The sequence below is a fragment of the Agelaius tricolor genome, unplaced genomic scaffold (assembly GCF_023055355.1).
Source record: "Agelaius tricolor isolate 1412-34295 unplaced genomic scaffold, bAgeTri1.0.p SCAF_8, whole genome shotgun sequence".
Taxonomy (NCBI): Eukaryota; Metazoa; Chordata; class Aves; order Passeriformes; family Icteridae; genus Agelaius; species Agelaius tricolor.
In genome coordinates, this window is record NW_027269268.1 from 25,682,761 (window position 1) to 25,971,118 (window position 288,358).

Consider the following 288,358-nt stretch of genomic DNA (forward strand, 5'->3'; position numbering starts at 1 on the left):
GCCAGTCACATCTCACCCTAGCTGCAGCCCCTTGCACTTGGACTCGTTGAACTTCATGAGTCCCTTGTGGGCCCACTTTTCAAATTTGTCCAGGTCCCTCTGGATGGCATTCCATCCTTCTGTTGTGTCAACTGCACCGCTCAGTTTCGTGTCATCTGCAGACTTGTCAAGGGTGCCCTCTACCCCACTGTCTGTGTCATTGGTAGAGATGTTGAAGAGCACTAGGCCAAAGGGAGAGCCCTGAGGGACACCTCTCATCACCAGCCTCTGCCTAGACATAGGTGAAGCTCACTGCTTCCCATCTCCTCTTTTTAAAAATGGGAGTGATGTTTCTGATGTTTCCCTGAAAAGCACAATGTTTGTTGAGCATTTTATAAATGTTTCCCTTAAAGCTGTTCCATTCCTCCAATGAAAACATCTGCATGCAGCTTTTACTGAATGGGTAAATGATTGCAATGTCTGTCTTCAGATTCTATGTAACTATAGAACAAAAAAAAAAAAAACAAAAGTAAGGGCAAGTCAGAAATACTTCATAATTCACAGTATTAAAAGAAGCACAGACAGAAGTTCTTACTGTGTCCAGGATCTTGCAAGTAGGTCACAGTTTGATACAACAAAAGTAATCTCTGTTCTGTGCCTGAGGCTGGTATCTGATTGTTGATTTAATGTCTCATTCAAACTTGATGCTTACTATTTGGGAGCTGGAAGCACAAGATGGGACCAGAACTGAAAGACTTTTGGTATTTTCTACTAGTTTCTTCAGAATTTAGTGGAGAAATCTACTTTCTGATCAGATTGCTTCTAATTTGAAATGGCAAACTTGCTACTTCAGGGAAGTACAGCCAAGTCCCAGTCTGTGAATGGTGCATATTAATCATACTGAAATATTTCTGCCAAGTATTTTTGTTTGCTTCACAGTAGCATCTAAGAAAAAGGGGTTAGGGTTCATTTCACAGAGGATGATGAGTAAACACAGATGACCCATGTGTGCAATGTCTAAACTCCAGTTACAATGCAGACCTGCTCAGCACATCACTAGTGAGTAAACCCCCAGTATCTACTTCAGGGTGAACTGAGCTGTTCTCTTGGCTGTTTTGCCCAGCTCTCCATCTCACACCAAGGGAGGGCAGACACTTGGAAGCAGATAGCTAAATTCAGATGTTTTAATCCTCTCCCTCTCAGAGAGGGAAACAGCTATAAAGGAACATCCGTAGTACAAAACTACCACAAGCCAGTTTGATGTGTCTGAGACAAGCTGTATCAACAGCAATAAAACTGCAGCCCCCAATGCTGCCCAGCCTCACCCATAGCCTAACCCCAAAGGGACTGCCTCTGAGGAAGCAGTTTGGTTTGCCTTCCTCTGCTCCACTGAGACTGCCAAACCCAGCCCAACTGTGAGGATGCCTTTATGACTCAGAATTTTCATCAAAAAAAAACAGATATATTATACTCATTTGGTTATTGCTGTCATAAAAAAACTGAAGAAACAATGAATCACATCCAGGCCTGGCATAAGTACAGACTGCCCCAAAATAACTATTTGGCTTCCCTCTGCAATTCAGTATGCATCCATTCATCAGTAGGCTTTGTCTGGGAGCCAGTTTGGAGCTCATGGGCTAAGTGTTACAGGCCAAATCAATTTTGATTATTTACTTTTTTTCAAATCAGTTGCTGTGAGACAATATGAAGTAATTTTCTAAAGCCACAGTGTTCTACAAATACTCCAGATACACCCCAGTCACTAATCCTATAACCTTAGAAAAAGTCATAATAGAAGAGAAAAACAAACAAAATCAGATTGCCCAGAAAACAGCTTTTTAAAATCAAATTCTACTGCTAACTCAGTGGTCAGGTTTTATTTTTAATACTTTTCTAGTCTTTGAAACTGAGAAGAAGGAAGACCTATAAAATATGATATGCAGGAGGATTCTTTCTTACCTAAATAAGGATAAATAACTTTCTTGCTTTTGTGTGTGTGTGTGTGCATGAATTTACAGTGTTCCGTGAATTTCCAAAAATAAGCTCCATTTGTTCAGTAATATCTCTCTTCTTTCTATAAAACTTGGATATAAACATTCTCTGGGAATATTGGATGAATTAGAATGAGATAAAAATGCAAAAAATTAAATGTTTATTCTCTGACTTTACAGTGTTCATACATATCTATCCTATATTTTTTTCAGAAACTACAACTTTTTAGCCAATCCATCTTTCCTGTTTGAATCTAAAATTATTACTTCTCACGCAAAAACATTTGACAGTAACCGCTGCTGCCAGTCTTGGTGTCCCTGATTTCCCTAAGACCTAGAACCCTTAGATGTGTCTAAATATATATGTGTTTGGTCAGATATATCACTGTTTTAACTTACAAACAGTTGTTAGAAACAAGACTGGAATTATCTTGCGTTTCCCTTCGTTATTGAATCCTCTGCTTTCTGATTTGCCTTCTTCTATATTTACAAAACCTTTGTGCATGCATTCCTTTGCTCTAAAACACATGAGCTCATTGTTGGTGTAAGCATGTCATTTGACACATTAAGTCTACCTTGGAGACAGCAAATCCATCTCAGATCCAGGCCTTGATCCTCCTTTGGTCAAGGATACAGACTGCACTCATCCATCAAACTGTTGACTTGCAGGTCAACTCCATGGGTAGGGAAGGCATTATTAGCCATTCCAGTTGTTCTGTTAAGACAGACAGGCTGTTTGCAGGTACATCATGAAGGTGAAGGGGTAGTGAGGAAAGTCTTATCTGTGGCAGGAAAAGCTTTCCATGAAGACAGGGTTTCCCACCATTCTACAGATTAAAGGAAAGCATTACTGGCAGTAATAATACTGCCAGTAAATAGTGGCAAAAGACAGTTTCCTCTCTCCTTTTAACACAAGAATGTTAAATTTATGTTTTAGACAAGTAACATTTTAGTAATTAATAAGTAAATAACAAAAAAAAAGGCAAACAGTTAAATTCTCCCCAGTTTTAATTTGCATCTCTCTGTCCAGAAATGCTTCAAAAATTAATTCAGTAATGAAATCAGAGTTTTAAAAAAGTTGTAATGGTTTATGTGCAGAGCTTCACCGTCCTTTGCCTTCACAGAACCCATAGAGGTGTCTGATAGATCCAGATTCAGAGAGTGGATTAAAAGCAAATGATCTGGAGTTGGCTAGTAGCAAACTCTGAGGGTACGGGGCGACAAATAAAAACTTCTGCCCCCTTGTTTCTTCAGTACCTACATGGCTAAAGATCCATTAATTCTGCCTAGAAGCAATTTTTCAATGTCTGGAGGGAAAAACACTTAGTCTTACATATCTAGTTTGATGATATAAATTTTATGCCCTGTACATATACTCAAATAGTAGCATGGTACCATTTATTGCACATATATCAATGCATAAATATCAAACCACAGCTATATGTTAAATACAGGTTCTTAAATAGCACTGATGTCTCCTGGAAAATGATAAAATAATTAGCACAGTGCACCATAATATTAGCCTTGGCAACAATTGGGCTTTCAACCATGTCTTTCTTTCAGATTATATGCTGAGGATTCTAATATTTCTATTTATCTTGAGTTGGGGGGGGGGGGGGGGGGGGGGGTGTTTTTTATGTTTCTGAAAATGTAAGCTGGAAAAGTCAGGATTTTAACAGCCTGGAAGCAGCCATTAACAGTGGTTGCCACAGATCTCAATTACTCCTTTGTGGAGCATGGATTGGCTGCTGGTATCTTATTTATTCCACATATATAACTGCCACACTAAGGATCAATGTATTTCATGACTCCGTAATAATTAAATGCAGTCCCTGAAATCTGAAGATTAAAAATGCACATTTCATTATTTTTTTAATAAATTGAAATTTTGGTAATGGTTGTGCTATGCAACATTGCAGACATAGTGGATGAATGTAAAATATTAGATGATATAAGAAGCACCTATGTAATTTAAACTCTATTGATAACTGAGTTATGTTAAGAAACAAATTCATGCACAATAATCCTCTTGCATTCACCATTAGTCTGTCCGTGGATCTGTGTGGCACTCAGACTGCCTTTGATTTTGCTGCATAGAACATTTTTCACTCTTGAAGTAGTACATTCTTATTAAAAATTAATTTAGAAGCATGTTTAAAAATTAAAAATATTATGAATTACAGTTGCAGTGGTACAGATCTTAGAGATTAAATTTTGCTAGGTTGGAAAAAAGCTAATGTGAAGACCTCTGCTTCTACCTGTTCAGCTGTAAATATTTCTGGTGACACTATCAGCAGACTTGCAGATCTCTTGAACTGAACAAATTATTGCTTTGCTCTTCTTCCTGCTGTGTTTTCCACCTACCACCCGTGCAGCAAAAGAATTACTTTTTGTCACTTTATCCTCAAGACTTTGGGATTAGCTGGTACTCTAAAAGTTGTTTTTTGGTAGTTGCATAAATAGATAAGTGAAAAAAGGAAAAAAACAAATCAAAAAACCCCAAGCCTTGTTTCCTCTCCCAGTGGGCTCTTACCTTGTCTCCACCAGAAACCAGAAGGCTGAACAGAAGCCAGAATAATGTCAAACTAACCTGAGAAACTTCCAGCTCTTTGTCATCCTGTGAACAGATGACTTTCAAGTTTAGTTTGATTTGGTAAGAATGGCCCACAACAGCAGAAGGAGTTGCTTGTGCCAAGTTATTTCATTTACAATTAGCTTGAAATGAGCTGCCTAGACAAATCCAGGCTTTGTTTTTGAATTTGTATTACCCAAAGTGTAAGACTTAAGGTGACTTGCACAGAGTACCAAGGAGAGTAAAAAAGGTCAGATTTTATTAGCTGCAACCAATGCAAAAATTTTAAATTACCACTGAGATATATAAATTTAAATGAGATGTATATATAACATGATAACTTTAGGAATATGGTTCATATGTGAACTTAAGGATTGTTAACACTAGCAGCATAACACAAAGGAGTGAGGAGCAAGATCTGATATCCTCAGGATGATCATACAAAGTAAATGGTTCTTTGTTAGGAAAGAACATAAAAACCTTTCCAAACTGGAGATTTGGGGCTGGATTTGGTAATTCTGTGTGTATTAATTACAATAATTTTATACTATATTTATACTGTACATTACATTAGTTGTGTTAACTCAAACATTATTCCTGTGGGTCTACATGTTCTTAACAATAAATGTTCAAAAGTATTCAAGCAAAATTATTATATGAAATATGCATGATAATCATGTAAATGCAGATATGTGAGATTTTGATTGCTTTCTATGTCAGGCTACAATACAGAAGAATAACCTCATGGGGATTTTTTGAAGTAATTTTGTTTCCAATCCCATCCAACAGTTGTGAGGTTAAAGATGATTTGGGAAGGGTGGGAAAATGAGAAACAAAATCATCATAACAGTCTTATACAGGAAGATTCAATTTTGAACTATCTGAAAGAACAAATAATGTCTCATGAGATATAAGAATAAAATTCCAATTTTAATTCCTTACAAGAATGTTGAGAAAGAGACACATGGTGCCTTCCATCTGGGCAACATATTCCAGCGATTAGAACAAAATCTTTTTGGTTTAATCAAGGTTTTTCTCTAAAACGTGTTACAGTTCTTTATGAAGGGTGGACCTTACACCACTGTGGTACTTATTGGCTTAATTTAACCATACCATGATTTGAAATGGTCTTGTGTTTTCAAACGAGAAATACCAAAACCTCAAAACCTGAGGTTTTTCTCCCCAATGTCTTCCTACAACTGTCTTTTTTTTTCCCCCTAAGCCAGAGTAAGTCCTGACCATAATGATCTTAGGTGACACCATGCCAAATCCTTTCCCATTGTATCTGAGGTGACTTGACAGTACATTACACAGTGAAGTAGATGTTACCACCATTGTGACCTCATGAAACCTAAAAAGAATGTTTTAGCTTTTATATTATAGATTATTCTGATTTTAGCTAGATAAAAGTAAAATACTTTGATCCAGCATCTTCATTTGCTGTTATCCAGAGAATAATAGGATGACAAAATTACTCCCTAGAATTGCATAACCCCAACAGATAAAGATATAAAAATATACTCTGTGGGGATTTTGATATACAGACATTTATAAAAGGATTCAAATGCATTGTAAAGTAGAAGCATTTAAATTTCAATTTTTGCATAAATTGACTGTACATAGGAAAAAAAGCAAATTTTTTAAAATCAAAAAAGCTATATTTTAATCTAATGTGGACCTTTTTCAAAACCAACTCATATTAGTTAAAGGTTGAGCCCTTCAGACATTATCCACTCAGTGAATCTCACAGGCTTTAATAGGATCATTTGAAAATGATGTCTATTTCAAGGTGAACAGGGGTGAAAGGAAAAGGTCTCCGATATATGCAATAAAGTGAACACAAACAGAAGAAATACTGTAGAATAATTTTGTTTTCCTAATATAAAACCTTTTTATATTACCTGAAAATTTTGATTTCATCAATACAGTTGAACAGGAAGCATATTTAGAATCTTCTATTTCTGACCACATCCACACTGATTTCACACCAACATGATTTCATATACTTTAATTGTATTATTTTTGTTTTTCCTCATTGCCGTCAGACCTAAACCCTTATTATCCCTCCAAATAAATTGCTCATTATTTTAACAGCTTCCTGCAGTCAGAGTTTCTCAGCATGTATCACATTCCTATTTCTTAAGATAGAAATGTAAAGCAGCTGGGGGTCTGCCTGATTTAAAGTCCAGATTTGCTTAGAGGAAGCAAAGATGATTTTATGTTTCTGTGTTCACTGATGATATGTGGTCTTTTAGCTTCTTCATCTATATTTAGAAGGACTTATCAGGCAGCATTACTGAGAAAAGAAACACAAAGTAAGGCCAAGTCTCAAACAAGGTAATCAAAGTTACTCATGTCCTGCTGGGGAACTTCAACCACCCCGACATCTGCTGGGAAAGTGGCAGAGGGAGCTGTAGGCAATTCAGGGCACTCCTGGAATGCATGGAGGATAACTCATGGAGCCAGCCAACAGACAGCTCTGCCAGAGGGAATTCAGTACTGGATCTGACCAACACAAGGCAGGTAACTGGGAGGACATCAAGCCTGGAGGCAGCCTGGGCTGTGGTGGTGGTGCATTGGTGGAGTTTGCAGTCCTGAGGGAAACGGCTCAGAAAGGTGTGAAGTTAGGCCCCTGTACTTTAGGATAGCAAACTTCCACCTTTTCAAGGGTATAGTCAATAGGATGCTCTGGGAGACTTCCCTCAGGGACAAGGGAGTGGAAACAGCAGGCCTTCCTTCAAGGAAGTCTTCCACAGAGTGTCAGAACTGGCAATTCCCACGAGCAAAAAATCAAGTGAGAGGCCAGCATGGCTGAGTAGGGAACTGCTGGTCAAAGCAAAAGGAAAGAAGCAAAAGCACAGGCAGTAGATGCAAGGTAATATACCCTGGAAGAGTATAGAGTGAAGTTTGGTTGTGTAGCGGTGAGGAAGACCAAGGAGAATCTGGAAGTGGACCTAGCAATGGATTCAAAGAATAACAAGAAGAGCTTCTATAGGTATGTAACCACAAAAGGAAGGTGAAAGTAGGTGCACCTCTCCAAAAAAACAACAGTAACAAACCAGTAACAGTGGATTAGGAGAAGGCTGAGGTAATCAACAGTCTTTGCCTCAGTCTTCAGTGGCAACCTCTCTTCCCAGATCTCTTGAGAGGACGAACAGCAGGATGGAGACTGAGGGAGAAAAGTGCCTCCCACTGTAGGTAAAGATCAGGTTCATGACAACCTGAGGAGCCTGAATGCACATAAATGTCTGTACATAGAGCTATGAGATGTAGCCCAGAATCCTGAGGGGGGAAATGGTCGATATTGCCAAGCCTCTCCATGATATTTGAAAAGTCATGGCAGTCAGTTGAAGACCCAAGTGACTGGAAAAAGGGAAACACTGTACCCATCTTTAAAAAGGCTTGGATTTTAAAGGTGTGAGTTGTCAGTCTAATCCCTGAAAAGAGCTATGTGCATATCTTATTTCAGCAGAAGTAATCCTGCTGAATTAATAAGTGTTTAAAAAGATGATGAAATATTTTCACATCTTAGAAAGTTGATGAAACACTCAAAAAATTAGTATTTTATCTCCTATTTATAAGATTGTAGAAGTATCTTATTTCAAGTGTGAAAACCGAATTATAAATTTAAAAAATAAACAGATGAAAAGGCAGGCCAGGACATTTGGGGAAAGATGCAAAAACTGAAAATCTCTGTTCCTAACTACTTTACTTGGAATACTAAAAATAAAAAGCAAATATAGATCTATATAACTTGTAAAAAGAAATTAAACTTTTGCATATTTCTGGCATAACCCAACAATTTAACTTATTAAATATAGCACTTGACTTTCACCAAAATCCTGAGAAAGACAAGGCTGCATTTTTTGACCTGTAATTTGGCTACTTCTTAATGCTACAGCCTGTCTAGAAAAGGAAGGAATAACTTTGAATTTCTTAAATTTCCATGTGAACAATTTGTCTATAATAAGACCTTCACCTAAGCAAATAATTTCTGGATTAAACAAAAGTGAAACACATCCTTTCTACATTTAGAGTAGGACCTTCTTTTTTTTTTGTTCCCCATGCAGAATCTCTGCTAGAAGAATCAGTACATGTTATGGAACAGAATCTAATCAGTCCAACAAAGAAACAAGATTATTATGTCTTAACTGGTTTAAAGGGATTTCAAGGGCTCCTGCTGAGCACTTAATACTTTGGACTTAGTCTCCTACTGAGGTATTTTTGTCAGCCAAAGATAGAATGGGAGATGCATCAATGTTTAATTCTATTTTGGCCTCCTTGTTCCATCTCAGAGCGGGTAACATGCGGCATTTCTTGTACAGTATCCTTTGGTGATACGGTGTATTGATACACTGATATTATAGTAGATATGGCTGTGTGTGTCTGTGAGAGATACACCCATAGCAAAGGAAGATTAAGGAATGATCTTCCCTGCAAGAACCAAAATCTACCCTATTGCCCAGCTGTTGGTTCGCTCTCTGGCCTCTGCTTGGACTCTGCACCTGGCCCTCTCCAGAGCAGTTTATTTAAAGACACCTTGGAAAAGGTTAAAGGAATGTCACAGCATGAATTTTAGATCCTTCTGTAGTACACAAGAATTATCACAGTTTCTACCTCATACAGCAGAGTCTAAAAATCACCTTCACAAAACACCATGGGCAAAGGTTTGATTCAAAGTTACTTTACTTGAACCAGCATCAAATCTAAAGATTGAAATAAGCTTTGAAAGTAGAAGCCAGTCTAGTGTCACATCCAAACCTTCTCTGGCTTCTGAAATGGATCTGTGTGAGTGGTACATGCTAAAGGATAAATCATACACTTGTGCAGACTAGGGGAGGGTACCATAATGAAGTGGAAATTGGTGTCTTTCCCAGAAGTCCAGTGTATCTGCTCCAATATCATTTCAGTGAGAAGTACGTGATTCCAGCACTGGCTAGAAAGCCATTCTGAAGACAAAATGAACCAGGCAGATAGTCCCAGAGGCATGATTTTAAACAAAGATAGGTTTTGCCAGCCAAACCAAGTGAAGCAAACAAATGAACTCAAACTGACAACCCTCATGACAGTAACTTCTAAGTTTTGAGAGTTAATCATGCTGCATTTTGACAGATCACTGATGAAATCTTTCAGATTTGCCTTGTCAGTCATTTATTAGCAGACATCTAATGAATAGCATATAAAGTAGGCTTGTTAAGTATAGTGCCTGCTGACAGTTCAATTTAAAAGTGAAGGGTATAGAAAATTCACTCCAGAGCAATTGTCAGTTTTTCCACAGGAGAAGCCTACTTCCTTTGTGTTAGCAGTCTCTATAGGTCTGGTAGGGATGTTCTCCATCTCCACGACCCTGGCTGCCGCAGGGATACAACAATTTCTTTAATAAAGAAATGGTCAAGCACCCAGGCAAATATTACTGGAGTTATGACATTACCATATTCATTTCCTTGCTGAGGAAAGATAATTAAAAGATACACCCTGAGGTGTATCAGTTATACTTGAAATGGATTTTATTGCAATTTTTTATTTTACTGTCTTTACAATATGATTTACGAGAGGAATTATTAATGTCATTAATTTAAGCTAACTCTTTTCCCAACATAATACAGCATGTAAATAATAATACCTAGCCTTAAGCTTACAACATAAAATGCATTTTATGAGATGTTTCCTATTAACTTTGGAAACAAAGTATAACAAAACAAAAAAATCCTTGCTGAATGTTCAAACCTTTAAGGAAAGAGATTAAAACAGATTCAAAGACTCCATTGACATTTTTTATATTGAAATATTTATCTTCTCAGATAGAAATACATAGGCCCATAAAAATACAGTATTGTAAAAACCACAGTAAGAAAAAATGAGTGAAATGTAGTTAGAAAAGGTTATTATGAGAAATGGATAAAACACCATTTTTTTTTTAATATATACTCTAAAGGACTACAGTTTTTTTAAAGGAACCTTACAGGTGGTTTTTGTTTGTAGTCTTCCAATTTATTAACCTATGTTGGTTTAAAGAAATTGAAACTCAACAAATTTTACAATTCTATCTCTCAAATAGGATAGGGACAAGTGAGGCAAGAGCAGATCAAGTGTTTGCTGATGGGCAGGCCAGGCTAACACTAAAGAACTTTTGCCTCCTCTTCACAAGATTATTTTCAATCCTTTTTGTTTTTTACCTGTTATTTTATAAACTTAACTATGGTTATGAAGTCAGGTATATTGCTGTCCATCATCATGACCCACAAACATGGGACCAGACTGGAGATAGAACACTGGAAGTAGAATAAAGGCACGTAGACTAAAGAGGGAAAAGGCAAAATACCGAAAACATTTCAGCACAGCTTAAAATAGGCAGAAAAATATCAGACCATGAGGAGAAGTCATTGTAAAAGCACAATGATAGCCCTAACATGTTGTGCTTTTTAAATAATCAGCTAAATTAAATAGTCTACAGTGGCTTTCTAAGATGAAGAGCTCCATGGTTTTTAGACAGTGATAGGAAGATGTGAAGAATATTAATTTCCTGGAAAGCATGAATCTTTAAAATGTATCTCTTTCATATGAGGAAAGAATAAAAAAGGGAGAAACTTTTAAAAGCCTGTAAGAATTTGAAACTACTGTTTCTAGTGTCATATTGAAAGGTTCAACACAAGCAAAGAGTCCTTAATTCCAACAGTGATTCTAGTGGTGTTCAGAAATTAAAATATTTTAATCACGTTGATGTTTATAATGGTTAGTAAAATAAAAATATACAATAGATATAAAAAGTTTCATAGGCTGATGCTGTTTATACATAGATGTACTTGGGAAACTCTAAATCCAAGACTTTATGTAACTTTAGCCAGAAAGTTATATCTGAAGTTTTAATATAGATTTTTCCCTGCAGACACAGGGATATGTTGCATGAAAAACAGATGCTGAACAGTAAGGCAATAAATACTGCCATACGGAGAATCCAAAGAAGTTTCAGCTGCTTCAATGCCCACAGCAGACTAAAGAGTGGTCCCCTAAAAAATTACAGATATGAGTCCTGCATGACTCCTCAACCTCTACAATGAATAGCAGCGTGTACATTGCTGCCAAATTGCACTTCCATGTATAAATAAAGGGTGGCATTTTATATTCATTGAGAAGGATATGACTGAAATGTGGCAATTCAACATCATGGGAGCTGAAATTTTTAGATCTAAATGTCTCATATATTAAGCAGAATAAGACCCTTGGAGAAGGGAGACTGCAGCTATTTATTTGTAAAGGACTCCTTAATTCTGAGAATTAGCATCTAGCAACTCAGATCCTGAAGCTAGTCCTTCTTCCCCCACTCAATCTTCACTCATATAGAGAGAAAAATGGTCTTTCTTCATACCTTTACAAGAACTAAATATGAATAAAGTCACAGCTGTTTCAAGACTTCCATATGTGTACTAATGAAAGATGAATTACTTTTAAGAGGTCCCTTAGCACAGACGCTCCTCAATTTGATACAGAAATCCTACAAAAAATCCTCTTTCAAAAGGAAGGAAGATGTTGGCTCTGACTGCACCTTCAATTCAAAGGAATCCATCAACACACAGCTGCTCCACCAAGAGTCAATGAATGCTGACCAGAGCAAGGTTTCCTGTGAAAAAGTCAAAAGACTGTTCAGGGACATCTATCTGACAGCTGAACTAATCTGTTCTCTTCTGCAGGATTACCACCTCTGCCTTTTGTCAATAAAGGAAACGGGTAAAGCCCTGTAACAATCAGTTATTTCCTTAGACTTACAGCTGTTTGTGAAAAATATTGCTCCTTAATCTAAGAAAAATAAAGTAAATTCTCCACCATTTCAACAGCAGCATCTCTATCTGTCTGCTATATATTACAAGTTCATAGAGGTAATTGCCTGTATCATTTGCAAACCTATAAGATGAAAACAATGATTTAAGAGAGAGATGTGTACTCAAGAGGGGAAAAAAGGCTTTTAAAAATACGCATTATAAATAAAATAAAGAAGGAGTCATACAAACTTAATTGTACATGGAATTATTTGAATCACTTTGGAAGTTTCAGTAAGTATTCACTGATTTCAAACATTTCCAGAAAGAAAGTCATCTGCAGAGTTGCTGATCTTTGAGAGGACCAGAAAAGTAGCTGTCTAAATTCCTCAAAAAATATTAAATCAACCCAGTAAAAATTACTGTATTCACAGAAAGATAAAAAAGCAAATTGAATGGACATCAGCAGCCCATCTTGTAAGTATCCAAACAGTAATTTAAAAATCTAACAACTTCACTGCCTGAGGAGGCTGCCAAAGCACAAAGTCATTTGTTAAAACAAATACTTTGGACAGTTGGATAGCCAGATTTGTGACAGCTGTGACAGTCCGATGACTTAAAATAAAGAAACCAAGAGAGATATGGCACTTAATCAAACTTTCCAAGAGTAAAGCACATTTCCCTACTTTGCTACTTTAAAAGGACTAAAGAACCCCCAAGTTTTTACAGCAAATGTATTTTTCGTCCTGAATTCTGTCATTCTGAGGGACAGACTTTCAGTCAAGTCTTTCCTTCTACAAATATTTGCTGCACCAAAAAGATCAAACTAAAATTATTGATTGCTGATGCATTTCAGAATAGCAAATAAACTGACGCCGTTGGGGTGGGGCTGGCTGTATCCCATCCCTTCTGAATCAACAGCAGGTCTGAAAATTCTCAAGAGCCCAGACTGGTGGGACAGGTAAACTCTTTACTGGTCCTTGAGGGACTTGCATGTTCTTAGGCACTTGGCTACTGCAGCTTGGTCACAATATTTGGAATAAAAAAATGGCAGATTCAGGATCGGGGAGTTTATTTTGATTTTACCCACTTCAGACAGGTAGAAACCACGGGACTCACATAAGGGTGAAAGACATCTCCCTCTTGACCTGTCTTTCCAGGGCTCTGGCACTGACAGCACCAGAGTCTTCTGTGCTGAGCCTGCAGCACCCCACGGCTCAGCCTTCTGCAGATTGAAATGGTTTAGATCAGCTTAAAACCTTCAGTTCTGTACAGCAGTGCTGGGCATGTCCCACAGGTGGAGACTGAAGAGCGTGATACATATGAACACAGCCTGGGATGCCTACAGCCCTGGTCCTTGGGATACGTCATAATCCTGGCATTGCCGGTAAAGAAAAGGAGCATGGGACACACACAAGCTACTACAAACCTAAGGAATATTACTCAGAACATTTCAATTATTACTTCTGGATTTTTTATGCACATTTAAATTTCCAGTTATTGATGGCAAATAATTACTGACACTTATGAGAAATTTGTGCAGAGCAAAACTCTTGAAAAACACCTATTCACATCCTTAGGTTCATTGTGGAAGACTTTAATCATTGCTATCACCACTGTGTGGGCTATAAACAGTAAATCCAGTTAACAGGAGCATAGAAAAGGTCAGAACACTGAAAAAAAAGTTTTCCTGTCATACGTACCTTCAAACTCAGACCTAGCAGTAACTTCAGGTTCATCAACATACAATGGCTACCATTAAAAAAGCCCCATCAAACTTCAAAACATTCAAACACACATCAAAATAGAGATTTAGTTGACTAGCAGAGTAAATTACTTTTCTCTTAGTCTCAGTCTGTGATCCCCTAGTTGGCAATAATGATAGTTAGGGGATATTTTTCAAGACTTTGTCCCAAGAGTCTAAAATTCATATATGCATGGCACTATGTCTTCCAGCCTTCATATTCTGCAAATCTTCTTCATGTCTCCATTCTTGTGTGTATCCAATCATGTTATGGTCACAACAGCTCCACCAAATAGCTCAATTTAAGGAAAGTCATACCAGTGTGTTTACTTTTGTTCAGATTTGTAATCCAGATTTATTTTTTTAGATAAAATATACAAGCACCTAATTTCCCATTCAGCTGCTGCAGTCGTTTGCAGACAACTGATTTACTTGTGCATTATACCAAACCACTCAAACAAACAGGGCTTTATACTTTAAACGACTTCTAGTGGATAAACATGACACATTGTTTGCTTCTGGGTTTAGACCTGTTCCTGTCACCTTTCTGGTTTGTATGTTTTCCTTTCAACTATGAAGTTCAGCTACTTTCCCCATGTTGGTTGTTATTCACATTTGGTTGCCCACAATGCTCAACTATGCCTCCATAAAGTTGTCCATGTGGGTTTTGTAACAAAAGCAAAAAAGACAAAAGGTTCAGAGATAAATGATTTAGTCTCTACGGCTCTTGGTAGTTGGTCAGCCTTTGACTGCTGAAAGATTAAAGGAAATGCATCTTGCTCTGAGTAATGAGTGAGGAAGGAAGAATCTATTTCTTAAAAGTAAAATGTTACCTAAACTATGGATCAGCTCGAATAGGGGTTTCAAGATGCAGCTTTGTAGGATTTTGATAGATTTCACATCATTGGCTGACCGATTTATTTTCTGCCAGCCAAAACAATGTTTGTAAACTGCACTGCCTGGTGACTGATGATGCCAAGGGCAAACAATGAACAGAGAATAAGAGAAGAGATGAAAAGAAGCTCTGCTGGCATAATGAGAAGAAATGGTCCTTCATCATCCTATCAGGCCTATGGCTCTGCAAGTTATAAATCACTGTCCTCTGCCTCACAGCCTGGGATAAGCACAGCAAAATAAATTCATTAAACTAAAGTGTTCAGAGTGCTGCATGTATTTTTATGTGGTAACAGGTTTGTTTTCCTGACAGCTTTACAGAAATGCCTCTTTTGTTGGACTTAATCCATGCAGATATAAACTGAGCTGAGTTCATGATACATTAATATCTATGCAACAAGAAATGTGACACACACATTATTTGATAGTGTAAATCAGTTTCAATACCAGCTTGAACTCAACTGTGCTTTTTCATTGCCTCTATGTCAGATTCAGAAGACAGGAGCACTCTACTAGGTCTCATTTCCTTTTGAATAATTCAGACCAAATGAAGATTGGTTTATGATTTGCTGCGGTTTGAAACTCTCAAATTAAGTTCAATAAGAAAGTTACTGACTTCAATTGTCTCTTTTGAAATCAGGATATTATGAAAACTAACTGTAAAGAGGGCTCTGGACCTTTGATTTTTAGTATTGGGGAAGAATTGCTTTTTGATGTGATTCATATAAACAACTGTTTATATATATATATATATATATATATATATATATATATACACACACACACACACATTTACACCCACTAATGAAAGACATTCTTTAATTACTGATGATAATGAATAGCCCTTCATGGAATGGTGTGTATCAAAACACTTACCCCCCCCATGAACAGACCCTTTTTTTGTATTTTCTCATAATTTCTGCGCTTTCAGAATTGCAGTCTGTAAGTGAAAAGCAGTTTCAAGGTAAATTGGCTTGTCATTAACTGTGATTTATATCACAATATGATTTGTATATACATCCATGAGTAAACGTAAAATAAACTGCTTTTGCAAAATTCTCAAGAAACTACCCTCATCATGATATAATGTATCTATCATACTTATCATTTTTCATTTCATATGTCAGGAAAGAATTAAACATTGCTGTAAGGACATTTAGTTTTCTTGTGAAATAGCTTTCTTGTGTAAAGATTCTATTTAATCTGAAACCAAAGACACAAGAAATTCAGTGTGCAGCGTCATAAAGTATTAGCACTGATTAATGAAGCTCTGCTGTCATTAAGTACTCATAGTAATATTTAAATTCAAATATAAAGGTTTGAAAATTCAGCTAGTGTTATCATAAGAAAATAGATAATTAAATTCCTTATAATACAGGAATTGAGAGAAAGTTGTAAAAAAAATTCCTAAAACCACAAAACAATTGGAATACACACTCTTACATGTTGGCTTGTAATATATTTTACTAATGTTAACATTTTTTACTATGGGTATCCCTACAACCTCTGCTGACCCACACTGAAACTTGCAGTCATGTAGGCGTCAGGAGCACACATAAAAAAATTCTAATCTTCTAGAAAAACTGTGCCAAATCACCCAAATGGAAAATATTCCGTCTCTCATAAGCAATCAATTTTTTACTGCATGCATATCCTTTGGGTAGCTACTTCTTTATTTAGTTACTTCAATTTTATTTTGCTCTAATTGTTTTAATTGAAATGAAAATAACATTGCTAATAAACTACTAGCTCTGAGCTTCAGATTACCTGTGTTTCCAGAGGACTTCTAAAGTTCAAATATGGGCACTTGTTCTGAAAATCTCTAAATATGGTGCACCAGAGGCCACAAGGTCTGACACAGAACTGTTACACAAAGACTACATTACATTACATGATGCTCGTTCCTGAGTTACATGTTATTTCTGAAGAGAGGGTGCAAGCCCAAAATGTACTTATCTACTAAACACTCCTCCCCACTCTGATGAGCTCTCCTCTGAATAAATGGGAGTGACAAACAGAAGATTTAGTCCATAAATACAATTAAGTTAACTGACTAAAATCATAATGCCTCTAGCAGACATTTGTTGTAGATAGAGCATGGAAGAGTCCCCTGCAGTCTAGCACAACAGAGAAGCATTAACTCCAACCCCTTCAAAGAATGAAGTAATTTCAGAAAGCAAGCTGGTTATATGACTTTGTGATGAGTCACTACCTTGAGCAGTGCTAAAAATTCCCCTTGGTACAATGATACCCCACAAAGTCCACAGGCCCAGTGGTGTGATAGCTAAAATCACTGGATGGAGAGTGGGCAAAAGGGGGGACACCTGCATGGTTCAGGGGAAAGGGAAGGGAGAGAAGGACATCAGTTATCTGCAGGTTCTAAGAAATCCAAAGTGCTTCATGGCAATCTCTAACAAACCTGGTCAGAGTCCTAACCAGTAACCAGCAGGAGGAAAACTGGCATGGCCGGGTCTCTTTGATTTAACATCATCACACTGTAGAGAAACCCCTACCTCAAAGGCACACAAAACCTGTGGAAAGTTTCAAATGTGGGGAGACTTAGGAGAACTTAGTAGGCATGTCACGGAAGCCAAAGTAAGACATTGTTAGAGCTCCTATGAGGAAATGTCCAACAGCATAGGATATTTCTATACCACTCCCCTTCTAATCCAATGGTGAATATTTGCCAGGACACCAGCAATCCAGAGTTGATTGTAGTCCAGAGAAACAGACAACACTTTCATATAGTTATGTAAAAACATTTGCTTCCTCAAGACTAGGAAAGGTTGGGAGCAACATCAGTGGGAAAATGTAAATAGAAAAATGTATGTGAATCTCAATACAAGCTACTTACTTTGTGATATAGGAGGCCTCATCTAATCAATCATAATTCCCCCACCACAAAGGGATAAGTGTAGCCCAAGCTCTTCTCATGCAGTACAAAACTGTTAGAAATACAATAAGCTTTCCTCATGAATTGAGAAGAAGGAAAATATTAAAATTAGCAATTAAATATTCTAAAGCAAATTGAGACAGGTGGAAAAAAATTAAAGGAAGCCTTATGAAAGCACAGAGAACCAAAGAAACATCAGCAGTGACTTAGGATCCTTAGCAGGTGGCAGGCAGCAAGATGCTAAAAATGACAGAGTTCATGATAAATAGTACCAAGTGTTTAAAGTTCAAGTATGATAGCTGAAAATCACATTAAAATTGCCAACCATACAAGTCTTGTACTGCAAAATACTCACCTATTGCCCAGAGCCAGGAGTGCTGCACTCTTCCCTGCAGCACAGGAAGTGCAATCTGGTGCCCAGACAGAAGGCTCCCATCATCACACAAAATCAATAGGACATGGATGGCTGTAAGCATAGCTAGGTGCCTCCATGATCCTCTTTCCATGACTGGAAACTAAGGAAGTGGTTGTGTGATGGATAGGGAAGGAGGGGTTGCTCTGCAGTAAGTAATTTTGGGGTTTTTGTTGTGTTTTTGGTACAACTTTATAACAGGGAAAACCCTTAGGAACTATGAACTATTCCCATTTTATTAGGATGTTTACATAAAAATTGAAATATCTCACTAAAACAATGGGTCTTGCAGGAGTATAACTGCTGTGAACAGAAAACCATATTAATGGCATGGCGGCATCTGCTTATAGAGGTGTCATTAGAAAATTATATTTTCCTATAACAATACATGAGATTAGAGACCCTATTTGAAATAACTTAAAATTAGATAGACTGTTTTCTGCCTATGTGAGTGGAATCTAAATTACTGAACAATCTAGTTGGCCTTTTACTTATTGTAAACATCAAGACAGAGCAATTCTCTTGGTCTTCAATAAAAAATAATAGCCTGGAAGGTTAGGACTCCATCACCTTTCCTGAACTGATTATGAAATTACCTCTGTAAGGTATTGTTACTCTTCTCAGCTGGAAAAAATGTAAAGGGTCTAAAACATGATATCTCATTATTCTGCCAAGTTTGATACTCTGGATCACCCAAGCGTGTTTTCATGAAGAATTATCCACATGCTGCTTTATTATCTGAACAAAAATCTGTACAAAGGGTTGTTTTCTTATTCTTCTCACCATGGATGAGTTCATCCAGAAAAAAATTAAATGTAATTTCCTGTCTGATAGCTTGCTTCCCAATTATATTTCTGACCCTTCACAGAAAAGTATTTTCAGAAAAAAAAAGAAGGCAGGAGGAAGGAGGGAAAGAAGGAGGGAAGGAAGGCAAATGCCTTGGAACTGAGGTGACCTGCTTACCATACAAGGAACACAGAATTACAGTACCAATTCCATACCTTTGTGCCATCCACGTGAGTCACCTCTCCCCGCACTGTTAGCTATCGCAGACCCAAATTCCACCTACTTACAAGCTTTCTGTCTATTCAATGATCCACAGCTCTCACTTCATTATGAAATCAGAGGGAAAAAATGAAATTTATAGTCCTAGTAGGAATCAGAAAGAGCATATTCATGAATGCAAGGAAGGCTCATTTAACACATTTGGAAGAAATATTTCAAGAAATCTGGCTTTGGAGGACTCACAGAACATTCTTTCCTACACTTTATTCCAACTTCCAGCATGTTTTAAATGTTTTATGAACATTTCTAACCTCATAAGAAGGGTAATCATCAAATAATACCATAAAAACGTTTACATTTTCACTACCTTTCCTTGAGTAACAAAAGAAATACTAAAACAATAGAACTATGTCTTCCCCCAGTGTTTTACTTATTTAAAAAAACACTTCTTCTTGAGTTCTGTCTCTGTAAAAAGTGATATAAAAGCAGTATTTGGAGGATGGGTTTCTAATTCCATCAGACAGAAAACACTAAGGCTTAGGTAAAATCTGATATTTTCAGGTTTTTCTCATAATTCATGTATGTTTAGATATAGGACTGGAGTTAATGGCACAGCATTATGAAACAATATTAGCTATAGTGAAAATGAAACAACTGTCAATTAACATTTGGCCAATACAAATTGGAAGGTAAGTTTTTATGCAACAGAAAAATAAAGAAAATTACTTTTTAAAGGACTTCAAATACATTTTTGAAATAAATTAATACAATTTTAAATCCCATCAAACTGTAGGGATTATTTTAAATTAATCTTTTAAAATCCACTTTTAAAAATCCTTCTAGATGTAATCTATGGTTGAGATAAAAACCCAATTCCATTTTATTTTTTTAGTTGTTTATTTTCCTGGCAAAACAGACTATTCTATTTTAGATCACATGAGCTGCTATTAGAGTCAATGAATAATAATATTTCTTATGCAGCAGGGGCTTAGTCATTCCCCATCATCTGTGGTTTATCCAAGAGGATTAACCATTTATAATCAAATCCAGGTGGATTAATCATGCCCTGGATAGAAAGACTCAGAGCTGGCTCTGTGCAGAGCCAGTCTGGGTCATCTGGGCTTCTCAGGGTAGGTGTGGTGTAACAAAGGTACCACTCTGCTCCCAGGCCACATCACACACAGAAAAAGGTTCTTCTCTTCTCCATTGTGCAGAATTTATCAGGCCACCCTCAAAAGCCCAAGCTAGTGATATTCACTGAAAGTTAGTTATCTTGAGCCCATGAAAGTATTGAAAAATGTGATGCAGAGACATGGGTGGTCACATGAGGTCAGTTTGAGTGCTGTAGGATTTACCAGTCCCCTTTCAGATACTTCTGCAGCTGAGAGCAGCTGTGCATAAAGGACAGAAACAAACCCTTGTTGCTAGTGAACGACACACTGGCTACGTTTGTCTTGGATCACACAACTCAGAAATTCAGTGTTTGTTTTGATACTGTCCTCTCTAATTAAGTGGCATTAATGAAGTACTACACTCAGGTACAACCTTGATGCTACAGGAGCAGAGCACTGAGGGGTTTACAGGCTGGGTGCCTCTGAGCCAGCACTGTACTACAGATGTAAACAGAGCACGGCTGAGCTCCCTGTGCTGGAGGGAAAGACAGAACTCTTCCTGAGCTGTATTCCTTTCCTTTCCTGTGCAAGGGCTATCTACAAAATCAGTCACAGTCTTTAACTCTACTCTCATTTTCTGCACTGGCTTTTATATGGTGATTTGGAGGGGAAGAAAAAAAGCAAAAAAACCAGGTAAGAAATAAGAGTTTAGAGGAAAACTCATTTACTTAGTTGTTTCATGTAGAACAAGTCAATTTTCTTCTTGGCTTACAGCAAATATTTTTTCATCACCTTCCTTATGTGCAAAACATTTCTTTTGGCTACAAAATCTAAGAAACAGCTGAAAGTGAAGCATGAGTTCAAAGACTAATAGGAATATAAAGCCATTTGAATTCCACACAACAAAGACATGCAGTTTGCTAGCAGATCACAGGCACAGGAAATATTTTTGTTTTGCTTATCAAAAGCAACTATATGCTTGCATGGAGTACGAGTAAATTGTTCTTATAATTTCAATGGTACCTCTAGTATATCTCTAGCATATCAGCATATCACTGGGACCACACACTGAAAAAAAAAAAGGCCTACACATATATATGCCAGAGAAAATTTTGCTTTTTTATTGCTCCTCAGAAATTACTAATTAATTTTAAAAGCCTAAAATGGAAACAAAATCATCACCTGTATTGTCCAGATCTTTGTAATAAGCAAACTTTTATAGAGTATACTTAAAAGCATTTTTGATTATGAAAAAAACAAACACATAAATGCAGATTTTGAAAACCAGCTAACTCCCTTTCAAAGTTTCATCAACAATCCTGAAATCATTTATGTGTTCAGACATGAAAGGGATCTTAGTAACTGTAATTGCATATTTTACAACAGTCTAATCAAAGCCCCCATCTATTATATATACTGTGTTGTTTACGGTGAACAGACATAAATCAACCTAGGGAAAAGCAGGCAGTCTATTTCCTCTCCCCACCTGCTAACTCTACCACAAACAGCTTGAGGAGAGGGCAGTTTCCCAAGACAGAAGAATGATAAATTATCTGAATTTCTATTGCTGCACCTTTGGACTAGACTGGCTTTTCTCACACATCCTTGCAGTTCTCCAAATAAAGGCAGTACCTGCATGAATAAGGGTGGCACTGATGCAGTCCATGGGTAGATGTGCCTCATCACCGTGACCCCTTAGACTGCACCCAACAGACTCTTTTGGTAATGAATGGTTCACTTCTTTCTACAGGAAAGATCAGCTCTTGGTTTCTGAGATCTTCATCTCTCTCACCTCTGGGAAGAGAGACCCTGCCTTGGGAAAGCCGTCTCCTGCTTTGGCACTCCATGCACACGCCTTGCTGGGGAACGATGGTGCTGTGGCTCTGACAGACAGACAGACAGACAGACAGACAGCTGTGCTGTGCACACCAGTGGACCTGGATAGTCGCAAGTCAGCTCTGGCCCTGAAACTGAGAGAGAATTTGGGTGACCTGTGCTTGTGTTAATGAGACCTGAGAAAACATGGGGTAAATGAGGTGGGGCACTTACTTGCAGACTAGAGCAGGGCTGGCTCCAGACATCCAGGAGTACAAAGACAGTTATTCTGCCTCTTTACACCATCTGGAAAGATGCATTCACCTCTACCTAATTTGCACTCAACTACTTCAGAGTGAAAGTAAATGGAGTAGTCCTGCATATTAACAAAAAGCAACCTGGAATTCCACCTCTGATTCTTCAAGCAATCTCAGTGTTAGAAAATTAAAAGCCTGATGCTGCCCTAAAAACCACCAGGTACATCACACAGAATGAAATAATTGTTTCTAATGGTACAAATGCACACTGATTGTCATTCTTTCCAAGTAATGGTGCAACAAACTCACTAGGACCACAGATGCAAAATTAATAGTGTCTCAGGTTTTTTCTCCCTGACACAGAGCTTCAAGTGAAAATAAGCACATAAAATGAGAGAATTTCTGAGACATGAGAACCTGGTGTGCCAAACATGGACCACTAGATGATCCCAAGGAATTTCGTGGGGCTACCAATTGCCAACAGGTGTTGGACTCAGGGTGGCATTTCTTGTATCAACTTAGGTGCTCTGACTTGATAGATAGTGCAAGAAAATGAAGTATCTCAAGAAGAAATCTGGAGAAAACAACTGACTGAAAAGCAATGAGGTGCAGAAAGGACCCAATCAATAGATGTTCCAAACAAAATTTCTGCTCCATTTATTCAAATAATAATAAGTTGGGCAATATAGGGTCAAGAATTGAAGAAATTGACTTTAAGCACATTGTGGACTTGGCATGCAATTGGATATGGGATCTCTCCTTTAACATGGAAAGAACATTAATTTGAATTTGGATTTCTCATAGTCTGTTTATGGGCTCTGAATGTTAGTGCAACATTAAAATAATAGTTTAGGCTGGTGGGGAACCCTCAAGATCATCTAGTGCAAGGTTCTGCTTAGTAGAACTAACTTCAAAGGTTGTTCAGGACTTGAGGCAGTGAAAAAGCTGTAGTGTGCAGAATCCACAGCCTCTTTGAGCAAGTTATCCCAGTGTTTAACCACTCTCATTGTGAAATATTTTTTTCTCTTGTCTAATCTCATTTTCATTGTTAAAACATGCAAAAAATGAAACTATTGCATCTTTATTCTTTCAGTGTTCACCTCCAAGATATTCTTTCTGTTCAGGTAACCACGAATCTGGGCTTCTCATATTCATGATCAGTCTAACGGTCAAACTAAAGACAATTTCAAAATGTTTATTCCTCTCTGACTATTTTTTCTTTAAATTTCAGTTTTGTAATACATTGCTTATAATATTGACTGAAAGATTTAGACACCAGGTCAGCGTCAGATCATTCTCCTATTCATCAGAAATTGTGCTTGTTACTGAATGAAAAACATGCCTAAAAAAATAAAATTTCCTGCTGTACCTTCCTCCCGATACAGTATAACTGTCATTGTATATGGAAAAAAGAAAATAAAAAGGATACCGTACACCTCTGCTGAAAATAAGCCAAGGGCTTGTATGCCAGCACTTTTTATAAAAAGTAAAAGTAAGGAAGTGAATTTTTAAGTTATGGACAACAAAATGTCATTCTCTTTTCTTCCATTCAAAAGCAAGATTATTCTTGACCTCTGGAGAAACCCAAAGCTTATTGTAAAAGAAAACATCAGCTGCAGGTTGTACAAAGCTAAACAAGAACAAAGCCATTCTAGTACAGTAAGTCCAATTTAACATATATTCCTCAAGGACTTTTGGTGTCACTTGCCACATGTTTAGAGGTGTCTTACACTAAAAAAGTTATAAACAAGTTATTATCTTTTTAATTTAAAAAAAGTTTTTTTACAGTGCAAGGAACAAAGCAAGTCATCTCACTGCAATTCAAATTCAAAATTCAAGAATAAGTTAAAAAATTGACTTCGTCTCCTTGAAAAATTATAAAACCAAGTTCTGATATGGAAAATTCAAATAATAATGATGTTTTTCAGTGGTGACTGAAAATTAATTGAATAAGATAAACAAAGGTGAGAATTTTACAGTAATTTTTTTAAAGCATATTTTTACTACATATCTTTACTTAAAGAATAAATGACAAGTTGGCATATACCTCTATTTACCCTTGGTTCTATCTACATGAATTTTGAAAGGCGAAATATCACCAAAGAGTTCTGTAGTCACTAACATTCAGTGATAAAATGATCAGCAAATCTGTAGATAGAAAATAGCTTTCTAAACTCAGGCAGAAATGGAAAGGTATTTTTGCAGGTTTTTGGGGGAAGAATGTCTGGTATTTCCTTTTCTTTTTGAAGTTAAAGTATGGACCAGCACCCCAAAAGCCCTGTAATGTTTATGTAATAATGTCTACTTTTGAAGGGCTTCTGGAAAAGAAAGAACCCCCACCTTTCCTGCTCTTTTCTTGTAGCCTTCAGTCTTTTCTGTAGATTGTTGTATGGAAATACATAATGATGACATCAATATTCTTTATCAAGCACCTCCTGTTTGTGATTATAGAAGAACGCATTTTCCTGACCGTTTTCACTATGTTCCTGAATCTGAAAATAAATTGGTAGCAGTATCATTGACTTGGATCCACACATAGAAAGGATTGGATAAAAAAATCAATCCACTGATTGTCATATGTAAAACTAACATCTTCAGCACAACTTGCTGAAATATCAATTCTTCTTGGAGAACTGCTCCCCCCCAAAAAAAAATCATAGAATTTCACAAAATAGCTGAAGAAATCAGAAATGTATTCCTGATACATAATGCATGACTGATAGAAAATTAAGATGTGCTTAATTTGAGTGACATTGGCAAGATAAAAAATGAGATGAAGACAAAATTTTTTTGGTGAGCTCACATGAAGGAATGCATGGACATCTATTTATTTGGCTTTTAAAAATCAACTTGTATTAATTCATTCAGCTATATGTATTCTAATCCTGAGGTTTAACTTTTATGTTACCCATCGGTTTCAGTTGTCAGACAAAAAATAAACTACTACTTCTTGTGTTGTGCAAGGAGGAGGAAGTCAGGCTGCTGCTGTATGTCTTCTAACCCAGAGCACAGACTAAAGGGCAGAAGACGTAAGACTGCTGCAGTGGAATGGAAATGTCTTGTAAAGAGGTGAAAAGCTGTCAGGGACAAAGAGACCTGGAGAGGAAAGGGAACTCAATGAACTGGCTTATTCAGTGTCCTTACAAACATCCCTGATCTGACCTTTATGATCACTGCATCTTAAAAAATTCTTTGGAACAGTTGTCTGGCCCCATTTATTACCATTATTGTAGGTTTTGTAATAGCAGCAAACATGAATCAAGTGTATTTAGTTTATATTTTTGCTGCATATTTATGCTGCATAAATGAGGAGAAGAAAGTTTCTACTGTTGTGAAATAATCTGTGCAAACAGATATCACCAGGGAGAAGGAAATGCATGGCCTTAAAGTAACCAACCTGAAGTCATTACAGATTAACAAAGGAGATCAGTTAGAAATAGTGTCAAACTATTTCATACTGGCTTTAAGAGTTTTTAATGCAATAAACATTATGTAATTATTATTGACTCACCCATTTTATTTTTAATTCCTTCTGTTAAAATGGTCTCCAAAGTCCAAATAAAAATAGTAGCTCTTTTCATAGCACCTATGTAATCAGTGTTTTAGGTACCAGGGAAGCTGACAAGCTAGGAAGGAAAGAACAGGAAAGCAAGGAGAAATAAAGGTAATAGAAAATGTCTTTTGTGAACAAAAACCTTTGCATCCACTATAGGCATATAGATCTTTGATATAAAGAAACAGCAAGGTAATTTTCTTTTTGTATCCCACCCCATCTATGGTAATTTGAATGTCTATATTTATGGAGACAAATCTTCTCACTGTATATTAATCTCCTTTTACCACTATCTGTATCCTGTAACTTCTTCCTATTTCTCCTTATATTCTGAACGTCTTCTTCCAGTCCTGTTCTTTTATCAAACTTTTGGCAGGTGTCTAGGACGTCATAGATAATGACAGAGGTTGTAGATGTTTATCCAGTTAGTGGGTTGCTTAAATACTGGAGTTTATAAAACAGCAGCATTATGCTGGATCAGAATAGTTGGCATTTAAGAGACATGAACTTCTAGTACCATAAGACCCTTCTAAAGCTCAGGTGAACATATGTTCAGTGGATATGATCCAGATCTACAAGCTTGAGCTGCAAGTGCAATACACAGTGCACTGTATATAGTACACAATAATAATGCAATATAATCCTTTGGTGTAACACATGAAAATACCCTTAAAAGATGAAGAAAACAGGCTAGTGTCCTATTTGTTACATAAGACAAGTGTAATTGTGAACTATTGCCATCTATAGTTTCATGACATCTACTGAAGAAGTGTCAGAGATTGGAATATGAAAGAAGGAAAGAGTACTCTGTATAATGAAACGTTATTTATAAGCATGGTCTCATTTTGTAAGGAAGACGTGTGGAAAAGACAAGTAGTTTAGCTGTGACTCATAGTAAAAGAGATCATGACTGGAATTGCAGGTAATTATAATTTCTGAGAAATTCACCACTGAATTTGGACAAAGTGTCAAGGACTCTTGATTAGCAATCTACCACCTTTATAATACTGTAGAAGGCACAGGAAGCAGAGGGCAGTCAAATCAACCTTCATTAATCTTGTATGCTTATGCTTACAGCTCTTGTATAAATAGAAAATTAGGAAAAATTACCAAGAGCCAGTGTTCTGCCAGAAAAAAAATGTCTCAAGCATTTTTTTTGGCATAAAACTTCAACAGTGTTTCAATCCATATTAACTGTCTGTGCTATATTGCAAGTTAATGTCCCTCAAGCAGATGGCACTCCAATTACTCATAGTTGTAAAAGGCTTTTTCCCCACTTCAGAGAAAACTAATGTAAGCTAAATTTTAAGCATCAAAGCAAAATTTTAAAATTGCTTTCAGTTGGTGAGCTAACTGTGGAGGACTTCTTAATCCTCCTACCTGTACTCTTGTGGAGATCCTTTAGGTCTCTTTTTATGCCATATTGTTTCCTCATTATATCATCATGTGTTTTCATTAAGCTTGAGGCAGATATAACAAGCTGCACAAATCACAGTGTCCCTCAGATACAACTAGGTTTAGAATAAAAGAAGCAGGAAGATACTGTAACTCAAAATGTCTTTCTTAACTAGGATATGTGTCTTAGAATATATCCAGTCATCAGACTTGAAAGCTGTTTTAAACTTCTTTCTTTAGCATCCTAAATGCTCACAGGTCTTAAGGAACAGTAGCAGGAAACATTTTTGAGCCACCGAATTAAAATCTGAATTTGCACCCGCAAATCTTAAGGGAGGCAATATTCCCTTCTGATGGCAATGTTTAGTGCATCCTGTTAATACTCTGTGTGTTGGTTCCTTATGGACACCAAAACCCAGGTTTTGAGAATTCTCATGGTTATATTTTTGCATTGCAAAATTAGTTTCTGAGATGTGGTGATACGTGTAGATCTCTCACTACTAAAGTAATAAGACAGAAAACTGAAATGTGGGATTGGGGTTGAAACAGGTCAACTGGACCAAAATAAATAGGATCTGGTTCCAGTGACATTTTCTGTTGAAGCTTAAAAGTGATGATGAATAAAGAAATACTAAAACAATATGGTTTTCACTGATGAAGGTTGCTATAAGATATAAATGACTGAGCAGTCTGAGCCATACTGGAACAGCATTTAGGTACAGGTTCATGCAAAATCTCCTTTTTCTAGGTGGAACTGATCTATAAGGAGTAGGAGATTCCTTAAGGACAAGGAAAATTATAAAAAGTGTTCTTTTGGAATTTTTAAATCAATGCATAAAAAAGAAAGCTTAAAAATGCATTTGAAAATGTCTGTGATTGAGAAGAAAATTATCCCACCTAAAGCATCAGCTTATGCAACTCAACACAGAGACAGCCTACAGAGGAAAGGAGGTCTTTGAGCTGGTCTAAACTGCTGTGATAACCTGTTCACAGAGCAAAACTGTGCCAATACAAACAAACTTCTCAGCTTGCAAGTCTTGGTAAAAAATCCATGAAGCTGATTATGTAAAGCTTAGAGTTAACCCACAGCTACTGATCATAGTAAATGCCACTAATTCACATCCTCTAATAACAGAGAGGAAGGATGTGTATGGCACATTGATCTTCCCCCTGTTAACTTCTGCCACTTCTGTGCTAAACCACAAAGTTCCATAACCCTTTCTGATTTATGGCATGGAAAGCTCTAATTCAGACTTATTCACTAGAAAATGGGCTAATTAAATTCCTTGTAGCCTTGAAGCACAGAGCTATTTTTTATGAAAAAAAAAAAAGAAAAGAAGTTATGCTTCTGCATTTAAAATTTTGTGACCATTTACATGATGTTGCACTCTCCTATCAAACCATTGAAGCATCTACAATTAATAATCCAGTTTCAGATGAGTCTGAATTGCTTTGCAAAAGTAACTGATCCCAAATTTAAAAAGTTTTTGAGCAAATTTGCAATCAAAGCATTACATTTAAAGGCCAGATTCTCAGCAAGCATAAATGAATGCATGAAAACTTATACAAGATGACCACTGGGCTCTTCTTCTTAAGCACAGGCACCTGACACTAAGAATGCTTGACAATTTTTTACGCCTTTACCACGCTGCAACTATTTTAAGCAGGGTCAACTTATCATTGAAGTTGTTGCTGCAGTATTGTACTCATTAAAAATACCATGAACAATCACTCATCTTGTTAATCTCCTTTCTAGCTAACATAAGTAACTATAGTACAGTATGTTTAAGCACAGAAAAAGTAAATTAATCAACTCTGTGCATTTAATTCACTGAATGGTGGTGGATCTGCCAGTCTTATCATGTGTGTTTTTAATTGTCCTTTCCCTGTTTATTTTAATGTACATGCTCTTCTAGTCTGTGTACTAGAGAGATACCAAGTTTGCCTGGTACCCTTAACACCAGTAGTCATGCCATGTGCCATCTGGAAGGTCATTTTCTCCCCAAGTCTTGCAGAAATACCCAGATTTTTTTTCTTCAGTGTGACCAAGTTCTGGAAGTCAATATTATGGCAAATATAATCACTGTGCAATAGCTGGGAATTCTTGCATGCTGCTTTTGCACTAAGTCATTTACAGGACTTTCCAGTCTGCCATACTCCCAGCAGGTTAACATTTTACCTTTTTTATTTTGAAGGCCGGTTCAAGGAAATTTGCCATTTCCTTTCAAATTCACTTTGGTTGATCAAACATACCCTGAAAAAGATGGAATAAAAAAACATTTTTTTTAACTGTCTTTTTTTTTTACCGCAACTGTCAAAGTTTATACTTTTGAGATTTCAAACACTGTGAAATGATCACTCATGATAGACACTCTGAATATTGCTAAAAGTAGAGGCAGTGTATTTTCTTCAGCTGGGTAGATTTTTCTAAGCAGCAGGCATGTTCTTTTGTTTCAGGTACAAAATCTGTTCTCCTCTGCTACTCACGCCAGTAAAATTACAGGTGTTTACTCCTATATGATTCCAGAAGGCTCAAATTCACTATTTTGTGAATAAAGAATTTTCAAAATAGAATTCTCCAGCTTGATGGATAAGTTTTTTTGCATTTTGAGGTTCTGGGGTTTCTTTCCAAAGAAAGAAACACACATGGTGGTCAGATTTATCATAGCTGCAGAGATTCAAAACATTTTGAAAGTGTTTTCTCCTACCAGGGCATAGTAAAATATATAATTAAAATAAGTTATGGAATTATGTAATGGTGCATTTTGTCTAATGGTAGAAAATAATTAAGCTATAAATACATGTTTAAATTATATTAAGTGGCATATTTTCCAGTTGATGCACAGGAAATTAGCCTTAAAAGTCCTATTAGTGTTAAGTGGAAGCTGTATTACTAAATCTGTTTGCATCACTTTAAAGGTTTATCACTTAAGTTAGAAGTAGTCATGAAATTCAGTAAGAGTAAAATTGTCCTTTTCTCACCGTATATATGTCAGAATTGAAAAAACCATCATCTGATGATATTCATCAGATTAAAGGGTAATTTTTAACTTCTGCTACAAAAATTCATATGTATTTCTCTGTCAGATGCAATGTAACTCATCCTCTGAATTTGAGATAGACAGTAGATTGAAGCAACATAGTACCAACCACAGAACAAAACATTACAGCCAGCAGCTTCAGGATCCAAATCTGTCTCATGTTCCCATTTCTTTCGTTAGATAGATTTATGCAATCAGAATAGATGATAGCTGGGTGGAAAAGTCACTTTCTGTTTGCCTGTTGGCTTGTCAGAAATTATCACAATTTTTGCAAAAATACCATCTGTGTAGAGGAGAGAGTGTCTGCCAGAGCAGAGCCAAAGTCCCAAGTCTCTGCCAGGGAGCTTGCACAGGTCTGGGAGAGCCATTGCCCCTTTTGTCTAAACCATGGTAAAAATCTTCATAGAGAATAATCTCAGGCGATCCAGTTATAAGGAGTTTTTGCATGTACAGGCATGAGATACATGAGATTTCAAAATCAAAATTAATGGAAAATGGGAAAAGAAGAAAATATGTATTATACTAAAGCAGATAAAAGTGATGCAAGAAAATGCACATATTTTATTATTCATGCCCTGAACAGTTCCTTTCTCTTGAAGAGGGTCATAAAGAGATACAAGTTCTAAATATAACAAGCCAAATGTAATTATATGTTTCTTACTACAAGAGTCATGCAAATGAAGCACCTATGCCTATGAAGAAAAGAATTGAAATTAAAATACAAATTTTAAAAACGCACTTTTAAAAACCAATATTTAAAATACATAACTCAAAACCTTAAAATATATAACATTGATACCATTGTATATACCATTAATAAACAGCCACAGCCCCCATTATCTATTGGAAAACAAATAAATGCACATAAACCAAACACCAAATAAAATATATTTAGCAGTATGTTCAAAGCTCAGATTTTTTTTTAATGGCTGAACAGACAAGTCTATGACAAGTTCCTAGCCTGCTTTTAGATCACATTGGGTTTTTCAGTTGTAAGGATGATAGTCAACAGAAACACAAGTTTTTACAATTATTGTCTTTAAAATATAATGTACTTTTAAAGAAAAAGATGCAAAAAAATTATTTCAAGAAGCATTTATATTTAATTTTGGTTGTTACAGTTTCTAACTAGAAAAATGCAACTTGAAGGTGTCAGCACTTCACAATGCTACAGACTCTGCACAAATCATTAATCTGAATGTCCCCTTGCTAACTTCCTGTTGTGCTGAGGAAAAATGATATGGTGTTTCCTATCACTGTATCCTTTGCTATTAAAATACCTTGATATGTTTTTCTGCAATATAGAAATTGCAGTAATGAATAAAAACCTGGAATTGACTCCCATTCACCAGCACAGACAGTCAAAAAAAAAAAAAAAAAGGAAAGAAAATAAAATTCAATGCTCTAAAAGACATTTATTGCAGATCTCATGCTCTTCATCCCTGGATGTATCCATTGAGCTCTAAAGGCAACCTCAAGCATCTCCCACACCACCCATGACACAGCTACTCCAAACTTCATACCAAAACTATAACCAAAGCCTTTCTGATATACATTGTTTGTGCTGCTTGTCAGCACCTTGATGGATATACCCTTGGAGAGAAAAGCAAACATATGGCAGATGCAGAGACAGCGACAGAAATCGTCTGCAACTCAGCCCAGCACTGCTTGGTCACCTACTGCTGCACTAGACCACTGAAAAACTTACCCCGACACACAGACACAGAACAGTGCACCCAGAGATGCCACTTTGCATTCCTTTCAAAATAAACAATCCTCATGTATATTAAAGTATCAATTTAAAAAAAAATTAAGTTATTACATACTGAAGACTATGTTCCGGGAAAACAGGCAGTGCTAATTTTAGCCCTATATAGACAAGAATATATTTTATTGCAGGTAAATACAGTAGACCTAAACCAGCTGATGAATATTGATGTTAACTTATGAAAATTCATTGTTTACATAGTGCATAGATAAAATAGGCACATGCTTCTCTGCTTGTTATCTCACTATAAAATTCATCCTTTCCAAGTTGTGCAACACAGGGGAATTTCAAGCTTCAGGATTTGGTGTACATGTACCGCATAGATATTCCATCTTCTGAATGGAATCTCCTTCTGGAAAAGTAGGTCCTGTGATAAACTACGCAGTAAGATTTCCCATTTCTTAGGACAGCCTCTATAAATGTAGATAGAGTTTGTCTCCCCTTCAAGTAGAATGCCAGTACATAAAAAAAATTTTTCTTTTCCACTGTAACATTCCCTGGATTTTCTACAACCCGAGCTTTTAAAAGCAAGATTTAGTTCCACATTTCCTTTAAAAAGTTGCTTAAGAGATTGAAAAAATACTTATTCTACTTACAAACTTGCCATACAATCTTTTTTGTGAAGAATTATTCAGACAAGCCAGGTATGCAAACAGCCAGAATAAAATATCATGTATTTCTTCTAAAAACAAGTTGAAATATACACACATTTCCTTCTTTTTAAAGCTGAGGGGAACTTTACATTTAAGAAGTAAATATGAAGCTTATGAAGATTCAGATTTGAAAAAGTGATGGAGGACCTGTTTCTGGACCCTACTCTGGGAATTTAAAATGATGTACATTGTCAAAAATGGTGCTAGCATGCACTAATATGGCTAATATTTTTCTTTCCATAGCACACATAGTGTGTGACCAATCCCATAAATAAAGCCACATTGCTGATGATTTCTCATCCAAGAAAGCCTGCCCCATGTGAGATTTACTGAGAAAGATAGACTTTAAAATTGATGGCATGCTGTGAAAATGTTAGTTTGTCTATCGCACAAATGCAGCATACATAGTGCTGTGCAAGTGAATTTTGATTTTTTGTGTGATTTTGGCAGTTGAGAAATGTTCTGGCTCAACAACACTAAAGACACAAAAGCCTACATATATCTACATCATGGGGGAGGCAGAGCACAAAAACTTTACATTCTGCTCTGCCTCATGAGTGCTTCCTCCACCTTCAATGAAATGAGTCTCAGCTGCAGGAGAACAAACCTCTGTGATGTGGCAGAAGATGACCTCATCTCCAGGATCTCATGCTAAAAACAACAGAAAAGAAATGAAAGGTAGGCAAAAATATATTTATGTTGAAAGCAACCTTTCACAAAGGTTTGTGGATTGAAGGAAATCCTGCTCACAGCAAAGAACCATTTTGCTGGAGGAGATATTGTCAGAATTCAGGCAGAAGCAACTTTGTTACATGAGCAATAGTGCACCCAGCTTGAAGTATTTAGGCATTCAGATTTTCAGAAACTTTGAAATACCTGCTATTTCTGAGTTCTTAATATGTCTTATAACCTCCAAACACTTCAGAAAAATTGCTTTGAGAATTGCTTCTAGCAAAAGAAAATTTTAGAAATATAATAATCTTTAAATCCAAATATATTTTTTTAGCAAATTCAATATAAATAAATATTGGGGTTTTTTTATTTAAGTAACTAACACATTAAATTTGTATCTCTCTTACCTTTAATGAAGGTTTACATCTGACACTTTTTCTCCATGAGATTGTTGGGATCTAGGACAGCATCATTTTCTTATGAATCTCACCTATCACATTTTCTGAACAGCCAACATAAAAGTTCTTTTAAATTTAATTTTAATTAAGTTTCTCTGTTTGCATGCTCTCAAAATATTCCACAGAGCTCTTTCTTCCATATATAATAATTTTATGCCAAATTAAAAGATAAGCATCAAACTATCCTATATCTGATCTAATTTCCATCTCCACTGTGCATATCCCAGCTGTTTCTTCACTTAATATTGGAGTGAGAATTAACCATACAATTTTCCTCCCTAGGTATTTCTTCCCATGATGAACAAGTATCCCTGAACAAGTATCATGTATCCCTGAAAACAGATATGATGTGTTCAACACAGTGTTTCATATGCAGTCTTCATCTGCAGGGTTCCTATGTTAGTTAAGTTGTGGCAAGAAACAGAGCATCCAAACACAAGCTAACTGAGGGAACTTCTCAATTCAATCTGCTCTTGTCATAGGCAACTGCATCCTGTACTCCTGCCATAAGAGTTTCCTCTTAATTCTAAATGCTACAAAATAATACAGTATCTAAAGACATGCCCAAAAGGCCTTGCTGTTGGGAAACTGTGGGCAGTCAAAAAAAAAAAAACAAACCCAAACCAAATCCCAACAACAAAACAAACACAGGAACACAGGAAGACATTTGGTTTTTTTTAACAAGGTATAACATACTTATTTCTTGGACTAGAACCTTAAGGTTCATTAGAATGTTTTGATGTTATTTGAGAATGACTATTTAAATGGTTTGTCACACTGAGCAATTTTGTAAAATGCTTGTAAGATAATGAAGATCAGATCATAGAACTACTGCAAGTATAACTGTAATAGATATTTAATTAGGGGCGAAAAACATAATGCATTGGGAAGCATTCATTAGTTAGATGCTTTGAGTCAAAAAGAGGTTTAAAAAGGCTGTTTAAGCAGCTTTATTCACAAGATGTCACCTTTTACATGTGTTGGCTAACTTGTTTTTCCATATCAAGAAGGTTGTGATTATTTAAGAAGAAACCTTCAGTTCTTTGATCTCTGTCACGTTATTGTCCCTTACCAAAATAAAACAAAAATTAAAACCCCATTATGTGAAATGTGGTGACTAAAAAGTCACCTCTGATGCAGTTCCAGATGCTTTCACTAAACTGCAATGACATTCTCTTACAGAGAAAGACATTGTACACGGACTTCCCATAGTATTGTCCATCAGCACTAGGTCTTTGCCAATGATTAATTCTTGTCAGAAAACATCAAATAGTAAAAATCAGACCAAGCTATTTTCTAGATTACCTAACCAATTTATTTTACAGAATTTTCAGCCAAAATCACTTCTAATTGAAAACATGTAGGCATTTTAAGCAGACTTATAAGTGAAAAGGAAGTGTCAAAACTTTTTCTGGCTTTCTCTTTTCCTCATTTTACACACCTTCAGTAACAAGAGACTATTTAAGCTGATACCAAAACCGAATTAATTCAGAGCAGCAGTTCAAAAACCACATCAATACAATGGCCAGGGTGTAGGTAAGTGATTGCCAAATTATGACTCACAGGTATTACCTTGCCTACAAGATCCTCTCAGGTTGTTAATTTCTCCCACTTGCCACAATTATGTCTTCTCCTAGGCTGATTGGAAAAGCAATGCACAATGTTGCTTGCAGCATCCTATTAGAGTGGAAAAACTGAAGATCACTGTTTAAAGCATGAGATTTCATTCAAGTTATTGAAGCAGGAAAACCCAGATAATTCAGTAGCTTCTCATCACCCAGTAAATCCTGCAGCAGCAAATTAATGCTGTTAGTTAAATATTTGTTTTAATGTGTCTCAGAGTTTTGGAGTAACAAAGTTGTGGCTGTGTTACTCTTGCAGTTAAAAACTTTTTTGCTACCAAAAATAGAAACCAAATAATCAAATCTCAGTTGGTTCCTGTACATGTCTATTTCCAGCAATTAGTATTGCATTAGTAATACATTAAAATTCTCCACAAGCACAATCAATTCTGAAGTTAGTTAAATACTAAGCTTTTCCTCATTATAATGCCATTAAGGAGGGAAGTGTCTCTTGATGTGATTAATGGACTCATGCAGAAATTTGTGTTAAGCACTAGTCCGTTGCTGGTACTTGCTTTTTTGGTGGCATTTATCTTGTAGCTTTCAGGGATCTTTTCTTTAAGATTCAGTAGACCTTTACCTGGCTCCAGTAACTTTTAACTTCTGCAGCTGGGTGAACTGGGTACTGAGCTGCCTGGCACTTTGTTGAAAGCATTTAATTATTATTGACCAAAGTTATCCTACCGGTAGGACTGCAAATCTGCTGACTTCTGTGGTGCCTGTGGGAGAGAACTGTTCAGTTAGGGGGAAGAAAATATTTCTTTGCCTTGATTAACAGATGAAAGTGACAGTGCTGCTGAGAAAACCTAGGGAATGGCCATGGTGATGCATCTTAAAGAGCTTTACACTCTTTTAATACTGTACTTATATTTTAAAGCACCTCTGAATGGCTTCTTTTCTCATTATGCAGTGGGTCTTCTGTGTTGATTTTTAGCTTGCCATTATTTCAAGACTGACTTTTGTAGACTTTCTTTTCTTGTGGTTCCTGTTTTCTTCTGCACTCTCAAGAGGTCTGTTGTGGCAGGAAAACAGACTCCAAAACGTGCATTTCACATTGACAGCAGGGTACGGATGGGGTTTCCAAAAATACTTCTCTGGTGAAGTCTCACTGGCTCTAGTAGGAGCAGGATTGACACTTTGCCCTTTAGAAAATTCTGCATCATTTGTGGCTGCCATTACAAACTGGACTCCTTACTGTCACAACCACAGAGATATGTCTGCAAATTTGGAATTCCACCGAGTCTATGGGCGCTGACAGGGGCCACCATCAGAAGCAATCCTCTAATTATCAAGACACCTTTTCTTCAGCCAACAGAGTTTATGTACTCACAGCCTGATGCTTCCCACTCAGACACAGCTGCTTTCATTTGTTTTGCTCATGTTTATGAAGAATTCTGTGTTTAAAATTTTAGTAGGATTTTGAAATGGATTTGTGAAAGGAAAAGCAAAGAAAGTATTGTGGCAATGCACTTACAAGTAAATACACACAGGCTAAGTCTGGTTTTCAGGAGGGGATTTTTTTCACTATGCTGAAGATACATGATACTCCTTCAAAGTAGCCTTAAAAGTATTCTCAGTATTAGCATTAAGAAATGCTCAGTATCAGTTAGAAACTAAGAACTGATTGATAACAGCGGTAATCATTGGAATTTAATCAATAGTGAGGTTATTAGTATTTTGGCTCTTTGTCAAACCTGCAGAAAAAGGGGAAATAATACAGAGAGTAGGAGTATTTTTTCTTCAATTTGTGGTATATGAAGCTTGCTAGAAATGTGGCCTCATTTTAGAAGGCATACCTGACATTTCCTAAAGGCAAAATAAAATGGGTCAGAGAAAAATCATCTTGAAAAATTTTCATGCCATGAGAATTTAAAATTATTGCTAGAGTCTGTGTCCTATCTATGACAAGAACAAGAATCTAGGAGTTGGTCATTTTGGCAATATTCAGGGCCTTGGCTTGTCAGGTTACTGCCAGAACATCAAAAGAATAGAAAATCTGAAAATAACAAACCTTTCATCTTTCCCCTCATGTACTGCAGTGACTTTCTTCCCTCTCACATTCCAGGAAATCAAGTTATGGAAACTGCTGGTTTCCCTGTGTCTGAAGCACATTTCAGGCACAGTTTTACTGTGCAATCCCCTCTAGGATCTCTTACAATACTGTGCAATCACCCAAGTTTTTTGTTACACTTTAAATTTGCCAGGCTAGTGATTTTCTAAAAAAAAAAAAGGAAAAAACTCCATTCTATTGAATGATTATTTAAGACAACATGACTTTTTTTCCCCCAGTTTTTCAAAGTTACCTTTTCTTTTAAACCATTCTGAAAATTATTCTTCAAAAACCTTTCACATGCCTTCCCTTTGAAGCGTCCTGCTTACTGCAGTGTATACTTCAGGAGCTCTGTACCTCCATGCCTCTTCTGCACTGGGTATGTATGCCAATAGTGAAGCAATGTCACCTATGCTAGCACTTCAATAGTGTTCAAACAAAGTCTTTACTCACTTGGCTGGTAAGAGGAGTGCATGTTTAACAGTTTGAATCATTCAGTATGTAAATGTTTGAATGAAGATTAATGAATCCATATCAAGTTGAAATAATAAGTGCAAATGTTAGCATTTCCTTTGTTGCTAGTTAAACTGAGGGTTTAATAGAACTATGTAAAGGCTCAAATTAATTTATTTTCTGAATTAATGTTCAAAATGTTTACATCTTCCTCTCTTCTTGCTCCCCTCCTTAGAACGAGCAGGCTGGATGATAATATCAGGTAGTGCATGATCATTGCTGATCCAGTGGCATTTCCTTGAGAAGGAAATGTACCCAGGTTCAGAAATTTTAACTTTTGGAAATGAAAAATTTCCATATTGAGCTACTCACCAGTCAGCTACCCTAATGCAATCTGAAAAAGAGGAAGGGAGGAAGCCCCATTGCTTCTTACCGACCACTGAGAGTGAAAGAAAGAGGGAAAAAGTGATGGAAAGGTGTGGGAAACTACAGAAAATGAGTGGAGATTTTGTTAAGGAACTGAGCATAGGATAACAGCTGGATTACAGTTGATTGTCCACCCTCTCCTCCAAGTAAAGAGAAAGCTCTAAATGTATGGAATATCTCAGACTGAAGGAACTTTTCTATCCACTGATTAGTACCTGTAGCACTCACACCAGTAATGCCAGTAGCATTGGTACCAACAACACCAATAATTTTTTCTTTGAAATAATGAAAAATCTTCAGACACACGGCTTGTACACATGTTGAGGTCCATCAAAAGCCTGGTAGAGCCCTTTAAAGTGAAGCTTCAGTACAGCAGAGAGAAAAATACTAGGAAAACTTCCCCTCTATCTTTAAAAATGTGATTTAGGAAGCAGTGAGAAGTTTTCTGAATCTGAATTTTTTTGGATTACTTACCTGACTTGGTAAAAAAATCCTTTGAGGAAAAATAAATTAGGACTTTTATTTCCCATTTCAAACTGTGTTTGAATTTGCTATTTATTTTGCTTTCAAATTGTTTGAATAAAAAAAATATTTATCTCTTTTTTTTTTTACATACTAAGCATTTAATTATTTTTTGAGGCAGGACTAAATACAAACTAAAAAGCAGACCAGAATTTTGTACCTGTCAGTCAACTCTTAATGCTACCAGTAGGAAAGGACAGTGTCTCAGAAGAAAAGTGGACAATTAAAATATTTTTAATTGATTAATTATTTAAAAAACTGGCTCAGCCAACTTCTTTGTGACTAAGTATATTATAAACAAAGTGGCTGTGAACATACACAGATATTATTGTCATGAAAAAGAATTCCTGATGTTTTCCTGCTTATATTATGATTGCTGAAAATTTATCTCTGCTTTCTTACAATGAAGTCCTGTTACGAGGTAATCTTTTCCTCATGGAGCAGAAGAAATAAAAGTAAATGTAAAATAATCTAGTAATAAAACAGGAAAAAGCAGATTATATTAATACTTTTATACATAAATTTTTAGTGGGTTTCATAGCTACAATAATGGGACTGAGAGAAAGATCAGCAAATTAATTTTAATTAATGAGAATTAACCTCAAGGCATTCACATAAATAAGAGATTGATTGCTTTCTTGCATCACCTATAGTATTGCACAGTCAAAGCACATATCATGTAGAAATCTAGCTCAGGGCCAGAGAAAAGAAACACAGTATGGGCTTGTCACAACATCTAGAGAAATGCAAGGAGAACAGAGAAACAGAGGTAATTACCAGTGTAATAGGTATTAAGTTTTATTAATAGTGGGGAGAGAGTTTGAGGCTATCAGCTTTTAATTGGCTCAATCCTAAATTCACTGAAGTCAATGAAAATTTTTCCAGCCATTTCAGTGGGATTTGGAGTAATTTTCAGTATCTTACAACAAAGATGCAGTTGCCAAAACAATTATTTCTTCATTCTTCCTAGTAAGAGTCTTCTGAATAACCTTTAGTGGCAGTTAGTGCTTCTTAAATTTGAGAGTTATTACTGAGGAAACAAATACTTTCTGAATATACTTCCTCAGAATATGGTCCCTGAACAAATAACAACAGAAGGATTTGTAAAAAAAAAACCAAGAAAGTATCATGGACAGCTTTCTGTTCTAATTACTACAAGAATTGTCATTGCAAGATTTAGAATGCATTTTATTTATAAAATGTGTGCAGGGATGCATCATTTTAAAAGACATTCTACACAAGAATATCACTAGAGGTAACTGCTTTTTTTATCCTTGCTCATGAAAAAAAGACCTTTTTATTATACACTTTGTGTAGGTATTGCACAGAGAAGCTGTAAAGAGACCTAGCAAGCACTTTCCTAGCCTCCAAACAGTCTCCACATTTCAAACTATTTGTACCTGAGCATCAGCTCTCCTTTGAGAGAGATTTTCTCCATCACTGTTCTGAAGGCATGTGTTACTTAAATGTTGCAAAAGGGAAACATATGGAGAAGCAAGATGAGGAAGTACTTAGAAAAGCCTCAGCAGTAAAGTAAAGGAAATAATAGCACAAAGTAAAGGAAATAGTAGCACTGTTGTTCTTGCTTTCATGAGGTATTTGTTCAAACATATATATGCATACATTATATCATGATGTCTCTACCATCTGTCATTTTGGACACATAAAATCATGCTCAGTTTTTGGAAAAAAAAGTTGCATGTAAATCTGCTTCTGCGGGGAAAAAAACCCCACACCAGTATCGATTTCAAAATAACACCTGAGTGGAGAAAGGTGAATCCTCAATAATAAACAAATTATTTCTTTCAGCATCTCAAAGGAATGTCCCAAATTCAAGGTCTTTTTGCTACTATTTGCTGATTTTTGTCCTCATATTAGAACAAAAGGAATCTTTTGCCCTCCATTTGCTACAAATGTCTTTTAAATCTCTCCTCTGAGCAACAAGGTTTTCCTGACATATATTTATAAAGTTCTGCATCATGCAGGAGAAAGCACAGAAACCTGAGTAGAAGCCAATGTAATTTTGGCTGATGAATCTGTTATTTCAGAGCTCTGGAGCATTCACATGGTGACAAAGCCTTGCTGTAGAGAATAACATGAAATTGAAAAATTTTCACATACAAAAATGAATGAAGTCTGCACCTGAAACATAATAAAAAATTACAATATTTATATTATAAAATATAATTTCCATGGGCTGGACTGCTCTATGATAGAAGTATAAATTTTTAAAGGCATAGAAGTGCTCTGGACATAAAGCAGAGAAAAAAAATGAAGCAGATACACATGATGTCATGTCTTGCATAAAATCTAACTAAAGGTCACTTTTTTAAGTCACTTTTTTAATGTAGATTCAACTTTTCTTATATCTGTTAAAAGACTCAAAGGAAAGCCTGAAAAGAAGTTCTGAATGGAGCCTCTATATAGGTCAAGTGAAGCAAGAAAAAGGACAGTCCAAACAACATGACATTTTATAGATTGCTTTCAAAGAATACCTCTGGTAATTCCTAGCTCTTAAATCAGAATGGCAAAAATCTTTTCCTTAACTTTGAAAAGAAGACATTCACTGATGTGGAATCCTAATTTTTTTCTTAATTTTTACATTTATATACAATTCAGTGGAAATTTTTGCATTGTCCCTTGGTTATGCCTCCAGTTCTGGCAATATCTGTCTCACATTATATTAATTAAAGATTTAATTTCATAAGCTTGTTCTTTCTCTCTCTCTATTCTGTGTCCTATATATGGGTAAGGATTAGTAACAACAAGGGCACCATCAATTGCTGTGCCATGCTCCAAGCATGGGAGAATAGGCTGAGTGTGATGCTGTGTTTGTGACCTGAGAACATTACCTTACTCAACAGGTGGATAGCTAGTGAGTTTTATGGGGTGAATTGAATCCCAGAAATTGTGTATATATATATGTGTGTGTGTGTGTGTGTATACACACACAGTGCCTGTTTATGTCTAAGACAAACCTTCTACTGTAAGATGGGAATGTAGCACCCCAGCAGGAGAGGGGAGCCAATGCACACAGGCTGCTTCCTTCCTTTGTCAATTTGGAAAGGCAAGAGATGAAAAGCAGAGTAAACAAGTACTGACAGAGCTAGGAGCAAGAAAGATGTATATAAAAGAATAGCTACACAGAAGTGTATGTCAATGCCTGACTGTAGACATGCAGATTTAGAAATTGTTTAATTCAGTTGTCTGGCAAACAGTTATTGTGCAGAAAAAAAAAATATGTTCAGAATATGAACAGAGAAGAGAATAATTCTGACAATGTCATGTACAAAGAAAAAGTTATGCTCAAGGCCTAATTTTGCTGTTTGTCTAAAGTAGTTACTACTTTTCCTACATAAGAAAACTTCTTTTAGGAAATTCATAAGGAATTATCTGACAGTTTTGAAGCAACATATTATTCTTTACTGTCACTGACTTGTCACTATGTGGCCAAATCACCGAATGCTCTGCCTACTGTTAATGGATATCTTTGATTTGCTTCTAAAGTGCCTGAAATGGGTATTAGCCTGCTGAGAGCCCTAGAACAGCCTTACAGAAAAGTAATCTTTCTTCAGTAAAGACATTATCCAATATTAGTCACATCAACAGGTATTTCAGATCCATTCTGGATGTTCAGTTCCTGAGATTTGAACCTACTTGATCTGAAATTTTTGGCAATGTTGGGGCAGAAAATAGCTTCCTTTGAGAAAGATTTTATTTTGCTACCTGCAGCAGCTTGAAAAGCTTTTAACTTAGCAAACATTTCTGGGGGCAGAACCAATTATTTTTTTTCCTGTGTTTTGAACCCTGTATGTGATACTTAAACATATCAAATAAGATGCTGTCCCCAAGAACACGAATGTTGGCTTTGTCACACTGAGTAATCAGGTCTTGTTGATTTTTGGAAGCTGTCTGTTGTCTCAGTAAAAAAATCCGCAGGTTTATCTGACAGTGACAGATGGTTTGGTCAATAAATGTGGCAGCGACTCTGGTGGTGTCACAGTCCTGGCAGCTGGTACTCCAGGGCACACCGTGCAGCAGTGCTGAGTCCATGCACTGTTGTACACCCACATATCTATAATCAACTCACCTTCATTCTTTCTGAGCTGTTCAGAAAACAATTTGCCACAGACCATTTCAAACGTTCCTAAGGACTCCCTTGGCAGAGCAAAGTTTCCTCTTCTTCAGTAACACAGAAGGAGCAGTGACTTACTGAAAAGGCTTCTTTTAAAAACTTGCTGGAGGAGCAGAAGGCACAAGCACCTAGCTCTTTCCCTCTCTACCCTAGTACAATTATAAAGACTCTTCAGAGTCTCTTCTCCTACTCCTTGCAAATGCCTTTGTCATTTCCTCAGACATACTGCTTCCTTCTTGGACATGTCCACACAATTCAGAAAGCACACGAAGAAGATAAAGAGAAGAAAATGGCATGAAGTGATTCCTAAGCAGGCTTAGCAGAAAATGTCACAGTAAAAGGCTAAAGTAGACTGAATGTGTCAAAAGATGAGTTTAGAGATTAATAGATGGGTAATTATAATTATTTAATTAATTAATTACCAAACATGGAGTTGAAAGACACCACATAACAGATTAGAGCTATCCTTCATAATTTTCAACAGACTCCTTTTAAATATACTTTTCTTAATAGAAGGGAAAAGGTATCTGCAGTGGAGAAAAACAAGCCTTCCAGTCTAGTTTCTTAAAAGTCAAAATTTAATTTTTTTTTTGTAGAAAAGTTTTGTTTCTTACGTCTTCTTAAAATAGTAATAAAGGGCTCTGTATCTTGAGTGCAGTATCTAGCAGAAATTTCACCTTTTGAAACTCATGAGTTTATAACCTTGTATTTTTTACATATAAAAACAGGACACATTGTGCACACAGTTACATAGCATGAACCAGTTTCCAGGAGACCACATCCAGGAACAAATGTAGGCAGTAATTCTAAAGGGAGCCTTATAAATGCTTTTCCAAATATTCTAGGGACATGGTCTCTGTTCCTGCCACATTGAAAGAAGAGAGGTAAGCAAAAAAGGTACTTCACAGAATAGAAGCTCATCTGTGTAGCAGTACAGTACCAGAGACTAGAAGGCTTTGAATACTTAAATAGTAGTCTCTCTAAACCAACAGACCAGTTTTAAAATTGAACGGTTACATTCTCCTTTTCCCTTCCTCTTTTGCTTTTTTTTTAATGACATCTTTAATTTTTTTTTTAAGCCATAACATCAGTGACCAGTAGGCAAAAAGTCTGCAAAAGCCCTTTTAAGAACAGAAATTTACTCCCCACTGCATTTCTGTTCATCTTTCCAAAGACTGCACCATGAGTCTGGATCCCTCACTTAATAACAGGACGGAACAAGATAACAAGACACTTGTATAATGCAAAAAAAACCCCAAACCAAATAAAAGCAGCTCTTTCTCTTTTACCCACTATAACCTCCAACTTTCAATTCCATTTTGTAATCCTATGCATTGATAAAGTGATTGAGGAAAGGAATTCTTTTATTCTTTTACCTTTGCTTATGGAATATGAGTAAAATTACCCTGAGCAACACATTTTTCTCCAGGTGTCTTCTGCCTCCACTCCTAATGAAAGCTTTCTGCAAAGTGCCCCCTTTGAGGAGATGGACAGGGTTATTTACAACGTGGTTACTATCACTTCTAAAACAGGTGTTTCCCTACATCTAAAAAAATGGCCTGTTTTATGTAATAATACATTTCTTAAGCCTTGGACAAACTTCAGCTAAGTTACCTATCAGCACTAATGAGGTAATGAAAAGAATAATTGCCCTCATTAAAATTTCACATTCTTTTTCTATCCATTAACTCCATATTGAGAAACTATTGCCATGGAGGATAAAAAGATAATCACATATGGAACAGGCTGCTGGTTTATGAACAGTCATTGTCCTCACCCTGTGTGTCTGAAGGAGAAATGGTCACCCAACAACCACTCCTGCAGCTGAAAGAGGCTAAAATTCAAAATTTGCATATTGCAATACTACAGGGATAAATAGTTATGTCTGTTTATTGCCTTTCAACTTTGCACCAAAATGTAAAAATTCACAAATACTATGAGGAAAAGTTTGATACACTAAGATCCACTTAAATCCTTTGCTATGGTCTATTTGGAATTCAAATGTACCATTGTTTGTGGGAAAATACAGGGAAATATCTCAGAAACTGAGTCCATGCTTCAGATAGTCAAGAGATTTACCAATTCTTATCTTTTTTTCTCAAGATTAGCCCAGGTTTGTCACATTTTGGCCAAGAAGAGATCAGCCTCTAAGTTCACTCTAACTCAGTGCTACATCTAATTAAATGCCCAACACTTCATACTTCTCTAGCAAATTCACAGGGACTAAACACATAACACAGAGGCGCCTGGTATACCTCAAACAGGTGCTTTCACCTCTATTTCCCTTTTCCAAGGCCTGCTGCAAGGTCATCTGCTTGCTTTCCCCCCTGCAAACAAGCTTGTCTTCTCCTTTGCTCTTCAGGATACAAAAACCTCTGAGCTGAAGTCTTAAATACCATTTTATTTACAGGAAAGCATTTACAGCAGATGAAACAGAGAGAGGTAAGAGTTCCATCTGGAAGGATATTGGTTAACCTCATCTATTGCTCACCTCAGAGACACTGCACACCTCAGTTTAAGAAATGCCAGTAATGCTGCAATTGCTTTCACACTAACATAAAAAAGAAACATGAAATATTTAAACATATTTACAATTAATTTCTTCAGGTAGGAGATCACAAGGTAAAATATGCAGGGAGCTGGCCTATATTACTTGTTGGTAAACTGCAACTCAAAATGTATTTGCTAGTTTAATTCCTGTATCTAGCTGGGCAAACATTAAATGTATTATGGGATGCTGATTGTCATCTTTGTTTACAATTGTTAAATGACATCACAGATCATAGAATGACCTGGTTGGAAGGGACCTTAAAGACCATCTGGTTCCAACCCCGCCCACTGTGGGCAGGGACATCTTCCACCAGACCAGGCTGCAGTCCCAACATGGCCTTGACTTCTTCCAGGGACTGGTAACCTGTGTCAGTGCCTCACCACCCTCACAGTAAAGCATTTATTCCTAATATCCAGTCTAAACCTCCTGTCTTTCAATTTTAAGCAATTCCCCCTTGTCCTGTCACTACATGCTCTAGTATATAAAAATGTGCTGAGTGATGCTTTGAAGTCTGTCATTATATTTTGCTTCCAATTACAGCCACTGCTGTAGGAATTCACTCGGTGAACAGCCAAGGGACTGGCCCAAGACATTGCTTTTGTGATCCATCTGGATGAAAATGTCTGCTGTTCCTCACCCCTCCTACTCCCCATAGCACTGAGTTGTAAGTACCAAATCAAAGTATGGAGTTGTAAACCCTGAATTTACAATGGCACCATCCAAAGCATTCAGATTCTAATTCTTGGAGAGAATTCTTAAAAAAAATTACCATAAATACCCCTACCCCAGGTTCATTAAATGTTATTATTTAATCTAGGAATATCCCCCCCCGCCCGCCCCTAAGACTGACTAGTTTTAACAAACCATTCATATTGGAGAGGTTTTCGTTTTGTTATCATAAAAAAAAATAAGGAAGGAACAGATTTTTAATATTCATTTGTCATTTAATGAATTAAGTGTCACAAAGGGCCTCTGAAATTCTGGACTATTACTTACCTCAAAAATAAATTTCATCCTTACAGTCTCATGGGTAATTTTCTTTTTCACTCAGAAAAGTGAGGAAATTTCTTTTTCAGAGAAAAGCTGCAGTTTAAATGCAAGCACTGGCAGGTGAAGTGTGTGGGTTTCTACTTACCTGTTTGTTAGTCTTGGCAAAGAAATGAAATTACTATCTGAAAAGGATCACAGTGGTGTATTGCACCTTTCACACTCAGCAGAGCCATGAAAATAGTGAGAGAAGAGAGTTTGTTTTCTCTTCATAAAACATCTGACTTATTCTGACAAAGATCATGACACATTAGTGGCTGGAACAAGACTGAAAAGAACAAACAACTGCTATGCATGTTATTTTTTTGGTTTTTAACATTCAGCTCTAAATAATGCCTTCCTTTTGCTGTGTACAGGTGACAAAGAGTTGCTCAGAGAGGTTTTTCTTGACTAAATATCTGAAATAAATAGTAAATAATGTCATACCATTATGCAAAGTCATGCAAGGCAACAACATCACATTTTAAAAGCCTCTTAGAGAGTTCTCTTTCATCTATACAACATGAAAACAAAATCAATTCTCCTTAAAAATAACATAAGTGCTCTCATAATTGAAGCAATCTTTTCAATACAGCTTGTGCAGTGACAGGAGAAAATGCAAAATATTTTTTATTCTCTAGAAAATGGCTCAAAGGCAAAGTGAGCATAGCCCTTTGAGACCTGCAATAACCTACAATGAGGGCAATAGCCATCAAACAGAAAATATAACAGATGGCAGCATGGTTGCTTTACTCTCAGATACAGGTTACTGAACAGATGCCTTTGGGGCTTAATATTAGATACTTTTCCCCTTTCTTCTAGGCCATGGCATTGGTTTGTGCACATGCCATTTATAAAACCAATGCAAAACACCATAGGGAAATGAATAAAGTTTCAAATGGCAAAATGTCAGCAGAAATACAAATTTACAGAGGATAATGTGATTATCAGTGTTGCTGGTATACACTGAAACATAAGCTTACCCTTTAAAGTACACTGTATCTATCACACATTATTTTGAGCTATCTTACACAGTTCAAAAGTATACACATAAAATCTGTTATAAACCCTCCATTTCTTTGCCAGAAAGGTCAACCACCCAACAGGGTAAAAGTCAGCTCTCTTGCTTACGAGGTTTAAACACTCAAAAGCAGCAAGACTAGAATAGAGAAAAAAAATTTGTCATGCACAGTGAGAAGGGAGATTTCTACAACTACCTAAAAAGATAAAGCACACAGAGATATAGATCACACACTGGTAAAACAGATGACCGCAAGAAAGATTGTTTCTAACTCCTCAGGCACTACAGAGTTCCCAACTTGACCAAGTCAAAAATGTATCTTCAAAATATGTTACTATGCTTATGCTGATCATCCTCCTAATATGGATTCAGTCATGATAAATTGCTGGGATACGTTATGAGACTCCTAAGGACTGTGGTGGTTTGACAGGAAATGTGTTTTTTGGGATGCTGTGTTTTTGGCCAATGGATATTCAGACTTTAATATTGGCATTTAACCTGGCCATTGGGACATGGACACGCCTCTGAGAACACGGGGTTAAAAGCAGGGCTCTCCCCTGGGAGGGTCCTCTCTTGGGTTTCCGGCGGGAAAGGGGAAAGCCATGTGGCCGGGAGAGGTAGGCCTGAGCCCCGGGGTGGAAGGGTGGGAGAGAGAGAGAGAGAGAGAGAGAGACACCGGGAGCCATCGGGCAGCCCCCCCTGAGAGACAGAGAGAGAGAGAGAGAGAGAGCCGCTGCCTGAGACTGTGACCTTGAAGCTTGATAAACATGGGCCTGTGCCGGCAGCACAGCTGGGACGGAGAAGAGGGGGGGGTTCAGCCGGTCACTTGTACGAGCTTTTAACCCCTTTTTGGAAAATGAGAACTTCACAGAACATTGACCTTTCCTAGAAGATAGAGTGGAAGATGAGGAAGAAAATGGGCCAGTGTGAGAGAGGTCTGGGCAAGCGAGAGATAGTAGAAGAGTAGAGAAGAATCCTAGTGGGAAGAGATGATGGAGTGGCTTTTGCTGGACTCTTTTTGTATAGCCATGGACAGAACCAAGAGGGTTCAGGGTTGATGCCCCTCGGCCCCAGGGGGTGGAAAAATATGGGGGGGACAGCTGTCCCAAAGGAGAGATTGTGGGGACAGGTGTCCCAAAAGAGAGATGACGGCCTCAGAACCAAGAGGGTTCAGTGTTGATGCCCCTCGGCCCCAGGGGGTGAAAAATATGGGGGGGGACAGGTGTCCCAAAGGAGAGATTGTGGGGACAGGTGTCCCAAAAGAGAGATGGACAGACCCAAGTTCCTTGTGACACAGAGACTGCATTCTAGGGGGAGGCAATGGCCTCAGAACCAAGAGGGTTCAGTGTTGATGCCCCTCGGCCCCAGGGGGTGAAAAAATATGGGGGGGACAGCTGTCCCAAAGGAGAGATTGTGGGGACAGGTGTCCCAAAGGAGAGACTGTGCCTTTTTTGGATCGGGACAGAGCATCCTTAAAAGACAACCCTAGAAGCAGTTCTGGTCCGTGTTCAGTGGTGAGAGCACTGGACATGAAAAGGAAGAAGTCACCACGGCAGATGTACTCCGGGCGGTGCCACGAGTGACACGGAAACACACGAGGCTTCGACTGTGTTTCCAGGGGAAGCCCATGGTACAAGAAGGACTCCTCTCCTCTTGATGAACTGAGGATTGATTGTCCAAAAGGTGCTGCTGGACCGAGAGTTGGTGATTTGAGAAACAAATGTATTGTGTTGGAATTTGGTGGGGGGAGGAGGAAATGCATTTGTGAGGTTCTCATTTTCCCTGTGTGTGTGTTCCTTTTTATGTAGAGTAGTTAATAAAGTTCTAGTTCTTTTTTCCCTAAGTAGGAGCCTGCTTTGCTTATTCCTGGTCACATCTCACAGCAGAAACCAGGGAGAAGGTATCTTCATGGGGGCACTGGCATTGTGCCAGTGTTAAACCATGACAAGGACATACTAGGTTTTCAAGATCCTGAATCTTTTCCCTGTGTAGCAAGAAAAAATACCTTTCGTCTTCATAAAGACAAGAAATTCATCTTAAAAATGTACACAAAAATACACTTGAGTTGTGGGTTTAGTTTGGTTTTTTGAGGGGCTTTTTGTTTTGGTTTAGTTTTTTTGTTTTGTTTTTTAAGTCTTTTAGGACAAATTACTACAGTACCAAGAAAATAAAGGAAATAAAAGAATCTTCTAGAGATTAAGCCAGTCTCTCTTTAACAATGGGATATTTCAAAAATAAATATGGTGCATTCTTCAGGATATTTTAGTAAATATTTCTTAGAACAGTATTTGTTTTACTAAAAGTGTATTCCTTAACCAAGGAAGAACAGTGTTTAACAAATAAACTGAGCCTCCTTGTTTAAAAGAAAAGGCACATTGTTTGCAGTAAAGAAACATTCAGATGGAAAATACTGTGGCAAATGGACATCACTGTCACTTCTACCATTTTGGGGAAGGAAAGGAAACTCTATTTTTAATAGCCTGGAGGAAAGTTGGAGGAAATACACATGGATAGTGAGATACCAGAAAACAGATATTGTGTGACAGAGTATTTGCTGCAGCTTATACTTCTTTGCCAGAAATGTGGTGTCAGAAACACCACAGGGAACCTTTCCCAAGTTTCACAGAAATTTTGACATGATATATTTTCCCAGAGAAAGTAGGATAACCTTAAGCTGAGGATGAATAGACATGGTTTGCTTTCATTTTATTATGAACTTGTTATGACCTTATATATCCTATTTTCTCTGCCTCAATTCTCATTCAGCATTCAGGCTACTTTCCAATACTTTATAAAATGGTTGGAGACTGTAGCATTGAAGGTCAGTGGAAATTCAACAGAAAGGCAAATTTCAAAGGCTACCCCAAAAAACTTTAAGCACCCTCAAGGAAACAAAGTAATCTAGGGTTAGGGACATATATAACCCCCTAGGCTGGTTTTCATCATGCTTGAGTCACCAACACATTACATACTAATCACAAAAAAAATTATTTTCCTGAATGCTAATTACGGACACACCACTATCTTTGCCATCTTATTTGAATTATTAAAACAAAATATTAAAAAAAATAATCATAAAAGAAAACTCATCCAAGCCACCATACAGAAAGTAGCTACAGAATATGCTTTTTTCTTCCTTTTCTCTTTCAACATCTTGAAGTATTCTCTTTCCATAGTAAACACACTGACTTTACCAAGACAACTCAGTAATAAAAGGATTTCACATAAAGAAAACCTGATAGAGTCATTCACAGGAAAACTTATTCCATGATAGAGACATAGATACTAAGTGCAAATTCTGAAAAATAACTGATAGTTGTTTTAATTTTAGTCTGAAGATGCAAAAGACATACTCAGATTAGCCAAAATAAAAAAAGTTGTGCCAGCTCTAAGAGTAACAGGAGCACTGTGCTGCATCGCTGCATTTCTAAGCCTGTAGATACGAGACAAATATTGAGTAAGTGGAAGAGAATTGTAAGTTACATCATCATTAAGTAAGGGTGAACAGGACAAAACAGGAAAGAAACTGGCACCCAGGTTAGCAGGTTTGCATTTGGCAATGCTCTCAAGGTTATATGTTTTAAATACCTGAAAGATATAAACCCCATGGGGTTGCATAGTGATATGAACAAACCCTTGTAAAAGGAGTTGAATTTATCATACAGCTGGACCTACTTTGAATGAGGAAATTTCTAACTAGATTGTTCAGATTTCAGGCACTGAAAGCACAGCTTTTTCTTGCTTCCTTGTCAGTACGGTTTATTTCAAGACATGCGAACCCTCCCAAAACCCCTTTATCTTCATACCTATATACAAAAGGTTAAAAATATGAAATTAACATAAGTAACTCCTTGATCTGATATTCAGACACCATCCTGCATTAAGCCAGCAATATAAATAAAATTCAGGGTCTATTTGCAAACAAGAAGTTCCATGGCTGGTGATATAACCAATCACCAATTACATGCCTCATCTAGTTGAAGAAAGGTAGGCTGACTTTGCTAGGGAAGTGCAGCAACTTGAGCCTGCAGGGACCATTGATTCTGAATGTAAAATATGACAGCAGGCATATTATAAACTGCAGCACAAATTTAAGATGTTAACAAATTATTCTTTTCCTTCTCTCCCCATCACTTGTCACTCAAAGCATGTACTACATTGCAGATTGCAAATAATTTTAGAGGTGGGGGGTGAGAACATCTGGTTAAAATGATTGCCCTTTTTCTATTTATGTTCACATGCACTCATTTGTGTGTTATCAGACTGTTTCAGTGCTCTGCTTCTAAGGAAAATAGTCTGGTTGTCTTCTGAATCCCTTTCAGCTTTCCAGAGCTAACTGCCTTTCCCACATGTTCATTATTCTGTGCTCTGCAGGTTTTAGTTTGCCTTATTTCTCTGGATTTAGGTAGTATTGACTTTCTTCACTCATATTAGCACAGTTAAAGGTAACATTGTAAGTACTCAGCCCTTTCCAGAACCAATGTATTTGGTATATTATTTTAAAAGCCATAAGGTGAATAAAAATCTTTTAGAGAAGCCACGTACTGAAGAGAGCTTTCAAAAAGAAGGATTCCAAGCCTACAAATTTTGCTTTCCTCCCTCCTTTCTTGTCCTCTCTCTTTTATATAAGTGCTTTTTTACCTAAGAGCAGGTAAGGAAAGACACCTCATTTTTCTGTCGCAGCCCTGCCTTCTATTATCTAAAAATTGCCTACTGATATGAAGCAATAATCCATATCAACAGAGCATCAACTGGATTAATTTATGCATCCAGTATTCATGTAAGACTACCTTTTTGTTGCATATAGGTAAAACCTTACAAAAGGAAGGCCTTGTAAAATCATGGCCCAGACCTGTTGCTGCATAGAAAAGGATTATGTGAATGTGACTCAGCTGAATTAGAGGTGGAAAGATGAGTCACGTCACCATTACCTGTTCACATCGTGGTGTGTGGTGGTAGTTTGAATTATGTTTGTTATGATTTAAAACTGTGTAACTGATAAAGTAAACTGTGTAACTGCTTTAAAATGCCTGGTTTCTGCAGAAAAATGGCTCTCCTTTCTACCTGCCTGAGGACTCTACATTGCTCTGCTTCACACACTTTTCTTTAGTAAATCAAATAGCAAGAGTTAAAGTGTTCTCTACTGAATTGGTTTAAGCAGAAGTGACAATACAATCTCCAAGAAAGCATAGGAAAGATTTCTACCCAAAAAAGGCACAATCCCACCATAGTCCCTCAGAGCTGTCAGGACAGAGCACCTGAACATCTCTGAGGTAGAGGCAAATGTATCCGACAGTTTCTGTGGTATCTGCATGTGATGCTCTGATGAGCACTGTGCAGAGGTCATAGAACTCTGCTTATGGGGATTTCCATACACAATGTTGCTTGGAGACCTCTTCTCCTTCCTTTTTCTTCTACTTCTCTCCATTTCCAACTAGGAACAACAACATCATCTCCAACAAAGCCAACCCAAGAACCACATGTCAACCTATAACTTCAAGAGCAGCAGTACTGGGATTTGTGGCTTACACTTTGTAGGAAAAACATGAAATATTATAACATATGTATGGTTGGCCGAAATATTATTCTGCAACTATGATACACTAATTAGTGTCTTCACAAGTCCTTTTCAGAAAAACTTCTGCCTAACACAGAAGAGCTAACACTCTACATGACAGCCTTATTTGCTACCCAGATACATGGCTGAATCTTTGCCTATATAAAAATTACTTCAGGGAGTTTGTGTCTAACTAACAAGGGAACTGTGGCCTGTCTTCTTCACTGTTTATGACTCTGACAGTCTTTGTGTCATTTGCAGAATTTCAGTTCTCTTGGAAAAAACCCCAACGAATAAGAGGAAAAAAACCCCAACCCTAAATAGTTTATATGGGTCCCCAGTAGCAAAGAATTAATGAAAGGTAAAATAAGAGATGCTCAGCTGTTTCTCTACCAAATATACTTCAATTTTCCCTACCAACTGATTTCTAATTTCATCAGAATTTACAAGTTCTTTATGAAAAGATTCATACCATTATCAATCAACATGATTCCTGAGATTTTCCTCCACAGAAATGAATATTTGACTAATCCATCTAAAATACATTTCAAAAAATGTTGGTTCAAAACTTTTTTCTTTTAATAAGATGTTATTAGTTGTATAAATTAACAAGTCCTTTTTCTTAAACTTCTGCGAACAATTTAATATTAATTCATGTAGATATTACTGTAATTCTTTTTGAGCTGTGAATCTTTAAAAAATGTATACTTATTCTCCCAGGGTTCAAGGAAAACCTAAAAAATATTTTGTATCTTTTATACAAATGTCTTTTTGTCTCTGTCTGTTTCCATGTCAATATGTTACTGCTTTGGACTCCTTTTATGCCTGCTACATTATTTAAAAAAGGGAATGATGAGAAGCTGAGTTGTCTGAAAGTTAGTTCAAAAGTGTCATGGCAACTTCAGTGAAAAAAACTATTGGCTGAATTTACACCCTGAATAACCTCAGGGGTCACTTTCAGTGATTTTTCCAAAGATGTATCTGTGCTGCTGAGAGAAAAAAAACCCTAGCAAAACAGTAATACATTCTGTGGTTTTGTAAGTTCCATCACTGAAACATAGTTCAGGGCAGCAGGTGTGCTAACATGACAGAGGAGAGTTTTGCTCATTAACTTCAGTGGTTTAAGTTAGAATAAGCTTTGACCCTACAGCATTATCTTCTAATCTTTAGATGAAAGTAGGAAAAGCTACTTATGATATACCAGGAAAGAGAAACAGATGTCAGCTGCTGACCACAAATCAAGCCTTTGATATGCCAAAAAAAGGGAATGCTTTCCAGAATTTCCTATTACCGCTCTTTTGAGCACATATCTACTTGCATGAGCCCAAATATATAATAAGTTTTTTTCATTCAGGGTTAAATGTAAACTCTAACCTGTTTCAATTCAGCCTTCACACAGATAAATCATTTTCTGCAGTGAAGGATTTTTCAAACTGATCCTATTTAAGAAGTGTTATTGAACTTCACAAGAAGAAGAATGTATCTTCAGCATCAATAACTTCAACAAACACCCTATTCTGCTGTCACAGCTGTCAATTCTTTACAGCTTATGTGTTTTTGCTACCAAATATTAAAAAAAAAAGGAACTAAATGAAAAACATGTTCCTTGTTCAGACACTCTCACATATAAGCCCTTCTTTTGTGTTTTTCCTTCAGCTGATATCTCATGTCAGGAAGCCAGATGAGGAATGAATACCACAGTCCAGCAACTATTATAAATATTTCACCTATGTTTACAGAAAAAAATAAAAACTTCCTGTGCACACAGACATTTCAGAAGCTTCTTGAAGGCACTCTGTCAGAGAATAGGATAATGTAAACAATAGATGAAGTAGATCTATGTTCAGACCTGAAGCACTGCACGAGGATATCCTGTTTGTCCTCAGTTCCTGACCTGTGCCCAATAAGGCAACAACTGTCCAGAGGCACACAAGCAGAACTTCTTTTTTGTGAATGCACATAAAAATATCTCTTTTAATGATAGGAAATGCCCAGCTGCCATAGTTACCAAATTCAGAGAAACAGTCATTCAGCCCAATATTTCTTGGCTACACTCAAAACTACATATGAAAAATCACTGATGTTCTATACTTGTCTCAAAAACAAACAAACAAAAAATTGAAAGAGGTACCTGGGACTCCATATGAACCTGGTTTTTGAGTTCCCATATAAAGCCAGAAGCCTTTACCACATTAAAGGCTACCAAACTAGAAACAGCAGATGGAACTCTGCTGTGTACAGGCTCAGCACAGGTAGGACTGTTCTGACCTGGCAGAAGTGTCACTATTATCTGATTTTGCCATTAGTGCTGGAGAAGGAGCAGGTTTGTCCCCATCCTTGATGGCATGGCATGATTCAAGTAGGCTCATCAAGGCTGCTTAGCTTGTTGAGAAGAGCACCTTGTTACATAATCACCAGCCATGGATGAAGATACAGACTGGGCTTGAAGGGTTCCCGCATCTTTTATGTTATGGATAGATTTTAATAATGCCTATGTTTATTCTCCTTCCCTTTAATATGTCTACATGAGAAAATAAATAAAAAGGTAATATGATAGTGACAAAACAGGCAGATACTGTCAAAGTTTTTCTGCACTTAAGTCAATAAGCTGGTGAAAAAATGTTTCTAGAGGTTCTGTTTTCATTATTCAACTCTCTGCTGGCATTAATGATAGGTCATAGTGTTAATGCCAGCCTGGCAGTAACTTCGGTGTTTCATTTCTCTACAATACAGTTTTACAGAATTTTACAGAATAGAGGGAAGGCAGAGCCCTTGAGGATCAGGACTATGAGTCCTGATACTTATCAGTAAGTGATACTTGGAAGTAACAAATCAATGATCTAAAATATGGATTCAGGGGAAACAGCTTTTGAGTACTAGGACAGAACTCATATCACAAAATTCATTTCTATTCCCATCAGCTCCATTCAGATAGATGCTTTCTATCCTGCTGCTAAAGGGATCTATACATTCTTATGACCACTAGCTCTGACAGTTCCTCTGAGAACTATTTCTCCCAGTACATCATCATAAGTTTGCTTTTAAAATGAATATAATATCTAAGCCTGAAATATGCTAGACTGGCGGTTAAGGAAGTTCAGAGGAAGAGAGAAAGGTGCTAAGCCTGTCAGGCTGAGACAGCAGAATGTTAAGAATGCAGTTACCTTGCAAATCTGTCACAGGAGAAAGTTAAGCAAAAAGCAGCAATCTTCTTGAATTCCACAGTAAATCTGAGTGTGGAGTATTTCCACTAGAAAAAAACCTTATAAAGCTTTTTATTGAGACCAATTGAGAAATTGAGAAATTATTACATGGTAAGCCCAAAAATGTCAAGGTCAGGTAATGATTTTGAAAAAAAATTCCAATAAAATTTTCCCTCCATGTTTATAAAGGTGGCAAAATAGCACAAAATTTAAAGCTGAAGAGTGACTCTACTTTGAAAACTACCTAAGAAGCCAAGGACTGAGGTTCATGTAAATATTCAGTATCAAAGTCTGAGTCTGAATAACTGAACAAGAATGCATAAAACACCCAGGATTTTTTGCTTCAGTACATGTTCATCTGCATAAACAATCTCTTTTAACAATAAACTTTGTCTGACTGGAAACAGAGTAGGTCAGGGTAATAAATGATCTCTTTTTTTATTGTAGGTTTAGTACCTATTTGCCCTGCTCCCAGCCAGGACAGGGTTAATCTTTTGCAGTAGCTAAAAGGGAACAGGGCTAGGACAGGGATACTACCTCATGTCAATGCCAGGGACAGGGAAATCGACTCTCTTCCAAGGAGAACAGGTTCCTTCTAGTAAAGAAAACGTGGCACAGAAAGATGTCTGGTACTGTTTATTGTCGTGGGCTCTGCAGTGAACATTCTTGCATCTGAATCACTTATGTCTTTTGTACACTTTTGTTACTAATACTTTTGCTGTTACTGTTTATTTTCTTATCTCATTGCTATTTCCAGTAAATTGTACTTATCTCAACCCATTCTCTTTGCCTTTTGTTCTTCCAGTTGGAGGGGCAAGGGCGAGTGGGGCATGAATTTTTTCTGTGGAAGTACTAAATTGGAGAATCCCATTCCTAAACCACAACACTGTTACATGTTTCATGTTAACAAATGTTAAACCAGATAATCACAGAAATCTCATTTCAACGAATCTCTTTGCTGACGGCCTTAGTAAACCTTTCAAAATCTTCACAACTATAGAGAATACAAAATCCTCTCCGCAGTGGTGTTTTTTCCAGATAAACACATTTTTACATGACAAACATTTAGGGAAAACAAGCCTCAGACAATAAATTTAATCCCTTAGTTCCTCTGGGCTTCAAACTTCATTCACTACAAAACAATTGGAAGAAAGGCCAGTCAACCTGCTAAGGGGAAATGTCCAGCTCCCCAGCAACTGAAGGACTGTTAGATGAGAAACAAATGTGCACATTTGGGAAAGAGAGCAGCTAAGAAGAGTTTGATCTCCTAATGGTGTTCATCTAGAGCTAGAAGTACACAAGTAGGAAAGGACGTCTGGCTTATTACATAACAGCAAGATGCTGGCACTTCTTTGTGATCAAGTTCTCATTTCGCACACCCAGACTATAAAGTCATACATGCCAATGCATTGCTCTCCCACCTTTCTATAGAATTAAATGTGCTAAAATTAGGCATTAGACCCTTTCAAAATTTTCATGTCAAAGTGCTTTAAATGAGAGATGAATTATACCATCTGGCTTAGGGAATTCAAATGACTTCCCACTCACATTTGGTATTTAACTATAATTAGACCAATCTATCTGAAACTTTTCACGAGACAAACAAAAATGCCATTACACCCTTGTCCTGCATTTCTGTCCTTGCACATCATGATGCAGTCCTTAAAGTACAGAGCTTTTGTTACCTTGGCATCCATGGAATATTTTCACTAGCAGAAGTTGGATATTTGGAACAAAAATATTTTCTAAACCTGCTATTGGCTCCAAAGAAGAGTAGGATGAAACTTCCCATTCAATGCAAGTTCATGTCCCTGCAGCAGAACAGCCTGGGGGATGAAAAAGGCCCTGAACTCTGTTGGGTGTTGACAGCTGAGCAGGACTGCAGTGCTGATCTACAGCTGAAGGGACACACTGCCCATGGACTCCAGAAGTGGCATGTGGGAACAAATGTGGATCCCACATGTTAATGTCCATTTTTAATTTGATTTTACAGCACAGCCACCTTGTCACAGCAAGAATGAATATGAATCTTCCTATAATAGATATTCATTGTTTCTCTGTAAATATATTCCAGACATCACATAGTCATTTGCCAGTAACTTCATTACGGGGCATTTCCAAATCAACAGAGGAAGAGTGATTTTATTTTAAGCTCTTTTAGGCCATTTAATTTTTTTTTTACAGCTATTCAGGTCTAAAAATGTGACAACTTGCTAATTATTATGTGTTTAGGGGATTAGCTAGACTTCTTTTTCTTACATTTGACAGGCAATTCAGCTTTGCAAGGCTGTGAAGACTTCAGTGATAAAATGTTTTTCTGCATGTTGTCATTAATTTTTTCTTTTGACTGCAAAGCAAGTCAAAGTTTCCAAGACCCATTAAGGACTTTTTGTTTCAGGATGGTAAAAGGATTTAGAAATTTGCTTTCTTGCCTGTCCAATGTTAACTCATCCAGATACCATAGGGGAGACTGAGGTTCAAGATTAGCACTAACAAATATCTAAGGTGAAGGAACATGACCTTAGAGGAAACACAACCCACATCACTTAGATTACAAGGAATTTATTAAACGCATCCTACAGCATTTAGACAATAAGGCAAGACTCACTTTTACTCAGGACATTTTTCTATTCTGTCTCAGACAAAAATACTATTTACCAGACAATGAGGAATTATTTTCAAATTGGGTAAAGACTTCTGTTTTGCTTCTGAATCACAAAAACTTGCAGAGAATAGGCCAAAAAAAATCTGGTATCCCATCAATCATCCCTTTCCATGGAAATAATACAAAAAGAGTTTCTCTGATGCTTAAGCTGCCACATCACATTGTAACTACTCACTTAATCAGAGATCTCGCAGCATGCTGCCAGCCCCAGTCCCTGCTGTCACTGGAAAATATGTCCTTTTCTGTCATAACTGTGGAGTTACTCAAATCCTGATTCTCTTTACTACTTAGTCACAATAACCTTTCTTTCCAGACAGCCAACATACAATAAATATTTAAGCAACCTAATAAAAACAGACAGCAGAAAGAAAATCATCCAAAGATTTCTCTAGTGATTTCACTTGTACTGGCAAAAAACCTGCTATTGAGAGTCCTTGTGTGTAAGAAATGGGGAGAGGATTCCTTTCTCCTGTGACTGGGCTTCCTAGTGACATTTTTTTCAATATTTCTGGGTGAAATCCAAACTACTTTTGCAAGTAGTCCAATGAAACTATGGCTATCTGTTCCTGAATGGTGAAACTAAATGAAGCTTTTAATCCCAGATTTATTTTAAGGTCAGATTGGTAGTGAAATAAATCAAGCAGGAGGAGAAAGAAACTGATTACTAAAACTGTTAGCAGAGAGGATGCATAGACACAAAACAATGACATGGAAAACTTTGCAGTAACTTTCACAAATATGGAAATGGTAAAACATCACAACTTTTTTTTACTAAAAGAAGAAAAAGCTAGATCAACCAAAAGTATCAATTGAGTAAAAAACATGAATTAGAATATTTTGTTGAACAGCAGAGATCCACAGCCTGTAGTACTCCTTGACAAGGACAAGAGTTTGGTTGTATTATTGAGTTAAAAATAATAAATGGCACATGTTATACAGAACAATTCTATTTTTGGGAGAGGGAAGTCTTGTAAGTATATTCATATCAAGTTCTGGCCTTTCAATTAAAACTTCTTTCTATAAATCTCTTCTTCTCCCTGTATCCTGTCCCCAAAAAACTCCCTTCTCCCCAGAAAAGTAATAAAAAAATTATTCTCTGAAATTCACCAAGGACCAGCAGAAACTCTCATCAAATAGGGACATGCGTCTGCTTTATGTATGAAACCGTTGGTTACTCTGATCTGCATCACATCAACACATGGAGGGCCCAGAAAGATCCTGGCTCCATTTCAGTTAGTGCTACTTAAATAATGAGGACCCTAAATAATGCCAGCTGTTTTCCAGCACTCTTTAACAGGAAACAGGTGAGGAAGAAGGGTTGACATGTCCTACCACTCTCTACAGACTCCCTGGAAGGTGGTTGCAATCAGGTGGGGGTCGGTCTCTTTCTGCAGGCAGCAACTTTCTGCAGACAGAACGAGAGGTCACAGTCTCAAGCTGCACCAATGGAAATACAGGTTGGATATTAGGAAAAAAGTTTTCCATGGAAAGAGTGATCAAGTACTGGAATGACTTACCCAGGGTGGTGGTGGAGTCACCATCCCTGGATGTGTTTAAAAAAAATTGTATGTGGCACTCATTGCCATGGTTTAGCTGAGGTGCTAGGGCATGAGTCGGAGTCAATGACCTTGAAGGTCTCTTCCAACCCAGGGATTGTGTGATTCTGTGAATCCTATCTAAGATCAATGACAAACAGTGAGTAGAAGATGTTTTTCTTACTTCAGTTTCACAGAATTACAGAATGGCTGAGGTTGGAAGGGACCTCTGGACATCACCTTGTACAACCTTCTGTTCAAGCAGGATCACCTTGAACAGGTTGCCCAGGACCGTGTCCAGATGGCTTTTGAATGTTTCCAAGGATGGAGATTCTAAAACTCTTCTCCCTTCATTACAGAAAAATTATGTTCACCAGAAAAATCATGAAGATGTCTTTAAAATAATACAAAAAGGAATATAAATAGTGTTTTGTTTTTCATTTTTGAAGAATTTCTAATGAAGAAAAAATCTAAAAATTTTGCCAAAAAGTTTTGTTGTGTTTTTAAATTGTTTTTAGGATCAGGATTGCTGATGGTCAAGATTTTATCAAGATTAGTGTTTTATATGATCAGGAGAAGAACCTAAATACAAATAGAACATTTATAGGTTTATCCAAGTTATTGCATAGCACACATATAATATTTAATATACGTACACTTGTGCAGTACTTTGCACATTTTAAAAGCAAAATGGGAAATTGTGTAACTATATTTTACCAAAATCTGGAACATATGCTATATAATAAAAACTTTACTTATTGCAATTATTTATTTTTATTTAATTTCCTGTTTAGAAACAAGGCCTTCCTGTTTGTATATTGCAATGGAGGATTTACGATCACCCTTTTGTAAGCAGAAGTTTAAACTTATCTTCTGTGTGGCAAACACATGCATGTAATAATCCATTAGTTCTGTCATCCAGTGTTCATCCAAGAGTAGTCACTACCACAGCTTTTCTGGAATCCACTCTTCAGAGACTGAATTCCATTCTGAAGCAATAACCATAACAATGCACTTTGTCCACAGAAAATTTTAGTTAAACACTATTTTCACAGATAGCATTAATCATATCCCTGGTCCTAACCTTGCAATATCAAATAAAATTGAAATCTTTTCATTACGTTGAAAAGTTTCAGACGTTACCCTCAAAAATGAAGATGATAAATTTTGGTGTCCCAGAGGTTGCACATTAAAAATACCTAAATCTGTTAAGTGCAAGAAGACACTGAGTGACACTTTTGTGGAATGACTCTATCTTTCTAAATATCTACATACCAAATCACTAATTTCTGGTGGACTACTAAAAATAGAACAAATCCTAAGAACAAACTAGTGTAAAACACCACCACTATCATGTGAAACACCTTTGGCCACTACTCTTCAAGCCTACAAGTAAATACAAAAAGGAAAGACACAAAAGGGGGAAAAAAGCCCAAACAAACATGTCTAAAGGAAATTTAAAAATTATTTCATAGGTAGAATCCTGTACCAAAGGAAACAGCTTCCAAAAAATGCATATAAAAAAGCACATCTGAAGGCAGTACTAATCCTTCTTCTCTTCCATGAATCCTTCTTTTTCACAAATTTACACATTTGGTCTTATAAATAATTCCTCATAGAAAATAAGGAGCCTGAAAGGGCTAAATAAAAACAGTTAATTCTGGGGAAACTTTGGGGAAAGATCTGTCTCCTTTCCCATTTATGTCTCTCTGGGGACATAAATGGGATTTGACCCTAGCTGAACTTGGCCTTGTCCCTAAATATACACTATGCATACTGAGGAGATGTACTTAACCTGAAATGGGCAAGTGCCAAATGAGAAAATTCTGAGGATTGACTCTGAGATGAAAGCATTTTGGCAGCTCTTAAAAAATTTTAGGTCTGGAAAACATATGAGGTTTCCAGGTGAGATTTGCATTGTTTTCTAGTGTTAGCAACATTAACAATAAATTCATGTTAGTTACAACACTGCTAGCATAGTCACTATGGCATTATACTACTTCCATTATGGGATTTGGCAGGTGGTGGCAAGTGCAGTTTTAAATTAAATTAAAGTAGCTATAAGATACAGGTTTTGCATGTATCCATTTCACCTACTAGGAAAAAAAAAAAAAAAAGAAAGAAAGAAAAAAAAGAGGGAGAAAGAAAAGATAAAAAAATGTCTTTAAACTGTCTTAGTTAAAAAAGCATAAATTACTTCTTACCCAGTAATAAAAAAATAATTAAATAAATAAACTTCAAATACTTTCAAATTATCATTTAACCAGGATTGACATAAAAATCTAGGTTCTAACATGAGTGCAGTATTAAATAATTTCTCATGAAAAAATAAAATTACATTTGAATTGCTATAAAGGTCTTTTTCTTCAAAACCATGTTAGAGTAAATTATCAGTGACTCCTTTATGTCAGTCAAATGCTATTAATGTCAAAAATGCTGGTGAAAGAAAGCTCACTATTTTTTCATCCATTTTTTTTAAATACTGCTGGATGAGATCCTTAAGTAGGATAAATCAAGCAATGGGACAAGAGGCAGTGGGCAGAAACTGATGCACAGGAAGTTCCATCTGAATATGGGCAAGAAATTTTTTACTGTGCAGGTGAGTGAGCACTGGAACAGATTGTCCAGAGAGGGGGTGGAGTCTCCCTCACTGGAGAACCATCTGGACACAGCCTGTGCCCTGTGCTCTGGGATGACCTTGTTTGAGCAGGGAGGCTGGACCAGATGACCTCCCGTGGTGCCTTCCAACCTGGCCCATTCTGGGATTCTATGTGATTCCTCTACACAGAATACCAACTCCAGCCAATAGGTCACGTACTGGCTTTTTCCCTGAGGATCCAGATGTGGGTTTCCCAGTCCTGTTTGACAAGTAAAGGGTAATAAGCCCCTCAGGAGCTCTTGCCTACCAGGATGTTTCCCTTTGATGAATTTACAATGAAAGTCAACAATGGCAAGACATGCAACTTGATTATTTGGACTTTTATAACAAATTTGACAAATTTCCACTAGGTAAGCCTCCTTTCAAGGAGCATTCCAAAGAAACAAGTGTGACAGCAAAGATATAGTATAAGAGGAAAAAGAATAGTGTAAACTTTTCTGAGTCAATTGCTAATTCTCAAGGAATATGAAGTAGGCCATCTGCTGCTACACAAATCATGTGGAGTCATCTGCTTAAAGAGATTGATTGAGCATATGAAACTCTGAGACCAAGAACAACCTTGGAGCCTCCTGACTACTGCTATAATTCCTAGAAGAGTGGAATTTAATGACAAAAAGGATAAAATGAAGGTGTAGAACAGATGTAGATGCATGGAGAATCGATTTGTGCAACAGACAGCTATTAGCTGTGATAATTTTCAGTAGAGAGTAGCTTAAGAGAGTAGAAGAACAATGATCAGGCTCTTCAGAAAGAAAAAGAAGTCTCACCACTTCACATTTCATTTAAAGTTTCACATTTAAAAATGGGAAAAAGATATTAGTTTAGCTAAGTAAGAAGATATACAATTGAAAAGTCATACTCGCTGTTTTTGTAGGCAAGGCCAATTCTTCAGAGCGTGTGTTGAATGCTTTGTGATCCTGCTAAGAAGATGCCACTTGAAGGCCAACTTGTAGATCAGGGGGAATGTACTAAAAAAAGTTCTGGTTTGCTTCTTTTCAACAGCTTCAATAAGGAAAGTCAGCATCTACCATGTTTTTTCATAGTTTGAATTAGAAGAATTAGAAGTCACTTCTAGTGAACCAATAAACCTGAGCAATGCCTAGAAACATATTTATAGAAATTAATTTTCTGAAAGAAAGGGCCATCTTATAGGTGTCATTAATGGCTGTTGCTCTTTTTGTTTACATGTTTGTGTAGTCTATGTGTTGACCTTCTGAATCTATTTCAGGCAAGAAATGACAGTACCTTGTCTAAAACCTGTATCTGGTCCAGTAAGATTGAGGGGAAGGGCCAGGTTAGGACTACAAATGGACCATACCCTGAAGATGATGTTGTTGTAGGGGACAAAGAGAAACTATTGTCATAACCAGTAATCCTTTATATTTGTTTCCATTTACATTTGTGCATTTCTCTTAACTTTTTGCCCGGTAGTGTCTGCTAGACAGCACTACAACGCACCTTTACTAAGTCACAGCTGTGTGATGGTCTTCCATGGGGTAAAGGCAAAGCTCAGTGGACATCAGTTCCTTTGGTTCAATGTATCACATCTTAGATGCTCTGGTATTCTTATACTGAGTTGATGATTATATTTTGTGGCATGTGAGATTGGTCCTACAGAACTCAAGGGAATGGAAGAAATTATACTGCACCATATTAATGAATGAATTAGACACTCAAAAAACAAAAAAAATCACATGTTGAGCTTTATCCATTGCAATTATTGTCTTAAGGGAGAGTGACTGGAATTCTTCCCATGAGGAAAATATAGCTTTGGCAATTTGCAGATGTTTGCTCCATGAGCTGGTGAAATCCCGGAAGTGTTTAAATTAAATGCTGGCTACAGATTGGTGCAGACAAAGGTCACAAAGCTAAAGTAAGTAAGTTAGTTTAAGTTAGGAGGAGTAAGAGTGGTGTGAGGCTTTCTCACCCTCAATATGTTACTCTTTTCCACAATTCTGTGTTAGCAGTTTACTATTTTTTTACACTTCTGCCTTGTTTTCTTCTCCTGTTTAGACTATTTTTTTTAACAAGAGTTGGACAAAGAACGCTTCAGAAAAATGAGAAACAAATCTCACAAGCACAGTATTTATTTCTTTTTGAGATAGATAAAATGAAAGGGAAAAGCAGCTGGCTATTTTGGGCTGGTACAACCAGGAGAAATTGAGAAGTTGACACACCTCACAGAGTGAATATCTTTTGTGAAGATGAAGTGCAGGCACCAGAGGGGCCACTGTTGTGGGACTATCCAGTCTATATAACCTCACTATTCTAAAAGAGAAAAATCTCTCCCTTTCTTCCACCACATTCAGGCAAGCAGGAGCAGCAGCAGCAGTACCACTAAGCCCTTCAGGAGGCACAGGCAGTTCCCCTTCAGCAAACACAGCCTGTGTGCAGCCTCTGTGGATCCTCTGTGGCCAGGTCAGCACAGCTGAGCCATCGGGGAGGGCAGCACAGAGATCAGCTGTGCCAGGCAGCAGAGGTTCCCAAACCCCTGCCCTGCTCATGACAGCACCATGCCCTCAAAGGACACAGGGGCTGCACAGCAAGATTCCTGTCTGCACATAGAAAGAAAAAGACCTACTTCTGTACAGCAACAAATAATAGAAATCTTGTGCAATTTCATTCCTGCTGTTGAAGATTATTAGCCCCTTTTTTTTCCCATTTCTGCGTAATGGCATTCAAGAAGCAGTAGAGTGGGAGACAATTTAATACAAACTGACCTCTAATTAACAGTAAAAGATGCATTATAGATTTGAAAGGGGGGAAAAAGAGAGCTTCTCTCACTCACTTTCTCATTAGAATTGAAATCTATGTATAGGCAGACAACAGCTAACCAGGCAGCTAGTGCTTATGGTGAAAGGCAGATCTATGAATCATAGGAGTGAATTGTATTAGGGGATCTACTCATTACCTCTTCGGCCCCTTAAGACATCCCTTGAGTCAATACTGACGGTTTTTTATCTTTACAAAACTGATATAGGAAATTTACTTAGAAGACAATTCTTTTTCTGCTATTATTGCTGATTCAAATTAAAGTAGCTATGCAGAGAGATAAAATAGTAAAACCATTTCCACTACATGAAAATCAAGCTATCTTAATGTACAAGAGATATTACTGTCAATGGTATGCCACTTTTATGTCAGAATCTGAGCAAATTACCATTTATAAAAGCAAAAACTCTGGTCACTTCCTTGTACTGAGTCAAACAAGCATTTGTAATGGATATATTAAAGTACATCTGGACAAACACCTGCTATAAAACTCCTGAGGAATGACAATGTGTCAGTAATGTCCTCGGCTTCTGGGCTGCTTAATGGTGCAATTCCTACAGATGCCACTGTGGGAACTGAGCTCATCTCAGCATTTATGTGTTATTTCTGATGTGAAGATATGCTAGAAGGCTACATAGCCTAATAAAAACACATGTGGTGAAATTATGAGGGGAAAGAGCAACATGAGCAATGAACTTCAAATCCTCGCAGTTTTTAATTCAGTGACAGGATCAGTCAGCTACTCAGAGACATAAATGCCATCCCAATGCTGTCACATTCTAATGTTTCTCCTGCCTTCCTTCCCTTTGAACTTGCCTTACTTTCAGCATTACTGTCTTGGGTTGTTTCTTGGTTTGTTTTGTTTTGGTTTTTTTTTTAACTAGGAATTGTCTTCTGACGAGCAAAGATTATATTCAGGTACATTTTCAAGGCATAAATTTAAACTATGGGTAGGTTTTCTTTTCAAAACTATTAAGAGTAATTAGTCTTACCTAAATCATGCATTTGAAGCTGCTTGCCTTCAAAAGAGCCTTCTTCCTGTATTCTGGCAGGATTTCTAGGGACAGATCCTAGAGTTCTTACTGCTGAAGGGAGTAGCCCAACATTTGATTTCTGTCTTTCACTGAAAACTACTCTATCTTTCCAAACATGTGGGGAAATTGAGGGAAACAAGTTCACATGCACATGAAGAAATACAGACTGGTACCATCATCTTGTGCTGTTGCAGTGTCATTTCACATTGTGCATACTCTGAGTTACACTGACCTATAAACTGGTGATATCCATTAATCACAATGATGACACAGCACAGACACACAAATCTCTGCTTTGCAGAAATCTTCATCATACTAAGCAAATGTGAAAATTTATCAACACAAAATAAATACATGAACTTCCTACAGATACATTTGTTTTGCTCAGGTAGCTGCCACAGATGTTACAGCAGGCAGAATTCTTAATCCACTTTTAACCACTTCATACTCAACACTAAAATCTATGCCTCCTACGAAAAAAACCCATGCCTGAGCATGGTTTTTACAGTAATTTTTTACTTTGGGTGAATTGGCTTGGATTTTACTGGTGCCATCTGTAAAACCATCTCTTAAATTTTGTTTACTTCAATAATGAATGTTCCCACTGAAAAAACAAATAGAAACTTCGCCCAACAGATTTTGGATTAAAGCATGTTTCAGTTCCTTAACACTAATGCAGCCCAACGGAATTAATGTACATTAATAAAATTTACTGCAGAAGTATAATAAAACTGAACAAGTTCTGAAGATATTTTGCATAATGCCCACAACCAATCAAATGTGACTCACAGTGTACTTTCAAAGAACTGCATTATTGTTAAGAAATAAGGAAAAAGAATTATGGCACTCTAACTGCAAAACTGGATTCTTCCTATAAATTGCTATTGCCAGGTGTTTCCTAAAACAAGTGAAAAGCTCAGTAATCTTTGCTAGTTTTCAAACAAAATCAACATGTTTTAATAGCCAATACTCTCCTCTTAAACCCCAGACTTGAGAAATCTTCTTGTGGCCCTCCATCCCCTAAGGGATACGGAAATAATGATCTGAGTTGGAAGGATATGTATTAATTAATTTTTTTTTTTTTTTTTTAATTCAGCAGACTGCTGGATGCTCCAGGAGTTTACAAAAGAGCTGCAAATATTATGGGTAGAGAAGGTGAACAGGTGACCTCTCTGTTCATCTTAACTGATAAATTTCAACCACCTTGGTAAAAATGGCTACAGGTGTAAACACCAGCTTTGTGCATGTCCCTGTCTGAAGTTTGGATGAAATTTTTTTATGGAGTTGTGTGGAAAGCTGGTGAAGAAATATAAAATGTCTTGCACTATTGCTAACACTATGGCATGGAAATTCTTTTAAAAAATATGCACATGTATTTCACTTGTAAAACTCACCTTCAAGGAGACACATAGTGTGCAGAAGTCTCTTTTTCAGGATTTGATTCAATAGCATCTGAAACACAACAAAAAATTCAAGTGGAGGTCTCATCTTTTAGGCTAGGCAACTCTGTTTCCCATTCTTGCTCTGGTTCCTTAACTTCAGAGTAATTTCCACTGCCTTTTGACTGGAAGAATTAACAAATTAGAAAACTGTACCCCTCCTGCACAGTAAGTACAGAGACAGTGTGTTAACAAAAATCCAATTGTGACATGAGGTTTAATTCAGCATATTTGATTAATTCAACATTGTATTTGCCTTCAGGAGGTGGCTGAGTTTCTTAAAACTTGGTTTTAATTACTCACCCAAGTGGTACCTGGTTAAGCTAGAGATTCTTCCAATCTATTGGATTCTTCTTTATGTAATACCAATCTCTCTTCACACAGGAACTTGCTGACAAACTACTTTATTGTCCACTGCACTCGCTGAAATGAAATTGTGAATGATTTGCGACCCATATATACTTGAATTAGCTGAAAAAAAAGTAAAAAGAATTACAGTATTTCAAATAAATTTGTGCTGCCACCACTTTATTTAAATTCAATTTTCAAAAGCTTTTAGTAATTAGAAATATGTTCACTGCTTTCACAAAGAATCTGTAAATAAAAATACTTTTAAATTTCCTATGAAGCATAAAGCTAATCCACATCCTGATAAACTTTTATTATTCTACCCAGCTAGTGGAATTTTTAAGTAAGAATAAGAGAAATCCAGTTCTTGTTCATGTGCCCAAAATAGGCAAAAATGTTCCTACTATCATTATGATCCATCTTCCTCAGTCTTGTCAATAATCCAATTTTCATATAAGCAAACTAATGACACTAATTCATTTCCTTCTAAACTAAGCACATCTGTGCCTTGACCCAAAATACTTCGTTCAAGGGCTATATATTTTGTTGCACTGAGCTTGGCATTCCTTACTTTTCAATGAAACTGAGACTTATAATTCCACACATTCTCAGAAGAGCATAAGGATTAATCACTCTGCCTGAAAATCTCCAAATGTACATCACAATCTTTGCCTATCTATAAATACATGTGTAGAACTGTAAGATCAGAAAAAACAAAAAATGACAGCAACACTGTAAAAATAGTCAAGGGCTCCCGACTGCTTTCTGCATGACTGTAGTCATGAGGACAGACATCTGTGCAAATTCTTGCATTTTATAGAAAGCAGGAAAAAGCTTCTGAATGGTTTAGATATTCAGTAAATTTACGTTATCAGCCTTTGCCTTTATTTATTCTAGCTGCTCCTGATCTCCTGCATTTCTTGAATGCAGGAAAGAAGCACACACTGAAGTAGTTTCCAGTTCCTCTGGTATCATAAAAGGTAACCAACACTACTGTATTGATCCATAGACAGTTACCTATCTTTTACAAAACAAAAGGATGTTTTCAAGGGAAGATTTACACTGTATCAGCCTCTTCTCTGGCTTTTCCTCAGGAATATGTAACAATTAAAACTTTTGTTGTTGCTGTTTTAGTTTTGGACCACAAAAATAAACCAAAATTATCCATATTCCCCACTGTCACTGTTCTTTAGTGAATTTAACTATCTTGACTTACTTCTGAATTTATGCTAAGTAGCTTTAATACTCAGGGACTAAAATGCATGTATACTCCTCTTTCAATTCAGTGGGGAATTTTCAGGGAAGAAAGAATATAAACATCTTTCAGGCTCTTCTGCATGACAGTTGTTTTCAGAAAGGTCTTCATACTGTAATCCCTTTAGACAAAACACATTATGAATTCCCTTTAATTCTAGTATCAAAAGTTTTAATGAAATTCATTTTCAGTTTGTCATCTAATAACCACTTGTCACATGCAAAAAAATTCCCCACAACAGTACTTACTGCATCAGCCAATAATGACAACACTTTTTCTTTAGCTTCTTTATTTAAAATCAGTTTATATATCAGTGAGTTTCAGTCATAAGAAACTGTTCTTTGACAAAATCCCACTATCAGAATGGTAAACTCTTAACTGACTTTATTTAAGAAAATAATACAACTATGCCTCACAAATTATGACCAAGCTTAAGAAGAAGTCTGTCTCTCTTTCTTTACTATGAAATGAAGACAATGTCATAAAAGTACATAACAAAGCTATAGAAAAATCAGTGGAATCACAGAAAATCAGAAGCTCCCTATGTGTTTTGCCCTATTCAAATACTTTTAATGAAAATAAAACATTAATGGCTTTATTCAAATAAATACATATTTTAATAGGTAAAATGTATCTGAAACATGAATTCTTCCTGATTCTACATTTCAGACTATGTAAAAAGTCAAAATGATGGGCTATGCTGGCCAAAGGTTGGTTACAAGAGTTTTTATTTTGCAAACTATACAGAAACAGTAAAAAAGAAAATGCATTATACTTTTTAATATTACATAAGATAAACATTAGATTTAGTATTTACTGTGTAGAAATTAATTCAAATAAGAATCTGATTTTCCTTTTATTAATGAGGAAATCAGGGACTCATTTTTAAATTATACAGCCTGCAGTAACACATTATGCAGGTCATGTCAATTTTATTCTGGGCAGAAAGAAACAGACAGGATATGAATGAAGATGGTGGAGTCCCAAAATGTCTACACGATTAATTAACATGCTAACATAAATACAGCGATTAAAGTAATTTTCTCTACAGTCAAATCTTGAGTGCTACTCTACACAATAAGTATAATCTAGACCACATGGTAATTACATAATAATAGGAAAAAAAATTAAAATAATCCATTTTCTTCATTCCAGCAGCAGTACCTACACTGGTATTATTTTGGTAATTGGGTGTGCTTAGCTATTGCCTAACATCCTATACTGGTATGCATGCTAAAACCTCTCTAGTTCTATTTTGCAAGGCACCTTTACAATACGTTCTATAAGTTTCTGCACTAGTAACAGAAAACAACATGAATCAAGATAAAGATCAAAACTATTTCCCAAAATATGAAAATAAAACGCATCATTATACATTTATTAAAAACTACCCTGGGGCAAGTGACAATACTCTGAAATACAGTAATGTATAAAGGTAATAAACTTTAAGCAAATCTTTTTTTCCCAATGTAAATATTTTATGCTAGTCTGATTAGAGAGAAATATAGAGAAACCACAAAGAGTGAAGCAATGATTCAGTAAATAATGATAAAGCTTATATGACCTTGACATGAAACCAAAAAAAGGAAGGACAAGAAAATTTTAGAATTACAGAACTGGTGCTTGTCCATGCTACTGATTTTGAAAAATCCTTTCAATAATCTAGCCATTTCCCAATAAAAAACATAACTACAAATGCAAAGGAGGACTTTGCTACAGTTTTCCCTGCTGATTTTTCTCCATACCTTTGGTTAATTAAAGGCTGGTTGAGATGCTACTTGTGCATCAATGTTTTTCTACTGCAATACATTTCTGATTCATTAAATGGACATTTGCAGGGCCTAAAACACTGACAGAGCTGAAGGTAAGTCAGCTGAGGAGGACATGCACAGTTCCAAGTAACGGCAAATATTTTTTCAGCAGAATTTTGAAGAGACTGGTTGGCTTTTTAGTGTGTTTTGCACATATATATATTTTCAGTAGCACATAACATTTTTTTCTTCAGGCTAGAATTCCAATGTGTTTTCTTCAGCACAACGGAATTTAAAAACTCAAAAGCACATGATATAATTATTCTTATTTAAACAAAAAAAGTCTATGACTCCAGCTGCAATGTTTGAAATAATCATACAAAATATACATATTTGTTAGAACCCTTCTGATCTTGGAGAGCAAAGGGATTTTATGAACTATCATCTTGTGAAATTTAGAAAGGTACAACATAGGGACCTCCTAATATCATCAAATATATCCATCATGATCATCGTCATCATCGTCATCATCATCCCCTTCATCTTCATCATCATCTTCAATTTCATCTTCATCGTTCATTATTTCATCTTCATCATCTTCATCGTCTGTCCATTCATGGAAATCACCAGAGGCAAAGTCACCTGAAGTCTCTAAATCGATAGCTAAAAAGGTACGATAGTTATAGAAAAGACTCGCAAGATACACTACATAGTTATAGTATATTTTACATAATCATACAAAAGGCACATCAGAATATTTACTTTCAGGACAACTGCAGAGTGTTACATAAAAATAAAATATAAATAATAGGAAGATTCTTTTGTCATAAAAACCCACCTCAATATTGAATTAATTTCTCAGTGTTAACAAAAGGAGACAAATGTTATGGATTTGTAGAACTGTAATGAGTGCTAGGAACAATTTAAAAAATTTAAGTCCAACTTACAGATGGCAATAAGGACCACTGATAGATAATATACCCTGACTATGGCTCACTTCTTACATATCATCTTGAATTATACCAAACTGTCCATTTATCTAGAAATGATCCTGGATAAGATGGACAATAGGCCTGAGCTTGTACCTCAAATACTGTGTACAATTTACTCTCTGCTTCAGGCTATGTTCTTTTGTTGGAGAAAAAGTGAAAAGGAGTCATAAATGACTTTTTTTAAAAGAAAAAGGAAAAATACGTTTTTTTTCATCTTTTATATCTGGGACATCAAATAAAGGTGACATGGGAATTCTTGGAAGAAGCTGCACAATGCTGTAGGGAAGGGAAAAATAAGGGAAGATTTAGTGTGCTAAAAACATTGTCAATTCCCTCAAATATAAACTGAAAAAAATATCAAATTGAATTCACTTGCATGCTGATTACCCAAAGGAATAAAATGAAACATTATGGGACTTATCTAACGCTGCTCTAGAAAATTAATTTGTCCTGGGTTTATACACACTATGCCAAGCATGTGTAAGGGGTCTATTAATAGCTGACACAGTGACAGGAGTTCCAAAAAATAATGCAATAACAATAACAAATTATGTTTTTTTGGGTTTTGTATAAAATTCCATATAGTTGGGTCTCACACTTCTCACTGAAGAAATTTAACCTGGCTGACAATCAAAGGGAATAACACTTCTAAACCAAACACCACAGAAGGTTCTTGACTTACCACATTCCGCTGCGCCATTTGTTCTGGATCCTGACACCTCATTGCCGTATCTGTCCACACACCAGCACTGCCCTAGGCTTCCATGGCACTGACTCGGCTTGTAGTACCCATCCTCATCACAGAAGGGGATGTACTGCCCTGAAAGATAGATATAGATAGATATAGATATATATGTTGAATAAGTATATTAAAGTCCATGTCTTGGCCGATGTCACAATTACAGCAGAAAGCAACTGGCTTTTCCTGTTTCACCATTTCAGACTCTGCAGTGACTGCTTTAGTACTAAATTCAGCTGACTCAAAGTGACTGAATGGATCAAATGTGGGAGGGTAAATATCACGTAGCAGTCTTGGACTGATTTCACGGCATAAAGCGAGCAATCTTCCTTTAATTTTTTTGTTGATCCTGTGATACGTATTTCTTACTCCCTGAATATCTCAGTCCAGATTTTCACTGGTGAAAAGGCTCAAATGTAGGACCTGTTCCTGACTGGGAAGTTCTATATCTGTGGAGTACAAACAAGTCTGGATAGTAAGGGCCAGACTTCGTGACTAACAAACTATCTACTACAAGGAGTTATTTGTATTTAATATGTATTTTACAAACCACCACATGCTAATATTTAATTATTCCACCACAGAAGACAAATGCAGCAGAACACACCACAAAAAAAAAACCCTGTAAAAAAATTAATACTAAATTTGCATTTATATGTACAAGAGGAGCTTATTTTGTGAGGCAGTGACATGCCTACAGCTGAATAATCCACTGTTTATCACTTGGACCAAGTGGAGACCACAATCAACAAAAAATTCATATGAAAGCATTTGAAGTGTATAGTTCTTGTTAGAAACCATCCTTATGAGAAATACAGTTTTGACTGCTTCAGGCCAAGCCTTTTGGTCTACAGAGCTTTCACACAGTGGCTAGTTGTAAATGAAGACGTTACACTTCAGAAATATTGATGCAGTATAAACTGATTCACAACAAGGATTTCAATGACTTAGAGAATATTACAGTTAAAGGATCAGCAGAAATACTACATTTAGGAGTACCTTGTGCTGTCCCCTCTGTACTGTAAAAATGTACCTTCTATCAGGGTAATAAAACAGAAGTAAGAGCTTTTGGTAGGTAACGTAATAAAACCAAGTTTAATAGCTTTCAAAAATTTCATAAATTTTGCTGCTGAGATTTACTGTGGTCTATCTTCATTGGATTAATATTGATTTTGTGTTGCTGTTTAACTAGGGTTATTTATGTAAGTAATAAAACCTTCAAAAGAATGATCTATGGCTCACCTAGGAGCTTCTTTCCTCCTTGCTGCTTCTGAATGTTACTGAGTTCTGTCTGGCAAGGTGGGTCTAAAAGGACATAAAAAATATTAAACAGGTTACAAAGTATCGAGGACAGAAAGCACATGACTACATTTTCACAGTTTGCTATGTTGTAAGGTCACTCTAACTACTGATCTTATGAAACACACACATCTGAAAGAAAAGAATTACCACAGCTTGCTACAGTTTCAGAATTATGAATCTGCGCACCACCATGGATATGTGCAGAACACCACTCATAGTTAACTCATCTCCAAGTGAGCATCTAGTCACTAGTCTGGAGGATTGAGGAATGCTAGACCAAAATAGCAACTCTATCACACCCTACTTTACTGCTCTATAAAAATCTCTGCAACTGTGAAGCTTGCCTCATGTATTAGCTAAAAACAGGACAGCTCTTTTAATTTCCTCCCTTTTGTCCTTTTTAGAATTCATGTTCCAATTTTGTATTTCACATACTACACTAAGAAAATAAAATCTTTTTCTTCACTGAAGTCTGCAAGATTCAATGATTCTCTGGCAACAATGTAAGACTGGATCCCATAGGTACAAAGCCCCATCTGCAGCAAACTAGCTTAAAAATGGAGGCCAAACTTTAGATGGCTCTAAGAAGCAGAATATGTATTAAAATTCAGTTTTTCATTATTCAGCTACAGCTGAATATTGGAAATACTGAATTCTACTTCTGAATAATTTAATTTTTTACTGTCCATAAAAGAAAGTCGCATTATGCACCATGAATGGGAAGAAAATAAGTTGTGAATGTGTTTACATCACTGTTCAGTAAGTGAAAGAATCAAAGACAGCAAAGCACTAATTAATCTCTGAACACTGGCACTGCATACCACATTAGACCATTATTAGCACCAGGCATTTCTCATTCTGAACCAGCAATAAAATTACTGAGTTTACTCACAGGTGTCTTTAGCCTGCACCATTCCCAGACAAAATGTTACATTGCATGAATATTAAATGCATTTTCTATTTTAGCAGACTCTGATCATTTATAATACATCTTTGCCATGTGCTTAACTCAAGGATCCCTTTTTCTCCATGCAAATAGAAAAAGGTGTTCTAAGCTGGCTTAAAATGAGTAAGACTAGCCCAGCCCATTGATGCAGAGCACATGGAAGACCAGCACTCAGTCAGTACGTAGGGCACCCTGCTGAGAAAGGCCTAGATGAAGTGGAGCTCAAAAATACAGTTCTGGTGAACACAGAGCCTCTTGGCTGGCACAACCTAGTTATTCCAACATACCGTTGCTATTATCTAACAGTGTAAGTAAAAACTAGTATACAATAATAATCCCTTACTGGCAGCAGGATGTTCATTTCTCTTGTTTTTACATTTTAAATAACACTTACATATGCAATATATTTAAAGAAGCTCACAAATGTCTCCAGTGGCCTCAACTCTGGTGGGCCTGGCTTTTCACACTAAATCTGTAATGATTCTTTTTAGAGTGAAGGCCTTAAGGGTAGGCTCCACTTTCAAAACACTGTCAACAGAAGTCTTAATGCCAGAAGAAATTTTAGGATTTGTCTTTCCAGACAACGAACCAATTTCTCTGTGTGCTCTTGAAAAATCACTGAGATTTGACATCACTGGGTGGGTATTGGATTTTAATAATTCAGTTTTTGACTACTTTATGAGGCTACATGATGTTTTACTCTTTGCATTGTAGGAAGTACTTTGAGGATGATCATGCTCACAGTTTCATTACCTTTCAAAACTAAGGTTCCTGTCTTTCCCAATACTTGATGATTTAAAGTCTTAATGCTATAACATTCTGAGGACCGATTATCTCTTAAACTAAAGGTATTTTCTACTACCATTAATCTAATAAATTACAGTAATTTATCATACAAATATTACAGGTTATAAGAATCTAGGAACAGGGTGGATTTGGCAGGGTTAGGTTAATGGTCGGGTAATGTCACAGAACTATTCTATTCCATTCTCTCCTTTCCTACAAAAGAGATGGGAAATATGCTGACGAAGAAGAACTAGTCAAATAGGAAGAATACATGCATTTTTATCCATGAAAAATAATCCTAAATTAGAAACCTACATATGCATATTTGAGCACTAACATGTGGAAATGTAAAAATTATGGATGATGCCTAAAGAAAAAAAAATCTTCTTTTATAGCTATAAATCTTTGGTGGCACAATTACAAAAAGGAATACCATTAACCAAGAGGTAACAAGGCAACTTGAGGGAGTTACTTACCCAAAACACTCTTCTCAGAAGTCTTCAAGATTCAAACTTAAGCTTTGCTTCTTAGGGCAAAGGCAGCAAAAACTCTTAACAATACTAAATCACTCTGGTGCTTAAAACTGTCAAAGAGAATGGCAGGCTGGAAGTTCAACCAATCTCTTTTGGCTCAAAGCACATTCTTTTTCCTATCTTCCTTCAAATCATAATGCCTCCCTCTTTATTTGCAGGTTAGCTCCTAAGTTTGTAAAGCTTTTTTTTAAGATTTCAGAAATTATTTTTATAAAAAAGCAATCGCCGGACAACTCCTTGAGCCAAACAGTTATTTTCAGGGAGGAAAAAAAAATCCTTTACAAAAATCAGGGTTGTAGTTTCTCTTGAAATAGCAATGAATCTGACATTAGTCTGCCTGAAAATCTGTATACAAATAAGCTATCTAACAATCTTCATCCTTAATCTGCTTTCACAGCTGTGGGCAGAATTGTTCTTCTGATAACACCAGTGCATGGCTAGGAGTGAATCATGAACCACACAGCACCAGCCATTCACAGTTTGTCAGTGCTCAGAGCACTGCTGCACATCAGAGTATCCAACACTACTAATGCCAGCCCTTCAGACACCAGTATCCAGTCATGTCAAGAAGTGCTTCAAGGCTAGCACAATTAAGCTTTGATTTACCAAAATAGCACATTACCAGATCAATTGGAGTCAAACCGGTAGGTTTGACCACTGTTTTTAACAGATAGGTCTCAAGGAGCTATTACTCACACAGTGAGCCTCCAACTTTCAGAGATTCTCCTTCTTACTCAAGAACAAAACAGTGATCTTTCACCAATCAAGTAGATAATATTTGGCAGAGCCCCTAAGTTCTGGATTATGGTCTACTGCAGATAAGGCTGCAGTGGCATCTTGCCTGTACTTGGCATCAAGCATTGTAATTGTTGAACATCTGAGGTTTGTACTTCAGGGATCTGAAACATCAATACAACAGTTCAAGAAGTCTGCCAGGGGATCTCATTTAGGACCATCATTTATCTTGATAAAAGCATGTTACATCTTCACTTGTAACTACCTATAAATATATTTGAAGTCCTTGCAATCTTAAGACTGGCAAATATAAATCATGATAATTATCAGTCTTCTATAAGAGGGACTGTTTTTAAAGTGACGAAGATGTCTTCCAGGTATGGCAGACAGAAGGGCCTCTAAGAAAACACACCTAGAGAAGTGCTGAACTAATAGATCCATGCAGAGGCCTGTAGTAAAGAAATACTTTGCTGCTAAGCATTAAAACTCTCAGCAAAATTGGCTACTCTCCTACTCTGAATCAGTGATGCCACAAAACAAGGCTGCAGTAGTCAGTCAATTATTGGCAGAAAAAAATTCAGCCTATAAAAAGGCCACCATTGCAAAGGCCTCAGCATTTCAGCATTTAAGTAAGCACTGAAGTGTCACGTTAGCATTGAACAACTAAGGAAGTAAGTTCTGAAGATGGGTGCTGAAACACTTGCATGGATTGTTGAAAATAGAGGGCCACAGTGACCAAAGCATACAAAAAGACTTAGAAAGAGCACTGGCACAGTGCAGATTTTGATGTATTGCAGAAATGCATTTCAATGCCTTGGATGTACCTCAGAAATACTAAACTACATTTAAGGCAGAGTAAGGGCAAGAAAAAATTCAAAGCACATCACTGGACTATACCTAAGTGTTTAACCATTAGTCAAAGTGAGACAACTACTAGAGGAAGATCATCTTCTCCACAAGAAAGATCTGACTTCGGGATTCATAAAAAAGTTGCCTATATTGACTAGGAGTTGTTAGCAATGTTCAGTAATATGTCTAGTGTAGTGTAATCAAGCGGACAGAAAGAACGAAGAGTTTCAAGTATTTGTCAAATGCTGACAGTCTTGCATGGTAAAACTAAGATCAAAGACCACAGGGCTTCTCAGGTAATGACTCAAGCTAACACTATGTACTTTTAAAAAGCACAGTGAAATTGCTATCCCAGTATGATACATATGGTTGACTAAATTTTGTATTCCCTTCAGAACAACATTAATCAAGAAGAGTACTGTAAAACCACTGATCTACCCAGAAAGCACTAAGCTCAATGAATACAGAGAACTGCTCTACATGGCTGGAAGCATTCTGTTAATATCAGCTTATTTTAATAAACATCAGAAAGAAGCTGCTGAATTTCTCAGCTTTTCCATCTCCTTGCTATTAATAGCAAAGGCTTAGTTAAAGGCCTTATTTAGATCATTCCATCAAGTAAAACATAATCAGACATGAACATATTCCACAGCTCAGCATAACAATGCCAATTAGAGAATTCAATGGGTCACTAATACACACAGGAAGTAGGGCTCAGACAGTTGTGCAACAGCTAATAAGACATGACAAAAGAAGATAAGATTTTTTTTCTCCTTACATCAAAAAATGGAGAATACAGATTTTGATAACTGTTAATTTTGAATGATGAAGTGCATGTTTAATGTGCAAGGGATGCTGAAACTCAGATTTCACTTCATATACAATGTTTAGGAGACATCTTTTTACTATATACTCAAGCACACTGTGCTATCAAAGACTATCTAATCTGTTTGAAATCAGCACCTTATTTCAGTACCATTATCAAGACAGCGAGGAAATTGGTAAAAAGGGGAAGAAAAGCTTGATAATGTTGAGTCCTGCAATGTGAAGAATCAGTGTCACTGAAAGATGGATCTGTTGAGGTACCATTAATAAAATTCCCTAGTGTTTAGATCAGTCTTTACATTACCATCCTCAGGTTCTAACAGCACACTGAGCAAAAATTATGCACAAAATGTGTTTATTACATAAGAAAATGAAAAACTACTTGAAACTGATCTGTGGAATGGTTTTGTTAATTTGGTTATGCCATTATATGAAATTGGTGGAAAAAACTTGGACCACAGTAGGCCATATGTAATTTTCTGTACTTCCTGTGGCAATAGGAAAGAATTATACTGCCCTCCAAAGACTAAGGGTACTTATATATTAAGCTGAAATTACTGTGGTGGGTTTTTTTTTTTATTTTTTATTTTTATTTTATAGACAAATGAACAAAATGTTATGTTCTTTAAGAGCTACATTACTTCTAGGATGGGTTATTGTTAATTTGCTAGTGTTGCTAGCAGTACATACATGCTTATAAAAAAAAATCACACAAAAGTTAATGTTATACCATTAAACAAACAAGGTGTTTTGAAAGTTTAAATGTTAACCTTTTAATAAGAAAGTTACCAAAGAAAATATATCTGCTATTTAGTGCTTATCTTCAGAAGTACAGCTTTATTTTTACTTAGATTTACAACGGGCAGATGTAGCATGATAAAAACCTTTATTTCCACAGAAATTAGAATGAAACCATAAATGTTGAATGCTAATGCGAATTTATCATGAGAGTTTTAAGGGTACAAGTGAGAATTAAAAACTGATACTAAAACTTTAAAAAACGCTGAATTAGCTAAGCAAACTTTCCACCAAATCAGTTTTATCTCCTCTATCAGCAGTAGAAATTTGAAGCCTAGTTGGTGTTTATCCTTTAGAAAAACTCCCTCATGTTAGTAAGGAAAATGCAGGGGTTATTCTGACCAATTGCAGACAATATTCAATGAGTGAATTCCTTGATACATTACAACTAGCTTGACTATATAATTTACACGATGCTTCACCTATGACTAAAATTGTTATATATTCCTCAGGAAAATAATGCCTATAGGTTGTATTTATTTGTCTAACCAAAACCACATCAGGACATTAACAAGAGATTCAATTAGGCAATAAAAACCAACTGGTTTTAGGTCTAAATGCCTGGAAATAACTTTATCCATAATGTTCATTCAACTATTTTACTAGGCTCACTGAACATTAAGATACCCTACATTAGTAATAAAAAAAGTTTATTTTATAATGTAGGCAAAGTAGACTGGGAAAGAAATAATTTCAGTAAACTGTTCTTTATTTTCACCTCTTTCTCTCCACATACATACTAAATTTTGGCACGAGGAACAATATAGCTGTAAAAGCATTAGTGGCAGTGTTGCACTTTATTTAGAATCCTTGAATTTCTAGCAAGCCTTTCTATTTAGCTTGAGTCGTTTGGCTACTTTGTTTGTTTGGTGGTTTTTTATTTCATTTTAGGTATTCACCATATGTCACAAACCTTAACACAACTTCATTGCACAGCATTTAAGACTTGTAGTTCACTGTAAACTTCTTAGTATGTTAAAAAAAAGATAAAGCCCAACAAAAAGGTCAGACATACACATATGCAGGTTGATCTCATCTCTTACCTTGCTGTCTTTGGAAGCAGTAGCACCACTCATTGTTAGATATCAAACTGTCTTTGTATGTGTCACAAGAATTGAAGAATGCCCTGGTGCATGGCTCGTTCTTGTCAAGGTAAATGCTTCCAAGTTCTGACTGGTCCAACAACAGGTCATAGTTCGTATCCAGCCTATTAAACATCCAGCCCAGGGAGTCTTTGCAAATTGGCAAAATGCTGGTATCAAATCCTAAGAGACAAAACAAAAATAATCAAAAATTATATAGGAGGAAAGCTGGAGCAGCTGCTTATTTTATATTATATAGGAGGAAATAATTAATTATATAGAAGGAAATAATTTTAAATTATATAGGAGGAAAGCTGCTGCAGCCACCACAAAAGAATGCTGCATCATGGAAATAGCTCTGGTGGTACATAGCTGACACAAATAGTATATGCTATTGAAATGCACATAGAAATTATATGTCAGATTCAATTTTAAAGTCACTAAATTAATCTGCTAAAAAAATCAATCCTAGAGTCAGCCTCAAAACATTTAGAAATATGAGTTTTCATGTCAAATGTTATATATATAGCACACACATTATGTACAGTAATAAATGACGGATAATCATTTCCTGGAAAAAAAACTAATGAGGAATTTAAGTGATATTACAAATCAGGAGAATGAAAATTAAGTGGTTTGCACAGTTTACAGAACTAAGAAGAGAATAAATTCCAGTTAACTTCTTGGAATCCCTGCTTGGATTTTTTTTTATTTTTTTGTTCTGATAACATACATTTAAATCTATGAAAAAGTAACATGATAGTCAGTCTCAGCAATGCTTTGAAACTGTATTTTATCTTTACATGGTGTACTTTCTGTCTTGAAGGAAGCCATGTAAAAGATGATTGCTAACAGCAGCAAGCTGCTAGTATCATACTTACCTATACAACTTGCATCTTCCTAAAACACTGCTTGAAAAAATGGCCAAATGGAACAGGCTGAGTTAATTATTCCTGTAGCCAGACCTCACACCTCCTATTTATGTTTCCTGCATAAACTTTAAAGTACATGCAGACTTGCCTATGGACATGAAAGGGAAATGCAGAAAGCACCAAGCCTCTTGCCTGTGTCGAAGCTGTGACCTGCAGATGATACAAACACACACTTTTTCTGCTTCATGCTCTGTGGATCATGCCACAGGCCCGTGTGGCCAGGCAGTTGAGTACACACCCTAATACAGAGCAAGATTTAGTGCTACTAAATATAATTCTTCTCAAAAGTTAATTCTTCTTTAAGTTAAAACTGAGCACTAAAAAATTTGATTGGTAGAGATGGCTATAGAAAAGTTGACATGAGAGCCCACAGGAATTCCCCGTTTCTACTGCTGTTGAAAATCAAGCCTGTCTGCCTTTTTTGTTCTGAAAACGGTAAAGAAATCAGAAAAGTGCTTCTATACTGCAAAACAGGTTTAATCCAGTAATTGCATTTAGAAGTCATTAGATGTCCTTTTAGATAGATACCTATATGTGGAAATGCCTATTCTGTGATAGAATGACCATTTCAGAAAGGAAAAGAAAACTGATACCATCAAAACTCCCTGTGCAAGTCAGACAAACACATAAAAACCCTTTCCTCAGAAATTTTAAATTAACTATGATTTTTCATCAGGGTGATCTCGCTTTTGCTAGTTCCCTGATGATCTGTTGCATTAATTATGATTTTTGTTTGATAGAAAGAAGACAAAAACAAAGCAAAAAAATTTAAGCGAGCCATTTCCTATTTATGAAGTTTTCATGTATTTAACACAATTTAAAAACATATCCCAGCATTCAGCCAAAGATCTCTTTTCCTTCGTCTTCAGCCCCTGATAAAACACCAGCACAAAACTTACTATTTTTTCTGTGGATTACAAAGAGCAGTGAGATACAGGACCCAACTGAATGAATAAGGATATAGAGTAAATGTCTTATGCAACCTCATCTGTAAAAGGTATCAGAATTATTCAAAAGGTGTCTCTGATTAGAAAAAATCTGGAAGATTCCTCCATCTTAAAACATTTTTTTCTAAGGATTAGTGTTCAGTGTAACATTATTTACCTCTAAGGTTCTGTTCCTGAAGGCCTCTTAACACTTTCTCTCTTAATTCTGCTTTTAGCTCCTCATGACCTTGGTTACCAAAAGAGGTCAACGTGAAACATACTTCTACCTATCCTGCCTTTTGTGCACCTGCATGACAGGAGAAATTATTCTTGCACTCACAAATTTTTTCTGAATTTAGCACTCTGGCCAGCTCACCCAAGTCTAATAGACAGGGCAGAAATAGAGCAACTATGATTTTAATTAGTAAGATGCCAACTAGAAGGGACTTGAAGATAAAAGACACTTTAAAGGTGTATTTAAAGATAGACTTTGTGGGTCAAAGTAATTGAAGAAAATACATCTGTGTGTGGAGATTCCAGCTTAAGTTTATTGAAAGAGGCATCACTTTCAGCTTGGGACAAAATATTTTTAAATTAGCATCTGTGGTTCATGTTGGCAAAGATCACATTGTAAAATATTTGTATTTTAGGATACTCGAAGACAGTTTTATGTTTTTAATAACTATACTAAGAAAAAGCAGAAACCTTCACAACATCTGCTTATTTGACAGAATAAGCTAAGTTGGAGGAGACCCACAATGATCATTGAGTCCAGCTCCTCAGTCAGTTTCAAATTCTCCTCTAAGAAGAAATAAATTTATTTGAAGAACAGTGTAAGAGAAATGAACATTTCAAAGGTTGTACACACCACTAAATTAAGGTTGGAACAATATTGTACAACTGCACAAAATTTTTTCCCTATCTTTTTCTTGATTTCCTTAACTATCATTAGCCTGTGACTGGAGCTCATCCTTTGCTTCCATTCCTCAATTTTTTTTCTCACTTCTTTCTATATAGGTTTTAGATTTTTTAAAAAGTGGTGTCCCACCAGCATCTTCTCTTTTACATGTTTCATAATTAAGGACAAACTTGCAATTAAAAAATTTGCATTGGAGTCAGCAATATAATTAAAAGGCAGATCATACTGATGATCTGATACCAACAGGATAGCACCAGAAAAGTGTTATTATGTTCTAATATTTTCAATAAATCCTGTGAAAGTTCAACATAACTACAGCTGATTATTTAAATATAGAGTATCAAGTCTGATATTCATGACATACTCTTCTGAGAAGATAGGAATATATTATTTTGGTACACCAGAACTAATAAACCTACTTCAAACAATATTTTATGTAAGAAAAGCTTACATTTATTAAAACTCTCATAACCTATCTGCTAAATAGCATCAGATACTGGAGGAAAAAACTGTGGATCATGGGGTCTTTCTACTAAATAACTGTATGATTTAATAACTTCTAAAAGTGATTATGTTTTATCTTGAAAGTATTTATGTTTCTTTTTTAGAATTCAACTCTGAAGTAGTTTGTATTCTCATTTACAGTCCAGGAATATTTGTTTTTATTACTAGTTTTTTGTTCTTCCTCTTGTCTAGTATATACAATTTTAGTGTGGCAAATAGAGAAAAATCACATTTTTTCTTAGTTTTCACTGGTCTTGTTTCATCAAGCCAAAGTCTTTCATGACCATCAGTCACTGCAATAGAGAAATGTCTGAAATCTAAGTAAAATATTAGTTTTGCTCAAACAAATAAAATAAATAAAAATGGCTCAAGTATTTCAGAGGTAAACCAGTCAGGTGTTGATAGAGATAGAAGCAGCTTTGTTTGATATAAAATAGAGCATTCCTCCTCATCCAGAGGTACTACACCACAAAAAGATCATCACTTCAGGTCTATATACACATTACCAACTCTTTTAGAGATTATTGTGCTAAAATTCTTGACTCATTTTAAAAGAACTTTTACTGAACTGTCCAAACTTAAAATTATCAGAAGTACTTTCTCTCAACAATGACTTGCTTCCTCTATTATAATATTGATGAAATAATACATCTTGAAGGTGATATACTTGGGTAAAAGAGTCAGAAAAGCCTTGATGTTCATATCTAGAGTTCAATATCTGCTCACGTGGTTTGACACGTGAAGGCATCAGCTGATACAGAACTAAGAAACAAAAAATCACCCAGTGACCGAGACCTAGGAAATTACTGCCCAAACCACGTACTACATATATTATCACTTGGAACACCACCTAGAATGCTGGTTTGACACATTTTTCACAGTTGGAACACAAAGCAATAAGCAGAACCTAAGGAATAATTAGTATAATTGAATGATAGTAATTTATTCTTGATTATTAAGTAGCAGGACATTATGCCAAGGAGTGCAAAAACTGCTGCTCAGATGACTAAATTATGAAAGATGATTTTTATTTTAACCACTTACTCAAAATCTATTTCCATATACCATAATGAAGTGAACTTTCATGCAGCTATTTCTGAACACTATCTAAAAAATATAAAGTACCAGCTCATATTCTTTTCCTGGTCAAAACAATCCCAAGGGAAATATTATTAAGAAATATAACCATCCTCCATGGCTTACATACTGGGCATTCAAAACATTTGCTCAAAAGGAACTAACAGAAATGCTCCTCTTTCTGCTTATTTCTCTGGGGAGAATTTCAACTCTTACCTGCTTTCCAAGGCAAAACTACCATTTGCCTGCTTATTAAGCACATAAGAAATGTGTACATTGAGGAAGACAGCTTCTGAAACCATGTGGGAATCAGAACAGCATATACACTCACAGGGCTCACATATTGCATTATATAGAAATTTTTTATCTCATGTGCCAAGAAATGCACAATTTTTTTCCAATACCAGTGTGCTGTCTGAAGCAATAAAAGTCTCAGGCAAATCACACATGTGAATGAACACACATGCTCTCTTTGCCAGACTCCTGGCTGGTATCTAGACCATCCATTTTACCTGTTCAGTGTGCAAGCTGCATAGCAAGAAAGTTTTCTTTTGTAATGTTAGTAGAAAACCTTCAGTGAACAGCATCTCACAGCTGAGACCTACTGTGCACAAGCTGGGAAAAGGTTTCCCTTCCTAATGCAATCAGGACAGAGCACAGCAGGAAAGACTAAAATAAAGAGGACAAAGCAGCAGTGAATGCTTTTGTACTTGATCACAAAAGTGGTGATCTTGGTGAGCTTCATCTGGCTCCACAAGAGCCAGGAGACAGAATCAGGCATAATTGTGTCCCCTGTCTCAGGCTGTAAAACATTCCTGATGACTGTGGTTATACAGACACAAGCAGAGCCCAGGTTAGGGCAGGACACAGAATCCCAGAATATCCTGAGCTGGAAGGGACCCATAAGAATCACCAAAGGCCAACTCCTGGCCCTGGGAAACATGGGGAAGGGACCAAAGGTATTTTGATAAACCTAGGAACACTGACTCTCATGTCACAACAAAAGGTACAGGAGGAAAGAAATAAAGTACAACTGCAATGCCCCTGTGAAAGTTTGCATTCTGAAGTCTCTTCCAGTGTTTTAAAGAATTTTATATGGATGGGGGGGGGGGGGTGGGAAAGCAACAAAAATCCTATTCCTAGAAACTATGTTTCCTAATAGATTGATGGGTCAGATGAAATTTGTTACTTGGGACACCAGACTTACCATTTTATTAACAGCAGTGACTGTTAGAGGAAAGCAGATAACTGAAAACAAGATAAAATAATAAAGACCCACATGTTTCACTGTGTATAAGGATAGTTGAGTACAAAAGATTGAGTCAAAACCAATTTCAGCCAGCAACACCCAATGTGGTACATTTAGAGAATTAAATTTAAGTAGAGATGTATTCATTAAAATTCCTGTTCAGAATTAATTCTAGGCTGGATTTCTTGTTCCAGACTCTTCCATTGAGGATGCCTTTGCATGAGCTACCCTGACACATGCAGAAATTCACTGGAAGAACTTTTCCTTTCTAGCAAACTAGAACTATGGTTCAAGGTTGGCAGCCTGTTCAACTCTGCAGTTAAGCTTTATGGAACATTTTCTGAAATAATCTCAGGAATTAGACAAATTCTCAAGCCATCAGTGTTCTGAAGACACCAAAATACTGTTTAACATCACAATCCTAGGAATTCTTTCCTTACTCTAGGAGTAAGGAAAACCCAATTGTTCTCATGAGTTCTATCTGCACCTCATGGTTTTCAAATATGCTTTGGCAGTGAAGATCAGGGAAATATAATTTAGCACTGCATAGTATCAGTTTGTCTCTTCATAAGTAAGGAATTTATGATAGTCAGAATGAAATGAAAATCTTCAAGCAAAAATTGGAAGTTGCTTATTTTATTTACTTTTCTTTACAAAATGAGTATTTTCCTCCCATAATTTTGTATGGAAATTTGTTAATTTTAGTGTAATAGTATCTTCCTATACTAGTTCCAGAAAAGCCACTTAAAATTAATTTTCTTTCAGAATTCTTGATTTTTTAAGTTATTTTCAAAATTATTAATGTATTAGACTTCAAATAATGATATTTCCAAACCATAAGAAGATTCTCTTTTTATTACTTTTGGCCTCGGGTTTTTCATATTCTAACACAAGAAGGTGCACAAGTATTCTTCAGAAATAGACTGCCTGTTAGCAGAAATATCTGTGGGACTATGGTATTGTTTGTGCTTTACATATGATGCATTAATTTTGTGTTCTAGAACACAAAATTAATATAGAAATAGAATGAATATTCCAATGGATTTTAAACAGTTATATAAAATGCCCCTTGATTTTTTAACTCTGCATATTCTGACCCACAAGTGAAAAATAATGGGGGTATTATTATAGTATGGGGGTCAAATATGCTTTTCCCCTTTGTGTCATCTATTTAGACCATAAATGGCCTGAGGAAAAGATTTAAGTGTATATGTAGCATCTATATTATTGATACTTTTAGATATATTACATTTGACCACATCTGAACCCAAAAGAGATTTTGGAAATAACACCCTATTATTTTTTGAAACATCCTACTCTCAATTACATTCTGCTTTGGAAAAAAGTGTCAGTAAGACAAAATTACCTTACTCTTCTAAAAACACAGCAATGTAGGCACCTGACATTTTTAACTTTTTAGCAGCATATTGATGGCTCTAGCAGAACACTACTGTTTGGTTTGTTTAGGTATATTAATGATTGTAGGGAACAAAGTGGATAATTTAATAACTAGAGCAACTCCAAACTTTCACCACATCTGCCTTGGTGAGGAGGACTGTGCTCAAGTCTTTTAATACTAAATGCCACCAGAGTGATTGGAATATGAAAAAAAACTATATACAAACAGACAACCAGAGATGATGCCACAAACTGCTTCTTTGAATGCAGAATGGTTTTTCAGTGAGGAAGGAACTTCATGATAAGAATACAGGAAAGCCTAGGGGAGAAGGGTGACAAAACAGATTTTTAACTCCCCAAGGGAGCTGAGCAACTCCAGGGATCTGTTACATGGGACTCTGAAAGGGTCTGCTCAGACCACCAAGTCTCATTTGCTAAGTGTAAAGACACTATGCATGATAAGAAGTTCTTTGCAAGTTTTATTTGTAGCTGTAGCTTTCAGGCATCTCCAAAACAGGGACTGGACAGCCCTGGTACACTAAGATATCAATATGGCTGGATGCCCTGATATACTTAGATACCAACAGGCCTGATGTCTTGGACCTCTTATGACTTTGGAAACAGACAATGAGGGACATTACTTGAGAACTTTGCTCTGCAAGAACAGTTTTAAGAACTTTTAAATGGTATTAGAAAGGACATTACCATGTTAAATGGTTGTCATATTTCATGGGTTTTTATGTGTTTACAGGGACATATGCCTGTAAACACATAAAAAGTGTAAACATTTTAAGTGTAAAAACTGTAAACACAATATTTTCTTCTAAACAACAGACATGTTCATTTCCCATAAAATGCAGTATGTATTTTGCTGTCTTAAATAAGAAATTTTGAAGTACAGAAATTGACACAACAGGAAAAAATACAGCACTAGTAAAACCAGTTTTAAAAAAAATTTGTACATTCTCAAATCTACAAGTGAAAAAAACTACTACTGAACATACACTCATTCAATTGCTTCCTGTCTATAGATGGACTGGCTTCCTAAAGTAGTCTGTCAAATTATTACAAATTATTACATATAAATATTGGCTATTTATAAAATCAATACTGCACAAATAGGATGTTTAATATCTAAACCCAGTATTTTTTCACAATTAGCTATATCCAATTTGAGTAACTGACCACAGTACTGAAACATGACCCACTGAACAGTTACTGTTCAAATGTGAAACAATGGAGGCATTTGTTGAATACCTCTTTTTTGAAAAGAAAAAGAAGAAAATATTCAGAACATTTAGGACAAACTGAATGCCTCACATGTAACCATTTTGTAAAACTTGATTTGTTTTATTTTAGTAAAAAGAAAATAAACATCTCAAAGCCTATCATCAAACTTTGAACAAATTTAGAACCAGTAATAAATTAATACTTAGTACAACATTCCAAATTCTGGTACCATGATAAAAACCTAAGTCAAACATTTATGACAGAATGATGTTGACATGTAACTGAAAGTCAGTAATATGCAGGAAACAGAATTTTCCACAGAGACTGTAATCTTTTACATGTTGATGAAAAAGAGTCTTGCAAAAACTATTCTTAGCCATCCAAATCAACTCTTGATTCTATCTCTCTAAAAATGGTAGAATAGCATGCAATCTAAATTGTGCCTAAAATTTCATGCACCTCCTACAATACGTGCAGATTCTGTACAATGCTAAAAGAGAGAACGTTATGAATTTGAAGGCTTCCAAAATTGAGTGTCCAAAAATCCGTAAGATTCTTTCATTTTTAGCCTCACATATTAAAATCTTGGATCTTAAGTCTAAATATAGTCTTTGCTTGCTATTGTAAAGTAAAAATTTGCAAACAAACTGGTGACATAACAAATATGACTGTATTATATCCACAAATGCATCATGGTACAAATGCCTGTTTCAAGTAGAGATTGCAGGTCATATCAAAACCACCTGTGTGCTTAAGGAAAAAAAGCTAAAGGAAAAATCTCACTCTTTGAGGAATTTTGTGTTTGCACTACATCACACTGTATTCAAAGCATTAATTATGAACTTGACTTTCTTGCATTATATGGAACCAAATTTCTTGAAATACTGACTTGTTATTTATGCAGGACATAATACTTAACAGCTCTGCAGTTGCTCCTTTATCATTGCCCAAATTTCAAAGTAAGCATTCAGCAAGATACAGGACCCTACATGATATTTCAGTAGTTCACCTTCAACTGAGCAATGCACTAACCTACATGATTAGATACTCAATAGTTAAAAAAAAATAAATTCTTACTTAAGGGCTGCAAAATTTGTATTTCTATTGTTTTCACTGCTGCATGAGAAGCAGATCACATGCCGGTTATGGGCACCAACCAGAATGCAAATTGGAAATATATAGGTTTAAATGTCAGTTTTTTTCAATACCAATAAAAAGTGGCACTACTGTATTACCACTGTACCTCAGAAACAATTTTTCTCAATGTTAAGAAAAGTATTCCTAGATAAGACAGAATCATCTTTAATTCATTCTGTTTTACAGAATTATTCACATTTTCTTAGCATGAAAAAATCACACAATGAAATGACATTGCCAATTATGTGAAATTAATTGATTTATTGAAAAATAAAAGAAAAAGTAATGCTACAAATTGAAACAATCAAAAGCTAAAAAAAATTCTCAAATATTTAAAAAGCTAAACATAAAATAAGTAAGGTAAGAAGCCAGTGGTGGCTAAGTTCTATGACACATACTCTGGAAGAATGCATAGCTTGCCCTTCTTACTAATAACAGCTAGAGCATTCTGGTTTATGAAATCCTATTCCCCTCCCCTCCCAGTAGGACTTTACTTTTGGAACTATTAATGCACACTTCAACTGCTCTTCTAAATTAGCCCTTTGATGATTACATTTTAAATTGTAACTACTTTCCACAACAAAAAATTATATTTAAATATTTGAGGGGGTTAAAAACAAATTATGCCCCTACTGTTTCCATTTCATTAGTACTCCTGAGTCTTTTCCAATTTCAAGTATAACTTTAAAAATTCCTTTTTACTTACAAACTTCTTTTCCATCTGTTTTTCAGTGCCAGTATATACACTGACATCAACTAGCAAAGATGGGTCACACATAATTTAAACCCCTTTATTTTATTTCTTTTAATTTGATGGCATTCACAAATGAAAGCATTGTGAATGATAGCTGTCCTGCCAAATGATATTGAAAGTCTGAAGTGAACATCTTGTATTAGTACTAAGCCATAAATAGGAAACCAGCTCCAGAAGAGCCCAAAGTTATAGTTTTGTACACTATATGTGCATGTCTATCTAAAGCACACGAGAATATGGCAGGTCTTACCAATGGAAAAACAAAAGAACAGAAAAGGATCAAAGAAAACATCAAATAAGACAAACAGAAATCACTTACTGCTTCTTTCAGGCCTCTGAACAATCCTAGTCTTCTTATTCTGAATTCCACTTTCATGAAGTGCCTTAAACCAGTCTCTCAATCTGTTTGCAACTTCCCTGAATTCCAGGTCACTGCACACTGAAAAACAAAATGTAGAGTTGTTTAAGGTTTTTTCCAGGGTGCTAAGTAGAACTTTTCAAATTATGCTAAAAAAAATCCCCCGACCCCCACAAAACCCCAACATAATAATACAAACATATATGTTCCACAGCTTTTAAAATTTATTTAATTCAGCTGCACTGCTTAGGTATGCCTTCAGAACTCAACAAAGGTCCTGAGAAATAAATACCTGCTGTATAAAGGAATTATAAAATTACAGGTGCCTAGGAATAGAAAAATTCCTTTGCAAACTACTATAAACCTGCAGCACAGGTATTTTTACACCTTACTGCAGATGAGGCTGAGACACTCAAGACATTTTTTGTCTTTTCATTTCTATGTTCATTAAGGCAATACTAATCCAAGCCCTACCAGAAGAGGTCAGAGGTGTAATTTAGGCAGATAATCATGAACACTTAGCCTGCTTTCCTATGCTAAGGAAAAGAGGAATTAGGATTGCCAGCAAAAGTATTTCAACAACATGATGGAAGTTTATACTTGGAATGGAGTTTCACAAGCCAAACCTGTGAGCACATAACGGCAAACAGGCGACTCTACAGCCACTTGGTGATGGAAAGGATGGATTCTTTGACCAGAAATAGCAAAGGCAGAAAAAGCACACCAGACCAAAGAGAGCATCCGTAGCACCAAGAGCAGCAGATTAGCAGCAGACTGGCTGAAGTGCTGTAAAGTACTGGCAGTTTGTACAGAAGCCAACAGAAGTAGGTATCAGAAAGAGATGTGCAGTCAAGAGGCTTATTCAGTGAGAAGACAAAGAAAGGACAAAAGAAATAACACTGTCTGGAAGATGAGAAGAGCAGAAAAGACAAAAAATGTATCTCTGCTCAGATAACAAAATACCTTCCACTGCCATTCTCAATAGCTATCATTTCCAAATTGGGATCCCTTTCCAGGTCTACCAGTAACCAAATAAGCCATGATCTGAAGAGCTCATACCTAAGTTGTCTGAGCTTCACAGTGACACTCTTCATAATAAATCTCCAGCTTGCTTACTTTTCTTTTATTGTGTAGCAATCCAACACATTTAGTGACTTAGCTTTTTTAGCACTTCATTAAATTGCACAACACTATGAAAAACCTACTTGTATTTTGGAATAAGATAGAAACATATCATTTTGTCAACAACTATCAATGCCTGTACACTTGTATGCATTTAAGCACGGGATTATTTATTCTTTACTGAAGTCCCACTTGATACTTTGATTCTATCCATGAAAGAATGAAAGACTAAAGTACAATTCATCCATCCATATATTTGCATATGTTATGGACTGATGTTTTTATAAATATTGTATTTGTGTTTCTCTATTGTGTAACAGAACTATTTCTTTTCTGATAATTTAGAAGGGAACTGGGGAAAAAATAATGATAAATAGGCATGTGTACTAAAAAATGTATTACAACAACCAGATGAAAATGGTTTCCTGATCCAAGACTACATATTCTAATTCAAACATGTGGGATTCCTATGTTTGCTATGGTGACACACACCTTCCTGTACCAACTCTTGCAATCAGCTGACAGGTCAGCACAAAGAATCAGCTGTTAACTTGGGACACTCTGCTCCTCTTTAATTTCTCCTTCCATTACACCGGTATATTGGTTTTTATGGCCAGGTTTTGGTAGCAGGACGCTGCAGGGGTGGCTTCTGTGAGAAGTTGCCAGAAGCTTCCTCCATGTCCAGCAGAGCCGATGTCAGCTGGCTCCAGGACAGAGCCACTGCTGGTCAAGGCCAAGCAAATCAGGAAGGAGATAACATATTCATGTTCAACTTCCTTTGCTATAACAGAGACGATCAACCTAAAAATCCATTCACCAGAATGCTACTTGCCATTGAAACATGCTTGCTCGAGGTAATTCTGTATGATGAAAAACTATATTAATTAGCTGATACATACTAAAAAAATGTTTAGGAACTTTTCATGCCAGTGATGAGCTTGTAAAGATACAGAGTAGTGAAATGATTGTGCAAATTTGTCTGTACTGATTTAAAATAGATCAAGATGAGGTAATTCAGGTCTATTCAGACTATTATTTAACCTGATAGACTGGGAGATGAATCTTTAATGGTGAAAGACAGACAGTAAAGGTTGTAGAAGGTTAGACAGTAATCAAAAAATGCATATTAAATCACATTAATCCACTCAGGAACCTGCCAAGAAGTAATTCTGTTTTTGTATAATGCCAATGCAAGGCAATCCTGCTATTACAATCAATTTTAGTAGCCATTAAGAGAATTAGTACAAGGTAATACGAAGTCACTAGCTCAAAGGTTATGGGAGTCTGCTGTCATTTCAAGCAATGAGACTGTCTTCTAAAATTAACACCTACGGCTATGCAAAAATGAAGGTCTCAGAAAATTTATAGGTACTTAATCCAAATATAACTTTATGATAAATATTATTTAAATGTTAGGTGGAACCAACTGTTCAATCTGTTTTCACATACAGTAAATGTTATGATTTATGTTGGCATTTGAAAATACTTTACAGATTGGAAGTAAAATATTTGAAAATGCTGTATCAGCCTGAGTTCTTTAAGTGCCTTTCAACTCAAGTTAATTAATGAAGTAAAAATAGTGCTACTGAAAGCTGTAAAGACATGTAGAAGGTGTTTTAGCACTAGCATAATGTCCTGAATTCCCTAACATATTTAAACCAGCCTTAGCTTCCTGACATAAGAGGAAGTAAGTTATTATAACAGTGCTTCCTTTTTATGTAAACACAGACACAGAAAAAAATTACCCATAGCTTAATAAGTATTGAATGGACATGGACATAATGAGCACACTGCAATACTGTTATATCCAAGAGTAGCTTTTGCTAAGTGAAAGATCAAAAAATTTATTTCGGAAAAACAAAAAGGCAAGAAACACACTGCACACTATGCAGATGATCTTCCTCAGCACACAAGATCTCATTCAATCAGGCAGAACTATACTCAAATTCATGTATACAATAAAATAACCAGGAAGTAAACATAAAGAGAGTATCTAGAAAACTTGAAGAACGGGGTACACATCCACCATGTTCTAGAGTCAACTAGTAATTACTCCATGTGAGATGGGCAACTGATCAGTCAGTGCATGCTGAAGGAAGACTTCTTGCTATTCAAACTTTTAAAACATATTAGAATCACTGCATATGACTCACAAAAGCATAGAAATCAAAAAAAAACCCAATATGATATTGTTTGATTCACAGAATAAATATGTTAATAAAATATGTTAAAAGGGACCTCCAGAAGTAGTTCAGTCTTACTCTCTAATAAAAGTGGGTCTAGTTACATCAAGCTGCTCAGGGCAGTGTCCAGTCATTCATGTCCTGTGACCATCAGACAGCTCATGTGAGGGTTCCTCAGTGTTTGAGAGACAACCCCTCTTTGAAAGGAACTACTATCAACTGTTCTGTAGCTCTATACTGTTCTCCCTGAAAAGTGTAAGAGTATTTCCTATGCTGTAACTTGAGGATTGCAGCCATCTGTCCAGGATTGCTAGACACCCAGAAACCTGGTTAGAGCAGCAATTCTGAATCAGCTGTGAGCAGGATTATTAGGAGCTGTCCACAGCTGATGCTCATGCAGCCCAAAGCCCTTTGACAGCATTACCTACCAGTCATGTACTATCATATGGCTGCACAGGAAATGCTGAGCATCTCATCTGTTCCAGCACGAGCATTTAAACCTTCTGAAAATCCAGTAACCTTGAAACTGCTATCAGAACTCAGTGCTGCCTTTAGAGACATTACCTACTATAGTAAGCTGGAACATTATAGCCCATGTAACTACTCAGTGACAGCACTCTACAAGTACCCTGCCATTCTGCAGAGGTTTTTTTAGGAATTTAGCCCTGAGGAATTGATTACTTGGACTGAAAATTGCAACCTCCAGAGTAAGGGCTAGTACCCCTGTGACTAACTCTAAATGTCTAAGAATTGCATGCAAGTGACTTACAATTCCTGCAATATAGAGCAGCACTTCTAGCTCTGCATCATCTGTCACAAATGGGAAGAGTAACATATGGCAAAAAGAAATGTGCTAGCAAAACCCAATAAATTTGGCAGAAGCACAAAAATCCCTCCAAACCTGTAACTAAAGGATGGGACAGTCATTTCAGTCATCTTTTTACCATCCTGGAAGTACAGTTAGAACTGGTATGGTTTTTTTTAAAAAAGGCTCTAAACTGAAAAAGTTCATGCATATATTTGTATTTCTATAAGCTGATATTTATCAGCCATCTGTTACCTCTAGGGCCAATGATTTCAGGAAGATAATACCTTGAAATTAACTAATAAAAGCATTCTGATTTCCTTACTATTTAACTAAACAAAATGAATTTTCTACTTTGGTTAGTCTGTTTTATGAGATAATTAATACAAATTCTGCAGATACCATATCAGGGAACTGCAGCTGCTTATTCTTACTGCCCCAAATTAATGTTCCATACAGACATTCTGCACATGATTAATGCTTCATAAAATGCAAAATGATTTCAATAAATTACATTTTCATAAAATAAATCTGATCTTTTTGTGTCCTCACAGTTTTTAAAGACTTCACATTTAAACATAATAATAATTTCTGAGTGCAGGAAAAATACTAGTAACCACAACACACACAATTTACGTGTCAAGTTACTGTCTTCAACTTAAAATATGTGGACTTGCAAAGACATTGCAATTAAGTAAGATAATACTGATTCTTTAGTCTCTCAGAAGTATTACAGACCTCTTGTGGAATTTGCTAATTTATTTTCTGGACAGTCAATGTATACAGCTTCCTTTACTAACTGCTGCTAACCTTTAGTGTTGGCTATCATTTCTCATCGTGCTCTGCCATTCCAAACTATTCATTTCTGAGGATGAAAATGATGTTATTAATCTGTAAATTGCATATTTATGAACACAGACAACAAAAGAAGATAGCAAAGAGATGTTCCACTCTAGTATGCTATACTCCAAGATAATTTTCAAATATTTCTGTATATTCAATTGAATACAGTATTTCATGTAATAAAAGATATGGGAAGTATCAAATAGGGACAGACCAAAAATTGTGTTAGTGGTGAAAGCTTTCAAGGAAACCATAACCTAAAGGTATGGTAGTTTTCAAAATTCGGCTTTAAGGATTCCTGAAAGCACTACACAGCTCTGGGACACAGTCTGGACATTTTCTTACCTTCAAGATCATGACTGACAGAGACCTGCAAAGACTTTTGCATTTGACACACAATCCCTTGCAACATAGTAGACAAAGGTAAAAAGATCACTGAATAATGTTCTTTATAAAGAAAATATAAAATTATGTCTATTATTATTTTACCATTTCCAATTAGGTATTTTCTGAAATCATAAATATTCTGTCCTGACAAAAGACTCTAAAAGTGCATTAGATCAGGTAACCATGCAAAGAACCTAGAAGGGACTGATGGACCTTTCTTTTGTGATAGACAATTATTGCTCCTCATTTTGACTATTTACTGGTTTGCACCTTTTCTCTCTCATGGAAGGGCAGGAGAATTAAACAGTGGGCTGAAGAATCACCCTTTAATAGAAATTAACTACAATCTGCTCTGCAAGTGTCAGGCATAAAAGAATCTTACATCATATTGGATCCCTCTGAAGTCTAACAGATCTGAGGCTGTGTTGCAGCAATTTACTTTTTTCATATTTAGATTGTTATCTAATGCTTTAAACCACTTTGTATTTACTCTAACCATTTGCTTGTGTGTTTTTCTTGAATGTTTAATCACTAACATTGCTGTCAATCTCATAATATTGTTCTTTAAAAGAGCACAGTTGCCTGTAGACCTTTCAGAGAGGACCAAGAGGGAAGAATTGCTCCAACTTAGTTAATTATTTGTATCTTCCCTAAAGTAAGGCCAATAGAGGTAGGAAAATTTTCCTCTACTATTGAAGAAACCTATGACAGTTAATTCATTATATAGTAATGTAACAGCAGGACTCAATTCCCCTGGCCCAGAATCAACAGCCAGTGAGATGCAAACTCTAGTACACTACCACCACTTCAGTAAAATTAGAATGCTGGTTAAGTAATCTGCAGCTGTGTCTCCACATAAATTCAGCAAACAAAAGTGTAAGGAAAAATTCAGAAACTAATGAGTTTAAAAAAACATGGTTAGGGCACAAATACCCAAAATGTTTACAAATGCATATATGAAATATGTTAGCAAAGTGCAATTATGTTTTGCTAGTCTATGCATTCAGTACTAAATGGATTGTTCATGAATGTCTGGTGTAGATCAGGGAATTTTTGTGAGGAATTTTTATTCATACAGATAGGAATTTATTTAGCCTTGCTAATTTCTAATGTGGTTATTACTGTATGTATTTTAAATCCAAAATTCTTGCAATACCAACAGTGATCCTCATATGTGCTACGGAGAACCTTTAACACACTGAATGTGACATAAATCAACATCAGATCCAAACCAGACACCATGAGGTATCAATCTTGGTATCATGGTATCATTCCAGAAAGTTCTTTCCCGGCCATAGTCTCTCTGCTGGCTACCTGTACACAGTGCTGTCCGCGTGTTGACTGCGTCAGTATGGAAGTTTCCAGAAGGAGCAGCTCACAGAAGGCACAGATCAGCACCATGTGTATGCAGAACCAAACAAAGCCCTCTTAAAATCCTTACCCTATTGAAAACCGTAGTAAAATTATTGCTGACTTCAGTACAGCCAGAATTTCACCCTCAATTTGCTGCTGTCTAGACCAACTACTTGGTTCTTTGAAGAGGAAAGGAATGCTAACACTGATCAACACAGTAATGATTGTTTAAACAATTCTGTTGACATTTTTCACAATGAAAAATTATATTTAATAAAGATTGCAATCTATTAAAAGGAAAAGATAACCTTTTTGTTTAAAGAAATATGTCATTATATTTTGAAAAAATCTACACAAAAAACATGATGCATTTTAGACAAAATCTCTATAATTAGAATGTACATTGTTTTTCCACATGGTGATTGAGAACCTTTCAAGGCAAAAAGAGTATGGGCAATTAGAGATGCCAGGTAGTAATCTATTCAGTTATAATTTCCCTTGCTAATCATAAGCCATGAAAGGCATTTATACTAACTGGTTGTGCTGATTATCAGCACCGTTGCCTACAGCTGAAAAGAACTGCCAAGTATCATCAACTGTGAGCCTCTTCACCACTGCATCTGAGACTTCCAAACTACTGTCCTAATAATGGCATCACTGTTTTGCACTGTTTACAAAATCTGTAGAAGTCTTTAAACTGTCAGTGACATCACCAAGAGTCTGAAAATAATGCATCAGTACCTGAGACTTAAAAGTGAAAAAACAAAATCAATACTACAATTATTTTAAGAAATAATTAAATTCCTTCTGATAGTGGTTTTGAAGACATCCTAGTAAGAAACATTTATAGTGCAAAATTATGTCTATTTCTCACATAGATTCTTCTGCTCTCTGTCAAAAGACTTTTAACATAATTTTCTAGCTGTTATTCCTTTTGTTACTGAAATTCAATTTTATGCATGTTTTTCTTCTGCCCTTTTTGGGCCATGCTCTTAGAATTATTTTGTATTTCTTTAAACACATCAATAACTACAGAGAAACATATCACAGTGACACCTGAATCTCAATGGTCACACAAAAGCTCCTCATTTCTTTGACAACGATCACCATTAAATCAACATGGCACTACAGAGTCCTGCCAGATTATCCTATTCCATAACGCCAGCTGCATCACTAGGCTATTTAGGTAGTTTTAAAAGATACAAGCCCTGACAGCCACCTGTGAATTCACTGTGGTCAAACCCCATGTTTTGTTACCACATCACTGAGCTCAAAAATTTGTTGCTTTCCTGTCTGCGTGGCTCATTCCCTCACTTTCAAGATGTTGATATTGCTCCTCAATGATTTTCAGACAACAGCAAATTCACATTTAGCAAGGTGAAGCTGAGGCACAGCAAATGTGTGCAGAGATTACTGGACTCAACAGCAACCACCACCACCAAAAAAATTAAGTTGTAGTGTAATGAGTCCAAGTTTAAGAGTTTCTCCACGGCTCTTATTTCATTAAACAAACAGAAACCCTAGTTCCATTTAGTGGGAGTTTTGTCACTGATTTCAGTACCAGTTTTGCATTCAATGAACATGAAAAACCTTTATTGCTACTGCATAAAACGTCAAAACTTCCTCCTGGTTTACAGTTGTAATTTGAAGGCTATTGCTTGAATACCTGAACAGATTTGGGATCTTATTTACTTGCTGCTCTCTGCATGTATTAACCGATTAATTGAAAGGACATCATCAACACATTTCTACTTAAAGAACCAGCACTGCTATAATGTCTTAATAAGCAATCAACTTACAGAGAAAAACCACTAGTTTAGTCTCATTTTATACTGAATTCCTGATGGCTGAAAGAGTTAGGGCTGTTCAGCCCCTGGATGGTTGTATGGAGACCTCATAGGAACCTTCCAGTATCTCAAGAGAGGCTACAGGGAAGCTGGAGAGGAACTTTTCATCAGGAGCTATAGTAATGGGAGAAGGAGTAATGGACATAAACTGAAAGAGGGGAAATTCAGGTTAGACATTAGGAAGAAATTATTTTCCATGAGGGTGATGAGATACTGGAACTGGTCGCCCAGGGAGGTAGTGGATGCTCCAGCCCTGACGGGTTCAAGGCCAAGTTGGATAAAGCCTTGAGCATCCTGCTCTCTTATAGCCTTTAGATACTGGAAGGCTGCTATAAGCTCTCCCCCGAGCCTTCTCTTCTCCAGGCTGAGCAACTACAGGTCTCAGCCCTTCTGAGCATCTTTGTGGCTCTCCTCTGGACTCACTCCAGCAGGTCCATATCCTCCCAGAGCTGATGGCCATGACTAAATAAATCTTTTCAGGACATGATGCAGTATGGTCAGCAGTTGCCTCTATGATAGTTTAATGTTCCATATTAAAAAAAAAAAAAAACTTCAGTAAAACTTCAACTTTTGAAATCAGCCAGTAACTTGAGCTGTGAAAAAATTTCTAAAAAAAAAAAAATTACATTGAACCCTAATGTTTCCAAGTTGATAAGGGAAGTTACAATTAGAACAGACTCCCCACCAAACCCAAAGGCATTGAATTTGCAATTTAAAATGGTATCAAAACTGTTGTTTAAGCCTTAGAACATAGAAATAAACCAAAAACCCATTAAAGCTTCAAACTTTGCAAAAAAATGACTTTCTTGTACAGGCTGAGAAGAACAAAATATATAAAATCATATAAAAGAATTTGGTTTTATTATCTTCCAGGTGCTAGAAATTAAATTTTTGAATTTTGCTGTTTGTGCCTCAAGGTATGTTATACTGCATTTGGGATAAATCTATTAAAAAAGCAAGTGGGCAGACTCCTAAATAGAACCATAACTTAGCAATCAAATTAAAATAATTCCTATTCTCTTAGAATAGTATTTCACTTGGAAGGGACCTACAACAGTCCAGCTGCCTGACCAGTTCAGGGCTGACCATAACCTAACATGTGTTATTAAAGGCATTGTCCAAAATGCTTTTTAAACACCAGTGGGATCATCGACCACCTCTCTAGGAAGGTTGTCCCAGGGTTTGACCACCTTCTCAGTAATAAAATGCTTTTAAACATCCAGTCTAACCCTCCTGTGGCACAGCTTTGAAGCATTCCCATGTGTCCTATCACTGGATACCAGGGAGAAGAGCTCAGCACCTCCCTCTCCACCTCCTCAGGGAGCTGTAGAGACCAATGAAGTCACCCTTCAGCCTCCTTCTCTCCAAACTCAACAAGCCTGAAATTCTCATCCTTTCCTCACAGTACATTGTTTCTTTCCCTGTCACCAGCTTTGTTTCCCTCCTCTGGATGCAACCAAGGACCATCACATCCTTCTTGATGTGCAGGGCCCAGAACTGCACACACCACTCAGGATGAGGCTCCCCAAGGCTGAATGCAGTGGGACAGTCACTTCTGTTGGCTGTCTGCTCTTTCTGTGCTTGATGCACCCCAGGATGGGGTTTTGCCCTCTGGGTTCCAGGGCACACCCTGCTGACCCACACTGAGCTGCTGCTGGCCAGCACCCCCAGATCCCTCTTGGCAGGGCTGCTCTCCAGCCACTCCTCCCCCAGTTTAGAGTTGTACCCAGCATTACTCAGTAATGCTATTTCTATATGAGTCACCATGAGGGAGCTGTGATCAAATAGTATCAATGTACAACACCCAGTCCACCGAACTCAAGACCAATCCTGCTACCACCATGACACTGCTGTGTAAAATATCTGATGTAAACAAATAGCTGACCAAAATTAATTAAATGAATACTGAATGTCCAGTGACTGCCTAAAGTCCAAAAATGCTCAAGTGTTAGGTAAGTCTCTTAGAAGTAATTAATAAATGAGAAAAGAGAGACCATGACATTTTCAACACATTGAAACAGGCAGTGGTAATGGCCCCAAGGGGAGCAATTCACAAAAACTCTCAAAAATCTCCCTGAAAGGAGTCAGCTAGGTATATTAGGTATCTAGATTTTGTTTCACATTTACTAGACACACACACACACAAAATAGGTCAGCTCATCAGCAGAAGATAGGAACATACATAAATATATGGCTGAATAAACATAAAAAATAGTGAGTTTTTCTCCTCTCTTCTATCTAGAGAAGGCAGCCAAGCACCTGCCTGGTGGGCACAAAACTATGCTCCTGAGCCAAAGATGTAATTAAAGAATCATCATCTCCTTGCTATTCACATTTTCCTTTTCCACCTTCTTCCCCTTTCTAGGCTGTTTCTTGCTTTAGTTCCTCACATTTTGAAGTGTCAAGAGCTAACAAATCACACATTACTTGTATTTCACTGTACACCACATAATCAAGGTGTCCTATTTAATCACTTTGGTGTTGAAAAGTTTCCTGTGAAATAAAGTATTTGTTACTCAACAGATATTTCTGTAACAAAACATCTTTTATCATTATCATACTGTTACTGAATGATTTTTTTCCTGAAGAAAATCATAGATACTAATATTTTGAAAAATACTTCAATGTAAAACATTTTTTTCAGAAAGGTAAGATGCTGAACATTTTAATCTAAATTAATTTATATTCATCCAAAAGAAATGCAGATATGTGCAATTTTTGAGTCCACATAAAACCTGTCTCTTATAGCATTGAAAGAAGTAAGGAAATTGTCTTCAGGAAAATGTCCATTTTTTATATAGCCTGATATTGCACAGATAAAGTAAATTCAAAGTTTAAAAAAATAAAATAATGCAAGCTAACACTGAGACACTGATAGCAAAAAATGAGAGCTCTGTAAAGACTGCAACAGGTAGATGTTTTGTTTTCACAGTTACCGTTTGGCTTCCATTGCAAAAGAAATTCCTCATCACTCAAAACAACATTAATAAGCATTTATAATGCTTGATAAGGACAGTATATTCCATTTTGATTTATGCAACAGAATGACCCAATGTCCACATGATACACTGGAACAAACTGCTCAATCATATAGGAAAAGAGTTCCCACATTTCAACTTTTTAGAATGCTGTTCTTTATTTACCCCAAAACTCTGGACATCAAAAGGAAACTCAGATTATAATAGAACAAGAGCAGAAGTTCTGACCAGACCAGTTGGTGTTCAGCTCTCCCAGAAGAGTGTACCACACAGGTTTCCAGTCATTAAGCTGCAAGCCTCCAGGACAGCCCAGATTCACAGCATGTGCAGTGCAGGCAGCCTGCACATACAGACTGGTTGTTTGCCTGGTGCCTTACAAACACATGCCAACACCATCAATCTGTCTGCAAACACCTTTTTAATGGATAGATGCATTTCTATTTCCATTATGGAAGTCCTTAAACTGCACAAGAGGCATTCTTCCAGTCTGGAGACATCCTGCTTTGAGGTAGAGCAATAGAGAAAAATGAATAGTAGATTGTGCAATTATTCCATGACCTCTGTGGTAATGAAATTCAGTACAATTTTATCTTTATGCTGTGTATAGTTAGCTTGCTTCTACATATAAATATATATAGCTAGGAATTTAAAAATTACTTCCAAGGCTCCTTGTGTCCCTTGTCCAAATGTCAAGAATAAATCATTACCCATTAGAATGCTTATTTCAGATAGAATTGAACATTACATCACTGTGCCTGAAGCAGATGGAAAGTAAAGGCTGTTTTGCAGGCTTTATGATTTGCAAACACTTTTCATGAGTTCGTGTTCTATAAAATATGTTGGGTTTCTAGACTACTACTACTGGTCATAGCTTTCAGTCTATCTTGTACTTTATTATGTTACCCTACAAAAAAACCCACTCGGTTCCATACAATTGTTTCAATGTTCTAGGTGCTTCATATATATAAAAAATAGTTTATATGTATATATATACATATATGCATATATATATTTGAAGTATGACAACATCTGCATTGTGTGTGCATGTAGGCAAACAAGACTTTTTTCTGAGATTTCTCTTAGAAATTTAGCATATAAATCTAGAATCACTGTAAACTGTACACAGCTAGGAAATTTATGGATTTACATCATGACTTTAAAATGACAAAGAATTTTTTGTGATAAATATATTTTGAGCTACAAATCACATTATCCTGACTATATTTCATGCTATATGTTAAGCTACACATTTCTCAACTCACTCCTCAAATGCATGAGATCGACTCTATTTCTTTCTCTATATTTTGGCTAAAAAAGAAAAACATGCATTTGCACACAGAAGCAAGTGTAGTATTCCTTAATATACATACATGTGCTATAGTTCTCAGAGCATTTAAAAATTTTTTTCTCTTTAACAGGTATTCAGAGCTAACCAAAATTGTCTCACTAACTGCCACTGAAAGTGACAAAACCACTCATGAGTTTCTATTAGGACAGACAATTTTGGTTAGCTAATTATAATGTGGACCTTTACATTTTACATTTTGGGCATCAAAAGAATTTCATATGATGAAATGTTGAAAGCGCTTGGACCATTTTTGCTGAAGAAGAAAACAATGGGATCTTATAAATGTGAATAAATACCTGGAGGGTGGACATAAAAACAGAACCAGGCTCTTTTCAGTGGTTCCCAGTGACAGGGCAAGAAGCAATGGGCACAAAGTGAAACAGGAGGAAAGAGCTTGCTGTGAGAGTGACTGAGTTTTCCAGAGAGGTTGTAGAGGCTCCATCCTCAGAGACATTTTAAAGTTGTCCCAGCAACCTCTCAACCTTGAGCAACTTCTTGGTCTTGAGTCACTTCTTCTAGGTGGCCCTTCTTGAGCAGAGGGGTGGAGCAAGATCATCTCCAGAAGTCACTTTCAAACTCAACCATTCTGCTAGTCTGTGACTCTGTAATTACTGGTGTGTAGCTGGGTAAAAGTTTGGTAGCAGGAGTATTTTACTGATAATTTCAAACATGTCAACAAAAATCAATTCATGTGATGGTATAATTTAATTCTTCATTTACTAGACCTTTATTCAGATTCTCTGTGCTAGTTGCACAGATTATTTGGGAAAAAAATTATATTCCTTTCTTGCTCCTTTTACACTAAGCAAAGTTTTCCACCTCCAAGCTTATTTCTATATTTGTTTCAGGTTTTGAGAAGAGAAACAGAGCAAATCAAAAGCCTGACCCCTTTGTCTGATCTTACAAAACAATTGATTTTAAAACTCTCCCAATACAGTGAAGGAATTTAGAAATGAGGTTTATAAGAAAAAAAGGACAAATCTTTATGACACTAGATATCACTTATGCAAAAAACTGAATTAATTTCAAATAAACTAAAATAGCAAATGAAACAATTGAAGATGAATAATTAACTGCTTATCACTCACTCTAACTCTTCTACCCTAACTTACAAGGACCAATACCTTAGACTTATCACTTGCAGAGTAAAGTGTTACATGGTATGTGCAAAAATAGTACCAAGTGGTCTAGGGAGAGGGGGAAAAGACAAAGAAAATAGTAATATATAGTTCCTCAATATAAGAAAATTAGGATGGTCTCTGAAAAGGGAATATACTTCAGCTAGAAAGCTGAATTACTGTATTTACTCTGTACTGAGGCTACATTCCTGCCACTGCTGAGAATCTCTTTCAAGAAGCTAAAGAAATCAGTTCCCTGGCATCACTTACTGACATCAATGAACTTCTAACAGCCTCCTCTGTAATGCAGGAGAAACATCCTGACAGACTGGCATCTTACACGACGAGATTCATGCTGCCCACAAATGAACACTACAGAGGGGCAGGCTGCTAATCCTTACTGCCAGTGAGAGCTCTTACTGATAATTAAAAGACCATCTGGATGAACTGTGGACATGGGAAATCAGTGCTTGCATTACTAAATCTACCTTTAGTCCTAGTGAATGAAATTCTAGAAACATCAAGAAATAAACACAGGTACACAATAACCTTGTGAATAACTGCATTAATCTCTAGTTTTCCTTTCCTGAGCAGTAAATTGTCACAGATGCTTGTCTCTGACACGTCTGCATCCTTTAGCCTTCACACACTATACACTGTTGGCTATTGTCAGCTTTTCACTCAGAAAAAAACACTTTAAAGCTCTCAATCAGTAACGTTTAAAGTTGGCGGACAACTCTTCTAAATTATTCCAATCTGTAGTGATTTTCTTTTAAACTTGCTTTCCTAATGTTATATATCCTGTTTTCTATGAAGTCTAGTTATGATCCAATGCTCAATTAAATGGTCAGAAACATCCCAACTGACTTGGATATGATTTTACAAACTCTCTTTTTTTCTCTTTAATAGATTTAAACAGGGTGAAAGACAAAACCAGACAGTATTACTATTTTCTTTGTTTTTCTGAGCTGCAGCAGTATTTTTTCACTTTGCTAAAACTGTAAACTCTTTTTCTATTCCTTTTCTGAAGCTAAACCTTTAGAAAGAAGGTAACTACATAATACCAGCGATTTAGTGACCTCTATCTTTGACGTATCTTTTAATCCTCTTAAACTGTATATACAGAAATACTGAAGAGGTTGGTCAGCTTCAACTACTGACCTTAAAAGAAAACTAGAAAAAAACCCAAGATTCCTATGAGACATAGTAAACTTTCTTAAAACCTTCAACCACACATGAATTTGAGACAATCCTGCTGAAGAGACCAAAGAGAACAAAACTGTCTTAATTACTTACTTTCCACTTACACAGACTTTATTGCTCTCTTTTTAAATGTTCTGTACTCTACTACTGTTCTCAGCATTCTAAGAAATTTCTACTAAAAAGAGGAAAAAAAAACCCCAAAAATATTGACAGGAATTATTACTGAAGATTAATCAATCCAGGATTTCTTATGACTTGTACTCTTAGAAATGGTAAATATAAGATTTTTTTGCTCTTTTGTTTCATACCTCTCTACTAGTAAAGACATACCTCTGTATTAGTAAATCATAATATAAAGCCAGTTAATTTTAGGGGGTAGTTATGTTTTAAAGGTGCTACCATACTAATGAGCCAAAGCTTAACAAGTGGATAAAACTGAACAAGTGCTGATGCCTGCATGTGAGATGGCTGTAGCACTTGATGTTGCAGTATCAGCAGAACAGTTAAAACAGGTGCCACAGCTAATTTCATGGATCTGGGTGCCTTCAGGAAGGAAGTAAGGTTTTTCATTTTCCATGAAGACTTTAATGCTTTACTTAGAGAATTTCTGACATGTAAAGCAATATGCACCTGTGATATAAAGAAAGATATCAAGAAAAAATAAAATTTGTATTGTATTTTGTGATGCAGATAAAAAGCAATACAGTTGGGTAATTACTATACTTTGAGGCACAAAGGGTTGATCTAATAATTTTATTAATACATGTTTTCATAATGCTGATTCATGAAGAATATAAAATAAATCTGAATTTAAAAATACAAAACCTGCCTTCTTGGCAGTAAAAACATTCAAGATGTGAAAATCAACACTTGAAATAGATTTAGATTGTGCTGACACTAGTACATAGTCTTACCAAGACTGAGTAAAGCTGTAGTAACCTACATAAAGACTCAAAAGGTAGCTATTTTGCATGCAAAATAAGAACAGGGGGGTTTTCAAAATACATCTTTCCCTTGCTTAAAGACACTCAGAAGCATGTAAAAATTGTCCTGCAGAGTTATTGGTAAACAAATTTCTACTAATACTGTTTTTTTTTTTTCCTAACACTGCATCATCATTTCAAACTTTTAGAAATTATCACAGCTAGAAGTGAGTGATGTGAACATGGCCTAGGTGTTATCATACCCTCAATGCACAGACAGACACATTCAGAGTATCAGTGAATACACACAGCCACATGAAAATGTTCAGTAGTGCCTCAAAACTTCACACCAACCAAGAGAACAATGTTCCCAGCTGGGAAAGAATGGTCAAACATTTATGCAAGAAAAGCAAAAGTGAAACAGTAAATCAATTCTGTACTTCTGTCTGTGTGCTCAGGAGAGGTGAGAAAGATTTTTTAGAGAAAACTTCTGCTTTTATGTGTAAGAACCAATTGTATATTTACTATTGAAAGAAAGAGGATACTGTGTAACCAAGTAAGGATATGCTGGTACCCACTTTTTTCACTGAATAATAAGTTACTAGAATATTTGCTTAAAATTAGCTCAAGTAGAAACTAGTTACCACAACAGAGGTCAGCTTCAAAGAATAAATGAGATACAATATGCATGTTAAAAAAAAAATAAATTGCAAGGGCTACCATATCACCAGGATATTAATGAATTTCTGTCAATTTCAGTGTAGCAGTTGTAGAAATATCAGCAATAGCTGCCAAAGACAGACATTCCAATCCTTCTAAAGGACTTTGATATTTTAAAGAAAATACTAAAAAAATCTGGCAGCTATTAAAATAGTCACTTCAGAAAAAGTGATACTGCAACTATTTAACAGGGAGCACAGATAGCACAGTTGAAGTACTAAAGTAAAAAGGATATTGAAGTACTAAAGACTCAATTAATATTATTGGGAAGTGGTTGCCAAAAGGTTATCACATGTTCTTTAAATACCACTCAGCTTACATCCTACTTGAAGAGAACTTCATGAATCTTATTGATCTACCTTCAGAACACTACTGAACCATCATCAGTCCATTCCTGAGCTTCCTAAGGATCTCAAGCAGCTTCACTGTCAATAAACTGACATACATACAGAAAAAATAATTCATAATTAGGTTATGTAATTAGCACCACATGTTTTATCTTCAAAAAATAAGAAGGAGGCGCAAATTAAGTAATTTAAAGTAATTACCTGATTTACAAAAAGACCTGATTTTTCTAGCAGTTATCTTCCACTGTTGAGTAAGGAAAGACTTTTAAGTATTACTGCATATTGATGGTATAAAAATAGTATCAGTTAAAAAGTATTACCAACACATCAGTAAATGAGACACAAACATAAAGGCATCCTTAGCTTATTTGTACATTGCATGAACAGAAAGATGATCCACTTAGCATATGATCTGCATCTCTTTGGTTATTTATTCTCAATACAACTACTGTGACACTCTTGTAAAGCCTTTAATGTACCATAAGATTGGCAAGGCCCCTTCATTTACATGATTAAGGCAATTATAGCCATAATAATTGAATGCAGCACCATTTTAATCGTCTGGACTATATGTAAGCTTCTGCTTTATAATCCATGGAAGCTGGTTGGTGAAGTGCAAAAGAAAATAATGAATATATCCTAAACGAAGCATGCTCTCATGAGTAACTATAATAGAGTTTATTGTGCTACACAGACTAAACTTTCCAAATAATTTGCATGCTTTGGGGACTCTAGAACTGAATTTGTTCATTAATTGTTTCAAGATCTAAGTTAACATTAATGATTATAAAACCTAAAATGAAAACAGCATTAATTATCTTCCTTCATTATAACAGCTTGCCTGTCTTAAAATTGCAGGAACACACACAAAACCACAGGCTGATACACTGTAGATAATTTTTTTGCTTCTAAAGAAATATTCACCATTGGGTTCATTGGAGCTTCCCCTCCTACAAAAACACAAGGGGAAAGGAAGTAAAGAAATCAATCAAGCTAATCAAAATTTTCATAATAAATCATTTTAAAGCAACCTCCTCTAGAACAGTCTTTTCCCCTGTGACAAGTATATGAATACTTCATAAGAATACAACTCTGAATGACTGATTACTCATCTTGTATATAATGAGTCTTTACCTAAAAAGAACCAGTGCATAAATGGCCCTGAGTCTTGGAACAACCCCACAGAAATCAAGGATTACAAAAAAAAAGCAATGTAGTCTAAGCATTCACCCCATGTGTATAAGCTTGCTCCCACATACTCATAGTGAACCTGCTAGCTTTGGGATGGAGTTGGGGAGTTCACCCTGAACTGCTCCCTGCACACAGCATGGACAAGCAGTGCCATGCTGTGCCCAGCTCCTCAAACATGCACACCTGTTTTTTAAGCCACAGTTTGCACAGGACAGGCGTGCCCTCGGTGCCCTGTGATAAAAAGGACTCACACAGTGAGCAGCGAAGCAACACTGACATTATTTTAGAAATCAAAAACTGTATTACACAACTATTTTTAACACAAGGCCAGATCTGCCAGTTCAACACTCGCTTGTAATAAGAAACATGAGGAGCAAATTCTCCAAGTGCAGTCCACCACAGTAGGATGGAACTGCTTTCCACAGCATTGAGATCTTAGGAATTTTCCATTTAAAAGTAAATTTGTGGATATGACATACATTACAGGATTTGACAATACCAGGATTTTGAGTACTCAAAAGCTTCTGAAAGCAGCCATAAAAATTGGAATGCTTTGGAAATAAACAAGCCAAATGAAGAGCAAAGACAATGTGGTTCTAGAGAAGATTGTTGTTGCAAAGGTGTTTGGGAACTGTGAACAAAGAGCTATTTCCAGTGACAGGCATGTAATATTCCCATCTTCCCTTTAGTGCCATAGCTCTTTGCAATACTGCCTACAAGCACTCAGCTAACAATCCTTCCTCAGTATTACACTTCATCCTGGAAACCATAAAATGTTCTTCTTCAAAGCATTCTCGAGTATGTTCTACAGTGTTACAGGGATTACTTTTCATAAACACAGCATATGCACTCTAGCTTTTTTTACAGTATTATTATGGAATGAGCAACCTTCCCTTAATGCTTCACTTTTTCCTTGTAACAGCCAAGCTCAACCAAATTTTAATTTGCTCAGCAATTATGACCTAATTGCAGAGAATATCAAAACTACAGATGACTGCTCAAGCACATTCTACCTTTTCACTTTTTTTACATTATCAGCTTCACTCTGATCTGAACTAATAGTATTCTTTTACTAGAATGTCTCTGCCTCATTGCTCTATCTGCATTTGTGATACCACTGATTTTCTGCACAACACATACTTCTACTGCTTGCTCTCAAATATTCTGATCCCTGTAACAACAGAAAGAAAAACCAAAATTTTTTTAGCCAAAAGGTCATCTACCAGTGTAGTAACCAATTCTAGTTATCCTTTTCGAATTATAAAGGTGTTTTAAACAAAGTGGACACACACTATCCCATGCAGGAGAAGTTTGAAATTTTAGGAGAAACAGGCATTTGGAGCAAAACTGAGTCACTTCTAGAGCCTAACAACAGCTTGCACAGCTGCATCTCCATTTCTCCAGTCCTTCAAATACAGCCTCAGGCCCCCATCACTCCCACATCACACATGGACAATACCTGGCAAGCAGCCTATAAGACTCCTTTCCAGCCTTTCCCAGATTCCAGAGGAAGGAAGCCCAGGTATGTGGGTGTGCTCTGGCTAAGCCCAGGCTAGCTGACAAGGGAACCAGGGATGGTGGGCACACAGGTCAGACCACTCTCATCCCAAACACATTCTCTGTCATTCTACACCACATTAGATTGCTACTACTCACACTACATTAGATTATTACTAATTATGTTGGAAAAGTGTCTTTTTAGAAAGTCTTAGCATGGAGTTTGATTAATGAAAAGAAGATACTGCTGACAATTTTACTTGGCTCAGTGTCACTTGAGAAAAAGAAGATATTCAGTTAAAAAATTTTAAAGAATTATGTAAAAAATTTACCTTAGCATTGAAGAAACAACCAATAAAATTAACTCCACTGAGTTTCTGTTATTACACAAAGTAATGAATCCTAAATAAATGCCTTTTCCAAATACAGTAACACAGTATTTTTGGGCTAGCAAATTCCCTTTTCATCATATATATGGAAATAATTTACAAATCCAAATGAATTGTTGCAAAGATTATTATTCTGCTATCTCAGAAACAACCCATCATTTACAAAATATCTAGTAAACTCTAAAATGTGGTAAAACAATGGTACTTCTTATTAAAGATCAAGTAAAAAATGGTCTATCACTCACCTTATACACAACAGAGAAAAAAAGAACATTAGGCTACCAAATATAAAAGCATAAAAATCCACAATCCATCAATTTTCACTTTATCTTCAAATAACTTCAAATTATACAGAAGGTATACTTACAGATCACCATTACTGTAAATGTATGTAACAAAGTAAAAAAGGTGAAAAACAGTAGCTTGAATGGTTGGATAAATACAGGTTTAAGATGAATAGCATTAAGTTTGAAAAGTAAAAATCATGTATTCTAGTAAAAAAAGCAATAAAAGAAAAATGAACATTTACTTGTAAGTCAATACCCTCTGAAGAACTACAATGTATATACAATAATACGTTTTAGTTTCACAGCACTTTTAAAATCAAAACGTTTCAGAAAAAATAATAATAGAATGTTCAGAAACATCAGTAGAGTAAGGAAGTTTACCTATGGATAATGCATTTTCCTCTAACAAGGAAACTAAGTCACAATGTTATAGCCAATTTACATTTAAATCAATAGCATGATTAATGCTGATGCCAGCAGTAAAAGCAAGAGCAGAAATATTAGCCCAGATTCAGTTTTTGTTGTGAGCCCACAATGACACCAACCTCAAGTAGTGTATATCAGTACAGATAAGACAAACTCCTGGATTTGAGTGCTTCCACTGATACCACTCATCATTATGCTCTGGCATTTCAGGCTTTATCTAAAGACTATATTGAGAAAAATCAGCAAAAATTATGAAAATTAATGAAATTAATGAAAATTAAGCAACTAAAATAGCATAGAGAATTTATTTTATTGTTGCATTTTATAGAACTGCAGTAGGAATTACACAAAGAAAACTTATTGAATATAAATATATGGCTAAGAAGCACAGTAAACTAGAAAGCTGACAATTACCCAAAGCAAATTTAACTCACATATAATAAATGTTGCTACCCACTATGCTCCCAGACTACCAAGACCACCTCCTTCCATTTATTGTGCACAATCCTCTGAGAATGTTAACTGAGAGCAGCTTGCCTGTGATGAGAACCAGCACTTTTCCCTTTGCGTTTCTTTTTATAGGCTCTAAATTTCACTTTTTATAGTCACTAAATTTCCTGTAACAAGCATGACAGTATGAAATTAAATGTTACAATTAGATCTTTTAAAAAAAATTTAAAACACACTACCGTATTGGTAAATAAAGGTCAAACAGCAATATAACATAACAGGTCACTGATTGGCCTAGAACATGTTGGTTTGAACATGGATTTTTATTCTATTGATGTCCTGTAGTTACTTTTCAAAAGAGAAATAGGGGATTATAAAACAGCAGTATCTGTCATTGAAAGGCAGAAATACAAAGAAGAGATTAAGGAGTTAACACAAGTGGTAATTTTGGCCCACAGTCTCTTTATTTGTGCAGTCTGGACACCAGTCAGTGTTCTCTCTGAATGTAAACAAAACAAAAGCTCTTTTTTGGCATCTATACCTGTACTATATGAAGAGTAGTAGAGGTCATGTATTGAAAAGATGATGCTATGCAAATTAAATCAGAGGATTTGGGAGAGTGCTGCTTGGTTGTTTGTCCCTCTATTTGTTTTTCAAGCATTGATGCACACAGAACAAACCAGTATCCACAGTGTCTTTAATCCTACTGTTATTTATCCCCATCTCTACAAAGCAATTAACAATTTGGCAGTATTCAGTATAAAACAGGATGCAGCTGAGAGGACAGTCATATTCTGTGATTAAAGTCTTTCAGACTGAAAATACTTTGAACATGCAACGTTGCCTTTTTACCTCCTTCTGGCAAAAGCTTAGAGTCAAAGAGTATGACATTTGTAAGAGCTTCCTTGTTACCTACATAGTGCTCCTCAGATGCTGAAAGATAGAGAAGCTCTTTTTTTTCTTCCATGAATATAAGCCTAAATCTCTTATTTTAGTGAAAATATCAAGTGAGCTCTTAGCACAGGATTTATTAGAGATTAACAAAAATATTATTGAGACTAAATTCTTCTATTTCAATAGCTACTAAAAATGCATATTCAGTATTCTACCAACAATGATACAGCTTTTTGCCATTTAAACTGCAGGGCCTTCAACTGGCCCTGAGCTTTTGGGTGTGACTGCATGTCCCAGCTGAATCTTAACTCTATGTCAGGGCAGAAGCACACCTTTATTTCTATGATGAAGGTATCCAAAGATATAACTGAGAAGGATGCTGTACTACACATCAGCCAAATCTTTGAAATAGACTGTCTGGGTGACCAGGATCCTGGGCATGTCACAGCACACTTTCAGAATGTTAGCGCAGCTTGACGGGGAAATAAAACAAAGCACTCTGTCAAGATTTTTAATTTTAAGAACAATTAAACTTTCCCAATGTGTGCACTCTGGAGTAGAGCAAATTTGAGGTAACTGACAATGGATGCTCTTCTTAGATACCTTTGAAGGTCTTTAACCATAGGTAACAGCTTCAGCCATACACTCATCTGCTGACAAAATTTATGGTCTTCAATGACCATACCTTGCATCATCTGCATTTTTTCTTACCCATCAGACTGAAGAGCACGACAAGCAAGGGACAGGGCTCACTACATCTGAGAACAAAAGGAACATGATCCTATTTGAAAGAAAAAATTGTGCCCAGACCAGACACTGCCAAGGGGACAAAAGACTCCTCAGTTTTGTAAAAATGTGCAGTGCACAGAATCCTTCTGAGCTTCTGGTTCTGCATAACTACTGAAAAAAGCCTCAAGAGTTCTTAGGAAAATCAAGATCTTTAGATTCTCACTCAATGAAATCCTTTCATTCAAAGCTGTGCAACTCAGTATGACCTGGGTACCCCAAATCCTGGCACATGCTTGAAAAGGAGATCGGATCAAAAGCAGGACATGAGGCAATGGCTATGCTTGGAAAACAAGATGCTTCCTCACATGTCTCTTTAACACCTCTGTCACAAGTGCTACTGCTTCCCATCCATTCTGCTTTATCTTCTCATTGTGCATCTACACAACTTCCAAAGCCCTCCCTCTCTTCTGTACTCCCCATATTCATTTACTTCTAATTTTGTGTTCCTCTAATATTGCCTCTAATGCTCTGCAGATGTCCCTCTCTCATTTGTAACCCTAAGTTTGCGTTTTCTGTCTCTTTTTAAAAATTACTGGAGTACCTATTTTAGTTTATAGTTTATGTGATACCCATTGCTTTATCTAAATTACAATCTAAATTACAATCAAAGATGGTAAAGATTTTTATCTTACTGTGAGGGTTTTTTTTGTTTCTTTTTTGTGGGGGTTGTTTTTTTTTTTTTGCTTGTAATTTTTGTTTCTAACAACTTACACTCTAGATCCAAATCAAGTTCTTAGCCCTTTCATTTATGGATTTGACCTAAGAGATCCTGAGCATCAACTGGGTTCAATGTTTCTAAAGGTATCATTAAAATGAGACAGCCCTCACAAAAGGCTGGATCCCCTCATCTGCCTCATGCATTCATCAGAGATAAGGATTAGATTAGTTCACTTCCAACTAAAAGGACCCTATGATTTCATTACTAAGTTCATACACATTCTAAGAAGAAAATCTGTTTTTCTGAATAGTGGTTTAATTTTGTTTCCCAAAGGAGTATAGGGATACACACCAAGACTATTTTGGGAAAGTTCATAAACATAGTATGCTCTCCAGATACACCAAAAAATCGGCAATTTCAATCTGAAAAGAAGAAAAATTGTCCCAAACAGCCTAGGTAGGGGATGTATTTTAGGAAACTCTTACTTATGCTATCCCTGAAAAAGGAACAGTAACCTTACCTTGCTTGTTTGGCTCCATCAAATTTGTAAGCAACTGACATAGGTGTACACATCTTAGAATCATGGAACCATAGCAACATTTAATTTGGAAAATATCTCCAAGATCATCAAGTCCAACCACAAGAACAAACTCCATTTACAGAACTCCATTTAAAGACAAAGACTGTATTCTTGTAACTGTTCTTAGAAGAGTTTCTGCTGTAAGAAATTTTGTATTGTCACAATAAAAGCTGAAATTTCACTAATGATGCTCAGCTCGCTTTTGTGTTTCTCAATTTTCCTGGCTTTTGGCCTTGTAAAGAAAATATATTAACAAATTTCATAGAATTTGGAAAAGCCCTGTGTTTCGCTTGCTCTGACAATCTGTCTGGACAGGATTAGAGTTAATTCCTATACCCATGAGACCTTTTTTCCTTTACTTTTACATAACTAGGCACAAGTAATCTTGACTCCCTGGCAACTTAATTTTTTTCTTCAAAAATTGGATTTTTTTAAAAATTAATCTTCTTGATGATTTATCTCTAGATTTTTTTCAGTGTTTTAGCACAGGAATATGAAAAATTAAATCTGCTTAAAAGAATACACACAAAAGATAATGGCATCAGATGAAACAGCTTCCAGCAGAGAGAAGGCTGATCTTATTTTGGTAAAAACTAAGGGCAACGATAGCATAATGAAAGACTAACACTGGAGAATGGTAGGCCTACTACTCACAGAGATGCTTTTTGCCTCATTATCTTAATGTCACTTCATGCCCACTGTTAAGCAAATATTCCCATATCCATCCTGGAGATACAGAAATTATTGCTAGAGGATGCTGCAGCCACATTAAGGTTACACTCACTGTATATCTTATCAAAGGGGCCACAGTAGCCACACAATGCTGGGTCTTCCAGTACTTTTCATTTTATTTAACAATGAGAGAAGATTATATATTTATCTATTTATTTTCAAGATGCTTCATGAAATTGTAAATTAATGCTTTAAAAAATGTCAAGACTATCATTTTGTAGAGGAGCTCCAGCACAAGGAGTATTTGATTACATATATTCAATTAATATTTAATTACACAATCAATTATATTGCCAAAGATGAAAAAAGGGACCTAAAGAAGTGTTTCAGAGCAGTTTTTTAATTGACTTGTATGCCTGCCCACAGTTTAATCTTTATAGTGGTCATCTTCATTCATTGTTAAACGAACATTAATTTGTTTTTTAAACTAGAAAAAAAAATACAGTTTTGGCAGTAGCTACAGCTTATAATGGAAAGTAAGACCATCCTGCACAATAAATCTGGAATAGTGCTTCAAATAATGAAATATCAGCATTAATGCAGGAATGCAATATTTATTTTATTGTTATAAGGTTACTACAGGAAAAAAAATTATCCGTCAAAACTAATTTTTCTGTTTTTTTCAATGTATTTTACTCATCAAAAGTGTTACTATACAGACAGAACAAAAAAATGCATCTAACAGAGATCAGTCTAAAGAAATTTTAAAAATGCAGACCTCCAATCATGCTTTCCTTGACAGATTCAGGCCCATGGTAGCCTAAAACCTCATGACCACACTCTATTCAGAAACACCAAAGACAATATCATGTTTTGTTTAATTCCACCTTCTGTAATCACCTTGGAGCCACTGAAATACAAATATGCTCAGCCACCATTTTTCCTCTCCAGTTTGTTCCAGCTGCACCTAAAATGCCTCCTAAGAGGCACTGCAAAGCAACTTCATTTTCTAGCAGCATAATCTCATTCATGGTCCAAAAGGAAAGCTGATTTACTCCTATCAAGCACTTTTCAAATGAACTTGCTTACATAATCCAGCCATTACTAACAGTTCTACAGCTCAACTGCTTGCTCCTAGGACCAGCAACATGGACTTTTAAGTTTCCTTCCTTTGTACCACACTCTTGTTTTCTTGAATATTCAACTGAAAACACTGAGAAGCAAGGAATTAATTTCTTGACTTAGAAGCATCTCAAGGAGTATTAAATAGAAAATGAAAAAAAGAAAAGAAGAACAGCACTAACTCATACTACAATAGCTCATTTGAAAAATACCATGGTATTTTACTATAGGTACAATTTCAAAACCCTTGGCAGAGAAACAACCTTGAAGAAAATATATCTGGTTTTATTCAAGAATAATGAGTGTTTCTGATAACTGTAATATTCCATGTGCAAAATCTTCCTTCCTTCTGGAAATAAGTATTAAAAATATTACACAAATTACCATCACTCACCTCTCCTGTCATTTCTGCCTGCATTTGTGGATTTGTCAGAAGGGCACGGGCAACGTCCTTCACATTTCACTGAAATCTGTTTTCCTGAGACACAGGCTTGATAGTCTAATTTGCACTGTAGGGAGACAGAATGACTATCATTAACATAAACATATCTTATTAAAAATATAAACTTCGAAGAAATTTGAAGCAATCTCTCACGAAATGCTTAAATCTTTGCATACAGGTGCAAAGAAAAGTCTTCTGCAGTATATATTACTTTTGTAACAAAAATTAGATTCAAGACAGGTACAAAGCTTTTGGTTCCTAGACTGGCTAGAGTCACAGACTCAATTCAAGCATGAAGGCACTTGTGGTGTGAGACTGATTTGAATATCTGTGCTAAATGGAAGCAGACTGCATTGGTTTTGTTTGTATTCAATGAGCAAATAAACAAAACAACCATATTCATTATTGATAGGAAGCAATAAACAGTCAATTTTCATAGAATTTATCACTGAATTTCTATCTTTAGGAAGACAGTGTCATGGCAAAAAAGCATTATTGAATAAAACAAAAAGCTGTGCCTAATGTAATTCTGCATAGTGACTATCTTTTCTGATACAGAAACAGATTCATTTGTGAGGTTTTGATCTGTGCACTTACAGCTCCAACCCAGAAACCACATAAAAGTTAACTATATCTGAGAAACAAAATTGTTGTCTCAAGCATATAGAAATAATGTAGTTAAAAAACATATACATTAGTATCATTGTAAACATTGTCACTCTTACTTTTTCTTCCAATAAAACAAGTTTTTTGCACAGAGATCTTTCTCTGGGATGTTTTGTCAATGTATTATCAGGAAAAATATAAAGAAACAAAGAGGAGAGAAGCATCTACGAAGAGCTTTTTTCCAAAGCAAAAGAAGAAAGATTGTTATGGAGAACACTTCATCCTTGAACAAAAGATGCCAGATGTCTCATTAAATAGGTAAAGGACACAGAAGCATATGAATCAGAAAAACACTTCAAGTAACAAATAAAAATATGAAGTGTTTTCTGTGCATCACAACACTTCAGAACAATCTCACCAGAATTTGTCTCTTTTATTCCCTGACTCATATTTTGTTGGGGTACATAACTTCACTGTAATGTAGTTCCATTATTTGATTCTTAGGATTTCCAGAGAATGCTAAAGTCAAAGTTTCTCTCTCTCCTAAAAATATGTAAAGGGTGGGAGCACTGTAGCTATGAAAGAATCAAGGAGCCTCCTGAAAGACTGCTAGTTTCCACTAGTAAATAGATGTAAGCACTGTGAATTTACAGAACTTTGTCCACTTTTTAAGCAGTCACACTTCTGGTCTTGTCACACTCTCATGCAGTTCTATATCTTGCATAACCCAAAGGGCATGACTGTAACAAAACAGTATATTTTTGCACCATTGCCAGTAGTAAAAAGACAGAAATAATTACCTCAAATTTTGTGTACTTCAATAAAGTCATTATTCTACTTCAGTTCTGAATGTCTCACTTTTTGCCAAAAATGCATGGTTAAAAGAAAATGACACGAACAGAACCTTTAAACCCCCCCCAAAAATCCCAACATAACTGTTCCAATTGAAAGCTATATAGCAGTAATATCTCATAAAGGACTAAAAAATGGAAATAAAGCAAACACCTTCCCATGCTGATTTTGAAACCACAGAATACTTTTCCTATCTCAATTATCCTGGCAGTACAGGAGAGTGCTTGCATTACTATGATTCCTACCAGTCCTCTCTCCAGGAAGTACATGACCCAATTCATATTTTAATGCTCCAACCAGTATTTGGAGTTTGTGGAATGGATTACCACTCAAATTTAATACTCATGTCTGTTAAAAAGACATGTCTTTCTAGTTTTAAGATCTGAGAGTTTTTATTATTCAAACTTAGTATTTTAAGGATTCAAACCTACAGACAGCTGTACTTTAGGCTTTTGATTACACCCCTTGGTGAGACTGCCACTTAATATTTAACATATAAACCCATTCCAGGTCTAATTTACTGAGAAATAGAGTATGATGAGGGAAGAAAAAAAAAAAAAAAGTAATACTTCCATTTAATTTCTGAGGATTTCTTTAATCCTTTCTTGAGAGATTATTTATTATATTATTTATTATAATCTAGAGAGATCATTTTTTTACAGACTCCAATGCTCCTAACTTTGATTCACTTGACTGTTGCTGAAGAGACTAGTAAATACATCGTAGGTACTTCAGCTGGCATCATGAGTTGCAAGTTTAGTCTTTTTTGTTTATTTTTCTTTGAAGTTGTCTACTCAGTCCTATTTGCAAATAACACTATCCTTTTAAACGCTAAAAATTTACTGCTCAACACCTGGCACAGGCAGATATACATGAGATACTGAGTGCAAGGTCAGCACACAACACTTCCAAATCAGTACTCCCATTCACAGGTATGATAAAATTTTACCCTCACTGAACTCCTTTTAAAGACAGGTAGGTAGCAGAGATATATTCATTGTTTTCAGAAACAAAGTAACATAATGGTGCTTGCATAAGCTGAAAATGAATCAAGGCAGTTGTGACAATTTCCTATTAACTGCTAACGACACCAGGAACAGAACTCTGGTTCAAACCTCTTGTCATCATTCCCCAAATTAACAGTGCACTAGGATATTGTAAAGATAGCTCAGTTAAATAAAGGTGGGTCAAATTTCCTTCAATGTTACTCTTAAACTGGTAGAAGAGCAAGCAACATACCTGAAAAACTTCACAGAAAAAAAATCACTGATATGCAGGCTATGAGGACACAATGAGAAATAGTGGTCAAAAAGGAGAGGTGGTGTGAGGGGATTCATGCCAGGGCAGTAGTCAACTTGATTTCCTAATCTCATCTCTTTCCATGACTTTTCAATGGTCTTGGGAATCTGGAGAATTAACAGGAAGCTGGCAAATAGTGACCCAGTTGCACTTCCATGCCTCGTAAAATTATGGAGAAGATTATTCTGGGAGTTAGAGAAAGACACATGAAGGACAATGCAACCACTGGTCACAGTCAGGACAGCTTAATGAGGATGAGTCCAACTTGACAATTTCCTTTTATGCCAAAGTTACCCCCCTAGCTGACCAAGGGGGGCCAGTTGATAAAATCTTTCTGGATTTCAGTAATGCTTTCCATGCTGCCTCTCACAGTGCCCTTGTGGAGAAAATGTCCAGCAGACAGCAGGATAAACCCATCAAGCAAAGTGTGAGCACCTGGCTCATGGGCTGGACACAAAGCTCTGTAGGGTAAATGGGATAACATTAGGGGATTTTATTAGGGGAACATCAGGCTGGTAACCAGACACTACTGGGGTTCTACACAGCTCCACTGTATGGCCAGGGATCTTCAAAGTCCTCATAAACAACTTGGATGCAGGACTCAAAAGTACATGAATCAAGTTTGCCAATGATATTCAGTTGTGAGGAGGTGTTGATTCCCCCCAAGGCAGGGAGGTCCTGCAGAGAGACCTGGACAAATAGGGGTGGGCAATCACCAACTATATGAAGGTCAACAAAGAAAAATACCAGATCCTGCACCTAGAATGGAGCACCCCTGGATGAATAGAGCTGAACTGGGGAATGAGATGCTGGAAAACAGTGCCATGGAAAGTAAACTGGGGTCCTGATTAATGGCAAGTTGAATTTGAGTCATTGTGCCCTGGGAGCCACATAGGCAACCATGCCCTGGGGTGCATCAGGCACAGCATTGCCGGCCAGGCAAGGAGGAGGGGATTGTCCTGCTCTGCTCTGCTCTGGGGGGGCCTCACCTTGAGTGCTGGGGACAGGTTTGGGTGCCACAACATAAAAAAGGTCTAAAGCCATTAGAGAGCCTCCAAAGGAGAGCCACAAAGATGGTGAAGGGCCTTGAGGGGAAGCCGTGTGAGGAGTGGCTGAGGTCACTTGGTCCATTCAGCCTGGAGGAGAGGAGACTGAGGGGAGACCTCACTGCAGTCTGCAGCTTCCTTGTGAGGGAAAAAGGATGTGCAGGCACTGATCTCTCCTCTGTGGTGATCAGTGACAGGACCCGAGGGAATGGTCTGATGCTGTGTCAGGGCAGGTTTAGGTTGGATATTAGGACAAGGTTCTTCACCCAAAGGGTGGCTGGGCACTGGAACAGCTCCCCAGAGACATGGTCACAGCACCAAGCTTGGCAGAGTTCAAGTCTCTCAGGCACATGTGATTCTTGGGGCTGTCTTGTGTAGGCCAGGAGCTGGACACGAAGATTCTTGTGGGTTCCTTCCAACTCAGGTTATTCTGTGATTCTAGAGGGTTGGAAGGTGAGCTAAAGGATATCCTATTAAACATGGAACAGTTTTAGAAGATAGAAATACACAAAAAATAGTCAAAATATTAAAATAGGCTGAAATATAATGTAATTCAATACAGAAAACTCCTATGTTCTACTGTTACACAGACAAAAGAATCAAGATATTAACAACAAGCTGGAGCAACTGGCTAGACATCCATTCTAAAGGAAAAATAGAATGGATGATCTAGTGATCATTAAGAACAATTGAACAGTTTTTAAAAACATCATACCAGGATATATAAATGTTAGTGCAACCTACAAAACATCTAAGATAATTTCACATAGCTCTGGCAGCACTGTACAGCTTGCAACAAGGTTTCAAACAAGACAGGAATTAAACAAAAAAGGAGTAACAGGAATAATGAGAAATCTAGAAAATAGTCACCAAAAAGAGACTGAAGGACTGGGTCTTAAGAAAAGACTATTCACAAAACAGCTGTCAAATAGTCAAAAGACATCTGAAAGGTACCTGAAAAGAATACCACAATGAATGTTACAAGAAATAATTGTCTTGAACTCCTGCAGAGAAGTAATAAATTAGATACTAGGCAGACTTTTTAAGAAGGGTAGTGACATCTTAAAAGAAATCATTGGAGAAGCTTTTTGAATCTTAATAATGGTCTTCACAACCAGGATTAGATAAATCCATCAGGAATTCCACCTGTGTAGCTTATCTTGCCTTGGAGAACATGGGAGGATCATTGGCATCAAGCCTATTCAGTTGGGAAGCACAGTACAGACCTGCTCCAGGAATGAACCAGTGTCAAAAGATTATTGCTTGCATAAATCTTGTTCATTTGGAGAAGTGTTTGAAATCTGTGTAATGAATGAACTAGGGAGATGGCAAAAAGGGAAAGAAAAATAAGGCTTATACTGGTCTATTGATCCTAGATAATTTCAGTAAAATTCTGTTTGGTACTGAGTGTATTTGTGCTCTCCTGAGCTCTTGAAAACCTGATATATGATCTGGGAGCATGGTAAGTATTTTTAGATAAACTAAAACAAAAATTAGTTGAATATATAAATGCTTTGCAATGTGAAATATGAACAAAAAATCCTTAAATTGGATATCCACATCTCACATATAATTTATTTGCTTTCATCTGCAGAACCATCATCTATCTGTAAAAAGACATATCACACAGAGGGACAGTGTGTGAGACACCTGTAAATTAGTTGCTATTTGCAGACTTCTCAAAATGTACAGGGAATAAAGACATATTAAATTAGATGCGAAGTTTAGTTTAACTGTCTGGCTACCATATAATAAAAGACATAAGAGTGTACTGACAACAATTTCCCAATAAGATACAAGGGAGGAATGTCCGTTCTGGGTGCTAAGTAAGTAAAGAGTCCTCTGGAAGAAAGCAACAGAATGAGAACTGCATTGTAAGTCTACCCAAAAAGAAAGATAAAGTCCTTGTGCAGCACGGACTCTGGCATTTCCAATAATTTTATCAATTTGCTTTTTCTCACAGACTTAATTCTCGCATTCCTTTTTGAGAATGCTTCAACCTCAGTGCTAGATAACATTTTTCCACAACAGTACTGTCTTGCCAGGAATGTCTAGTGGCTTTTAAACAAAACTAACTCAAACTAAGTAATGAGGACGGCCTTAACTTCTCTGGCAAGTGAAGAACAGAAGCTCACGAACAGAAGCCTTGAGGTACAATCTGCAGACACTCCCCTCCAATCCCTCTTTTCCATCCGTATACATCCTGGGCAGCTGGAAGCAGATCTGATACATCCCTACAGCACACAAGTCAGCAGAAATTAGCTGCCAGGATATTCATCTAGATGTCCAGTGAACACTCAAGCCCTTCAAACTGAAAGACTGAAGTCTGGCCAGATGCATCAACACATCCTTCTCTAAACAGGAGCATATCTGTAATATTGGACAAAGTGTGAATTCAGTGTTAAGAGTCTTTCAGATATTTTCATCTGCTGAGGTGCTGATACTTACAGAAATACTTTCTAGAACACCATCATATTTAATACTGAGCATTTAGTAAATTGCTTTTTAGAAAACTAATAATTAATATTTATGCAACTGTAGTGTGTCTCATCTTTGGAAAGTAACCATCCCCTTTAAGTATACCTTATCTCAACGACAGCTCTGTAGAAGTCTCTGGTGGTTTTGTACAATTGAAAATCAAACAGGACATGCTATCCAATTCCAAGGAAAAATACAAAAATAATTAAATTCAGATTCCCCCTGATAATTATCAGTTCATAAGCTACAAATAGAATTGCTGGGTTTATTTGGAATATCTATTTAAGCCTATATGTTCCCACCAAAACATGCTCACAGCTCTTTCTTTCCTGTATATTTTCTGGATGATCAACAATTCATGGTCAGATGAATGATGAATCCTGTATGATGCAATCAAGGGGATCTCTGAGAAAAGAGCTCATTGCTAGAGTACCACACAGATATATTTTTCCTAATATCATTGTATGCTTCACAGGTAGAAATCCTTCCCACAGAGCTCCACATTCATGCATCAATACAGATGTTTTCTCTCTCTTGTTAGAAGCTGGTATCTCTGACAGCTGAACAGAAAATATCTGATTACTCAGTACTATGTGCTTTCAACTTATCTTCATGCTGTTTTCTTAACCACCTTCCCCATTTTCAGACTTTATTCCTATTTCACAAAGCTTACATCCATTCCCCAGCACAAAATTTGCCTCTACTGTATTTGGTGCAAAATGTTATGTGAAATTATGCCCTCAGATTTGAATCTAAGTCAAATATGTAAAGAAAGTATCTTTTTAAACTCAGTTGGTGGTTCCTGTCACCAAACACATTAGCAAGGTGGGTAGGGTGAGTGTTGATCAGGTGCGTTCCAGGTCCAGTTCAACCCAGACCATTAGCTGATACAGAACATGGCAGAGAAGCAAAGGACTGCTTCATTCAAAAACTTTAGGCTGGCTTAAAATGAAGGTGAAAATATGGCCAAAGTTAATGATATGGTAAACCTAATTTGGAAAATTGTATGTAATTTGGTTTTTCTTTACAAAAAGCAGCCAAGAAGGTATAGAATTTCAAGCCAAATGCAGTTAGGCATAATGCCAAGAAACCACATTTTCAACCAATTCAAGTTTAAGAATGGAAAAATTAATGTGCAAATCTATCCATGAAGCATCACCCAGATCTACAAATGCCTTTTTGCCTCATCAGTAACCTGCTAAGCATGTGTATTACTCACCTAAAAAATAGGAATTTGGATAAAAAGCTTTTCAGTAAACAAGTACTGCTATTTAAAATGAAAAGAACTGTTGAATATATCAACCATAAAGACATGCAACTAGCATTTTGATCAGAAAAAAACAGGAAATGTGTCTATTGAACCAAGATCCTGAGAAAAGAAAATATTTTGTCATTGAAAGAGCACTGATGATACATTTTTTCATGAAACTATGAACTAGAGAACGCTATTTTCATGACAAAATGAAAACCTGTATGCACAGTTTTCTTCCCATCCACCTTAACTAACGTCTGTTTAATGCTCTGCAGTGCAATAGTATAAAATTTAAAGCTTGAAATCACTGAAATCAGGTCAACTAGATAGTCAATCTTTTTTTGGGCACCCTGGAACACACATTTAATCACAGAAATATGCCAATAGATGCCTACGGGGATTATTTAAATTAGGCACCTACTTATCTTTGCTTTCCTACTTAGAGGCTATTAGACACATATGATGCTTAGGAGCTTCTGCAAATCCTTCAAAGAACTTATCTGCTTTTAAAATCAGCTGTCTGAATTTTTAGACACCTACTCAGTTCGGAAATATATAGTTCACTATCTTATGCTATACATATGGCAAACAGGCTAACTACTATTTTATATCCTCAAGTAAGAACACAAAGCTTAACTAATGGTAAGTCCCTACTCGAAATACACTATTTCTAGTAAATTGAGAATAATTCATAATAATGCTTTTAGTATTTGTGTAACAAATGTAATATATTTCCTTAAGTCCAAATCAGTATTTTAATATTCCTTGAATACAATAAATTGTGTAAAAAGATATTTAAAATCAAAAAAATATTGCTTTTTAAAAATTTATTCACAAAAAGTGTAAAAATATATAACTATGTTATATATTATATCATGCCTTGGCTTATTCCAAAAATATAAACATTGATGCAGTCCAGACTTTTACTAAAAACTTCTGGTAAGCATTCTTAACACAAAAACCATAAATCTCTTTCTGATATATTCAAGCATATGCTCAAATTCTGGCTCTTATTCAGAGCTCTTGCCTGTATAGTCCAAACCTCAGCACTTCATCAGGCTCCTTGTTTCAAACTTCTCCATCACATTTATCCCACCTTAGCTAGAGATGCACAGAATGTGACTCAACACTGTGTCTATGCAAAATCCTTGGTGCACCCCACTGCTGGCATTCAGTATTTTGCAATTTGAAAAAATTTTCTTGAGAGACAGAAAAATAAATATTCCTCGGATAAAACAAACTTTACATTTTCAAGTTCCTACTACAAATTTGAAAATTAACAGTCAAACAACAGACATTCACCCATTTTTAAAGGTGAACGAAATAATTTCATTCTCCTACACAACCATCTTAAAAATAGCTGACTACATTGGTTCAAAACTCAGCTAGCAAAGCTCTTCACTGATTTTCATCTGGCATGCAAATTTCTGAATAATGGCAGTAGTAAAATAGAAGTAATGGCAAAGCTGTAAAACCTTGTAACAAGACACAAATGGGTTCTAAAATTGTGGAATTTTTTGTTAAAACAATTTGCTTATTCCTTATTAGTATGCATTATCACTGTATTTTTAATGTAATATGACTTCCTAAGCCATGCCAGCTGATTGCATAGCTAATTAAACAAGTTCAATTCATCCAATTATATCTAAGTTGAAATATTTATAAAGTTGTATGTGAGCTAAAATAGCATCTAAAGGGCATGTTCATTAGTTTCAATTACATGAAAAATTATAAAAGTACTAAAAGCAACATGCACAGACCTAGACAGTCCATACTGGGTTATCCCATCGAAGTTTCATAGACATTTAAACAATTCTTTGTCATCTGTGGTGAAGGAGGAAGGAAAAAAAAAAGGAAAAACAAGAGAAAGCAAATAAAAAGAAAAAAACATTCTATATAGTTGGTTACAAGTAGGTGAAACACTCAGGCACTCTCAGTTTTCTTATTAGCATATGGTCTGTACAGCTCTCTGCTTTTTCGCTCACCTAAAAATGTATGCTAATATTCATTTGAACTGCAAGAGCTAGATTTAATTTATTAAACAGTCCAAAATACAAGGCTCCATGTGCTATCAGTGACAAAAATATTTCTGAAATTCCACATGCATACTAGTTTTCACACAGGGAAGAAACACTGTGTTGCACAAGTGGGAATTAATATTCCAAAGCATGACTCTTTTTCACTAGATCACATATCTCTTCTTGAATTTAAAGAGATATATCTTGTGTAGAGGCACACAGAACTGAGCCTAAATCTTTCCCCTTTGTGCTGTTAGTACTTGATTTCTAAAACATGCAAAAATTTTCATTGTTCTGTGACAAACACATATGGATTAATACCAGGACAACACAAAGCCAAGTTTTCATATGTTATGTTTTGAACGAAGACCCAGAGTGACAAATTTTGCTACACCAGCGCTTATTTTTCTTTTCCAGTAAGTCCATGGTGGCCTAAGATGTTACTATTTTTTGCTGTCATTGACACATTGCTGTGATGCAGAGGACTTACCTCTGATACTCAGTCATATGTCTGAATTTGTTTTCAAGGAAATATCCACATAGCAGTTGGCTCACATTTATACTATTTCATTGTGAGTTTGCAGAAATTACAGATTAAAAAAAAAAACAAACCCAAAACATGAGACTTGGAAGAAAATTCTTTAACGGTACAGACATTTTTCCTCATTGAAATCTGACAAAAAAAAGAATGAAGTTTCTCTTTTTCTCCAGGCCAACATGACTAGTTTATAGCACTACAGCATTGCTGGTCTAAATTGCTGTTACAGTGTCTGAAACCTAAATTTCACAGTATTTCAGCTTCTTTCTAAATGTGCAAATGTGACCTGCATGAACACTGTGTAAGAATATATTTTTAGAAGCAAAACACATTTTTTCCATTTCATTAATAAATTTAATTGCATGTTCTAAAAAATTTAAGTTGAATAACTACATTTTTTTCTAGCAATTTTCACTTTATTTGCAGCTTTCACTGGGCCAAGATCTGAGCCAGTTCTCATTTGCCATTTGTTTGTTTCCATCTCAACTTCTTTAACCCCATTCTTATCATAGATTGTTACTATAAACTCTCAAAATCTGTTTCTAGGTCGATGTTCTTTCACTTCATGTCATCTTTAACCATTCTCTCCCTCTATTAAAAGCTTCTTTTCCATTTTTTTAGAAATAAATGCCTAAACAGTAGCCTCCAAAGAGCATAAAAATACTCTAAACCCACCTATCTCTTGAATTATTACCATCCTTCTCTTCTACTCCACTGAAACCATATGCTTTAATGGATTCCACTTGGTAAATCTGAGTCGCTTGATCTCCCACTTGCAACTGACACAGCTCATCTCAAACTTCTACACTATTTGATTAATGTTTCCAGCAACTCCAAAGCCCATAAGAGCATTATTAATTGCCTCAACCCCCCAGACCCTTCTCTCTGTTGGTTTCTTTACAGAGTTGGTTTCTGCTCCACAAGGCCAACTAAGCCAGCTCCTCTGTTTGGCTCCTATGCATTTCTGCCTGCATATGATATAGACCCATTTTTCTGGAAAAGAATTGCCGTGCCAAAATGATTCCATATTATTTTAGTTGCAATTCTAGTTACAACATTTTAAATACTGTTTTCAAAAGATTAACTTCTGATGGTTGAACCTCCCAGAGAAAAGACTGTTCTCCACGTAAGTATGTATGTCTCTAATGAAATCTGAAGTTTAAGAAATCTGAATCTTTAACTATAATCTCCACTTTCAGAAGTGTGACTTCTCTTGTTTTACTGGCTGTCCCATTTGACAGTTAACACACAAATTTACAGTTGGAATTTTGTTTCTATATCCTACTGCTGTGACATGAAAGTTCTTTAATAAAGGCTGATACTTTCACTTACCTGTTTGTCCTATTCTTTTATAGATTTTTCCTTCCAGCCTAGATGCTTTCTATTCCAGAAAAAAACATAAAAACTTTTTTAAAAAACCACTCACAGTATGACTCCATGTATGAGGGTTGGAAAGGCCCTTGGAGATCATCTAGTTCACACTCTCCTGCCATGAGCAAATAAATCTACTTTTCCCAAAGCCCCTTCCAAGCTGGCCTTGAATACTTCCAGGGTTGGGGCATCCACAACGTCTCTGGGAAAGCTGCGCTAGCAACTCATCACCTTCATAGTAAAGAATTTCTTCCTGATATATAACCTAAATCTACTCATGGTCTGTTTAAAACCATTCTCTCCCTTATCCCATCACTACATGCACTTGCAGAAAGTGTCTCTCTCCAGCTGCCTTGCAGGTCCCCTTGCTTGGCTCCTCTATCACTTGGAGGATGAATTTCTCATGAGCACATTCCAGGGACACCCTGCAATGCTGGTGGCCCTGCTGTGCTGTCCATGATGTCCCCCACCAGCAGGGCAGGTGAAGGCCCTCATGAGGACCAGGGCTTAGGCAGGTGAGGCTGCTCCTGTCTGTCTACTGAAGTCCTCATTCACTTGCTTTCCCTGGTGGGGTGGCCTGTAGCAGTCGCCCACTTTAATGTCACCTGTCCCTGTCTCACGTTAATCCTGACCCTTAAGCCCTTGGTCAGCATCTCATCCATTCCAAGGTGGACCTCCATTTAAAGGAATTTATACAGATAAAATCTTTAGAAAATATTTTCCAAGTCTATAAAGTTGCAATTTTTTTTTCTTTTGTTTTTATTGAAGTTTTTATTAAATGTCAAGTATTAAATTTTAGGTATCTCTTAATGCAAATTCAATGTATCAAACAAACATGAGATTCTGGAAATGAAAAAGGGAATCAAATTCAATTCCTGCTCATATAAATACATCATCCTAGTCTGAGAAATACTGAATTGCTCAGAATTTCAAAATATTAAAGTTTCTGTAAAGCATTTTGCTATCTAAGCTATTGTATTTTTTCTCTACAGTTTTAGCAGCTATTTATTTTCAATGAAGTAGATAAAGAGATCAGTTATGTATCATTTGATATAACTTGGAATTTTTAGTACATCAGCCTATATGAAAATCTGGATTTTATAATTTATAGACTAACTTTAATCACCCTTATGATATTTCTCTGCCTTTTTTTTTTCTTTTAATACCACATCCTATCAATATAAAGGTTCCAGATAAAATTTCAGGCCTTACTGGCAAAACCCATCCATGTCTGATTTTCCAGCTGCAGCCAATCTCATTTCCTTCTTTTTTTTTTATTGTTTGCCTTTTTTAAGCATTTAAACAATAAAGAACCAGTTTCTACTATTTCTGTAAAGACCCAAAGTATAATCCAGGATCAATCAAGGATGATACATTTTATTTTTATCACTGTCTATTCATCAGTCTCATTCAACAAAAGTTTGTTGAAAACAGGGTTTGTTGAAAAGGTTTTTCATTGCTTGTGGGGTTTCTTAAGTGGAGAGAATGGGGCAGAAGAAGGGCTGGCCATGGTTTGTTGGCATTTTTTTGGGGTTTGGTTTCCCCCCCCCCATTTACCAGCATCATTTTTCATTTTCCAGTGTACCTCAGCCACAAGTTCATTGTAACAGTACAACCCAGATTTGGTCTGAAGAAGTTTTTGAATTTTTTCCACTTACAAAGGGGTGATTTTGGCTGGGTGTTCCTTGGGCTAGAGACACAAATCTTGATTTTGAGATGTCCCTCTTGAGATAATCTACTTTTATTAGAAAAGCAAATCAGTCATGGTAAATCACCTGGAAGAAGATCCTTGCAGCTGCAGAAGTAAAAGAACCTCTACACTGTCAAACAATTTATTTCAGAGAGATTACATGATTTTATTACTAAAGGTGGCAGGCAATGATTTCACCTTAGTATTTTTGGCTACATTTCAACTGAGAGTTAAGTCTACAGCAGATTGCTTAGTAACAAGGCAGATAAAAATGGAAAGGCATAGTGGATTAGCCCAATTTAAGAAGTAAGACTGACATACATTGAATCAGGCTTGTGAAAAATACTTTTTTTTACTAATACAAAACATCTATTTTGTAATAGCAACTCTGTTTCTAGCAATCTCTCCTGAAGCAGAAAAAAACTGTCAGCAGCTCAGGAATGTGATCTGAAAGCTCACAATACACTAATTAGTACATTTAAATCAATTTAAGTTATATAAAATCACAATCCTTAAAATAACAACAAAGCTTAAAAATGCCAATACGTATTTTTTTTGCTTCTTGCCAACAAGCTGTCTTATACCAAACACGCTGCTAAGAGATACAGATTATTAAGTTAAAATTTCAAAAATACCTAAAAAGAATAAAGATAGCAATGATTTTAAAACGAAAAATGTTAAATATGGGATGCTGTCAGAATAAAAATCTATTTCTGATTCATGCAAAATGGCAAAGGAAAATTGAATGGAATATTAAACTCACTCCTTCCCACAGTGCAATTTTATCCCCAACTTTTTCAAATCTCCTCATAAAAAGGAACTGTAATTTGAGAGACTGAAGTAAGTATATGAATATTAAAAAGATCTAAATACACATACCTGTCTATCTGTGGAGTCTTTCAAGATCTTTATCCTCTTTTCTGATTACTTTTCTGTACAGTTTGCATCTTACTCTTTAGACCCATTACTTATGAAAAACATTATTATGGCTATTTACACATACAGGGTTGTCATCAATAACATGAAGCTTCCATAGGTAGGAGAAAATATATATTTCATAAAAAATTCACTATCAATGTGAAGCCATCTTGAGCAAATTGCTGCTAACAACAGAACTGCCAAAGCAATCCTGGCATAAAACCATGGGGCAATGGGCATAATTTAAAGATTCAGTTATTTCTGCTGTGTTTTCACAGTACTGCAAGCACTGTTCAGTGATCTTATTTAAGGTTAGATTTTGCTGAAGTGGGACTGTCAACTGTATTAAACTTAAGAGAGAAACTTCAGCCTATTATACCAAACACCAGAGCTGAAATCAAAATATGCAAAATCCACCCAAAAGAAGATTCATCTGCATGACCATATTTTTTTTTCTCCTCTTGGCCATTTTCCTGAAAGTTCAGCTACAATATAGTGCAATATGGGAGAATTGTTCCAACAGAAGCACCCAAGCCTGAGCATCACCATCTCATCCCAGCTACACCAGCTTTATAGTGTCTGCTGCACAGCAGTGAGTTGCTTCCCTGGGTGAAAGAATGGCAGCAGCTGGGTTGCTGCCTCTAAACAACCCATCTGAGCTGCATTCATGTCCTTTTATTTCCCTGTTAATCCCAGGAAAGGTGAAGCTACAAACAGGCTGTGTTTTTCATGGAGAATGTCAAGTACGTGGTTGTACTAAAGCCTCATGAGACTGCACTTCTTGAGAATTCCTAGTGCAAAAATGCATACTGCACTTTCAAGAGCCAAAGTTTAGAGAAATGCAGAAGGTAAAAACACACTACCTGTAGAACACATGCAGTATTATTTAAAGGCCATTAAGTAAAAATTGTACCACCACTGTGCCAAGGCAATGGCAGGATCTCTTTATACTGAATTTCTTCCAGCACAATGATTCATGTTCCCTTTGATTACTCAACATTTCAGCATGTAATATTTTTGTTTCAACACTTTTGTTATGCTAGTAACAAATATCTTATACCTACCATTTTTCTTTTACACTGACTTCATGAGGCTAACTGTGAGCTGAGAAAACAGTAAACCTAACCTGGACTGCAAAAATGAAAGGGAAACAAAATATCCTTACCTGACTCTGGAAAAGTTCAATTTAGGCAATAACTTTTCTTTCTATATAATCCACGTATGATATCTTTTTTTGCTTGCTTGCTTTCCAAAGCAAAAAACATGTATGAAATTGCTGTAGTTACATCATCTAATTCAACCATTTCATGGACTTATCCTGGAAAGTAAGGATACACTCCCAAAAAAGCATCTATCTGACAAATGGCAACTGTCTGGCTGTGTTCTACAATACTATTACTATTTAATGACTTCTTTTCTGAAAATGTATTATACAATTTTCCAGAGTCGTTGATGAATGCTTTCTAAATACAAGAAAAGTGCGGTATAAACTCCTACTGGAGCTTGATGACATAATGAAACAAACTTTGTCTGGAGTACAGGAACACAAATATTTGTCTTTAGTCAATTTTTAAAAACACTTTACTTGAAATAACTTGGCAAGGGCCTCTGTTTTGATGCAACTGGTAGCATAGAACACAAAAGCCTCATATCACTGACAATAAATAAAAATAAATATTTTTAGGCTAATATAGATATTCTATGGCAATGAAAGTTTTTAGAATTTTTTATTCTGTAAGCTGAGATTTGAAATCTACCATTACAAGGCAGTGGAAGAAAAAAGTACAACCAAAAATGTCTCTGATGGTTATGTTACTTCTGCATTGTTTGCATGCAAGGGATATTGAGGTTGGGTAACAGGTACTGCAGCACTGACAATGCACTGGAATGGGAGCACAGTGTGCCTATTTAGTCCACTCATTCCTCATCATTCCCTTTGAACAGCTGCACCTTTAACACATGAACTGATTTAAAAATATCTGCATCTCATCAATATTTATAGACTTTTGTAATACTACTTTTGTACATCTACTCCAGACCAGGCCATGAGAGGCCAGAAAGGTGACTTCTACCTACAGAGCATTTTAGAACACAGAATTCCTATATGGTACAATAGGAAATAAACTATGAGATTAAAGTGGGGTGATCTTTGTATTACATTAGCAAGAACATAGGGAGAGATTGCAATAAATGAAGTATACAGTATTCAAAAAATAAAAACGTGGCTCATCCAGTATTAACTATATTAACTTATCTACCTCATGTATTTAAATTGCAAAATTGTAGAGACTACCATCTGTATTATATCTGTGTGCAGCCTGGACTTGAGACTTAAAGACTGCCTGAACTTTTGAACAGCAAGGCAAAGTAAATACTAAAGGACAGCATCACCTAATGTCTAGTAAGAAGCAGCACACTTTTAGCTCATAAAAAAAACATAGGCAAGAGATCACAGTTAATGAAAATCAGAACACTTATCAAATTCCTAAATAAAGTCATAGTGTCAATGAAAGGAAGTATTTTTTAGCTGTGCCAAAGACTCCAGAATTCATTTGTAGGGCCTCAGATAAGCTGGTGTAAGCATTAGAAGTTTTTTAATTGCTTCCTGTAAAGGAAAGCTAGGGTTCTAGACCAAATCCCTATAATTAAATATTCAAATTAGTAGGGAAAACATTTTCTAATGTAAGATTTAGGATAAAAGCCTGAGTATTGTCAGGGTTTAGGAAGCACCAGTTAAATCTGATGTTTTTAGTTTATCAAGAACAAAATATCTATGGAGAAAATACTTGGTGTTCAATCCAACACCCAGTCCCTCCTGGAAATTAATTCTTTTTTGTAAACTTCACACGTGACTACAGATTTGTAAACTTCAGATGGGATTAATTTGTCATTATGTAAAAAATCAAAAAAATTATGGAAACTCTTAAAATCTTTAGATACTAGGAAATATCTTAATGTATTTTGTTTAAAATGCAATACACAATTTTTTCTTCATAATTAACAAACACAGAGCTTTTATATCTTCATCAATTTAATCTATTATTATACTTCTCTTGAAGCACTGGATATTACCTACTAATGAAACAATTTGTTAGTGTAAGGACACAGTGTCAGAGTAAGACAGAATACAGTAGCTCCTTTCACACTACTGAACTATGTGCTGTTCCTGAGAAAAATGGGTTTATCAAGAGCCCACACTTTTTTCTATTAAACAAGACTCAGTTGTAAATAGTGGCTGAGCATTCTTCTGCTCAAAGTTTTAATGAACAATGCTAAATAAATTTATCTCTTTTCAGCATTATGAAGCCCCTCTATCTCACAATTTCACCTCTGCACTGTAATCCAGGATTTTTGGACTTTAGCAGGAGCAACACAAAATATTTAATCCAAACAAGACTGGGTAAACTGATGGTAACATTTAAAATTATTACTTTATTTCTAACTATATATGAGAGAAAAGACAGGAAAGTAAGGACTAGAAAGGGAAGATTTGATTATGATCTTAAGACTCATAATAGATTGTTGCAAGGAAAGAGAGCCAACAATCCTTTACATTATTATATTTTTTTCTGGCTATGTTACATCTATGTCTAAGTACCTGGAACTTAAAGCACACCTTAAATGCTCAACTGGAAAAATCTGACTTAGCATGCCTATTCTACCCCAGCTGGGGACACCCAACACTTTTTGCTTACTCAAACCCTGCCATGGTGTCTTGTCACACAGCAGAGCACTCAAGGTGCTCTGTTAAATTGTGGAACACTCCTACACTTTGCTGCTCCAGGTATTACTGGTTTATGCTGCTTAGGGTTTGCTACCATTTTGCTTTTACATCATACAAAATACTGGAATTCCTGTAGGTTGCATTCAGTAACACATATTTTAGCCAAAACAAATAAATACTGGTTTGTGTTACAATACATTATTTTATTTTCCAAGAGCTGGAATTGACTGGAACAATGAAAGATTAATTTAGTTCTTTATTCAATTCTTACCTGAGAAGAATATGTGTGACCATCTGATCCACAAACAGGATGGGTATAAACTACTGGACACTGCTTGCAGTTTGATGAAATGGGACCACCCCTCCACTGTTTATGGCCTAAACCAGCCTCTTTCATACTGTAAGTAAACAAAAAGTATGTAATTCTGATAAGCAGTATTGAAAACAGAACATATTCAGGGTATTTTAATGAGCCTTTACAAACAGTAAGCCATACATAATTTGAACCATAAAGTTTTCTTTTACCTAAAGGTTTGCCAATGTCTTTGGCATCAACTTCTTCAACTTTGTACTTTATTCTCTGTAGTGATTCTTGATGCCTGCATACTATTTCACTAAGACATATGAGCAGAAGAAGATAATTAAGATGATGCTTTGGGGACTGTTACACTTATTGATCAGTGAAAGATGTTGGAACTATGTGACACTTACTCTTTTTGTTATTAAACAGTATGAATAGAACTATTTATCAATACTGGTATTTTAGGAGGCACCATTTAGGTTTTAGAGAACTGTGTCAAATACTTCTAGAGAAACAGGGAGGGGGTCCTACTGTTTGCCCCACTTTGAACAGTCTTTCACTGTCTATAATTTGCAAAATTCAGTCAACACTTAATATATAGTCCAAAGGGAAAAAAACAAGTTAATCCATTGGAGCACAGAATCAGTCTATACAATCACATATGTGCATCCTCATATAAACACATACAGAGCTAGATGGATTATTTCAATTTAGGAAGGGGCTATGCTGGGTCAGAATAAAAGTCTAAAATAGGTTACTGATGCTTCTTCATAATACTTTTATTAGTTATTAGTTTTAAATACTTTTACAAGCTTTCAGTTTGTGTTATATGGCCATCTTCAGACAGGCATGCTTTTTTTCTGTAGCTTTCAATTAATTCTTATCCATTAATTTTTCCTCTTATTTTTCAACTATGAAAGCATTTAGCAGCCACTGTATCATGAAACAGCTCCTTTATGACCTCAAAATATATAAAGAAGTTACTTCTTGCATATAAATAAAAAAAAAATTAACAGCAGTACATGATTTTTATACTGGATGGCTTTTTTTTCCTTGGGATCTTTTGAGGAACCTAAAATTGATTACACTTACAACATAGCAATGACTTATCAGGACACACACAAATATTCAAATTTATAAAATCTCAAATCAAACATTCTTTCATGGAGCAGAACTCTCAGAGAACTCCTTCAACACTTTCACCTACAAATAACCAAGAACTATTTTGCTAGTAATGAATCATTGTTTGAGAAGAACTTGTGTGGAGTAATAAAAAGAAACATGAGAAAATAAACTCCTCATCCTCTGGTTTTATAATGAGCAGAGTAAAAGGCTAAGAGCACACACCTAACAGTAAACTGGTGATGACAAAAACTAAAAGCCCATTTCCAAGCCATGCTAATGTTTATGTGAATAATTTTAGCTGTAAATGTGGTCTTTTAGGAAAAAAAAAATCAGGAATTATAGAAGTCTGCATTCAGGTTATGCTGTTTAATGAAATTTTGAAATGCACAGATTTTTTTACAGTGTACACAGGAAGCTGAGATGCTGCACACAGAAGGTGTCAGTTACTATCGAAAAAACCAGAAATAGCTTCAGTTCTATGTAGCATAATGAATAATAAATATCAATACAGGAAGTTTTTATGTCCACCAGGAAGCACTAAAAAGGAAACAATTCTAATGTACAACCTTAATTAACAAATACCAATCCTTTCTGATGAATTGCACAATTTGAAGACAAAGCAAAAATCATCTCATTTCTAATATAGCAAAAAAAAAAGGAGAAACTGTCTTTGATTATGTACAATATATAGTAATAATTAGACTATTGCTGCTCCTTTCACTTGACTGAGAGCTTTCCAATCATTCACATGAGTTCCAGCATCATTAGATTATACAGATGGCTGCATCTTTCTCTAACTTCTTGTTACTTTTATGGCTCACAATTATCCAGAAGTGCCCCAGTAGCCTGAGGCTACTGACAGGACCAGCATCCCAACTATCAACCTGATGCAATTTCTGTTTATCAGAGATACAGTAACTTTAAAATACAAACAAATTGTAGAAGCTGTACAAATAAATTGCAGAAGTTACAGACATCAACAGAGAGAAGCTCATTGACATCAGCAAAAACCAGACTGGAAGCAGAATTTGTGCAACACACAAGGGGACTTGGTGTAGATGCTTAAAATAAATCAAAGAAAGGACTAGTGGTGGTGCTTAGTGTTTTAGTATATATACACCCTTTTGCATGCTCTTGGTGAAGACAAGAAAAAACAGAAAGAGGAGGAAAAGCCCTCCTTTTAGATGAAGAGAAGTAAAATCACCTGAAGGGAGAGAAAAGAGATGTTTCAGAAAATAAAGCAAGGACGATGGAAACCAGAACAAGCTCACAAGGCAGAAATTGCAGTTCTGTGACAAACAGAGAGGTATGAAGAAAACAGAAAACATTTGATATAGTCAGATAAATTACCTTCCTCAACTAACTTGTGCTTTGTTAGGCTTTTAAATGTAAACTGTCCCAGGGCACTCATTCAAGCTGAAGAGTGTCAAATTTCCTCTTTTACACAGAACTCCTCTGAGACCTTCAGCAGATCACTATTACCAAATTTGGCTTCTATATAACTAATAATATTTTTGAAAATAACACATAAATCTGTATTTTTCAAAAACTGTAATGAAAGGCACAATGATAATGAAACCACAAAAAATTATACTTTGAAGGTATCAATCCAGAGACCTGGTCATGGGAATGGTTTAGATGGATATTTACTTAAAGCTTTAGTACAATGATGCTGAAAGTGACTGTATTATCAAAGCTGCTGAACAGCTATTTTTGACTGTCAGTCACTGACAGGAAACCATGAAAAGTCAATTTAAAATATTCTTAATGCTAGTTATGGTAGATACATGCATTTCATAAAATACCTGAATAATACATTTTACTTACATACTCAGACTTTTCCTTTCATCATTATTTAACTACATCAGATTTGTTTCTGTTGACTATTCCTTTTAACCAGGTGTTGAGAGTTATGTTTTTTACAGCTAGGCAATGATCACACACACATTGACATGGAAATAACTGAGAAACTACTGTGATGTTAAAATTATCTTGAGATATGATCATTGATGTATGTCAACAATATCCAGAAATAGGTACAAAACTGTAACACATAGAATTAGTTATTAATTATGTGAGTTATGTAATTAAAGCAATGTATATGTACATTTTAAAATGTTAATACATGGAAAAAATAGCAAAAAAGGCAGTTATTTCACTTTAATAAATCATTTGTTTCTTCCTTGTATTTATTATAATTCAATATGCAAGAAGAAGACCCAGATCACTGCAACTTGCAGCTAATAAAATTTTGTCATTTAATTTTGCAATTCTACTGTAATCACTATAAATGTTCTTGCATTTGTTAGTCTGTTGTCACATTAAATACATGATGCCATGAGAAAGTCAACCTCTTCCACCAAAAATTTTCTGAAAAGGCTTTGGTACCTGTCTCATAACAAAATAACTATTACTGAATGCAAGCTCCACCTTATCTGATATTGTTGACACCTAAAGGGTAAAATTAAATATATGGGCCTAATTTATGAGCAATGCTTCTGATTGCATTAATTTGCATACACCAAACTGTGCATGCCTGCCTAGAAACATAATTAGCCAATCTGCCCAATTAGTCTAGCCTATGTACCTGTTTGCATACATAAACTTACCTTCCTGTATACACAGTGATTGTGCCTGCAAATACTTTGAGAATACTTAATGTAACCTGTTTAAAATTTAGCTTCGAGCAACTCTTTGGCAACATTATTATTTAATAATATCTATATATTGCATGAGTGCCCAATTCAATTGAAAAATGGTATTTTATAGCTAAATTTGATAATCTTCAAACACATTTTTCCAAAACTGTTGAAAAAAGTCTGAGTTACTAAAAACTAATCTTTGAAAGAGCTCTTGCAATTCTCCTCTGATAACTACATTTGCATCTTTAGGAGATTTTAGAGTTATCCCAATTTAGAGATTCTGTCTGATTATGTTTTGCCATGGCCTTTGGGCGACACAATCAGGCTGGGTAAGATTAACATAATCAGAAAAACCACTTGTACCATAAAATCTAAATTCCTTTCTTTAGAGTTGCCTGAATTTCCTTCAAAGCTGCCTTTTCATGTTCAAGCCTCTTGGAAGAAAATCATAGTTGTCAATATACTACTAAGATGTTCCTTTCAAATGTCAAAAACCTCTCAATTCATTACTACCAGTCTTTTTGAATATATTATTTTCACTTGTTTCTTTACTTTGCACTACTCCTAAAAAATAGAAGAAAAATCCATCTGAATAAACACCAAAAACAACTGAATGAAACTGAGATAAATAGAACAAAAATTAACAAGATTAATGTGGAAATCCAAATAAAACATATTTTAGCAATTTTAGCAATTTACAAATTAACATTGTTGGTAAGACATTTGTCTTTATTGAGAACCAATCTTAGTGTAGACTGAAGGAGTTAGCAAGTGTACTATTTTCACAAGACAAAAATACAAAGACTGCACCCCAAGACAGAAATCATAGGATCTTAGAACGTTTTAGGTTTGAAGGAACAAACCTTAAAGATAATTTGATTCCAATCCCCCTGCCATGGCCAGGGACAGCTTCTCTACAGCAGGTTGCTCAGAGCCCCATGCAGCCTGGCCTTGAACACTGCCAGAGATGGGATATCCACAGCTGCTCTGGGCAACCTGTTCCAGTGCCTCATTACCTTCACACTGAAGAATTCTTTGCAAGTAAATAATCTAAACCTTCTATTTTTCAGTCCCATCACTATATGCCCTTGTAGAAAGTCCCTCTCCAGACCCCTTGCAGGTCCCCTCTAGGGGGTACTACAAGGGCTCCCCAGAGCCTTCTCTTCTCTGGGCTGAAAAACTCCCATGTCTCTCAGCCTGTCCCTGCTGGAGAGGTGCTCCAGCCCTCTGAGTATCTTTGCAGCCCTCTTCTGCATCTGCTCCATCCCATCCACATCCTTCTTATGCTGGAGGCCCCACAGCTGGGTGTAGCACTCCATGTGGGGTGTAAGAAGAACGGAGTGGAGGAAGAGTATCACCTCCCTCAACCACTGGCCATGCTGCTTTGGATGCAGCCCAGAATACAGCTGGATTTCTGGGCTGAGAGTGCACATTGCCAGCTCATGCCCAGCATCCCAAATCCTGCTGCCCAGGGCTGCTCTCCATCTGTCCATCCCTCTGCCTGCATTGATTTAGGGGGTTGCCCCGACCCAGGTGCAACACCTTACACTTGGCCTTGTTAAATCTTATGAGATTCCCATGGGCCCACTTCTGGAGTTTGTCCAGAACCCTCTGGATGACACCCTGTCCTTGAGGAGTGCCAACAGCACCACACAGCTTGGTGTCCTCTGCAAGCTTACTGGGACCCATTCAGGTGGAAATTCCTGTCCAACATTATTTATGGATATGCCTACTACAGATCTGACATAGTTCCATCCATTTCCTGTATATTTAACTAGAAAAGATTACATACATACAGCTGAAGCAGATTTCGCTTAGCAAATGCCAGAGAGGTGGAAAGCAATCCTGTATATAACAGATCTTGTTTTCTGTCACAGAAACCATGCACTCAGATGTTTCTAAAGACAGAGATGCAAGCTGACCCTTAACATCTGTAATAATTCTATCACAATACCTGTTTAAATTAGCAGATCAATAAAATTACACCAAGAGAAACAAGTGAGGCACATTTGCAGAAACAATACCTAGATAATAAGACTATTAAACAAATTAGCATTTACCATTTTTACCATACACCTTCGTTTGCTGTATGATTTCTATGAATGTTTTGCCTTTTATTCCTACCTACTTACAAATCCTACTTGGAAGCCCTGAGCTACAGAAGCTGTCAAAACTTTAGACCCACCCTCTAAAGGTAAGACTTGAACATAAACCATATTCCACTGTCTCTCAGAAATTTAGGCAAGCTGGCCAATGAAGCAGCAAAGCACACTCCAACAGCCCAAAAGTATCTGCACTTCAGACCATGAGAACAGGGAAGAATGGCATGGATTTCCCAGTTAACTCACAGCTGAGTGACTTAGTCTTCTTCCTCCAAAGGACTGAGGTTTTAATATGGCATGGATGAATAACCTTGGCACACACTACTGAGGAAACTACTAAATTGTGAGGAAGAGGTATCAGAAATTAAATTGTGTGGAACTATGCAACGTAAGAAAGGTAAAACTGCAGACAGAACTAAGATTGTTGAACAAGGTCAGTCAGGAGTGGCAGGAAAACAAACCACAGATGCAAAAAGTCATAAAATCATAAAAGCAAAACCAGAGACAGAAGTTTAAACAACACTGAGGATCAGTCCATTGCAATGAGCCATGGAAGTCAACACGTTATATTTGAACTGTCTGGCCAGCAAAGACCCACTGAGGATCTGGAAAGAGGTGGAGAGCATCATCAGTAGAGTCTAACAGCAAATTAGTCCCAGCTAAATATTGTGCCCAGTGAGCAATAAATAATTTTATACTTTTAGGTAGCATGTATCCTGCCTACAGAGCCTTTGTGCCCTGTAAAACTACTTTAATAAAGTGGGCTAGAAAGCAAAGATTACAAAAATAGCTTCACAAGTTAAGCATAAACTGGAAGGAAACCTTGGATGAAGAAGGTGTTTACACATGGCAAATGATCCACCTATCACAGGATGTCTAATTTTGCTCTTCAGCACAGTTATTTTGGCCTCCAACGTAGGAGCTGGAGAACAGTAAAGTTACAGAGAAAGGTCTTTCCAATATTTTGATACTGTATGAAAATGTATCCTCATTTAAATGATAAAGATGCTTCCTTTACTGGATACTGTTTTCACATATTGAGATCATACAAAATTACCATTGACTTCATAATTTTTAAGCTTATCAACTCACCCACTGTTTTTCCTAATTCAAGTTTTTAGAGGACTTCCTGTACTTCATATAAGAATCGATCTGAACATGACTCCTTTCAGTGGATACTGATGACTTCTTTCCTTTCATTCAACAGATGGTAAGAAACTAAGGATATCCTAACTTACAAAGTTACTTAAGTGTTACTAATTTTTTTAAAGGATTTATTTTTTTATTTTAATCTATAAAATCTTATACATTCTATGACATATCTCAATAATAATCAATAGTTAAATTTTTCACAAATCAAACTGATGGAAATAAAGTTGCAAAGACTTGAGTAACTTGAGTGACTACGTAGGATGCTCACAATTTTAAGTCATTCCAGAACTGAAGCCTCAAAAAATTTAATACACATTTTAGTTGACATAACATATAAGCAATATTACAAAAGAAATTGAGATTCATACACACACACACACCCCACTTTGGTAAAGCAATTATGTATTATTTTAGAAAGATTTTTAATTGTGTATATTAACTTATGAACTCAGACTTCACCTTTTGATCACCAAGATATGCAAATTTCTTTTATAAGTGCTTTTTATGCTAATCTAAGTGCCTGACCTTGTAATAATGCAGTGTTTTAATAACTTCTTAGAGATATTTATTACCTTTTCCCAGAACTGCTTTCATTTTATAAAGCCAAAAGAATTACTGAACACATTTCAAACCTATCATATTCTACTTGCAAAGACAGAACATTATATAGATTTTGTGTGTGTACTCGGCCTTGCAGAGTTTACCTCTTTGAATATAAATATATTCACTATGTATTACTTCTACTGGAAAAAGACATCAATTTGTGTGCCAAAGGAAAGCAGACATTTTTCAATGTTTTCTAAAACAGGTAACATAGAAGCACAAGTAATCTCTTTTTTCTTTTACACATTATTTAATAAAGCAGAAACCTTTTTTTAAGGCAGCAAATAGTTCTCTTTAGTCAATAGATGTAATTTTAATAACTATGTCTAATAACCAGAGTATGGTGTCACATGTTAAATTATTAGTAGTTTGCTGAACAGGAATACAAATTCCCTTGTATTTAGAAAAATGTAATAATTTCATCTGATTATCATCACTTAAATGGGGTTCCTATGTATCAGCGTGTTTAGCAATTGCAAAACAGCAAGGTAGGGTAATGATTTAACTTTTTCAATGATTATATATCTATTATTGAGAGAGAATTCAAAGTTATTAATTCAGAATCTGTTTTGCATAATATGATGCTGTCTGTTACCTGCATTTGATAGCCCAATTAAAGGCACAGTTTTCATTAGGGAGCATCTTAATGCTTCTGATTGTGGTGGTTTGACAGGAAATGTGTTTCTGGGATGCTGTGGTCAGGCCAATGGATGTTCAGATTTTAATATTGGCACCTAATGTGGCCATTGGGACATTGAATCGCCTCTGAGCACACGGGGTTAAAGCAGGGCTCTCCCCTGGGAGGCTCTCTTGGGTTCCGGTCAGGGAAAGGCTCAGAGCTCCCCTGCCTGGCTGCGGGCTGGGCGGGGCAGGGGCAGCCATGGGGCCGGGTGAGGTAGGCCCAGGGGCAGCCATGGGGCCGGGTGAGGTAGGCCCAGGGGCAGCCATGGGGCCGGGTGAGGTAGGCCCAGGGGCAGCCATGGGGCCGGGTGAGGTAGGCCGGGCCCTGGGCAGAAGGGAGGGGAAGGCCCCTGCAGGATGGAAGGGTGGAAGAGCACTGAAAAGCATCAAGCAGACCCCCCCCCCCCGCCTCAGGAGAGACAGAGACAGAGCCTGTGCTTGGCTGGCCGAGAAAGAGAAGGGGAGGGTGTGAGCCCGGCAGGGCAGCCGTGAGAGTTCTGAACAGACAGGGCCTCAGATTTTTAAGCCTTTTCTTGGATGATAGAAACCTTGCAAATGCTAATCCTCCTAGAGCTGAATGAGAAGAGAGATATAGATGAGATAAGAGGAAATAAGCCACAAGAGAAATAGAGAAGAACTCAAGCAGAAGAGATGATGGAGTAGCTTTTGCTGGACTCTTTTTGTATAGCTATAGGCAGAACCATGTTCCTTGTGATACAGAGACTGCATTCTAGGGGGAGGCAATGCCTCAGGACCAAGAGGGTTCGGTGTGAGAGTGAAAAATATGGGGAGGACAGGTGTCCCAAAGTTGAGACTGTGCCTTTTTAGAGTGGGACAAAGTATCCTTAAAAGTCGACCCTAGAAGCAGCTCTGGTCCATGTTCAGTATTGAGAGCACTGGACATGAAAGGAAGAGGTCACCATTAGCACAAGAAAAACTCCTTCTCGATGAACTGAAGATTGAGTATTCTGAAAAGTGGTGCCGAGAATCGATGAGTGGACTGAGAATCGATGATTTGGGAGATGTATTGTATTGAGAATTTGGGTGAAGAGGAAGAGGAGATGTATTTGTAGAGTTTTCATTTTCCTTGTGTGTTTCTTTTTTTTTTTTTTCCCTTTCCCTTGTTGTTTAGCTAATAAATTTTTATTTCCCTAAGTGAGAGCCTGCTTTGCTTATTCCTGGTCACATCTCATAGCAGAAACCAGGGAGGGAGTATTCTCATAGAAGCACTGGCAATGTCCCAGTGTCAAACCATAACACTGATTTATAAAAAAATGAGTGAATAAAAATAATTTAAACATAAAAAGCAAATTTAAATAAATGAAACAGTCAAATAACTAATAATCACTTCTACAAACCAAGGTAGACAAATAGTAACAATATTTTGATCAATATTACTACGAGGATGTCTACTCCTACAACACTCACTATTTTATGCTGAATTACAGAAAACTTTTCACTAGAAAATAGCTACTTTTCCTATTGGCTCAAAACATTGGCTGCCACAAAAATGTTCTTTCACCACTATAAGAATAAATTGATATTCCACTCATCAGATTCAGAACCCTGCAGAGTGATTCCCATTCAATCTATCTCTCTCATTGCCTGGCAGTGCAAGTTGCACCCCTGCTGCCCACGCTCACAGCTCTTTCTTCCCTCATGCAGAATCAGTCACAGTGTCTGCTTAAAAATAAAGACAGAAAAGAAGGAAGAAAAACCAATTTACAAGCATCCCAGCAATCAATATCTGAAAGAAGGATTTCCATTTTCTTCCCTTAATATTATCAACATATATCTGCTCTGTCAATGACTTAAATTTGTCTTCTCTAAACTAAACTCTTTAGGTAGGATTACAGGTAGAAAATATCAGTAAAGTGATCAATTTCAAAAGAATATGTCTGGGTTTTTTTTCTTTCTGAAGAGCAAGTATAGAAGGTAACTAAAGAAACACACTTTTTGAACCACAATGGAAAAACTTAAGCAGAGACATAAGTAACTATATGTCTCTCCAGATTGTATTTAACAATTCTGAGCTCCTCATTACACCTGTGAGGAATAATAAGCCACTTCTACAAAGAATACATTCAAAGTATTCATGTTCAGGGATCTGAATATCCCTTAATTGCATAAGTTACTCAGGGTGGCCTCACAGTATAGCACAAAATCTTGCAGCCATTCATTTTAACAAATGTTCTTTGCTCTTTAGCACAGCTTTAGAGCAAGTGATACTTCCCTGCTCCCCAACCCCTGCTTCAGCTTTTATTGTACAGTACTTAACTCCATTCGTCAGTGTGTCCATCTGTGTGGTTGATGCTGCACCCACCACCTACAGCTCAGCTTCTTAAACCTGCCAGGTTTAATTTATTGTTCTCCCCTCCTCCAGAAGTAGCACAACTCATTTGCTTAAACAGTAAAAGTGGGATTTTTTTTACTTTAAACTGCTATATTACAGGCACTGGGTGAGATAATTCAACCTACCCTGGACGCACTTCCATTAAACAACTTTGAACTGGACTCATACTCTATCTAAATCAAGAATAATTCTGCTAAACAAGAAAACCACAAACAGACATAATAGACCTTTTTACGTATTATTGACTGCCTGGTGCTGAGGAGCAATACAGGGGCACGTAGGAATAGGACAAGTGGCAATGTCTTTACACTGAGAGAGGTTAGGTTTAGATCAGATACAGAAAGAAATTCCTCACTATGAGGGTGGTGAGGCACTGGAACAGGCTGCCCAGAGAAGTTGTGGATGGTCTTTCCCTGGAAGTGTTTAAGGCTTTAAGAAACCTGGTCTAGTGGAAGATGTTCCTGTCCATTGCAGGGAGGGTTTATCACCTGATTTTAAGTGTCCTTCCAACCCAAACCATTCTATGAACAAGGCTTGAAATAGGTCAGCTATCTTGATAATTCTAGTGCTGGGATTTTTTGCCCTTAATTCTACAGCCAAAATAATTTCAAAAACAAAGATAATAACATATCGATGGTTACAGGTTGTAAGACACAGCACACACAGACAGAAAATTGTGTTATGCAATGGTGCTCAGGATTAAAAGTACCATCTATATGGTATTTAAATTAAAACTAAAGAACTATTATCTCAAACTAGTTATGCTATTGTGGTTACCCTAGGTCACTTCTGACAAAGGCTGTGATGTTTTTAGATGGTGTTGTTAATCAGGTGCTAAAAGAGTGCTGTTTTACAGTTCATGAGCTTTTAAGAGAAATATCTGTGTCTGTTAATCAGTACCTCATAAAAGTTCTGTATTCTGGCACTGGTTAATAGCTATGGCATGTCTTTGAAAGAGAGAATTCCTTTAGATCATGTAGACAACTGTCAGCTTACTGTACTGTAATCTTCCAAAGTGCTCCTTAGATAGATGGAAGAGCACCTATCAGCACCGACTTTCTCACTCCTGCAGAGGGAGAGGAAAGGAGAAAAAACAAACAAAAAAGAGACAGAAAGGCCTTTCAGATTGATATTATCTTTTCTGCCAGCAGGATGTCTTCTGAGTTTAAGAATTAGTCTGATAACATCAGAAATGGGAAGATAGAGCTGACAAGCTTTCATCATGTAGAGGTCTGCTCAGATAAAACATATAGCAACAAGTACATAGTAAGATGATAAAAGAGCAAAAATAGGTTGTCAAACAATTAGCCATGGAAGATCATCTGCTGTAATGTACTAACTTATTCTATTGATATTCTTTTATATTGAAAGAACATAAAACTTTTCCTTTTTCTTTTTTCTCCTTGCTTACCACTGAAGGCTAAGTTAAGGTCAGGAGTGCTTCTCCTCAGATCTCACACAGCTAGCTCAGGGCAGAGCCTGCCTAGGCAGTGACATCCATGCATGACACAGCATGTCCAAACCATCAGCAAGTACCATTTCTATTACACACTCACTGTGCAACAGGTGTGTACACTGTGGTCACACATACTGCCAAATATGCGGAAATTCACTGAATGAGTATCAAAATCTGCTTCGATAAACTTCATGGGAGAAGAGGGCAAAACTCTGATAAAATATAAAACCTACTTCAACAAAGCATTGCACCAGCTAAATGCACTAAAAGAAACAGCAAAACCTGCACAGTCTCCATTTTGGCTGCATATTGCTCGTGTTTGCCCTTGTTCTTCAAAACTTGACCATATTTTGCAACAATACTGATGTTCCCTAAATGCTGGTTTTAATTTGTAATTCTCTTTTCCTCTGATCAAATCCAAGGATGGTCGACAGTGACTCTCACTGGGGGAAAAGTTCCCTTCTCAATTAGGAAGCAATTTAGCTTTTTTTATATATTGCAAGGAATGATTTTTACAGCACGAAAACATTAAAATTTTAAAGAATATATAGTTTGTTTTACTTATTAATCTGCTTTTGTCATAGATATATTATACCCACAGAGATAGGTACAGTTATTGCTGTATTGGAAATAAACCAAACAGTTTAAAACAAAACTTTGCTACTTTCATTGCCATCTATAAATGAAGGTATTTTTAAAACATAAAAGATTATTCATGCTATTGCTCAAGGCAAGAAAATCAAAGATATTTAAAGCGTGAGGTTTTCTAGTCTGATAATTTGCACATATAAATAGATCATTTTACAGATGGAAATTTAATACAAACCAGACATATCCATGATGAAATATGTGTGCCAGAATATCAATGTAAAAAAAATTGTAAATAATACTGCCAAAAGTAGTTTTAATAACTATTGTATTGTTATTTCACATTATTTAGCCTAGCATGACATAAGTTCTCTTTTATTACTTATGATGGCATTACATTTCCCCTTATGCCTGTAAGAAAAAACAAATTCAACTTGATTCCATGAAATAATCTGATAGGCAAACAACTGGACATAACTTCTTTCTGCCACTAGGAGGTCAGTAATATTCCAATTTTAATACATTTTCCTTTTCTAATAATGTTCATAAACATCAGCAGTAGAGACTCTTCCTTACTTTTTCTTTCTTCCTTCCTCAATTACTCTAATGTGGGTCCCATAAAATGGTACCTACAGGATAATACATAATCTATTTCTTCTCCATTCAAGCCACCATAAAGCATCTCTTACTGGATATGAATGCATAAATAATAAGCCATGCTGAGTGAAAACACGAGGTTCTGTGATGAAGAAAAGTAATATAGAAAAATGGAGAAGAGTTATTTGGAGAGAGAGAAAAACAGTAAACAAAACTACAGCAAGAATGCTAAAAGAGAAATTCTTAAATAAACAAAAGCATGTTACAAAAGCCAAAACAGCAATAATCAATATTTCTGGGATGGTAACACAAAGGGAATTGTGGTTCACCTTTCAGGGCTCTTCTTTGATGTCTTCATTCTGCAGCACACAAAATTTGGAAAATTCTCTGAGTATTTCAAAAACTATTTCCAACTGTTCAGAAAAACTGAAAAATCAGATACCTAAGGCTTCATCTTTTCCTTTGCTTAATTATTTCTAGAGGGTCTACATTTTCATACAACTGGGGCCCTTGCTGGTGCCTCAGCTGGACACCCCTGGTACTCTGCATACCATAACACAATATTGATCCTGATTCAGCTGCCTAATTTCATCTTCACAGTCATGACTCCGCAAAACAAAAAATTCACCACTCAGCCTCATGGCTGAACACGCTTCCAAATACTTTGCTTTAGAAGACTAACCACAAATTCAGCTTTGAAATCCCAAAATCTCAATGCAGTAAGAGAGATAAAAAATGCTGTGGTTACACAGAAAAAGGAAAAAATAATCTATTGAGAGATGAAAAATGGAAATAGATATTTGCTGCCCCCACTGTGGGGCAAATAAAAGAATTTCATCATTTTCTTGGGAAATCATCTGCTTGCAGAAAAGGATTCTTTTTTTATTTTAAAAATCCTGAGAGCAGACAGCATACTTTTTCCAGCGGCATTTTTCTTTCCCTATTTCATAATTTAGCTCAACTTTTATTTTTATTGCAGTCTTAATAGGTTCAGGTATATATAAATAATTGTCTTTTGGTATCTAAATTACTTTGGTAAGACAGTAAATTGTGGACCCTAATTGGACTTGTATCCAGTATGTTGATCAAATACAGAACCTCCTTGTAGAAAGCAGCTGGAAAGGAACAGCTAAAAGGAACAGATAAAAGGACCTTAGGAGTAAAGTGACCAGAGGCAAAACTTACAACTCTGTTGTGAAGAACAGGTTTGCTACATGCCAGAAAAATCAGTTGTCTTACCTGCATTCCAGCTTAGAGCATTGTTCTAGCTCTTCACGCCCACGTTTCTCAACCTTCCTTCTAACCACAATGCAGACCAAGACCTCGGTGGCAGCAGTGTCTTTCAAAATTAAACAGGTTCTTAAAATATGTTTGGAATCTGCTGCCTCATGTAGTCTCCCCTTCATTATGAGAGTAAATTAAAGTAACTGAGTATGATTACAGAAATAAAATCCTGTCATAGTCATTCTTACTAAGTTAGTGCTAAGTTAAGTGCCCATTTTCCAGTGTCTTCATCCAGACATCTCTTTAGGTCTTTGATCCTATACTCAACAGCTCAGAAGTGTTTCTGGTATGTGCCATTTATCAAGGTGGCCATACATAACAGGACTATTAAATAAATTGTGGGACCTTACTCAAAATGATTTCTTAACATTTACAGACTATCCTCTTCTCCATTCTTTACAAATTTCTGTTGTTTGCTTTTATAACTACTGCATCTGGATAAGTTTCCAAGTGCTTCATAATGAGCCTTTGTGTTTGCTTCTCAGTTGAATATATAAACAATTACTGATCCTATCAGAAATTACCTTGTTTTCCAATTTGAAAATAGGAGAGGTGAATTAGAGCATGACAAAAATATTGCAGTGTAGGTAAAAAACCTCCAGCATTTGTACATTGAAGTAAATGATTATAAGATGTCATATAACTTCTAGATATTAGTGTATATCTAGAATATGAAAGAAATTCAGTTGTCTAGACATCTCAAATGTGTACCAAAAAAAGCTGAAGTTATCCTAAAAGTGTTACTATTGTGAGTTCTCTGTGGAAGAACTGTATGGGTAGAAAGCTCAATAGTATAAAGGTCTTCAGAGTTCACTGTAATAGTGAATTAGGGAATAGCAAGCCCACACCTCCTACTACCCAACATGTATGTTTATTTTATGACATCTAAGAGCATACAGAGGATCTCGGCTGTACCTTCAAACCTTTTAGGGACTCAAGTAACATATTCCAAGTATGCAAAATCAATTGCTGATAACCTCAGGATATCACTTTCCTGTAGTCTTATGTTTATCACCCTAATCCCCAGCTTAAATCTCCTCTCTGACAATTTTTTCTCTTATTTGCTTCTACCTTGCACCAATGAGTTTGGGGTTAAAGAGGAGATGATGTCTGGGGTTATCTTTAGAAAGAAGACCCAACAGAAAAAGCTCGGAACATAATTTGTGTTGAATTTCGGGATCAAAACTTCCGCTTTCATAAGTATGCAAATCTTTGTACTACAAACATTTATTGGCAACAAATGTGCAAATGGTGAAGAGAAAGGCAAGGGGAATGCATTCTTCAAGATGTGCAAATGTTTTAAGTAACATTTAGGCGCCGAGATCTTCAGCTGATCAAGAAATGAAGTAATCCCTAAATTACAATAATTATCTAAAATATTGACACATATGAAACTCTCTGACAAGAAAAAGCCCACATAAGTATATTTCTCTATGAAACATCTTTCCCAGAGGCATTATTTCTAAGATTCAAAAGGTTGTATTTTACAACAGTTGTTATTTTAGACTCTGAACTAAAATAATCTACAATTAAGAAAGAAAGAATAATAATTAGAAAGCAGATATCATACACAGTCATGCTCAAAAACACGAAGAATTAAATAATTTTAAATCACAGTGAAAAAGTTAAGTATTGATGAATACATATTCTCCAAGATGATAACTTTGGATGGCTGGATCCATAGGTGCTATGAAGCAGTTCAGCAGTCTCTTAATCTTTCTACCCCACCAGTTAGTGGAAAAAAGTTGTCCTGAACACAGGAGAGAATCGATGCTCCTTTTTCTGTGTAATTTTGTTAGTTTCGTTTGGGGTGGTTTTGTTTGTTTACTTTTTATTGCTTTATGGAGCAGTCGAGGAATTGCAAGTCTGTGTCTATTGGGAAAGTGATACACTGTAAGCATTGTTGCTATTGTATCCACAACTTCAGGCAACACTCAGTCTAAAAAAATTAGGATACATTCTGAATGTTTTGTGCTTTTGCAGTCTGGTAAAAAACCACACTCTACTATTATAAAATACTTATATAAATTTTACCCCCAAAGCGTACCTGTGCCTGAATGTTCAAATGTACCATTGAAGGTCTGTATTTGAAAAAAGCATCCCTCAGACAAATTGAACCAGAACATGCTGGAGTCACAGCTACTCTGAGTTCAGGTTTCCTCAGATGCAATCTCTTCTTTGCCTCCCTCAGGAGTTCTGTTTAGACAGAATTTGAGTATTTCTTGGAGATTTCTGGACAGAATCTACAGTGCCACACATCATGTGGATAGTCTGTGCATGTACAATAAACCCAAAATAACTCTTGAAACCACTTCAAGATAGTGCCTCAATTAAGGTAGTGGAACCCAATGATTTAGGACACTTTAAATCCAGCCTCAACTGTACTGTGATTGTAGGACTTTTTCATTATTATTATTATTATTATTATTATTATTATTATTGCTACTACTAATACAGAAGATGCATAGGCATTTTAGAAAAAGTATTTGCATGGTGTAAGCATCCCAGTATACAGATTTTGGCGTAAAATGAAAAAAAAAAAGATACTTTTTTTAGGTCATAAGTATCTAATATAAAAGACATAGTCTGTGGCAAAAGCCACACACCTAAGTAAAATAATTCTCTTCTCCTGTAGCAGACAACAGCATTTTGTAAAACAAACCTGTTTCAGACAATCCGGACACGAGAAAAGGGTTTTACCCATTGATTTTAAACAAAAGATAAAAATACTGCCAGACACAAAACCCCCTTGTATAATTGACCATGTCACAAACATGAACATTTTGAGACTCCTCACATGCCTTTAGCATACTGAGTTTTCTTTTCCAAAAGCAGTAATACAATTTACTGTAAAGTAGCAATATATGCACATCACTCAATGATGACAAACACCTCCAGCTACTACACTTAATGTATTTCTCAACATTGGAAACCTTAAATGCATTGTTTTACATAAATGGAAATTAGTACAGTGATTTCTATTCCCTGAACACTACTCCTACTTGGTTTCACACACTATCCTTTTCCCACCACTGGTACATAAGCAAAACAACAGATGTATTCAGAGCCTATACAGACAACTTATGAACCATAACTTTCACATAAAATGAAATGCATAAGAACTGATGCTAGGTAGTAATACAAGAACCTCATTATAACCAAAATAAAACTTTTAAACCTGTAAAAGAACCTTTCATATACAAGCACCCTGAAATTCGACTGTGTTCCATCACCCAGTATTAGAGTATTTCAGTAATACTGGAAAAAAACAAAACAAAGAACCCCAAAGCCCTGAACACACAAACCACGAAGAAACTCCAAATTAAGCATGCATTAACTGATTACAAATGTTTGCATCAGCTATTTTAGAATTGATAATATTTTCTAATAAAGTACACTGAAAACTGATTCTGACAGCTAATTTTTAAAGCACCATAAAAATATATCACAAGCTTAACAGCCATTTTTAGGAAGGGGCATTGAACTGTTCCTGAATTCACTTTACCTACCTTTTCTAATAAAGGAATAGTCAAAGATTTTATTCTAATATTTTTGTATTATTTTAATGTTTACACTTGTACACGGTGAGTCATTGCAGTGGACTGCAATCACAACTTCATAATTAAGGGTAGAGAAGTAATTTAAAAGCACTGCCTTCATCACTCTTCCTAATATTTTTTTTTTTAAATGCCATCTTTTAAAGTAGATTCTCAGGAATACTGTAAGGAAAAAGACCATTTTAAAACAACACAACAAAAGCTGACACACCATTTTTTACAAGCAGGACAGTACATTAACATCCCCCAGTATTAGTCAAAATTGTACACTCTACCAACAAAGCTTTCCGAGATAGTCAGATTTCCTAGTCACATTCTTTCCTGTTATCCAGTTTATGAACAGAAGTTTTCTAACTCACTCCTTCTTAGGAGATGGTACAACTGAGTGTGCCTTCAGCCACCAACAGCAAGACAGAAAGAAACACAGCAAGCTGAAATCTGTTTTCCTGAAAAAAAATCCTAATTTATAATCTCATTGCAGAATTTCTAAGTAGAACTCTTTTGATCACAAAAAAAATCATCATGTGCACTGATTATCCAGTGTACCCTCTCACTCCTACAGGCAACTGAGAATCTGAACAAGTTTCTTGCTAGAGCAGATAGAAAATGAGTAGGCCCACGACTTACTAAATTAACTAAAGTCCATATGATTTAGCCTAGCATAGAGCTCCACATTTTCCTTAAAAAAATCATATCATGGCTTTTTACATGGGGAAAGTACAATGGACAAGTCCTGTTCTGCTAACAAATAGAATACAAAGGCTCTGTTTAGGTGTCTCTTATTTAAAGTCTGTTTCACATACTAAAAAAACACCAAACCCCAAACATTAAAAAAATTAATATTTTCAATTTTTACAGACAAAATTTGAGAAGGCCAGGGGTTGGATAAGTTTGGGGTTTTTTGATAAGAACAGCAATTTTTGAGTTTTGAAGCTGGACAGCAAGAAGTATAAATACTGCATGGCTGAGTAACAACCTTAATAAATAGTAATGCTGATACAGACAACACTGACACTGCAATATACAATGCAATCCACACAGAAATCTTCCACTAGTGTTGGCAAAAGCTCCATATAGAGAGAGAAGGAATTCCATGAGAGGATCCTGTTTTCCTCTAGCTGTGTACCCATAACTCCAACTAACACAAATGGAGGGAACACAAGCTCACCAAGGAATTAACAGGCCTTCACAGCACATGCAGAATTAGGATGCACAGTGTCAGTCACCTTCTTTCCTCCCCAATGCAGGGAAATGGAGAGCAAAAAAAGAAGCTTCATTTTCCCACTTTAAAAACTTAAATTGCATAGCATATAAAAATCTCCAACATATTCAAATTTCACCTCTCTTAAGCACATAAAGTCCAAATTATTTTCTCAGCAAGTTCAGTGAAGCTACAGCTAAGCAAATTTCCTTTTCAGTACTTTGCAGAGTGCAAGTATGATCACAATGGCATAGTTACACAATAATTGGTCTAATCAAAGCTATATAATGTTAGTATTGTGAATGAAGTAGTGTTGCTCATTAGCCTATTACAAAAGAATTACTGTAAATTCAGCCTACATGCAGCATCACTTCCTGTGCAAACAAACACAGATAATGCAGCAAGCTTGAAACACTGCCAAGCTGGCAGACTGGCAGCACAAATTATGCAAAGAACCAGAAAGCCTTCAGTAGATTCAATAGAGCTTGGAGGATAAGAATGATTAAGTGTTTCTGTGTACAACTACAAATCACAGTAATGAATCAGACTAAAATTTCCAATAAGGGACTTAACTGCACCAGCTGGCCTTCTTCAGCAGCATTATAATGTGAAACGATGACATCCTAAATAGTGGTGTTTGCAACTTTCACAGAATCTGCCCAAAGCAAGTCCTTTGTTTTCCTTCAGTTTTCTTAAAGCTTGTTTGTTTTTTTGGTTTGTTTTTGTTTTTTTAATAATAAAACATTGCAGCACCTAAAATGACAGGAAAGCTACATACAAATCTATACTGTTCCTTCTTCTCTGCTTCTTTTCCTTTTTTCCTAACCAAATGAGAAAATCTTCCATATCAGCTCTAATAGATTTGCTTTCAAAACTGCTCAGACTACTTAATACAACTACAGATTTGCAATTACATCCTTTTTTCTCTTTTTAATCAGAAACTTAGTGGTAGCAAGTCTAAATTAAAATCCCTCTTTCCTTTGTTGCAAAGGAGGGGAGATAGTCAAAATACCTCTGGTTCATAAGTATGATGTCTTGGAAATCTAGGATACATGTATCCATACAATATGAACAAAAATAATACATATACATGTGTGCTTATTAAATCATATATATGCATGTGCACATATATATGCACACGTATGCACTTTATATGTGTGTGAATTTTTCTCACATATAGGCACAAATAAGCCTCTCAAAATTTGACTTCTTCACTTTTTCTGGTTGGGAGCATGATCTCAGCCATGCAGTACCCAGATGAATAGAAACAGAAGAGGTTTTGGCTTTCTTTCACAGCGTTACTCTGAGCTTCTGTCACATCATCCAGGCTAATCCACATCATGCTGCAAGGCTCAACACTCATCACTTCCAAGCTGAGATGGAACATCTTTTTCAAGTTGAAATATGAAGGTGACCAAACACAGGGAAGATCTTCTGATAATCTTCCTCATATAAAAAGTATTCAGACTGATTTTCCATATTCTTCAGAAAACTGGAAGAGGACAGATTCCAAGGCAAGATAATGGTCTAGATGGCCAATGACTTGAATCAAATGAGCACCACAAAATGTCATTTAAACCAAAACCCTGAAGGAAGTTTTAACAAGATTAAATGCCACCATAAAATCTATGAAGCTATCCAACTCCTCTACCTTAATAAACTGGATTAGGTGATGCAACATCTTTACCACTATCAGCTTCTGTGAGTCTGTAATAAAGTGACACTCTTTAATACACTTTAATAGTGAAACTGTCCTACCTTGAAGACTGCACCCATAGGCAGAAATATGACAGAATTTTTATTAATCCCTAAATTCAGGTCCTATTCCACATAGGCTTGGGGCAGGGAAAAATTGTCACTAAATCTATCTTCATTTCACAGAACTCTGAAGAGTCACTAATTCCTAGAGAGTGAATTCTGTATCATTAGGCCTTCTATACTGCTCACCTCCACCCAGCTGTGCACCTTACAGATGTCCAGTCTGCTCACTTATCTGGAATCTGCCTTGTGGAGCTCTAAGAGAAAAAGAGCCGCTAGAATTTTTTATTTCTTACTTTTAACCTAGAGAAATGCTTTCTTATTGTGACTCTAGATTCATAACTGGTGAACTCTCATTATTTTCCAGGTGATCAACATCTGTAACTGAAATGTTTTTACCATGAATAAGTCGCCAGTCCTACCTTAACCCTTAATACAATGCGGTAAGGTGGTTTTTTTTAGAATTGCAAGTATCACCAGAATCTGGCTCAGTTACTATTTACTGGAAACCAGTTACTATTGCTTCCTACTCTGAAACCTAAGAATAAATGATTGGTGAAGGTAAGAAGTCCAAAGAAATAAGGAGTTCAATATCACTACACAAGTAAGTGCTGTCAGGTCCTTGAACATTGTTATTCCATATTAACATGCTATGGCAGAGACAAACGCAATCCATTTCTGCTGTAGCAAGGGAGCTGTGGGGTCCAGCTGCACAATTCACAAAAACAAACTCATAAGAGCATAGCAGGACCTTCACAGTGGGGGCAGGGGGCATCATGTCTTGTGGGGAATTCATAAAAGAGACAGATCTACATCTGCCTAGAAAAACTGCACACACCTTCAATGCACTAAATAATTTAATGCCTCCAAGCATTGATTGATTAAATGCATCAAATCAATTTTACACAGCACTTTTCTTCTACTTATGGAAGAAGAAAAAGAGACTGGTTTTTAATCAGAGTCCACTAAGATCAATGAGTAAGTACAATATTAGTCACTAGGTTCTAATACATCAAAGACACTGGGATTTACTTGTAACATGATTTTTGGCCCAGAACTGTTTTGCAATTTCCTAATTTTCAGAACTTTTAGACTAATCATGTTAAGAGAGTCTTCACTGGTTTCCAGCTGTAAGCAGTCAAATCCTGGAATGGGCTGTACAATAACTAGGTCTCAACTGAATTCATCTCCTTTATAAATTGTCTCCTGCAGCTGATTTGAGATAAAAGCAAAGAGAAACATTTGAAGAAGAGCCTGCACCTCCTCTTCTTTCTTTCACCTTTAAGTGTCAGGTTTAAATATTTTTGACAAACATGCAGAACAAAAAGGATTTCAATAAAAGTAATTCTCCTGAAACCACAGGCACTGCCCCATGTTTACTAGTATGCTTACATTAAAATTCTCTGCTGAGTAGCGACCCTTACCCTTTTATTCAAGTTTTCCTGCTCTTCATCTGCAGATAACCTACTGGCTTAGAACTTCACCTATACACTGCTTAATTTAGTACTGCAGCCTATTATCCACAGAATGTCAGTCTTAATGAAAATTACAGTATGTGTCAGTATCATAATTGTCCCTTTCAAATATAAAAGAAAGTTAACACACTACTTATCAGGACCTGAATCTAGGATAGGTCAATGCTTGACTAACTTTTCCAGTTTTCTGAGCCTGGTTAGTTACCATCTTGCATGGCCTTAATGAGCTCCTGCACGTCATGGTGTCTGCACATATCCTTTCTTTCCTCACTCAAAGTGGCAACAAGAAGTACATGGAAATTTGAGGATTTATCTCCACCACCTGCTGTGCTGAATACACAAAAAGCACACATACCATTGTGGGCATTAGGAAATGTCCATTACCACCTACAGCCCTCTCCTCTGACTCATCCTTTTTATTCCTGTCCAAATGCCTTCTGGCAGAACACTCACATCACTTCTTTCCTCTTCCCCAAGCTCACTGGGGTGAACTCACAGTTGCCAGAGATTCTTAGTACCACAGATGCAAATAACTAAATCTCCTGAGAGTGAAGAGATTGGAAACTAAAATGAGTAGATGATTTCTCCCAGTGTGATGAATATCCTGCCTGTCACCGTAACACTCACATCAACACATCCCAAGATAACCAATACTGTATTTAATATTCTCCAGGCTGTATTTGTAATGGAATAAGGCATACTCTGAAGCATTTCATTATTTCATATAGACACCTTTTACAGGTTTTTTTCCCCATAAAGTCCTTTTACTTAACCAACAAAGATAAACTGGAAAGCACAATGGGATGACAAAACACCATTCAACCAAAAGGAAAAGTTAATGACAAATTCCCAAATTTCAAAGAATCAATGAAAATTCTATTTTACACCATAGTTTGAATTACCTGTTTATGATGCATTGTAGTGCTGGCAGATACTCCCTTTCCACAGCAATCCACAGGGGAATAACATGAACATTTATATACATATCCTGCATATTTTCCCCTCAAGTACATTAACTTTCCCAGCAGAGAGCTAAGTGTGCAGAACACAGAACACAGTTTCCAACACAGTTAAAGCCAGCAGAGAGGCAAGTGCTGTTACCTGCTACCAACAAAAACCTTGCTCCTTTAAGCACGTCCCTGTGTTTTCAAAGTCCTGGTACTTCCAACTATTCTCATGACCAATGATCTACAACACCTATTTCATCTTTTTGTCAAACGCTATTCAGTCTTTCCAGGACAGCACATAAAGGAAGCTCTTGTGCTGTGGCCCTGCAGGAGTGTGCTGGGAGAGGACTTGCCATCTTGGCAGTCTACCAGAAAAGGAAATGAGCCATGAGAGGAGACTGAGGGGAGACCATGATCTCAGCTGCCATGGAAACTGAGGAAAGAGCAAAACCATAGGCTTGACTGACCCACAACTCCATGAAAAGGACAGTGAGACACAGTAGCTGGTTTTGAAACTATACAAATGCAAGCACACTGCAATAAGATCACAGTGCTGAGATCCCCAATCTAATAGAAATTGTAATACTTCTGAAAGCACAGGTAGAATCATCACTAAAGTGTGCTGTCACATTAATTGATCCTGTTGGGACCTTGTCATATCATGTCACTACCAGCCTTGCAGGTGGCTGGGATATCCACCCATGCTTCACTGTGTGGTGCTGAGGGGCCCTGGGCTACAATAGTTTGGAGATTGCACTGTACAAAGAAGAATACCTAGGACAGCAGGGACTGAATAACCATGTCTATGCCTATGTGTTTTTTCTGCAAGTTAGTTTCTTACAAACAACAAAAGAAATTACTGAGTCCTCAATTTGATACAATTATCAGTCTTCACTGATTAGCAACTTCTCTATGCTATTACCTAAATAAAGTAACAGAATTTATAAACAGAAATTTATGAATGAGGTAATAGGGCTGCTTGGGAAAGCTGCTTCTAGTAATAGAGAATTCAACTATAAATCAGAGCATTTCATGACACTACAGAAAAATCTCTTCAGCTGTAACTATATTTCATGCCTCCTTCCCTGCGGGTAGTCCAAAGGTGCCCATAAACATTTTATTTATCTTGGAAGTGTGCAAAGTCTCCTCTTCCCTGACAGTCTCCTGGGGATCATCTTTGCCACTGTATCAATTCACATACTTTAAAATACTTTTCCTTTGCAAGAGTCTTGGTAAAAATCTCTGGGACTTCTATGGATCTATACAGCAAATATGTCCAAATTAAAATCTATGGGCAAGTTCCTTATGAAGAGTTCCCAATATTCATGAAAAAGGTCCTGACTATTTTTTTCAGAAAACATCCCCAGCTGCCTTTTTTAAATTATTCATATTATCCAATCTGAGAAGAACACCACATGTGCACATACACAAACTAAGCAAAAAGGAAGGATTACTGGGATGAAAATTTTGTAAATGTTTATTTACAACAGATGACACACAAATGACATATTAGAAATGGAGACTGGTAGATAGGTTATATTATCAAGTGTCAGGTTATGTTTTCTCATGTAATTTTTACCAAGACTCATACAGAGTGTACTAGTCCTTTGGGAACTCTGAGAAACAGATGGCCCTACTGATAACCAGTATGCAAACTGCAGATACAAGTGAAGGAATAACATGTTGGGCAAAGAAACTCAGTCATGGTAAAGAGACCCAGCAGACACATCTCCTTGTGTTTATGATACTCATACTTTAATCCCATCATGCTACAAAAAAGGTCAGAAACTGCATGAAGGAAAACCTTTTTATAGGAAAAAAAAGCACAAAGCAAATTATTTTTCCTTCTATGTGGTAATCTGGAAGAATAAGGAGGTCTAAGCTTGGGAAAACCCTGCCCTGGCTCAGCACAGGTAGGTAAAAAATTGCCTCATCTACCTTACGAGACTAGATTTACAGTGCTTTTTACAATCAAGTTTCTGCCATTCCAAAGTTTCCCATTATTGACTGCATTATATTCAAGCAAGCTTTATCTTTTAAAATATTACCTTTCTAAAAGAGTACTAAGAATTGTGGGAGGAATAATACAGGGATGAAGGCTGATGTCAAAAAGTTTCTTAATTCAAGAGTAGACATCTTCATCTAATCTAAAAGAGTTTTCAGTCATCACCTACTGCAAGTATAATTAACTAGAAAATGTCATTATTTGCATAGTTTTCCATGACATGTAATACTTAGAAACTTTGAATTATTATATTGTTTGTTCACAGTTAACACTCACACATTCCCGACACTTCACAAGAAGTTGAAAGCAGGCTACCTACCTTTGTCTGATAATAAGGTGCTATATATGCTGCAAGAATTATCAAACTAAAATGTCTAGCTCTACACAGAGATTGTTTAATATAAACAGTGAAACTCCACAAATACTGGTCTTTTGTTAATTAAGTACAGCTGCAGATCCAGAACAGTTTAAGCTGTTCCTTTCACTATGTACTATCTTGCTTGTTTGAAAAGCTCCAGATGGATGTATTTAACATAACGAGACACTCAGAAGAACGTTCCTTGTATCATTCATAAAACTGTACTTGAAATTATCCACTTCCAACACACAAGGAAGTCTTATTTTCCTCAGCTCTTTACAGCCCCTACTGAGCAAAGCACTTTAACAGACACTTATTTAAATCAATTTATTGAAATTTAGCCATTCTACTGTGTCCTGTTTCCCCTAATGAAGCGTGAAAAAAAGAACAATGTCACATCGAAAATGCAATTTGACTCCATCTCCTTAGCACACAACTAAGTGTATGGCTCAGGTCCTACATATTCATATTTCTGCCTCAGATAAAGCCACAAAAACATATGAAATTGTTATGTATTTTCTCCTCACATTTAACCAGTCCTGCATGCAAAGAAAATCAGAATGCACAGGAGAAAAAGAAGAGAGGAAAAAACTCCCACCAATCTCAAACAACTTACACTGCATCAGGCTGTTATCTACACTTCAGCAGGCAGTTTTGAGTTCTCTAGCTTCATATAAAAAGTGATGATGTCAAAGTAATGTACAGCAGTAGGATACTATCACAATAATTTTATTCCTTTAGTACTGGCACAGTGGGTATTTCCCTAAATGCATTTGTACCGGCAGCTTGCAATACTTAAATATGTATACTTTTTTAATATTCTAGTTCAGAAGAATCAAGTAGTAAACATTATAATCAAATTATGTATACATAATGACTTCTAAAATCCACTTCTACTCTGCTCACATGTTGTTAAGTAATTAAACTAATTAAAATGGATTTATGGTTTACAAGTCATGAACACTACAGCAATGTCTATAGGATTAACTTTTGAAGTATTTACCTGTGTGTAAGCCTTCGATGACTAATGCAAACTGCAGTTTGTTGATCCTGTGCAACACAGACCTTATGGCGACTACATTTCATCTTCAAACATGGATCTTTAGCCGGATCTAAAGCTGAAAATAGTTTTAGAAAGTTGTTAACAGTTATCTAGAATATGAAATTAAGGCGAGAAAGACCACACATAAAACCCACCCAGTATGTGGAGGGGGTTGGCCTGCTGCTTGTACAGTGCTAGACTGAAAGCAACCAGGAAAAAATACAGCTGTTGTGTAGGTAAGTACCTGCTATATTCTTTTAACAATTGCCACTCTCTGACTGCAATCCCCAAATAACGGTATTGCTACCTTAAAAACAGTTTCCCTTAAGTGCTTACTATGACACAACTGGGTTCTTCCTACTCAACATTACATGGTGAACAATGACACTGAATTTACTAAGAAATTATTACTCAGATGAGATTTAGTAAACTAAAATACACAGGTGAGTCATTTGTGTGACATCTTTAAACACAAATTTTACCTCCTTCTAGGTTTCTTTTTCTGCTTTGTGGTTTGTTTTTTGCTTTGTTTTTTTTAGCTGGTCCTTTAGTCATAATCCATACTCATTTTTGAAGTACAATTCCAACTACGAACAGTGATTTCTGGCTATAATACTGGAAGAGGCAAATAATGTTGTTTGTTGCTTACCACTAAATTTACATCTTCCTGGAGTAGCCATGCCTACATGGCTATAATATTGAAAACCATCTTCCAATTTAAGCACTCTCAAGAGACAATCACCTTCTCCCTTCTCCAATCTTCATGGTGTCCTTTCGAGTAATCTAAATATTCCAAAACTGGTTTTTTCACCTCTATTGGTATCCCTTTTTTAATCAAGTAAGCTATGAACAACTGGAATTCAGTTTTCCTGTGTTCTTCTTCACATTAGCATATTACTGTGCAGTATACAGCTGTGTTTCAGAAATGCTATTTCCCCACTTCTTGCATCTGCTTATAAAATAGCACAGCATCACAGAGTATTCTGAGTTGGAAGGGACCCACGAGAACCATCAAGTCCAACTGTTGGCCCTGCACAGGGCATTCCCAACAACCACACCATGTGCCTGACACCATACATTTGCCTATATATTTTCTGAAAGAAAATTCATGTTTCTTCTGTTCTTCACAATCTAAAGTAATCTTTTAACCACATCTCTGTGTGACTTGACAGAGGATATTAACCTAAACCTCCTAACCATACATGTACCCAAAAAACAAGACCAAGCTGATCATTAGTTGCAGTTTTGATGCATGATGTTGTAGTGCTAAGTGTGATTAAATAGTCTGAGCAGTGACTTTTTCAGGGTTTTTTTTAATAATACATTCAGCTGTGCAAAAACAAATATATCAAACTACCATCAAAGCAGTAAAGTGATGGAATCATTGGTATAATAATAATTCAATGCAGACAGAAAAGAAGTATTTTATTAACTGCAACAAAAGACATATGAAAAGAGGTATTCTTCCACACATTTTTATTTCTATGGCAAACTAGCCATAAAACCAGCACAGATAATCCAGAATAAATCTGGTTACAACAATTCTATACAAATGGGAAGGAACTGCAGCCAAAAAAATGACTGAACTAGGATTAGAGAGTTGGAATCAAAATTAAGGAGAGCATATCCTTCTCCAATTTACTTTAGAATTTAGATTCCATTTAACATATTTTCTCTGCTTGAAGTCAGGCAGAATGTAATGTCAGCCACTAGTAATCATTTAAGGTACTGGTCCAAGTACCTCTTCCCAGAATGTTCCCTGATGGAGACACTAAGGTAGCAATACTGGAACATTGCCTATCTTCAGATAACTCTTCTGTAAAATAGAATAGGCTAATGAAATAAAAAAAACCCATGAGTAACAGAAATCTGAAATCATATAAGGACACTGAGTTTAATACCAAGTAGGAAACAGGTTACAGAAAAAGGATCAACAGAGGAGATCTTGTAACCATTCCTACTGAAATGGTTGCTTCATTTCTACAGTTCTTGGGAATATGAAGGTATTTTTGGACAGTTCCATCAAATTTAGCTAGCCACAAAATACAGTTTTGGCAATACGTTACATTTTGGCAAAACATTACAGGTGGAACCCAACTTAACAAAGAAGAGATTGTAATTTCCCACTTTGTCTTTATGACAACATGAAGATGGGTATCAAATGGAAACAAGGACTTTCAGTATTTACTGATATAATATCACCTTTTGCTATTTGCTGACTCAGTGGTCATCATGCCCTGTATGTAACCCTTGATCACCTCAGGTGAGGTACAGACTCACTAAGCAAGGTGAGCAAGCCAGCAGAGCCACAGGTGCCAAAATCACAAGACCATTTTTATATTCAAAAGCCTGTTCAGCACTCACAGTCTTGCCACTGACACAAGCTCACATTATCACTCCATGACCTGATGAACTTGTTCTCTGTCAGCTGTGAGCTCCCTGTAAAAGTGTTTTTTCCTCGCCTTATGTGTGACACATGGCCTCCCTTTTCCCAGTACTTTTTCTTGAAACTTAGTTACTGAACTTTTACTGATGGAGAAGTCGAAGAAGAATGTATATTCTTGGAAACTTTTTTTTTAAAACAGCAATGCAGGGATCAGATAAAAAAGCGCAAATTTTTGCAATGTGAAAAATTGAACTAACTGAAGGGTAAATGTCTGCCTGGACTAACAACAAGCCAGAGGATAAAATAAGAAAGAACATAGAAAGAAATTTTGCTAGAAATCATGAAAAACACTATAAGTCTTCCTCTTTTTTCTCTTTGAACACCAAATGCTCTAGTCAATCCTATACTATAAAGTACATAGCATCCAAATCAGATCGCGTTACTAATTTTGCCAGCTTTGAAAGGACTAAAAAAAATTAGATATTTACAAAAGCATGGAAATGGCTTGCCTTTCTTTCTCTTGAGCCTGTTTTATTTGATACTTGGAACTGACAAATGAATAATTTTCATGAGAAATAAAGCCTAAACCACAAGAAAAACAGTTTTCAAATCCAGGGTCTGAAGTTCTTCATGCTGGGGAAGAACTGCACTCCCCATACAATGCAGGGACACATCTGACTATGTGTCTGTCTGGTCTCTACAAGGAATCATCCTAAATATCTTAATCTACTATGGAAATGCATAAAGTTATTTCAGGAAAAGTATCATAGTTTCCCGCTAAGCAGATAACTAAAATATTTATATCAAGAACTACATGGCACTAAGTCTATTTCTTCAGTCCATCTTCTAGCTATCCCTAACAAAAAATTCCTGGCACCCCCCACCTCATTCAGACTATGCAGACTTGCAAAGACAACACTGCATGTTTCTTTCCATTCCTGCCAAAATAAGCAGCTTTGAAAAAGTACAATATTCACAACAAAAATCATCACAAGGGTCAAAATCCTCCAGTGGGATGTATTCCTCACAGCTATTGTCTTCAACATGAACAGGTATCAATCCAAGTTTTTACCCAATCAACATTTACTAAAATATCATCCTATTTATGAAAATTAGAGGCTTCCCCTCCCATCCCCATAACTGAAATGAAAACATCAGTTGTACAGCACAATTACACTGCTATTGAAAACAGGTAAAGTTTGCACTATGTAGAGGAGATTCTAGACATAAGAAATATGTTTATGCAAGTCTTGTCAGAAATCATCTCTTGAATACTGTATCAGCTGACTTCCTACAATGTCACATACAACCAGCTTCTAAAGATGCAGGTCTGATATGAGCTTGAACAATTTGATAAAGTTCAGCTTTACACAGCTTCTAATATTCAGAAAAGTGTACTTGCTATAGGTTACTTGTCTGCATGCCTACTGTACATTTGTCTAGGTATCTGGCTACAATACCATGAAATGTCATGTTACCTAAATTTCAACAAGCAGAAAAATATCACTGTCACAAAAAGCATATCAAAAGTATAAAATGGTTTTTATCATCTACTATTTCTCTAAGAACTTGCATTGTAAATGACAAGTAAGTTGCTCTGCCGTTAGGAACTCCTGCTGACTTTTATAGATTAGTATGGATTTGATCTTCTCACATGGTAAGGAAGTAATTAATATCTGAAAACTTAATTGAATTATTACTAATAGATCTATTTATTTATAGTTCAAATTTGAGAACGCAATTAAGTAAAGCTTCCCATCATCCCTTCTGTAAGCTAGTTTACAGCTGGCACTCCCCAAAACTGACATTACTCAGAACATCATTTTTATAGGGAATATAATAGGAAATAAAGACTAGCAAGCCATAACATAAGAATATTCTTAATAGTAGCACTTCAGCAGAAACCAGAGTAAATGATCATTATTCCACAATCTTTTAAGTGCATTCTAACATGTTCCGTACTTTCCACTCCCAAGTAAAATGAAAGGTGAAAAAAGGTTAAGGACAAAGTCTTAAACTTAATAGACTTAAAGTCCTCCAATGTTCTGATTCATTTCTGATGGGCAAAATAGAAGCAACTACATATTTTGTTTCCATTACCAAAACTTCAGCTATGTTTTGTGCACCCCACTACTTTAAAAGGCAAGTCTTGACTTCTTTGCAAAGTTTTCATCTTTCTCAGGGAGAAAAAAAAAAATTAAAAAAAGAATTAAATTATCTAAAAGTTTTAAATAAAATATTAATAATCAGGTCAAATGCCTAGTTATAACCCAAGGCAGACAGAGCCATAGAAGGGAATGACTCATATTGCCTCCTTTGATAAATCACACGATTCCTGAACATACCTGAGGACCATGAGTATCTTTACTTCTCCATTTTGAAAGATGACAATTTCTCACCTGCTATAGAATGATTTCTCACTGACAAGTGTTGTGGGTCTAGATAATTGCAGAATCTCAGCACCACAATTTCCAATAACAGTAGGGAGGAGAGCAAGGCAGAGCACATAAATACTCAGTTGATATTGCCAGCTAACACAGCCCAGAAAAATGCTTAAATTAAAATTAATAGTGGTAATTGCTATCTTTTGCCTAAATTGTACAATGATCAGCATTCAAAATTTGCATGTGCACACATAGACCCTCCTCACACTGCTGTGGATTCTTAGCAAGAAAAGCCCATCTTACTATGCAACATATCTACTGAGAATCAACACCTTTTAACTTCAACATGAAAATTAATCACTGTGCAGCTAGAAATCTGAAATTTATAAAAAAAAAAAGAGAACAAATAAGAAATAGCCTACCTCAGTAACTTGATAAGAACGTTCTGAAAAAGAAGAACCTCAAATTTTTGTTTCTTTTCCCAGAGACTATATTTGCCACGTAAAATTCACTGCATAGCATAAAAAGCAGAATGGCTAACTACAGCTGGATGTTCAGAAGAGCAATCTTTCTGAACACTAGGTTCCATCTGGACATATGAATGTACAACTTCAGTAAGAAGGCTAGAGTGGAAGTTTTTCTGTAGGTGGCCAAAGAAGTAATTAAAAGTTTAGATTTAAATCCCTGAACATCATTGGTTGTGTAGTTTGGTTTCTAACTTGTGAGCAGTTCTTCAAAAATTAAGGTGGCTGTGTGTATGGAGGTGGCTTCTACACAAGAAATTCTCCTCTCAAGAGTGCTCAGAACTCTCCATACTGAAGACTCAAGGACAACTGTGTAAAGTCTCTATCAGGCTTCTATAAAAAAATCACCCACGTTCCTAACGTTCTATATTAGTAAGGTCTGGGACATGAGCACTGAGTTTCTAGCTGCCCTGCAATGGTTGCAGCTGTACTACACAAAAGTTCTCAAACAAAAAAACAGAAAAACAGCTAGTACCAATTTATAACCATCTGACACTGGTTATAACCATCTGACACAAAGTACTGTGTGTTTCTATTTTGCTCACTGCTGCAAATAAAGTTTTTCTAAAACGAACATAAAAATGCCATTACACTGATTCATAACATGGTATTTTAAGTACTGATAATATAAGTTAAAATAAGTGCTAAAAAAGTAAAATTGAATCTGCCAGTCTCTGTTCTTCCTCTGGAACAAACCTACTAAAGCTTGATCTCTTTTTCAAAATTTCAAATACTTCACACATTCCTTCTCCACTCCCTTTAAAACAATCATCTTCACTGAGCTAAAAATCATCTTTTTAAGCTACTTGTGCAGTGACTAAATTATAAGAAATTCTCCCCCTCACAAATATCTATGATCTCTGCTTCAAGAACATTCCCCTTTTTTTGTGTTTTGTCTTTTGGGTATTACTTGAAAGTTTACAAGAGAATAGGTTACACATAGCTCAAAAAGAGATGGAAATGAGAAATTCCACAGAGTCAGAGTCTTATTATTTGTGACAATTCAGAAATGATCCTGTTTGTTTAAACTGCTGAAAAACATAGCTATTTTGGGCTCAGACTGATGTAAGTGACAACAAAATTAGGACAATTATATGGAAGTTCTTCTATATATAATAAGGAACTCTCAAATATTCTGCAAAGATATCCAAACCCATTAAGACAAGGAGAAATGCAAGAACACACTTCCCTGGCATACTTTTTAAGTTTTCAACAGCTTTATTAAAGCACTTTTGTTTTTTATTTTTATATCAAAATGTTCACTTTTTTGATTTGGCAGAAAATAAAGAACACCTTAAGACTACTTGAACATTCACAATAGTGATATTTCACCAGCAAACAGTTAAGCATTATATTATCCTTTTCTAAACACACTAAATCATAATTTAGAGACATGCTGGGTGTGTTAGAACTGGCTTCTGGGTTCTTCAAATAGGGCAACAAGGGCAAAGAAACATCTGCAGACCTGTAAGAGCAGAAATGCATCTTCTTGAAAATTCCCCCACCTACTGTCTCACTTGTCAAGATGATTACTCTTGCAAAACAAGATGCTATAAAATACAGCACTGGTGAAGCCATGCCTCGAATCCTGTGTTTAGTTTGGGGTCCTCCCTACATTGAGGTGCTGGAGCATGTCCAGAGAAGGCAACAGAGCTGGGGAAGGGTCTGGATCACAGATCTGATGAGGAACATCTGAAGGAGACAAGTTGCTTAGCCTGGAGAAAAGGAAGCTCAGGGGAGACCTTATCACCCTTTCCAACTCCTCGAGAGGAGACTGCCTTGAGGTGGGAGTTGGTCTTTTCTCACAGCTAATGAATGATAGGACAAAGAGGAAAAGGCCTCAAGTTGCACCAGGGAAGTTTTAGATTGGATAGTAGGAAAAAGTTTTTTCCCTGAAAAGGTTGCCAAGCACTGTAAGAGGCTGCCCAGGGAAGCAGTTGAGCCACTGTCCCCGGGGGTAGTTAAAAGATGTGCAGATGTAGCATTCAGCAACACGGTTTGGTGGTGGGCTTGGAAGGGCTGGGTTAAAGGTTGGACTCCATGATCTCAGAGGGCTTTTCCAACCTTAATGATTCTATTTTTGGCTCTTGGAGAACTCGTCTTTCTTGTATTTCATTATGTATTCTTAAGTTACATAGGGAATTTTAATCAATTTCATTTTACTGTAATCAACTTCAGCGTTTAAATTTTTTAAACCAACTAAACCAGAATCCAGTAGACTTTTCATATGAAGTATCTAATATGAAGTATCTATTATGAAGTATCTAATACATCAGAAATATAAATACATCTGCATTTTGAAGAAGCCTGGAATAACAAAATTGACCAGGAAATGGTAAAATTGTGGCAAAATTGAATGATAACCTCCACATAAAATAAATTCTGTAAAGAGTATATCTTAACATTCCTTATATTTGTAATATTAAAGATTAACAGGTTTTTAAATACAAGAAGTTAAATAGGTCAAAAAGGCAGCTTTTAAAGTAGGAGAGATTTGCAGGACTAAATTTTAGCAGGTCTGTAAGTCCAAAGAAACAGTCCCACACACCCTTTTCTCAGTATGCTGCCAGCTCAAGAAGCTCTGGTGCTGTAGCTCTGGACAGTCACTGTCACCCTGCAAACACATTTCCACTTTTCTGACATATCTGTGGGTCTGAACAGACACCTAAATCCAGGATTTGGCCATGTTAAAAACAAACTAACAAACAGAAAAACTTCTTACTTTATCTAATAATAATCCTCTATATGGTGACTCTAAACCTAACATCTGGGCATAAAGCAAAGATGTCAGGACAGCAGGAAATAAGGGCTTAGACTGCTACTGAAGGCAACCAAAATCTCTTATTATGGGCTCAGCCTAGCCTCAATAAAAATCCTTTCTAAAGAATCTTTTAAAAATCACTAAAAAATTTAGAATCCATTCGATGACCCCACAGAAATAAATCCTGGAACAAATTGCAAGCCATAACCAGAGAAGCAGATGTGTATTATCCAGTGAACCTGAGCTAGGAGCCAAGTCTGTGAATTGTACAGGACAAGGCACTTTTGTGATGTTAACACAATAGATAAATTGATAAAAGAGAAATAATAAAAGAATCATCTAAACACAGCATCAGATAATTAAGAAAAAGCACCATGAAGTGTTCCTCAAACATCTACGAGAAATCTTTCCAGGCAAGGGCTAGCTGATAGCATCATAAAGCAGTGGGAATCTGTTTAACATTGGATTTAGTGTACTTCATTAGTGAGAAGAATTCCCAAACATACCTAAACACCTGAAACAGGGAACTGTTCACCAGATTAAATATAGCTTAGTCTTACTAGTAAATAAGCATGAAATACTTTAAAAAGCTTTTCAGTTCTGCTCTTTTTGAAATTCAGTGTCCTCCCACAAAGACATCATTATTTCTTTATCTGAGACAACATCTTAAAGTACTGTACATTTAAATTGCAAAGCACTGCAACTTATCTTGAAAGTGATGGATATATATTTCTAGTTTAAAAACATCAATAGTTCTACTACAAAAACTAGATATTGAGAGCACATATCAAATGCAGAAAAGTTAATTCTACACCACTGTTTTCAGTCTTCAACTAATGGATCTTCATTAAACTCCCTTATGACTTCCCAGGGCTTGCAAATGAGTGAATCAAATTATTTTATTGAATATGACTCTAAATTATTTCAGTTCACAGTACAGAAATGTATTTGCAAATTATAGTGTTTGCATATATTTGGATATCCTTAGTTACCCGAATTATTACAGAACTAGGTAGATGAAATACACGAGCTAAAAGGCAAAAAATTAAACTAATATAAGTAAAAAACTTTCAAAATCTGGTTTTGTTGTACAACAGTATCTACAAAATTCCTGCTGTAAACAGACATCTAATATAACCTGATACTACAAAAGCCAAAAATAATTCAATGGAATGGTCTGCACAAAATTTCATAAATACATCTATGAACCAACCATACCTTCAGAGTCTTCACAGAAAATGTCATGTTGCATTTTTTCAATTACATGAATATACTCCACTTTTCCTCCAAGGTATTTCTAGTGAGCAAAGGAAAACATCCTTTCCACTTCACCAAATTACACCAGTGTCTTTGTGTATGCAATTTCATTCAATAGTTACACCCTCCAAGCTCTGCTAACATCTGTAGTCTAAAAATAAAATGTACCAGAAGTATTCTGTATATTTTCATCTGATGTAAAAGTGTTGCATGAAGAAAATGTGTCAGAAAATATTGTATGCGTATAAAACGTTGATAAAGTACTAAAAGTAGTCAACTTTAGTCCTAAACACAAAACATTCTACTTGCTTTCTAAAACCACTGAAACAATAAAACCTGCCTTTTAGCAGTAACTAAATATGCTACAAGAACACTCAGATTTATTCCAACAATAATACATGCCCCACATAATTGTTTATGAACAAGTTACATTGTGGTATTTATAGAAATACAAAAACATTTAGAGGTGTATATACATATGCACATATATAAAATATACAGTGAGAACATTTAAATATGTTTTTTGAATCTTTTAAAGATAGAAGCAAACAATAGTTCAATGGGAATAGATCCTCTTCTTCAAACAAATGCTAGATATTGCTTTAAGAAATTATGTTGGTGGATTGCAATGCAAATCACAGCTGCAAATCAAAGTTTTCTATCTTTAAAAATAGATTTTGAGGCCCAGGAATAAATACCACTACACATTTTCATAGTAAGGGCTACCCTCCTGGTATGCTTGGACATATATTTATTTCCATATAGAAGCTCTTATTAATACAAATAGAATTACACAAATCTGTCTACATGAGCAATTTTGACATACTTTAACACATTAACATAAGAAGGCCTTTCAAAATGTGCTGAAATAAGGAAGAATTAAAACACTATTCACAGAATCATGAAATAGTTAAGGTTGGAAGGGATCTTAAGTATCATCTAGTTCCAAAGCCCCTGTTCGCTGCTGGCAGTGAACCTTCCACTAGACCATGTTACTCAGAGCCCCATCCAGCCTAGACTTGAACACCTCCAGGGATGGGAAGTTCATAGTCTCTCTGGGCAACTTCTTCCAGTGCCTCATCCCATCTTATGGTAAGGAATTTCTTCCTAATATCCAATTTAACCCTAGCTTTCTCCTGCTTAAGGCTATTACCTCTTTTCCTATCACACGTCCTTGTAAAATGTCCCTTCTCACCAGCTTTCAAGCAGAGCCCTTTAGGCACTGGAAGGGTTATATGCAAGACATTCATTGTTTTTATAATATGCACAACTACCAGTTCCTTCAACCACAAATTTTTCTAATATTACAACAAAGTAATATCCCTCACAAGTCAGTTTCCATTGTGGAGGAAGTTCTTGAAACTGAATAAACACTTATCTTCACAACATATATTTATCTTGGTCTCGTCTACGAGCCCCTCCACCGTTTCTTCATTGCATTTATGCCGCTGGCACTACCAGACAAGACAAAGCCCTTGAATCACTTCTCAGAGCAATTAAAGAAAGTACCAATATTCTCAGCAGGTCTAAAATGGCAGCAATACACTTTGAAACTGCATACACGAGGGAGATTATATTGACAGCAAATATTAAGTTCCAATGCCTGGGGAGGGAATGTGTAATGGGAATGTTTTCTGCATTTGCTCATAGTATTCTCTGCCTAAAACTGCTGTACTGCGGCATTCCCAATGCTCCAGCTGCATTTTGCCTCAAGATAGATCACTTGAACATGACAGACTCCCAAAATTGTTTTTCTAGATCATCTTTTATCCGTTAGATATAAAGAAACACTCAAAAATCTTAATAATTTTTTGTCTTGACTCCAGAAGACAAGTATTAGACTGCATGCCCGTTTTTTGTCAGATGTCCTACGGAAAAGGCCTGAGCTCTTGACTTAAATATACAAATGAAACAAAATCTTCCAAAGCTCGTGTTTTTCCAAGGGAAACTTTAAGCTACTTTGGAGGTTTCTAATGCTCCCATTTCTCTCTAATCAATAAATGTTTGAAAAAATCAGACATAAAATGATAATTAGGCTGAATTTCTGGTTCTCTTTAAATCAACTATTTGAAGGCAGAGAAAAATACAGAAATTAACAGAATTCTGTTAGTATTCTAGAACAGGAGCACAAATATAATTACTTAAATTTTATTCCACACAAGTACCTAGGAGCAAAATCTTACCTTGATCAAATGGTTTACCCGGACTCCATGTATGAAAATAATCATCCTGGAGGGGGAGAAACAACCTAAATTTAGTAAAATATAAGGAATCCACGAAAAGCTCACAGTATCATAAAAGACAGAAGAAGCATACCAACCTCTACTTCCTAGAAAAGGCAAGCAGCAAAACAAAATAAAAAAGGAGAGAAAAAGATTACAGTTATCATAATGGGACAAATTACTTATACAGAATAAAACAGTGTAATTCAGAGGCCATTTGCATCACTCATAGTAAAAATGCTATTCAAAAATGTTACTTAATGGCCTTTAAAATAGAAAATGTCTTACTCACAGTACTCACACAGGTAATGTTTCTAGCACTGTTTTTAAAATGTTACAGTAGTTTTCCTGTACTTTAACTTCAATTCTATTGAAAAACCTAACTACACTTTCAATGCATGGCTTTTCAAAAGTAAAGCTTCGAAGTCATCATCAATAAAATACAACTATTTTAAACAATATATGAATTTTGGAAAAATAATTTTCTATGTAGTTTTAACCACATCAGTAAGATCTTTCATTTAGTCAGTCTAATTAACTCTATTTCCTATAAATCATCTTTATAAACTTAAAATATCTTCCTCTTTATGTTATCAATTACATTAGGCTTCAATTCCAAGAAGGAAAAACTTAATTAAACTAATTGCTTTCAAGATTATGTGACATTTGATAATAAATTACAAATTCACAGCCAAGACAATAGATTCATCAGCACATCTCAGATAACAGGTGTCACAAAAAAATGGCTGGAATTGTTTATTATTATGTCTTAATCCAACTAACTATTCTCTAGAACAAAATATTTAAAAGACTGTACCAAATATTTTAAAGTCTGCATATATTAAACTTAACAAAATGTAGTGGGTGTACTGTCAAATCCAGCAGTTCTATCCCACTTGCTAAAAGATCACTGTAAGAAAACATCAATTTATACAAATTTTAAATACTGCGAAAATGTAAATCTCATACAGTTGTCAAAGGCATCCAGTCAGAATTTAGAAATTATCAAGCATCAACTATGTCTTTGCAAGTACAGAACACTCATTGGGTTTTGACCCGAAAAGAAAAAAAAAGTGGTTGCAGCCTAATCTGTATTTGACTGATTATGTTTTATTAGAAAAAATGTTTTTATGAAAATTTGTGTTTTGAAAGATAAAGACAGAAGTGAGCAGAATCTGGAAGTGCAAAATAGAACCGTATTTCTGTACCAATACTTAACCATTCCTTTACTCTGGTGCTGCACACATTAAAAATCCACAAATCAGTATATGTGATTTGTCTTTTTAATTACTGTATTTTTGAAGTAATAAAATACACACAGGCATATCATTATTTTCCAACACACAAGAAGTAAGCAGAAATTACAATTATGATGGCATTTTTGAAATATTCCTCCTAATATTCACCATGGTGTTATTCCTACAGTGGTGTTCTGAACAGGTCTGAACCAGCTGCGAGGCAATTCTGTTCCAGGAGTCACACCACAGTGGCAAAACTTAAGATTCTTGAAAAAACATCAAAGTGGTAGATTCTCTTTCTATGTCCATTAAATCAACAATGTTCATTTACAATGAGCCCATGCAGAAAATTGAGTATTATTATTAAAATAGTGAAAAATTAGAGTATCTAGAACATTCAGCTATTAGAACCAAAGAGAAGTCATCCTGAGTGTGACAAACATCCCCTCTAAAGCAAAGCATCCAGCATTTTGCTTAAGGAAGAATGTACAAGTGGGGCTTGTATAAATTATATGTTCTCAAGTTGGCCTGAAACCATCCAGGAGATAAATCAATTCTTGTTCATCTCTACTGCAGACAACTTCACAGACACCAAAGATAATATCCCTCAGGCATTGCCAAAAGTCTTGCTGACTGACTTCTGTCTACAAAGCAGCTCCCTACCTTTCTTGTTACCTTTCTGTGAATCTTTTCCAAGTCTGCTCTCTTGGCAACTGGAATTGTGCAGAGCATTCAAGACGAAGCAGCATTATGGATCTATACACAACACAACACTATTTTGTTCTGTATTCTTCTCCCCAGTAGGCCTACCCCTCTGTTGTCTTTGTAGGTTGTATCTATGTCTTTGTTCTTTTTAATATTATTTGAATGGTTTGCATGGAATTCTCTACTATAAATCCAAAATAAACCAGAAATACCCATAAACCATATGTACCTATACTGATTTTCCTACAGAATTAATTTTTCCAATCAGGTGCTACTTAAACACAATCCACTATTGGATATGTTAAACAAAACCCCTATGTGCCTCTACAAACAATTAAAATTGATAATCAACTGTCAGATTATGTAAAGAAAATGTTTCAATAAATTATAGCTTCACAATTTTACAAATATTCCTGAAGCTATTTAACCTTCTGCATAAGAACCTGGCTTCCTCTTACAGTCAGACCTTTTCTGATCTTCAGTCAGTAAGTTTGATTATAATATAATTCAATATCCTCTGAAGAATGTAATCAAGATCATTATATAATGTACAAAGCCTCATTTTCACAATTTCAATATAAAAACATAATGAAGGAATACACAGTTTACAGTGAAGTCTGGGTAGCATCACAGCATCTCTAGGTAAAGTAGCAATCTATAAATGCAAAAGTCAGGATCTCAGGACAGATCCTAAGTCTCCTGAATTTCTTCAGGGGTTGGTTTGCTTGCCATTGTCCTGAGCATGTTAAAGGGCAAGTTGTAAAAGTAAGCAGAATAAAGTCACAGATTTGTAACAGTAACCACGTCGCTTTTTCAACATCTTCCAGCTAACGCTATTCATGCATTTTAAACAGAAAATTCATCCTTACTGCTCTGCTTGAAACTATGTGAAATGTCAGGATTTCTTTCAAGTGTCTCTTTGAAAGACACAAAGCACTTCTAATAGCCATGGATGATTGATTTCAATGAGTTTAATATCCATGCCTTAAAATTGTGCATATTTAAGCATTACACTCATTCAGGGTCATAGTGATGAAGTGTTTCTAAGAACTTAAGCTCATGGTGCAGTTATATATGCAATTTGAGACTAATAACTTTTTTTTCCTGAAAAGCTCTTACTATTAAAAAAAAATTACCTCGTCTGAAAATCTGACAACTCTATAAAAAGAACCAAAACAGCAGCTTAATGAGAAAAGATATTAAAAAATAGGAAAATATATATTCTGCCTTGAAAATTTTTATTGCTTCTTTTTCGACTTCAATATTCTTCTATATGTATTCTCTTATTGTTAAAAATGAGTTATTTTTATATATATTTATTATTTAATTCTCCTCCAAATTTTCCCTAAACCACGACAAAAATACACATTATGGTAAGAGAGAAAAAAGCTCAATGGAAAAAAAATTAAACAACAAAAAACCTAGACCATGCATGGCAATGTAGTGATGCAGGAGAAGTTTTCATCTTTCAATAGACACAGAACCTGGGAGCCTATTGCTTATCTTTCCTCTGTAGCACATTTGTTACATTATTTAACCCATCTCTTCTCTGCAACATTTTCTGTAAATGCTGCCACCACTTGAACAGAAATCTATATTCTAAAGAACATAGTTATACATGGTTGATGAGTGACTCAGAGAACAGCAGGTGTCCATAGGTGAGGAAGGAAGTTTCCTCACAAAATATTTTCAGACCAAGGTTGACCTGAAAAATCGGACAAAGAAAACTCAGCCCTTGTTTTGTATTCAACGTTTTCATTCTAGTATGGCCTACACAGTAAAAGCTAATATATTAAAATAAAAGCTGATTTGTAACAGAGAAACCACTAAAATTGAAGCAGTTTTCTGAACTTATAATTATCTTTATATTTTATTAAAGTACAATTTCACTGGTGCAGCACAGTGACTTACAAACTACCAATTTTAGAAGGCTGAGAAATGTCAGGCTTCGTTTATAATAACTTCTCAAGAAACAATACTTCTAACAGTTGCCAAAGCAGGAAAGACATGACTTCCTGAACACCGTTCAACGGCAAATTTAATTCTGCCCATACAAAATTCCATTTATATGACTTACTGTAATGCAAAAAGTACATTTTACTGCTGGCCTCCCTATTCCTACAGAAGGGTTGGTTTGTTTTTAACAAGGAAGACTTGCATACTTCATTATAGAAGGACATGGAATTGCCTTTGACAATTTTAGAAGCAAAAGTTTTTCTGGTTGCCCATGCTGCCTAAAAACTTAAAATCTACAGTATTAGATTCAGATTATTTTTTCCTCACTGCTGTTAGCTGTTCTCCTATTGAGTATTTCACTCTTTTTAATTTCAAGGAGTTCTTAATGGGCTTTCCATTCCAATTCTTCTATCTGCATCTCAAGTACACACATCTGCTTCTCATCCAACACGAAAGCTCTTTACCTCTTTCAGGCTAGGTCTTTGCTATTTGGTAGCTGTGCTATTTTCAGACTCCACTCCAACAAGCCAACTCAGTTCAGCCAACTGTCTCACATCACAGCTCTCCCCTTGCCTCAAGCTCTATTCTGCAGCAAACTTGAGCTCCCCAAGTATCTCCCCCTCGCATCTCTGCACCACTCCAATAGCAGATGATTTGATTCATCTGCCCCAAACCTCCCCAGTGTCTGTAACAGGATTTGTATCCTAAGTCTCAAAGAAAGAGCTGGGGTAGAGTTGTCATCTGATACCTCTGCACCAACCTCTTTCCAGTGCCAGAAAAAGAAAGCACAAAATGTGTGCAGAAATTTTTTTTCTGCTTGTAGTTTGCTCCAGGACCTTCAGTCTAATGACAGTGAGATTGTCATTATCCTACAAAACCTTAAATTGCTGGTCACATGAAGAACTGTTACAGTAATAAAAGGATGAGACAACAACAAAACTGCCATCATATGGGAAATACACCAGTCCTAAATACTGTAGCTTCCTTAAATAAATTAGGGTCACAGACAGCAAACTCAGAGTAACTGAGTTTATACACATCTAATGAGAGTACTACCCCAAAACATAAACCATAACTGAGGAACTACAAATTGCACCAGGAAAATACATTATGCTTATGTATTAGAAAATTCCTCAACCTGAAACCTGAGCCAGTCTGGAATTCTCATCCAGGATGCAGACATGCTGTTCAGCAGCATGTGGATACTCACTTGCCTATCAGATGCTGGTTTTCATCTCTGCTGAAGTGCACAGACATCTGATCTATCATAGGCCATGTGAGCACTCTGCTGTACAAATGTGGAGGGTCAGTTTAGCCCATTAAATGCAGGATAGTGCACACATGAGAATAAGGCAGACACTACACTCCCCAGAACCCTATTTACTACCACTGCATCTCACATACCTCAGAACATCTGTGAAAGCAAGAAGCCAGCATGGACCTTGTGCTCCTTAGCACATTTTTTACTAATTGTCCCAGAGGCATGTAATAAGTTGCTTGATCTGTCAGACCTTATGCAATGTCACATAGCTACAGGTCTGCAGTAGAACTAGGGACAAAACTAGTTCCAGGAGAGCAGGGACTTTTGCATCTAGCACATTTTTTGGCTCAATACTTTCTTCTCAACAGGCTCTCCCGTTTCCCACCAGCTGAAATACCTGTTTTGCTTCCCATAAAGCCAAATTTAAGAACAGCACAGAGCAGGAAGCATTCTTGAGTGAATCAGTTAAAAAAATGATTTAAAAATCACATTTATTACACTTAAGAAATTAAAGAAAATAAGCCCAGAAGGTATTTACAGACTAGCAAAAAGGAGACTTCCGCCAGCTTTGACTGCAGATTAAGTCTCCCATTAGAAACATAATTAGTTTAGCCAAAACCACCAGGAGTTCAGTGCTCAGAGTACTCAGATACAGACACAGGCAGCAGCCCTTCACATCAATACTTCTGAGAATCAAGGAGCCAAGATAACTATCAGTTAATAACTCAAAGAACCAACACCAGAAAAACTCCAAAATAATGAACCACCCCAGAGGTAATATAAGCATTGTTCCTCTGGCAGAGAAAGGCATCATCACCTGCAGGCAATACAGAGCCTTGCTGCAAAGCCCCTTCCCTGCTTGCCTGGCAGGCAGCCCCCAGGAGCGGGCACAGCACTGGCAGGTGAAAGGACACGGCTTTGCTGCTCTGTGCCAGCCTGCAGGGAGCCTGATGGCAGCTTCCTCCCCAGCCCTGGGCCCTGCCACCCCTGAGGCCAGTATTCATGGGGCTGCCAAAGCAAAACCAGAATCAATAGCTGCTTCCAGTGACTCTAGCACTCAGCTCCCCACATCCAGTGTTCATCCCGCTCCCTTCCTTGGCCTCGTGTTTCTAGCACCATTGATGAAGCTGGGCTGGGAGCCACCACTTTTCAGCCCTCTCTGTTGCACAGCTCCCATTCAGTAAGATTTCTGTGGATGCTGTCTTTTTGGTACTAGCAGCGTTACTGACAGCAAGTTTGAATAGCACAGTATTTGAAATCACTTGTCAAGAAATACCAAATGCTCACTAAAGCATATATTCAGAAATATGGAGAAAGTACTGAAAAACATTTTGAAAAGGAAGGAATTAATATCAAAGCACAAGCACTATAAGCTTCTAAATCCCAGTAAAAATTAAAACATTGTTTCTTTAAAAGTGCATCTCATATTTCTCATCATGAATAAAAGAAATAATGGACCATCTTTTCACTACAAATACAAAACGTTCTGGTCATTCTTCTATTATGCTTTCAGGATTGAACTTGTGAAGAAGGTCTTAAAATATATTTCCTAGACAATAGGAGAAAAAAAGACTATCTGTGGGACTTTCATATGCCTGCTTAGGCATTTCATGCACCTGGTGCTGTTCCATTTCCTCAGATGCCACTTCACTAATGCACCAGCCCAAGCAACAAGGGCAAAAATTACTCCCTCATCCTCTGCATACAGTTCCTCAGACAGCCAAAAGCAAAACAGAAAACAGCAACAGACTATACAGAGAACTCAGATCCTATATGTGGGGCTGGAGGGAATCTACCTTGGCATGTTGAAAGAGAATGGCAATATGATTGTGAGGCTATGGTTTGTGTCTATAAAAAAAAAAAAAAGGTGAACTGTATAAAGGAGATCTTTGGAAACTGGAAAAAAAAAGCTAACATCTTAAAAAGATAAAAGCTAAGAAAGAAAATACTCAGTGCAGAGACCCACCAATGACCAGTCAGAGAGGCTTGCACAATGAAATAACAGTTTTGTGCACAAGGAGACAATGGGGGGTGTGTGCACCTTCTGTATCAAATGCTGCACTATTCCACAAATGACAGGAGCTCATGTAATTTGTCTTTTCAAACTCTTCTTTCTCCCTCCACCAGCCTTTTTTTTTTTTTTTTGTATAATGCAGCAATACAAACTTGTCATACTCAGGACAGAAGCCCTGTAAGATGTGAAGGACACAGGGAGGGCACAAGGACAGGAACAGTCTAGGTTTTAAAGGTCTGCTAAATGTCTAAAAGGATTTGAAAAGGCCTTGGCTCTTAAACAATTTTTGGAAAACATTTTTTCAACTGTATCTGACCACAGCAAGAGAGGAAAAGAAGTGCTAGTCATCAATTTTTATTCAGGAAGGTAAAAATTTATGTCTTTTCAGCATGTCCTGGGATCACTTACAATTACAGATACTATACTTTTAATGACATTTCTTTTGTTTGCTTGTTTGTTTTCCAACCTGGAGAAAATTAATTACAAAGACAGTCATGAGATCTACCATATCATGCCAGCTGCATGGACAGATTTTGGTATGTTTCTCCCAGCAGAGGAGAAAAGTCTCTCACGCTAAGGCTCAGGACAATGTTCTAGCCTACCCCTCACTGCCACGGAGACAAAGAACACCTTAGTGTGAAAACAGTCCAAAATTGAAGAAATTAAGGAATTTAAAACGTTATGAGAGAGGAATTGCGGTGCTATTATCATTACAAAGCAAGTAAGAACAGATGTGTCAACAGAAAATGGGATGGAGGGAAAACCACACATATACAACATGAATAACAGAGGGAAGTAGTTAAAATTGCTGGTCTCAGCTCAAGAGTGCTACACAGATATTAACAAAATAATTCCTATCTACAATTAAAGAATTTAAAAAAGATGCCATGCAGTTTAACATCAGTAAGAGAAGTATAAAGACAAAAGAAAATAAGGATGGTAAGAAAAAGAGAACTATATTCTAAGTAACTCGGTCACCCTTTTGATTGGTAGGATATAAAGAAATTCCCACACTTCTTGCAAACATTAGTAAATTACAAATTTAGCAAACTGAAGAACAAGACAGAAGAAGCACATACACATTTCAGGGTGAGAGGTGATTTAGTACAGGAATGGTATTTTATGGTGATTTGGGAAAACACATATTTCAGCAAGCAATATGTTTTTGAATTGGGCTTATTGATTAGGTACATTTGGAAAAGATCAGCTGTTTTACCAAAAAGAAATGGTTACTCTCCAGATTAAAGGGATTTCACTGGCATATCTTAGTCTGTTTGTTTAAACAGAACCAAGTCAGGGTTCATTTCTTAGAAAAATATTTACAAGCCAAATGTCCCATGTGCTTAAGAAGACATTTAGGCTTTAGTAGCCTAATTCCTGTATCTCCTTAAGAATGTACTTCACAACTACAACTTATTTTAAAAAAACATGCCAGTCTTTGTAGGAAAAAATGATAAGATCTGTGCTCATTCAACCTATATTTAAAATTTAACTCTAAAATTCACAATATTGCTATATTACTTACCTATTCTGAACTTCCCCTAATCAGATACTTCCTTTCCAAGAAAAGCTCTGTTTATATTAGTGAAGATTAATATAATATCAAAATATTTCTCAGACAAATCAAGAGAGGCTGCTGTCTCAAGAAGCTTTCTAATGTTCCAATTTTTCAAACACCAGTTCTAACATGTCCATAATTAAGTGTTTTTCCTCATCCCTTAAAGAACACCTGTCTTGTGACATTTTTATTATTGTATCTGAAAAATTGTAGCAAAAAATGTTGACAACACTGCACATTCCAATTATTCCCTCCCTTGACAAAAGCTTTGCTAAGTTAAGGCAATAGAGTTGCAACAGTTTCAAGTAAAATGCAAGACGGTGATACCAGGTGGAAAAACAAGACAAGGAGTTTAGGCTGAATCCTACTGACAGTGAAGATTAAGAATCCCAAATAAAAGTAAATTAATTTTAAGGAAATCACGGATGTTTTGTTTCCTAACTCCAGCCACTATGCCTGTGTTATGGAGAGTTAAGGCTCTTTTGATATCTAAACCATGTGTGGTGAAAAACATATAAGAATCTCCCACACTAAGTAAATACTCCCTAGGATACTCTGTAACTTAATTCATTAGCATGTATTAAAAGTACCAAGAAAATCAGGATATGCTACAGAGAAACATGAGTCAGAAGAGCCTACTTACTGTGCATCTACAGATACCATAAAACACTGAGAAGCAGCAGCCTTCCTCTGTCTTTCAAACTGCAGCTGTAGGCTCCCTAACTGCAGGGCAACAGCAGCAAAAGGGGTTCAGACTGGTTCAGCTTCCCCTAATAATACTGCCAGATATAGCACAAAATCTGTGTATGTGACATATTTGCTTGGCCCTCCTGATCCTTTATTTTTCAGAGAAGCTGATCTAGCCCTGGTTTTAGTCCCAATGTTTAGGAATAGTTCGGAAGAAGTTTCTCTAAGTCAGCTCCTACAGTGCTCTTCTCTTAGATGTGTAAATGTACCAGGTATCATCTCCCTATTTACACACATCTTAGCTCAGCAAGCCAGGAAAAGAAAAAGAGGGTTTCTCTTTTTCCTAAGTATATACAGAAATACTACCCTGAACATCATCCTTAATGTCTTTATTGAGCAGAGGTGACAATATGTACAAAACCACACTTCAGTACTGTGTGTTTTTTATGGCTGTTTTTAATCACTAAATGCTGTCTGTCAAATCTGCTACATCAGAATTGTCTTCCTCAGAGAAATCACTGAAGAATGGTTCTCCTCCAAAATGGTTATCTTCCATCGGTTCTAAGGAAAATAAAATCATTATTCATTATTGTTAAGAGCAAAGTCTGGCTTCATTCTCATCATGAACAACAGCAGATATGCAGAAAAAGAACAGTTCAATATGCAGGGCTCCATAAGACAATATTATTTCTCAGACCCTAAAGCAGTAATTTTTACTGATGAAGCCTAAAGAATAAATAAAAGCATTCAAAAGATCAGCAAAAGATTCTACGGGATTTTAAACACAAACCGAAGTTTAGAAACACCAGCACTACTCTTTTAATTAATTCACATAGGATAATAAAAAAGTATATCACCAAGTGCTGAATTTCTTGAAGGAATTATTCTCACATGCAATCTAAATTTATCTCAAAGTAATTGACCCATTTCTTGTAGATCTTAGTCATGCATTATTCTGAAATATGTTTTCATATGCACTATATTATGAAGTTCCTGCTTTATATGAAAACTCCAATCAACCTCAGCATGTGGTGCTGTAAGATGCCCTGCAATGCATCCCTTATTGAAGGGCAAAGCAAGGATCAAGAAGCAGCCCATTCCTAAATGGTTTCCAGAGCATTGGTGTAAGATCCTCTGATAGCAGACATCCTGAACATGAAACAGGACAGGACAAAGCTCTACAGTAAGAGATGTCAGCAAAGACCAAGCATGAGTAAGGAAAGCTCCATTACCTGTGTTGGGAACTGATGAAGGAAAAACTACCCTAAATTTAAGACTAGAAACTCTTGAAAGAAAAAAATCTCTCAGCTGGTATCCCTGCTGCAGCAGCATCTTATAATGTGCACTAATGGACTCATCATCATCTCCAAATTTCATTAACTAATCACCTACTCCTTATTCTTAGTCACTATCATTTGAATTTTTTCTTAAAATTTTTCACTGCTTTTTCTTTAAAAGTTACATTTTGCTTATTTCAGTCTTTAGGGCTTCTCCAGATCTCAAGGACATCAGCAGAAATATTTTTAGACAAGGTAAATATTTGAATGCTAACTCACTTTCACTGATTTGACTAAAGGACTAGTTTACAGACATCAAAATTAGAAAGCCATGTTTATCACAATGTTTGGATCTTAACTGCAAACTGCCAATACAAAATATCTGTGAACTATTACCATAAAATACCATGACCAAGACAAATTATTATTTAACAATCAAAGAAATTACATCATGCTACTTCTTACTATACCCCTAGCATCATCCTCCTTTCCTATCTACAAGAACATTCTGTTATCTCAATCCCTCAGGTCTTATGTCAGGTTATCATGGACTTTAATCTCAAACCCAGCAGACTCAGACCTTGCCAGGATGAGTGACAAAGGGTAATCCCAGTGGCTGCAGGAAACCCTGCTGATGCTTCAGTACATGACACACCAAGTCCATGCTGAACTCACGAGGAGCAGTGTATTAGAAAGGACTATGCTGTCAGAAACATTTTTACTTTTGAGGGATTGCCTTAACTTAACACCAAAGACTTGACTATTTTACCTGGGCTAAATTCTTACCAGCTGCAATTACAACTGACACAACTCTGTGCACACAGACACACACACACAGCCCCTGAAAAGGAAGATGAGCCCTTTTGGTATCCAACTAGGAAACTGCATTCTGCATTCTTGAGTTTTCCCTGTGCTTCAAAAACAGTGAGTCTTCAATTTGGCTTAAAATAGAATTTTATTGCTGAGCACTAAAAATCTGCCGTATCCTGCCCCAAAATGAGATTAATTTCAATGTTGCCAAATGTTAATCATTTGTACAACATACAGGGCAATTTATTTTGGGATCTTTCCAAATAGAAGGCAATTTGTGAACTTCAGCCTCCTCCTAATTCTTCTTTCACTCTTAGTTTCTGAGTTAAGCCCTGATGCACGGCCCTATGCCAAGGATGACAAAACACAGAACTCTCTATTCCTTCTCACAAAAAGCTATTGTCTTTTCTGTTCAGAAATTTTCTCTAGTACTTTAATGAGACTTATCTTTGTTAAAAGCCTAAACTGAGCTAAAATGATAGAATATCAAATTAAATGTTCTTTTTATAGTAGCTCTAAACCCCAGTCCACATTCCTTTAAGAAGCTCCATAGCCTTATGCTATCCAAAAAAAAAAAAAAATCCAGTGAAAATCATCTCACCTCATTTCCCATTTTGCTATATCAAGTTTCTAAGCCTAGATTTCAGGAACAGGGCTTGACCCAAAATCCACAGAAGCCCATTAAGTCTTTTCTAAATATTTTTCTCACCTGAGGGCCAAGCTTCACCATTATTTTAATCACTATAAGAAGAAGAAAAAAAAAAGTCACGCTTAAAGTATGCAAAAAAGAGATTGACATACAACTAATTACAATGATTTGTTGAGCATATCCAGCCTACCTGTTGTTGAATTTTTCATACTATCCTAAACTCAAACACTAAAAGTAATTACTGACTGAGGGTGTAATTACTGAGGGTGAAATTACTTGCCACTACTTTTTGTGTAACCCAGAGGATCTGTATTCAGAGCTCACTTCATGCGGAAATAGCAAGTAGCATAACCTGCCTTATTAAAAGACCAACACTAAATACTTCTATCACTAATCACACACATTCTCTTCTTTCCACATTACAGCAATGTTGCTATAGAAATGATTTTCTAAACACAGTTTATTAAATATGGCATGTCAAATTCAGCAAGGCACTATATGTGTCTGCCAGTAGATTTCCTGCCCAAGTAAAGCTTGGCACAGAGGAGACTGATGTGGAAAAAACAGCTGAGACCTCCCATTTCCAAATAGGGAAATGAGATTACAAAGAAAACATCATGGATAACTATTCTGCTAATTTAATTCCATGTTGATTCTGGAAGAAGTACACTATATATAAGCAGAAGGAGAATCAGACTTTCTGTCTGCATGTCCTCTTTGGCTGACACTTTCTTGAAATGTTGATGTTAATATTTGACTCAAATTTGTTGTGTAAAGAGCACAGGTTTTGCAGCTATCAAGTGTACAGCTGCTAAAACCAGAAGCACTTTGGTAGTTAAACCAGCTATACTTATAGAGAATGACAGCTCAATGCAGTAGACACAGTGCTAATGACAATTTAGAAAATCCTGATCTATCATAAAACTAATCTCTAAAATACTGCACGTATCATTGCCTTTCTCTGTCATGTAAGTTTTGCAATAAAAAAGGTATATACCAAGACCAGGGATCAAATCCTTGGTGCCCTTACTGTGTGTTTACCTACAAACTCTGCATGTTGAGTTGTCTTAGTTACGGTGACAAACAAGGAGCAGCAGAATGTCATGGCTGTCAATGTGCTAGTTACAAAAATAAAGCAACATACCCAATCTTTGCAGTGAATTCAACAATAACAACAACTACAGCTAACATTTAAGACTGGGTGCCAACTCCCTTTTTCAGTCTATGGAAATGTTCAGTAATAACAGACTTTATATATGAACTGCAATCATAGCTGAAGACTATCTTGCTTTATTTCTAATGGCCTATATGTGCCAGCTTACTTCTGCTGAAAAGAAAAACAATGGCCTAAAAGGGCACTTGAGTACATTAACATTTCAGTTCATTTCTTCTCAGTGATACTTTAAAGACAGATTGAGTTCCCATCCTCAACTAGTCATATTTTTTCAGGATCATGTGTAGTTTGCTTTGGTGATAAAAGCAAAAAAGCAAAATGTTTTCCAGGTCAACAGCTATGACCAACTGCATTGAAACAACAATCTTTCCTCTTAAATACTTGAGAGCACCTGTCTGCTTTGGACCGTGAGGCCAGTTGGGATCTGAATCCTCATGCCAAGCCTCTGCATTCAGAGTCCAGCTTTCTCTGTGGACCTTGAAATACTGTTAGAAAACCATGGTGCCTTTGAGCAAATTACGTTTTGTCCTAAATCCTCTACTAGAGCATCTCTCTCAGATTTTAGGAGAGATGATCCAACAACACTGTTAGATCCAAAAATGGATAGCACTGCATCAGCCTCGCTGGCCTGAGATTGTGTGTTCCTCCAGCACGCCATCTTGTCACAATGAAATTTAAAATTATTTAAAAAATAAAGAGTTGCCTCAGCAGCATCAGTGCTAAAACATTTAAAAGGCTCAGAGGAGAAATATGTCTTTAAGCTGCCCTGCTGAGTAATTCTAACAAAATCCTACTGATAAAAGAAAGGAGGTAGAATTAGTCTACTCTTTGCTATTATGATCAACATAGGAACAGATTTATTTACTCCTGTGAGATAGGGAAATCACTACATCAAAACCATGGTGCACACAGATAAAGGGAGACAGTAAGACAACCACAACAGAAAAGGACACTACCTTGGTAGTGTCCTCCATTCTATGTTCTTTTTAATCACACTAGAAAGCAATTTTCCTAGTCTGGTAGTGGCACTTAGCAACAATTTCTAGATTTGTAAACCAGTGCACAGATCTACGTGTTTGTGGTAAGATACATATAAATACACATAATTTTTCTCAAATATATTCTACAATTTAACTTCTGTAATTATGTATCATTTGTGTTACATCTGAAAAGAAACTTATCTATTGTATCATTCTCCCTCAAGTATTTCCTCTACCCTGTTGATTAAATAAGCTAGCAAATAATGGATAGTTGCACATTCTGACTTAAGAAAGAAGTGAACATTTTGTAAACTTCCTCAACAGAACAGTACCAGATCTAATACTTAAAGCCTGCAATTTGCATTCACAAATTACACAAAATACTATCACAAACTGTTTAGCAAATGAGGTCTTAAAAACTCCCTAGTGTTTCCTAAGTATAGCAAAGTCTCTTATTTAATATTAATTTTCCATATAATCATAAAATGATAACTCAAGGTTGTAAACAACCTCTGGAAGTCCTCTAGTCTTAAGCACTGCTTAAAGCATGTCCAATTACAAAAGGTTGCACAGTCATGCCCAATCAAACTTTGAGTATCTCTAGGAACAGAGATTCCAACTCTTGGTCTGGGCAACCCATTCCACTGTTTGTCTACTTTCACAAGAAATTTTTTTTATTTCACTTAATTAGGGCTTTCATGTTGTAACATGTCCTTTACCTCTAAATCCCATGCCTGCCAATCAGTAAGGAAAACAGCCTGGCTCTACCTTCTCTGAACTACTCCAAAGGACAGTTGAAAACAGAAAAAAACCCATCTTAGTCTTCACTGTTTAAGATTATTTTCTCATCCTCCTCTCATGCAAACACTTTTCAAGGACATTCTAAACATTTCTTGAGAGACAATAGGCAAAATCAAGTCCATGCTTTCTCATTGTAATGCACTAGATACCATACCCAGTATTACAACAGATTTCCAAGTCTGGGATTAAAAAAATATCTGTAGCACATAAATGAGGATCACAACCTAAAAAATCAAATTTTTACCCTATACATATAGCAAAAATAAAAAACAAAACAAAAGCCAACCAAACAAACAAAAAACCCAAAAAGCACCAACCCCACAGATCTATTTTTTGCCTGTCAGGCCCTAGAATATAGCCAAGTCAGCTCTTCTTCTACAGCATAGATTGAGTACTGGAGCTGAGCCTATGAATATCTTGCCAATTTCTGAGTTGTTACAGTGTATCTGCATTGACAAGCCTTATTTTCAGCCACACACAATATTTTCAAAAAGATTACAGCCCAACAATTTTTTCTATTAAAGTATTTAATGTGTGATGTTTTGTATGATAGCTGACATGCTTAGATAAAAATAAAATGACCTATAAAAGAACAGAAGCACACCAAATATGTCTATAGTGATAAGACAAGGGGTAATGGCTTTAAACTGTTTAGAGCACAAACACAGACTAGATACAAGGAAGAAATGCTTTTCCATGAGAGCAGTGAGACACTGGAACAGGTGGCCCAGAGAAGTGGCAAATGCCCTGTCTGAAACCATGCACAGCCAGGTCGGATGGGACTCTGAGCAACCTGGTCTGGTTGAAGACATCCCTGCTTACTGCAGGAGGTTTGGCCTGAAGACCTTTAAAAGGTCTCTTTAAACCTAAACTATTCCATGAGATTATAAAATACATAGAAACCTTTTTTATTGTAAGAACTGTATACTACCATATAATATACTACACTTAAGTAGGATAATACTTAATCAAAAGACCAAAACTATGAGGAGAACTGTTCTACAATGCCAACTATGTCTTTATTTCAAATCTCTACTCAATACTTTTTGATTTATTTGATGTTAGGTTTTGATTGCCTTTTATGATGAAATCTATTCAGTAAAGAAAAGCATGTATTTCCATGTTTTTTCTGGTTTGACAGTACTGCTTGCAGCTACATCACAATCAAATGCAGCACCCATTTGCAAACTGGAGCTCTCTTGTCACCTTCCAGATCCCAGTTCTATATTTCCTCTAAAAGGGGCAAACAAGATATTTCAACTTAATCATGATATCCTGATGAAGAGACTCCCATATTGTCAAAACTCCTTTGGCTTTTTACCCCAGGTCCCTTTATACAAGTCACCTTTAAGTTTTCAACACAGACTGAGAGACTGGACCTTATTTATTTTGCTTTACAGTGAAGGAGGAGGAAGAAGAAACAATACTGACCTTTGAATTTGGATGTATTTTGCAACAGATTTACTGTTTAAATAGCTTTGGCTGATATTAAGGAATTTATTATCTCAGAGCTGGAGTTCAGTTCCAGATTTTAAATAAGGTACAGGGGCAAAGTGCTTTTCAATACCTGTCCACCCACTATACATATCATTAGCCTCACTGCAGCTTTCCTACTTACACAGAAATATTAAGACTAGTCCTGGAATATTTACAGACATCTGAATGTGGACAAGCACTTTTCACAGAGTTCTCACACATAAAAGGCAAATACAAAGAACTCCACTGTATTATTGCCATCATCAAGAAGGATACCTTCACTAAAGCACTGATGTACTTACATTATAAATAAGCCACACATTTTTGGAATAAAATATCAATTTTATAATAATACATTTTGTTTTGGTTTTCACTATAAAGTAGAGACTGTGTCTAAAGTGGCCAGTGAAAACTACAGGTTTACTAAACAGTGTGATGGTTTACCATGTACATGCACACAAATCCAAGAAATTGCTCTTATCTACCTGCTTATAAGATACCAAGCCAGTTATTTTCCAGACATCTACTGAAATAAATCCTGTTTCAGAACTACATACCCAAGTCCATACAGATATTCATTACACTTAAACAAATAAGCTTTTCTTTCAAACTGTTTACTTAATGCCACAGTAAAATAGACAAATTAGACAGTTTAGTTATGAGGCACACAGATACACACATACAGGCATAAGCAACATTACTAACAGGAATATGTGCCTCTATGTAGATCATGTTCTGCTTTATTTTTTTTTAACAATCTTCATTTTAGCTTGCGAACATTATATTTAAATAGAAAATATTTTTTCCTGAAAAATTGAGGAATATGAAAATGAAGCAGAATAAATAAGTTAAGGTGCCCACTTAAGCAACTGCTCACATTAAACTACTAAACACAGAAACAGAATTGTCACAAGAAATACACAGACAAAGAAGAAACTCAATATTCAGGTCTACAAGAAGGAAACGCTGGACACAATCCAAAGACCTATTTTCTTACTCTTTACAAACAAAAATTATTTAGGACAATAGGAAACAACTTTAAGAGTTGGCTCATTTATGTTTTAATATGTGTGCGTGTATATGTAGCACATACTTGCACTGGTGACACTGGAGTTGCAATAGAATTCTACCAAAAAGCTGTGTGCTAGGCTCAAAACTGGGGCAAATCAAAATGCCTTAAAAAGCATAACAAAACAAAACAACAAAAACACCCAAAAAAAGACACACTCAAAAAATACCAACCCCTAAACAGAGAAGGCATTCTAGAGTTTATCAACAGCCTACTTGAACACATGAACTTGAAAGCAATAACTACCAGCTTCATCTGTTAATTTGGGGAACTATAAGCATCTGCATTTTACAGGATCAGAGAAAGAGAAGTTCAAGTTGGCATGAACAACAATATTTTTAATTTCACCCATGCTTCATGCAGGGTCAACCACAGCAGGCTGCTCAGGGACACATTCACTTGGGATTTTAATTCTTTCATTCACCATGACAGCTTGCATGGAAAAAAACTTGATTGAAACTTTACATGTAATCTCTGCAGTTTATTCTGCAGAAAAACATTACAGATTAAGCAGTTGAGTTATATTTTAAAGTAGAATCAAGTTTAAGGACTTAAACTGATTTATGGTGTGCTCATTCTGGGGGATATGCAACCTTTCTCTGAGATTCAAAGATAGAAAACCTGTGAGGGACCCGCCTTAAAGAAGCCTTTGGATAAGAGTAGTGAGGCTCCCAAGTGTAAGATTCTCTTCAGGTATTCTCTTCAGTGTATGTTCCATTAGACATGACAATGCTACAGTATGGATCCATCACTTCTATTTCATTAAATACTTAATAGCTGGTTTTGTGCAAAAAAATTTACTTTTTGTAACTTTTTTTTTTTTATGTTATACTCAATGCTATTATTTTCTTCAAGTTAGAAAGCTTGAATATTTAAAAATAAACACAGAAACCAGAGATAATGTTTCAGTACACATAACTTGAAGTATAAGCTAATTTTACCTTTCTTTTTCTTCCTGTAGTTCTGTGCCCTCACTATCTATTCTGCACTTTGAAACATGACTGAAACACAAGTATAATAATGACTCTTAAGTCCTTTGCCCTTGAAGTCAAGCATGGCTCACAGAAAATCCCTTCCACTCAAGAGGTGCAAGACATGAGCATGCAGGTACAAGGCTGTATCATACTGTGTAGCAACAGCAGGACCAGTAAATGCATCAGGCTGAAATTTTAAGTATAATTTCTGAATGCTTCATTTCTTAACTTTCATATTCTAAGGATCAGCCCAATATCTGTACATCAGATTGGGAGTATTAAGGAATCTGGGCTTTTTCCAGAGCTTGGCAGTGAAATTACTTGGCCTATATAACACAGGACATTAGGGTAATTAAATATTGCTTTTTTCTGGCCTTAAATTTATAACCAAGGATCTTGGCTTCTCTGGGTCTACTTACAATATTACAGGAACACTATATGGAAAACTGGAGACCATCAAGTTAAAAAAAAAGTTGACATTATTAGAAATGACCTGACAAGAAAAAATTTGGACACATGTTCCAAAGTCACCAGTTGCCTACATTCACTGCAAAGAACAATTAGGGCCAAAACTACGAGCAGAGTTAGGCATGTCTCTGGGTGAAAATACTCAGTTACATAAAACAAGTTTTTAAAAAAACAGCAGTATCAATCTTTGTACTCCAAGTAGTCAAAGTAATATTGCTAATGGTGCTACTAATACAGAGCTCACTGTAAAACCCCTTTATACATCATACCAAGTTCCTGTTATACTATCCAGTCGTATCCTTGCTAAATACATGTCTTTTTTTGTTCTGTTTCAATAGGAAAGGATGAGTTGCCATATTTCTTTTATGTCAATATATCATTCACTACATGGAAGAAGATATCCTGTTTTACCACCTAAAATCTCCTTACTTTTGGTTGTTTTTTTAATTCATCAGCTTTTTCCTAACTCTAGGCACTTCAGTGGTATTATCCTCAATATGCTACTGCTACTTACATCTTCATAAATTTCAGTATTCATTTATGGGTTTATTTATTCTTTTCTCTAACTTAGGATACTCTGTAAACAATATGAATGACACTATGCAATTTTAAAAGAAAATATGACTTTAGAAACATGATGTTACTTATGTAAATAAGTAACATGGTATTGTTGGGGCATTATCTTTGCTCATACCATAAAAATGCATGCTATATTTATATTTTCTGAAAAATTGCTTTGCTCAGGATTTTTCTCCTGGGAAGCTGCGAAACTTCAGAGAAAAAAGAAAACAATATTATTTTATTCCTTCTATTGTGTTTTGCTGCATTAAAATGTGTTTGGAGATTGTTTATCCAGCAAGTGATTGTTTCATTGGTTTTTGCTTATTTTGACTTATTGGCCAATCAGGTCAAGCTGTGTCAGACTCTGAAAAGAGAGTCACGAATTTTCATTATTATCTTTTGAGCCTCCTGTAAATATCCTTGCTGTATTCTTTAGTACAGTTCAGTATAGCATTCTTTAATATAATATAGTATCATAAAATAATAAATTAACCTTCTGAAAACATGGAGACAAATTCATCATTCCTTCCTGCCACGGGGCATCCCACAAATAAAATAAATGCATACTGGAAACTCCACTGGTCTGACTCAGATCTGCTTTATTCCTGCTTTACTAGAGAAGTATCAGAATAATTCAACAGTAATATTTTTACAGTTAGACTTGATGATCTTAAGGATCTTTTCCAAAACTTTCCTATCCCTGATTCTAAGTAAGTCATTGACCAGTCTTAAATACTCCACACCCTCTCCATTATAAGGAGACAACTTTAAGCATCAGCTCTCTTACATACACCACCATGCAGATATGAATCAACATGACAAAATAATACAAAATTTGCAGCCTATTATTTCCACAAAATCCTCCAAGAGCATTTGAGAAATAAAGGAGAAATTATGGCCACACATGGCCCAAGCTGATTCAAGCCAAAAGAAAGAAGGCAAATCAAAAGGGGAAAAAATATTACTTTAAAAAATGATATCACTGAAATGACTCCAAAACAAAGCAATTTTACACTTCACATGCTCAACCCCTTTCTGCCAGCCGAATTCTCTTCTGTCAATTCAGCTTACTGTAAATCTGAAAGTATACTGTAAATCTGAAAGTTTCAAGCACCTTAGGGCTTGGGTGAAATTTCCTCTGAATATTTTGTACAAAATGTGCATGCTTTGACTGACAAAGCCAATAACTCATTCTGATACTGCATCTCTTTCCAACAAATATACCAGGAAGAAATTAAGTCTTTAGACAACTAATATAATTTATGCCAAGTACCAGTCCTTCAACCCCTCTGCAATGAATTTCAATGCTCATTGCTCAAGCTGTTTTTGTGGTGCAGAATGTATCCTAGAAGACTGTTCCTCTAGGTTATTTCTGTTTTGGTCCATCTTTAATATCTTGTAAACCAAGTAAGAGGAGCAGAACTTTAAAGGCATTGCTGGTTGCCTTTCTGAAATGAAATATCCACTGTCTGGCCATACCTTACCAGAAAGGAAAAAGATAATCATCATCAGAAAGTTAAAAAAAGTAAGTAGTGCAAAAGCAAAATTTAAAACCTCACTTAATAAAATCAAAAAATAATCACATCTCAAGCTCTACTTGTGCCATATTATGAAATTCCTGAAAGATACTGAGATCTCAGTGATAAGGACAAAGCAATCTACAATCACAGAACAAGTCCTCCTTATCTATACCAGTCACCAGCTGGCAGTTTTGTCAGCAGCTCCTCAAAGAAAAGTGCTGCAGTAGTGATATTCCATACTTATGGCTCCAGCCTATCTCAATTAATAAAACCTACCACAATAGTTCTATTCACAGAATAGTGATTAATATGTACAGTGATTAATATGGGAGACTGGAACTACTCAGAATAGGACTGATAAATTCCAGTTCATTAACACAGGTGCTGGTTGTGTTTACTAACCTGCAGATCTTTTTTTTTTAAACTCAGGCAAAAGTAGGAAAACCAGAATGAGTGGAATTAAGGACAAAAAAGGTTAAAAAAATCATGACAGGTTTCATTTTTTTCCTTAGTTTTGTTTCTATTTTTTTTTTTTTTACTGATGTGAATTCTGGTTTTTAATTGCCATCTTGCTTTTCATCCAGTACCAAGGACAACTACATAATGAACTACACATGATTTTTGTCTTTAATGCAATGGAAGCAAATCATGTGTCCACACACCATGACTGTTATTATAAAATAATCATTTCAGCAATACATTTCAAAAACATGAAATCACCACCTGCTTTTCAGAGCTCTTTTTGGTCACTAGTATTGGTTTTGGAGGTAGATTAAATAAAAGATTCACCCAGCTTGTATTTTTGCTAGGAGTGGCACAAGCTGTGGAAAATAAACTTTTCAGTTTCCTTGTGACTCTAACTGTTCCTCCTGTGAAAGTGAAATTCAATGACATTGAGCCAAATTCAATGAGAAGTCCCTCTTTTCTGCTCTCAAAAGGCATGGTCACCCACAAGACTGAACACCCAGTAATGTTTCCATTACTTCTGGTACACACACTTTTCCATTTTCCCTGTTAAAAATATTCTACTGTCTTCAGCTTTAAATTTCAAGTGAATCCACCTTGGATTCATCCACTAGAGTTCCTGTGCATTCAAATACTTCCACTGACACAAACGTTTCTGGTTTTAGAATGTATGCCACTGTATGTAGGGATCTAATGCTGCCACATGGAACCATCTGCCCTAATTTCCATCTCCAGCTGGAGCCAAGAACAGACAGGTGCAGTCTATTACTGAAGAGATACAGACTGATCAATAATCAAAGATAGAGGTCTTTAGAGAAAGAAAGCAAAGCAACACTCTCATTACCATTCCTTCTCCCTATCAGAGTTCTCAAATATTAAGGGTTTTTTTAAATTAAAATCTACTTTTTGATACCCTTCATCACTTATTTTCCTCTTTTTAATATTTACTCTAATTCTATAATATATCTTGAGGGCAATATGACAATGACAACGTGCCCCACAGAATTACACAGGAATTTAACCACATCTTCTAATTTGTTTTCTATTATTTTTTAATAGTTGCTAATTTATTATTTGATTTTATTTTTGGTCAGCTGGTTCCAATTAGCAATAGTAATGTCCTGTAACTCATTACCTGAATTCTGAATGCATACTAACTGGACTACTTACAGAACAAACACTACTCAAAATTAATTAGAAGTTTCCACTGTTTTGTGCTCTCTCCTTTATTCCATGGAATTATCCCACAAGGTTACAACCAAGTGAAAAGAGAGAGAAAATGCAAAAGAACACTTAAACATAATTTGAACAGTGTTGTATTGAAACAATTGTTATAAACAAAAGTATTAGGTCTCCAATGTTTTCAGTTCACTGACAAACAGCAACTAAAAACCAAATGATTCAATAGTGACACAAGAAACACAGCTAACAAGGAAAAAGTATAAAGCCTTCAATATTGCAATTTTAACAGGATCCCTGGCAAAGAACCAGGGCACATAGCACCCTTAAGACATAAACACCTGGAAAGTATCAGTTCTCAAAGTTGTTCAGGCACACAGCTCTGCAACATGTTATTAACTACAGCAAAATTTTACAGTACAATTTCTGTAACATGGAAGTTTATGTAAAGCAACAATCTGCAAAGTGCACCAAAAAACAAAAGTCCCCTCCAATACTCCTGATGTGCAATAATGATTGTGAACATCTGATGGTACCCATGCTGCACATTGATGTATCTCTTAAGAAAGCCAAACTCATTACAACTGAAAGTCCTCATGCATAGCTTATTCAATACCATATTTTTAAAACCCCATGAAGAGTTAAGCCAACCATTCTCAAGTCAACAATTTCAAGTATTCAGCACGTTTCCATTAAGAAATAGCATATTTCATAGTGTTTCTTTGATAGTCAAACTCATTAGGATTCTAAAATGTCTGAGTCATCCTTTGTTTTGTCTGTTTGCCAAATCAAGTACCGATTTTGAATTGGGGAAAGGACAATAATAATTTTAAAAGATTAAACTATAATTAAGTTCATCAAAAAACAAGTTTTTACACATCTGTTTAAATACATACAGAATTAATAGGTTATCTGCCCTGACTGCAGCTGATGTGGTTAAAAAGACAGAAAGCAGGCTAAAAGAAGACAAAAGGGAAAAAAAAAAAGTAATGCAAAGTGAGTGGGACAGAAGACTAAGTACTCAACTCAGTCTACACTGATGAAGTGTGTAATTGTCCTGAAGAGAGGCATACATGTGGGGGAGTACTTCAGCACTAATTCATCATGTACTGCTTCTAAATTAGAAGCCAAATGGGAATCTGGGAGAAGCAGCTACCTCTGACTTCCACAATTTATGAACGATGTATGATTACAGCAGCAAATCAAAGTTTGAAAAGTGCTCTTATAGACAGAACAAAGAAAAATTTTGTGAATGTCTTGTCTCTCACAAGAGACAGGCTTCATAGCAGGATAGCAGAGAAAGCAAACATGAGAGAAGCAAGGAGGAGGCAGAACTCCAGCAAGACAGAATAAAAGTACTCAAAAATAGAAGCCATGCAAGCAGGAACTGGCAGCAGGCTATACTGAGTCTGGCTGGAATAGAGTTCACTCTCATACAGCAGCTTGGACTGCTCCATTCTCCAAGGCCATGTTTGGAAGCTGCTTATCCAAAGTATCCATGTACTGCTATCAGTGCACATCATCAGCCATTTAAAACACAGGTCATTATTGCATGGGGAAGCACAGCATGCATTTTCTTCCAAACAATACTTATGAAAATGATTTATTTAGTTCAAAACTAAACAATAAACTATAGACTGCATCTAAATTAAAATATCTGTAATCCCAAATCTAGTATACATCTTAAATAAAAAATGGATCAGATCACAAACTAACTTCTTCCTGTTTTAAGTCTTGTGATGTTACAGCAATATCACACATAGGTTACTACCTGCATAGTCTGTCTGGTACACAAGTTAGCTAGGATGAAGAGAAAGGTGATTCATGTATGAAAAAGCCTTTTTCCCACTATCATTTGTCTCCTGTACAAAGACAGCTAAAAGTAGGGAGGGGAAAAATTATTTTAAAAGACACCACAATCAAACAGGTTTTTTGAAGGTAAAGAATAATGACACTTAGAATGGAGAGAAAACCCAATGATCTCCAGTCTACAACCACATGATAACTTTGAAACTGAAAGACTGAAATTGCAAGTAGCTATTTGCAATATCCAAACAGTCAGAGAGAAATTGGCTCTTCCTGAACTTCCAGCAGCATAAAGCAGCATAAGGTTCAAGTACAGAATACTTGATGCTTCCTTTAAAGATTACACACTGGCAAGAGACCCACATAAACTCTGAAGACCTCAAAGAAACTTCATAATGTTAAAGGTGACACACTTGACTGACTCTGCTATCAAAGTAAACAAGTAGCAGTTTACTTCAGTGACCAAACTTTGAGATTACCTCACTCTTTTCTAGAAATGTAGCATTCTGGATTGAAATACATACTCATAATGCAAACATTTTTCACTAGATGATAAAAGTATCAGAATATGATTAAACTGAAAAATCCATATGCTCACTGAAGAGTGGCAAAGCTCTGGCACGTGACACATTCCATTTTGCCATCACCATCTGCCAAATTATATCTATATTTTAGATCATTATCTATAAGACAGTTCCATAACATCAGCTTCAGTTATGTCCACATTAAACCTAAACACAATATAAATCCAGAATTATTGATCACATTCCACATATACACTTCACATGCTCATCCTGTAAATTACATGGCTGTTACTGAAAACTGTGTGTCATAGTTTTGTTTCATTTATATAAATCCTCTTCAAAGAGATAGAAAAACCAAAGAGTAAAAATGTAGAATATTAATTTTGCAACTCTGCAGGTGATCTGCACAATCTTAAAATTTCCTTGTCTTCTAGTTGAGGCCTGTGTATTCCAAAACAAAAGGCACCATTAAGATTTCTATCCACAATTTTTCCACATTTCACCAACTCACAATTGTACTATATGATCACTGGGGGCCCATAATATCTACTACATTTTTTTCAATGGCCTCAGTACTGTAGATTCCTCTAAAATGAATTCAGTTAAGTCCTCTAACAATCACTTTTGTAGCTTAGTTATTCTCCTTCCCCTCTGTACTGAATGATGCCTAAATTTTCAGAAAATTGCACCTTCATTGATGCTAAATGTTTTGTGATTTGTGAATAAAACAATTAATACTTAGAATAATTTTATACAGTGATCTACATTTCTAAGAAGCTATCTCATATCTCAAAGTGTACAATTTGCCTTTGAATAAAATGGACTAACCCATGTCAGAATGTGTTTCTGGAGATACTCATTTGTTTTTCTAACCTGCATTGCTCTATGTCTCTCCTGTTTTTTGTAGCAGCAATACATCAGTTCATTCCAGTTAAATCTGATGCCAAGAGAAAGTACAGAAGAGCCCACCTTATAAAAAAGCCTAAATATAGTCCACAAGCTCTAAATTCAGTCATGACTACCACAATTCAGTTTTTTGCTTAAGATAAATTTCCACACAAAACAAGGTGGCAAGTAAAGTACCATGACAGTGCCTAATGAGAGCTAAGTTCAATGTGACTATCAAATTCACTCTGAAATATGCACCATAACATTATTCTCTAAGGAAGGCCAAAGAGTAGAGGACAGACTACACAGGAATTAGATGAAAGTACAATATGAAGAGCTAAGTATTCAGTTAACAAATTCTCTGGTAAATTGCTGGTTTATCCATTTTCGTATCTGATAATCTGATGAGGAAACAGCATTGATAAAACTAAAACACCTTCACAGTTTGTAAGTACTGCAGTACCTCCTAATTTGTAAGTACTGCATCTAACAAACTAAAGCAGCTGTTAACCTAAGGGAAAGAAAAAAAAGAACTACATAATTGATTACAGCTTGATAAGAAATGACAGAATTATTTTACTAGTACACAACAAAACCCAAACAAGCAATATAAGTGACAACTGAGATTCCTTAGGAATATCACTGTTTTCCAAATAGCAGCAATTCCACAGCCACTCATAATAGTTAAAAAACCCTTGAGTGTTAGAGGAAAGAACACTAATCTATTCTTAAGTTTTTAGAAGTTGGAAAAGGGATCACTGACAGACACAGGTACAAATCCAGTGCCAGGGAATCCAAAATATCTGATTAAGAAAGAAAAAAATATAAATATATGGTCAAGCTTAAAGACAGCAGGAGTAGCTTCATATTAAGACCGAAGCACAAACCTAAATATGTTTTTCCTTCATTATTGGATGCAAATGTTTGTTGGTTAACTGTTGAAAATCAAAGTTGAAAATATCTAAGATAATTTTTGTTCCTCATTAAATAGAAGCCAAAGGATGTAGTCACAGCTGGTGAAATCCTTTTGACTCAGAACTATCTTAAGATCTATTTTAACCAGAAGGCCAAGTCAGCTCCTGGTTAAATTCTATTGAAACACAGACTATATATGGTTCATGTAATTCAGTTAAATAGAATGCTGCTCTTAATTTTTATATATCCATATAGGAAAAGGTCTGGAATACAAATAAAACCATTATCCCACCAGAAGGACAGTAATTTGCATTCAAAGCTGCAACTACAGCCATGAATGGCAAAACAGAACACAAAAAAGGGGAGCAGCTACAGCACACTACAGAAATATATGAAGATACTGTAGCAGCACAGATTTTCAGAGATTTTTTTTTAAGAAGAAGGCTCTATAACTATGTTGATGCTTTTATCTGCTATTCTGGTTGCTTGTTATTGCTGACTATCAGACATAAGCTGAATTAGAGACATTGATTTGTTTTATTTTCCCTCACATATTTTATATAAATTAATTACTATGGATGTATGAGACTTCCTTTTTGTGATCAGTGGGTTACTGACCATGTACAATTTTTCATTTTCTCCATATTTTTCTGCTAAAAAAAAAAGAAGACTGTAGACAAAACAAGAGCAAGAAAGAACACAAAGGGCAAGCCAATGGCTAGCTTAACACCTCTACAGTTGTGCAACACTGGCTTCCATTCTGCAAGCAAACATTGTATGTTTTAAACATGTTTCATACAAAGCTATAAACATGTGAGCAGGACATGCAGCTTAAGCCCAACAGGATAGCTACATTCAAATTAGTGCCATATATGCCCTACACTTACCTATTCCTTACAGCTTATTTGATTATGACAGAAATACTAAAGAAAACTAAAATATAGACATTTGCATGCAATCTTACCACAATCTAAATGCTACAAATATATCTAAAGTTTGATATATGGACTGAACGTATTGGTTCCAAACAGCCTAATTCTTGTATAACTTAAAGAAAATTGATCTTATTTCCTCTGTCAACTCTGGTGCATCTGTAGAAAACATTCCAGAGACATTGATACGGTTACTTCAGAGACTATTTTTCAGGAAGATAAAGTCCAAATAATTTTTATTAGAAGACAAGATCATAACTGACTCCTGGAAAAACTCCAGATTTAATTCAAACATGGAAGAACTACAAAGCAGACTGCTAATAGCCAGCATCACAAAAAGCAACAGGCATCTGTGGATCTCTCTGTCAATGAAGGCATTGGGGCTTTTTCCTCTAAAAGATCTTGAGCTTTAAATCCCCACAGTATTTACACTATCAAAGATACCAACTGGTTTATTTTTAGAACAATCCACTTAAAAGACCCTAGAGAAGAGACACAAAAAGCTGAATGAGTGTAACTACAAATTTGATTGCATTATCCAGCAAAAGACAATTACACAGTGTATGCAGACTGTTCTTCCCTCAATAATTACTTCATTAAGGTGCAGTCTATAATTCACTAAGTGCACATTACTAAAACAATAATAATAAAAAGAACCTTGAAAGTAAGACAGTTTGTTAAATAAACAAGCAAAACTGCCTTCAAAAATGCAGGATCACATAGTTAAATATACAACACATGTTCATAATGATAGAAAAACAAGATTAGTTGTAAGAGAAAACAAAGCAACCATGCATTCTATGTCATTAAGGTTCAAGTTGTCAACAATGTATCTGAACCAGTTTTGAAAAGATTTTTTCTTTCCTATGTTCCATCCTTGAATTGCCACCCATCTCATGCAGAGGCAGCAAGAACTTATATTTGGAACAGAAAAGGCATAGAAAGGAAAACCATCTATGGCAGTTTTTCTGATGTATCTGGAAAACCCTCTGTAAGTGTGTGAACACAACATTTCTGGGGAATTCTTTTGTTTCAATTACTCAGCCGATGAGTCATGAATCACCTCCTTTAGAGTTGCTCACTACACCCTGTTTGAGAAATGTAAGTAATACACTAATAAATACATCAACTTTCTATTTTTACAGACACTTTAAAAAAACTTTTCCCCTCCAGGAGTCATTTGGAGTAGATATCCCTGCATTTATTCAAGTGCATGAGCAGGTACGTCAAGTCTGAGGGAGAAGGGAAAAGAAATGCTCATTAATCGTACAGATAAGAGTTCAAACTGGACAGGAGTTGGTAGAAATGCCATAAAAACAACTTCTAAACTAATTGAAAATGTTTTACTATTCAGTCAGGAAACAGTCTCATGTAAGATCACAGGTATGCTTCCTTCAGTTGCATATGTTAGAAACACCATTTGAGTTTTAAATATGAAATTGTGCTACAATAGGAATTGATTTTTTTTCTTGAAATAACCAGATTTGTATTAAGGTATTATAAAATTATCCCCCACATTATTATTATGATGTTATGAAAATCAATGCAGACTATTGTTCCAATTGCAATGTCATCAATTCTTTTCTATAATGAAAGGCTGCCTGCTACATGGGATCTTCAAAGCCCTTTCTTAGACATTCTGAAGGAACACTCCCAAAAACTGGCTTTTTTTTTAATTTCAAACATCTTATTTTAATAAAAAGTTTATATTGAGTACAGAGTATTTGGGGGAAAAAAAGGAACAAAATATATTTTTTTTATACATACAGATTTACCAAAATAACAGAGAGGATTTTGACTCTTTACGTGCTGTGTTTTATTTGAAAAGATAAGCATTAAATGTATCAAATGAGTCTTAAAGCTATTTCATTCACCACAGAGATGAGGCACAAGCAAGTATTTTAAGCTTGTCACTTTCCTGCTTTAAGAGACTTTCTAGCCTTTTTTGTGTTTTGGTTTTTTTAATGATTCAGGACATACCTCCACACAATGACATGTTCATCTTACCCACACAGTCTTTCAAGAGAAAACCTCTGTGAAATACAATGGATATGGCCAAGATGTTGTGGAAAATACATCAAGCTGCCACTAATGAAAATGGTCCTTTACTACAATTCATGTTAGCTGTACACAGATGCAGAGGTTCAAAATCTTCTTCTGCCAGACATTAGAGAAATATTATATTGTAAATAAAATATATTTTAGATTATATTACCACATATCATCTACAAAGCAGACCCACTGAAAACTTGTCAAATACTTAACATACTCTGTCAGGATCATTTTCCACCTAGTCAGTTCTCTAATTATAAAATGAATCTATATGAATCAAATCCAAAATTCCTACAAAGTCACATGAATCCCAAAGGAAAAGCTCAACAAATATATTTATAAATGTTTACAAAGAATAACAGAAAAATGATATGATAAACATACAGTCTACATTAATTATTGTCTTGCACATAAGGGCTAATAAATCCACAGTTTCCTAATTAAATCACTGTACTATTCCCTTCCAACGAGATAGCATTTCATTACATATAGTATTTATCTGACAACCATAATTTTATGTCAAATAGAAAAGATACTCTTTCACAGAAAGACAAATTAAAATTAAGATCTATCCATCAGTACACAATGACAGAAGATAATACCAATTTAAGCTAATGAATTTCATTACTATAGTCAATTCCCTGCTTGTTAAGCAATTGAAAGGTTTAGAGTAGATGGTTTTATTTATTCTTTCTATATTTTAATTTTGTACATAATTCTCCAAAGGTATCTACCCTGTCTATTTCTACTGGCCTACAAATGTATGAACATTGAGATGTGTCATCTTTCATACCTACACTGAGAACAAATTCAGTACCTGCCTGAGCAAAACTTCTCTACATTTTTGTCTAGTAGAGTGGTTTGCCTTAAAGGGAAAGTAAATATCAAAGTTCTATGCAAGTGTAAAAGGAAACTCCTGGAACTACTTTTAGTTACAGAACAAAATTTTATCTTGTTTCAAACATACAGGAAGAATGTCAGCATCTGCAGCATCAGGGAAATGGACTTTAGAATAGTTATTCCCAAACTTACATGACTAAGGACTTCCTACCGTAAACGAGAGCCTCTTTAATTGCCTAATACTGACTAACGCTCTTTCTGATCATGAAAAGAAGCAAAAAACTCACAGATGATCTTCTGCTTGCACATGCCATCAAAAGCCACCCAGCAGTAAGATGTAAAACTAGCCTGGTGATGTTTTAGATCATTCCTATGAAACATGCTGTTTCAAAGTTGGTTTTTCAGGTTATTGTTGCTACACAATGAGTCAAGACAAGATGACCTCTTCAGTGAAAAATAATATTTTCTTTAAAAAATATTTGCCATTTATGTAGAGGGAAAAAAATCTAATAACATTGACATGAAGAATTGCAGCTGGTTTTCAAGAACATATAGAAGTGGGGAGCATCCACATTTAGTTTGCCCTCTGGTGGCCAATTCCAAGGCTGGCTATGTTTAGGCAAGGGTGCACTGAGGGATCGGTGCCATTGGAAGGCAGTAGGTATGTTACAATTACTTTACAGTTCTTCATCTAAGTCCTCATCTATTTTTAGCACACAACTGCAGCTGTTAACTTGGTACTCCTTCTACAGTTTACAGCTACATACCTCTGAGTGTCTACCTAACCACTTGTACAGATCCAGTTATTGGCCAGGTTTAAGATATTTTAAAAACTAACAGAATGTAACTCTTTAATCTCCTGGAAAAGATAAAAAGGTGCAAATGGAGGGCAGAGAGTTTTGAAGAAAAAAATAACAAACTGATTTATGCCACTAGAATTCATAAACCAGTGGATAAAAGAGAGCTCTGAAAAAATTAGTGGAGTTTCTCAAAAGCACTTGTGAATTTATCTGCATAGGTAAGTGACAACTACCACTCAAAAGCAAATTGTTACCACTATGCACTTCTAAGTGTGGAGAGTTTGATTCAGTAGAATCTTTGAGAACATTTCTCGCAAGAGATGGATGAAAAAACTCCCAGCAGAACAGAACAAACCTAAAATAATCTGTAGCTACTAAGTTGTCAAATGAGATAAGAAGCCATTTCAGATTCTGTAGAAGATCAGGTCTGACTGCTGAATAGAAATAGCACATTAAAAATTTCACAGTTTTTGGTTCTAGACAGACACTCTTCTGATTATTTGAGACTACATAATTTTCTGTGGTTCTGAGCAGACACACATAGAGTTGACCAGTATGCAACAGGAGACATAGCTACTTAAAAATTCCTTTCCATTTTCTTCTCCCCAAATTGCAATGGTCTGAAACAACCACATGCCTCAACCACACACTTCTCATCACATTCAAAATTAATGCCATCCTTCTTCGCAAGCAATTAGCCTGGTAGATTCTCAAAGGGGCTTTCTTTTGCACAGAGTTTCAAGTATATGAAAATTTAAAAGAACTCAAGAATTCAAGAGTTTGCTGAAAATACAGGCTTTATTTGCCGACAGTGTTGACATGAACAGTTTATTCCAACAAAAATTTCAGGCAATGCTGCAGCCCCATTATTGCAACATCCAACAAAAGTATTCTGATTGCAAACATTCAAAAAGCTGCCAATTCTGCCTCACATGCTAAATAAATGCACAGAGGCAGCTGCCTGAGGATTTGGAAAGACCAAAAGTGAGATGAGAATCTATTACCCTCTAGTGACTGCCTACCAGCTAAAGCAAGATTGGTAAATATCTGCTTGTGTACTCTGTGTAATACAGCCAAGTAAAGGAGGATTTTCTATGTGCAATTAACCCCCAAAAAAATTCCAGTGACTTGAGTAGTAAGAGGTGTTCTTGCACCTGAGCCAACTACTTAGTCTGAAACAGCCTGCAATAAGCATGGCTTCAAAATTACAAAGTCTTTCTCAACAATTTTTTTTCTAGATGAATTGGGCAACTGTGGATGGAATGATGAAATAATTACCTTCCTTAGTTGCAGTCATTTTAACTGTACTGGAGATTTGTAACATCTTTTCCCTTACATCACTTTTGTCAAATATCTATTTGATTTGTGTAGTGAAAGATTTAGGAAGGAAAGAACTGATGCAATGCTGATAAAGCCTGTAATATTACTGGCTGCTCTGAAGTGCCTTTGTATCATTTTGAAATGACAGCATTATGCCTTTGTGGCTTTTGCTTTTTTATCTTAAGTAGTTTTGATGCTTAAGTACATGGTGGAGTAAATGGACAGTCTTTTTGTTATAAAAGAACAGATTTGGGAATAACAAGTTACACAAAGCCTTCCCTCCCCAGGTGTATCTTTCATACATGTAAAAAGGATTACAAGCTAGACACTTGCCAGCAATATAAGCTACTGCAAAAAATTCATGGAAGAGAAGAGTGGGAAATGCCCCAGAATATCTGCCTGGCTTTTCTTCACACAATTCTGTAATATGATGATCTAACCAATATCCAGGGGATAGTAATCCTCATCCAAGGTTTCTTCACCAGTCACAATAATTGTAGCATCAAAACACCTTTATTTAATAAAAGTAACCTTTTGAAACTGTCTAATTCTTTCCTTTCCAGAGAAATGCGGCATTGTTTCCCATCCATTCTATAGGACTTTGTGTTGTTTTTCAAAATATAAAGTAGAAAAAAATACCATTTTCTTTGTGAATGTATACACCCTTTATAAGGAAAACATACCCACATACACAGTCAAAAGCAATCTTCTGTTTAGATGTCAGAATAATCTAGATCTATAATAACCTAGAATAAGAAACTGGCCACTGACAGAAGATACTGAAATAAAACTGAAGAACTGGAGTTCATCTTAACAATATGGATTAAGTAAGCTTTCTCTCCAGGACACTGTTAGAAAATGGGAGCATTCTATCCAGATAAAAAGTATTGCCAGGGCTCTTCAGAACAGAGTTATTCACTCTCAATGGGATTAGAGAATATTTAGGTTCACTAAGGAAAAGTACACTTCCAGGAGGAAAAAGTAAGACATCTACCACCAGATGGTCACAGCTCTGCATGACAAAAACTCCAAAAAAACTGCTTAGGACTTGCCAAGAACTAAAGAGCTCATCTTCAGGCTACCCTAACTCAGGAGAAGTCACAAATCTAAAGCCTGCGGGTACATTCAATTTGAATAAAAAAGGAGTCAGACTTCAGAATAAAAGCTACTGTGCTGTAAAACTACTTTGCCATGTGGCATTAGTGGATAAACTGTTCTCTGGAAAGAAAACTGTAATCTATTAATTTTAAATCACTGCAATGAAATAGAACTGGAGGTTTTAAACAAAATACAATTTCTAACTCCATATAAATACCACATTTTTTCTAGTTTCACTGGAGAAAATAGGAAGATGGGACTAAACCAATCTGTAACTTCCTTCACACTTATTCAAAAGAAGTGAGGTTTCAAGAGCATCAAAAAGCAAATTGGCAAAGAGTATCAAAGTTAAATGAACCTTATAGAGATAGAGGCATGAGGATCTAAAGTTAACACTTCTTATCCCAGTCAGATTTTTGAAAAGGTTGCTAGAACACTCAAAAACTAGAAGATACTATAGAAGCACAGAATGTTTTGGGATGCCAGACATCTTAAAGGTCACCTGGGTCTAACTCTCCTGCCACAGATGGGGAACCTTTATGTAGACCAGGTTACTCAAAGCCCTGTCCAGCATAGCATTGAACATTTCCAGGAATAAGGCATCCACAGCTGCTCTGGGCAACATTTTCTAGTGTCTCACCACCTCACAGTAAAGGATTTATTCTTAACATCTTGTCTAAATCTCCTCCCTTTCACTTTGAAGCCATTCCCCATTCTCCTATCACTACATGGCCCTTGTAATAACTCCCTGTCCAGCTCTTTTGCAGCCCCCTTTATGTACTGGAAGGTTTCTCTAAGGTCTCTGTAGAGCCTTCTGTTCTCCAAACTAAACAACCCCAACTCTCTCAGCCTGTCTTCACAGGAGAGGCATTTCAGACCTCAACCATTTCCACAGCCCTTCTCTGGACTTGTTCCCTCTCATCCATACCTTTCTTATGCAGGGAGCCCCAGACCTGCATGCAGCATCCCAGGTGGAGTATCATGAGAGTAGAACTAGAGTAGGAGAATCACCTTCCTCAATCTGCTGGCCATGCTTCTTGTGATGCAGCCCAGGATGTGGCTGGCTTTCCAGGCAGAAAGTACACATGGATGGATTGTGTTGAGTTTCTCATCCACCAACACACCGAGTCCTCCTCAGGGTGCTCTCAGTCCATTCCCCACCCAGCCTGTGGTTGTGCTTGGGTGGAGCAACCCAGGTGCAGGACCTTGCCCTTGGCCTTGCTGAACCTCATTCATGAGGTTCACACAAGCCTATCTCTCAAGCCTGTCCAGGCCCCTCTGGATGCCATCCCTTCCCTCCAGCATTATGATCACACCACACAGCTCAGTGGTGTTGGCAAACTTACTGGGGGAGCCCTTGATCCCACTGTCCATGTCAATAACAACGATGCTGAACAGCACCAGTGCCAACACCAGCCCCAGAGGAATGTCAGTCTTCTCCATTTGGACATCAAGATGTTGGCCACAACCCTTTCAGAGCAGCCATCCAGCTAACTCCTGATCTGTTGTCATCTTACTGCAGGGGTTCCATACTGTTGTCTCCTATCACAAAAGTTTCATACCTTCTTGCTGCTTCTCATGGGCAGCCCCTCAGAGCACTGACTCCTCACAAAGCAGCCAACCAACTCCAGTTCCCATCCCAACCAGCCACCCCACTCTTTTATAGCACTCTTCTTCTCATTGGTTACAGCTGTGGCCTGTTAAAGTCAGGCCTGATCCTAATCTTTGCTAATTGGCCCAGCTGCAACTCTTAGGGGTGAGATTACTTCCTACACTATCTTTATTTTCTTATATTCTATCCCACTACACCGATGCCCTCAGTGATCCAACCACCACGCGCACGCCTCTCCAGTTTAGAGATTATGATGTTGGACAGTGTCATATGCTCTTCACAGTTCTCAGGAGGTGCTATCAGTTGCTCTTACTATATCCACCAACATTGTCATCCCATCATAGAAGGCCATTTAGGCTGTCACAAATCACTCAGTTTCCAGGAGGAACTTCTCCTGGACTCCTAGGTAAGACTGACTGACCTGTGGTTTCCAAGGTCTTCCTTATCTACCTTTTTACAAATGAGGGTTAAGTTTCCCCTTTTCCAGAACTTTCACCAGACTGCCACAGCTTCTCCAAATATGATAGGCAGTGGCTTTCCACTTCTTTGGATGGTTCCCACAGGACCCACAGCTGTACCTCATCAGGTCCCATGGACCCTCAGTTTCCCTAGAAAGTCTCACATCTGATCTTCTACGGTGGGTGGTTCTTAATTCCTCCGGTCTCTGCCTTTGCATCCTGCAACTCAGGTCAGTGTGACTGCCACACTTGCCAGTCTGAGGCAAGAAAGTTGTGGAGTACGTCAGCCTTCTTCACATATTGTGTGACCTGGTTCCCTGCTTCCTTTCTGAGAGAAGCCACACTTTCCCCAGCCTTTCTTTTACCAGTGATAGATTTTCCTGTTGCCCTTGATGTCCCTAGCTGGATTTAAATTTATCAGGACTTCAGCTTTCCTCATCTGATCTCTGACTCTTCAGACAATTTCTGTTTTCCTTCCAGGCCAACTATTCCTGCATCCACCTTCTGCAGGCTTCCTTTTGTGTTTGAGTTTACCAAGGAACAGCCTGCTCATCCATGCAGGCCTCTCAGTGATTTTGCCCAAATTTTTGTTTGTTGAGATGCATCCTGAGCTTGGAGGATGTGATCCTTGAATATCAACCAGCTTTCTTGGGCTCCTCTTCCCTCCAGAGCTTTATCCCAAGGTACTCTGCCAGTCACATCCCTGAAGAGGGCCATCTCTGCTCTCCTGAAGTTCAGAGTAGCAAGCTTCCTGTGCATCTTCCTCATTGCCCTAAGGATCTTGAACTCCACCACTTTATGGTCACTGCAGCCAACACTGCCCTTCAGATTCACATTCCCCATCAGATCCTCCTTGTAGTTTAGAATAAGGCTCAGCAGAGCAGCTCTCCTCACTGGCTTCTCTATCACTTGGAGAAAGAAATTGTCATCAACACATTCCAGAAACCTCCTGGAATGGTTATGCCCTGCTGTGCTGTCCCTCAGCAGGTACTGGGTTGGTTGAAGTCCCGCACAGGAACCAGGATTTGTTCAAATGAGGCCATTCCTATCTGTATTCCATAGAGGGCCTCATCCCCTTGGTCTTCCTGGTCACGAGGCCTGTAGCAGCCCCACTACAATGTCACCAGTCCTGCCCTCCCTTTAATCCTGACCCATGACTCTCAGTCAGCTCCTCATCTGCCCCTAAGGGAGCTCCATGCACTCCAGATGGCCATGGACACAGAAAGCAACATCCCTTCCCCACCTCCCCCTGCCTGCCTTCCTAAAGCCTGGATCTTTCCATTCCAACACTCCAGTCACAGGAGCTAACAAAAAAGATCTCTGTCATGCCAGGAAGATCACCTCTCTGCAGGTGTGCACACATTTAACTCTTTGTTTAATTCTACACTGCGTGCACTAGCATAGAGGCATTTAAGCTGGGCCCCTATGAAGTTGACTTCCTGACTGGAATTCCTTTGTGCCACCCTTGAGATCCTCTCGTGTTGCTCTGCACCCCCTCTCCAGCCTCTGGCTTCTCCTCTAGCTCTGGTAGCAAAGTGTTAAGATGTATTGCAGTTCCCCTTTCCCAGAAAGTTTAGTTCAAAAGCTCCCTTCACCACCTTAGCAAGCCTGTGACCAAACATACCCCTTCCATATCTAAATTCATCTGAAAGAAACACTAAAGAAATAAAAAGCAAACTCTTAGATTTTCCTGCAGTGTACAGTACCAATTATCCTTACCTTTTAAACACAAAATCACTGATGATCATACTAACATCTTAATTTCTCTGAGCAATACAGAGCACCAATTTTAATTCACATGCATGTATAAAAGCTGTGTATTCAAAACAGCACGTACTCCCAGCTGTTCAAAATTTCTTTGCTCACTTTACTCCATTAAGAAAAGTTTCCATTTAATGCACTCAAATTACTTTTTTAAATTATTTTACATTTTACATATAATGCAGTCTACTTGGATTCTTCTTTCCAGAATAGCTTCCTGAGTATATCCTGCTGCCCAAAATCACTTTAATTTTATAAGCTAAAGACAAGCATTCTTATAGTCCACAATAAAAGACTTTTTGACTAGCTAGAAAAATAAATTCAAATCACTGAATGTTTGCTAAAAGAACTACTCACACACCTGTCTTCCATTTTAGCTGAAGGAGAAAGAATGTTTTTTAGTTAGGATGTTTCAGGTGTAAATAAGCCACCAAAAACCATCCTTAGCCTCATGCCTCTGCCTTCACTCCCATGCCCCTTTCAAAAACAAAGTCCCTTACTTAACACTCTACATTCAGAAAACTCATACCCTGGACTCTCACTGCCTCTCAGGCTAAGGCTATGTAGGACAAGAAAAAATATCTGCAGTGAAAGCTGCTTCATATCAGAAAACATGGTGAAATAGTCATGACATCTGCTTTTTTCAATGTTTGGGGCATTCTGGGCTAAAATCTCAAGCTTTTATCTCTGCATAGGTAGTTTAATACACTGGGGAATTCTCTTTTTTTACTCAAAAAAAAAGAGTTGTAGTGCAAAGCCTACAGGTTTACAATATTTTTTTCGTATTTACAGTATTTACTTTATAAATACTACATATGCATCCCTAGATTACTGGATATGGCAGCTAATACACACAAAGTGTTTTGTTTACTTCATTTCTTGTTTTCAATTTTTTGCCTTTTCTTTCTTGTATTCAGATTTTTCTCCTTTCTGGCATTCCTATGCATGGATATATCTGTATATTTTTACCTCATATTTGCATTCTTTTCACATAACTTATGAAGTAAAGGGTTTTTTTAAACTCTGGCCTTATCTGTTTTCATTTCCTCTTCAGAATTTACTACCAATCCTTCAATTCATTACTCCGATCAGCAGCTTTTGAAGGTTCTCCCTGAAACTATGGAATATAAATGGATGTGGCGAGTTGAGTGACAGAAGAGCAATTCTGTCACTCAAACAAAGCTACACTTCCTTAACAAACCACAGCACACCTAAGAATGTTCTTGCTGTAGCTCCCTGGAGAAACCAACACCCACTCTGCAGACTGCAGCACTACTGCAAAAACAGATTTTTTTGACAATATACATGCCTATGGCTCCTTCAGAGAAAGTGCTGTAACACAGTGCACGTGGGGCAAGGGAAAGAGCATTCTGAGACATTCATATCCAGAGTACATTAACCAGGATGGCCTTCAAGGAGCAGCCCACAGCACACTTAAGCACTCCAAATATTGCCAAGAATTTCGGGGTCATGCCCTTTATCAGTGCTCCACCATATATAAAACACACTGCAATATTTCACATTTAAACAAGCTATTCTATTGGACACCTCTGTGACAAGAAATGAAAAACAATTGATTAAAAGGATATAATGTATCTTCTCTAACATAGCTGTGGTCATTAAAAGGTATTAACTGCTTATAAAGTATATCAAGTCACCAACAATTTTACTGAACACCTAAGGACAGAAAAATTAAAATCCAGAAAAGTTCCTGTAGGTGATAACTCTATTTTATTCTTTAGGAATAACCTCAAACATGATTTGAAGTAGAAGAATGATGAAAGAAAATAATTTAATTTTTAGTAACTACATAATAGCTATACATGTCAGGGTTAAAGGTTTCCAACTTCTTTTAGCAGTATTATGCTGCACTATAAAAATAAAATAATGTACACATATGCAGGTTCAATACTTTATTCTTCAAATGATGAATTTACAGAATAACAAAGAACTATCTTTCCATCAACTTGTACAAAACACCTAAAATTAGAGACTATTTGTACCTAATTTTAGCATTTCAAAATCAGTTGTTCCATCTGTACAAAGCACCTAGGACAATTAGCCTTCCTGACAGAAAAAGGTGACCACTTTGAAAGGATGATGTGTCACACACAAAATCACAACAAAAAAACTGTTTAAAGCAGACATCTGTCTCCACTTGCCATATAAAGTAAGTCTGCAGAGAATATGCTTATGCTAAGCTTCTACACTACTGCAGTTAGGCAAGATGAGTCCCAGCTTCACCTTCTGAATAACCATTTCACTGCTCAGTAGTTATTTGGCCAAGCAAGGAAACCCTGATTATCATCCAACACACAAACCCAGCAGTGTTTTACCGGGACAATCTACAAGTTTTCCTTGTTTTGCAAAATTTACCCAAAAATACAACACTGTTTTTCCAAACATGGCTATTTCTGAAGGAATGGGAGAGGCAAAATGCTTTTTGTTGGCACCATTTTATCCCTTCCAGTTGCACTACCATGGCCTTTTAAATCAAGGTAGCAGTTTTAGGCTGGAATATTAAGCAACTCCACACAAAAAGAAACAATACATTACTATCACAGTTGATTCAACCTCCATCAGAATTGGCTTTCTGCAAGCTAGCAAAAATAGTTCATTTACATCTTTTTTTTTTTCTGAAAAAACTGTTGAAAAATCTTTAATGTTGATATTTTTCTAGGCAAAACAATTCATTATCTCCCCTTGTAACATAGTAATATCTAATTTACAGTCTATTCCTAAGGAAAGACAAATTAATGTCTAGCCCCAGGTGCTGGTGAAAATAATATTCATAATTTACAAGACTTGAAAAAGAGAAATAGTTGAAATGTAAGAATAGAAATCAGGTAAGAAAAATAAGGGGAAAGAAATTCCTGGTTGTTTAAGGAACCAAGGTAAGTGTCCCAGCACTGAACAGTCTTCTTAGTTCAACAAAAGCCATAATTTTATTTCTAATTTTTTCCTAATTTTATTTCTTGCCTAGTAATAATTTTAATGGAAAAATTAACACAAAGATATGTAAGTTATACAAAGAAGATTTCTCAAAAATTTTTCCACTATTAGGGTGATATATGTGTCTATCCATGAGGAACTGCACATCCTTGAAAAGCAGCATTCTTGTTATCAAAACTTCTCTTGAACTGGTTCTTTCCTTTATCTCAGCTTTTAAGGATTTGTATCCCAATGGCAAAGATACAAATAATGATAGAAATCATGATGGGCTATAGAAAAGAATAGCTTTTTTTCTTCACTTCTATTTCTTTACCAAAACTTTTCTGAAAGAAAAATTAAAATTTTCTCTTGCCTTATCACAGGACTCTTTCTTTTACCCATTTCTTTGTAAAAGAAATAAATGCATGAAGCTTCCAGGTAATTGACTTCAGATTAAAGCTGAAGTCCTCCATGAGGAATACACGAGATTAAAGCTGAAAAAGTCCTCCATGAAGAATACATTCATCGCTATGAAGAAAGACAACAAATTATTGTAGAGTAATAGACTAATAGTTATCTACAGTGGAAATTATCCAGAGCAATCCTACCAAGAATTATTCAGCACTGGAAAATTTGACACGACAAGTTTCTGCCAACTGACCATTGCCACATGTGATCATGTAAATGACAAAAAAAAAAAACAGCATGCACAAAATGGGGAGGGAAACAGGAAAGAAATTTAAGAGCAGGAAAGACAGAAACATTGGTAAAATATTCATATCTTGGTATAGCAAAAGTAAATCAAGTGTTTACTATTTGCAGCTGTGCTTAGTGCACACTTTCAGACCAAGATATGTACAGAGAACAGAGAGATGTACAGGAACAGAGCACAGACCTTGCACACACCACATGATGTGATTTAAGTCAGAGATGGTAACAGCCAGGTAGCAAAAATAACATGGCCATCTAGAGCTTGAAGTTTTTTCATTCCTCTGATGATAATGCTAGCAATTTACTCCTCCCTGAACTGTATTCTTAGTGATTCGATGGAGGGAGAAAGACATTTAGGTATAGTTTTAAAAGGCTCATACCAGGAGGAAAGTGAAGAAACACCTCCTGAGAAACTCAGGCACTTGGGAAGCAGAATTTTTACTCACAGCAGATTTGCCCTTTCAAACAAGTATAGTATCCATTTTAAACAACTCTTCCTATTCATTACAGCTCAAAGTATGTGGAAAAGGGATGACCTTTCAGGAGAAAAACTTAAGCAAAATTTCTCTCTCTTCAACTGTCACATTAATCAATGCTGAAAGGCTTAAAAGCCTTAAAAATGGCCTACTAATTCCTCCATTTCCAGATTGTTTTCCGTTTTTCATTGTGAACTGAGTCTAACGTACAGGAGCACAGTTAACAAAGTAGAAAGGCTACTGTAATAATAACTAATACCTCCTACTTTAACAGAAATTATATCAAGACTATTATGTACACACTTGAGGAGTCTTAAGCTTGTTTTAAATACTCTTATAATAATAATAAAGTGTCATGGAACAGTGACAACAATATCCAATCTCAATCATGTGCTTTTTCCTTACTGTGATCTTTCATTTTGGTACTTTGGGGTCGAGCTCCTCATCTATCCTTACAGGAAATGGGGAGATGCAACAGCCTTAAGCAAATTAAATTACACCTCTAATAGTATTTGAACACATGCCAATTTCCCTTACGCTGCTTTATCTTTGAGAACCTTCAAGAAACACATCAACAGAAAGAGGCTGCTCCAATTTGATGCTCAACAGGCAAATTACCTAAATATTATGTGCATACATAGCAGAGGATATGAACATCCCAAACAATGCTTTAACTCAGTTTGTAGTTTTCCTCTCTCCAATCACTGTCAGAAGCAGACAAGGAAAAAACCATCTCTCCCTTCTATTTTAATGTTTTCAGTGTGTGTACACTTATTTTCCTCTCTCAACTTAATCCTTCTCTTTGCTCTTCATTCTTTACCTCAGAAGTGAGGTTAACCATGGCCAAAAAATGCCTAATTAAATTTCCCCCACAAATTAAGGACTCTTTCCTCCTCTCATACCTACTTCAGTTGCTAGAATAAAAAGATTCAATGAAAACATGCACTCTGAAATTCAAAAAATAGTCACTTCTAACCTTTGAGGGGTCCTAAATTAAGTCCCAGCTGAAATACCAAAGTTTCTGTAGCAGTATAGCTGATTTATGAATAGCATTAGTAAAAAGAGTCCCTGATCTGCATGAGCTCTTTCTCTGATAGTCATAAGCCTTTGGAGAGCTCTGAGCATTACTGAAAGAAAAAAAAAAATCTGAAATGTGTCAAATACATTCTTTAAAAAACTTTCTTTACTCTTTCATTTGAATTAAAATTTAGTTACAAAGTAAAAAGAAACAGGACATCAACAACCAAAATATTTTTTTCAAGTTTCAGGTTTAACAATGAATAAGCTAAATATATTTGGAATGTTTTTAATAATAGCAGTGATTTTCAGTTGCCTCCAAACTATTGCACACCAAGAATCTACTTTTACAACATTGCCACTGAAGCTTTTTTGGTTTCAGAAAGCAGCAGTAATACACCTCCTGCTACTACGATACATGCAATTGTTTAGTGGGTGTTGTTCAAAAATAAGCTCAATGGACTAACTCCTGCCTACAAGCAAGCTGGCTAACTGTTCTGCATTAAGTTTGCACTTGGAGGTGGTAAAAATGAGGTTTATATTAAGCTACTTCATACAAAGGCACTTAAGCACTTTTACACCAAAAAAGTGCATATTTACATAAAATATGTAAAACTACATATTTTGGTCAAAGAAACACACAGATCTATTCTAATCACCTCTGCACACCAAATTCAAATACTAAAATCACTTAAAATGTGAGCATACATTGCTTTTTTAGGCATTGCTCAGAAATAGGATAAACTTGTTTATTTACTGCCCTGCATTACTAGAGCTATGCTATTTCTATATTATTATTATTATTACCTCTATAGCCTCACTCATTACACGCATCTCCTGAGAGCATTTTGCCACCTAGATGCACCTTTACTCTCTCCACAGGGAGCTACCAGAAGGAACAGCTGAAGCATTTGCTCTCTATACCTACTTATTTTACATTAATCATCATATACATGTATCAGTTGTTGATAGCAATTTTGTAATCAGGACTCAATTTAAAAGATTACTCTTACTTCAGAAAAATACTACCTGTTTCTGCAACTTCAACATGAAACCCAAAGATGTATTTCCATCACTGATAGAAAAAGTGCCTAGTAGAAATTAATATCCATAGGAGTGACAGATGCCCTGGTGACAAATATATTTTTTAAAGCAAATAGAGTTTTAGTAAGATCTTCCATTTTCATTTGGAGAGAAAAGTTCTTCCAAGATTCTCTCTTTACTAGCTAAAATTGATACAGCAAGGATAATATATTGTGGATTTATCACAAACTGATTTAACTCTTCCTGGTATTCACAACTTAAATGAAATATTTCTACATGAGACCAGAGTGTTAATTATACACATGACAAACTGAAGAAGTCAGTATTTTTGCAAGAGTCCTTTTAAAGCAAAACAATGCAAACTTACAATTTTTGACTGCAAAAGAAAAAACCCAACAAAACCAATAAATAAAAAAACTTTTAATTTTCCTACAAACTTTTGCCACATCATATGTGGCAATGTATACCATAAAAAGAACTTACACCAACCTTTCCTCGAGTTTAGCTCTGTAATTAGAATTACAGAAGATGCAAAAATGAGCATCCAACCTCATCTTTCTTTTTTCTTGCAGTCTAAAAAAAGAGAAGAATATAAATGTCTCAGACTTACAGTCAAAGGACCTAACAGTCAAAGGAATTTTATACCAAAAAAATCCACTATGTGCATATATATGCACACACTAAAAAAACCTGCTCCTCCTGCAAACAGCCCCATATTTGCCCTGCTGTTTTATGCCTAAATAAATCTAAAACACCTAACGTTGGCTTTAAAAATCCAGCTATGAAGAAATTACCATCCTGTTGCTATAATTTTTTACATCAGTGAGAATATCCTTCTAGTGCTTGTTGTATATATATCAACATTTTATTCTCCTGTTTCCTCTAGAGAAGCACTCAGCTTCTTTTGTTCCATTAGTTACCTAATAAAGCAACACAAAAGTAAACACAAGACACAAAGATATGGACAACATTGTAGCAGACCAATAAAAACTATCAGTAAAATATATGAAGATGTAAAGTATATGAAATTACATCTTAAAATCAGAAAGAAAATACTAAGCATATTTATTTTGTCCCTTTAAATAGACTAGGTATGTTAAAGAATTATTCACCAAGCAACCAAATCCAAATGTTAACTTAATAACAAGAAAACTTAATTAATTACACGCAGCAAGTTTCTGCTTCATTGGTTGCTCAGTCATTTGGGTTCATTGGGCATTTTTAAAATGCAAGCTAAGAATGACATACATCTCTACATATCACCAAAATCCATCAAAAATATGATGCCTATTGTCAAACCACACTGCAGTATCACACTTTTGCTCCAAATCAGTGATGTGGGGCAGCAAGGCACTGACAGAAACCACCAAGAAACACAAACATACTGTAGTATTGTGAAATACTACACAACTCACAACTGTGAGAACTGCAAGTGCCTAACAGCACTCATACAGAGCAATACACCACCCATTTAGTTCTACCACATCTGGTATTTTAGAGGGCTTTTGTCCATAGTGTGATAGAGTACACCATTTTTGTTCTTAGGTCAGAGTTCTACCTTGAATTCACTACAACCCGTACTGTTTCACATACAAACAGTACTTCTGGTGATTTTTTTTCTCACTGGTAGTGCTGTGTAACAGTTAATACTACTAAGTCCATGAGCATGCAACTAACTTTCCATACCACATTTCTCTAGCTTCACTTCCTACGAAAAAAGTCGTAATGAAGACAAACTGACTGTTTACAGTTTCAAACATTCCAGCAAAAATCAACAGATTTGCTGAAAATAATTAATTTTACATCAAAAAAGTCCACATTTTATAAGAAAACGATAGGGAAATCCCACTGGATAAGGCTATTTTCTATCTAGAAACTGAGTGCTTTCTGCACGTGTTCTGTTTTAAAGCTACTTTCATCTTCTGCTGAATTCATCAATAGCCCTACAGAACCTGAAACAATTTCTTACCAACACAAAACTTTCCCAAGTTACTCCAAAAAACATACAAATCTATTTCAGAATAGAGTTTTCAGAGTAGCAGCTCTAGCTGAATGCAAGCACATAAACTACAGGGGTTGGCTGCTAAAAGAGACTGGCCCATAGTTCATGATATTCAAGTTACATTTCATATAGTAAGTGCTCCCCTAGGATATAAAAAAATTGAGGTCATGCTCTTGATTCCTGCTGCTCTTGATTAGTTATTGCTTATTCTTCAGCAAGCTATTGTGAAAGACCTACACATCTGCAGAAGAAGTAAGTTTACAAACAAGGCAAGTTCTACAGTTCACGTACTGTAAGCCAGTGTTCAAAATAAACCGCTGATTTGTGTGTTACAGAAATGTTTAACTTCAAAAGAGCTACGAACACAGGAATGGCTGAGTGGCTTGTGTCCAGATAAAAAGGAAATACAGAATTTTTAGGCACAGAAGACTACACTAAAAAGATGGGATACATAGCTGAAGCTGCAGAAACTGAGTACCATCTTAAACTCTAACACAATCTCACTTTTAGCTTTGCTGTTTAGCATAAAATTTTGAAACATGTCCAAATAAGATAAGCTACGTAAACTACTGAAAAGATTTTGGGTTTTTTGATGTATACTCGTCTTGAATAAATTTTTTAAAATTGAAAAGGATAGTGTTTTCTCAGGCTAGTTATACCTGCAAATAACTATCTAAAAATTAATCTACATGTTTTGACACACCTGATCTGGTATTTACTGGCACTAACATTTTTTGTTCCTGCACAGCAGATCCCTCTACAAACTCTATGCTTTGGGTACTTACACTACATCAGTAATGGGAAACTTAATTTAAAAGAAGTTTGCAAATTTTAGTGGTCAAAAAATACAGTGGTTTTAACACTTTCTTAAAAAAGAACCAAATAATTTCAGACACTCCAGTAGTTTGACAGTTTATCATATTTCCTTTTTCTCTGTGTATGAAATGTGAATTAGACTGTCAAAGTAACTGGTGCTACAATTAATCTTTCCAAAGTAGCAGAGCTTAGCTTTCTGAAATGTCCAAGTAATATTGTCATCTCAAACCCACCAGTAAGGCATTACCTATGCCAAAAGCAAACAGTTCATCCATTTCATCTATTAAAAAAAATGCACTTTTGGAATTAACAGCAAAAATAGAAACTGGCCAGATAGTAATGATCTTAACACAAATTAATAATCTTACTTAATGGAGTCACAGCAAGTGATTTCACAGGAAGCTCGTTCCCAGGCTTACATTAGCCACAGCCCTAAACTCTTTGCTGGATAGAACACAGAGCACTCCAGATGTGAGATATTCAAATTCAGTGAGATATTCAAATTCAAATTCAGATATTCAAATTCAGAAATCAGTCCCAATGGTGATTAACTAGGATGACTGCACTTTCACTTTGGTTAAACTGAGAAATCCAGTGTCAGATCCCCTCTAAGACTGATACCAACCTGTATCACAGTATCGGTCAATGGTATTGGACTTGAAAATTGAATCTTATAATATAACCTTTATAATGCTATATTAACAAATCATTATACCTGACCATTTCATCACTGATGTTTCAGGATGAAACATTAGTGATGTTCAAACATTAATGGTTGCAGTGAAAATTAAGACTTGGCACTCAGTCTTATTTTCATTGGGTTACTAAGTGATTTAAGGAAATAAGCAAGCTCTTTTCAGTGTAGTAAAATACTGACTCCTAGAAATTGGAATCTGATCTAGTAAAAGAATCACATAAATTCCACTTCTCCAAACAAACACACATAGTAGGCTGCCTACAGAGGGTAACTAGACATCCATAGGGTAAGAATGGGTACTTAAATGCCTTTGGCTGAATATTGTTTTGCAAATAGTGCAGTTCCATTCTCAGAAGAAATCATGAAACAATACTCATGTGATAATAAAGCAGTGATTTTTCTTTAGAAACCCTCTAAATTGCTCTTAAGCTTTCTCCCAAGAATGCTGATTTAATTGCTGCATGCAAGAAAGTAAATAGAGAGAAAAGAACATAAATTGACCAATGACAAAGAACTAGGTGAGAAACAGTAAATCAAAGGACAATATGGAATAATTATTTCATATTTGTGTTATTTTTTAAGACAAACTTTTCTCAGAAAGCTAATACTTAGTGTTTGAAATTTCAGGATTCTTCCCTGTCCTACTAATCTACTTGGGAGCCAGTCATTACAAATATCTGTTCCTAACAACTCAAGCCAAAAATCACTCAGAACAGCAATACACAGCTAAAAACAGTATCAAGTCCTTAACTAATTTTACGCTATTGGAGTAAAACCCTTAACCTCTTTTTAATCCACTATAACTCAATTACTTCTTAAACCTTTGTCCCAGTGAACAACATAGTTTTTTACAGGACATTTTCTGTGCCAAACTGCCCTGGTTTATATTAAAAATTAGGTATATAATTCCTTCTAAATTGATAATAAAACAAAAAAAAAACCATCAAATGACAAAAAAATTCTTCCAAATTCATGACCTAAGTGATAAGATCTGGAATTCTGAATTGATACTCAAGTTTTTTAGATAAGATGTTCTATTTCTGATACAATGCAACTGTACTGCCCAGCTTTCCACTCATCCAGGTTCAGGGAGGGCAGGCAATTTGCATGCTCACTAACTCCAGCCCCCAAGGATGGCTGGTGCTGTTGACCTTCAGTTTCAGAGTTTATAGTCTCATGCATTTAACTGGTTACAGCAGGAGTGATCTTGATTATTTAGATCCAGGTTGAAAAAGGAAGAAATTCTTCCTTCACCCATTTGTCCAGTTCCTTCATACCAAATACATAAAAATAAACTGGTGTAGAAAAGGCATAAAATCACTGGTTCTTGCCTGGAGACTCCAAACAACACTTGAGGTGTTTATGGGACTGACCAGGGACTTGAACCTGGTGTAGAGGTTGAATAGAAAGGGACATTTATCACTGTGACCAGTGTGAAAGAAATCTCCACATGGATAAAATAATTGCTGCAAATCCCTACAGCTGATATAAGAGCAATACAATTTTGACTTTCATTTCATTCTACCCTCATTTCTAATTTTCTGGTGAATGCCATAAAAGGAAAGTGACAAATATTTTTATTTTAGCAACAATATGTAAACATTAACAACCCATTGTTTTGCCTAGTCAAGGAAGGAAATAAATAGCTTAGCAGATTTCTGAATAAAGATTCGGGAAAAATACAAACGTTAGAAACATCAAATGATTGAGTAATTTATTAAGAAAATAAATCTGAGACAGGTGTAACAGAACTTCACTTAAAACTTAAGCAGGATATACCATAATATGAACAGAGATTAAATACAGACTTCAGATAATATAGTTATAATTACACAACGGTATATCTTACCAAAACCTGGTTTTGACTTGTTCTGCTTACAGATTTGTACCTTACTTGGGACATCTAGGAATTAATGATGCCAGATGATCAATCTACTCTAGCACCAGATGCAAGAAACAGCTACTGTGTAAATCTATCCCAGTGTTTTGTTTTGCCATCAGCCCTGTGATTTTCCACAGAATTAAGCCATGCAACAGATGCTTTAATACCTCTGACAAAAGAGGTTACTCAGCTTTAGTTTATAACAATATTATTATCTATATAAATGGCCTTTCTGATACAGGATGAAAATCTTGCCTCAGAACTATTGTCTTGCTATGCACTGTGCAGCTTTTTTAATGCTTGTCTGACTTTATTTATTTCTACTTCATAACTGTCAGCCTCCAATTTACTTGACTTTCTGTGCTGCTCTGCAAGTGCAACATGTGATTCAGCAGAAGGGGAGAGCAGAGTGATCATACAATCTGCAATTCACTGCAGGAGCTGGGCATGTAAAGGAAGCACAGGGGCACCTACACTTCCATGAAGCAACACAGCAAATCAATCAGACACAGAATTCAAATACACAAACAGAAATCCTTGAAGATTAATTAGCCAAAATGAAGTACTTCGATTCAGGTCAGTGAAACTGATTTTTTTGTGCCTACACCTTGCAAATGGCTGAAGAAGGGAGGCAGGGGGAAGAGCTGTAGAATAACAACTTATTCAGGAAAATAACTTTTTGAAAAGGAAAATAAAATCCCCAGTCAAATACAGTAACTTAACAAAATAAAGAAATGTTTTCATTGTACTCCATAAGTTGCAACAAACTTGTAATTCTCTTATACCTCTAAAAGCAAAAAGAAAAATAAAAGAAAAAAATCCCCACACAATAATCTTGTTATTTATACTACTTTATACCACTAGAGAGGTTTTTCTAATGTAAAGGACTTATTGGATAACTTAGTTTCTTCTCCAGTTCAAGTTTGCTTTCTTTCCATTTTTCAAAGATGCAAAATATATCCAGAAGCCTGTTTTGTAGACTTTATGGTCAAATAATGATTTCAAATAAGCAGACTGGCAAAGTTCCACCTCTCACAAACATCAGTGAACATATCCTCAGTGACCTCCATTAGACAAGAGTCCCTGAAAACCAGGTTCAGATCCAGACTAATACAGCATCATTCCAGAGAAATCCAGTGAAGATTTGATAAAATGGAGAAAAGAAAACAATCCTAAATCTTCAAGGAGAAATGTTTCACTTCCTGAGAAAGTCCTTAAAAATACACTATTTGAACAACTTCCTTTAACAATTCAGATGTTATAAGGTTGGCTGACTACACATCCCTTTGAAATTATAATTAATTCAGCATTATGAAGATTATTTCCTTTCCTTCATTTTCCTTCAATCAACCACTTCTCTTGATCAACATGAGACATAAAATAATACATCATAATGTCTTTTGTTTCATCTCTATGCTTGATTACTCTTGGCAGGTTTTTTGTTCTAATGAGCAAGCTGTTTGGTTACAGCTACCTAAGTTAAAATAACCGAAAAATTAACTTGTGAAATCTGAAAATACTTCATTTTCAAGCTTAAATTTGTTTTAATGCAGTATAAATGAATGATGCCTATTGACATATTGTAACTCAGTTGTATAAATACTGTGAAAAATTTTACAGCTATAGAAATTCTAGCTTCAACTAGTAATTTTTTTGGTAATTTAAAAAAAAACAAAACATCTTTCTGATATAACAAAGCAAGAGTAGGATCTGTGTATCTGGGAATTAAGCACGTACAAATTACTAACCTTTATCTGCATTAGACTAAAAAGCAAAGATATCTGTAGAAGAAGCAGCACTAAACAGATATTACTAACCAGATAAACTCTTTATTATTAATAAGGTTTGACAGCAATTTACAATATTTTAGGGAAAAAGATTTCCTAACGTTCATGCTGTTGAATAGTCCAACTACAATCAAACTGGGCTGGAAAGCCACAGTCCAATTGTAAAAAAATTCAAGATTCCTTTACTTTCCAGCTAAAAGAGTTTGACAAGAAGGATCTTTTTAAAACCTTGACTATGTAAGATGCCATCACCATCACATTTTACAATCAGATAAGCACTGTTAGAAACAACATCAGCTTTGCTTCACAGAATAATTTCTCACATTTTCTTTAAGTATTATTTTTATAACTTCTCCCACCTTTCTTGGAGAAGCTGGAGTTCAAACAAACATTTCTTGATAATCTCTACATGTTTGTAGCAATACTTGCCTTGTTCTTATGTGATATTTATAGGAATGTAAAAAAAGATGTAGTTATTCCAGTCAGTGAGCTGAAACTATTGCATATAACTGCCTCACAAATCTGAGATATGAATTCAGAATTACTTCATTCTGCACACCACAAACATTGTTAAACCCGTGTCACCTTCAGTATATATCCAAAAATGATCTGCAATCAATGGAGTATCAAATGGTAAGATAAAACTGCAGACATGGTGGGGTTGGACCTATAAAATACTTCTAACATTCTTTGAGGTATTTTGCTCCACAAAATGAGGGATAGACAGCGTAGAATCACTTTACATTTTTATTGATCTGAGGTACCAGTTAGCATAAGGATGTGTGCCCTCCCACACACATAGCCTCATTCACTTATTAAAAAAAAAAAAAACAAAACAAAAACACCCAACACAGTAGCTCAACTTTTCCATGTGCTGGACATCAAATACTCTAAATATCAGTACTTTAAAACCTTCTGGGGGAAAAAATGACATTGTCTGCCAATGGGTTATGGTACTCAAAAATGTCAGAATTCTATTTACAGAGTGTGCTACAATCCAAATCTAGAAAGCTTGCAGGAAAAAAGTGGTAGTTTCATACACCCTAAGAAACTATCATTTTTACACAGGAATGAATAAAGGAAAGATAGGAATTGTAAACATTCAACATAGGAAAAAAGCAAGCAAAGACAGAAGGTTATGGTAGCTTTTGTCCAAACCACAGTTCTACCACTGTGTAGAACCCAGTTTATAAATCCACATTCAGTACTAGTGAAAAATGTTGAAATATTTTGAGGTTTTATTTGTCTATCTTATTCAGTCAGTACAAATCTACATAGTTAATTCTACTTCTGCATATCCCTCCCTCTCCATCCTTATGAGACTTCACCCACAGATCTCAGAGAGAAATCTCATGATTCATAATCATGTTACATTTAAATTAGCTAAGACATTACTTACAGTGACTGCAAGGCAGTTTTGGGCATACATCCCTGCATGCTTTGAGAGGATACTTTCTTTTGAGGAGCCCAGAAATATCACTGGATATTACAGGTGGAACTAATTGCTTCTTTTTCTAACATAATTGAGTCTTTTTCTTAATAGTGTAAAAAAATTCTGTCCCCTCATGCCCCAAGTACCAGAGTTCATCAAAACAGGACCTTGTAACTGTCTACCAAGAAGTCCTGAATAAACTTAAATATATACACCTGTAAAAATAAGCACATGTATGAAAAATGGAACAGTTTAATAGTTTAGGAGAGAAATGCTAGACTGAATAAGATTTAGAAAAATTGTTATGCACTTAGTGTGCTTTAATCCAGTTCACATATGAAATATTGTGCACTATTTGCAATACAGTTAGCAATCTGACAGCCCTTTGCTGGCTTTGTAAAGTAGGAGCTCTTCACATTCATGTGTTTTGTTCCTGGATGTTGGAAAAAAGATTGCCTACCTATTTCTTAGTACGCTTAAAGACTTGAAAACCAGATTAAAAGTATGTATCGTGGGGACTATCATAATGAAAACTCTGAAGCCATTTCTCTATCTTCCTTAAGATTTGAATTGGCTTGCAACAAGTTCCAACATCAACTGTGATTTTTCACATGAAAGCAATTGGCTTTTATTGACAACACACACAAGAAAACGCTATGAAGATGGTAGAATAGAAATCCTTTGAAATAGCAAATTAGCATAAGAAAAATCAAGCACTTATTCCAGTCATTTCGTATTTGGGCCAAAAAGGAAACACTTTCAGATCAGACCAGTATGAATTTAAATGGGGATCTTCCTTACTCTTCTGCAAAACAGCATAAATCTGTTTCCTAGATCATCTGGGAATATTGCAGCTAATTAATTCCCTCATAGTGCAGGCCTTAGAGAGCAAACCTTTATCTGTGCCAGTAGCACACAAAGATTGCTGAAACCTGAAATGCTTTTGCCAAAGAAGAATTTTTGGGTGCAATATAATGTGTGAGGATATAAGTAAATAAGCCACTATACACAGGCAAGCATGTTGTCAAATCCAATGGTCTTCTCTGGCCCTAAACTTTATGAATACCAAGAATTCTCAGAGCTTGACACAGACTTTCTAAGCCTGACTAAAGTGGTTAACTTGCTCTGTCGCAAAAGGCTGGAAGGCCATGTTATACAATGGCTTCTTGTCACTGCTCCTTTACCTACCAGTCTATTCTTTTCACTTCTAAGAATCACTGCTTGGATTTTCTCCTAAAGTGATGTTCCAGTCACCAACACAAGCCCTGCCAAACCCTCAAAACGTATATGCATCATTAAATATAGATCCCCACACTCTTCATATTAATACCTTCCTGCTGCTTTAATGAACAGCTGGTAGAACACATCATTTTTCACATGCAGTAGCATATAACAAGGACTAACTTCTGTGCTTCTCACTGCTATGCTACAAAGATTTAACAACTGGAATGAATTTCATCACCAAGAGCAAGCTCAAAAATGTCAAAGGAGTTTGTTTTCAGTTGCATATAGGCCCCAGTGTAAGTGCACTACCTAAAATTGTTTGATGACTTGCAGACATTTTTAGAGAGATACTGAACAAGCTCCAAACTGACAGTCTCTTCTGAGTCAATGATTATATATCACACAGGAAAATAAAAAATTAATTCAGAAGAATTTTCTGCAGCAAAATGTCAAGCACTGGACGGTCTTTAATAACAACATATTAAAATAATACTTTTTGGAAGTAGTGAAGTACCAAAAATTTTGAATTATTTCAATCTTTTTAACCCATTCTCCTATTGTGTTCTGTTAAAGCAGCCACTTGCAAAGATAGTAACAGAGCAGTGATACCACATCTTCATCATAATGTGATAAGCTTTGTCATGGGTTATAATTTCATTCTATCTCTCCTTGTGTCCTGTCCAAGGTTACTACCTTAAACTGCACCACCTTTTTTAGGTACATCATTAATTCCTACATAATTTTTCCTGCTGCCATCTATCAGTGTCAAATGGGAAAGTAGAAGTGAAAAACCATAAAAAAAAAAGTCTAACAAATAACTAAAGGTTGTTCAAATTAGGTAAGAATGCCCAGTGAAGCTCTGATCACTGATATAACAAGCCACTACCTTTTCTCTTTCAGAAATAAAATTTCAAGAAATTTGAAAATTACAAAAAACTTTAATACAATCCCCTATGCTGGCATTTACTAGCATGGCCTCCATAGTATTTGTTTCTAAAGCAAACAGGCAAGATTTTTAACATTAGACATAGTAGGACTTTGAGATGCAGAAAAGGAAATGATCAATAGTTACTATTAAAATATGTCAAGTTCAGAAAAATAGGATAATAGAAAAACAACAAGCAATAGGAGAAACACCATTCCAAAATCAATATCAAAATTTTTAAAAAGGTCTACATTAGAAATATTAGCACAAAACAAAACTACAGCTATTTTACTGAAGTATTTTTTCAATACTGATAAAAAAGTGATAGAAATACTGTGGTTAGAATAAAAGTTTCCTTAGGCTTGAATACATGGGAGTTGCTCTAAAACTAGCTTCCAAAAAAAAGTACCAGTTGCTGAAAGGTTTTCTTTTTTCCTTTGGCATATCTTGCAGGGAGAACGTGGACACACCAAGAGTCATGACAACATGGACATGACACAGAAACAACAGACAACTTCTTCAACTCAGTCAGGGGAGCCACACTCAGAAACTGACCAACACTTGCAAACATAATAATCCAAGATATTATTTCTCTTTTCTGCAGAGAGTTACATCAAATGCTTCAATTACCACGAATTAATAGAAACAAAGGAGATAGGCAAAAAGGATTAATGGTGTCAGTCTAAAAATATTCCAATTCTGCTCAATCCACTGTTTTCTATGTTCTGCCACCCCCTATAAAACCTCTTAGGCATCTTTCCCTTCAGATTGTAAAGCCAAGATAGCCTATGCAGTTTCTGCTACTGTTACCATCTATTTGTGAATTACAAAGCTATATATACTACACCATAATAAGCACAGATGGCTAGAGTCAATCCCAATAAGATTTAATGGAAAGACAAGAGAAGACTGGGTATCCATAGCCACTAAATAACCTACAGCATATAAAATAAAGATTATTCTTCAGAGAAAGGAGATGAAGATAAGATGAAACAATGTTATCAGCTTTACTTTAGATTATGAGGGCAATCTAAGGAAAAGCACATTACCATTTACTTAACTTCTAAACGTCAGCTACATAAAGAGCTTCCAAGTTAATGCCTTCCGAGAGACATTTAGGAGTTCAGTGTTAACAATAGCTTGAGATTAGTAGACTCTGCCTTTTCAGCCAAAAAAAGTATTTGGCACTAGAAACAGGCAGCAAAAGCAGACCATAGGAAAAGTAATCTGCAAAAGAAAACAGGAATCCATACTCAAGAATGAATTAAAGGCACATAAAAATTAGACACTTTTGTCTATAACACAGAAGAAAGGAAAAATTAAGATTTGCATTATTCTTTCCCATTATAATTTGTTACATTCTATCTAGAAGTTATGAACAATTCAATAGCTTCTTAAATTTCCTAATTAATTAAAATTAATACAAATTCCGGACACTTTCCCATATTTTACAGTTTAAAAAAGAGCAGTCAAGTCCTTATTAAGCTTCATTTCAAAGGCAGTAATTACAGGTGAAGGTACAAAATACTTATTTTGTCAGACCTCCTAGGCTTCAAAATTTTTCCTCCTTCACCATATTAATAAAACTCAGGTCATACAAAGTAAGTCATGGGTAAAAGGGACTGACACTACTTTAGAAGTGCTAGTTTCAGCTAACAGTGGCATGTGGAAAAGATTCAAAGCCTTATTTGCAAAAGTAACTTTATTACAAGATCTTGGTTTAACTTAGGTTTAAGGCAACACAAAAAAGCAGCTCATCTTTCATGTTTTCAATTGCATTTTCTCCTGACATCATGATCATGACATATGCATGCTGTAAAAGAGCTGCTATACCAAATAACCCAATAATAAGGTTTTTTACCCTGAACTATAAAAAGTACTGAAGAAATAAGACCACCAAAACATTTTTCACAACTAATGAGTTAACATGAGTTAGAGAAAAGACCATGACTGATGCACTATCCAGTCCTAAATACTGACTTCCTCTAAAGTACATTTAGGATCCTCCATAAACTATGAGGGCTTCTTGTCCATTGCAAAAATCTTGTTGAACAAAAGTCCTCCTCCTCCTCAAGTCAAGTCACTGGTACTCCACTCTTAAAGCATGAAAACCTTCCGAATATTTACACGGTAATCCCACAATAAAGTGCAAAGAACTTGTGATGAATCCCCTTTAAAAGGGCCTTTGGCTTTCTCAACTGTACAAAGATGTAGTTGTGATCCACACAGAGATGTTCAGCTCAAAACAGTAACGCACAGTTGGCATGGAGCTTAACTGAGGGGCAGTGTTCGTTTTTGAGAAGCCTTAAACCTCCAAAACAGACAAGGGAATAATTAATGCTGGCTATTCTGAATTGCTATGGAGACCTAATGTTCAATTTATCTCCTTTCCAAACACAGAGGTCTAGTTTTCACTAATGTTGAAAAAACTTACTCTTTAAATACTTCCAAAAGACTCCTCTGGGAAGCCAAGCTGCCCGAACTTGCCACATGTAGAAGGCAACACATTCAATGGTCAATGTGAGAAAACCTCACAGCAAAGCAGAGTAAAAAGGAGTACTACCAGTGCAAACTTCCTCTTCCTAGCTGTTTGGTTTTACAGTCTGTTCAATTTTCTTCTACTTTCTGCACCCTTGATATTAAGATGGTGGGATGATAGTTAACGCTATAGTATGATGCAGCTGGTTACAATGATCAACCAACCCTATTATTCTGTAGCAATACTATGACACAGTTGAGTTGTGGAACTCATTTATCAACTTAAATTTGAAAATACAGCAATCACTTAAATTTTGACCTGTGAAAAGGTATATATCTCATTTAACTTGCTTTTACCAAGCAAGTAAAACCCAACATCCCTCTTCCAGCTGCAAATAAAATTTACCATGTAAAATACAGTCTTTTTAATGAACACAAATGCACAAGACACCTTACAAATATCAATTAATAAAATTAGTTACTCTATAGAACCTTGCTTCATTATATTTTAAAGAAATTAAAAATTCTGAAAAAAGCTTGAAAGATTTTCAGGTAGTGATACAACAGACAACTAAGGTTGTATGCAATTTTGTCCAACTGACTTTAAAGATATAAAAAGACAAAATGATTTTAAATGACAAAGCCACTCTGTTTTGTTCTAAGATTAAAAACACTACCACTATTTGGAAAGTAATCAGAAAGAGAAAAATAATTGCTATATTCCAATACTCTGTTTTTCTCCACAGATTTACAGCATTATGAGTAATGAAGGTTTGCTAGATAAGATTTAGGATGCTCAAAGTAGGAGAGCATAAATGTAATGCCATTTCTCAATCACATTTTTCAAAAGCAATAATCTTTATTTCAGACAAACTGCAGTATATGTATATATATTTATCAAGTGTCTAGTGCTATCATCATAGATAAAACCATTACCACAAAGCACTATCAATATAACAAAATATGAATGAAGAAGATTTCCCTAACAGCATCTACTGAAAAGCCTCAGCTCCCAAGCCTGAAATAAACTGAGGATCCATTCCCATGGGCTAGAACCTCCCAGCATCCTGACAGCACTGGCTGCTGAAGCAGCCTAACCAGGCAGCTTGGAAAACCTTAATAAACACATGAACCCTGAGACTTACTTTACTGACAGATGTGAATAGTTGCAGCTACTCAGCAACTGGACTGCAGCACAAGATGGGGTTGAAAACTCTTCCTCCCACAAATAAATGTACCCTTGTATAGAATCCAAAATGGTTTGACTTGCACATACAACTTAACGGAGATGGTATTTGACACATCCCATCTCCTCCATCTTTAAGATGAAAAGTCTCCTATTTAAAAACAAGACCATTCTCAATTTTTGCTCAAGTAAAAGAAGTGGGAAGGTAGGTAGCCTCTAACACACATCTAGTCATCCCGCTGTTATATGTTAAGGCACAGTTCTTGCCTAGACCTACTGCATTATTTCCAACAGATTTGTCAGAATTATCAAGATCTTTCACAAGAAATGAAAAGTCAGTTACAGTTCTGCCTGTACAAAGTACTGAAAATATCTTAGCTAGTAATCACACATTAATAACACTTAGTGACAAAAATGACATTTTAGGGTACGTTAAGAGAGCTAGGTTTAGAGATGGCTTGGCTTTTGGCTTTTTATAAATAAAATATCATATCCTGGTTTAGCAGGTTCTGTAAGGGCTCCCTTTCTGAATGACTGTGTTCTTTCTCACTGTGATCTAAAGCTCTTAAGAAACTGAGCCAATGAGCCAGAAGTCAGGGTCATTATCTTTCACATTAATCAGTCCTGTCAGTTAAGTCTTAAGTTAAGCTTTTAAATACTTCTTTTCACACCAGAATTCCATCTCACCCTTACATCTGTAGGGTATCGAAAGCCTGCAAAAAATATCCTACTCCGACCAGAGAATTAAATTACAAACACAGGCCTTGCATACCTTGATTTTAACTCTGCAAGACAGTTACCCCTACACATGTTTCAAATGCTGCTGTCCTGTTCCTTAACAGGAGGCCACTTTGGAATCACTCATCACATTGCTAATCACAATTTCAAAACCAACAAATTACAGTCACACAAGTAAATTTACTAATTTTATAAAAATGTAGGATGGCAAAACTTCTCCACCATGTTATATTTAAGTATGATAATTGATAAGTGTTCTTACAAGATATTTTTCTAATGCATTCTTGTGCAGGTAGATTAACATAATTTTGGAGGGTGGTCTACAGTTATATGTTATGAATTACTGAAAACTACCCATCCATGCTTTACAGGGAGAGCCTTGTAATATTAAATAAATATTCCAGACTGGGTACCAATCAGCAGGACATAAGCATGCTGCACAAGAAATAAAAGCATACACTTCACTGAAGCACCAGCCTTATAAAACTCACACAGTGTAAAAATAAGCCAGCATATTTGCAAATTGCCTCAGAAGAATCAGTATGCAGTATTCCTCAAAGCAGTCACTCTTAAAACCCTTGGGGACACCTACTTGTCACAGAATAAATTATCTGGCTAATATCCAATATTACAGTACACGTCAGTGGGCACCCAGGAGACGGGCATTAGAGAGCACTTAGCTTCCTCAGCCTTGCAGGTTAGTCCTTACATAAATGACTTTGCCCAATTACAAAACATAACTGATGATTGTATTTTGGAGTTTTCTAGCAGCAGTCTTTAATCCTAGAACATTTTTATAGCACCAGATTTTCGCTTGTTTTTTTTTTTTTTCCCCAAAATCACAGGTCCCAATGCACGACATACTGAACTAATATTTTTCACATGAACCTAAGCTCTTTTATTTTTAAGATATGCAAGGCAAACAAAAATATCTGATGACTGACTGGAAGTGCTCTCAAACACCAGAATTAGGCTGTATAATAAAAACTATTGTGAAAATAAGTTCTCCCACAACTCTGGTAGCTCTTTCCCAGTTGCTTAAGATAAATAGCCAAGTTAGCATCCCACAGACATAAAGCTAGAAAATACATCCATCACAAGACATTACAGGTCTCAGAAAAATAAGAGACTTATTGGAGACATTTACTTTGCTTTGCTACAGCAAACCGCAGTCACCAGCAGGCTGTAGAACAAGAAGAAACCTGTTGCCTCTGAAGTTGCAAACCAAATCAATGCTTTACACCAAATCAAAATCCAGTACGTTAAACAGTAAAGAAAAGAGAAAATTATTTTGCATGGTTGGAATTCGGATTTTTAAAAGTGACACCAAGGGACGCAGGATACTGGATGCTCAAAGAAAAGCTTTTCCACTGAAAGAAATGTGAACGGCTTTTGAAAATAGGTTGCGTTTTACTGAACTTGCGGCAAACGCAGCCCGAACTAGGCGCACAGGCGAAGCACGCTGAGGACAGAGCCACCTTACAGCGGCAGGTTTCGTAACTGATGAGATTCGGGTCAGGCTGGGGCTGCTGCTCCCGGGCTCCGGGCACGGCGCTCCGGACACGGCGCAGCGCTGCGCCGAAGCCCCGCACCCCCGACACCGAGACCCGGCCGTGAGCGCTGCCCCTTCTCCCCCGCCCTGCCAGCCGGCACTAATGACAGGGCACGGCGAGACGCGGCGGTGCCGGCCGCTGCCGCTGCTGCCAGGTGCCCGGGGAGGGAGAGGGGGAGGGAGGGGGCTCTGTCCCAGGGGGCTCTGTTCCGGCGGAGCGGCGAGCCCCGGCCCCGCGCCCCCACCGCATCCCCTCCCGCAGCGGGGCGGGCAGCGGGAGGAGGGAGGACGAACGCGGCTCTCCCCCTCCACGCCTGGCGCCCCGCAGGGCGGGAAGCGGCTCCCGCGGCCCGGCCCGCCGGGCCCCAAGGTGCGGGCTGGGTGCCCCGCACAGCCCGGGCACGCCGGGCGCTCCTGCCCGCTCCGCGGCGGAGCGCACCGGGAGCTGCCCGGCGGGACCCCCAGCCTCCTCGCCGAGGCGCCGCAGACAATTATTTAAGAATTAAAATTCGGGGAGAAGGGGGAAAGTTGAGGCTGTACCCCAGCCCCCGCTCCTCGAGGGATGCCCTACACCCTGCAGGAACGGAACCGGCGGGAGCGGGCTGGGCGCGGCTGCCGGCTGGCAGGGTGGAAGGGCTGAACTTACGTCTCGAAATTTGTTCCACTGCCCGACCTCCTTGTCGTACTGGGAGACGGTCGTGAGCCATTGTTTATCGTCCAGAAAATTGCCGCTGTCCGGTCTGCCCCCGGCCGCCGCCGCCGCCGCCGGGCTGCACCAGGCTGCTGCACACACGCACACCAAGGCTGCCGCCGCCGTGAGCATCTGGGCGAGAGGAAACACGGGCAGGGGGGTTACCCACGGCGGAGCCCGAGCCCGACCCCAGCCGGGGGCTGCCGGCGGGGGACGGGACAGCCGCCGGCAGGGGACGGGACAGCCGCCCGCGGCGGGCCCCCTCGCCCACCTGAAAGCGACGCCCCGGGGGAAGGGGAAGGGAAGGCAGCCCAGCCCGTCACCTTGCTGCGCGCCCCGCACCCGCGCTCCTCGCCGCGGCCGGAAAGGCGGCCCCGCGCCCGCTCGCTCCCCGCACGCGCCGCCGTCTGCGGCCGCCCGTCCGTCCGCCCCGCTCCCGCGCCGCGCGCGCCGCCCGCCCCTCGCCCCGCCCCGCCCCCGCCCCGCGCCGCGCCGCGCGCCGCACCGGGAGAGGCGCGCGCCCGCCTCTCCCGCCGGGAACCGCGCGGGGCCGGCAGCACCGGCACATCCCGGGCACCGGCACATCCCGGGCACCGGCACACAGCCCCGGGCACCGGCACATCCCGGGCACCGGCACACCCCCCCGGGCACCGGCACACCCCCGGGCACCGGCACACACTCCCGGGCACCGGCACACACTCCCGGGCACCGGCACATCCCGGGCACCGGCACACCCCCCCGGGCACCGGCACATCCCGGGCACCGGCACACACTCCCGGGCACCGGCACACCCCCGGGCACCGGCACACACCCCCGGGCACCGGCACACCCCGGGCACCGGCACACACCCCGGGCACCGGCACACACCCCCGAGCACCGGCACACCCCCGCCGAGCCCTGCCCGACTCCGCAGCAGCCGCGCGGTGCCGCCGCCTCCTCCAGGTGGGGGTGGATGCCGCCGGAACTTCGCTCCAGCTTCGCTGGCTCCTCGCAGCCCGAGTTAGATCGGCGAAAAGCCCCAGGCGGACACGATCCTTCCGAACTCACAGGCACAGACAGAACTTCCCGCGCCTGCGGGACAAGGAGAGACACGAGCTCGCGGGGCGCCTCTGAGCGCTGATGGAGGCGCACTGTGATGCCGCCTGCCCGTGTTATCCCTTTCGTAAGGATCGTGCACACTTCCCTCTCTTTCTGGCTTTTGTCTTTTAAAAAAGCAAGAGTGGGTTAACTCCAAGTCTTTAATGACAACCATGAGCAACCATGCTTTCCCGAATTAGTTAAATTTAATTTAGAATTGAGCAAGGGGCAAGAATAGCTCATTTACCTATCCAGCATTCCTGCCTCCATATTTAAGTTCTATTTGCCGTCCTGTTGACCTCTCTAATCCAATTTTTAATGTTAGCTTTATTCCCTAGACTTGAGTCACGCGCTGCTTTTTAGGTTTGTATTAGCCGCGTGGTGCAAGGATTCGCCAGAGGGAGCGGGGCAGAGGCTGAGGGGTGGCCTCTGTGGGAAGAGGTGTGGGACTCTCCCGTTTCGGGACCAGCCGGCTCCTGGCAGCTCCACTGCGGACACTTCGCGGCCACAGCTGAGCCGTTCGGCCAAGCTGGCGGTGCCTCCGTGAAAGCATCGCTGAGAAAGGGCAGAAACGCTGCGCGGGGAGGGGAAGTGGGGACAGAAACGGTGGCAAACAGCAGGGAACGCCGGGGCCAGAGAGGGAGGAGAAGGTGCTCTCCGGGGCAGAGCGCTGCAGACCCTGACAGACTCATGCCAGAGCAAAGGGATTTACCCAGAGAAACTCGGGCAAGCCCAGACCGGAGCTCATTTTCCGGAAGGACTGCAGCCGATTGGAAAGCCATGCCAGAGCAGAGGGAAAGTGTAAGAAGGAACGAGCAGTGAAGAGAAATTGTTACATGCTGACTGTACGTGCCCTCAATTCTCTCTGTGCTGGTCACGGAGAGAGGAGTTTGGAATTAAGAGGAGCCTGGGAAAAGAAGGGAGAAAAGTTGTTCTTTTAACGTGTGTCTTCGCCTTTAGCATTACTCAAACTAGCTGTTACATTTTTATTTTAATTGGCAGTAAATCTTCTTCCAATCAAATTTGTTTTGTCTGCAACAGTAATCGATAAAGAGTATTCCTGATTTTATTTAACCCATGAGCTCTCTCACTCCTATTCTTCCTAGACTCGTCCTGCTGGGGAGAGGGGCTGTGAGCAGCTGGGTGAATGTTTGGCTGTTAGCCAAGATTAACCCACTGCGAGGTAGCCAAGTATATCAAGTATGCAACACTCTCAGTGTCGTTGCTGAAAGTTTTTTCTGTGGTAAAATATGAGTTACTTTCAGACCTGGTACTAGGGTCAAGTCCATCAAGAGATTCTCTGATGGCATAAAAATGCCACTTCATGCAAATAGAGAACTGATTATGAGATTGCCACTGATTTTAACAAGTTTTGATTTTGGTCATGAACTGTAACTACAGACAGATAGTAGAGTATTAATTAAATCAAATAACCTACATCATACAGTACATAATACATGCCATTTTGTTCCTAAACTTGTGTCACTAAAATCAATGAAAATCCTGTCACTCGTATGACAGAGGATGATTGCCAGATTAGGATTTATGTGCCTGACTCTAAAAATGCTACCTATCCAGAATGATATTATATTCTGTAATAAATGAATCATAAAATTCAAAGCAAATGGATAGAGGGACTGCACAGAGGCTAAATAAGAATCAATAAAACAGTCATGTTATGCTCAGGGTGGGTTATAGTGTCAGTGCTTTACAGAATCATTCTCTGACAATCCAGTTTGTACTTGTCAGTCTTAATGTTAATTTCCTACAAATTGCTTTGCCCTTTGGCAAAGAAGAAAGTTCTCAATAAAGCTAATGTGTTGTTTGGGGTTTTTTTTAAGAATTACTTATTTAAACTTTTTTTAACAGCATCCCAATTCCTGAATTTGTGTTTTCACTTACCCAGCAGTAAGGTGATCTAGTTTTGTTCTGATTTGCTTCACCTGTGTTTGACGATTTCCTCCAGATAATGTTAGTACTTTTAAGTTATTGTTCATCTTTCTATACTTAGAGAAGAGGAATAAAAGTGGCTAAGATTTGCATTCAGTAAAAATCCTTAGAAAGGGGAAATCTCTTATGGTTTGAGTTTTACAGAAGTTTCACTGCAATTTGTCTAAAAAGTGATCTTCAACACCTATCACTGCAGTTTCTACTGACAACACATACTAATGATCAATTATATGTAATTTTGCCTGAACCAAGCTATTTGAAGTCTTTAATAATTCTAAATGTATTCCTTATAATTTTAACCACTCTGATCTCCACATAATTGGTTTAAGAGCCTCATTCTGATCAAGGACTTTATGCAAGTTGGTAATTCCATTTATTCAAGTACACAATGATACTTGATTGAAATGGCATTTTGAAGATACAAAACTAACAAGTTTTCTTTTTCTTTTCCTCAATAATTTCACTTCTCTTCAAAGATTAAATCTATGCACCTTGAGAAGTACTCTTTATTTTAAATGTACATACATTTCTTACAGAAAATGTAACTATTGTTACATGCTGACGTGTTTAACAATAGCATCTTAAAGATGTGACAGGGAATCTGTTACTGCAGCAGTGGTAAGAGAATAATACTAATGGTAACGGGAATATGATTTTGAAATGAGAGTTTAGAAACTCTGCCTCATAGCTCTTCACCATTTTCCAGTCAAGAAGCATTGTTGTTATTAACAAAAAAACTCTTTCTTCTCGATTCCAAAACATGATCTATTTTGCAAATTTTTGGTAACAAATATTTCAATATTAAGACTTACTAATTTAGAATAATAACTTTTCAGATGTCTTCCCCTCTGAGTAGTTGATGAATCCTACAGGGAGGTAGCAATGAAGATGGTGTAGCTGGTAAGTTGGAATACTGATGTGAGTAATATGGTTGTTGCACAAGGAAAAGGATGGAAAGAGAATAAAAGAGGGAGTATACATTTAAATATGTATTTTGTGTACACATCTGTGTGTTATATGAAAAAGCGCTGGAATTCCGTAACGTATGCATGAAGTTATACATTGGAAGAAAAGTTTGTATGCATAGGTTCCATATGCATGGAAGAGAAGGGACATGCTGAGAAATTATTAGGAAATGGAAGGAAATTTATGCCCTGAATAGTGTCACAAAAGTGCTTTACTCACTTCCTGCAAATGAAGGATATGTTCATTTAAGGCAATTAAGTATGGAGGTCATTTTTTGAAAGTATTTTAACTGCAAGGGCTGTGCTATTATATTTGAATAAACTTATGTTGAAGGGAATCCCAAGGGAACACCTAGGCATCCCACTGCCCACAAGCAAAACCAGAAATTCCTTGTCACTGCTGGTAGATGTCAATCCAAATCTACTTCTAGAATCACCACTGTTGGAGTCTGTCTGTGGTAGAAACTCCACACTGATCTGTGTCAACAGGTTTTACTAGACTAATTTTGGAAGAGGTTTCCAATACCTGAAACAAGTTGATCTTACTGCAATTTAAGCTTAGAATTTATGGTTAATCCTATTCACCAAAAATATGAAGAACAAATTACTCTTTTCCTCTAATCAGCAGTCTTTCCCATGTTGGAAACTATTGTAACCCCACTTTGTATTTCGTCCCAATGATATGTTTATTACCATATTTTTACCCTGTTCTTTTAATCTTATACCATGATTTTGAGATCTCTGATCACTTTATTATCCCACTGAATTGGGCATTGAGGTTTTTCCATCATCAATGTCTAGAACACTAGAACACCATTGAACAGAGCAGAGGATTTACTTCATAAACATAAATTATTTTGGCTTGATTGTCTTTGGTATCTTCCAGACATTTGGACATACTGTGCTGAATTACATGTCCCTGTATTTTCCAGAAATTGAAGGTTGAATGATAAGAGTTTCATTTTCTGACCCTTTTTCATCCACTTTTTTGAAAGTCCCTTTTTAAAGAAACCCTTTAATTTGCTTTGGTTTTTTACAGCCATCTGGTACCTGCTTGTTCTCTACAGTTTCTCAAAAGCAATGACTAACAATTTTGAGATCCTTTCAAACAATTCTGTGAATATTCAGGGCAGAGTTCATAAAATGATTAGAACAATCTCATTTTTACAAAAATTACAAAATAGATTTGTTACAGACAAAGTCTGTCAAAGCCCTTTCTTGTCATTGCTGTGATGACTGAGTTAACAAACTACATGCCATTAATGACTGATGCATAGGTTTTAAATTTCTTTTTCTTACATTTCTCTCCTTACTGCATTCTTCCTCCACAATGGGACTCATCCTTTCCTTTAATCTTCTTTATAGTAATACTATGTTTGCAATTATTTCTTATTAACCTTGGTGTCTTTTGCTGGCTGCATCTCAACTTCTCCTTGACTTTTGTTACTTCTGCCTTGAACTGATTTGAAGTATTCATCTTTCATTCTTTAACATTCATCTTCTACTTCAGGCCACTGCAGACTTCAAGGTTTAGTGTATTTGTCTTCTATGGATTTCCCCATTCTTCTGCTATTACTGCAATTCAATCCTTAATATTTTTCCTGGAGGCTAAATGCTCCAAGGTACTCATATTTCTCATTCTTCATGAATTTGATTAGATTGCTAAACACCTGTGGTTCTCTGCTAAAACAAGTACTGTCAAAAAGGCAGAAACCACAAAGATCCAGAGAGCATGGTAGCTCAGATGGTCGGCATTAAGGACACATCCATCTGTTTTTATGGACAACTTACATAGGCTTCAGAATAAGGCATTGTTATGTGGGCCTATCCAAGATCAGAGGCAGAAGATCATCTCAAAACAGGTCTAAGCAAAGTCCTCACAAGCCTACAACTGCAACAGAAAATATTTTAATGGTGTGGCATCTCTGCCTAACACTGCATTTAATCTTTCTGATGTTCTATATAGCCCCAATACCCACAGCAGCTGCAAAAGAAATTCACGAAGATAAATCCTGAAACTCAGGCCTTCAAAAATAAGAGAATTTCTTCTTCATCCAAATTTGTTAAACACAGAAAGATCTGGCTTTTTATATAATACAAAGTGAAGAACCTCCCCAGCCAAACTCAGGAACTCAGATTTGATCAAGCCTAGTCAAGAAAAAAACCTTGTCTATAGATAAAAACTTAATTTTTCACTTTGGCCATGGAATATTTTAAGTTGTCATGGTCAAATTAAATTTTATGTCTCTAGAAAAGCATGCAATGAATTTTTCTATTTGTTGATGTTCAAAAATTCATAATTCTTTTCTTGTCCAGTGAACAATTTCAAATGTATGTTAAAATTTACCACACAATAATAAGCAGTGCCTTGATGCCAAGGACAATCTTCTATCTCTAACGTATCAATTCTTTTAGATGCAGTTTATTCATTATAAATTGGGAACTCCTCTCATCTGACTGTTCTCAGTAGACCAAAAAATATCTGAAACTTTTCCTATCCTGGAGTTTTATCTGGCACACATCGCAGCTTCCAGAAAAAGGCAAATGTCTCCTTGTGTCCTAGTCTCAGACACACCCTCTCAAATCAAACACTGTATGCAGTAGATTTTCTATGAACAAAACAGTCAAAACATCATAGGATTGGTAGAGCTTCTAAACCAATGCCTGTTAAGACCTTCCTGTGTTATTCACAATCTCCTTGAGAAGATGTTTTCCTAGTTTAAGCATCTCCATTTTACATGTTCCTTGTATAGAATTACTCACCTTCAAGAGCTGTGGCTGAATTTTCAGATCTGGTTTTATTTAAACACCAAACAATGTGGGCATCAAGTTGACATTTGTGTGTTGGATGGTGATGTGTTTTAACCATCTCACACCATAAAATCTCAATAGAAGCAATTCAGAAGTTGGGTTGGACATAGGTACCCCTTGTGAGCTTTGACTTATCGAAATTTCTTTCTCGCCACTTTCTGTAATTAATTATTCTAGAATTTTATGGAGTAGGTCAGCAGTTTTCCAATTCATACCCGCTGTAGTTTATGTTTTCCAGAGTATGATTGAAGAAAGTCTTCCACATGTTTCTTATTTCTCAGGCAAAAATGAGAAATAAGGATAAGCAAAGAGGATGTGATACTGCTCCTATTTTTACCCACTGAAATTTTCCTGTTTGCTCAAATATGTTGGTCAGAAATATAGATGTACAATTTGAGTTATGCTGAACAAAAGGTACTATGGGTGATAGTATGATATGAAAGGTATATTTGGTTTGGGTGCCCTTATTTCATGATGCATTTTCAAGCCTAAAGTAAGTTTTACGAATAATATTGCAAATTCACTTGTATAACTTACCTGGGCAATTAATTCTAGTGCAGACAAAACTTGAAGATGAAATATGTAATGAAACTTTTAGCTCTTCATTCTTTTGAATAAGAATTAAAATAACATGAAAAAAAAGAAGCATATTACATAAGAGAAGAGTTTGGGGTTATTTTAAATTTTCTCTCTGAAACACACTCCAGTTTTTCTTTACTATTTAGATCACCAGCATCTTTTAAGAAATGTCTCTGCACCACAGTTTGAAAAAACATTAATTATTCTAATCATTGCGGTTGATTAAACAGGTAGGGGACCCTTTTTGATTCTTCATTTGCCACTTTTTCCTCCTTCCTGAGGGCTCTGCACAGCTGGAGATTTTCAGCCCTATTGTAGCCTCCTCATCTTAGTAAAGTACTTTTGGCATGCTAATTAATCTCCTTCCCAATATTTACTCTCCCTGACCACAAGCCATTGTCTGCTCTTACATCTTATTTTGAAGAGACAGGGTTCTTGAAATTCTTGAATACTTCTCTCAACAATAGCTCTAGCCTATATATATAATGTAGCAAGCAAGAAAATTATTTAATGATAAATTTCTAACTAACTTTGACACTGTTTTCATGGGGTTTTTTTTAACACAATTTAAGACTTTGCTTTTCTTTGGGGTTTTTTTGGGTTGGATTTTTTTTTTCTGCAAACTGGGGTTAGTTTTTTTCTGTTTTGCCAGAACACTAATCAGAATGGCAAGGTTTAGCCAAATACTGAAATTCCAATTTGTCCAATACAGAAACATTCTGCTTTATATTAGTTCATATTTCAGATTTTTTTGAATCTTATTTATTAAGAAACTAATGTTTACCTGTAAAATGCAAAGCAATTGGATGCAACATATTTTGTTATTATATACTGGACATAGATTGGATATATGCTGGTCATTGCATATCAAATATCCTACCAAGCTTTATCTTCTTAATAGAGCAAATACATATTAGACACTTCTAATGTATTAATTGCCATTGGGACTGTTACAGAAGATTTAATAAAATCTAAATCATTCCAATAATATCTAAAAATGTCCACAATAAGGTGTCATTTATGAAGAAAGCTATCCTTTATCAAAATGTTTTACATGAGGAATAAAAGAAACAAGGCTCATGTTTTTACTCATCAAAGATGGGTAGCTACAAATTTGGCCTAATGTCATGTCTCTGAAAGATATGTCTTCACAAAAGTCTTCACAAAAGCAAAAGCTAAGCTGATCAAAATAGAACCATCTTGTCACTCTCTTCTGTCAGTAACTGAGCAAAGGCCTTTCCCCACAAGCATCCTGTATTTTATAGTGATGACAGGTTTACATGCAATACTTTATTGACTAACTGTAGGCTGATTAATTAACCTAGAGCTAGAGACAGTGACAATACTTAGAGTTTGGTTGAACTCACCATGCCATCTCCACCTAAAACATCTCTTTACTGTAGAATCATAGAATCATTTAGGATAGAAAAGATATTTAAGATCATCAAGTCCAACCATTAACCAGCACTGACAAACCCATCCCAAACCACAGCTGTAAGTGCCACATCTACATGCCTTAAATACTTCCAGGGATGGCGACTCAACCACTTCCCTGGGCAGCCTGTTCCAGCGCTTGACAACCCTTTCATGAAGAAATTTTTGCTAATATCTAGTCTAAACCTCCCCTCACTCAGCTTAAAGCTATTTCTTTTTGTCACCTGGAAGAAGTGAGCAACTCACACCTGGCTACAGCCTCCTTTCAGGCAGCTGTAGAGAGCAATAAACCCTGAGCCTCCTTTTCTCCAGGCTCAATAACCCCAGCTGCTCCTTGTAAGATCTGTGCTTGAGATCCTTCACCATCTCCACTGCCCTTCTCTGGACCTGCTCCAGCATTCCAGTGTCCTTTCTGTGTGAGTGGCCAGAAATGAACACAGGCTTCTGGTGTGGCCTCACCAGTGTCATGTACAGGGGACAATCACTGCCATGGTCCTGGTGATACAATCTGATGCCACTGTTTCTGATACAAGCCGGGATGTCACTGGCCTTCTTGGCCACCTGGGCACACTGCTGCTACCCCAGCACCCCAGGTCCTTTTCCAACAGGCATCTTTCCAGCTGCTCTTCCCCAAGCCAGCAGGGCTGCATGGGGTTGTGGCTGAAGTGCAGGACCCAGTACCTGGCCTTGCTGAGCCTCAGACAATTGGCCTCAGCTCATTGATCCAGCCAGTCCGGATCCCTCTGGAGAGCTTGCAGCCCTCCCGCAGATTAAATCTCCCACCCAACTTGATGTTGATCTGGAGGACTGCACATATTCAAAACAATTTTGCTATGAAAGTCAAGCCTTGCTTAGTTACCATGATAGATTCTGGAGCAGTGTAGGCATTACAGGAATCTGTATTACAACAGAAGAAGAATCTCAGTTTTACAGTTCAATCACAAACCATATCTATTCTTTGGCTCTGCTCCTAGACCTGTGTAAGACATTTCAGAATTACATGGGTTAACTGGCTTATTTTTCTTCTGCAAAAGCACATGTACAGTTGAAGCCAAGTCCATTCCTAATCAAATACATAATTTGACAGGAGTTCACATTTGTGCCCATTAAGTTAATTTGTTTTGGGCCTGTAGGCACTATCACACATGCTGTATGTCTTACCTTGTTACCAACTCAGTCAGAAGTGAGAGGAGGCCACGCAAGTAAGTACAATTTCTTTACAAATAACCTCCATATAAAGTCTAGGTCTCTGAAATGACATTTCTTTTCTTATTATGAATGTGCTGTAATCATTAAACTTTCTGTATAATTTAAAAGCAAGTTAAATTGATCATAAATCTTGAAAAAAAAAAAGAATTTTTAGGATATAACTCAGAAGAGCTTCTGTACATTTCTACCCAATTTTAAAATATGAAAATATAAAATTTACTGCAGGAAAAAACCTAACAATGGCACAATTCTTCAGAGAAATTTCATTTATTAAAACCTCTGATCCCTTTTCAACTTTCTGTAACTTCCTGTCTTTCAAAATCACTTCTTTCCAATTAATTTCTTTTCTGTGATTTTCAGAATACAGATATATAGTTTCTCTTTTGCCTATTCCTTTTCATCTTTTTTCATCTCTCCCTCGTTCTCTCACTTTCTTCAGGTAACGGCTTTGGCTGTATTTTATCTTAATAATTATATACATGGTCTATTTCAGAAGTAGAGAATAGATGTAGAGCAAGAAGACCACAACAAACAGCACTGCTCTGGAGAAGTGCTGGCCTTCCAGATTACCAGGACTGATGAAGCTATTGGGAGCAGATTGGCACTAATTTATAGATAATTGCAGTTTCCAGTCTAATCTCTTTGTACTGAGCTGGACATTTTAAATTGGCAGCAGGGTTTCACAATTGGCAGCTTGTCTTAATCAGGACATCTAAGAACTATATATTTTTCCATTTGATCATTCTTGTAATTATTTTGATTTTTTCATCACCTTTAATACATTAAAATCAGGGGGAAAATTCTAAACAAACAAACAAACAAACAAACAAACCCCCCACAATCAAACAAAATAAGTATATAAAGTAAATAAAAATAAACAAACAAAATAAACCACAAACCACCAGAAAATAACCCAAGGAACACAGGAAAGGAACTCCAGTTCCATGGCACTTCAATTTAGAAATAACCCAGGTAAACAGTTAAAATTTGTTTGTGCAAAATAATTTCTTCTTCTATGAAGCTAATTCTGCTTATTCTGTGGGCATTTTCACACAGCAAAATTTAACACTTTATCCAACCAAATTGAAAGATTTCATTTTTTTCAAAATTGAGGTGACCTACTAAAAAGTAGTTTCTGCCGTAATTAATTGGCTGCAATTTTTAGTTTCTGTATTTCAAAGAGTAAGTTTCTGAGTCCTGGACTCTGTGGGCCAGATATGTCTAAACCTCAAAGGAGACTGTAAAAAGTTGTAGATGATGTAGTTTTGTCATAGAGCCTGGAAATTTCTAACAAACTGCCTTCTTAGGTAGAGCATAGGAGAGAATAGGAACATAGTGTTTAGACAATAAAAAAGTAATTTAGAGATACATATATGCAATTTGACATTCAATTAAAATTATTCTCTCAATTCAAGTCAATTAAAACACTGAACTTAAAGGAAAAATCCTTTTTAAAGTTTGGATTCTACAAATAGTTATAGGACACTGACTTTTCATCTCAACTTGACATAGAAAAAAGTGTGAAAGGAATGAAATATTGTACATATTGTGAAGAGTCTGGAAAGCAATTTATGAATCTATTGGAGACTTGCATGCCCCTTACTTAAAGATGATTTTCCATTAGGGTGATCTGTTTCAAAGGGCACAAGATAGCATGAGGAGAATTACCATAATTCCAATCTCAAATCTAAATCCCTCTGAGATGGCAGTTTTTCTGCATCCATAGCAAACATTTTCTCCCTAGCATAGCACATAGTATGCCAAAGGCTGTGCATAGGAAGTGGGGAGACTTTTCTCAACTTCCTCCACTCTCTTTGACAAGGATAGGCCTTTAAAGGTCTGTGATTTACCCAGAATTTAATCCAGCTAGGTTTAAATAGATTTGTTAGGTCACAGGTTTAACATTTCTACTGAAATTTTCTGCTCTTGAGTAGGGATCACATGCTTTTCTACAGTTTATTTTGTTGTGCTATGGTGCCTTTCTGGACAGCAGTGAAGATGCTACTGTCAGTCTGATGGTAACCCACCAAGCTACCCCCTAGATTCAGCAGTACCCCACCAGTAGACCTCAGTTCCTCCAGAGACTCCTACAGAGCTCAACAGAAATTCAGAAATGTATTGACACAGCTGATGAATCCTTCCTCTCACTTTGCATGTGGCTAGGCTGCCTACTAGACCATAACTTGGCCTTCAATTAATAGCTCTTCAAAGAATAATTGTTGGGATATTTTGTTAGCTTAAAACATTATGTGTCCAATGGTTTTCCAGTTTATTAGAGTAAAATAATGGTATGTTAATACACAACATGGTATTAAAATTTTGCATTAAAAAACAAAAGGTTTTTTTATATCTATGTCACCATAAAACTATTATGATTTATACTTTTATTATATTAACATATATCACACCAATCTCAACTATATCAACCCTGGAGATACAACAGCAAGTAATTCTGATCTCTCACTGATATGGTTTTGAGGTTTTTTTGTTTGTTTTGCTTTTTTATTTTTTATAGTTCTCCTCTCCTTCATATCATCAAGGTAAACACAAAGAATCCCAAATTTCCTTTTACATTGTGCAAGCAACATAATTTCCCTATATTACAGATAATAACCTTGAGTGCTTCTTCCTTGCTCCAGGATTTATTTGAAGGAGGCTGCCTGTTTTTCAGAGAAACCCATAATACCCAGCATAGTCTCTCCAAATACCAAATAGAAGTCATCACTTAAATTGTAAGAGAGAAAGAAGGATGGACAGGGTGGACCTTTCAAGATTTTTTCACTCTTTGTACAAGTGCCATTCTGGATTCTATACAGAAATTTAATTTTCATGTATCACTCTGAATGATACACTCAATAGTAAAAGGGAGTCAAGAACATAGGAACTGAAATTTGCCAGCATCTTTGAGAATCCAAACCCCAAACTGCTAGCACCTTTGAAGGAGGGGTTGCATTGCATTCATTAAGGGATGCAAATCTGGGCTAACTGTATGAAATCGATGTCTGAGTTTTTTCCCAAAATCCTGCACAGCATCCAGCCTCATCAGAACAATATCAGAACAATATCAAATAATCACCTCATTCCAATAACAGGATTTCCCTCAGATTCAGAGTTACAGAGCAGGAACAGTTTTAGTCACATGATAGAAGACTATCTTTTAATCAAGGTGGAGGAATGTCACCATTCTTCATCACTCCGTAACTTTTTGTATTGCTGACCACGTATCAGAGTTTTTATACAGTGTCCTAAAACTTGTGCCAAGGAAATCATCTTGATATCTCCTCTCAGAGATTGTTCTGATATTGCTGCACAGAATTAGAAGAATAGAAGCAAATTACATCTTCCACATTAAATGAATAGGCTGCATTGATCAATATACACCAAGTAGCATTACAAATGCCAGAAGTCTGTACTAATCACTAAAGACTTGAAATTGTGTTTTGAATTTGATTATTCGTGATCTTAGGCCATGTACATAGATAATATAAAAAGACAGAGAGTTATAAAGCATGCAATGAATGCTTTTCTCTTAATAATAAACTAGGTATTTAAAATAGAATAGAATTGTCCTTTCCATAACTTGTTCAAAGCATTTTTACCAATCTGAAAAAGTGTGCCTACATATTGATTAAAATTGATTAAAATGCCTGTTGTTCTAATCCCTTATTAGATTTTTGGAGGGAGGTATTTAAGAGGTTACAGTAACAGTAAACAAAACTGAAAGGTAAATGGCAAAATCTTTGGGGTTTTTATTTATAACAGATTCATGTTTTATAGTGCCACTACTCAATTTTTAAATATTTTATTTTTTACTTTTTGCATGGCAGGTGTTTCCCTTTTCTTTTAATTTCTCCATTTCTCTGATCCTATTCAGATATACTCACTAGCTAACTGTTTAATGCAGCAGGAATGAAGTTGTTTTGTCCTGAATACAATGCCAGTGCACTCACAGGGAATGAAATACACGACATTGGGTTAAAGGTCTGAAGAATTGTAGTGGTAAATAATATATATACTCTGAACATTTGGAAAGCTTTTATCTTTTGTTCCTTTAAGTCAAGGAGTAGTAAATTATAAATTCCTTCAAAAGTATATGGATAATAAATAGGGAAGTATTAACTAATGTTAGGTTAATGGTTACAAAATGACAATGAAGATTAGGAACATGACAGTTTTATGACAGTATCTGTGAGTTTTAAGCAGGAATAAGATATTTAATAATAATCTTCATCAACTGAAATCAAGGAGAATACATTAAACATTCCAGTTCCTTAAGACACAGTCATTTCTAAATTAATTTTTAAATTGAATTTAGTCAAAGATTCAAGAGTTCCAGGAACGTGACTAAAAATTAGCTGCCAAAATATTCTTACCTTTTAAAATTTACTTCTAGAAACTTCTTTCAAATAGGGCAATGCTCGTGGTAACCTCTCGGCGGGATAGCCCGGAATGTGAAATTTGTGCCTTTCCCGAAGTACTCGGGAGAGCATCGCCCCCCGGTGGCGGCGGGATCCGCATCAATTCCACTGAACCTCAGTCGACATGGGGATGAAAGCTGAGCAATTACATCTCTGCTACTTGCTCGCTGTCCTAGCAATAATTCTTTCCATTCCTCGTTTTAAAAATATAATATTTAATTTCCTTCATAAATATTTAGTTAGAGAAACTGTATATTATTTGTGCTTCTGTTTCTCCCTTAGGCTGTAACTAGTTATACCTACAAAAATTCCTGATCCTGGAAGCCTTGCTTGCAGATACCAGAACCCATGCCTTTACAATTATCCTAAGCTTTCTTTTGGCAGCCAGTGTGACTGCAGACATGTTTCAGGACTGCTGTTCTTTGAAAAGATAATGCAAGAGTGTCAGTAAGAACCATGCAGCAGATTCTTGTGGTGACCAGCATTGTAATGCCCAGAGAAGTCCACTGTGCAGACCTGTCTCTAGAATCAGCTGTGTTTCCTCTCAGCATGACATTTTCCTGCTACAGCAGTGCAGCAAGCAGTGCTGTCACCCTGCAGTAACATGATGACAGACCCAAGTCCCATAGTCTTCCCTGCAAATCTCTGCTTCCTTAGAAGACAGTAGAAGCTGGAATTAAAGCACTGTGACAGCAGCTTATCTTCTAAAGGTTCTTGGAAAGCATGTGCAATTGCTTTGCAGGAAATGTAACAATCTTTTCAAGTGTAAGCCTGTCACAAATTAATAGATCTGTAGGTGTGTGTAGTAAACCAGATTATATGGCCAGAGGAAGGCTGCTTCTGGTTAATGAAGAAAACATACAGGTCATATAATCAGATGCTATATTAATGTTGTTGGCCATTTCATGGAAAATTACTGAACATTTTTTAATACTATTTCCTACAGATAATATTTAGTGGGAAAGATTTAAGGAAAGCAAATTCATTGTTAATAATAAATGCACTTTCATACAAAAGGAAAATTTATGTACAGGTCATAATTTTGACATGGCAAAGGAGGCAAGATCAAAATAAATGCTTCCTGGAGAAAGTAGCCCAGTCTGGAGATGTAATGAGAAGTGCAGCAGGATAGTTTGTCATTTTCAGGCAGCAAAGACAAATTCTGCAAAGACACCCACAAAACCTCCACATCTTTGGAAATGTTTACACTTGAGCTGCCTAGGAAATATATTTCAAAGCAGCAAAGCCACCCACCCAAACCAAGACAGCAGTCAGGTCACCGGCTCTGTCACTTAGAAAACAGGGCTAAGTTCAAATATAGTATAAGGTTAAGCAAAAAGCTCACAGTCAAATTTTTTAAAATATGAAATTTATATAAGACTACTTTTCATAAGCATTGACTGTTATTGTTAATGTGTCTGGGCAATGTTATTGCTTGAGTCTAATGATATACTGCATCAGAACTTTAATTTAAAATGGGCTTTTGCAAATCATTTACTATGTGTGCTTGATCCAAGTACAGCCAACAATTACAATGATTACCCATTTTTGACTCTGCTGGAGCTGCATCAAAATATATGAGGGATGCCTGGCACTGAGGCATTCTTTTAAGTCACTCTCAGTCAAGCTCACTAAATGAAAGGCTTCTGTAACTTCTGTCTAGCTGTTGAAGGAGCAGCTTCCTGTCAGATTTATATTTATTCTTTCCACTTAACATTTTAATCTTTTTTCTTTATAACAGTGTCATATTCCCCACTTGTGAAACAGCAGACTAGGTCCATAAAGACAGTACTACTATCAACCAGATCTCCCAGTGCTTCACTTGTACTCTCAAAAATACTTTGTACACACAAACAGCATTAGGGATTGACATGTTGAATGTACCCAAAAACACAGTTCTGATGTCTTGGGAGGTGTTAACTCTTGTCTTCTGCATTGTTTAGAAACACCTTTCCATAGGACTCAGAACCTCCATCTGTCACCAAAGGAGTATCAGGGACAGACAAAGGTGATACAGTGACTCCATCATCAGAAGGCACGAAAAGCACATTATTATTAGAAATACACAGTTCTTATGGAAACAATGGTGGACCTAAGACCTCATTGGTCTTTAGGAATCTTCTCTCACACTATTGGTGAACTATGAATAGCACACTGGAGAATCATATCTATAAACAACAGTTACAGAAAAAGAGATAATGTTTTAATTCTTCCTCCGAGCTTTCTCCCTGCTTCCCAGGAAAATCCTGGGACAGCTATGTCTCTCTCTGTTCAGAGGATATGTGATATCCACTTGCCCAACTATCATCCTGGTGGAAACCACTCAGGCACTGGCATGTATCAGTACAGAGGTTCCTGTTTCCCCTCTATCCTGTAGTGCTTCCATCCTTAAGAGTCCCACGAGGCAAGCTCCATACTTGAATGATTTGCACATACACATTTAATTATATTGTTAATACTTCCTAATACTGCCTGTTTTCCACAAATTTAGAAGCACCAGTTCACAGGGTGCAGAACAAGTTGCCAAGTGTCTGATGATAGAACCTGAAACAATGGCAGGTTTTCATTACTTTCAAGTTTCTCATTCCCAAGATAATACATAGTGGTTTAGTGACTGAAATGCTGTAGAAACCACGCATCTTGTTTCTAAAATGGAGATGGGAACGCCTTGAGCTACACAAGATTACCTTTGAGAGAACAGAGAGGGCAAAGGGAAGTCATGGGGGACCATGGAGGAAAGGCCTAGATATGGGATAAAATTTTAACAGGAAAAGGAACTATGACTCCTTGGATTAGAATACCCTGAATTTTTCAGGTGAAGCGTTTCTACCCAACAGTAAACCAGGTGAAGGTATGGTAGGCACAGAAATCTACTGACAGAATTTCTCTTGAGAAATTTCTTCCTTCATTTTTAACAAGGAGGTAAATCAAATAGAACATCTAGATGAGCACCTGCTGTTGTTACCTGTTTACTGGTAGAATTTCCCAGTACAGATGTGACTGTAACTGCAGGAGACTTTTTAGAACCTTGGGGATCTTTCCGGATTCCTGTTTGTCTTTCCCTGGCTGGAGAGCATAGGTTTCAACAGAGGTAACATCAAGTTTATAGATACTATGTTCTGTTGTACTGTGCATGTAGTTGGTTTTTTGTTGTTTTGTTTTATTTTTTTTAACGATGGACTTTTATCACAAAAGCAGTTCGTATAACAAATTTTGCTTAAATGTAAAATGGCAGTCTAGAGCTCTTTCTTTCCTTTCTTCTTGTATTAGCACTTTACTTTGTCCTCCAGGCTGCCAGAAGGATGTGCAACTTTTGAAAGTTTATCTCAATGGCAGAAAGCATCTACCTGTCCATTAGTTTCCTTACATTGAAGTAATACCTCTTCCAACTATTCAGTGTCTTTATTATCAGGACACGCTTTTCCCCAGTGCCCCTGGACACTAATATGGTGCTAAAAGAGGCAACGTGTCCCTCCTCCCTCACCCCATTCTTTGGCTCAAGAGTAGCATGCTTCAGAGTCTCTAAGATTTTAATAGAACATCTATAAAGTTTGAATAGTCCTCACAGAACAGATGTTCCTTCAAAATTGTGACAGAATGCAAAACATACTACAAGTGTGCGATTTATATTTTGCTGCATAAAATATTCTAAATTTTGCCTTTGGAGATGAGTATAACATTTTCAGAAATTCCATTTAATTGTTCATAAAATAGACTCTGATTCTAAAAATGCAATACTATTTTTAAGATACACATTTTTACCCCTGTATGTTTTTCTTTCTTACCAGTCAAAAACACCAAACCCAAAAGTTCAAATTGGCATTGCTAAATTTAGCTTCTGGATATTATGGATGCAGTATTAAGCACTTAAATAACAAGCTCCATCCTTCCAGAACACAGTACAGGAAACAGTGCATAGCAGACTCAGCTTACCTTCTAGAAAGGCACATGTAATGCAGTCAGGTTGAGTGGACCTGGGTCTTTCCACTCAGGCACAGCAAAATGTTGGCCTCTTGTTGAACTTCTGTCCACAGCTATCGGTCTCAAACAACTTCTGGAGAGTGGAAAAAGTACATCAGCACTACTAAGCTGCTTTTTGCCTCCCAGATAAGCTGTGCTATACATACTTCTCTCTGTTCCCTTAATCCCTTCAGTGTCTCACCTAATGCAGTCTTCATTGATTGAGCTTTACAAACACTCCTTGCAAATGAACATTAACCAAACTCTGAAGGGCATTATCGTCTGTGAACAAGACCTTCTCTCAGACAGTTTTCTTGAAGTAAAGGAGGTGAATTAAGGACTTTTGAGGAAATATTAAACCATGTTTGTGCCAAAGTACAAGATCATCAAAACTTTCCATTAATCAAGACTTATGGTTTAACAGAAGACTGCAAATTCGACTGAGCAGAACTGAAAAGCAGTAAATCTCCAAAAGTACTCATCCACCACAGGATTTTTTAGCTTTCTTTAGCCCCTCAGTAAGGTCATTTTCAGCACCCAAAAACTTGGCCTTCAGGAGATTCTTGCTCCTGACTGTCAACTATGGTATTATCAAGATTGTAAAAAAGGGAAAAAAGATGCCTTGCAATCTTAGAGGAAGTTACACTGTTTCATTTTTAAGGATTACTCATAATTTCATCTCTTGTCATTCTCTTTACATCTTCTTCGTAATTGGTTTGATTACTTTTTCTTTCCTCTGAAAAACTCTCATTTTAAGACAAATTCCAATTCCACCATCCAACTAAAGAGGAATGGTCTCTCCTTTCATAGATAGCCTCATGCATATCATTGCTTGATACAACAAAGTAATCTGTAAGGCAAGGACTTTGCAAGTCTTCTTAAGAGACTGTGTGACAGAGAGGGAAGAGTGGAAGTCTGAAAGTTGTTAGCAGAAATAAGACATTTGAATCTTTTAGTTACTGTAACTGAAGAAATTAACTCTCAGTGGGTAAGAGAGAGTTAAACAGCATTACACTCAACAATGACTATTATTTAAATGTAATGACAATTTGCATTTTTTCCTTACACCATTTGGAAATAGCTTAAACCAAGCACAAACATGGTTAGCCAGTCCTATTTCCCAATTCAGTCAAATTTCTTCCTTCAATGTCAGTATTTCATGTTTCAAAACTTATTGTGACATCCGTATTAAATATGTAAACTTAGTCAGAGTCCAAAACACAGTCAAAGTCCAAAACAAATTTAGATATTTCAAATTTGTAACTCAATCTGAAGTCAATAATGTACATACAAAATATGCATATTATTGAAAAGATGCTCGGGTTTTCCATGCAACATTACTAAAATCCATGCTGAATGCTTTTCCCTGTCAAAATATACTTTAAAAAATACAATACAATAATTTTCAGCATAAAAACAGTATTTCACAATATTAAAATTATTATTTTCCATATCTTTTATAATACCATAACATTTCTTAATATTTTTTAATCTAGTATTTGTATATCTGTTTCACAGAGAAGTTTATCACATCAGGTAGAAAAAAAAACCAAAACAATAAAGAGTTGAGAACTATGTGAACAATTCCTTGATCAAAATTTGGTAAACACAATATACGGTAAAAGCTGGACCATGTAATCATATGGTTTTGCTCTCTCTCCAGCCTGTTGTATGTTAAAGAAGGCTTCACACATACTGCTAGGTTGCTCACACTCTTTGGGGTTTTCTGGTTGTTCCATGTCTAGTGGGTTGTTCATGTGAGGAGTTACTTGTAGATGCATAGCAGCTGGAAAGCTTGAATTCATCTCCGTGGTAACAACCACATTTTCACCGGAAGTATCAGTTACTTTGAAGACTTTCCACATGAATGTAATTAAGATGGAGGTAGAAAGCATAAAGTATTGTTTTATTAGAATGCAGGGTGATACATCAAAGTGCTGTGGAATTCATATACAATGGTATTTGGAAAGACAACTGGTAGGCAAGAGTAGAAGTAATTTAAATCTAAGTCCTAGTACTGAGGCTATTTAATTTCTGACTAAATAAGGTCATTATTACTATAGGAGGTTTTCATGGCAACAGTCTGTGATTATTTCTTCTAAAAAGACTATTTCATTACACTATTTAGTACTGAAAAAAGGAATCAAATATTTCTCCAATTTGTGGGCATCTTGATGGAAAATCGATGGAGAAACTATCATAAAAGTATATTTTATTTGCTCATCTATTTAGTTTTCTTTAAAATCTAGGTTCAAAAGTAAATATAAAATACTTTAAAGACTGTATTAATCTCTAAATGTGCATTAACCTGGTACAAAGGTCCTATTTCTTGTAGAACTTTCTAATTTTTTTTAATATGATATTTTCAAATGAAACACAGTATTTCACTTCCTTCTCTCTCCTCTTATTTGAAGTTTTACACAGGAAGGAGCTGATATTGGGCAACACAATGTCCCTTCCTGGAGAGACAGACCAAGTGAAGCTAAGTCATCAATTCCATTTCTGTAGCCACTATGTACACATCTTCTATTTAAGATAAGACTTTTCTTTGTGATTTTAGTGGGCATCATTTATAAAGTGATTCACTGTCAGTTAAAGAAAGTTCTTCCAAGATACATGATTTGTTCAGCTGATTCTTCAAATTACATTCAATATCTATATTTTGTATTCTGCTATTCAAGTCTTGCAGTTTTTCAGTAATAATAAAACAGGTTAGAGTTGCCAACAACCTCCTGCACTTCATATACTTTGTAAATACTATAATTTTTAGAAGTGTTCTTGTGAAAAGCAAAATTTAATTTTCAATATGTCTTTTAGACTATGGTTTGGTAAAAGCAGTTAATGTTTAAAAAATAATTTTTCTTTTAAAACATTGTAGAAAAAAATACTAATCCCTGAATGACAGTGTTTTCTACTGACTTCAATCATTCCTGGCTATGATCTTGCATTCCTACAAAAGATACTATCTAGACTCAGTTTCAAAATTAAATATATATTTAGCATTAATTTCACCTGTACTTTTTCAAAAGATACATATTGCATTATACTCTATGTATTAATATACTTCACATGTGCAAATTACAAAAGGGACTTATGAAAGCCTGTAAAATCCAAGATACAAATTATGCTAGGAACTTGCATCAATTCAGAAGAGACAATGAAGGAAAAAGGCAGGACATAATTCAGATTTAAAACTTATTTCAGTTATTAAAATGAAAGAAACCCAATTAGAATGACAAAAACCCAGACAACAGTGCAAGACCCACCAAAAAAGCTCCAAGCATTCACAAGATCTACTCAAAGAATATGAGTACTTTGTCAGCCTTAAAATATGATTTGTTAGCAAAAGTGAATCTGTAAAACAACACTGCAAGAGAATCACAAAGTAAGCAGAAAATCCCTTATTCAGAATTCCAAAGGAAATCAACAAAAGTTTAATCAATGTTTTTTTCTTCAATACACTCCTTGAAAAGGTTTATTGCATGTTGAGTATTTGAAGTACCTAATGAAACATTCAGAATGAGCACAACGTCATAGGAAGAAGCCTTCCCTGCAGCTAAAACAAATCAGAGAGAGAAGTGAAAATATTTCTGGGTAAATGAACTCTTAAAATGAAAAATGGGACAGCTGAGTAGAGAAATAGCACCACTTAGGAAAGAATCAAAATATCCTGAGAATGCTATACAAAAAAGTTTCATTGTATTGTCTCATAGCAAGATTATACTGTCCCAGATTTTTTCTCCCAAGTTGTGGTGAATGTAGGTCAGATTTTAAATCATGCTGTTTGTTGAACTTTTTGGTTTATTGTTATGCAGGTTGTGATGATATCCCATGGTCCAATCAATTCTACCATTGCTCTATGCTGTATTTTCACAGCTGAATGGCCATTAGCTCAATTCAAAATGGATTTTTAGAGAAGAGGCTGTGCATGACAAACAACAAATACTGTTATCTGATGTTCAACAGGAAAATTCATTTTGAGATAGTTCTTGGGATCCCTGGTGAGTAGGTTACAGTCCCTGAAAGTCTGAAGGAGAAACCATGTGGAATTTTCCACCAAGGCAAACAAGCATTATGTTTAGGCAAAGAGAACAAACGAGCAGAGAGATCAGTAAATCAGTCTGAATTGGCCCACTCAAGACACTGAGGCAGCCTAGATCCAAAGCAATTTACTGTCCTTCCAGGAACTAGAAGGCAGCTAGGGAAATAACTAAGATTTGCAGTGTAAATACTCTCACCTTTCTTCATTCATAATAGAAGTCAAGCTAACAACTTGATCCTAAAGATTTTGTTTAGTAAATAGATGTGGAATGATGTTCTGTACAGGGATGTTAATCACAAAGTTTGAAAATACAATAACTGAAAAGAAATATTGTGTAGCACTTTCAATGTGGACAGTTACCTATCTGCACCAGCTCTTTATAAGCCACAATATGCTGAATTTACATTTTTTTTTCCTTTTTAACAGGTTATTTTTCTCTGCTTTAGTTCCTTTCTTACAACAAAAACAATAAAAAAGATAATAGTGTTTACTATTTAATAAGATTTTATATTTAATTTATTCCTTCTCATTTTACTTCATCTTGCTCTACTTGTGACTTCTTTTACTTCCTTTTCTGAAACAAAAAAGAAACTCTCCCAAGACTGTAAAAGACATTTGATTCCTGATTCTAGTTCCATACATTATTGTACAGCTAAGTGGAACTGAGTCAGTGAATCCACATGCCCTTTAAACTGATCTATTTGAAAGATAAATGACTTTTCTTATTCCACCTCATTCTGGTCCTACCTCTCCACTTTAAGTGTCTGAAATTAGCAAACCTCTCTTTTAACCCATGATCTAACAGCATCTAACACACAGCACTGATGATGGTCAATCATAATTTACTCATACACAGTTAATATCCATTTTTAAGCCATCTTTGTCTTAAAAATCCTCAAAGGAAGGCTACACTTATGTGGGGGAGAAGGGGAGAGGAAGGTTACTTCAAGAAAGAAAAAAAAATCTTTATTCAAGGCTGTGAATAAGCTTCTAAATAACAATTCATAAGCTCTAGCATAGCCAATTAAATAACCCTGAAGATTTAATGCATTTTATATTTTTAAAAGTTTTGAAAACACTGATATTTCTAAAATTAAATTCATATCTCTTTTATCTGAAGTCTCTAAATTTGTTCTCTAACTTTAGCAGACAGCTGTATACAAATGAAATTGTTCTGAACACCAGGAGCTGTTCCTGTGAAGTGATATTTCCCTGGTCTGGTGTCTGATCTGATTCCTTGGTGGCTGGGTTTCCACCTCCTCTTTCCATGGCAAAATTGACTTTTTCCCTTCTCTGCTGTTTCTGTGACTCACTGGTGTTTACTGAGCCTTTGCACAGAAGAGAGTGTGCCTAAGATACCAACAATCCTATTTAGTTTTCTAAGTGAATAATTTCTCACTATTGTGCATGTTAGGAGGAGATAAGGGACTCTTAGATGATATGGAGACAAGATACAGAAGGTTTTATTGTTGTTAGATGCTTCTGGAGGTGGCAAGGGAACCCAAGAAAAGAGGAAGAGGTTTAAAGTTATCATTTATACCTGAATGATTCCTGAGTAAATGCCATAAATTCAATTAAAAGGTACCTTAAAGGGAAAAAAGTATTTACCCATTAGACTGCATCATGATTTAGACAAATACCCCATCTGAAACCTGAAGCCTGTGACTTAACCAGCATCACTGATAATATGAAAGGAAATATTTTCCTTTATTCTATGAATTTAGAATAAACTAAAAAACAAGAAGGATGCATATAAAGCTACAGAAAATACCTGCTAGCTCACAGATGTTACAATGGTGTTGTCATCTGGGGCACTGATCACCATCACAGTAATGTCAAAATTATAGTCCTGCTTTATGAAACCCTTTGTCTGAAATAAAAACATAAGAAGTTTGTGTGCTGCCAATAAAAATTGGTAGCTTTTAAAATAAAAGAGCTGATCTATTCCCATCTAAATTATCAGGCTGGAGCATGGTGCTGGGGATGGTGTATGTACTCAGTGCTACAGGCACCAACTACTGCAGTGGTGCCATTTTAGAGATATATCCAATTTCCCATAAACAATAAACAACTGCTGAAAAAGCAGGATGTTAGAGCAGGAAAAAAAAACATGAACAGAAAGTTCACTCTGAAAATATAATTCTAAATTTTAATATATGTCATTCTTAGACTATCATGATGGGGGAGTAAAGCTGAAAATGATTTCTACTTGATGGTAACAAAAGTTTTAAAGCAGCATAGTTTGATCACAGAAATACACTTTGCAGAGCAGAGCATACTTTACTGAATAGTTTGAGAAGTTTCTGAGATATTAAATCAGACCAACAGATTATTTTAAAAGTGTCTTCCAAGTGGAACTCTTTCATAATTTTTCCTTGTATATGAGGAATTTCCTTGTTTGTATTTCCTTCAGCAAGACTGTTGTGCAGCAAAGAGATTGCAGTTGGAGGAGAGAATACCATGCAATTGCACTGGTTTTTGACTGAGTAAAGACAGATTATAACATAAACCTACAGGTTTTCTATCAATTTTAGAGAATTTCTTAGAAAAGAAACTATGGCTTTGGTAGTAAATGGAAACTGAAAAACCTAACACGTTCAAAGATGAGTTCAGAATGAGCAGGTAACACGTTCTTCTTCAAGTTCTTTGAAGATGTAACTGTTAATATAGATAAGGGAAACTAAGAAAAATAGCACTCTGAAATAATCAGATAGCCTTGCACCACTTCCTTCTACATCAAAAGGAAAAATAGTTGAAGTAGAGAGTTACTGTGAATAATGTGTAAGATGAGCCTAAGTTACAAAACTGAATTTCTGGTAGCTCCACACTTGAAGTTGAACACTGAAATATTTCTATACTTATTGAAGAACCAAACAAACTCTTTTTTTCTTTTTTTTTTTCTTTAAACATACACGTACATTATGATCAAAATATGATATGAAGTTTTTAAATCAAAAAGCATTGTTTTCTCAAAATAGCTGAGCTGGGAGACAATGATCTTGGACAATTACCCCTGCATTGTGAAGACAGGAGTATGCAAATAGTTTATATCCCATTAGCAAATGGTCCATGACAATGGAACAACCCACCATATTTGTATGTCACCTGGACATCAGCCTTGCTTGTCCTGGGTCAGTGCAGACCTAAGAGCTCTGCTTTGCTTTTAAAATACGATCAACATTTCACACAGCTCTGATATCAAAACTTTTCACAGCTCTGCTCAGAAGATCCTCTTCAGAGTCAGTATCTGACATCACCAGCCACCATCATAGCATGATGGCATTGTACTGTTGTGCTCTGCTTCTATCACTCTGTTGAGGTAGGTGGCTCATCCCAGCATTAAACACTTAGAAGGCACCGATATGTTTGTTTAATTACAATCGCATATGGCTCTTCCTCTGGGTTTATCTGATTTGCAAAGAATTTATCCCAGAAGTTGCCATAAAATTTGCTTTACCTTCCTTGGAGCTTTCCATCACTGAAAGGACATCTTCTGAACCACAGTCCTGAAAGATGAAGTTTTCCTCATTTCTTCAGGGATTTTTTAGTTATTATTTAATTCTCCAATTATTTTAAATTTTATTTTAAAGTTATTTAATAATTTACCCAATTAATGTTTATTCTACCAAAATTATTTTTACTTCTTTGATTATTTTTTACATGGTTGGAAAGTGATTTGGTCTTTACTACATGAATAAATAACATAAGTTAAGAGATTCTCCTCTTTTATCAGAGCTGATCAGTCAATCAAGGACAGGTGAAAGTCTTAATACTAGATTGGATTAGATTCAGTTCTGAATATTTAAATTGAACAAGGCTATTTAGACTTCTAGTTTTATTCTAAACATCTTTAAATTAAAGACATCAAAGGTTACCCATGAGATGTGCAGGCTACAAAGTTTCTTTAGGTAACATCCACCATCTCTCCAATGCCGAGGGGGAAACTGAGAGCGCAGCCCTGTCTCCCTTCTCTGCCTGCACACACACATAGCTGATGGCTGACCTCACATGCGCATCTCTCACTCGCTTAAAATGCCCACTTGCTTTTTTCCCCACTTTCTTGGAAGGATCTTTATTTAATGGAGGAGAAAAACGCAGTGTATTTTTATTTGTCAAGTAACTTAAAAAAACACAATTGACCCTCATACTCAAAGCCAGCCAGCTTCAAGTCTCCTTCTTCACTTCTCCAGGTTCCATATGCCAGTTGTTCCTGTCAAGTGCTGCACTTCTTTTACCTACTTCAGTTCCCTGGGGAGAAGTTCATACTCCCATGTAGGAGTTTGTTATTCTCCAGAGAAAGATCCCTTTGCATTGATTCCAGTCCACCTATGAAGGAGGTTGGAAAGCACTGTGTAACCCTTGTGGAGGTTATACTGTGGAAAGACCTACTGTTTAATGGAACACAGTATCCTAAAGCAACTTAGAGGTAATAGGAGGAAGGAATACAAATGGATGGAAAACACATGAAGCTCTCCTTTATCTACTTCCAACAGGCATTAGAAATGGAAAAAAAGTCAGTCTTTCACTTTTTATTGCTGAATTTAAAATATGTGGGTCTAAATTAGATGCCCTTGCTCCCTGTTGCTTTATGTAATAGATAGAGAAATTTTAATGGACTTACAGATGTCCCAAATTAATTTAGTTTCCTAGTGATCCAGTTAAATGTATTTTCAAACTGTCGAGATAGCTTAAAAATCAATTTTGATACCTCCCTAAGCTCTAGCAGTTCCTATTTGCTCTCCCAAACCAGCTGGGAAACAGGTGGAACAGCCAGCTTTTTCTCATCTCAGTATGGAAGGAGAAATTTCTAATAACAATTCTTTCATTTGTGAATTTCTTTATATTCTGTAGCAGCTGGCTAGAAATGAGTGTCATTATTCAAAACGCAGGTCATAGTTCAGGGTGGATATGATGCATTTAAAAATCACACACACACATTGCTCAACTTCTCTCATAAAGTGTTGTTACACCCTTGGTGTCTACACCCAACACCACGACAGAAGATCAACACTGCCAACAGTGTGATAACATCAGAAGCATCACTTGCAACTAATTCAGAAGTCACCAACAGAAGCAAAAATGATGAAAAAAAAATTAATAACCATGTGACAAAGTAAAAGTTAGTGGTATCTTAAAGTAAAAGTTAGTGGTATCCTAAATACTGGATATAATGATGAAAAATAGATCACAGAGCACTGTGGACACCTCTTTGAAAAATAAGGTCATAGCAATAAAGCTTAAGAAACCAAAGCATGATAAAATGGCAAAGGCTTAATCTTTATACCCACTTTCTGTACACTTTTGCTTGACTGAAGGAGGTTTCATTTTGGCTTTATATAAAACTACATTGTAATATAACTTCTGGAACAATGTTAAATTTATTGGTGATAAATCCGATTGCCTACGTTTTACAGGAGATACTGTTCTCTAGGTATATGCTCCTCAAATTCAATAGTAAATACAGCTACATATAAATACAGAGGAAAATGGTTAAAATATTTTCTCATAGCTCACATATTTATAATCCTAAATCTGTAGCGGGCTTATTTAATGAATCACCTTCCTAATATACCGTGGGAACCCACAGAGAGAAAAATTACAGAGCTGTTGAGCTCTTCTGATGATTAGTACTTGTACAGAGCTCAAAACTTGTAGATTACATCTCCAGAGGTCTTGCTTCAGGAGATTGCAATATAAATAGCTGGTTTCTTCAGAATTACTTGCTGGATTCTTTAGGGATATATTAGCATATCAACTCTAAGTCACTGTATACTGCTTGTGACCTTCTTTCTGAAGCAGGAAACTTTGCTCTTAGAAAAGTTCTCTTGAAATATAAACTATGGTGGTATGGTCATACCAATTCTCAAATTTATCAATTTGTAGAACTGTTTTCATGTACAACTGTTCCACCATATTTTTTATCTAGCAATAAAAATGAAAGTATAAAAAAAAACCTCATTCTGAATTTTCTGTGTTTTTTTAGTGTTGAACAAAACCAAGGATTTATAGCAGAGTATGGTGAGATTTAGCCTACAAGCCATTTTTTTTTCTTTACACATTAGCACATATTGAGTACTCCTGCCATTGAACATTGATAATTTTTCTAGTGGGGCAAAGAAGTCTCTATCAGCCTTGATGAAAAGTATATATTCATTATTCTGAATTGCATTTATAATCATCTTAATTTTAAACTTCCTGCTTTTCTTTGCCATGGCCTGTTTTCATTAAAACCTCCTGTTGCTGTTCATTTCCACACTCCACTCCAGAACTCTATTCCTAGGCAGGGAACACCACAATCATGAAAACTTCAAGGGACTGTTGAATTGCTAAGTTTCCCCTTTGCAGGACAAATGGACAAATCAATATGTATAAAGACAAGTAGGCAGAGTCTCAGTTCCAACCCACATGGACTACTCCTATTGCTCATTGACCAAATTCAATCAAATCATTCCAGGGCAAAACAACATATTCACTTTCTTTATTTCTGAGAGGAACACTATGATAAACAAGTTACTGATTCTTCTCCTATATTTAATTTGGATTGAGAAATGGGATTATTGCTTTGCAGAACACTGACAGAGAACAAACCAAACACACATGCACATGAGTCCAAATTGAATAAAAATCCTCATCCTGGCTATTCTTGCAAAATCTAGATACATACTTGAGTAATAAATGTACTTTTACCCATTCTTTCCAAAGTTTTTAGACACATCTAAGTGAATCAGCCACTCCCTATTGCTAACCAAGATGCCTCCAGTACACAGGGATACCCAAATTATCCAAATACCACCAGAAGATGACAGATGACAAAGATGTTGGCTGGGAGGAGCTGGCCTGCAAATCAAGTCTCAGAGCTAAGCCATTGTGCCTGACCCTTGCTGGAGCTCTAGCTAGGCTTTCTGTAGGGTGACCAAGCACACAAGCTCTCTGCTCTTCCCTCCAGCCAGGCTCACACATCTAAAGTCTGTCTCTAAAGATCTACCTGCATTCTGGTTATGAGGCTCTCCAAGCAACATAGTAAGAATACATTCTTGGTTGGTATGAAAACATAATTAAAAATGTGAAAATGAGAAAATCTTTTGTTAATAACTTTTTGATTGATTAGATGGGTTTTACTGTTTGATTGGTTTTGTTGTTTGTGATCTGGAGTTGTTTTTCTTCACTTGTAGAGCAATGGGCTGATGCTGTTAAAAAGTAATTTGATTGTTGTTATTGTAAAGCAGAATTTAAAATTACAGTGCATTTTACTATAAAAGATCGGGCCCAGATTCAAGCTTCACTTATATGGCTATCAATAGGGAACAAATCTGATGTAATAAATTACCCCAGCTACACTAATGACAGAACTAGATCTCACACTTCACAGCTGAAATGTTATTATATATGCTACTTGCTCCCAGCAGCAATGCCAAAAATTTAAAAGAGAAATCTTAAAATTTGAAATTAAATCAAATGAAGTATATTATACAGCTATTAAACATAATTACTTTTTTCCAACTTCTCACACTGTGTTTTTATTGTTGTAGTCTCAGGTATGTTTCTGTTGGCAGGAAAAACCAACACATTTGAAAAGCTTTGCATTAAATTGCCTTTCTATGCCATTCTGCATGCTTGGCCTAAACAGAATAATTTTTTCCCCCTTAACTTCTCTAAACCGCATGGAAAGAAAGAAATTATAAAACATGATTTCCCATATGAATTATCGCATTTCTTGTGATTAAATTTCGGGCAGTTATAATGTTATCTGTTTCTTTTGACAAGTACAATTATTGTTGGCATGTGCACCCAAATTGTATTTCACTTTCTGAAAAAAGAGCTCATTACAACCGGGAAAGTCTCTAGTAAAAGGAAGGCATAGGAAAAAGTACTTTATAAATATTGACTTACCCTTAGTACCTGTCAGCAAAAATGCAAATGGTCACAAATCACAGCTGAAAAGGAAATACAATAAAACCCAGAAACAGATAGTAATACATACTGGCAACAGTAAAGTGATTTCCAGATTCCCATTTGTCCAAACTGAAAACAGCCTAAACAAAACAAAGATATTCTAGATGGATGTTAAGTTTCATAATTAATATCTCACATATTTATTTATTTATTTATTTATTCTGTATCATTACATGCTAGACTATTTTATCGATGTTGGTTTTTCATTTCTGATCTGAACCCTTCTGCTGTTGCTCATTGTCAAGAATGAAAAACTTTACAGGGATGATACTGAGCAGTTAGCAAGTGGATCATTTCCTCTTGGAGAAATGGTGTTCCCAGACCTTCAGAGAATCTCCATACCAAATATCATGTTTCCTGATGCCTTAGAAATTAGCTTACTGTTCCAGCAATAAGATTGGGAACATGGAATAACATTTCTGAGGCCACTGGAGAAACAGTTCTTTTCAAAATCAGAATTTATTTATAATGATAGTACCCCTATGGTCACTACAAAAGAGAGCCTGGGGAGAGAGAGAGAAAGAGGGGTGTGGTACAGGGGAGAGAGAGAGTGAGTATGCATTCACTGCTGCATTCCCTTCCCACACAGTAAATCAATTCCTTTAAAGTTTACTGTGATCACTGTGTGTCATTATCTGCAGTGGCTTAGTACAGTTCACATCAACTTGCCCCACTCTCAGCTCCAAGCCTGCAACCAGGACAGCTAGGAATGTCTCCTGGCTCCTCAGCTGAAACCTGAGCTCTGCTGAGATCTGTTCAAGTTTAGCACTTCACTAGGATCAGACCTCTTCAGTCCCCACTGAGCCTCCACTTGAAACATTTTGCATTCATGTAGCTGCTCCACCAAAGCAAGCTAGAGGAAGACACATCCTGCACAATGGATTTTCCGAGTATATACACTGGCAATTTCTGTAGAAATCCCTGAATTAATTTATGATTCAAGTCTCAAGCTGGCTCATTGTTTTGTTTCTGTTATGAGGGTCTCCTTTTTTTTAAACCCCTCACAGATACAGAACTAAGTGGCTCATAGACATGTCATGTAGAAAAAGAATTCAAAATACTACTTTATTCTTTTGCCTTCTGCCTTCCAGTCTTTTTTTTCTCCTCCTGAACACAGAAGCCAACTTCATCTACAATGCTGACACAAAACAATTTTAAGTTTCTTTTCCCAGAAATAGCTTGTTGTTACAGGACAGAAAAAGAAATTATTCAATTTTATATTTGTTTTATTTATAGCAGTTCCAGGCTTTTACTAACATTATCATGGCAGAAGCATAGCCATTTAAAACAGACTTCACAGATTTTAGTTAGTGAAGTCACCTGGGCTTTAACTACAGGTATAAGCCTTGATATTCAAGTGTTACACAGACAGCAAGGGCTGGCTTCCTTTTTACCTACATGAAGACATTTACAAAACACTGATTATTAAAAAAACAAAAAAAAAGGTAAAAAACCCACTCATGCTGTTTTTTCCACACATCCTACTCACTCTAATATATCAAAGGTTGACTGAAGAACAAACCTATGGAACAAAAAATACAAGAATGCACATTCTATCAAATATATAGCAAAAAGCAGGGCAGGAAGCAGGTCAGTTGTAAAGGTAAAGAATGATAGATGGTAAGAAATACAGGGAAGTTACCCTGTTCATTTTGCCTGTTAGATGAATGATGTATCCTGCAGAATGTCTGTAGAAATGTTTCATGACACCTGGGAAAATTCAGGGGTATAGTTTGGGAGAAGAACTGCACATATGGAACTTGGGAGACATTTCTAGGGATATTTACAAGAAGCCTCAATCTCACCCTTGGATAAATCAGAAGGATTTCTGCCACTTTAAAAGGGTGTGAGACTGATCCTTTCAGGGTCCTGACAAGGCCATGTGGAAAAAGGCTGTCCATAAACTTATATGCCAAATGGGAAAAAGTAAAGCAGGTGAATTTAATATTAGAGAAGACTTCAATAAAGCACTTTCACTCAATATAAACATCCAAGAATAAAAGCACTACCAAAAAAAAGGGCTATTTTTTTAATATAAGTATCTTTTTAAAATGCAAAATATCCTAAGAAAATAGTATCAAAATTTGCAAGGACAACAAGAATAGAAGATAATTGAAATTCACCCAAGGTGAAATGAAAATAGGGCAACAAAGACCAATTTTATCAAGTATAATTGAATAATCAAGAACAATAGAAGTAATGACAATAGTTTTAAATATGGAATACTCTGAAAAATTGAAAGGAATTTAAAGTTCCTAGGTGAATCAGAAGCAGACTGAAGAATAAGAAAGAGGTTATCTCTCCATTATAGGAGGGAGAAAAGAGAGATATTCCCACACACAAAGCAATCTCCCTGCAGGAAGATCTCTGATTATAGTACACACACCTAGCTCTTTAAAAGTCAGAAAATTAACTGGATGTGGCTTTCCCATCTTTAAGCAGGAATTCTATGGTGAGTCTGCCTTAAGTGCTCTTGTAACTACTTTTTAAGATCTACAGTCTTAGAATATGTCTTTGTTCCATATAAAATACAGTTCTGTCTCTTGCTGTGCTCATTTGTCAGCATTAAAATATACTCATTTAAAATTTGAGATAGTCTCCCTGCTTGTGCAGCTTGTGCTGGACCACATGCCACAGGAAACCTGATTCATGTCACAAACTCACTATTTGGTCCATTCTACATCTGAAAAAAATTACAGTAGGAGATTCCATGAAGAAATATTTGTTCAGCTTAATGACAAAAGTTTTTCTCTTTTTATTTTTCCCATTATGTTGAAAATGTAAACATTAAAGCAGTAATTCTTCCACATTATACTCCCTTATGTACCTCTACTCCCCCAGAAATAAAATCTCCTTGGTTCCCTGAAGCGTAAGGCCGGAGCTGTGTGTCGTACTATTGTACTTACTTATTTCAAAATTGCTTATTCCTCTTGCTTTGGCACTCAATTCAAAATAAATGAGCGATTTTATATTGCTCCTGAATGTTGATGTAGGTTGTAATAGCAGCAAGTAGCAATACATTTTGGCAGTTCTATGGAAATCCTCCAAAGATTGCATTCAATATTTCCTGGGTATTTATTTAGGCAAAATAACTAAATATCAGCCATGTGTTTCCATTTATTAACAGTCCCTCGAGAGCACAGGCAATTAATGTCTTGACTTAGTGACTTCTCCAATTTGCTTTTAAAAATGTTTGGTTTGGGGATTTTTTCTTCATTTCTGTCTATTGCTATGTATTTATTCTAGCAAGGGCATAGTTTAAAGAGAGGAGACGCGAGACTTGTATTTGTCAAAATTCCCTGTTTAGTCCATTGTCTCAAGCAGAGCCTTTAAGAGTTTCACTGTCATCAGAAATGAGATTTAATCCTAGGTAGGATGGTGCATCATGCCAGTTCTCCAAAACAGCTTTTATGCCATAATTTCTTAAATTATTTTAGATATCTGAAGATTTATGGAGTTCTCTCAAGATGATGACAAAGATCTTGAACTTGCTTTCGCTTTCTGACCTAAGCCAGAAAAATAGTAGGGATGGGATGGGCCAAAGATGTTTACAAAAAGCTGTTTTGCTGGTGAGATATGCTTTATGAGTGTGCAGAGGTTCATGCTTCCTAAATGCTGAAAATTTTCACTATCAAATCAGAAGATTTGCACAACAATCCTGTTCAGAAATGGCAAGAAGTACATATATAAGCAAGACCTGTGATAAGTGCCTCCTTGCACATCCTCCCTATCACATAGCTCAAAGTTCAGAAGGGAAACAATTATTAGAAAATTAAACTTCAGTTAAGGAATGGGGTGTTCTTAAGCTTCAGCGCAGCACAGAATGAGGTATAAAAGACGAGTGTGGTTAAAATACTAACTGAAAGCCTTTGTGCTTTTCTTAGCTAGACATTTTAGATTTCTGAATGGCAAACAATTCCTGTCAATTCATAAATAACTCTATACATAAAAACCTGAAATCATTAATAGTTTCATCTAATAGGAAATCTCTGATACCATAGAAGAAAAATAAGATCACACCTGGTGAACCTGTCATTGCTCAGAAAGAAACAAAAAAGAATTCCTTGTAACAATAATATGTCACTATTTTCATAAAAAATATAATAATCCTCTTGAAAAGAATAGGTCCTAAGGATAGAGGAAAACTGACCTTGCTGGAATTCAGCCCTGAGTTTGTTATCAAATTATTTGTGCCAGAAAGCAGGAAACTTCTTTGCATTACAAGCCTGAGACAAATGAAGAGAATACTATCCATCCCAGGTACCCAGGACAAGTTCTGCAGGGGTTGAAGCAATGCATGACATTAACTATTCCATCAAGATTTAGTATCTGTTATTAATAAAAAAATATTAATTCACCATAGAATCCTATTGCTTTCTGTACTATAAAATTTAGCTATCGTCCTGTCTTGGTTAGATGACCAGCCAGCCCTAAAGATAAAAGTACTAAAAATGCAAATGGGGAATTGGGAGACTGAGATAAAGGAATGGCAGATTTATTAAGCAATTACTATATATTTTCTGCCTTTAGATGAAGAAAGAGGATTGATGGACTGCTGCACACCATATTGAATGGCATAATACAGTTAGCAATTGTAGTGCACAGATAGCAATGGAAATGGGTCTGAAAAGATTAGTCATGTATTAAAATAGACAAAGTACTCTGTCTAGCGATACATCGCTAAGAGACTGGAAGGAAATGAAGATGGAAATGAACAAAGTTTTTTTGTCACACTAATCAAAAGCCTGAAAAATATTAGGACATTACAGCTACTCAGAAAATAGCCATAGAAGAGACTCTGGTGGCTTTACCCTGTCTGAAACAAAACTATCATGACACCCTCTTAATTCACAGCCAGGAAAAAGAAAAACTTTCTGGAGAATGAGCCTTCTAGCACTACCTGAAATACCACAATGCATTTGCAATCTCCCTGACAGCAGAGTGCAAAACCAGAATTCTCCTGTGCTGTCATGGCATAAACTAACTTACCCTGGTACTCCAGAAGGTTTTGGTGCATCCACTGATCTGTAGATTATGGCAACAAAACTTCTGACTTCTGGAAGTCCAATGACTGCAGAGCAGATAGCTACAAACCAAAGTCTGGCTTGAAGAAAGAGCAGAGGGAGAAAAGCTCAGTTGCCCTGAACCTTCAGTATTGATTTCTCCATACTATTACTTTGGCAGAGAAGTAAATGAAGATTTCAGGCATTTAATAGTGCGTGCTCACATCCCATATGTTAAGATTCTCTTTGCATAAAACATAAATCCACCCTCCCATAAATGACAGAAGATACAGTTTTAAGACAGTGTTCTTAGAAGGACACTTGCAGGTCATACTTGCAGTGCAAAAACAGGTTCAGTGTATTTATAAAGTAGCTGAAACTACTGAAGGAGGATGAACAGAGTTACAGACATATTAACATCAGATTTAGTATAAAGAGTATATTCCACATTGAATGAAAAACATGCTCTGACAGAGACCAAACATGAATTTGAGAAATAAATGTCATAAGTGACTTGTGGGAAATTTTTTAAGATCTTACCATAACAGCAGGCATGTGGAAATACTGCATACTTTAGTTTTTCAGAAGCATCTGATAAGAGCATACCCTGAATATCACCTAACAAAAAAAAAAAAAGGCAAGAAGGAGGCATAACAAAAAGATCCCAGCACTGCCTTGTGGGGTAAGAGCAATGGTGAAGCAAACAGAAGCTGCTGACTGGTGTGCAGGCCAGGCCACTCATCCTTATGAGGAAGCAAAGGAGGCGTTCTGCTGATCTCCTGAACTCCTCTGGGGGGGATGCCAGGCACTTGGTATGTGAAGCAAGGGACTTCTGCAACAGACAGACAATCATTTTTGCTCCCAGACAGGGATGTGAAGCTGACACAAATTAAGGGGAAGGGAGATGCAAGATACCCCACAAGTAAGAATGAGAGATTTTACTTCCCCTCTGATGTTAAGCAGTAAGCGAGCTGTGAGTCAAGGCCTCATCTGATCCCTGCTGTTTGCCAGGACTGTGCACTGTCAGAGTCATGAATGAGCTGCAGAGTCATGAATAGAGCTGCACCAAATTGCCAAAGGTCAGTTTATAGGATCAAATAAGTGTATTGGAATGGAAACAAAACCAAACACAGAAAAACAAATTAACCCAACCGCCAAACACAAAACCGAAACACATCTTGCTGCTTGTGCTATAATTATTTTAAAAGTAGGGTACTCAAATTATTGTCAAAGTAGGGAAATTGGTATTTTAAAATGCCTTGGAAAGATCTGCCATTTTGCATCCATTTAGAGAAAGTGATTTGTTATAGCTTGTTAGGAAGTGGGGGCAACTGCTTGGCAAGTGACAGGATCACATAAGATGCATACAGAGAGAAAAAAAGGTGGGGAAGATGGCATTGCCACAGTAAGCAACAGAGTAAATGCATTTTTGGAGGGAGAAGAAGAGGAAGAAGAAGAGGAGGAAGAGGAGGAGGAAGAGGAGGAGGAAGAGGAGGAGGAATATGGAATAAATCAGGCAAGTGCTATCAGAATTCCCTGGGAGTGCTTTTTCCTAAAAACCCCACTGAATAAAGTTAAGCTTTTCAAACAAGGTACCTTGCACAAACGCATAAAAGTAAAATCTTCCAAGACCTTATTTTGCACTAGTTTTCCCCATATAGCTTCAAATAAACAGGTGGACCTGTTTTCTACCAGATATTACATTGTTTTGGGGATTTAGAACGTGTATAGTGAATAAATACAAGGGCTGTCTAGAGGCAGAAGCTGCTCCTGTGAACAAGGGCACAAACAGCACAGTGCCAAGCTGGATGCTCCTGCTACCTCTGACAGGATCTATGTCCACAGCACAGTGCTGTGCTGGCTCCACTGAGGCTAACCAAAGCAGACAAAGGGGGAATGCCATGCTGATGTAGATCTGATGAACTCTGCCTGTAAACAAAGAGATATAACTGTGCAGCAACACACTAATGTGAACTGTGATAGAATCACAGAATTATAGGATGGTTTAGGTTAAAAATACCTCTAAGATCATCAAGTCCAACCATTAACCCAGAACTCCCAAGCTCACACAAAACCATGCCCCAAGTGCCATATCTACGTATCTCTTAAATACCTCCAGGGATGGTGACACTACCACTTGGCCTGTTCCGATGCTTTCAGTGAAGAAATGTTTCCTAATATCCAATCTAAACCTCCTTTACAATCCTATCACTTGTTAGCTGTGAGAAGAGACAAACTCCTCTATAATATCCCTCCTTTCAGACAGTTGTAGAAAGCAACAAAATCTCCCCCAAATCTCCTTTTTTCTAGGCTAAACAACCCCAGCTGCCTCAGCTGCTCCTCACGGGACTTCTGCTCCATATCCTTCACCAACTCCATTGCCCTTCTCTGGACAGGCTCCAGCACCTCAATGTGTTTCCTGTAGTGAGGGGCCCAGAACTGGACACAGAACTCGAGGTGTGTCCCCACCAGAGCCGAGTTCAGGGGAGCGGTCAGTGCCCTGATCCTGCTGGCCACACTATTGCTGATTCAAGCTGACATCATGCTCGCAGTCATTGATATTAAGCTTCACAGCTGGATACCAATATCTTTTCTATTTGTATACACGCATCTTGAGACTGGAGTTCGAGTCCCTGAATAGTCACAACTGTGTCTAAAGCTGATCAGACTTGTGCTTTCAAGACCTGAAGTTTGTAATGCAAGCTCTTCTAAAGAAGAAAGCCAGAATCAGTTCCAATATTGATGCTACTTGATGTCCCAGGTCTTCTATCTGGGAAATGGAACTAATGGAATGATATCCATTTTCTCAGTATCATGAAAAGTAGTTTCTGCATTTGGATAGGATAGTGAAGATTAACAGAAAAGCATATGGGTAATATAATTTTGTATCTCTCAGAAGGTCAGAATAACAAGCTAGATAAACTTGAGTGCTGTATACTGAGCAGTAAGATTAAAAGGTTAACTAATGGTTCCTCCCTTTTAATGGCAAAGCTCATTCTGCACGTTGAATAAGTCTAGTGACCTAGAGGGGTTAAGGGAGCAGTATGTGACCACATTAAGGTCATTGCCACTCATATGCTCAAATTGACAATGAGCCTGAAATGATCCTGGCAGTACCATTTTGAAATATTTGACTTTGCAATTCTAGAAATAATGTCAAATTCTTTAAAAAGGCTTCAAGTTAGGCCATAACTAATGAAGAAAAGCCAGCCTGCCTCCTAATACATTTTTATGATTCTCTTCTCCTCATCCTTGCATTTTCCCAAGGGGCAGAGATTTCCCCTTGAATCCAAAATATGTAAATTAATCCAAAATATGTAAATGAACCAAACACAACACTATTAACTTCCAGACATACAAAGGCCTAAAAAAATATGCCACAGAGCCAGTACAGTAGCAGATCTATGGCTGACAGGAAAGAAAAATGAAGCTTATATCAGGATAAAATAGGTGTCCAGATGATCTTTTTTCAGTCTCTTTTTTTCTCTTGTCCCCATCCATTCTCAATGCAAAAATAAATAAATCTATGATTCTTCATGGTGATAATATATCCTAAATACTCTGCTCTCTGTCCCTTACATCACTGCTATTGGCTCCCACTTGTAATCAAAACTATGAAGAAAAAAGCTCTGCTGTTATGTCTTCCTGGCTTCCACATGTACAAGACCTGAGATAGTTTTACCACGATTGCCTGGAAATGTAGTCATGTTAGTACAAGCAGAATTTGTATCTTATTGGCAGCACATTAAAAGGAAAAATCAGTTGCTATCGAACTTGAAGTCCAACAGGTACTTATTGTAACAGGTAACAACACAACTACACATGACAATGAGTTTATGGCCATCGCTCAATTACAGTGTCAAGCTACCCTTACCCACTAACAGACAACACCACTTTTACAGTCAGTTTAACCACAAGAAAATTATAATCTCATCACCCATCAGCATCAATTGAGCATTGTGTCAGGTTGAAGAAATAATTAGTTTCCACACTGGAATTCCCCAGGTAGAGTACATTAACACACACATGCACAGTTTTCATTTGAACATAAGCCATGTAAAACAACAAACATATGGGTGCAGAAGTACAGTGCACAAAATCCAGAAATAATTGAGCAGCTTTATATAGTCAGATCTTTTCATTACCTTCCTGGCAGCCTACCATGGAAAACACACATTTTATCCTCATTATTTCACAGGAAGTTTACCAAAGAGAAAAACAAAATCATTATTTTCATTTTGTTTTGCAGGGAAAGTGTCTGTATTACCTACTAAACATTATTTCAGGGTATGAAATCTTTGTAGGTTTGTGTTTGCACCCTGAGAGAACACCGACAAAGCTGCAAGTTAGGCTCCTAAGCATGACTGCAGGTACACATGGAAGCCATCTTTTAATGTTGCAGGATGTTGATAGTCTTTCTAGTCCTCTCTTCAGAAGCTCAAAATGATTGTTTAGCAAATAAAGAGTTTCTCAGAATGCCAATATACTGGTTTGAGTCCTTTAATGAAGGGTTTAGATGTCCTGTTAGAGAGCCTCTATTTATCCCTAAATACTTTATATTTCACTGTAATGATAAAGAGATGAGGCATTTAAGACTACCCAAAAATCTAAGTTCGGGATCAAGTCTATAGAGCAGTGTGATTGAGGCAAATAAATGATTTTTCAGGTTTTTGATGGTTTTTTTGTTTGTTTTGGTTTTTTGGGTTTTTTTTTCCCCTACAGGAATAGTTCTATATTGTGAACTGACACCAAATAATAGGCGAAATTTACTACATTTCCTTTTTTTGGACTCTTTTTTAAAAAGAGTTCAGGGAGACCTGGAGGACTTGTGGACTGCAGATTGGAAGCCAGTAATTTAGCACCCTCCCATTGCTCTTCCACCATTAGAAACCACAGAAGGCATCTGAAGCTTCTACCCTGAGGTGCTCTCCCAAAGGCAGCCAGGCTGTCTGACAGTGGGGGAAAAAAAAGAAATAAAAAAGGCTGCCATGCCTAGCCAGTGTTTCAGGCCTAGTTATAGGGCACCCATAGAGCAGAAGTGCCAGAGGAGTCCTCCAAAGGACTAAAGCATCTCTTGCCCTAATTTCTAGATCTCAGCAAAGCTTAGGTAAGAGTCAGATGGTCAGACTGGGGAAACTGCATGGCTGTATCAGGCAAGAGGCTATGCAAATGCCAGATCAGATAAGCAGGAGGTACTGAGTGTTAGGAGAAGATGACTGCTAAATGGGACTTTTTAACAGAAGTATGGGCTTGAAGTCTCTTTAAATTCTGTTTTAATGTTCAATGTCTTTCTTTATGACTCAGTAAGACTTGTAGACGCCTGTGCATTATTGAAAGTCAATGAGAAGGAAGTCCTGAGTCATCAAAGTACTTTTTTCTTGATTGTTATTTCCACCAGAGAGTGTGATGTAATTATTTAAGCCAGATATTAAGGCAAGATTTTCACATTACAGAGACACAAGACTTTCAGAATGACATTAGGTGAGTAAAAACACAATGTTACATGAGTTTTATAATCCTAATAGAAAGAGAAGTTAAGTTGTCTTCTGGACAATTGCAGCTATCTAAGAGAAATGAAAACATTAAATGCAATTATTGGTCTGCAATGTCTCTAATTTTTTCTCTGTGTACATAATTACTTCTGAAAACAACAGATGTGATTTTTTAATTATTTTTTCCTATACATCTTTTGTTCATGATTATTTGGCTGTACTTAGGAAAAAAGGATTTGTAAACCACAATTGTTCTTTGAAGTACATCCAAGCTAATTACACAAAAAACAATATCAACCCAACATAATTCAAGCAATTTTTAGCACGAACACATGCTCCTTTTTTGCTGATAGAACTTCCCAATTTGTATTCTGACACCATAATAGCAGTCCTTTTCTCCTACAGACTTAATTTTAAAAGGTATGCAAGTACTGGTAGTACATACTTTGGAATGCAAGCCAAGATATGCAGGTAGGAACTGACAGCTCACAGAGCCACTGTCCTGTGATCTCCACTGATCAGAGATTCCACTGCAGTGCTATCAGCCTGCTAGTGCTAACTGCAGGAATGCAGGCCATTAAATTTAGAGACATTACATCTCAATTCCTTTTTTCTTTCTTACTGAAATTTGCTACTGGAGAAGAACTTCAGCTTTGAATTGTGAACTCTGAAACAAAGGGGAAAAGTAAAACACACCTTGTGGGAAGGATCAAACATTTTCTAGTTTTGTAGCCAACATGACAACTTCTGGAACAAAGGAGAATTTTCAGATCCTAATCCAGAAATTGAGTCCACAACAGAAGGCAAGCTTTTCTCTGCAATAATCTGAGAGTCAGCAAGCAAGGGGCTCAGCTGCAGAATCAGGAAGCACAAGGGATCCAGCACAGTGTTTTTTAGCATGGTGCAGAAACAGAATTTGGTCTGCTCAGGACAACTTAGTAAATATGAAAGAGGGTATGGGCAAGGACAATAGGAAAGGGAGAAAGATACAATAGCCAAGTGACTTGCCCAGTTCAAATTTCTCAGTCTCTCTCTGTCTCTCTGATACCAGCCAGCATAAGTACAGTTTACCACTTATTTTCCATTCTGCACAGAAATCAAATATTCTGCTTTTCTACTACAAGTGCTTCACAGCCCATAAACTCAATTGCATCAGAATACGATTCCCACTGGGGCAATGCCACCACCCTACTTTAGGGCACCTACAAGGAAGCAGCCTCCTGGAAGTGCTTTTCCCCAGGAGCAGCCTTCTACTGAAAACACACAAGCTTGCATAGGCTCATCAAGCACACTAGTCCAACTCATCTGCTACCTTGTTCTCAGGTCTTGAAACCCAGCCTGACACCAAAGCCTCCTACATCAGCATTAAAGTAAGCTGAGCAGTCTGGCAAGGACTCACATCTCCTTTCTAGAGCAGTGCATCAGCTCTCCAATATACAGCAAGCAGCTCATTCTGACAACAGCAAAGCCAATAGATGAGTGGTGTGCTCTCATTTACAGTGTGATCAGCACTGCCTTAGTCACCAACACATGTTTCTTTGCTGGCTTTTCTGTAGCTTGTATTACTGGTACCAGAATCTCCCTTTTCCCTACTCCCAATGAAAATAAGAACAAACCATAAACACTATACTTTCAGGTAGAGGTAACAATATACAATGTATTTCTACAGCACTGAAAAGGAGGCTATACAACATCTAACATTGGTAAAGAGCTCTGCAGAGATATAGGTCTTCATAGGAAATCATGATATCTTGGGCATATGGAAAAATCTGGCAGACCCTTCACATATTTAAGCAAATCCCAGTGCTGCACTGCAGGAATGAATTTGTCACTATTCCACTGCAGCAGCAGGCAGTGAAGAAGGCACAACTGCCTCTGCCACCTTCCTGTGTGCCTTTGCTTGTGGCACAGCTTCAGCTTCCCTTCCAGCACAGGGGCAGCTCAACAGCAAAATAGACACACCAAGCTGAGAGATGAGCAGTAAATCCTTGACTAACCTCATCTCCTTTATGACAAAGTGACCCACTTGGTGGATGAGGAAAAGGCTGGGTCATGCCCTTGGTCCCAACAATCCTATGCAGTGCTACAGGCTGGGACAGTGGGAAGCTGCCCAGAGAAAAAGGGCCTGGGGTGCTGGTTGGAAGGGGCTGAACATGAGCCAGCTGTGCCCAGGTGGCAAAGAAAGCCAGTGGCATCCTGGCCTGTATCAGCAGTACTGTGGTCAGCAGAACCTGGGCAGGGTTTTTCCCCATTTTTTTCACTCAGTGCTGGTGAGGCTGCACCTTGAGTACTGTGGCCAGTTCTGGGCCCCTCACTACAGGAAACACATTGAGCTGCTGGAGTGGCAAAGGAGCTGGGGAAGATCTGGAGCACAAGACCCATGAGGAGCAGCTGAGGATGTTTAGCCTGGAAAAAAAAGGAGGCTCTGGGGAGACCTCATTGCTCTCAACAGCTGCCTGAAAGAAAGGTGTGGCCAGGTGGGGCTTGGTTTCTTCTCCCAGGTAAGAAATTACAGAAGAGAAAAGGGCCTCAAGGTGTTCCAGAGGAGGTTTAGATCAGATATTAGGAAAGAATTTTTTCACTGAAAGGGCAATCAAGGCTGCCATGTGGTAGAGTCACCATCCCTGTCTGTGTTTAAAAGACATGTAGACAAGGCACTTATAGCCATGGTTTGGCATGGGCATGGCAGGGCTGGGTTAATGGCTGGACTTGATACTCTTATTTTCCAACCTAAGTGATTCTGTGATTCTATCCTCTATGCATGAAATGCATCCTAAGGCTTAATGCACTCAAATTAGAGACTCCTGCCAGGTGATCACAGATATTGCCTGGCAGTTCTTCCACCCCAAATGTGCTAGATGTCACGAGGGAGAGCTTCCATTTCTTCAGCTTCTATGATTTCTTCAAGAAAAGTCCACTTAAACTTGGAAATATGGACACAATTTCACTTTCCAATTGCAGGACACAATTTAAATGCATGACTATCACTGAGAATAAATTATCTTAAGTGCCAGGAGGTCATTATACTTATTCTATTATAATTGCTTAGTTTTCATTTTATTATTTCAGCTTTTGTTTTATTTATTCTGTGGAAGGTTCTTGTTTGCGTCTGGGTTTTTTTGCCCCTATTGTCCTTGTTACATAATCAACATTCTTCAGCAATATAAATAGCCTGAAACCAGAAAACAAAGCCCTTTGAAACAGAACACTTTCAGTACTTACCTTTTAATACTGTATATCATAGTGACACATTCAAGTCCATAGACTAGCATGTCCAGTTAAGCATGTAATTATGCTGATCAATGCCCTTATCCATTTAAATACCTGAATGAGGCCAGTTTCTCTTTCTGCAGTCTCTTGTTTAGGCACACACTGATTTTTAAAAAACTTGGATAAGCATGAGCTCTGTGAGATTTTTTTTCCACCTTCTTATTTTCTTAAGTACTCCCATTATTATTACTGCTTTCTCAAGGATCAGGTTTTGATATACATTAAATTCAGAGAATAATTGAGTGCTCAGTTAAGTGCACAATAACCCAGGCAAATATGCAGTTCCATATATGCTCTAAAATTTGTATTTCTAAGTAACAGGCAGTATGTTTATAAATTACTGGCCTGATAAAAATTACTTTGCTGATACACATTTAGTTCTGTTTTCAGTCTTTCTAGCAGGCTCTTGGGAAGAAACAGATTACTAACATAACAAATTCCAAAGTGCATAGATGTATATAAATCAAGAAGAAAGCAAAACCATGAATGCTGCATCTTAATTTTGCAAAAGGATAGAAAATGATGGCAAGGAACTTTTACTCTGATGAGATTTCAATAGCCTGTACTTATGTTGATGGCCTTGAGATTTTTTTCTTCTAAATCTGTAGATACTTCTTCACAAAGTGATATTTGTTGAATATAAAGCTCAAAGCAGCATACTTTTTTATTCATTTGAAAGAATTAAAATCTACTAATCATAATTATTTCTAAATATTTAGTTGTCCTAAAGTGAGTTATCTTACATATAAGAGATAACACTCTGTTGTATGAATTTGCACACAACTCAATTACTGCCTTTACTGCAACTTCAACAATTTCAGAAGGCATTCATTCTGTTTTGCATGTAAAAATTATTCCTGAGGAAAAATCTATGTCATTAAATTCCAACAAGAAGCATGCACACTTATACAAGATGGAAGCCCCATATGCATGTTGGATCCTAACCCTATGGAAGACCATCTGTCTACACGAGTTGGATGATCTGCAACAGGGCCATGGATGAGAAACAGTGCTAGTCATGCACTTAAAAAGAAATAGTTCAACAGAGCCTTCTCTTGTGACACATTAAATATGATAGCCAGAAGTGGCAGGGTGCTAATTACTCTAGTGATGTGATCCATTTTCTAAATAGTGAGAACATCAATAATTCAGTGGAAGTGGCTGTTAAAAAATTTAATGTCTGACAATCCAAGCCTGGCAAATAGAAAGATAATCATTTGTGTCTACTAGTTGGCATTCAGAGGCTTTCTTTCCATTAGAAAACATAAATGCATTGCTCCTTTTTGAAGCAGTCTAGATTATGAAAAATGACAGATGGATAATGTGTCAAGTTTTGATTGTTTCAGGTAGGAAGGCAGAACCCAGCAGACAAAAATGCAGATGTCACATATTTAATAAAAATTAGGTTTACAAATATGTTTAATAAAGTCTGAATGGTTTCTGCTAATAGTAGCAGCCCAATTACATGGAAATGAGTATAGCTACATAAACAAAGATATGAAGTAATCAGGTGTCTCTGCTGGCTGAATATTGCATTTGCAGTTAAGAAAAATCCCCTGCTTATTCACAAGAGCTTCATTTAGCTGTTGGCATCAACATTTCAGAGAGAGAGCATTAACAACTACAAAGTCAAAGCATATTGAAGAAATGCACTGGCAAGGCATTCTTTGCTTACATAAATGTCTAGCTTTTATATTTCTGCAGCAAAGTAGACAAGAATAAGTGATAAAAGCCTTCCTGTTTAACTGTGTCAGACTGTAATTTGCAGGTACGTGTTGTTTGCATAGAAAAGGTTAGAAAGGTGTTTCCTAGTTTGACAAAAAATTAGAACATAGGTACCTGCATAAGCTACAGCTCTGAAAAAAAGTGTTACTGATCAGCTATTCCAAGATATTTCAGCATTTAACTCCCACTCTGGCAAGTCCAGTCTCCAAAAATCAGTAACAATTAGGTGGTCAAATAAGAATTAGGTTCTCAGATAGCTTTGTTAGGATATGGGCCTATGTCCCAGACCTAAACAGGTTAAATGCTTTAATTAGAATTTAAGTGGATCATAATATAATAGTCCTACTACAAGAAAATGGGTTTAGCAATGCTATTTCTCTCCTTTAGCTGCTCAAACAGAATTTTAATGAAGGTCTTCTAAAACAATCTCAGCATAGACAAACTGCTTAAACACCCAAATCCTTGAATCATCAATATTTCAGCCTTCATGATTTTTCTCACCATAGACCAACAGAGAGAGCTTTATATTGTTTTCAAAGTCCCAAATGTAATCCTTCATTAAAATTTAGATTGATCCCTAAAGAAGATACTTCACACATTCTTGCTTCTGATAACTGATAATTGAATTTTATTAGTCTTATGATTAAGGTAGCAGCTGAGAGAGTGCTTCAATTATTTGCCACATAATGTGATGCACTTGAAATTTTTACTTTCTAAAATTCCTCTGACATTAGCTGCAACTCTTCATTTCTGGCAACTCAAAGTAACACATTTCATCTTAACCTCAAAGTTGTCTCACAAGCATAAGCTAGCCATAAGCAAAGAATGTTTCTAGTCCAGGATTAACAAGTACCTACAGATACCAGTGATCTTAAATTATTTCACTTTAGGCTCTTGAAAGAAAACTTTTCTCTTATTTACCTACCCAGACCACTTCCAAGGTAACTCAAGCTGAAATTCAAACATCATACAAGTAGTCATTTTTCAAAACTTTGGAAAAAGAGGGTTATTTCTTTTCCGAGAATGGGTCCATGAAAATCCAGAAATAATCTCTCAGAACAGTTTATGTGAGAAGATGGCTGATCTTGTAGCATGTATTCCATGGGCTGCATGCATATCAGAAAAAATGTATCTGTGAACAAGCTGAAGGAACAGTTCTCAAGGAACTGTAAACTTGTAAAATCTCATGCCAGGAAAACTGTAGACAAGAGTATTTAATCCTAGTTTGAATGATGAGATGGGAAAAAAAAATCTCAAGAAAACACTTACAAAAACTCCACTAACATTAATCTACCTACACTGAGTCTAAGGGAACCATTGTCAAAATCTTATAGCATACCTGATATATTAAAAGAAATGGATTTACACTATTTGTACAGAGAGGATATTTTGCATGAACTCCTACCAGAAATGCCCAGCCTCTATAATTAAAGGCTGACTTTAATGATTTATCTTCTGTCTGGATTATTTAAGGTTTATTAAATCCAGCAGTTAACAGTTAACCAACTTTGTTAATTGCTTTTCTCTGGAAAAAAAAAAATCAATTTTACTTCTTTTCCTGTCACTAAATCAATGTCTGGGAAAAATAAAGATATATTTTCAACCATTTAGATTTCTTATTTATTTTTATTCTTGATAATCACAGGTATTCTCCCCACATATTGTTGAGAATATAGTCCCTTAAGTATTAAAGATTACTTTGTGAAAGTCAAATCTATATGTTAATGGGGAAAAACCTAACCAAACAAGAAAACATCACTGACACTTTAAAGATTGTTACATATCTTCACTAGGAGCCAGTCCCATCTGAATGGGAAATAAAGAGGAGGAAAAACCAAACATGCGACACAAAAAACCCCCACAACCCAAAACAAACAAGAGGCAAAGATATCCATTGAGCCACGTTCTGTGACTCAATCCCTTCTGACAGCATCAGCAAGGACATGAATGGAGAGATTTCCCAAAAATGCTAGTAGCTCAAAGTGTAGTAACTTTTGAGGCTTTACTTATGGCTCATCTTGCTTTCAAGGCCAAGCTAACCAATGTCCCCAATTAATGTTGGAAGAAATGCATTTCTGGGGGTACAAACTTTTTCACTGAAAAAAAACCCAAAAAAAAACCCACTTACTGACTGCTGGGTGGAACACTGGATCTTTAGGCAGAAGTCAAAGATGAACAATTATAATTTAGTGGAAAATTAGAATTAAATTTCACAATAAAAGGAATAATTGTGGGCTTTTTCCCTGCATTTTGTGTAAATATTTCTTTCAAGGCCAGGTTGGATAAGGCCTTGAGCAACCTCATATGTTGTCACTGCCCATTGGAGAGGGAGTTGGGAGTAGGTGCTCTCAGAAGTCCCTTCCAACCCTGTAGAGTTCCATGAATATTATGTGGAATTAAGTTGATATGTCAGCATAATGTTGCCTACATGCAAATATAACTCAATTTTAATAAAAAGATATACAAACTTAAAATTAAATCTCTTAAACTTTTTCCCCTTAAAGAAATAATACTCTCACATACTCAAAGTGTATTGATCCACTGTTCTGAACATATCGAATATCAATATAGCAAACTCTATTCTGTTTTATAGAAGTCTTCTGTAAACTCTGCTCCTCATTTCATCTTAACTTAGGAAATTTTTCAGAAGGCATTTGCTAGTTTGCATCAGCCCATATGACCATCACTTAGTGTACTTCCAGCTGCTACCCTGGAGCTACTCTGGCACAGGTTCCTTTAGTCTCTACTGCAGCCATTACTTTGTACATCTTACCAAAGTGTTGGTAACTTTGTACTTAATATTTAATATATTTTTTAAAGTTGTTCTCTCCCAATTTGCAGGTGAAATACTCTGTGTGCCTATTCAAAAAACCTATGAATTTGGTACTTTTTGAGGTGTTCCTTTGTGTTGTTATAACCTACTAAGCACGAACAGAAACTGTAACAATATAACTTTGGAGAAATTCCTAGTGCCCAGTTTCCAACCATTATGTAATTTGATGATTTGCCTATTTTTTTTATATTTTCTCCCTGCAGTAGTTAAAATATTTACCATGTAAATATCTGCCTTTTCTTCCTCTGCAGGTGGTTAAAGCATTGTTTTTGTGATAACTTGAAAGGTCATCTCCATCAGGCAGCATTAAAGGAAATCATCTTTCACAGATGTTTCTTTCCAAAGCAGACTACAGAGAAGTCATCAGAATGTTACTGTGGTTTTGTTACCTTTGGGGAGTGTTTATTATTTAGCTGCCATCATTAAAAATTCAAAGCAGTGCATTGGCAAAGCGAGCTGAAATGAGATTCGCCCACCACCACCATTTATGGTTAAACAATTGGGGAAAGATAGATTTCTGAAAAAAAGTGAGGAGAGAATAGGTTGCTCTTAGAAACAGTAACTTTAGACACTGTAAAAGCTGTAAAATTTGACTTAAAAATCCACAGATTTAAAGTGAGTTTGTTTCCAGAAACATTACCCAACATAAACCTAGGTAATGACAAGAAATAGCAAAGAGGCAGTGATTTGAACAGCTCATCAATTTGAAGAGGAGGACTCAAGCCATTTGGACACCCAAGCCATTTTGGGTTTTTACCTTAGAAGCAAGAACTCAGTATTGTGTACCATTAAACCACCAACAAATTATTTGCACTAGTGTTCCTCTTTGGTGTAGTATCAAGTAATGCATTTGCCATGACCAAACTCTTTACTTTGGCTCTTTAAGGAGGAAGGGAATAAGGACCTCCGATTATTTCATTGATTTAAAGCTGAGACCATGTTCTGGAGATACACAGGATATGTATGACCTGCCACATCTGTCCTTTTGCCAATATCCACAGCTGCTCAAAGAAACTGAGAGGTGAGAGAGTAAGGCAGCTCAGTACTGCTCTTTCATCATTGCCACATTGTCAAAAGGGACACTACAGCCCTGGGCAACAGCTCTGTGTAATTTTAATTATTTTTCCTTCTTTTTTACTCAAAATTAAATTTATGGTTGATTTCCTACATCCTATAAAATTTTACTAGGAAGCTGTCTGAAGGGGCCAGTAAAGGAAGCTAGAAAGAAGAATGTACCAGAAATGTTACCCTTTCCCAAGTTTAGACATTGATTTATAGGATGTAGAGAGAGTCCCTCTGTGTGAACAGGCTTGTCAGCACACATCTTTTGAACTAGAGAAACAATTCAAAAAACCAAGAAAAAATAGCAGTTTTGGTCACAAGTAGTTCTATTCACCTACCTCACCACTTTGTCTTCAGTAGTCAAAGAATTCTCAGAAAAAATAAAAAACAAACAAAACACCCACAAACAAATAAAAAAAAAGGCAAGAAATGTGAATTGAGCCAGAAGAGCTGAAAACTGCTGTCAGGGTCCTCAGCCCAAACCACCAGTTATCCTAGCCCAAGGATACTCCTCCTACTAAAACCAAGATATGACACAGGAAGGAGTTTAAGGCCTGTAAGTTTAAATTAGTCATCCCTATCAATCAATTAACACTTAGCTAATAATTTCCAAGCCACATCTAATTAAGTGCCTTGAGCTGAGTGTAGCTATCTAGACTGTCATCAAAGGAGCACCAACATCACCTGCCTCTATGGGAGTCACTCCCTGAGGGCCTCTTGCTGTATCACCAAAGTGTACAGAAGGAGCAGAGAACACTCTCTTTCTCAACTTAAACATCATGGTTAGAATCTTAAAGTTCATAGGGATGAAACTGAGCTGTAGAATCAGTAGGCATAGAAAAAGAGAAAGGTTTTACTGGGTTGGCCACAGCTTTTCTCATAGAGAAATGTGCCAGTATAGGAGATTGAGATAGGTCCCTTTCTGAGGAATGTGGCCTAAGTGGATTTCCACGACAGAAAATTAATTTATTCAGCCATCTCATGAAAACTAGTGAATGACCTAATATCTATGTCTACGACATAAATCTTTCATTGATGTATTTTTGTAGAGAACTTGCCAGTCATGTAGTGCATATTATAAAACCCAGACATCCTAAAACTGAATATCTGTTCTCCATGTGAACAGAAAAGGACACCACCACAATCTACATCTGTTTGAGAGTTTATAAAAAAGCATTAAACCTATAAAAACTTGTTGTCTAAATTTGAAGTTAGAATAAATTCCCCAGTTACTGATAAAGAAATTTGATTAAGAAGATTTGATTAAAGTATATTCCAAGGAATATACTTGGAATATATTCCAAGTATAAAGACATTAAAGTATATTCCAAGGAGAAGTGTTTGAAGTCTTGAGGTTGTATTGGTTCCACCTGGTATAGACTGTTAAAATCTTGGAGCTGCTAATTAGTCAATTCTAATGCAGAGACAGTAGAAGCATGGCAAAGTAGAAGACACTGCATGCAAATTTTTTTTTGGATTCAAATGGATATCCAATGGTCAGCTCAATAGGTAGAAAGTAAATCTTCTGTTACAGACTCTCTCATGTGTTCTGTTTCTGTAAAGTGGTTCCATTTTTCACACCCTTACTGAACATGCTCTTTCCCAATTCAGCACTCCTGAGAGAAGCATGTTTTTCAGGGGTCTCTAACTGATGCTGCTTTCCACTTGCAGACTTTGAGTCCCCTTCCCCTCTAGTTCTGCAGCCAGCTCTGCTGCAGGCTCATGCAGAGACACGCTGAGGTCACTCAGGTTTCACTCAGGCATCCCGGCACGCAGCAGTAAAGCCTTACTAAACAGTGAGGATGTCTGTGGGCCCAGGAGGCAGTGGTATGTGGCAATGATGTGGCTAAAGCCACACATTAAACACTTTTATGATTCATGTCTCTCATTTGAACAGAGGCTTTATTTTCTCCTTGCTGCCTCTAGGCTTTTAAGAACTTCACCTCAATGTGGAGAGGTTCATGGCTC

General features: G+C 36.6%; 1 protein-coding gene across 4 annotated transcripts; it reads right to left on the reverse strand.

Annotated features, from left to right (window-relative positions):
• Nucleotides 1-70,608: 70,608 nt before the first annotated feature.
• SPOCK3 (SPARC (osteonectin), cwcv and kazal like domains proteoglycan 3) lies at nucleotides 70,609-237,067 on the reverse strand. Of its 4 annotated transcripts, none has more exons than XM_071432015.1 (11): nucleotides 236,931-237,061; nucleotides 236,563-236,739; nucleotides 175,152-175,197; nucleotides 163,618-163,732; nucleotides 136,701-136,827; nucleotides 118,590-118,704; nucleotides 92,025-92,144; nucleotides 81,541-81,762; nucleotides 74,966-75,028; nucleotides 73,667-73,804; nucleotides 70,609-72,655 (listed from the first exon to the last, which is right to left on the reverse strand). In XM_071432015.1, the coding sequence occupies exons 2-11, from the start codon at nucleotides 236,737-236,739 to the stop codon at nucleotides 72,483-72,485; spliced, it is 1,296 nt and encodes a 431-aa protein (XP_071288116.1). In that variant the 5' UTR covers nucleotides 236,931-237,061; the 3' UTR covers nucleotides 70,609-72,482. The 4 variants fall into 4 exon arrangements, with proteins under 4 accessions (XP_071288116.1, XP_071288117.1, XP_071288118.1 ...); XM_071432016.1 differs by having other exon boundaries at nucleotides 236,879-237,030; XM_071432017.1 differs by lacking the exon at nucleotides 175,152-175,197 and having other exon boundaries at nucleotides 236,931-237,067.
• Between the last annotated feature and the right edge of the window lie 51,291 nt (nucleotides 237,068-288,358).

What these genes read in the sequence shown, in the direction of transcription:
- SPOCK3 (XM_071432015.1), bottom strand. Translation starts at nt 236,739, where the DNA reads ATGCTCACGGCGGCGGCAGCCTTGGTGTGCGTGTGTGCAGCAGCCTGG. An exon ending in AGTGGAACAAATTTCGAGAC is followed by an intron (nt 175,198 to 236,562) that starts GTAAGTTCAGCC and finishes CTCCCCCTCCAG; the next exon opens with GATGATTATTTTCATACATG. An exon ending in AAATGGCGCAGCGGAATGTG is followed by an intron (nt 72,656 to 73,666) that starts GTAAGTCAAGAA and finishes GTACCTTTTTAG; the next exon opens with CTATCGATTTAGAGACTTCA.